Source organism: Microcaecilia unicolor, chromosome 2 (assembly GCF_901765095.1).
Source record: "Microcaecilia unicolor chromosome 2, aMicUni1.1, whole genome shotgun sequence".
NCBI classification, from domain to species: domain Eukaryota; kingdom Metazoa; phylum Chordata; class Amphibia; order Gymnophiona; family Siphonopidae; genus Microcaecilia; species Microcaecilia unicolor.
In genome coordinates, this window is record NC_044032.1 from 106,795,746 (window position 1) to 107,058,813 (window position 263,068).

The following is a 263,068-nucleotide window of genomic DNA, read 5'->3' on the forward strand; positions in this document are numbered from 1 at the left end:
AGAAACTGGTGGATATGCATTTTCAGGAATCTTCAATATCTCCTGTAGGTATTTTTTAAAGGTAATGAGCAGAGCTATTGCTGGCCTTTTAAGAAAATTTATCAAACGTGGAGTATTAGCTCTTTGTTTGTTTTCCAAATTTTCAATTTTATATTGCAAAAGTTTATTTTCTTTCATAAGACTCATCTGAGCTTGCTGAAGATTTTCTGTTTTACCGTTATTGGATTCAATATTTTTTTCAACAGTTTTAACTTTTATTTCAAGCACAGTTATTTTTCCTAAAGGAACCATAGAACATTGGCTTACTGAAATCAGGCTTCCCTTATAGTATCAAGAGTAATCAGGTTTTTGAGGCAAATAAGACTTACTGAGAGCTACAGTTTCAAACTCCTTCCCTTCCAAGGATTGTTCCTCTCCTACTGATTTAGAATCCAACTTAATGCTGGATTCTGCCTGTATCTCCGCTTTCTGGCTGGAAAATAGTGACGCTCCTTCGTCACGACCTGCCCCCGCTGAGCAGAGTCCTCCACGAGCGTCATCGTACGGGGGCTCAAGCGCACGCTGCAGGTCCTACGCCGGCATAGGAGGCGGACTCCGAAGATCTGGGCTAAGCGAGATGTCGACATCAAGCTGAGGTAGTGGGTCTCCTTCCACCACTGCCTCCAGCAGCAAGGAATCTTGCCCTGACATTCGTCCAGTTGCAGTGTAGCGGTCCATCGGTCCAACCCTCAGTGCAGCAGGTGTTGCAGGGCCAACATGCTGCTTACCCATCCTCTTAGGCATACAGGTAAGAAGAACGCTTACACTAGGGAAAAGATTGGGGCACGAGAGACACTTCCTGCATTCTCTTCAAGATACCATCTTCTCGCCCTCTGACAAAGTCCATTCAAAGTGAATTGGTTTTGTCGGTATTACCGCACCAGGCTTGATAAAAGAGGCCCTAAGAACAGTGGTGTGCTGGAGCCGGCTCGCACCGGCTCGCAAGAGCCGGTTGTTAACTTTTCTTCCAACTTGCGAGCCAGTTTTTAAAAAGCGCAAGCCGGCTCTCCTCCCTCCCTTCGGATCCGTCCCTCACCAACCTGTCCTTCGAAATCTTCAGAGCAGGCAGTCTTGCCTGCCCGCTGCCAGCGCTGACTCTCCCCCGCTGTCGGTTCGTGCTTTAAAAATGGCCGCCTAGACTTCCAGAGGCGGCCTCGCAAGACTTCTGCTGAAGTCTTGGAGGCTGTCCTTGTAAGTCTCGGTGGCCATTTTGAAGCGCGATCCAGCAGGGGAGAGTCAGCGCTGGCAGTGGGCAGGCAAGACTGCCTGCCCTGAAGAATTTGAAGGACAAGGCAGGGTGACTCAGAGTCAGGTCAGTGAGGGACCGGATCTGGAGGGAGGGAGGAGAATTCGCTGAACAACTTGGGAGGGGGTGGCAGGGGAGAGAAGGGAGTCGCTGGGCATGGGTGGATGGAGGGGAGAGAAGGGTCGCTGGGTATGGGTGCATGCAGGGCAGGGGAGAGGAGGGTCCCTGCTGGACATGGGTGGATGGAGGGCAGGGGAAAGGAGGGTCACTGGGTATGGGTGCATGCAGGGCAGGGGAGAGGAGGGTCGCTGGGTATGGGTGCATGCAGGGCAGGGGGAGAGAAGGGTTGCTGCTGGACATGGGTGGATGGAGGGCAGGGGAGAGGAGGGGAGAAAGAAGAAATGCTGAACATGGATGGAGGGGAGGGAAGAGTGAGGAAGGAGATGAGATGAGGGGAAAGGAAGAGAGGAGAAAAACTGTACATGGATGAAGAAAATAGGCAGAAGCTGAGGACCAGAAATGAAGAAGAAAGGAGGAAAGGAAAGAAATAAATGAAAAGGAAGCCCTGGAAACAGAGTTAAGAGGACAGATAGCAGCAGAATCGGATACTGGGCCTGCATGATCAGAAAAACAGTCACCAGACAACTAAGGTAGAAAAAAATCATTTTATTTTCATTATAGTGTTTGGAATATGTTCACTTTGAGAATCAGGTGCTCAACATTAAAGGTTTATATTTATTTATTTACTTATTTATGGCATTTTATTGCACACTAAACATGAATTAGATTCGAACCTGGGATCATTTAATTTTTTTTTCCTGGAGTAATGCATTGCCACCCCCCCCCCCCCCCAGGCTCTCTCCCCGACTATAGCCAGCTCTGCAATTTGGGGGGGGGGGGGCGCAGAGGGGGACCGGGGAGAGAGCCTGTTGTTAAACATTTACCAGCACACCACTGCCTAAGAATGAACACAAGAAATGTCACTCAGCTATTTATACAACAGCTGATTATTATCCTGTTGATATGGTATGGCATTCTTTTCCCTCCTAGATCAATGAAAGATCTTGGTAAGTTAATTTTAAAAAATTCTCAAAAGCACATTATGCACTTGACAATCGCATTACATATCTAATGAAATCTGCACCAAAAACCTTCAGGGATATTCTTCTATTATGGCTTAAATTCCATTTTATATCCAGTGAATTTCTGAAAGATTTTGGTAAAATTATTCTCACTCCAATTAAGAAACATCCAACCATCTCCTTAACTAATGTAACAAAATTATAGACCGGTAGTTTCTATATTTTATTAAAATTATGGAGGGTTTGGTAACTAAATATTTGGAATGCTACCTAGATCAATTTGATCTTTTGCATGTCTTTCAGTCATGTTTTCAATCACTACATAGCAGAGAACCACTATTATGTACAATGATCGCTCAAGTTAAACAGATGAGTAATGGTAATAGAGCATTGATAATGCAACTAGATATTTCAAGTGCCTTTGATCTAGTCTGTCATGACATACTTTTGATGAAATTGGATAGTATTGGACTATCTGGCACAGTGATAAAATGGTTTAGGGGTTTTCTTTAGGTCAGGTCTTATATGGTTAAGATGAAGGGGGAGTTCTCGGACTGTTGGTCACCCAGCTGCAGGGTCCCAGCTCACAGTACTACAGGAGCAAGAGGTCATGGTAGCCATTTTGACTGGCAGCTATGAGGGGGGCAGAAGCAGGGGCTATGCTCTTGCCCCCAAAGACCCCCGCTGGACCACCAGGGAGCCAGGTAGTCCCGGGGGGGCCTACCTAGACATTGTGGGGTGGAGAGGTATTAGAGAGGCCAGTTGGGGATTGGGAGGGTGTTAGAAGTTATGCGGGTGCGCCGGCAACCACATAGCTAAGTGTCATAAGTGGCAAAAGCTGTCCTAAATTAGATCGCTTAGCTATGTGGCTGCTGGCACTGAATACTGCCGGCACCCACATATCTCCAGGTTTTTCCTCAGTGCTGCCCCAAGCGCCACCACTGACCTGCCCACTTTTTACTTGGGCAGTCTGTGTGGATATTCAGCATCACTACCCAGTTAAGTGTCGCTGAATATCCCTACTTAGGCAGTGGGAAGCAATTTTATAGCGGGCAGGAAAGGCTCCTGCTCACTTAAATCACTTTTAAAATCAGGCCTTAGATCTTTATTTATGTTTTTGTTTATTGTTATACTTGCTACACAACTTTCACCAGCAAACAGATCAAAGCAGTTTACTTAAAAAAAAAACCACGTGTATAGAAAAGGAGAAAGGCATGCCATAATAAAATGGGAAATGTGCACTGAACACACATTTAGCATAATACAAACACACTAAGAATTATATATATATATATATATATACACTCAATCGACCAATGATATTGCAAATGTGGGAATGAAAGGAGAAATGATGATACCAGGTGACTTCACTCTCATTCAAAAAAAAAACCATCAGAACTCAGTTGTTTCAGTAATATGCTTTTTAGAAACGCTAATTTTCTTTTTCTTTGATTGTTGATATGTAATTCCTAGATAGCTCATCTAGTTCTTTTGTATTGTTATCCGCTTAGAACTAATCTCAGGTACAAGCAGAATATAAATACAACTGTAATTGTAAAAATGCTTCTAAATTTTGAGCAAGCAAAATGCCCATACCGCTCTGTTATTGAGATAGCTGTATGAAGGAATTCTCCAACAACATATAATCGCTGCAAATGCAGAGCCTACATGGAAGAAACAGAAAGAAATGATATGCCAACCAATCTTAAGAGTCATGAGGGGAGCAAAGGCAAAAGAATAAGAAACTTACCAAAAAGCAGAAATTAAGCCCAGAGAAAATCCCTATTGATTAATCTGAATAGCAGGTGAGAGTGCTGTGAAGTCACAAGGTGGAAATAAAAATGGCTGTCAGAAGAAAAAGATTTCCCGCTCTTTTCACAGCAACTGACATTAAAGTGGGTCATCATAAGAGTTGAAGCCATATGGAGAGAGCTGAAGGCAACACTGATGCAAAACCAGTCGTGTCTGCCTGAAAGATAGTCCAAGGTACATCAGAAATTAAAAAAAAAAAACTTACCTCACAGCACTAAAACTTTTGGGCTGGCATCTGAACAATGCACATCTAACCCTAGTCTCACCACAAGTTCTGTGCTCCAGCTAGCTCTTTGGGTCAGGTACCTGAAACCAGGGCCACAGACAATAGTTCTAGTCAGGGCCGGTCTTAGCAAGTGCGGGGCCCTATGCAGACCAATTTGGTGGGGCCCCATCCTAGCCCCGCCCCACCCATTGATAAGATTATTCAATTTTTAGAAAATTTTTTATTTATGAAATTTCAAATAAAGACAAATGAAGCTAAACTTGTACAGAAAAACTGATTGAAATAAGCACAATGCTATCATGAAACCCCCTCTCCCAAGAAATTATTCAGTTCAAGTCCACAATTAGTAGTTCCAATTCTCATAACCCTGGGGGGTCAGAGGTGCGGACACACAATCTCTCCACTGCAAAACACTATAGACAAACTTGTGCAAAAACACAGTCAGAACCTTACCAAACCATAACAGCACTAATTCCAAGGACAGGACGAGCTACAACCTTATGCATGGAAAGGCAGAACTGTAATTACACCAGGCTCTAAAACACCAATACACTACCTTGTGAAAAAAAAAAAAAGGGCTGCAAATACTACACGCTAGCAGGATACTGTACCTTGATCACACATGAAAAACACACGACACAACAAATATGAAGGCAAAATACTGAATGGAAAGTTACCTCAAGAAGTCAGATTCAGCATGCAGCAATACTAGAAAAATTGAAACTTACATGCAAAATATCACAGATGCACATTTCTAAAAGCTGACATATTCCAATTAATAAATTCTGAATAAAATACTTTTTTTCTACCTTTGTTGTCTGATCATTTAGTTTTTCTATTCGCTTTGGTCCCAATGTCTTCTGTTTCATGCAGTGTCTTCTTTCCGTTTGATATTTTTTCTCTCACCATGTCCACCATCCTCCTGTGTCCATATGTGTTCTGTCTACCATCTGTAGCCCCCTGTCCCTATCCTTTCTCCAGTTTCAGCATCTGCCTTCAAAGTGTTCCGATCCAGCCCTTAAATTCAACAATTTTCCCTCCATCCACATCCAGCATTTTTCCTCTCCCTGAGCCCTGCCATCCCATCCAAGTCCATCCTTGGCCCTCTCTGCCCTTCCCTCCTCCATCCACATCCAGCAATTCTCCTCTCACCCCTCCCCTCCATTTCCAGCAATTTCTCCTCTCTCTGGGCCCTGCCATCCCATCCAAGTCCATCCTTGGCCCTCTCTGCCCTTCCCTCCTCCATCCACATCCAGCAATTCTCCCCTCTCCCTTCCCCTCCATTTCCAGCAATTTCTCCTCTCCCTGGGCCCTGCCCTCCCATCTGTTCCTCTCTCCCCTGCCCCCCTCCATTCACCCATGTATCCAGCAATTCCCCTCTCTCCCTGAGCCCTGCCATCCCATCCATGTCCTTCTTTCCCCTGCCCCAACTGCCCGCCCTCTTCTCTCCCCCACGATCGATCCCTTTCCTTTTTTTCCTTTTAAATTTACCTCCAGTCTGGCAGCGTCAGTGAAAGCGCTCCCAGTAAAAGCGCTTCTCTTCGCTGGGTCCTGCCTTCTTCTGACGTCATGACATCAGAAGAAGGCAGGACACAGCGAACAGAAGCGCTTTTACTGGGAGCGCTTTCACTGACGCTACCGGACTGGAGGTAAATTTAAAAGGAAAAAAAGGAAAGGGATCGATCGTGGGGGAGAGAAGAGGGCGGGCAGTTGGGACGAGCGGCGGTGATCCCCGGGCGGCCGGAACTAGGTCAAGGCTGACTGAGGTGCGCCGCGCGGGGCCCCCCTAAGCGCGGGGCCCTATGCGGCCGCCTCGGTCGCCTCGGCCTAAGACCGGCCCTGGTTCTAGTTTTACTGAGCTGGGCGCATACCAGGACCGGGCTTTGTAGATCATAGGGTTTTAAGACACACTCTATATTATTCTCTTTAATTGTCTTGGAGCAAATTGACTTCACTCAAACTCCAAAGAAACTCTCCACTCCAGGTTTTATGTTAAATACAAAACATAACTTTACTGAAATGCTGCAACAGGCAGATATCCAAATTTCATACTTTTCTTGCAACAACAGTGTGATGAAACAGTGGTTTTCTAAGCCTGTGAACTGTATTATTTATTTCATGGTGTATTTCTCCTAATTGGCCAGCAGATGGCATCTGTTTTGTGTTTTAAAGCTGTTGCTGAAAACACTATTTTCCAGTTTAAGCTTGTGAAAAGGCAATTTGAAGTACCATTGGCCAGATACTTTCAAAGTTGGTGCCCTGGACTCCAATTGACCCTGGAGTTCAAATCTAGCCAGGTGGTACTGGATTTTCCCCAGTCTCAGCTTGGGAGTACAGAGGAGAGACATCTCTGTCCTGAGACCCTGTTCAAAACTTGTGAGCAGTTAATTTTCTGAAAGTCCCCAGGTAGTAGCAAGTGTTAGATCATATTAATATTCGTCTTTGTTCAGTTACCTGTTATTGCTTGCTGTATTTTTTCACCTGGTTTTTCAAGTGTTCACTCTTCTACTCTGACAATAAACCTGTTAGTTTATTGGCTCTGTTGTCCTGGACTAAGAATCCTTGTGGTTTGTGTGTTGGGTCTGTTGGTGCTTTCCAGGAACTGTGGGCCCCCCAAGTGTGTGGCCCCCATAACCTAGAAATCACTAGGGAATAACTTGAGAATGGGAGACTCGCAAGTGGGACACAGTCAGTGGGAGGAGGGTGCTAGTATATAGCATGTGCATAAGGAGTGCTGGGGACAGCCACTCCAGGTAGCCGCAGGGTTAAGCCCAGGTAGGTACTAGGCATTCCATGGCAAACAGTTAATATTGCTGAAAAAGGTTTTTGTGCCAATCCGAGACTTTTGATGTAAAGTTCCAACTACTAAATAATCTCTTAATAAATCCTAGAGTATTTACATATGTATAGTAACCACCAGTCCTCCAATACCCATCCTTTCTGGCAGAACACTCCAAGGCTGTAGCTGCCTACTCCTTCCATGTCAAGTTGTCCCGCTGGGCTTTTACCCAGCTGCCGGACCCATTCAGGATTGGGCCTCCTTGTCTGTCCTTTCCTCCAGAGGTGCACTTCTTCAAGCTGCTGCCTGTGGCACCGAACAGGCTTTTCCTATTCTGCTCCCAGGGGGTTAACCCTTTCTTCCCACCTAGCGCTCTCCTCACAGTTACCACTTTTATTAAAAGCAACTACTTCTTAGTTCAACCTTGCATTATTGAACCTGATCTGGATACCCCCCCCCCCCCCCCACCTCCTCACAGGTCCTGGACTCTGTAATTCCATTAACTTTTATAACCTTCAAACTCCACCCCAAGTATGACATCCCTTGTCACTTATTCTCTCCTAAACCTTCCTCTGTGTTGAGCTCTTCATCCTCCTACTCATGCTGTTCGCCCTCCCCCTAGCAAATCTGAAGAGTTCTACCCCAGTTCTAGTAATCCTGTGGGGAAATTTTTTTTTGTTACATTTGTACCCCGCGCTTTCCCACTCATGGCAGGCTCAATGCGGCTTACATTTTACCAGGGGGTTACACACACAACAGACAAGGAAAACTGAAGATTTTTGAGGTAAGCCAAAGAAGGCTGTACCACCTGTTCCTCTAATACCATTCCCACCCACCTTCTTAATGCCATCTCTCCTGCTCTTATTCCTTTTATCTGTCACATTCTCAACCTCTCACTTTCCACTACGACTGTCCCTGCTGCCTTTAAACATGCTGTGGTCACACCTCTCCTTAAGAAGCCTTCACTCGACCCTACTTGTCCCTCTAATTATCGACCCATCTCCCTCCTTCCTTTTCTCTCCAAATTACTTGAGAGTGCTGTTCACCGCCGCTGCCTTGATTTTCTCTCCTCACATGCTATTCTTGACCCACTACAATCTGGTTTTCGCCCTCTCCACTCAACCGAAACTGCGCTTACTAAAGTCTCCAATGACCTATTACTGGCTAAATCCAGAGGTCAATATTCCATCCTCATTCTTCTTGATCTTTCCGCTGCTTTTGACACTGTCGATCACAGCATACTTCTCGATACCCTGTCCTCACTTGGATTCCAGGGCTCTGTCCTTTCCTGGTTCTCTTCCTACCTCTCCCTCCGCACCTTTAGTGTTCACTCTGGTGGATCCTCTTCTACTTCTATCCCTCTGCCTGTCGGCATACCTCAGGGTTCTGTTCTTGGTCCCCTCCTCTTTTCTATCTACACTTCTTCCCTTGGTTCATTAATCTCATCCCATGGCTTTTCCTACCATCTCTATGCTGATGACTCCCAAATCTACCTTTCTACCCCTGATATCTCACCTTGCATCCAAACCAAAGTTTCAGCGTGCTTGTCTGACATTGCTGTCTGGATGTCTCAATGCCACCTGAAATTAAACATGACCAAAACCGAGCTTCTCATTTTCCCCCCCAAACCCACCTCCCCGCTCCCCCCGTTTTCTATTTCTGTTGATGGCTCTCTCATTCTCCCTGTCTCCTCAGCTCGAAACCTTGGGGTCATCTTTGACTCTTCTCTCTCCTTCTCTGCTCATAACCAGCAGATTGCCAAGACCTGTCGTTTCTTTCTTTACAACATCCGTAAAATCCGCCCCTTTCTTTCCGAGCACTCTACCAAAACCCTCATCCACACCCTTGTCACCTCTCGTTTAGACTACTGCAATCTGCTTCTTGCTGGCCTCCCACTTAGTCACCTCTCCCCTCTCCAGTCGGTTCAAAACTCTGCTGCCCGTCTCGTCTTCTGCCAGGGTCGCTTTACTCATACTACCCCTCTCCTCAAGACCCTTCACTGGCTCCCTATCCGTTTTCGCATCCTGTTCAAACTTCTTCTACTAACCTATAAATGTACTCACTCTGCTGCTCCCCAGTATCTCTCCACACTCGTCCTTCCCTACACCCCTTCCTGTGCACGCCGCTCCATGGATAAATCCTTCTTATCTGTTCCCTTCTCCACTACTGCCAACTCCAGGCTTCGCGCCTTCTGTCTCGCTGCACCCTACGCCTGGAATAAACTTCCTGAGCCCCTACGTCTTGCCCCATCCTTGGCCACCTTTAAATCTAGACTGAAAGCCCACCTCTTTAACATTGCTTTTGACTCGTAACCACTTGTAACCACTCGCCTCCACCTACCCTCCTCTCCTCCTTCCTGTACACATTAATTGATTTGATTTGCTTTCTTTATTTTTGTCTATTGGATTGTAAGCTCTTTGAGCAGGGACTGTCTTTCTTCTATGTTTGTGCAGCGCTGCATACGCCTTGCAGCGCTATAGAAATGCTAAATAGTAGTAGTAGTAGTAGTAAGGCTGCTGTTGTCTCAAGCAAAACGGAGACTAAAACCAGGTGGTACAAATTGCAAAGCCCTGAAAATATATCTCAGAAGGACACCAGGCTTGGACAGGCAGAGGAAACATCCTTTTTGCTAGGGTTGCCACCAAGACAACAAAGGGGAGAGGGGAGGGAGGGACTCGGCACCATCAAGTTTACACCTTAACTTCAAGTCGAATGCTGCATACTCAAAACCTATGGAGTATAAGCCTCACATGAGGGATCCCCAGGCTCAACCAACACACGGAGAAGCCACTGAATCAGAAGCAGCCACCAACATCAATCCAAGATTCACCATATGCTGGATACAGAGAATACTGAAGGTTCCAAGGCTGAGTGATACCCTTAAGAGTCAAATCACAAGAAACTACTTTTTCTCTGTCTCTATCTGCTAGTCAACAGATAATCCACTAATCTGGACTGAACTATGGAACAAAAAGAAAAATCTTATTTTAAATAGTACCCGACGCTCTGTTCCTCCCCTTCCCACCCCCTCCCTTTCTATGGTTAAAAAATATGCCTGGAGATTAACACTGCAAGTACTGTTTACCCACAGGAAAAATAGGTGGAGAGGCAATAACATACATAGATTACCACTTTCAGAACTAGGCACATTATTTTCAAAGGATAAAGTACTGATACAAGAAGCAGGTGCAGATCTCTAAAGTTGTTTTCCCCATGGAAATCGCCTAAAGAAAAGTTATACTTGTGTCTTCCTTTTGAGAACTGGTACAAAAAAGGCCAATTTTCAAAGCCTTTTCTCCACATAAATTGCCTATCTGAAAATTGTCCTGTCCCCCCTCCCCATACAGATTTTCAAAGCAAGAGCACATGTTCAGTTCTCTTTGAAAAATCATCCAAGGAAAATTATGTTGTTGCAGGGTGAGCAAAGGCAGGCTTGGAGCCTTGAAAAACACAGCCACAGAGAGGTTTAACTGTGAAATAAAACCATAAAATTTATGTAAGTACAGAAAAATGGGTGACCTGTTCCTCTCACAAGTCAGAAGAAAATGAACACACCAAAAATTTAGTTCTTTTGTTCAAAAAGTACTTTCACATGGCTGGCTCCTACAGAGCTATGGCATGCATTAATCTGTCTCTCCAAAGGCAGCACAAACAGCTTGCCTCTGGCATGGAATCCCAGAGTTACTGTTGAGTCTTTGAAAATGCAGCACAATTGGCCAAGCTTGGCCCTCAGTTCAAAAGTTACAATTGCAGCTGGATTCCAAGATAAAGTTGGCCTACCTGTACCTCTCTACCCTCATCTCCCCTTACGTTCCCGCCCGTAACCTCCATTCACAGGATAAATCCCTCCTCTCAGTACCCTTCTCCACCACCGCCAACTCCAGGCTCCGCTCATTCTGCCTCGCCTCACCCTATGCTTGGAACAACCTTCCTGAACCCTTACGCCAAGCCCCCTCTCTGCCCGTCTTCAAGTCTTTGCTTAAAGCCCACCTCTTCAATGCTGCGTTCGGCACCTAACCCTTACCGTTCAGTGAATCCAGACTGCCCCAATTTGACTGCCCCTATCGGACCGACCGTTCACTTGTCTATTAGATTGTAAGCTCTTTGAGCAGGGACTGTCTCTCTTTGTTAAATTGTACAGCGCTGCGTAACCCTAGTAGCGCTCTAGAAATGTTAAGTAGTAGTAGTAGTAGTGCCCTGAGTGAGCTTGCTTTGACGGTCTCCCCCCCCCCCCCCCCCCCCCCCCCGTTGATTGAGTGAATTTGCTTTGACGGTCTCCTCCCACCCCCCCACCCCCACCCCATGGATTCAGCATCTTATCCCCCCCACCACACACACACATACAGTCCAGTCTCTCCTCCCCATGGGCTCAGCACTACTCCCTCACCTCTCTCACGCCCCTGTACCGGCAACTAACGTAAACTTTACAGGACCACGGGGGAGTAAGCAGTGCCGGGTCTTGGGGGGGGGGGCAGAAAAAGAAAGGAAGAGACTGGATGGGGTGGGGGAAAGAAAGGGATTAACCTGTAGACAAGGTGAGGTCAGAGGCTGGGTATTTTCACCAGTGCCCTGGGCCAGAACCTCACCTGGTCCAATGGTTAAGCTGGCCTTGTACCTGAGTAGAGGCATAAGGTGGAAGGCTTCTCTTCTCTCCTCTGAGTCTCTCTGACTGACTGACTGATCTGTGCTCAGGGTTGCCAGGTGGAAAATTTTTTTCCCACCCAAACCAGCCTAAATCCAGCCCAAAACCCGCCCAAACTCAAACCCCGCCCCTGACACCCCCACCCCCGCGTCATCACCCCCGCCCCCGCCGTCATCAACCCCGCCCCCACCATCATCAACCCCGCCCCCGCCATCATCGGCCCCGCCTCCCGTCATCGGCCCCGCCTCCCCAGTCATCAGCCCCGCCTCCCCAGTCATCAGCCCCGCCCAAAACATCACTAACCCCGCCCAAAACGTCACTAACCCCGCCCCCGCGGCCGAAAAAAAACGCCCAAAAAACAGCCCAAAAGACCAAAAAGCAGCCCAAAAAACCGCAACCCGCCGCGGGCAAAAATTTCCCGTGGCGGGTCGCGGAAAACTGCCCAATTGGGCGGTAAAACCACCCACCTGGCAACACTGTCTGTGCTGTGGGATTTTATCCTGCCTTGTCCATGCCCTCCTTGCTTTGCTCCTGCTGAGTCATCTCTTCCTTGCTCTATGGCCCACCTTTTAAGGTGGCTCCGTAACTGTGAGGGAGGGCTGTGAAGGGGGAATGGTAATTTCCTGTAGACACCCTCACAGATGTCTACATACACCTGCAGTCTGGTGCACTGTGTACTCCTCCTCCCCTCAAGTCCAGCACTTCTCTCCCACTCTTAACCCCAAGTCCAGCACCTCAGTTCCCCTGCTTTGCCTCCTCCCTCCCAAGTTCGGCACCTCTCTCCATGCTGGTCCTGTAATCTTGCCTGGGATGCCAGCAGCAGTCAGCCTTCTTCCAGCGATACTGGACCCATGAGAGCTGAGGAAGGGAAGGGAGAGAGTAGCTTACTGAGTTGTGGCAGCCTTTATATAAAAGTAATGAGCCATTATATTACTTGACACTGAAAAAAAGTGATATAGTAGTTATTTCATTACATTTGCACAAAAGAAATTATAGTAACTTGTTACTTTTAAAAGTAGTGTATTACCAGTATATTACTACCCAATACTGCCGACCACACTGTGATAGCACTCTCGGTCTACTGGTCAAGGTTTACTACAGTAGCTTTAATCAGGTCCATACACCATTCTGATAATCAAGTTAGAGCATTGTTGGCCATTGACCAAACAAGATGGAATTCTTTCTGATGTGTATCTGGAAGAAAAGTTGCTTGTGTTTAAAAGGAAGATAATAGCTTTCTTTATTTAAAAACTATTTGTTGAGAACCTTTATGTTCTAATCTTGCTTTTGAATATGCCCATCATTGTTTATATTACAATATCAATGTCTGTTCATATCTCCTATACTTCACCCAGTGGGATGGATAGGCAGGTTGTAAACTCTTTAGATAAATATACAAAAGATACTATTCCACATTCAGCGACAGCTTGATCCATCAGCAGTTTAGATGATAAGAAATAAGCCTATCGACTTATAAGGCTCAAGGAAAATTGATTCTGTGTATGCTGTGTCCTTGGTATCAGTAGTTTTGGTGTAGTGAAACATGAAAGATAGTTATATACAATGATTCTGAGCAATGAACAGTTTTATGGAATAACATTAGTCTTATTTTTGTCTAAAACTGCTATTCTTGCACGTGTACTGATTACATTACAAAGTCTAATTTTGTACATTACTGTAGAGTTGTTTAAAGTAAATCACAGATAAAAAAAAGGATGATATTTATTCTCTTGCAAGAGTCTACCAACTACAACTCATAACTAATGACACCAAATGCTTCCTTGCAATCTGTAATTATGCTCTGATTACAAGATGATTCAGTGTTGTTGTTGCAAAAACAGCCGTCAGGCATTTAGTGTTATATTTTTATTATCGAGTAGAAATAAATAAAAGATAATCACATATAGCAGACTTGATTATCAACTGCTAGAAAGGGTAATATACATTTAGTATTTATGCAGAAAAGTAAGTCATTTTAAAACTAGTAATACCTCTTCATCTCATTTGCTAATTCATTCAGAAATGGAAATGAGACAAAATTATATTGGCATTGAAGTTTTAAAGCAGGGCTTCAGCTTAACCATTCTTGTTGAAATTAAACTCACAGGAGGATATCATTATAGTGAAAAACCCCATTTAAAGGAGGGAAGGATTAGATCAGCCATTGCAGTTGGTGAGCATGAGGATTGTTTGTAATATGCATGACTAGTGTGAACGTGGTGAACCTCATGTGTCACCTAGATAGGATTTTAGTTCACATCCTTTTTATTAACATTTTCAACAATAATTACAAACTCAAACATTTAGCACACTGTAAGCACACAGGATATCACTTGTAAAGAAAATAATACGGTTCAGTCACATTCCTGTACATAATTATATAATTTTTCCCAGCATTTTACCATCTTCTCCATATTATGGGATTTATTTTCAATAATCTATTCATATTTCCTTGGCAAGCAGCCCCAGTTCCACCAGACAATAAACTGAAAAAGTGAATTCTTTCAAATTATTGATGATTATTTTTAATGCTATAGAAAGTAAGAAATCCAACAGAAAAATTTCAGGTGAAGGAATAACACCTTTAAGTGTAAACAAGTCCCAAATTACAACCTGAGGAGACAAAGCACGTACAAACTGCAAAACTGAAGAAATCTTTCTCCAAGCCATAGACCAAAATATTGATACATTGGGATAATCATATAATACATGAACCAAAGTGCCCACTGTTTGCTGGATGACCAACATAAATTCCCATTCTCAGAATTACAATTGAATGATTTAACCTGACACCAAAGAGCCTAATGCTCCAAAAATTTTAACGACTGAGTGACCCTTTTACTAAGCCACGTAAGCATCTACACGTTCCCAACGCACGCCAAAATGGTGTTACCATATGGCTACCATGTGGCTCTTGCAGTAATTTCATTTTTTTGCGTGCGTCTGATATATGCAGCTGACAAATAATTTTTATTTTAGGCTGTGCATATCGGATACATGCCAAGTGGCATTTGGCACATGTAGGTCATTACTACATAGTTACCACATGAGACTTTACCGCTAGGTCAATGGCTGGTGGTAAGGTCACAGACCCAAAATGGAAGCATGGCAATTTTGATTTTGCAGGTCCATTTTCGGCAAAAATTTTTAAAAAGCTTTTTTTTACAGGCGTGTGGAAAAATGGATTGGCACACACCCAAAACCCGCACCTACACTACCGCAAGCCATTTTTCAGCGCACCTTAGTAAAAGGACCCCTGAGTGATAGAGCCTGACCTAGAGCCCTTTTGGGCACTTAGCTCAAGGCTGACCCCATAAATTTACATGGAAATTACTACCCTAATCCCTTTCCCAGACCTCTTCCACAGCTGTAGGCTTTTAACAGAGTTTCAGATGCACTCTAAACATATGTTATGCTAAGCTCTAAAATGCAGCATAAAATATTAAACTAGACTCTAAAACACTTTTTATATGAAACCCTAACACAGTCTTTAAAGGTTACACTATTGTCTAAACCAGTGCTTTTTTTGAAGAAAAAAAGGTGCCGTTACTCATTATGGGCAGGGTCACCACGTATTGCTCCGCCCCTATGATAGCCACGCCCACATTAGCCACAACCCTTATACCAGCCATGGCGCAAATAAACAGACATCATTGAAAATATTATACTAGTATAGGAGAAAAAAATAACTTGTGATTTTTTTTTCATTATAAATAATTTCTGTAAGCTGTTACAGCTCCAATATACCCAGTGTAAAATAAGACAGCAGATGTAAATTCTCAAACTGGACATATTCCAAACACTAAAATGAAAATAAAATGATTTTTTTCTACCTTTGTTGTCTGGTGACTTTGTTTTTCTATCCATATTGGTCCCAGTCTCTGATTCTGCTGCTCTCTATCTGTTCTCTTAACTCTGTTTCCAGGGCTTCCTTTCCATTTATTTCTTTTCTTTCCTCCTTTCTTCTTCATTTTTTGCCCTCCACCCATAAGTAAAAGCTGAGTCTTCCTCTGTGGAATTGACTGGAGGAGGTATAACGTGGATCCAGCTTTTGCCTATTTTCTCCATCCATGTGCAGTTTTTCTCCTCTCTTCCCTTTCCCTTATCTCCATCTATGTGCATCTTCTATTTTCTTTCCTTCTTTCCATCCATGTCCAGCACTTCTCCTCTCTCCTCCCCTCCATTCATGTCCAGTATTTCTCCTCTCTCTTCCCTCCTCTGTATCCATATAAAGCAATAATTCTCTCTCCTCCATCCAAGTCCAGCATTTCTCCTCTCTCCCCGCCAACCCCTCCATCCATCCATGTCCAGCAATTTTCCTCTATCTCCTACTCTCCTCTCCATCCATTTCCAGCATTTCTCCTCTCTTCCCTTCCCTTCCATCCATGTGCATCTCCTTCCTGTCTTCCCTTCCCTCCATCCATGTCCAGCATGTCTCCTCTCTCCCCTGCCCTCCCCTCCTATGTCCAGTGATTCTTCTCTATTCCCTGTCCTCCCCTGCCATCCATGTCCAGCGATTCTCCTCTCTCCCCTTCCCTCCCCTCCCCTCTCATCCATGTCCAACAATTCTCTTCTCTCCCCTGCCCTCGCCTTCCATCCATGTCCAGCAAATCTCTCTTCGCTGACCTCCCCTCCCATCCATGTCCAGTATGTCTCCTCTCTCCCCTGCCCTCCCCTCTCATCCATGTCCAGTGATTCTCCTCTCTCCCCTGCCCTCCCCTCCCATCTATGTCCAGCAATTCTCTCTTCCCTGCCCTCCCCTCCCATTCATGTCCAGCATGTCTCCTCTCTCCACTGCCCTCCCCTCCCATCCATGTCCAGTATGTCTCCTCTCTCCCCTGCCCTCCTCTCTCATCCATGTCCAGTGATTCTCCTCTCTCCCCTGCCCTCCCCTCCCATCTATGTCCAGCAATTCTCTCTTCCCTGCCCTCCCCTCCCATTCATGTCCAGCATGTCTCCTCTCTCCACTGCCCTCCCCTCCCATCCATGTCCACCATGTCTCTTCTCTCCCCTGCCCTCCTCTCCCATCCATGTCCAGCGATTCTCTCTTCCCTGCCCTCCCCTTCATGTCCAGCATGTCTCCTCTCTCACCTGCCCTCCCCTCCCATCCCATCTCATCCAATCCATGTCCAGAATGATTCTCCTCTCTCCCCTGTCTTCCCCTCCCATCCATGTCCAGCAATTCTCCTCTCTCCCCTCCTCTCCACTCCACTCCACTCCATGTCCAGCAATTCTCCTCTCCTCTCTCCCCTCCCCTCCATGTCCAGCAATTCTCTTTTGCCCCCTATCCTCCCCCTCTCTTCCATGTCCACTGACTCGCCCCAGCCTCCACCTGCCCCCAAGATCATTCAAACCCCAGCCCCACCTGCCCGCCCTCACCTGCCCACTCCCTTCTGTTTGTGCACCCGGCCATTTTTCCTGCGTTGCAAAACTTTTGTTTACCGAAGTCGCGGCGAACCAGCAGTGAAGGCAGCAGCAGGCAGGCAGGCTCATCTCCTCGTCGCTTGCTTCACTTCCCTTCCCTCTCAGTGCATCCCGCCCTCACAGAAAGGAAATTACATCAGAGGAGGGTGGGATGCGCTGAGAGGGAACTGAAGTGAAGCGAGCGACGTGGAGGCAAGCCTGCCTGCTGCTGCTTTCACTGCTGGTTCGCCGCGACTTTGGGTAAACAAAAGTTTTGCAACGCAGGGAGCACGGCCGGGTGCACGAACAGAAGGGAGCGGGCAGGTGAGCCGGACTGCACAAAAAAGGTGCTAGTATGCTGTACCGGCGCGTACCGGCACAAAAAAAGCACTGGTCTAAACTGACTTTTGCTAAATAAGCAGTGCAATTAAAAAAAAAAAAAGACAATGGAATTACCTATTTAACCCTAAGTTTAATGCAATTTCCAGCAGGTAGGATACTCACCAATGAAATTTTATTCCCCTTAGCAGGTCCTCTCTCAGCAGCTCTTCAGGACTAGGAAAAACTGAGCTCTGGTTAACTTTATGTATCTGTGCTTCTAAAATGATGTGAATCATCAAGAAAGTGTTAGCTAACATTGCACTTAATCTGCTCTGTCAACTTTTCTTTAATCAGTCACTAATGCTGAATTGACAGGTGTAGTACCCCAGCTGAGGGTTATAGATGGCCCTGCAAATTAACCAAGCCAGATACAGTATGTAAATGAGAAAATAACTGGTTTATTAACTGAGCCCTGAGACCTGTTACTTCACAGGCCAGGAGCATAAGGAAAAACCTCTGTGGTTCAGAAAACACAGTCTTAAGCAGGCCTCTGGTGGCAGGCCCAAACAATCTGTGGCTGGTGAGCTGCCATGCCCCAAAGACAGCCGTAAGTTCCCAGTTCTCTTAATCCCAGGTCTGGCTCCAGCCTGATCTCAAACAAAGCTTGCAAGTCTTAATCAAGCAGCAAAAGCGACTTACCTCAGCCAAGTTCTGGTAGCTTACACAACAGCTATGAAGCCCTTACACTAAAGGGTGGCTTCACTCCTTCTGAGACCTCTGTATCGGGGCATCCCTGTTCTGATGTGCTTTTACCTCCTGCTCAGTGTCAAGTTCCACCCTCCTAGACAGGCAGCCTAACATCCCTATGCTCACTTGACTCTGCAGTTCAGTCTCTGACCCAGCAGGTTTAGCGTCACCTGCCATGAATTGGCTGAATTGCAATCTTAGTGAGGGAGTGTTTCCAAGGATGTCTGGCCCTATGTCACTCACTCCCTCACAACAGGCAACTGATCTATTTTTTTCTTCTTTACAAACAGGAAGACCCTTGAAAAATGTTCTTTGTAAGGTTACCTTCTGTAACAAATAATTTCAAACATATACGTGCTATAAACTGATGTTATGCTAAGCTCTAATATGCAACCTAAAATACTAAACTAGACTCTAAAACACTTTTTATATGAAATCCTAAGAGATAAACTACAGCCACACAGAGGGTTAAAAGTAAAACAAGGTACTTTATTGATGTACAGGGATGGAGTAACCTGTTCCCTTCACAGGTGAGAAGAAATAAGCAAAAAAAAAGGAACAAAAAAAACCCCACATTCATTCTTTGTTCGTAGGAATTCTTCCCATGGCCTGCTCCTTCAGGTCCACAGCATGCAGTAGTCTGTGTCTCAAATCAGACAGCATAATCAGCTGGTTTCAGGCCTGGAGTCCAAGAGTTGAAGTTCTGTTCTTCAGTTTTCAAACAGTCGGGCCTAGCTTGGCCCTAAAGTCCAAAGTTACACTTATCAGCAGGATTCTGAGGTAAACTTGACCTACCTTATTGGAGCTTCTGCAGCTTATACTTCTGTTGCAAGAAATGGGGTGGAAGACTTCTCTCCTCAGGACCTCTCTGTTTTGTCCTGCCAGAGGGCTTGTAACTTCCTTCTACTTCTGTGCCCTGCCATCCTCCTGACTCAGCAAGCTGCCTAAGCTATTCCCTGCCTTAAGATAGCTCAGTTCCAGCCTCAGTGAGGGAGTGTCCTTAAGGAAACCTTGCCTTGTACCACCCACTTCCTCACAGTTACACTGTTGTCTAAACTGACTTTGCTAAATATGCATCATTATTTTTAAAAATAACACAACAGAATTATCTATGAAAGTCCCCCTTCTGAGTGGGCGGGGAGCCTCCTTGATGAGTAAACTCCATCAGACCCTTTTCCTCACAGTCAACGCTTGGTGCCTCCACCTGGGAAAAAGAAGTGGTTAGTGGGTACGGAGACCCTCTTCTACTCCCAGGAATTCAGTCTTGGGTTCAAACCCCCTGTGGGATGCAAACTGGAAGTTAGTTAGAGCAGCCCTGGAGAGTTATTGTCTCCCGAGGAGCTTTCCAAAATGAAATCACTCCACAGTCCCTTAGTTTATATGAAAAATAACTGGAACTTTTAAATTTAAATTCAACAACTGGCAATTCAGTCAGTCCAAAAATAGATAATAGTACAACACAGTCAAGTGAAACCAGTTTGTCACTGGAGAAAATATTTACAGGGATGCCAAATCAGAATTAATTCTGAAGAGTATTTCTCTAGTCTGGCCAGCAGATGGTGTATGTTTAAGCTTAAAGCTGTTACAAAGGACTGACTTCTCTTTCTTTTAGTTAGCACACAGATAATAGGAAGTGCCTGTAGTAATGTAACCAGTTTTTATTTGAAACAACTGTTCTGGGCTCTGATTGGTCTGGAGTTTGAAATTACCCAGCAGATGCTGGCTGTTGCTTCAGTCTTAGCCCAGGAGGAAAGAGAGACAGATCTCTTTGCTGAGGCTCAGTGAATTATATGTCCTGACCTTCCCAGGTACTGTTTACACCAGTGGTTCCCAAACCTGGTCCTGGAGGCACCCCAACCAGTCAGATTTTCAGGATATCCACAATGAATATTCATGAGAGAGATTTGCATACACTGCTTCCATTGCATGAAAATCTCTCTCATGAATATTCATTGTGGATATCCTGAAAACCTGACTGGCTAGGGTGCCTCCAGAACCAGGTTTGGGAACCACTGGTTTAGACAGTATATAGATGTTTTTTTTAGTGTTATAATTGATCCATATTTCAGTTACCTGTTTACTGATTGTTTACTGATTGCACATTTTTTGTTCATTGTTCCAGTGTGACAATAAACCTGTTTAGTTTGTTAACTCTGCTGTCTGGACTGATAAAGAATCCTGGTGGTTTGTGTGTGCATCTGTGAGTGCTTTCTGAGGACTGAGGGATCACTGGGAGTGTGGCCCCCAGTAACCTAGAAATCACTGGAGATAATTGGAGACTCACCTAGAGGCAGTTGTGACTCAGTCAGTGGGAGGAGGGTGCTAGTGTAGAGCATAAGCAGCAGGTGCAGGCCTAGTGGTATTTTCTTTCTTTGTAATGTAAGACCTGTGCTATTTTCTCAAACAAGTTTGTTTTGCTTATTTAGGGCCCTGTTTGCTGACCCGCGCTATAGGTGCACTATCATTTTTATCACGCGCTAACCCACAGAAATATATGGGTGTCTCTAGTGTTTGTGTGTACTAAAAACGCTAGCACACCTTAGTAAACAGGGCCCTTCATTTTCTCAATTGGTAAAAATAAAAGGGCCCTTTTACTAAGCTGTGGTAAAAAGGGCCCTGCGCTAGTGGCGAGGGCTGTTTTTGTTGTGTGCTGAGGCTCTTTTTCCCATAGCAGGTAAAAAGGCCCAAAAAGACATGGACATGCAGTAAGATTGCTCTTACCGTGTGGCCATGCGGGTGAAGCACTTACCGCCACCCATTGAGATGATGATAAGTGCTCCCGCACTAACCCAGCTATAACTGGGTATTTATTTATTTATTTACTTACTTAGGGGCCCTTTTACTAAGCCATGTAAGCATCTATACATGCCCAATGCGTGCCAAAATGGAGTTACCGCACAGCTACCACGTGGCCCTTGTGGTAATTTCATTTTTAGTTTGCGTCCTCTACACATGCCCAAAAATATTTTTTATTTTCTGGTGCGTGTCAGCTATGAGTGCCAAGTGGCATTTGGCGCACATATGTCATTACTGCCCAGTTACCACATGAGACTTTACCGCTAGGTCACTATGGCTGGCTGTAAGGTCTCAGACCCAAAATGGATGCGTGGCAATTTTCATCCCAATAGCAAGGTTGCAATACAGACCATAGAAGACTGGGAGTCTTTAAATAAAAAGCAGACAGATTTTCAAGATTGCACATTATCGCTGTCAGCTGCTGAGCAAGATGTAGAAAGGAACAACAAACATAGTCTGAAATGTCTATATGCAAATGCCACGAGCCTAAGAAATAAAATGGGAGAGTTAGAATATATTGTACTAAATGAAAAAATAGATATAATAGGCATTTCAGAGACATGGTGGAAGAAGGATCACCGGTGGGACACTGTCATACCAGGATAGAAATTATATCACAGTGATAGGGGTTGATCAAATTAGTGGAGGGGTAGCATTGTATGTTAAGGAGGGCCTTGAATCAAATAGACTGAAAATTCTACAGGACACAAAACACATCTTGGAATCCCTATGGATTGAAATTCTATATGTAAAGGGGAAAAGGATAGTGATAGGAGTGTACTACGATCCACCTGGCCAGGATGAAGAGACAGGTGTAGAAATGTTATCAGAAATTAGGGAGACTAACAAACTAGGGGACACAATAAAAATGGGTGATTTCAATTACTCTGATATTGACTGGATAAATGTAACATCAGTGCTTGCTAGACAGGTGAAATTCCTTGATAGAATCAAGGACTGCTTTATGGTGCAGCTGATTCAAGAGCCAACAAGAGGAGGAACAATTCTAGACCTAGTGCTTAGTGGAGCGAATAATCTAGTGCAGGCGGTAATGGTGCTGGAGCCTCTTGATAACAGTGATCATAACATGATCAGATTTGATAAACTCTGGAGTAAGTGCACACAGGAAATCCAATACGTTAGCATTTAACTTTCAAAAAGGAGACTATGATAAAATGAGAAGCACGATGAAAAAAAAACTTAGAGGAGCAGCTGTGAACATCAAAAATTTACATTAGGCATGGATGCTGTTCAAAAATACCATCCTGGAAGCCCAGGCCAAATATATTCCGCATATTAAAAAAGGAGGAAGGAAGACCAAACGACAACCGGCATGATTAAAAAGTGAGGTGAAGGAAGCTATTAGAGCTAAAAGAAAATCCTTCAGAACATGGAAGAAGGGTTCAACTGAAAATAATAGGAAACTACATAAAGAATGGCAAATCAAATCCAAAACACTGATAAGGAACACAAAGAGACTTTGAAAAGAAGAGAGTTGGAGGCAAAAACGCATAGTAAAAACTTTTTTAGGTATATTAAAAGCAAAAAGCTGACAAAAGAATCGGTTGGACTGCTAGATGACCAAGGGGGGAAAGGGGCACTCAGGGAACATAAGGCCATAGCAGAGAGATTAAATGAATTCTTTGCTTCAGTTTTCACCGAGGAAGATGTGGAAGAGATACCAGTGCCAGAAATGATATTCAGTGCTGACGAATCAGAGAAACTGAATCAAATCTCTGTAAACCTGGAAGATGCAATGGGGCAATTTGACAAATTGAAGAGTAGAAAATCACCAGGACCGGATGGTATACATCTCAGAGCATTGATAGAATTGAAAAAATGAAATTGCAGAACTGTTGTTAGTAATATGTAATTTATCTTTAAAATCAAGCATGGTACAGGAAGATTGGAGGGTGGCCAATGTAACGCCGATTATTAAAAAGGGTTCCAGAGGTGATCCAGGAAATTACAGACCGGTGAGCCTGGCGTTGGTGCTAGGCAAAATGGTAGAGACTATTATAAAAAACAAAATTACAGAGCGTATTCAAATGCATGGATTAATGAGACAAAGACAACATGGATTTAGTAAAGGGAAATCCTGCCTCACCAATCTACTACATTTCTTTGAAGGGGTGAATAAACATGTGGATAAAGGTGAGCCGGTCTATATTGTGTATCTGAATTTTCAAAAGGCATTTGAAAAAGTACCTCATGAACGACTCCAGATGAAATTGGAAAGTCATGTGATAGGAGGTAGTGTCCTATTGTGGATTAAAAACTGGTTAATAGATAGAAAATAGAGTAGAGTTAAATGGTCAGTATTCTCAATGGAGAAGGATAGTGGGGTTCCACAGGGGTCTGTGTTGGGACCGCTGCTTTTTAACATATTTACAAATGCTCTAGATATAGGAAGAACTAGTGAGGTAATTAGATTTGCTGAGAACACAAAGTTATTCAAAGTTGTTAAATCGCAAGAGGATTGTGAAAAATTGCGAGACAACCTTACGAGACTGGGAGACTGGACATCCAAATGGCAGATGATGTTTATTTATTTATTTATTACATTTGTACCCCGCGCTTTCCCACACCTAGCAGGCTCAATGCGGCTTACATAGTAACAATATAAAGAATTACAAAGTCGAAGAAGAATATATAGTTTGTGGTAAACGCAAAATTAATGGGGTTAACGGATAAGTAAGTTGAACATAGAAGGAATTGGGTTTAGAAGGAAATGAGCGTTGGGAGGTAGGCATAGAAAGATGGAAAAGAATGGATATGGGGTAGCAAAAAGGATAATGGGAAACATGGTCAATGTATACATGGTTTACATATATTCAGGTACTTATTTTGTACCAGGGGCAACTGAGAGTTAAGTGACTTGCCCAGAGTCACAAGGAGCTGCAGTGGGAATCGAACACAGTTCCCCAGGATCAAAGTCCGTTGCACTAACCACTAGGCATGTGAGCAAGTGCAAAGTGATGCATGTGGGAAAGAGGAACCCGAACTATAGCTAAATGATGCAAAGTTCCACGTTAGGAGTCACTGACCAGGAAAAGGATCTAGGAGTCATCGTTGATAATACTTTGAAACCCTTTGCTCATTGTGCTGCGGCAGCAAAGCAAGCAAATAGAATGTTAGGTATTATTATTAAACATTTTGGGCCTTATTCTATCAAGGTTATGCTCCTAAATTTATACTCATAACTTATGAGCATAATTTGTGTTCCTACATTACGAGCATAATCTATTTTGGAGCATAGAATATACTCATAATTTAGGAGCATAAATTATACTCATAAAGCATAGATTTTAGGAGTGTAAATTTAGGAGCATGATCTTTATAGAATAAGGCCCCTACTGAATATATGTACCTAGGAGAATTTTGGATTTAGCACACATCTTTTTCAGTAATGGCTCAAGGCACATTACAGTACAGTAGAAATATATATTGGCAGTACTTTGGCCCATTAGACATTACTGAAAAAGATGTAAGATAAATCCAAACTCCCCCAAGATTTAAATATATAGATATGTTTTGACTTTTGTGTTTGAGACCAGTAATGGAGAGGATATAACTTTTTCACCAGTTCTGGGGTGCAGGAGGACATCAGAGGATGCGCCATTGTCTAATCATAAAAGTAAACATTTTTATTATATCACATACTTGCATTACTATATACATGTGTCTAGCTGCGCAAGTGTGAGTCCATATGCTGTTTGATAACATGACTGATGTACCAATGTTATGCAAATGAAACTGGCCAAGATGTTGTACTTTCAGACTGATTTTATAGGTCAAACAATATAGTATGTAAGGTCATTTGGTTCATTCTAATTTTTCAAGTGATCTCTTCAAGAAAATTGTTGATCCACCTGGTGATAATGGTTGTGTAGTTTGTAGCTCTGTTTCCCCACATTTATTCTCTTGTAGTTAACTTTTCCACAAGTTTAGTTGTATTTGTTGCCCTTGCTTACTGTTTCACATGATTTAAAGATATTTGAGGTTCTTAGACAACTTATAAGTGTTGGCTAATAGGCCCTCAGTGTGGGCACTACTGCTCATATACAAATCAAAACAAGAAGGCTAATTAACCAATTGAAAAAATGTTTTCATGCAGCCAAGTTTGAGTAATATTGTGAAAACATACTTAACTATCTAGCTGTTTAAAATAATATCAGTGCCAAAAGATACCTAAGATGAAGCTTGCGTAAATAAGACATCAGCTTGCTAACAGACAAGACAAGCAGGTGCAGATAACGAAGGCCTCTTGTGAGGAAAAATCCATGTATAGCCTGGCATCTGCTAAATTAAGACTGAATTCCAATTCAGCTGGTGAAAATGCATTATATATCACAAACAGAATGCTACATAGATTTGGCACCATGTTATTAAATCACCAATTTGTTTGATCCAGTTCTTAACTGCTATCTTAATGATATCACAGCATTTCTATCTGCAGCAAGTATTCGTCATTTCTTGCCTGGTCGTAATTGTATAACAGCTTCAGGTGATTTTTTTTGTTATTTTGTTTTGTTTTCTAGAAGAGGATTCTAAAACAACTTTAACCTCCTGTGGGACTTAATTATCTTTGCCCTCATGACATATAAATCATTAGAAGAGCAAGTTGTGAGAATTGCTCTGTCTCTTGTAAGTTCCCCCCAAGTTCTAATTTAAAAGATGTTCTATCTCCTTTTTAAAGGTTATGGCCATCAATTGGGTACCACCCTGTTTAAGATGGAACCTATCAGTTCAGAATTGTATCTCCCTTCCCCAAAACGTTTCCCAGTTCCTAACAAATTTAATATGTCCTTCCTGTGCCATTATCTTATCCATGTATTGAGACTCTAAAATTCTGTCTGCCTCTTGGGTTCTGCACATGAAATGGGGAGCATTTCTGAGAAAATTGCCCATGAGGATGTGTATTTCAGATTTCCACCTAAAAGCCTACATTTGGCTTCCAGAACCTCCTTCCTACACTTTTCTTTGTCATTAGTACTCATATGTTCTATGACAGCTGGGGCACTGTTTAAATGCCTGTCTAGGTGACACGTCAGTTCTGTCATGTTTGCACCAGGCAAGCAGCTACCCAGTGATTACTATATACATATACATATATGTATATGTATATAGTATATATACTATATACATATACATATATATACTACCTCCACTCTCTATCTCAGTCGATAACACCCTCATCGTCCCCGTCTCATCTGCCCGCAACCTCGGAGTCATCTTCGACTCCTCCCTCTCCTTCTCTGCGCATATTCAGCAGATAGCCAAGACCTGTCGCTTCTTCCTCTATAACATTAGCAAAATTCGCCCTTTCCTCTCTGAGCACACCACCCGAACTCTCATCCACTCTCTTATTACCTCTCGCCTTGACTATTGCAACCTACTCCTCGCTGGCCTCCCACTTTGCCATCTATCCCCCTTCAGTCCGTTCAGAATTCTGCTGCACGTCTTATCTTCTGCCTGGACCAATATACTCATATCACCCCTCTCCTCAAGTCACTTCACTGGCTTCTGATCAGGTACCGCATACAGTTCAAGCTTCTCTTAGTAACCTACAAATGCACTCGATCTGCAGCCCCTCCTTACCTCTCTACCCTCATCTCCCCTTACGTTCCTATCCGTAACCTCTGCTCTCAAGACAAATCCCTCCTTTCAGTACCCTTCTCCACCACCGCCAACTCCAGGCTCCGCCCTTTCTACCTCGTCTCACCCCATGCCTGAAATAAACTCCCTGAGCCCATACACCAGGCACCCTCCCTGCCCATCTTCAAAGCCTTGCTTAAAGCCCACCTCTTCAATGTCGCCTTCGGCACCTAACCACCAGACCTCTATTCAAGAATCTAGACTGCACCAACTTGACATTTCGCCCTTTAGATTGTAAGCTCCTTTGAGCAGGGACTGTCCTTTTTGTTGTTAAACTGTACAGCACTGTGTAACCCTAGTAGCGCTTTAGAAATGTTAAGTAGTAGTAGTAGTAGTAGTAGTGATCCTCACTCCAACTAGCCACCCAGCTATCTGTATTTCTAATGATTAAATCACCAGCTATAATGACCATCCTAACCCTTCTCTCTTGGCCACATGCCCCTGGAGAAACATCCTTGGTATGAGAGTATATTGCTTTATATGGAAGTCAGGTCCTTTTTACAAAGATAATGTTCTCTTTCTGGGTGACCTTGCCCTTTCTAGACAGTACAGAGGCTTTCAGACTGGAAGTGCTCTTCTATATCCCTGAAGGTCTCCTCTTTTTTTTTTTTTGTTACATTTGTACCCCACGCTTTCCCACTCATGGCAGGCTCAGTTCCTCAGTTCCCCAGGACCAAAGTCCACCACCCTAACCACTAGGCCACTCCTCCACTGTCTGCCTCAACTCCTCCAAGTCTGATACTCTAGCCTTCAAAGCTAAGACTTGTTCTCCAAGAGCTAAGAGCTCATTGAACTGAGTTATGCATATAGCTTCTCACCAACTGGCAGAAAATCATTCCTATGGCATTCATTGCAAAATACTTGATAGCCCCATCTCACTGCTGGATTTCTCTCTGCATCTTTTTATTGGTGAGTTGTTTAGTTATTTAAAGTTTCTAAATGAGAACAGATACTTAAATACTTTAAGACTGTTAGGTATATTTTACTATATTATTTTACTAGCTGTTAAGCCCGTTAAAACGTGCAAGCTTTTTGTTTTTAAAAATGTAATGACAGAGCGAAAGGAAGAGATGAAAGTTGAGGGGCGAGTTTTTTGTTGTAAATTTAATAATTCTCACCTCCATCCATGTCCACCAACCCTGCTCTCTCCCCTACCCTCCCCCATGTCCAGTAACCCTGCTCTCTCCCCTGCCCTCCCCCCATGTCCAGCAACCCTCCTCTTTCCCTTGGCCTCCCCCTGTCAGAGAGAGACAGAGAGTGAGAGTGTGTATATGTGTGTGTGTGTCCTCACAGCACTTCAGGCTACAGCTGGCACAAAAAAACCCAAGGGGGGCCCTTTTAAAGTTGTGCTCTATCTGGTTAATGTCTGTCGAGCTGTAGGGAGTAGGAGTGCCTTTTAGCCTCCTTCAGAGAGCTGCTGCTGCTGTCGGGAGCTCCTTCTAAGCCCTGGTGAGTACTTTTTAGTTGCGCAGTGTTAATGTTTGGCTCCGGAGGGGGTGGACTGTGTTATGGCGGCGGAAGTTGTAAAAAGATGATCCCACTGCGGCTCTCGCCATTCCGCAGCAGGGGCTTGTAACAGGGAGTCTTCTCGCTCATCATACAGTGCCGTACGTGTCTCATTAGCTGCGCCTGATGCGGCTGTGGAGGCAGCGCCATTTTCTTCTTCTGATTCTTCCTTTCTGCAACAGGTGCCATGGGTGGCTTCAGTGCAAGGGCGGTTTTGAGTGCTGTATCTGATGTTTCTGCCAGAGTTCCTCCCTATTGGTTGAGTTCAAGTGCTCCTGCTACTGGCCTTCTTCCCTCCCTAGAGCCTCCCTGGTTAAGCTCCTTGAAGTCCTTTTGAAATGGAGGTAAAAAAAGAAATCCCTAGAGCAAACAAGCAAGCAAGTTTCTTTAAAATGCAAAATAAACTAAGGGCCCTGTTTACTAAGCCACGCTATAAGCGTGCTAGCATTTTTAGCACATGTTAACACTAAAGACACATATGGGTGTCTCTAGCATTAGCGTGTGCTAATTTTTAATGCACACTAAAAATGCTAGCACACCTAGGGGTATGTTTACTAAGGTGCGTTAGCGTTTCTAACGCTCCTGTAAAATTAAGGCGCATTAAACGCTAACATGCCTATACATTTCTATGGGCGTAAACCGTTTACGTGCGTTAAAACCGCTAACATGCCCATAGCGCCCCTTAGTTAACCTAGGTGCTAGTAAACAGGGCCCTAAGTCCCCTCTACTAAAACTAGAAAATAAAGCAATAGTTAACGCAGCAATATAAAATTAAAATGTAATTTAAAAAAAAAAAATTTAAATAAATGAATCAGAGCACTTCATGCAAAAAAGTCAGAAAACTTACATTATTCTGCAATGTTCTCCTCCTAAGTGGCTGAAAAGCTATAAATCAAAGATCAGCCTTGGGGGTGGGTGAGAACTGTGGTGGGAGGGAAAGCCTTAAACACTAAACTGAGGCTTCCTTCAGTTGCTAGCTGTGCTCTAAACTGATGTTATGGTAAACTTTAAAATGCAACCTAAAATACTAAACTACAGTCTAAAATAGCTTTTATATGACACTTTAACAGAGTCTTTAAAGGCCATGCTATTCTCTAAACTGTCTTTGCTAAACAAGCAAAGGGGGTCTTTTACTAAGGCGCACTCATGTTTGTGGTGCGCGCTAAAATTGTAGGCTTGCTAAACGTTAGAGACATCAATGCATTCCTATGGGAGTCTCTAATGTTTAGCGTGCCCACAATTTTAGCGCACGCTAAAAACGTGAGCGTGCCTTAGTGAAAGACGCCCAAAGTAACTTAAAAAGACAATGGGCCCGGTATTCAAAGTGATTTAAATAGGAAGGAGAGGCTCTTGGCCGTTTAAATCACTTCTCAAGGGCTAAGCAGCAATATTCAGCTGCACTTTAGACAGTTAAATCGTACATGTTTTCTGATGCTAAACAATTATTAGATTTCATAATATCCAAGGAAGAATTAAGGATTATAGCATGATTGTTTTATAGATTTCACTGTAGGAGCTAGCTGGGTTGGTAATGTCCTGAGTTTGGTGTTCAAATTATAATTTATTTCCTTTCTTTAATATTTCCTGGTTCTTGGTTCCAGGTTTACCTTATGATTGTGGTTGAAAGATTATTATGTATTGTCTTCTATTAGAGCTTTATTTCCTTATTTGTTTTTAGCTATTTCTTTGTCACAATAGAAATTGTGATTGTAGTATATAAAATTTGCATATGTATCCCTTCCAGATACCAATAATTGTCTGGCAAAGAGACAGCTGAGAATGGGTCTCAGGTTCACAATGATTTATTGGCCAAATAAAGAATGACGGTACTTACTACTACTACTACTACTACTATTTAGCATTTCTATAGCGCTACAAAGCATACGCAGCGCTGCACAAACATAGAAGAAAGACAGTCCCTGCTCAAAGAGCTTACAATCTAATAGACAAAAAATAAATAAAGTAAGCAAATCAATTAATGTGAACGGGAAGGAAGAGAGGAGGGTAGGTGGAGGCGAGTGGTTACAAGTGGTTATGAGTCAAAAGCAATGTTAAAGAGGTGGGTTAGGAAATGAGTTAGTTATTCTTAGCCATGATAGCTCCTATAACAAGCAAAGCTACAACATTATACCAAGCTAATTTAAAGTTCCAACAAACCTCTAAATACTAATATGTCACGTGGAGGGGCATAATCGAACGGGGCGCCCAAGTTTTCCTAGGACATCCTGGCAGGACGTCCCCGCGAAGGGGCGGGGAAACCCGTATTAACAAAACAAGATGGGCGGCCATCTTTCATTTCAATAATACAGTTGGGGATGCCCAAATCTCAGCATTTAGGTCGACCTTAGAGATGGTCAACCCTAGAGATGGTTGTCCTCGATTTTCGGCGATAATGGAAACCAAGGACGCCCATCTCAGAAACAATCAAATCCAAGCCATTTGGTCATGGGAGGAGCCAGCTTTCGTAGTGCACTGGTCCCCTTGACATGCCAGGACACCAACCAGGCACCCTAGGGGGCAAAGCAGTGGACTTCAGAAAAAGCTCCCAGGTGCATAGCTCCCTTACCTTGTGTGCTGAGCCCCCCAACCCCCCCCCCCCAAAACCCACTCCCCACAACTGTACATCACTACCATAGCCCTTAAGGATGAAGGGGGGCACCTACATGTGGGTACAGTGGGTTTGTAGTGGGTTTTGGAGGGCTCACATTTACCACCACAAGTATAACAGGGGATGTCCGCTTACCTGAAGTGCACTGCAGTACCCACTAAAACTGCTCCAGGGACCTGCATACTGCTGTCATGGAGCTGGGTATGATATTTGAGGCTGGCATAGAGGCTGGAAAAAATATTTAAATTTTTTTTAGGGTGAGAGGGGTTTAGTGACCACTGAGGGAGTAAGGGAAGGTCATCCCCTCCGGTGGTCATCTGGTCATTTAGAGCACATTTTTGTGGCTTGGTCATAAAAAAAAAGGACCAAGTAAAGTCGGCCAAGTGTTCGTCAGGGATGCCCTTCTTTTTTCTATTATCAGCCAAGGACGCCCATGTGTTAAGTACACCCCAGTCCCACCTTCGCTATGCTTCTGACACGCCCCCAGGAACTTTGGTCGTCCCCACGACGGAAAGCAGTTGAAGATGCCCAAAATTGGCTTTCGATTATGCTAATTTTGGCGACCCTGGGAGAAGGACGCCCATCTCCTGATTTGTGTCGAAAGATGGCCACCCTTCTCTTTCGAAAATAAGCCTGAAGGCCTCCTTCTATTTACAAGACTAATAAAATTTATCTAACCAACCCCAGCTTGCCAAAATAAGAAGAATCAATGCAGAGGCAGAAAAGGTTGCCAGACTCTAGCATGATGAGGCAGCCACATCTCTCTGCTGTTAGGAAGGGTATAATTGATTCTGCCAGGCTCTAGCAATGGAGGATTAAGAGACTTGTCTAAGATCATAGGGAAACACACACCACATCCTTTACTCAGGTTTATACTGGTAAGTGTACTTTTTGAAAATTAGCCAACTTCCTGAGAACTAAAGCACACACTGGTGGTACTTTGAGTTTATATGCAGTTGGTGTTTGTTAATCCCCACCCCACTCAACAAAGAAGTCTAGAAGATAGATTTATATAATTTACAATGAGGATTAATCAGCTCAGGTCTCTGCCAGTAGGTAATAAGTTTTAGGTGTTGTCTGTAAGAGTAATTGTGGACAGTCAATAGCAAGGAGCCACGACACCAGACTCAAAAAGCAAAAGGAGAAAGAGAAGTTTAGTTGTTAAAAGCCAATGATAAAACCAAAGTTTTTGTCTCTGCAGACATTTTTATGACTTCTATCTAGTTATTAGTAACATACATAGACTAAAAGGTGTCATTTAAATTAGCCCCTCCACAAATCCCGTCCCTTTTGGTGATATCACAGGAAGTGTCATCACAGCCACACCCCTTTTTCAAGGTGGCAGCCACTACTGGATGCATCACGTCACTTCCTTTTTCCACTACTAGCCATCATCTTAGATGGGGTCATGTGATGAGAAGTGACATTAAAAAAACCCCGACACTGCCACCTACAGCCTCGGCAGAGTTTAGTTGTTATGCTCAGCTTAACCTTTTTTCTCATAGGAAACAAAATAGAAATTTTGATTTCTTTTTCTTTTAATTTTTTTCTTTCAAAAGGATACCTTATGCTTACTTTTAAAGCTGTTTATACTGAATGACAGCCATTTTAGGTTTCTAAACAAAGGAACAGACCAACCATCCTTCTCCTCTTTGCTTTTAGCTTACATAAGAAACCATAGGGGTCTGAGTCTCAGATCCATTCACACAGGGACAGAAGACTGTGGGCTATGCCTGCAAAAGCTGGCCCCCCTCCTGTTTTCAAGAGACAATGTATAAAATGGTTCAATGGTTCAATGTAGAAAAGGGTACAACCAGAAAACAGAAGAACAAAAACCCTTGTAGCCATACAAGTAGGTCAGTCACAACAAGGGCGACGGAAAAAAGCAAACGAACAGCAGACAATGTACATACATACATTCCAAGAGACTCCTGAAGAAGGCCCTAAAAGGCCGAAACACGACTCATGTTGAGTCCTGGATGTTCAATAAAAGTACAGATGTCAGATGGAAGGGGGAGAGAGCTGGCAGATGCTGGATATAGGGGAAGAGGAGGGACAGACAATGAATGAGAGGGAAAAGGGGGACAGATAGATGGAAAGGGGGAGAGGAGGGACAGACACTGGATGAGGGGGAGAGAGGGGATAGATGTCAGATGGAAGGGGGAGAGAGGATGCAGATGCTGGATGGAACTGGGGAGAGCGAGGAACCTGAGTGGATGGAAATGAGAGAGAGAGGCCAGATGCTGGATGGAAGAGGGAGAAAAAGAGGAGAGACCCTGTATGGAAGTGAGGAGAGAGAAGGGTCAGATGCTGGATGGAAAGAGGGAGAGAGAGGGGGGGCAGACGCTGGATGAAGAGGGGGCAGACACTGGATGGAAAGGGGGAAGAGAGGGGGCAGACGCTGAATGGAAAGGGGAGAGAGAGGGAGCAGACGCTGGATGGAAAGGGGAGAGAGTTAAGAAGAGATTGAGGAAAGAAGAAACATGAGACTGGGACCAACACAATTAGAAACTGTAAACGGCCAGACAACAAAGGTAGGAAAAAATGAATTTTATTTTAAGTTTAGGATAAAGCTGTGTTAAATACAGAACATGGAAATAAGGTGATATCTTTATTAGACTAATTTTAATACATTTTTGACTAATGTTTGGAGACCAAACCCTCCTTTATCATGTCAGAACAGAATACCATAACAGCAGTATACTGTCCTGACCTGCGGAAAGAGGTTTTGACCTCTGAAAGCTAATTTATTTATTTATTTATGAACATTTATACCCCACTTTTTCCACATTAAGCAGACTCATAGTGGCTTACAATGTACAGGAATCAAATACAATTACATTAGATAGGGTAAAAGGAACAGAGTAGGAAGTAAAAGGAAAAGGGTAAGAGTCTAAAATGGACTGTGGCAGACCAGATGCTGAGACGGATCAGGGTGGCTTGAACAGCTCTCGGCAAGATAATCCAAAATTGGGAACTGTAGTAATACCCAGGAAGGAACAAACCATAGGAATCTTGCTTTGATGGAATGCTGGAGCTTGCAATTGACAACATTGACTGCATTTGTATTTCCTGCAAATGCCTGAGGTAGATTCCCGATGCCGAGATGTTGTGGAATGATGTGAGCAGCTAATTGAAAATGTATTTAGTCCAATAAAATGATATTATCATATTTTCCATTTTTTTTTTTGTTTTATTTGTATTTGTTAACCTATAGTGTAGTGAATGAAATATGTCAGTTTTTGAAATTTGCATCTGCCGCCTTTATATTTGCACAGTACAGGGGGACTGAGGGGTGGGACTGTTCAGGGAAGAAGTCCTGCAATCGACAGGATTTTTGAAAAGTTGGCTCCTATGCCCTGAGGTAGGGGCCTCTGAGCATGATGCGCCAGCAAAGGTGCCTCTACCACCCACGTTTGTTTCTGAGCACCGGGGCCTGTGAGGAAGGTAGAGTAGTTGTAAAGGGCAGAAGGGCGATCTGATTACTGTGTTAACTTTCAAAGGGTCTGTTTGAAGCAGTCTCCTTAGAATCAAAACTATATAGAATGAAAAGGTCCCAGGTAACCGTCTTTCTAAGATGTTCTGAGAGAACAGAACATTTCTCTCTGGGTAAGTGAACATTATTTTGCTCTGTGTTTAGTGATTTAAAGGTTGGGGATAAAAGATAAATTATAGGTTTTTTTTTTTTATAAAGAGAGTTTGAATTTAAAAAAGCAAATTTTATTAATTAGTTTCCATTATGTAAAACTTTTTTCTCCATAGTTTTAAACTTGAACTTTCTGCCAGAGGCAGAAACTTAACTGTCACAGCCTACAACATTAATAGATAGGCCCTGCTGTGGAGGAGTAGCATAGTGGTTAGCGCAATGGATGTTGATCCTGGGGAATTGGGCTCAATTCCCACTTCAGCTCCCTGTGACTCTGGGCAAGTCACCTAACCCTCTATTGCCCCACATTGGGGTCTGCACCCATCTTAGCCAAACCTCAACTGATTACTACTAGAATACCCACATTCTTGGATTTGTTTCTTACACTAATAAAACAAATAGTACTTACTCAGAAGTGAAATAAAAGTTTATTTTGAAAACAAGTGAATAATAGCTCAAGCATAGGCTTATAGCAAGTCTGAAATACAGAAAAGAAATAATTAGAGAGAGATACTTCCCTATTTCCATGACAGTTCACTGCCATGGGGACAAGGAAGCCCAATGTACATAGATTTCCCTCATTTTTATACAATTGATTTAGTACATGTTATACAATAATCTGGAAACTAATTACCATCTTAGCACATCCCACTAAACAATCATCTACTTTCCTAATCCAACACATCTGACTTCTATCCTATCAATTATCAGTTCATACCCTAATTCCTAGAATAGCAGTTACACCACTCTACCTGACTCTGAGTCACAAAGGCATGCTATCTTCACCCACCATACCTTCTGTCACAAATTCCAAGCCCACCTCCTCATATACTTCAGCAGTTTTTTTTACATCACATATCCAAACTATATACCAGCTGACCTTGTGGTTAAGCTAGCAGACTGTTCCCAATGTCCCCTTTTCACTATCCAGATACAATGTGGTTTCAAACAGTAAACTGTATGAAACACAGGAAATCTTGACCCAAGAATTTAATACAAATCCAAATATCCATTAAAGTTATCTTAATTAAGTTGGCCCATTCTATATGCACGTACTTATCTTCTAAAAGCTTGTTACAATCAATAAATTATTAAGCTGTCTGGCATAGTATCTTGCCCTATACATGACCTTAACATTGGTCAGTAAAAATAGAGAAAAAACTGGGGGGTTCCATTCTCATGACACATCTCCCTCCCCAAGATCTTGTATAACTGTCTCTCACCCAAACACATCTGTCTCAGTAAAAGGTCCACTTCCCCTTCTCCCATTACTTGCCCAACAAATCACACTAAATGCATAAACATGTTTTTGTGTCCAGTTTAGTTAGAAGGAGTGTGGGTCACATAAAGGCCACCTTACAGCCTGATCTAGTTAGCAAGGCTTGAAAACAGCACACAGAAATAATTAGGTGGGGTTAAATCTTACAAGTAATCCTTGTTTGTTATTATCCAGAGGGGTTCTCTGCATATACAAACATTAGGGGTCCCAAGCCCCTTCCCCTCCAAGCTCCCTACACCCAGGTACAAATAAGTACCTGTATATACTATGTAAACTGCCTTGAATATAGTTGCAAAAACCACAGAAAGGCGGTATATCATGTCCCATCCCCTTTCTCTTTCTAGAGGCTATTTCATTCTTCATACCCAGCTCCTTCCCAACTTCAACCCACTCCTAGCACACCCCTTCATTTACAGTCTTAATTTATAGTCAGTTATTCTAATTAGGATAGCAAGAGGGGAGTTTTCATTACAGAGTTTTAATTACATGTCATTTACTTCCTCAGAAGCAAACTGTGTTACTGTGAGTGAGTACCTTAACAAGTCCAGTAGTGAGAGGAGTGCAATCCAGTCTTTTGCATTGTGTCACATGCATGATTATCTTCCAATTGGCAAAAGGTTATATGTGTGTGCTTAATGCAAAAAGCTCCTAGCTCTCACAGAATGAGTCCGTTCTCTTGAGCCTAGAGTAACAGACTTGGAGGAGCTGAGGAAGACACAGAGGTACATAAAGGAGGCCTACAAGGATATTGTAGAGAAGTTCCACTCCCAGTCCGTCTTGGAGGACAGAGGTCTCCTAAAAGAGAGCCTCACTTTGATGAAGTAGGAAGTAATCCTGTAGCCAGGACCTGCCCACCAGGGGATGCAATATCCTCTCATACTGAGGATATGTCTGCAGGAGCTTCTGCCAGGAGGGAAGGATTAGGACAGCTGTTGTAGTCAGTGATTCAATCATGATGTAGATAGCTGGATGGTTGGTGGATGTGAGGATCATCTGGTCACCTGCCTGCCTGGTGTGCAGGTGGCAGACCTCACACATCACCTAGATAGGATTTTAGATAGTGCTGAGGAAGGAGCCAGCTGTCTTGGTACATAGGGATACCAATGACACAGGAAAATGTGGGGGGGGGGGGGGAGCCTTTGGAAGCCAAATTTAGGCCCTTAGGTGGAAAGCGGAAATCCAGATCCTCCACAGTTGTATTTTTGGAAATGCCCCCATTTCATGTGCAGGACCCAAGAAGCAGGCAGAGCTCCGAAGTGTCTATGCAAGGTTGAGATGATATTGTAAAGATGAGGGATTTAGATTTGTTAGGACTTGGGCAACATTTTGAGAGAGGGGGAACCTATTCCAATAGCATGGACTCCACCTTAACTGGGATGGAACAAGGCTGCTGGCACTAACATTGAAAAGGAGATAGAGCAGCTTTTAAACTAAAATGGGGCGGGGGGAGCTGACAGTTGCCCAAAAGTGCATGGCTTGGTGTGGAATATCCTTGAAGGGTACTATTGAAATGGACATTTAGAGAATCCACACAGAGAGGTTTCAACAATGGTGAAAGAAAGTTAGGAGTGTTTAAGGGGAGAGCGGAGTAAACAATGCAAATTATCCCCGTCAACTTCTAAGCAGCTTGTAGATGAAAGGAAAAAACACAATTTAAAGTGTCTATATACAAATTCTAGAAGCCTGCAAAATAAGAAGGGAGAGGAGTATATAGCGCTAGATGAAAGTAGATATAATTGGCATCCGAATCAGCAAGAACATACCTAAATCTTAACTTCCCAAGATGTAAAGGACTCAAATACAAATCAACATATGCGTCCAGTTTTTTCTACATTAGCACACAACTGTGGCACGCGTTACCAAAAGCCTTAAAAAAACAGGAATGACCACCTAAACTTCCGGAAAAACCTAAAAACTCACCTGTTTAAAAAGGCATACCCCACCGATCCAACATAAATGCCCAATCTTTGCAACACAACATAACTAAAGCACGTTACAGCCAGGACACAAATCTTCCATTGCGCGATCCCCAATGTGGTTGCGCCACATTAGCTTTATTTATTTAACCACAACATCACTTTGTATTTATCTACACCGGAGTCCGAAAGTGCTTCTTCAGAACTATGGAAGCCACATTGAGCCTACAAATAGGTAGGAAAATGTGGGATACAAATATAACAAATAAATAAATAAATGTAAGAGACCTGGTGGAAGGAGGACAATCAATAGGACACTGTGTTAACAGAGTACAAATTATATCGCAATGATAGAGTGGATCAAATTAGAGAGAATTGAGTCAAAGAAAATAAACATTCTACATTATTTATTTATTAGGTTTTATTTACCTCCTTTTTGAAAGAATTCACTCAAGGTGGTGTACAGTAAGAATAAATCAAATATAAGCATTACAGAATTACAGCAGTAAAAATATTCAAATAATACTACAAAGTATAGCATGGAGAGGCATAATCGAACTGGGCGCCCATCTTTACGGGCGCCCCAGCGAAGGGGCGGGGCATCCCGTATTATCGAAACAAGATGGGCATCCATCTTTTGTTTCGATAATACGGTCGGGGCTGGCCAAATCTCAACATTTAGGTCGAGCAAAATGTTGAGATCGCCGACCTTAGAGATGGCGGCCTCGGTTTTCGCCTATAATGCAAACCGAGGATGCCCATCTCAAAAACAACCAAATTCAAGGCTTTTGGTCATGGGAGGAGCCAGCATTTCGTAGGGCACTGGTCCCCCTCACATGCCAGGACACCAACCGGACACCCTAGGGGGCAATGCAGTGGACATCACAAATTGCTCCCAGCTGCATAGCTCCCTTACCTTGTTTGCTGAGCCCCCCCCCCAAAAAAAAAACCCAAAACCCACTCCCCACAACTGTACACCACTACCATAGCCCTTAGGGATGAAGGGGGGCACCTTCATGTGGGTACACTGGCTTTCAGGTGGGTTTTGGAGGACTCACATTTACCACCACAAGTGTAACAGGTAGGGGGGGGGGCCTGGGTCCGCCTGTCTGAAGTGTACTGCACCCACTAAAAACTTCTCCAGGGACCTGCATACTGCTGTCATAGAGCTGGGTATGACATTTGAGGCTGGCAAAAAATGTTTTTTAAATTGTTTTTTTTTTGGGGTGGGAGGGGGTTGGTGACCACTGGGGGAGTAAGGGGAGGTCTTCCCCGATTCCCTCTGGTGGTCATCTGGTCAGTTCGGGCACCTTTTCGAGGCTTGGTCGTGAAACAAAAGGGACCAGTAAAGTCGGCCAAATGCTCGTCAGGGACGCCCTTCTTTTTTCCATTATCGGCCGAGGATGGCCATCTCTTAACCATGCCCCCGTTCCGCCTTTGGTACACTGGCGACACGCCCCCTTGAACTTTGGCCATCCCCGCAACGGAAAGCAGTTGAGGGCGGCCAAATCGGCTTTCAATCATGCCAATTTGGCCGGCCCTGAGAGAAGGACGCCCATCTCCCAATTTGTGTCGGAAGATGGGCGCCCTTCTCTTTCGAAAATGAGCTGGATAGTATACTACTTACAACGTGTACAATATGTAATAGAACATTTCAATAGATAGAGTAGGGTATAAGCAAAGACGGAACACAAAGGGCCCTGTTTACTAAGCCGCACTGTAAGCGTGCAAACTTTTTAACGCACCCATAGGAATATAATGGGTGTCCCTATCATTAGCGCACCCTAATTTTTAGCATGCGCTAAAAAGTTAGCATGCCTACAGCGCAGCTTACTAAAAACAGGGCCCATAGATAGGTAAGAGAGTAAGAGGAGTTAGAAAATAAAGTGACTAATTTAAAGAAAGTTGCACATGAGGTCAGAGAGATGATTAAATGTTATCTCAGCTAGGGTAGGAGTGGATAAACATGTCCTCCTGCAGTATGTGCAGCCTGTGTCTCTCCTTGTCTGTGTGTGTGAGCCTAAGAAGCAGATAGCATGAAACAGATAGCAGCATGGAATCCTTATGGATAGAAATTCCCTATGTGAAGGGAAGGAGTATACTGGTAGGGCTGTACTGCCATCTGCCAGGACAGAACGGACAGATGAAGAAATGTTTACAGAAATTAAGAAAGCTGGCAAACTGGGCAACTGTACAATAATGGGTAATTTCAATTACTGTACCCACGTAACAAATTGGAGGAAACTGAGTCAAACAAAATAAACATTCTACATGAATCAGATAGCAGTGTGGAATCCTTATTAATTGAAATTCCATGTGTTAAGATGAAGCAATATATTGGTAGGACTGTACTACCATCCGCCAGGACAAAATGAACAGATGAACAAATGTCTGCAGAAATGAGGAAAGCTGGCAAATTGGGCAACAGTATAATAATGGGTGATTTCAATTACTGTACCCATGTAACAATTAGGATTAAAGAGACTGCCCAAATGATGCTACCCAACATCAAAACTATATAGTGCATGTAGATCCTACATTAAATGTCTTCAAAAACGGATTATATAAGATGTAAATGAATGGCAATTTCAGGAATTGAGAATGGCATTAAAAGTGGATAAAGGAGGAGCTGTGGTTGTTTTAGATCAGGGTTGTACAACCTTGGTCTTCGAGGGCCGCAATCCAGTCAGATTATCAGGATTTCCCCACTGCCTCCATTGTATGTAAATAGATCTCATGCATATTCAACCGAGGTTGGACACCCCTGTTTTAGATGGATATAAATATGATGCAGAGGTCTCTTGTTAACCTCTTTAAAAAGAGATATATCTATTATTATTGTTGGATCTAACAAAATATTTACAAAATCAAGTTCAAAAAAATCACAATAAAAAGTTTGGAAGCAGGTTTCTAGGCATATAGGGATTATACATTTTTTGAATACAAAATATCCTGTGTTATATAAGTTACCAAAAATTTACAAGAGTTTAGTCAACCTTCCTGGAAGAACTATTATGTCATCAAGACAATCCGTATTAGAACCTTTTTCAACTTTTGTGGATCATTTTTTTGAAAGTAGAAGTCATTAAGATCTCATCATATATTAAAGGTGCCACTCATTTTTTAGTTTACTATAAAATATAGATCCTGATTATTTTCCTTTTTTGATGGTTGCTTTAGAAGTAGCCTCACTATATATTTCAATCTCTCAAGAAGAAGCTTTGTTGATCATGGAGAGTATTTTGGAAGAAAGAGAGAGACCACATTTAGTTCCACAGAATATTTGGTGACGGTATCTCGTCTGGCTATGAAAGAAAATTTCTTTTTTTTGATAGTAAAATTTATTTACATAAGTCTGGAGTAGATATGGAGGCTACATTTGCCCCCTCATTTGCAAATTTGTATATGGTAAAATTTGAAAGTGTTTGGGTAATGCGTTCTCCATTTGTTGAAAAGATATACAAGTGGTACAGATATCAATGCATCATATATCCACTTATGATCTCCCATCCCCTATAATTCAACACTACTCATACACTTACTCACAGAAATATGTACACCATATGCTTTTGTGTCTTAACACTGCCCGTAAGCTTCATGTTGACGTTCCATTGTGATATTCCTAATGATAATTCGATTATCTCGCATAATTTGTACAATATAACCCATAACCAAGTTGTAACAAATGTATTTTCATTATTCTTATCTTATTGTAAGCCACACTGAGCCCGCAAAGAGGTGGGAAAATGTGGGATACAAATGCAAACAATAAATAAATAAATAAATATCAATAATGTTTACACCCAATTGACTAATTCCCTCAGCAAAGAGATCTATCTCTCTTTCTTCCTGGCTAAGACTGAATCAACAGCCAGCATCTGCTGGATAATTTCAAAACTCTAGGCCAATCAGAGCCCAGAACAGTCAAGTTTCAAATAAAAACTGGTTACATCACTACAGACACTTCCTATTATCTGTGTGCTAAATAAAGAAAAGTCAATCCTCTGTAACAGCTTTAAGCATAAACATACAACATCTGCTGGTCAAACAGGAGAAGTACACTTCAGAACATAATACAGGAAAATATCCAATAGATTTTACATGCTTAAAATACAGTTTCTTCACAGCCCCCTTTTTCAAAGTCCGGAACTTCAATCTATAGGTCTCGGGGGTAATAGGATAATGGTTCAACAAAGCTTTGTGCACCTTCTCAAACTGGGAGTACGTCTCCATGGACAGTTCTTGGAATGCCTCAAGTGCTCTACCAGTCAGCTTTCTTCCCAGATAGTGCACACAGCCTTTCTGAGGAATCTCATTGAGGCGGCAAGTTATCTCAAAGGCAGTTAGATATCCATCTATGTCACCTCGGGTATCTTCAAACTGTGAAAACAAGTTGGGCCTTATCTGAGCTATGGACCTTGTCTCTGGCCTCAGCACAGGGGTTGGGCAGGAGCTTTGCATATGAGCCATTTCCATCTCCATGTTTAATTTCTGTAGCTGGAACGCCCACTCCTCACGCCACTGTCACTCTTCCCATTCCTCTCGCCGCTGCTGGAATTCACACTCTTCACGCCGCCATTGGTCTTCCTTTTCTTCTCGTCTTTGCTGGTCTAGCCGTTGTTGCTCTTCCCATTCCTCACACCGCAGCTGATCTAGCCGCTGTCACTCTAGCATGTAGATCTGCCGGTTCTCAGCTGGTGTGGCATCTGGCCCTTCCAACTCATGGGCCTCTGCCCACAAGGGGTGTGCTCTCCCCCCAGGAAAACTCTGTGCAGGCTGGTCCTGCAGCTCCTCCCCGCTGAGGTTATCCGGTTTCACTTGTGTTAGGTCAGGCATCTCTAGTGTCTGTTGGCCACAGCCAGTTGCCATCAGCACACTGCTAATCTCCTAATACTACCAAAAAAAACACTGAGCTGGAAAGAACCCTGTTGCTGCTACAGTTATTCACTGTGCTCTGTGTCTGGAGGCTACAGATAAAAAACAAACAAACCTCTGAACCACTCAGTGGATGGTGACCCTCACACCACATACTGAGCCTGACAATCCCACCATGCTGCCACCTAAAAAGAAGGACTAAAGGTCTGTCACGATGTGCCTAGTCACCCACCTGGGGTTACACCATGGCCACTTAGAAAGTCTATCCGCAGCACAGCTAAGGTCTGCCTGCACCTGCCACTTGTGCTCTACACTAGCACCCTCCTCCCATTGATTGAGTCACAACCACCTCTGGTCGAGTCTCCTGTTCTCAAATTATCCCCAGTGATTTCTAGCTTACTGAAGCCACACTCCCAGTGGTACCACAATTTCCAGAAAGCACTCACAGACACAACACACAAACCACCAGGATTCTTTATCAGTCCAGAAAAAGAGGCAATAAATTAAATTGTTTATTGTCTTTAAAAATTGAACAGTGTACAAAAAAATGTGCAATCAGCAAACAACAACAGGTAACTGAAATATGGATCAATTATAATACTAACTAAACATTTGTTTACTTTCAAAAGAATACCTGGGGAGATCAGGACATATAGCTGCTCACCAGTTATCAAATATAACTGTTTTACAGGGCTTCACCAAAGAGCTTTCTGTTTCTCTTCTCCTAGGTTGAAACAGGGGGAAAAACCAGTACAATTCAAATGAAAAAAGCTCCTGGGCCAATTAGAGCCCAGTCAACAAGTTTTAAAAGAAATCTCATTACATCACTAAATCAAAGAGTTTAAAAACTCATTGGATTGCAGAGTTTATAAGTTAATGCAGTTTACTAATTGTAGAATGGAGTACATAGTTTATGTAATTGTGTACCCATGTTCCAAATTTTATGTTGGAATGACCATTAGAAATTTAAGGACTAGAATGTCAGAGCATAAATCAAACCTGAAGAGATTAAAAACAAATGAACCTCTAGTAGAACATTGTGTGGAATTTTCACATGCCTTTACACCTTTAAAATGTTTTGTGATTGATGTTGAACCAGTGTGGATGAAGGGTGGAGACTGCATGAAGAGGAATCAAGTTGGATTGACAGATTAAATACTCTTCAGCTAAATGGGTTAAATCACCAAATTGAGTTGTATGTCTTGTTGCAAGAATGTGTCCTTTAATACATACAAGAAGTCTGGATCTGAGACAACATGGCAGAAAACCTTGCAAGATACCGCAATACAAGTTGTGCAAGCACATATCACAAGGCCCTAGAGCTACCCACAGGGGAAAGACAAAGTAAAAGGTTCACATTCATGCTTCTCTATGAATGTAATATATATGATCCAATGCAAAAAATAAGCAAGCCAAAAACTGAGGACACCTATCAATCTTCACAGACATAAAACATTACAGAATAGAATAGAATGACAACTCAGATGAACATTTCTCCAAGATCACTCCTTTATGTGCTTAAAGGAAACTTCAGGGGCACACAGGAAAGGAAAACTTTTAAAATCACAATGATCAGACACTTTGAGACTGATACAAAATGACTCAACAAAAACAATGATTTTCTTACCCATTATCAGGTATAGGGCTTTTAAACTGTAAATTATTAATTTCATCACCTTTGCACTGAGCTGTACTACTACTACTACTACTTTTCTATAGCGCTACAAGGCATACGCAGCGCTGTACACCATACTAACATATGCAGACAACCTAACACCTAGATAAGTTTGCACTATTTAAATCCAACAAATCTGCATTATTTCTCCACTGATGAAGAGAGGATAAATCTCAAAAGATTTTCAAAAATATATTAAGGGATATTTTTACTAAAACACACTGAAATATGGGCTTCGTGCATTTTAACATGGAACTTTCCCGTGCATTAAACCCATATTTAAGGCACTTTACTTATCTTGGGATTTTTGTTGTTGTTATTGTTGTTGCTTTGTTTTGCAGGTCCCACACAAATTTTTCCATTAGCTCATGGCTTGCAAAAAAGTAACATGGAATTACTTACTACATTAACCTTGCATTATCCAGAGCATGTGCTAATGGGAATGCACTAGCTCAATGGTTCCCAAACTTAGTCCTGGAGGCACCCCAGCCAGTCAGAATTTCAGGATAACCACAATGAATATTCATGTCAAGGAGTGCTTAGATGGCAACTCTGGCTGTATCAACTAAGGCTGGTGCTGGGCTGGTTTGTATGGTCTAAGTCCCGCATATAACAATCTGGTTAGGATGGGCTAGGGAGAGGGCTTCAACGGACACTCCAGCAATTTGGACTGTCCAAATTTTTATGGTCTGTGCAGGGCCGGTCTTAGCAAGTGCGGGGCCCTATGCAGACCAATTTGATGGGGGCCCCATCCTAGCCCCACCCCACCCTAGCTCAACGCCCACCCTAGCTCCACCCCTCCGAGCTCCAGGGCCCCCTCCCTCTGAGCTCCAAGGCCGCCACCCCTCCCTCTGAGTTCCAGGGCCATCACCCCTCCCTCTGAGCTCCCTCCGAGCTCCAGGACCATCCCCCCTCCCTCTGAGCTCCCTCCGAGCTCCAGGACTTCCCCCCCTCCCTCCCTCTGAGCTCAAAGGGCCTCCCTCCCTCTGAGCTCCAAGGCCACCTCCCTCCCTCCCAGCTCCAAGGCCTGCCTACCTCCCTCCCAGCTCCAAGGCTCCCCTCCCTCCGAGTCCTCCGTTCGAGCTCCAGGGGCCTCCAGCCCTCCCTCCGAATTTTAAAAATCATCTTACCTCATCGGGTTACAGCGGCAGGCAGCAGCAGTGAAAAGCGTGCGAGCTCGGCGCTTCAGGAGCCTTCCCTTCTCTCTCTCAGCTCTGGTCCCGACTCCCGCCCTCATTTCCTGTTTCCGCAAGGACGGGAGGGCGGGACAGAACTGAGAGAGGGAAGGGAAGGCTCCTGAAGCGCCGAACTAGCACGCTTTTCACTGCTGCTGCCTGCCGCTGTAACCCTGACGAGGTAACTTAGATGACTTTTAAAATTCAGAGGGAGGGGGACTGGAACTTGGACGGTTGGGGCAGAGTTCAGGCGCGCCACGCAGGGCCCCCTTGAGTGCAAGGCCCTATGCAGTTGCCTTGCCCTAAGACCGGCCCTGGGTCTGTGTCCTCCTCTCTGTACCCTTCTCCAACACCGCCAACTCCAGGCTCCGCTCATTCTGCCTCGCCTCACCCTATGCTTGGAACAACCTTCCTGAGCCCTTACGCCAAGCCCCCTCCCTGCCTATCTTCAAGTCTTTGCTTAAAACCCACCTCTTCAATGCTGCATTCGGCACCTAACTCTTACCGTTCAGTAAATCCAGACTGCCCCAATTTGACCGCCCCTATCGGACTGTCCGTTCACTTGTCTCTTAGATTGTAAGCTCCTTGAGCAGGGACCATCCCTCTATGTTAAATTGTACAGCGCTGCGTAACCCTAATAGCGCTTTAGAAATGTTAAGTAGTAGTAGTAGTAGTAGTAGTCCTGCAAATGACAGGATTGATTTGGATAGGCTGCAGTGGGCTTTGATGGCAACTCCAGTAGTTGAAACCTAAGGACAGAGCTGGGCGGACTTCTACTGTCTACGTCCCAAAAACATCAAAGAAAGACCACGATCAAGTATGTATTACCACATTCATGGTTGATTTTAATCTTGAATTGATAATTAATGTGACTGTTGGGCAGATTGGATGGACCATTCAGGTCCTTATCTGCTGTCACTTGCTTACTATGAGAGAGATTTACATACACTGCCCTCACTGCATTGTAATCTATCTCATGAATATTCATTGTGGATATACTGAAATCATGACTGGCTGGGACACCTCCAGGTCCAGGTATGGGAACCACTGCACTAGCTGTTAATGCTTCCACACTTATGACATTCCCCCTCCCAAAATATTTACCAAAAAAATGCACAAAATTGGCACATGCTGATAGGCGAAATACTGCAGAACACTTTAATGCATTTTGTGGTGTCTTTTTTTACCCACGTTAAGTACTTAATTAGTACTTAATGTAGTTTTGTAATGGTCCCCTAACCCAGTCTAATAAAAATGTATCACCTACAATTTGGCTGTTGACCCTTATTTGCACATGACCATCTACTGAGAAAGCCTTATGCATCATGTCTACGCAGACAAGCATCTTTTGGTCCAGTGGTCTCAAACCAGGTTGTTTAGCTTGGTCCAGTGGTCTCAATTCAAACCAGGTTATTTAGCTTGATCAAAGAGGTTTCAGAGGTACATATCACATCATCTTTGCATCTAGGTTTGAGACATGAAAGCCAAAACCTTAAACAGCACCCAATAATCTACCCAGAACCAGTGAAAAGGCATGCTCCCATTTCCTCTTGCCTAACAACATTCTGACCCCAGAATTTTGCAGTTTGATGTCTTACAGTCATCTACTTAGGCAGTCCTACTGTACATTTACATCCTGATTTACTACTACTACTACTATTTAACATTTCTAAAGCACTACTAGGGTTACGCAGCGCTGTACAATTTACATAGAAAGACAGTCCCTGCTCAAAGAGCTTACAATCTAAAGGACAAATGTACAGTTAGTCAAGTAGGGGTCATCAAATTGGGGCATTCTAGATTTCCTGAAAGGTATAAAGGTTAGGTGCCGAAAGCAATATTGAAGAGTTGGGCTTTGAGTAAGGATTTGAAGATGGGTAGGGAGGGGCTTGGCGTAAGGGCTCAGGAAGTTTATTCCAAGCATAGGGTGAGGCGAGGCAAAATGGGCAGAGCCTGGAGTTGGCGGTGGTGGAGAAAGGTACCGAGAGAAGGGATTTGTCCTGTGAGCAGAGGTTTCAGGCGGGAACGTAAGGGGAGATTTACTGATTTACGGTGCTGTCCAAAGAAACCCTGTAACAGGTAAGCAGCTTGCTTTAAACTCTCTCAACATGTAAACTTTGACTAAGGCCCAGATGCACAAAACGTTTTTCATCGTTAAATGAGCCCTCAAGGAAGAATTTCCTATCATTTCCATGCACTAAAGCCTATTTTCCGACGACAGTAGCAGCTAACGAAAACTGAATGCAGATGAGCAATTCTTCTACAAATCCCATTGAAATGACATGCACTAACCTTTTCCGATTCGTTTAACGCAGGAGAACACCGTGAAATCTAACGAGAGTCTGTACCTCTCATTAGGGCTGTCTGTCTGCTAGAAGTTAACAAAATCCAATTAAAAAAATAACTGGCGGGGGGGGCGAAAACGCGTCAGGGGCGTCCTTTATTGACGCCCCAGGTCGCCGCTGCTCCCCTCTCCCTCAGCACCAAAAAAGAAAAAAAAAAAAAAAAGGATCGGGAGGGGGCAAAGGCACTCGTCATGAGCGTCCCGTATGGACACCTTGCCCCCCCCCCCCCCCGCTGCTCCCCGCTTCCCCCACCCCCCACACACACACGAAAAATCTCCAATTTTAGCAGCCCCGGGCTGGCCCTCCTCCCTTCCTGTATTCTCCCACACTAGCTCCGCCTTCTGCCATGCTCTGGTCCTGTGCCCCGCCCCCGCTGCCCCCTTTGGTCGTGGTTGCCGCTCCCCCCGTCCAATGACCCCCCCCTCCTTTGCCTTACCGGCCCGTGCAGCGCCTCTCACCTCTGCTGCACGGGCAAGAACAGCTGATCGGCGAGTCAGAAGGCCTCCTCAGACGTCCCTTCTTTCTTCCTAGGCCCGCCCTGTAGTTTACCTACGTCAGAGGAGGGCGGGCCCAGGAAGAAAGAAGGGACGTCTGAGGAGGCCTTCTGACTCGCCGATCAGCTGTTCTTGCCCGTGCAGCAGAGGTGAGAGGCGCTGCATGGGCCAGTAAGGCAAAGGAGGGGGTAGTTGGACGGGGGGAGCGGCAGCCACGACCAAAGGGGGGCAGCGGGGGCGGGGCACAGGACCGGAGCATGGCAGGAGGCGGAGCTAGTGTGGGAGAATACAGGAAGGGAGGAGGGCCGGCCCGGGGCTGCTAAAATTGGAGATTTTTCGTGAGGGGGGGGAAGCGGGGAGCAGCGGGGGGGGGGGGCAAGGCATCCATACAGGACGCTCATGACAAGTGCCTTTGCCCCCTCCTGAAACACACGTGTTTGTGGGGTTTTTTTTTGTTTTGACAGCTGGGCCTTTGTGGCATGTTCAGAGCAGCCAGCATAACGCTTGGGCTGCTCTGCGCATGCTTTAGGCGGTGATTAACGACGGGTTTAATGATTCTGTGATACATCCTACTTTGCAATACCGATCCGAACATTTCTGGAGTGTTTTTGTAGTGCATGCCTCGTTTTTTAAAAATCGTTAAGCACTTTTACGATTCTTATTTTTTAACGTTTGGTTGATGCATCTGGGCCTAAATCTTTCCCCATCTATTCTGCCTGGGATATTAGAAAATCTTTGGTAGAAGAATTGTGTTGGGGACCTCTAAATCACACCTGTGTAAATGGACCTAACATTTTTTCTTTTGTAATCTAAGATAATCAGCAGGCTAGGGGTTAATGCACCAGGGGCGTAGCTACGAGTGGGCCTGGGTGGGCCCAGGCCCACCCAATTCCAGCCCAGGCCCGCCCAGCGCCAGCTCCCATTGCCGGCCATTGCTGCTTTTCCTGATGAGCAGCAGGGCCGGCACCCGGCGCTACAAAAAGAAGAAGCGCTCAGCTGACTGAGCTGAGCGCCAACGCGTCGCTAAGGACAAGAAAAAATGTTTTTAAAAAAATGCGGCACCGCAGGCAGCCTCGAAGCATTGGCTGCTGGCTCTGTGCAGGCTCCTCCCGTCTCTTACATCACTGCCCCTGTAGCGAAGCTTCGCTACAGGGGCAGTGATGTAAGAGATGGAAGGAGCCTGCAGAGCCAGCAGCCAATGCTTCGAGGCTGCCTGCAGTGCCGCGTTTTTTTAAAAACATTTTTTCTCGTCGGGTTAGCAACGCGTTGGCGCTCAGCTCAGTCAGCTGAGCGCTTCTTCTTTTTGTAGCGCCGGCCCTGCTGCTCATCAGGAAAAGCAGCAGTGGCCGGCAATGGGAGCTGGGGCTGGTGGGCCTGAATGGGAGAGGGAAAATGGATGGCAGGATGGGGAGAAAGAGGAAAAATGGAAGGATGGGGAGAGAAAGAGGGAAAATGAAAGGATGGGGAGAGAAAGAGGGAAAACAGATGGGAGGATGGCAGAGAAAGAGGGAAAATGGAAGGATGGGGAGAGAAAGAGGGAAAACAGATGGGAGGATGGGGAGAGAAAGAGGGAAAATGGAAGGATGGGGAGAGAAAGAGGGAAAACAGATGGGAGGATGGCAGAGAAAGAGGGAAAACGGAGGATGGGGAGAGAAAGAGGGAAAACAGATGGGAGGATTGCAGAGAAAGAGGGGAGATGGATGAAAGGATGCAGAGAAAAAGGGGAGAGTGGAAGGATGTGGAGAGAGAAGGGACACTGAACAGAAAAGGGTAGAGAGACACTAGTTAGAAGGAGGGAGAGAGACATTAGATGGAAGGATCAGGAGAGAGGGTAGATGGGTGGAAGTGAAGGATGGGGAGAGAAAGAGGGAAGACGCTGGATGGAAGGGTAGGGAGAAAGAGGTGACACTGGATGGAAGGATGCAGAAAGAAAGAGGGGAGACTACTGGAAGGATGGGGAGAGAGAGGGGAGACACTGGAAGGATGGGGAGAGAAAGAGGAGAGCTGCTGCATGGAAAGGGGGAGTAGTGAAAGATTGGAGAATAAGAGGAAGGGGCATGGGGAGAACAAGGGTGAGAAAAAGATGAAAAGCCATAAGTAGATGAAGGAAATTAAAGAATGGATAGTAAGAATGAATTAAATCTGGACACAGAGAGAGGCAGAAAAATATTGAAGAAAGCAAAGAAAAAGGAGAGAAAAATGACAAATGGCCAGGAAACCCTGGCAGAAGAGTCAAGCAAAAACGAAGGAAAGCAGAATCTAGAGACTGGGAGCAACACAATGAGAAAAAGTAAATGGCCATACAACAAAGGTAAAGAAAATAATTTTATTTTTAATTTAGGATAAAGTAATATGGTACCTGTGTTAATAAAGTTTCAGAGACCAATACTTCCTTCCTTAGGTCAAGAGAGGATACCGTAACAGCATTATACTGACCTGAGGCAGGAGGTTTTGGCCTCTGAAAGCTCACTGAAAAGGGTGTTAAGGCTATTAAATAAATTGTCTGAAATCTGATGCACTGAAAAGCAGCACTTTACCCTGTGTGACAAATGCATCTGAGTGTGACTACATTTTGCTGGGGGGGGGGGGGGGGGGGGGTAGAGAGAAAATTTTGTGCCCACCCACTTTGGGTTCAGGCCCACCCAAAATTGGCAGTCTGGCTACGCCACTGTAATGCACTGAGGAAGAAGAACAGTAAAGTACCCTGAACAAAATCAATATGTGCCACTTTCCCATTACAATCATTCTGGGTATCTTGTTTTATTTATTCACTGTCTCTGTTTCTCAGAAAAGTCTTTCTTTTCAAACTTTTCTGCCTTTTCTTCTCCTTTTCCCACTTTTCTTTTGGACTCATTTTTCTTTCCTCCTGCCTCTAGGCTTTCTTGCTTCTCTCCCCAATCTGGCTGATGTCTCCCTCCTGTCCCTCCCTCACGTTTCATTCGCTCTCCCCCCCACCTCCCCTTTTTTTTCCCTTCAGTGCCACCAGTTCATCTCCTATTCTCCCCACTTCCTCCTAAATTAGAGAGGCCTGCGCCTTTCCCTCCCGGTGCTCAGTGTAAATGAGAGGGCGTCGTCAGACAGACTGCGCTGCCGCTGCTGTAGTGGCGCCGACGGCAAATCTTTCGCCAGCACCAAGATAGGCGGCCACACATTATCCGCGTAGTCGCCAGGTGCCGGCGGCAGATTAAAGGGCAGCGGGGGAGTGTGGAATAAGAGAGACCTGCTGCGTGCAAAACATCCTCAGTTAAAATCAAAGCTCGCCCTTGACAGGCAGGTGGTCATGTTTCGCTCCGATGACACTTTACGTTTCTAATAATAGAGCAGAATGAAGCAATATTACAATTGGATGGTCTGGAGGATTTGATTGGCTAAGTGTATAAGCTGTAGGGGGGTTGGATTGATGGATCACATAAGTATTCCTGTCCTATCAATGTGCTTTGCTGCTAACAACGTCAGTCTGCCAGATTCCCTGCGTCTACCAGTTCTATCAGCGTTTGAGCGGATCCTGGGGAAAAGACCTCTGAGGATCGAGGATACAGATCTAGACTGTTTACCACTCTGGGGAGATCAGTTGCGCTTGTTCGGGTAATGAAGACATTGGTCCTCGGAGAATCCGGGCATTAAGAGCTTCCCCAGTTCAGGGTTTTTGAAAACCTTCAGTTCTGAATGGAAACTCTTAACTGCAAGACATGGTTGTATCTGCCCTGCCTTAAAATCGATGCTGTAGGGAAGGCTCGGCATGTTCACATTGGGATATTTCTGCAGGAACTGAAATGCTGCTGAAGAGAAGTTGACCTCGTTCTGTTGTTGTTGTTGTTACTATTCCGGTAGTTGAAGCGATGCAGAAAGGCACAGGAATCGCACGTCCAGCGTTCCTTCTAGCTGAAGGTTACCGACAGCAAGATTTGATTCAGTGAAGAAAAGCGAGTTTGGATCCCAGTTTCGGCTCATCACCTCCGATCTCCAGAATCGTCTCGGCTCCTTGCACCAGTGTGGCTTTGCTTTAGTGGATGTGTATGCATGAGTTCTGCACCGAATGGGCGCAAAAACCGCCCCAGGTCGTCTGGATCCATCTTCCAAATCGGCAGCAAACCCCTTGCCAGAGACTCTGAGCGCCGGGGGAGCTCAGAGAGCGCCCACAAAATCCAGAGAGCCCTGGAGGTCTGCAAGATGGTGGGTAGTACAACAAAGAGGATTTTTTGAAATGTATTTTTTTTTTCGTTTGCCCTAGTGCCACTCCCCCTCAGCTTATCTATTCAGATCACGTGCAGATGCACTATTTTTAAAACTGCAGCACCCCTTTGAGTTTACACCCTTACCCAAGTACTTAACGGTTTAGAAAAGAAACGTGAACGCGGTATGCCTGTTATTTTATTTTTGTTTGGGGGAAGGGGGAGAGGCTTAATGATTTTTTTAGAAAATAATACTCACGAGTTCAATTATTATAAATAATGAACAGTTAAGACCGCTCGATGCAAGGGTGTCAAAAGAGATAATCTGTTGTCAGCAAGAATGGGTGTGGTTGTGTAATCATGGTTCTGATTTGTGTGTGTGTACTCAAATGTGTGGCTTTCAACTTGTTCTCTGTATTTTTTTGTTCTTTTTGTTCGTACAAGTGTTCATTTGTGGCTGTTCAAGGTAGGCGGTGCTAACCTGTCAAATATCGTTCCCAAACATGAAGACATTTTTTCAGTCTTTTTTTAATTTTTTTTTATTGCAGGTGGACAGTGCTTTAGATTTTGTTTACTTTATGCAAGGGGTGATGACTTTTCTAAGTTTTGTAACTGCTTGACTTACAAGTCTGAGTCTTGCAGTGTTGTCCTTCATTGCAATAATGACATCCAAAGCAGAAAAGCCTGCCTCATAGCTGCACATGTATCACTGATGCTTCTTTTCCCTCCTCTCTCTTCCTTGGCACTCACTGTCTCGTCTTCACCTCCCCAGCCACCACTGTTGTTTCACTGGGCTCCTGGAACTGCCTGACGAAGTTTTGCCCTTGTTCTCGCAGTGCTGGGGAAAAATACCTGTGGCATCACAAGGACAGTATACATTGCCACTATCTTTATGATTCAAAAACTTACAGTGGAAGCATGTGGGAGGTAATTCTATAACTAGGAGCCTATGTAGCCTATTTGACAAAAGAACCATACGGTACATTCCCCAGCACTGCAAGAACAAGGTCAATAATTTAGGCACAAGCATTTACAATAGGTTTATATGCCTAAGTTCTGGCCATACAGGCATAAGTTATGGTATTGTATAAGTTATGCACATAAATGTGGATTCCACTCATGATCTGCCCAGAATGTGTGCACCTCCCTGTACAATATTTATTTATTATTTATTTATTGCATTTGTATCCCACATTTTATGCGCTATTTAAGATATGCACGTATTTACAGAATCTCACTTACACTGAATAGTGGCATTTATGTGCATATATGCCATTATTCCAATGATTTACCTGCATAATTGGCATGCGAATGTTAACACACAATCTTGTAGAATTTCTCTCCACATGTCTGTAATTGAGGCATGGAAGAAGTGATAGGCTAGAAAGATTGTAGAGAAGCAAGTAAGCAGGCAGGCTGTGGTCTGGGAAGAGACCAGCCAAAATGTGATTTTGATCTGGATTGGTGCCAGATCAAAAATTAAAGGGGCCCATTTCTTTCAGTGTCTAGTCCCAGTTTTGCCATTTTTTCTTCTCCTGTCCTCTTTCATTTTTCTTTGTCATTCATGTTTCTTTCCTTTTTTATTATGTACTCTCTTTTCCTTTTCTGCTTTATTTTGCTTCCCTTTAGTGTCTTCCATTCTCTCACACTAAGTTTTAATCTGACTTCTCCCATCTCATACTGCCTCTGTTCCTCTACTGCCATTAATGTGGCTGCAAAAGGGGGGGGGGGGGCTGCTGCCTACAGCATTGTCTTCACAAGAGGCCTACCATTCCCAAATCCTGCTAAAGGCACACCCTAAAACATTGTAGGTAAAAACAGCAGCAGCACAGGAGCCAAGCAAAAGGAACGAGAGAGGAAGGCCCAAAGCAGAATCTCACATATTCAGGCAAGTGGATGGGCAGAAATTGTTTCTGACTTGGTGACAGGCTCCCCATTTAACCCCCCCCCCCCCCCCCCCACACACACACACACACACACACACACACACACACACTCCCCGGATAAGTTCACTTTCAGCTCAGACCTTTATCATGTCAAGTAGGTCATAACAAAAATTCTATAAAAACTTCATGTGCCTACTCGATGTAATATCTTATCATTGTTTTCTTTTAATATTAACAGGGTCATGTACTAATAGAAGTATTTTTTGACCATTAAAGTTGATCAGGCAGGGGTCTATGTCCCATGTGAATTCTGTTCCTCATGAGGAAGCCAGGTGGCAAAATATGGATCTATATAGAGGACAGATTTTGACCTGTGGATTTTATTGCTGATAAAAGAAGATTTGGAAAAATCTTTATTCTCTTGAGTGTGAAAGAGGAGAATTCCCTTATGGGCTCTTTTTGTATAGCCCTGATCAAGGAAGTTTGTTTCTGGATATCCCTGAACAAATGATAATATTTTGGCGTGCTTTAAGCCATTTTTAAGACATTGGCTTTGGAAGCATTAAAAACTTGATCTTCACTGATTTAGGAACCTATTTGTGGACTGTAACATCTGATGTTATAGACTGTGGTTAGGTTTCAGGGATTGATTAATGGAATTATCTTTAGTTAACCAGATTCCTTTATTTCATCTCCTTAGTTTGAGCGTGGATTTTAAATGTAAAGGTTTATAGCAGTATGAATAAAAGTTTGTATATACTATAAATGTATTCCAGTAACACAAACATTTTTGAGTTAATGTGCTATTTACCAAAGGGTCCTTTTTATGATCATAAGAATTGCCATGCTGGATAAAACTAAGGGCCCCGTTTACTAAGCCGCGCTAGAAGTGTGTTAGTGCATTTAGCACGCGCTAACTCTGTAGGCGCCCACAATATTCCTATGGGCGCCTACACTGCATGCACTAATTTTGTGCACATGCTAAAAACACTAGTACACCTTAGTCAACAGGGCCCTAAATGTTCAAGAAGCCCAAAATCCTCTTTCCAACAGGGGCCAATCCAGGTCACAGGTACCTGGTAGGATCCTAAAAAGTAGATAGCTTCCATACTGCTTCTCCCTAGGGATAAACAATAGATTTCCCCAAGTCCACCTTCATAATGGCTTATGCCTTTTCTTCCTGGAATTGTCCAAACTTTTTTTAAACCCAGCTGCACTAACAGCTTTTACCATTATCCTCTGGCAGTGAATTCTAGAACTTAATTATTCATTGAATGAAAAAATATATTCCCCATAAATATATTCCCCAATTTGTTTTAAATGTACTACTTAGTTACTGCAGTGTGTGCCCCCCCCCCCCCCCCCCAGTCCTTGTACGTTTTGCAAAAGTAAGCATTAGGGGGGGTACCACCTAAAAGCTTTGAGTTTGTTTAGTTTTCCATGTTGTTCATGGAAAATTTCATTTGGTGTCATTTTTTTGTTTGCATCCAGAAATTTAAAAAAACAATGCATCATTGAAAAGAGGTGCATGCTGTTTGTAAAGAGTACATGTGGGGATGGGATTTGATATACTGCTTTTCTGTGGTTACAATCAAAGTAGTTTACATACTATAGAAACATGACGGCAGATAAGGGCCAAACGGCCCATCCAGTCTGCCCTTCCTCAGCAACCACTAACTCCTCCTTTTCCTAAGGGATCCCACACTTTCTTAAATTCTGGCACAGGCCTTGTCTCCACGACCTCCACTGGGAAGCCATTCCACGCTTCCACCACCCTTTCCTTGCAAGAGTATTTCAAGGTACTTACTTTGTACCTTTGGCCATGGAGGGTTAATTGACTTGTCCAGAGTCACAGGGAGCTGCAGTAGGAATTGAACCCAATTACCCAGGTTATCAAGCCACTGCACTAACAATTAGGCCACTCCAGAATATACTATTTATGTAATAATTGTGACGAGAGTGCATTCTTCAGGGTTTTTTTTCCTGTTATTTCAGGATAAAATGCACTTCTCTAGTAAACAACTGACTGGGGCAGACTGACCATTTGGGCAGCCGGGCATTGCCCAAGGGCCCAGAGGCTCTGCGTGGATGCTTGCCACACACTACAGCCCTCCCCACTACTACCTTTAATGTAGTAGTGATCTATTGGCCTCTGCGGGGGAGGGGGGGGACATGTTCTTTCCTGCCCATTGTGCTGCCGCTATTCCCCCTGCCTGGCACCACAGTACTTTAAAAATGGCGGCTGAGACTGTTGAGACCCGTGAAACTACCGTGGGAAGTTTCGGCCACCATTTTGAAAACACAATGGCGCCAGCAGGTGGGGGAATAGCGGCAGTGCAGTGGGCAGGAAAGAACATGATCCCCCCCCCCTCCCCTGCAGAGACCACCAGGTCCCTTCAGGTAGGACCAGGGCAGCGGGGGCATCAGTGGCACTGGGGGAGGGCAGCAGTGTGGCTGTAGGGGTATTGTCCGGGGGGGGGGGGGGGTCCAGACCACCCTCAGGGCCCGGGAGCCTAGACCACTCTCAGTCCATCCCTGACAACTGATTTGTGTTTTCCCATTCTACTGCACTCCCTGTTTTGTAGATTCTATCATTTCTCTGCTCCCAAATTGAAGATTCTTCACCTTTTTAACCTGTTTTCACAGAGGAGTCATTCCATTCCCTTTATCACTTTAGTTGCCCTTTGCACTTTTTCTAATTCCCCTATGCTTTTTGAGATGCAGTGACCAGAAATGCAAACAGTACTCAAGGTGCAGTTGAACATGGAGCAATACAGAGGCATTATGACATTCTGTTTTATTCCTTAATCAATTGTGTTGGGGCTGCAAGTTTCCAAATTTATTAAGGTTTTGCTACCCCGCTCAATAGGAGTGCCTTCAGAGTGGCTTACAGTCTAACAATTGGGAGAGAAAGAGAGCAGAAACAAGACAGATAAGACATGAATAGTGAGGGATGGAGGGGAGTAACTACAATATGGAATTGAGGAGTGGCCTAATGGTTACTGCAGTGGGTTGCAGACTTGGGGAACCAGGTTTGATTCCTGCTGCTGCCTAACAGTCAGCAGTGGGTTGAGATCCTGGGGAACCAGGCTCAATTCTCTCTAAAGTTCTCTCTTTGATCTTGGCCAAGTCACTTAGTCCTCCATTGCTCCATTGTGAGCCTATTAGGGACAGTACTAGTACCTGTATAGAAAATTGTACTTGCTTTATGCCTATGTGAAGGCCTCAGCGGTATATCAAATTCACTAAATAAATATTAGATAAGGTAGAGGGGAGGAACATTAGGGATGCTGCAGATATCCTCAGGACCCCATCTAGGTGCTCAGTGGTAACAGTGACTAGAATATTAAGTGAAAGCATCTGAAAAAGGGAGAGTTTTCAGATCTGTCTTAAATCTCTCTATAGAGGGCTGTAACAGTGCTGGGAGGGAGTTACATTTCTTGGTAAATTGGTATTATTAGTTGATTCAGTTGATCTAAGGGTTCTTGCTGGGCTGTATGGAGTGAGTAGACATGATAAGTAAAGGGATTAACCAAAGGCTAAAATTTTTAAGATGAAAAGTAAGACCTTGTAAATGATCGGGAGCCAGTGTGCATCTTTGAGAAGGGGAAGGGAGGGTAATGTGGTCATACTTACATGAGTTGGTGATTAATCGGATCTCAGTATTCTGGATAACTTGTAGTTGGTGAATTTCTTTTTTCCCCGAAACATTTGTAAAGAGAATTACAGTAGTCCAGTTGTGTAATAACCAAGGAATGAACTAGTATGTTAAGAGCAGATGGGGACAACCAAGGAACGGATTGAGCGGATTAAGCTCAGTTTGTAAAAGGCGCGCCATACAGTTTGTGAACTCTGAGGCTGCACCTACATGACCTCATTGTTAAGGACATAGTGATTCCAGTTGTAAATACCACTCATAGTTTCGGCATCTTGATAAACTCCAAGTTGGATGACATGACCCAAATTAAACCTGTGATCGCTGCTACTTTCTTCAAACTGAAGGCAGACTATTGCAGTAGTCCTTATGTGGGGCTTCCTAAGTATATATTCCATATGATTCAAGTAGTGCAAAATGCATCTGCAAAATTGGTCGGTGCATGTCCCTTCCGTGAATATGTTAACCCCTTATTTCATGCAACTTCACTGGCATGTTGTATTTAAGTTGGGGGTTTTGCTTTTCAGATTGCTTTTTGGTGAGGTCCTGAAGCTTTGAGGAATATTATAAAATTGTGTTATCCTGCTTAGAATCTGTGCTCCTTAGGTATTGAAGTACAGCATGCACCTCGCTATTTTCAGTAGCCAGTCTGCTGGAATGTAGTCTAAACATATTATCTGAAATTCAGAATGCAGTTGAAGAGCTTTTTATTTTTTAAAGTCATTGGGTCCTCAGTACTATGAGCTGTGCATAAGTGGATTCTTTGTTATAATTATTTTAATGGTTTATAGATGTGTCCTTGCTTTATATGTTTGTGTTGATTGTCATTATGTGTTTAATTATGTTTGTTGAGTTGTACTCTGTAGAGCACGCTTTGTGAGACATTACAGCTTTTAAATCTTATGAAAGGAAATTATGATAATTTTTAACATTTTATTTCCTTTCTTGGCCACTGCAGTACACTGAGCAGAGAATTTCAACATATTGTCCACGATAACACCTAGCCCCTCTTCCTGGGTGGTGATTCCAAATGTGGAACCTTCTTTCATGTAGCTATTGTTTGGGTTATTCTTCCCTATGAGCAAACCATTTTGCACTTGTACGCATTAAGGGCTAGATTCAGTAAATGGTGCTCAATGCTATTCTATAATGGGCACTCAAAGATGAGCCCCCATTATAGAATAGCATTGGGTGCCAGGACTTACTGTTGAAACGAGGTGTAATTTCTAGTGTCCAGTTGGGCGCTCTGAGAGAAGAGGACATTTCTCTGAGAAACTGAACGTTTTTTGTACTCTGTGCTTTGATGATTTAAAGGTTGGGGTTTCATCAAGGATAGGTTAGAATTTTAAAAAGCAAGCTTTATTAACTAGTCACTCTACCCTTTTCCCTATAGTTTTTTTTTTTTTTTTACTTGAACCACAGCATACAGTGTTGACTGATAGCCTCTAGAAGACACAGCAGGGTCTAGTTCAGTCTTTATTCCCACCCCTAGCGCATCACTTTATTTATAGTCTTAACTTACAGTCAATTATTCTAATTAGGATAACAAGAGAGGAGTTTTCATTAGAATTTTAATTACATTTACTTACTTTCTGAGAAGCAAGCACTAAATAAATCACACAATATGCCTTATAATCTTAAGGTTCTTTGTATTAATCTAATAACCCTAGTACCTTAAGAAGTTTAAACACAATAATGCTAATGTGCAGACAGCAGTCCAGCAGCAAGAGGGGTGTTATCCAGTGTTTTGCACTGAGTGTCACATGTATAATTATCTCCCAGTTGGTGTGAGGTTATATGTGTGTGCTTGATGCAAAGAGCTCCTAGAGTCCGTTCCCTTGAGGCTAGAGTAGCAGACTTGGAGGAGCTGAGGGAGACAGAGAGGTACATAGAGGAAGCCTACAGGGATGTTGTAGAGAAGTCCCACTTCTAGTCTGGCAGCCCCTGTGCTTCCTGATGAAGTAGAAAGTAATCTTGTATCCAGGACCTGCCCACCAGGGATGCAGTATCTTCTTGCACTGAAGATGTGTCTCCAAGAGCTTCTGCCCAGGAGGGAAGGGTTAGGACAGCTGTTGTAGTTTGTGATCCTATCATTAGGCATGTGGCTGGTGAATGTGAGGAACACCTGGCCACTTGCCTGCCTGGTGCGAAGGTGGCGGACCTCATGTGTCACCTAGATAAGATTTTAGATAGTGCTCGGGAGGAGCCTGCTGTTTTGGTACATGTGGATACCAATGACATAGGAAAATGTGGGAGATAGGTTCTGGAAGCCAAATTTAGGCTCTTAGATAGAAAGCTGAAATCCAGATACTCCAGGGTAGCACTTTAGGAAATGCTCCCCTTTCCAAGTGCAGGACCCAAGCAGCAGGCAGAGATTTGCAGTCTCAATGCATGATTGAGACGATGGTGCAAGGATGAGGGCTTTAGGTTTGTTAGAAACTGGACAACATTCTGGGGAAAGGGGAGGCCTGTTCTGAAAGAATGGGCTGCAGCTTAACTGGGAAGGAGCCAGGCTGCTGGTGCTAACATTTTTAAATATTTATTTATTTGGATTTTGCTCACACCTTTTTCAGTAGTAGCCCAAGGTGAGTTACATTCAGGAGACAGAGCAGCTTTAAAACTGTTGGGGAGCCAACAGTTGCTCAGGAGTGCATGGCTCAGTGTGGAACATCCTCGAAGTAAACTATACTATTGAAGCAGGATTTTTAGGGAATCCCAATAGAGAGGTTTCAGTAATGGTAAAAGAAAGCCAGTAGTGTTTAATGGGAGTAGAGGATGCAAGTTATCCCCATCAACTTCAAATCAGCTTGTAGATGCTAGGAAAAAACACAATTTGAAATGTCTATATACATATGCTAGAAGTCTAAAAAAATAAGATGGAAGAGTTGGAATATATAGCATTAAATGAAAAGGTAGATATAATAGGCATTTCAGAGACCTGGTGGAAGGAGGACAATCAAAGGGACACTGTGCTATCACGGTACAAATTATATTGCAGTGATAGAGTGGATCAAATTGGAGGGGAGGTTGTGCTAAATGTTAAGGAGGGAATTGAGTCAAACAAAATAAATATTATACATAAAACAGATAGCAGCATATAATCCTTGTGGATAGAAATCCCATGTGTGAAGGGAAAGAGTATACTGGTAGGGCTGTACTACTGTCTGCCAGGACAAACCAAACAAACAGATGAACAAATATTTACAGAAATTAGGAAAGTTGGCAAATTGGGCAGCAATATAATAATGGGTGATTTCAGTTACTCTGATATATAATGAAGGAATAAGTAGAATATCAATCAACTAATCACACAACAAATTCTACTGAAAATTCCGTGTATTGAAGGTGTTCTGTTCCATACAAACATGAAAATGTGGAGAAAAAAAGACTTCAGAAACCATAGAGCAATCTCTTAAAGAAAAAAAACTTTTTCAAATGTTCAGAGAAACTCGTCTTCAATCACTAGTCTTCACAAAAAAAAAAAACTCCACTCTTCATTCATGAAGTGCTTGTACAAACACCTTTTACAATACACTAGGATAGAGGCAATATTTCAATCACATATGTCCGGTGAACAAACTCTCATTTATAACTTAGCTTGAATGATGACGATGCCAGTGGAGGGGGGGCAGGGGGCCAGGAAATGGATGTGTGGCAAAATTAAACCCAGCGCACGTCTATTTATGGCCTGATCCCTTAACGCCACCCATTGACTTAGTGACAAGGGTTGACATGTTACTCATGTGATAAACATCCAACGAGCGCCAACTGCCAATTACCGCTGGGAATGCCCCAGCAGTAAAAAATAGAAAATTATTTTCTAGCACATGTTTTGGGTGTGAGCCAAACTCGGAACTACTGCCAGGCACACACGCTAGCCAGGCGGTAATGCTGCTTTGACATGTGCTGGACGCTTGTAGCCCTTACGCACCTTTGTAAAAGGGCCACTAAATTAGGTATGGATGTTTAAAAATATGAGAAAATCTGCCGCAAGGCAGAGAACTCAAGACTCCCCACGGAAAACAACAATGTAAAATAAAAGTGGGAGGGTGACCAAGGATGCCAAAGACTGAGAAGATGTATAATAAAAGAAGTTTATTGAAGTATGAAGACTTGACACAACGTTCTGTTTCAGCCGTTAGGCCTGCATCAGGAGTCTTAAACAAATCCGGAGTAGCTTATTGAGGCAAGTCCTGTGCAGTTGTGTGCTCTGTTACTGTGACTCTCATCCTTTTGTGTCTTTGCGCATTAATGCTTTAAAAACAATTCCACAGAGAAAGACCAACTCCCTTTACATAACGTACAATCCCTCCTTGAGTTTGGTATATGCTTACCAGAGCCCAGAGAGTTCACACTTTTCCAGCGGGACTTCACATGATCCCACCACTGCCACCACTTATGTCAGCAGGTCTCCCTTCCGCTCTTTGGCCCAGGTCAACCCTGCTTAGCAGATATGCTTAAATGCTGATCTTTCTCCCTCGCAGCACCAGTTAATTCCAGTTCTCTACCCCTTCAGCCACAGCTTCCTCGAGTGACTGCTCCTTTAGCTTGCCATTTAATGATAACCCCAACAAAAGGTCAGAAACTCCAGCAGTCTTATAATAAAGGGGTTCACTTTTATTTACATCCGTTCAGTTGTAGTGATAACACAGTACAACGATCTCACTTTAAAGTCTTTGACAAGTAAGTTTCACAATGCCAGACAGAGATTTCCTGTTAATTTGCTGAGCATAGTCCAATGACCTCTAACACCATCATCATCTTCTTCTTCTCAGTTAGTCACTAATTATCAGGCTAAACATCAGTCCCTACAGTATTTAACTTCTCGTACCCTTAACCTTAATCACTTGCTGCCACAGGTTTCTTCCCAGCAGCATCAATTCTATCTCCCCCCTTCCAGACAGTTGAGGAAATACCTTAGCCAAGAAACTCCTCACCTTAGCACCAGCAGTCTGTGCAAATGCAGCCACCTACATACTCTTCGCCTCATTCCCCTCCCTTTAATCCCAAACCATCTCTTCTACCTCCTCACAGGGCTCCCTCAGCTGCTCTTCATCACCCTGATTAGAGTCCATCTCCCAATCCTGCTCCTCCCCCTCCACTTCCTGAGTCCTGTATTGGGTCAGGTGCATTGTGGGAAGCGTGGTTCCTAGGCGCATCCCTTGTTCTAATCGGTCTCTTGACACCAGAGGGCGCATTCCTCGTCTATAAGGGATTTGCAAATGTCTTTTAATCTCTCTCCGGGGCTGCTCTCACTTTCCTTGAGGCCGTCTTCTTAGTAACCCCTTACAATATGTGAAACTGTATAAGTTTATCTGAGTATAGATGTGTGTGGGTTTTCATGTGTAGTTGGACAGGGGTAGATAGCTGTATTTTTTTTTCTTTCTTTTTCAGGACCAGATGTGTCCTTTTTCTTGTACAAGATGTTTGTTGCAAAGAGGTTGGGGTTCATGGGACAGAGTTCCTGCGTGAACCAAGTCCTGGTTGGGATAGTGCTTAATGGGTTGGAGGGAGGGGGGAGGAAGGGAATTATCGGAGAGATGAACACCAATGGGGGTGATTGTTTTTGGGGTCAGGAGTTGGGGGGTTTAGTTTTGTTTGGGTTTTCTTCTTTTGTATTTGTTCTTTATTTTTTTTTTTATTGTTTTCCTATGTATTTGTTTTCTTGGTGGTGAGAGGTGGGGGCGCCTGAGGTGTGGCAAGTTGTTACAATGCTATTTTAAGTTTGGGTGGTTTTGGGGTGGGGGGACTGCTGGCTGGGACAGTTCTGGGACCCTTTCAAATGCATAAGTTTCATCAGTATGATATGTACAGTATATTTCTATATCATGACATCGATTAAGATAGTATCATGGAATGTTAATGGGGTTGCATCCCCCATCAAGAGACAAAAGGTGTTTCAGGCATTGAATCGGCAGAGAGCGGACCTGGCCTTTTTACAAGAAACACATTTATCTGCAATAGAACATATGAAATTTAAGAGGTGGTGGGTTGGAGACTTAATAGAAGCACCTGCAGTGCATCGCAAGGCAAGACTCTTTGATTCTTTTTCGGAAAGGCCTAGATGTTAAGATGCATCAGATTTGGAAGGACCCCAGTTGTAGATTTCTTTTTGTTAAAGCTACTATTAATGGGAAGTTATTGCTCCTGTGTAATGTTTATGACCCTAATGTGTATGACAAAATTTTTAAAAGCACTTACACACCGGGTGTTGCAATTGCCAAATATCCCTGTTCTTATGGGAGGAGATTTTAATATGTTCCATGATCCAATCTTGGATAAATCTCCCAGTGTGGTGGGAGAGAAGGGGAGTGCAGGTAAGGGTATTCCATTGTTGTGTTCCACGTTGGAGTTGTTAGATGCCTGGAGGGCATTACATCCTTTTGAACAAACCTCTTATTCTGTTCATCACTATATCTTTTGTAACATAATGTAAGCCACATTGAGCCTGCAAATAGGTGGGAAAATGTGGGGTACAAATGTAGCAAATAAATAAATTACTCCCACTTGTCTAGAGCGCATGGATCTCAATCTAGAATTGACTGTTGGCTTATCTCCATTACATTTTTCTCTGCAGTTCTTGCAGCAGGAATAGGCCCATATAGAGCGGCATAATCGAAAGGGGCGCCCAAGTTCTTCTGACGATGTCCTCGCAGGACGTCCTGGTGAAGAGGTGGGGAAACCTGTATTATCGAAACAAGATGGGCATCCATCTTTCGTTTTGATAATACGGTTGGGGAAACCCAAATCGCAAAATTTAGGTCGACCTTAGAGATGGTCGTCCCCGATTTTCGGCGATAATGGAAACCGAGGACGCCCATCTCAGAAACGACGAAATCCAAGCCATTTGGTTGTGGGAGGAGTCAGCATTCGTAGTGCACTGGTCCCCCTGACATGCCAGGACACCAACCGGGCACCCTAGGGGGCACTGCAGTGGACTTCAGAAATTGCTCCCAGATGCATAGCTCCCTTACCTTGGGTGCTGAGCCCCCCCAAACCCCCCAAAACCCACTACCCACAACTGTACACCACTACCATAGCCCTAAGGGGGCACCTACATGTGGGTACAGTGGGTTTCTGGTGGGTTTTGAAGGGCTCACATTTACCACCACAAGTGTAACAGGTAGAGGGGATGGGCCTGGGTGCGCCTGCCTGAAGTGCACTGCACCCACTAAAACTGCTCCAGGGACCTGCATACTGCTGTCAGGGAGCTGGGTATGACATTTGAGGCTGGCAAAAAAAATATTTTTAAAGTTTTTTTTTTGTTTGTTTTTTTTAGGGTGGGAGGGGGTTAGTGACCACTGGGGGAATAAGGGGCGGTCATCCCCGATTCTGTCCAGTGGTCATCTGGTCAGTTCTGGCACCTTTTTGAGGCTTGGTCGTAAGAAAAAATGTACCAAGTAAAGTCGCCCAAGTGCTCGTCAGAGACGCCCTTCTTTTTTCCGTTATCGGTCAAGGACGCCCATATGTTAGGCACGCCCCAGTCCTGCCTTCGCTATGCTTCCGATACGCCCCTGTGAACTTTGTCATCCCTGCAACGGAAAGCAGTTGAGGATGCCCAAAATCGGCTTTTGATTATGCTGATTTGGGCAACCCTGGGAGAAGGACGCCCATCTCTCAATTTGTTTAGAAAGATGGGCGCCCTTCTCTTTCGAAAATAAGCCTGATAGTGTGTCTGATCATGCTTCGGTGTAGTGTACTTTTACTTTTGGAAATATGGGAGAGAACATGTTTCCGTGGGGATTCTCCCCCTCTCTGTACAGAGATCAAAAATTCCATGAATATATAGCGCATAAATGGGCAGACTATCAGGTTAATAATGAGGAGCATGTGGGCAAATCTATACTTTTTCTGGTAGGTGGCTAAAGCGCGAGATTGGGAAATATTGAGGCTGGAAAAACAGTTGCGCAAGGCACGTATTAAATAAGGTGCACATCCTTCTTGGGCGTTGAAGTCCATGCAGTATTATGTTTCAATTACATCGTTAAGGTAATAAAGCTGGGAGACTTTTAGCATGGTTTGCCCAACAGGGGATCTACTACAATCACGCATGGTGTACTGGTGAGAACAGTTCGGGAGATAGCGGAGGTATTTCAAGAATATTATCAGCATTTGTATGCACGTCCCTTGGAGGGAGAGATGGATGGAGATTTATATTTGGGAAGTTTAGATTTGCCACAACTTTTGGCAGACTTTAAAAGTAAACGAGAGTCTTACAACGGAGGAGGAAGTGGCGTTAGCAATTCAACAAAGTGCCTTATGTAAGGCGCCGGGGCCTGATGGTTTCAGGGCAGAATTTTACAAGATTCTCTCACCTTCTATAGTACCCACCTTCAGAGCCTGCTTGACCCAATTTGTGGAAGATGGTAAATTGCCTAGTTCTTTGCAGATGGCACAGATTATTTTATTATTGAAGGTAGGGAAAGATCCTACACATCCTTCTGCATATAGACCCATTTCTCTTTTTTAAATGTAGAAACCAAACTATTTGCAAAGATATTGGCCACTCGTTTAGCGCAGGTGTTGCCTTATTTGATAGCCGGCCCACAGGTGGGGTTTGTTCGGAACATGAGAGAGATTCTGATTTCACTTGAGCAGATTGAGAGGATTCGTCTTCCCTCTTTGTTGGTCAGTTTTGACGCGGAAAAGGCGTTTGATCGTTTTCCTTGGAACTTTTTATTTGCTACTCTGCCGACATAGGGGGTAGGAAACTTTTTTCTGAATGCGATACTGGCATTGTATGCCTCCCCACAGGCGCGAATCTGGGTCAATGTTTTCTCATCCTCCTTTGAAATACATGGAGGCACACGACAAGGTTGCCCATTGTCTCCTTTATTATTTGTTATGACATTGGATCCCTGGATTAGAGATGTTATGGGTAATCCAGATGTTAAGGGTGTTAAGATTGGATCACAGGAATTCAAACTCTGCTTTTGCAGATTATATTTTGGTGCATCTGACGGATTTGCAGAGATCTTTGGAGGCTCTTTTGGATAGTTTTAAGGAATATGGTGACTTTTCGAGCTTTAGGCTGAATTTTGGAAAAAATCACTGGTGGTGTCCACAGATGAGGAGCTGCAGTGGGAGGGGTCATTTTCCTTACGTTGGGCGACTGGGTCCTTCTGATATCTAGGGATCCAGTTGCCAACTACAACATCGCAGTTGTATGAGAAAAATTTGGCAATGTTACTGGATGTCACCAGGGCATACTTAGATCGTTGGGTACATCTTCCTTTATCGGTGCATGGCCGCATTCAACATTTTAATATGGTTGTTTTTCCTAAATGGCTCTATGTGCTGCAGTTATTGCCGCTAAGACTGTTGAAACGTGATCTACAATCATTGCGTAACATTTTGACTAAATTCTACTAGGTGGGTAGGAAGCCAAGAATGTCATTTTGGTTATATGTTGGGCACGTGAAAATATGGAGGGATGGGACTTCCAAATATGCGTGTCTGTTGAGCCACCTAGGGGATCGATTTCTCGGAGAACAGGGATTTACCCCAGTGGAGTATGTGAATGCATTTTAATTCTCTTTTGCACTGCCCCTTGAGGTTGGTACCATCTGATCTTCATCGGAGTGTGGTACTGGGTCCCATGCGAGAGGTATGGCGTTATTTAGTCTGTCTTCTGGGGGGGGGAACCCAGAGGTTTTCAGATCAGTTCCCTATTACTGGGAATGTTTCAATTTTTGCCAAAGTTATGATCATATTAATTTTCAGCATTGGGCATCCAGAGGCTTTTGTTTGTTACAACGTGTGCTCGGAGAGGGGGGCAAGATGCTTTCCTGGGATCATCTACGGAATGAGGGGCTGGTGGGACATATGGATTCTTAGTGTACATTATATACAGTCATTAGATATCCTCGGCTTAGTCTTCTCTTTGGGTAGTCATTTGCAGCATTTTGGGGGGAAATTTCAAGATGGTAATCTGTCAATTTCTTCTCTTCACAGAGAACTGCAGTGTCTTTCTTCTAGCAGGTCTCGGGCAGGTCTGATCTCTAGATGGAGTAGGGATATAGGTTTGTAAATTTCTGCTTTAGACTATATTCAGTTAAGCGGATACCTGAAATATCAGTGAGTGAAGAATTACGAGAATGCCAGTATTGGACTTTACACAGGGCGTATTTTACTCAGGAGCAGGTATTTAAGAGTGGGGGAGTGGGAACACCGATCTGCTTGAAATGTAATAGAGATAATTCTTTTTATCATGCTTTTGGGGATGCCCAAAGATACAGCTATTTTGGAGGGCCAATTTGCGTTATTTTGAAAGGCTTTGGGGACACTTGAGGGGCTGCTATTAGACAAATATGAAGCTTTTCATATCACTAAACGCAATAAAATTCTTCTTCTTCGGAAAGCAGCAGTATTGGGTAAGCGTGTTTATATTGGGGACATGGGTGGGAGAAACTGAACCTTCTTATTGGGCCTGGAGAAATAGGTTGCACACATTAATGTTACTAGAACAGAAACCGGTCCAGGGCTCCCCTAGAGGGAGGAAAATATTTCTGGCTACTTGGGAAGTATATATTCAGTCACTCCCTCATAGGGCTCGAAGCCTGATTTTGAATGTATTTAAGTAAGATGCCTTTGGTGGGGGAGATGTTATTTGCGGTGTGTACCAGGTTGCCCCCCCTCTCCTTATCCCCCCCTTTTTTTAAATTTGTGAGGGTATAGGATGTATGGGTGGGAGGTCGATTAAAGTTTAAAATCACGCTGCTGATCTAAAGTTGGGAAATGGGAGGGAGTATTGGAAGGGGATATATCAGTTAAAACTTGATGACATTTTTTAACGTACAGAAATGATCATTGTGATGTTAATGGGACTATGTTAAGTACATTGTTGGAAGATTGTTAAATTTCCTTTGTTTTGATGAGTCATTTAATACAAAATCGTTGAAACATAAGAATAAAATTACAGAACACATAGATAAACATGATTTATTGGGACAGCGTCAGCATGGGTTCAGCCAAGGGATGTTTTGCCTCACCAATTTGCTTCATTTCTTTGAACGTGTAAATATGTGGATAATAGTGAGCCAGTTGATGTGGTATATCTAGATTTCCAGAAAACGTATGACAAAGTTCCTCATGAGAGACTCGTGAGAAAATTAAAAAGTCATGGGATATGAGGCAATGTCCTTATGTGGATTAGGAATTGGCTGTTGGACAGAAAACAGGGTTGGTTAAATGGCCATTTTTCTCAATGGAGAAGGGTGAATAGTTGAATGCCACAGGGATCTGTACTGAGATTGATGCTATTTATCATATTTATAAATGATATGGAAACGGAATGAGTACGGTGATTAAATTTGCAGATGACTGAAAACTATTCAAAGCTGTCAAAACACATGCGGATTGTGAAAAATTGCAGGATGACCTTAGGAAACTGGAAGACTGGACAACCAAATGGCAGATGAAATTTAATGTGGACAAATGCAAAGTAGTGCACATTGGGAAGAATAATCCAAATTGTAGTTACCTGATGCTAGGGTCCACCTTAGGAGTCAGCACTCAAGAAAAAAATCTAGGTGTCATTGTAGACAATATGCTGAAATTTTCTGCTCAGTGTGTGGCAGCCGTGGCCAAAAAAGCAAACAGGATGCTAGGAATTATTAGGAAAGGGATGCCAAATAAGACCAACAATATTATAATGTTTCTATATTGCTCCGTGATGTAACTTCACCTTGAGTATTGTGCTCAGGTCGCCATATCTCAAAAAAGATATAATGGAATTAGAAAAGGTTCAAAGAAGAGTGACCAAAATAATGAAGGAGATAGAGCTCCTTTCGTATGAGGAAAGGCTAAAGATGTTAGGGCTCTTCAGCTTGGAAAAGAAACAGCTGAGGGGGGGATATGATTGAGGTCTATAAAATCCTGAGTGGTATAGAACGGGTAGAAGTGAATCAATATTTTTTCACTCTTTCAAAAAATATAAAGACTAGGGGACACTCGATGAAATTACATAGAAATACTTTTAAAACAAATAGGAGAAAATATATATTTTTTCACTCAAAGAATAGTTTAAGCTCAGAAACTTGCCGCCAGAGGACGTGGTAACGGTGGTTGTGTCTGGGTTTAAAAAAGGTTTAGACAAGTTACTGGAGGAAGAGTTCATAGTCTATTATTGAGATGGACATAGGGAAGCCACTGCTTTCCCTGGGATTGGTAGCGTGAAATGTTGCTACTATTTGGGTTTCTGCCAGGATACTGGGCTAGATGGACCATTGGTCTGAGCTAGAATAGCTATTCTTATGTTATGTATTCTATAACACTGTGTGCAAAATTTAGGACTGTCCCTGTCTTGCCCATGGTCCTTCAATGGCGATGCCCTCTTTTGGGTTACATAATATGGGATTTTGGTGCCCATCATTATAGAACAGTGCATAGTAAGATGCATGTTTGAATCCAAATTTGTGCCAATTAGCACCCAATTAGTCACTAATTGGCTCATTAGCCTGTTTAGTTGAGTGCATGTTTGAATCTGAATTGGTGCCAATTAGCACCCAATTATTGGCACTAATTGGCTCATTAGTCTATTTAGTTGAGTGCATGTCTTGGCTCGGTGGCTAAATATCGGTGCCCAATTTTGGGCACCAAATATAGAATATGATCTTCCATTTGGATGCCCCGTCTTGCAAGGTTCTCTGACATTCTCACAACTGTCTTGTGATCTAGCAGCTTTGACTTACTTCTGTTATCTACAAATTTGATCACCTCACTTGTTCCCTTTCCTGAGTCATTTATAAATAATGTTAAAAAAAAAAAAAACGAAGTCCTAGTACAGATCCCTGTGGTACTTCATTGATAAAGTTGACCATTATGCGCTACTCTCTTTTCTATCTTTTAACAGTTCCCAATCCACAACAGGACATTAACTTCTGTCCCATAGCTTTTCATTTTCTGAAGAGTCTCTCATAAGGTACTTTGTCAAATGCTTTCTGAAAATCCAGAATGGTGGCTGACCTTGATCCAAAAGTCTATTCCTGTCTCCAAAAAATGTAAGAGATTAGTGAGGCAAGACTGCCCTTGACTAAATCTGTTTGTTTTATCCCATTAACCCATTATGAGGATAGTCATCAACCATTTTTCCTTGCACTGATGTCAGGTTTGCAGTTCTGCAGTTTCACAGATCACCCACTAGATCCCTTTTTCAACATTTGTGTTACATTGGCTGTCCTCCAATCTTCAGATGCCATAGTTGAATTTAATGATAGTTTAATAAAAGAGCTATTATTTATTTGTAAAGTGCATTAAGGGGGTCTTTTGTAAAGTGTCAGTAAGCCCAATGCGGGCGCTGGGATATCAACTAAGTGTATTCTATATACTGTGCCTAAATCTAGGCGTTGCTTATAGAATACAGTTAGGCAGAAAGTTTTTCCGTGCTGATTTTTTTAGGTGCCATATATAGAGTCGCCTCCCACCCTTTAGCGCCAATATTCACTGACTGACCAGATAAGTTTAGCAGCTAGATAGACCCACGTAAATAGCAGGTCTAATGGTAGGTCTGTCTTTGACTGCTCTAGCTTAGCTGGTCAGCCGATGAATGTTGGCTTAATCGGTTATGTTTTTAGCAGCCAAAAATCCCCCCGGAAATTCAATGCCAGCCACCCCAGATATGGCCCCAGTATTGAATTTTCAGGTTCACAGCTGACCATGGGAGTTAGCTGGGCTCCCTCCCATGGTCTCAGTATTGACCCCAATGTATTCAAGCAGACAAGATCCACCAAAAGAATCAAGAGAAGTCCAAAAAGAGCAAACATATCTGTCAGAGGAGACCAGCAATGTCCATTTTTAAATCCAAGGGGCCTCTTTCTTAACCCGAGAGCGGCCCTGTTTTGCATAAAAAAAGCTACTTCAGGGGATAAAAGCACCACTGGAAGAGTTATTCCATTCACAGAAGCCAGAAGTTCTCCCATTTCAGAACAAAGAGAATCATGACGGTCTCCATAATGGCAATCAATTTCTGTTAGCATTTTATTATCTGTCTGTTCCTTCAGACCAGATAGACGATAATATACCATCACTGCTATTCTCTTTCTCTTCACACATGGTATGATGTCATTTTCATGTGATTACAGTCAGCATTCAGAAATGTTTAATGCAGCATAGCTCTTTATAAAATTATAGGTTGCATTCTTTTTTTTTTTTCTTAAATTTACTGGTTTTGATTTTGATGGAAATACCACCTCTGCTTATGGTGTTGAGATGAAGTGATTTTTCTGTATTTAAATTGAGGTCACTGTACTCGTAACAATTTTTAAAAAATTAGTTCAAAACCAAAGGAGTAGATTCTATATATCATGCCTAAAAATTTGGCGCCAAAATTAAATTCACCTAAGTGCATTATATAAAGTACGCCTCAGGTTAGACGTACTTTATAGAATAAGCCTAAATTTCCACACAGTTTATAGAATATGTCGAGCAGCCATACGCACAACTAAATTTAGTTGTGGGCAGTTACGCCAAGTAAAACCTGATGTAAATGCTGATGCCTAAATTTAGGTGCAGACTGGGTGTATTCTATAACAATGCCCATAGATTTTTAAAATGCCCATGACGTGCCTATTCCACAGCCATGGCCATGCCCCCTTTTCAACTACATGACTTGGAATTTTTGTGGAGCACGTTATAGAATACGCTTTAGACAATCATGTACGTAAATTCTAATTAATGCAATTAGTGTCAATTGCTTGTTAATTGGCAAATTATCAGTGCTGACTGGCTTATTAACCAATTAGGCTATGCGCATTGTTTTGAATACGCTTTGATTTCCACACAGAAATCTTGGCGCGATATATAGAGTCCATGGGAAAATGCTTAATGTGGCTTTGATAATACAGAGTATTAGCATAAGAGCTGTGGAGGGTGGAAAGAGGTCGGGAAGAATTGTAGGTATTTGTTGCTGTAGGAACTGTCGTATTTTCTTTAGTGGTAAATTTGGAAAGAAACTTTTAGATGATGCTGCTGCATACTTATCTTTGGTATATGGACCACTTTTATTTAAATATACATCCTTAGCTCCCTAAATGCAGGATGTTCACATGAAATAAACTCTCATATATAAATCATTCTTGTATATATTCATTTTTAACAACATTATCAATACCATTCATGTAATTTAACTCACATCTACTGGTTTTTCTTATTTCTGTATACTGTTATCACAGAGCCAGCTAGCTAAACCCAAAACAGATTATTTTACTTTTCTCTGGCCATGGAAAAGGAATTTGTATTCTATTCCATACTTTTATACCGCCTATCTTCAAAAAAAATCCTCAACCAAAAGTGGTTAACAAAATCATATGGTACAGAATAAATATTTCTAGAACACCAATGCTAACCCCCACCCCACTCCCAGTCGGAGAAAGTCAATGCTGGATCCAATAACTACAGAACTTCCACCTATGATTATAAGCAGTGGTCCCTATGTACATAGGAACATAGAAAATGATGGCTGAAAAGGCCACATGGCCCATCCAGTCTGCCCATTTGCACCACCACCCATTATTTCTTCCTTCACCCGTATATTATACACTTCGCTTATTTATTTTTTTTATATACACTAACAAGAATCATGCTGAGAAGACTGCATAATTTATCTAAATTTAGCCTACCACTGGCCTTGTATTTTGAACATTATGTCTGTCTCATAGGTGCTTTAAATGCATAAAAGAAAACAAAACAAGAAAGAAATGAGGAACAGTACATAGTACAGTACATTTGGAACCAGTAACTATAGTAAGGCAAAATATTGAACCTCTTACATAAAAGTCCAATATTAGTAACATAAAATTGATTTACATATGGTAGTGGTAGTTAGCAGCCTGGAGAACAGTTTAAGCAGCTGTTTAGATACCAGCATTTCTTTATATAAAGTGCATCATTTTAGGGGGCAGAAAGCGCACTATGAAAATAACTAGCCTCTGTTCTTCAGCTTGTCCAGGACTTCAATACTCAAGTGGCCCTATACCGTGAGTTAGTGATTTCCATTGGGGATGTCTCGGTCAATTGCCCCTCTCTCCGAGCAGAAATGCACAAGACTCGAACCAAAGGCTGTGAAATGGCCCATCAGGCACACCAAAAACTCTCAGCAATTTCCGGGTAGGACACAGCAGTTTTTCTATCTTTTAATGTAAAGCAAACCTCTCTGTAATGTTAACTGTGCTATGTCTGCTGTTCTATAATGTTCAGAGGTCTTTACAAGGGCATCCAGCCTTTAATGCTTTCATGGTTATTCTTTTTCTTACCTTTTGAATGTCAAATTCATGCTTTGTATATAACACACAAGGTACAGCCTTAGATGATGTGGTAGTGGTTATAAGTTCACCTCAGTTCTTTAATAGACTATCATCATTATGCAGTTCTTTTCAGCAAGAAGACTAGGAAGAGGAAAAGCGAGACAGCAGACAACTGCCAGCAAATTTGTTAAGGATCCTTTATAATTGCTGGGTTTCATTTTGGGCAGAACTGCTCACAAAGAGGCCTGTGCTGCTTCTGAAGAAGAGTTATTTCCTTCAGGGATGTTCAGACCCTCTTATAGTTTCTGCCCACACAACACTACAAAGACTTATGGGTCCTTTTACTAAGGTGTGCTGAAAAATGGCCTGCGGTACTGTAGACGTGTTTTGGGCGCGCGCAGAATCATTTTTCAGTGCACCTGCAAAAAATGCCTTTTTAAATTTTTGCCGAAAATGGACTTGCGGCAAAATGAAAATTGCCGTGCGTCCATTTTGGGTCTGAGACCTTATCGCCAGCCATTGACCTAGTGGTAAAGTCTCACACGGTAACCAGGCAGTAATGACCTACGCACATCAAATGCCACTGCAGCCGAAAATAAGAATTATATTTCAGACACACGTATCGGAAGCGCATCAAAAATGAAATTACCCTAAGAGCCACGCGGTAGCAGGGTGGTAACTCCATTTTGGCGCACGTTGGGCGTGTATGGACGCTTATGCAGCTTAGTAAAAGGGCCCCTTAAACATTCAAAGGAAGGAGGCTTAGAATACAAACAGGCCTAGGCCTTCTGCAGTAACTTGTCCCCATGTGAAACCACAAATAGTAAAAATAATACGATTAGGCATTTGAATTGCCCTTATAATAATAATTTTTAAGAAATACTAGCTGTGACCTACTATAACGTTTACGATTTACACTAAAGCCTGTGCAGTGGTTAAAAAATATTAACTTAGAATTGAAGGCATAGAGCACTTTGTTTAATTAAAGTATACATGATTTATAATGTTAAAACTAGCAGCTGTTTCAATTTCCATAAGATTTATGTAAATGTATACCAAGCACATAAAGGCTGACTAATACCAAAGGGACAATTTATGATGAAGACTGAATTGAGCAGCAAGTGAGTAACAGTCATTCTCGCTCATGAGAATAAAATGTGTGCCCTATATTAGAGAGAGTTCTTATGTTTTTGTTAGCTGCAAACCTTGTCAATATTTTGGCAGGTGCAGGTTTTATTAGTGAATCTTGTCATGTGCAATTGTTCTGATAGGAACAGGATATGAACAATTTCTGGTTTTGCCAATGGAGTGTATACATAACAATGGTGGATCATTTTTATGGTTAAAACAGATTTTTAATGCATTTCTCTGCTAATGTATGTTTTATATTATTCATGTCCTACAATAATATATGTTCCATTTGTCTATTTCATATTTGAATTATATAGAGTTGTATGCAAATGTTTGAGCACTTCTCCTCAAAATGTATATGTTACTGAATCCTTAAGTGAGCAGAGGTTGACACAACCGCTGCATGGTACAAAGTTAGGGCCTTCCTATGCGGCAATGCCAATGGAACCCATTCAAAGTGAATTGGCTTTGTCAGCATTACTGCACCGGGAGCCTCGGCTTCATAAAAGAGGCCCTTAAATATGACAGGACCGAGATTCTGCCCATGGCAGTCAGCAGTTGTGAAGGTGGTGACTACTACAGGCAGAATCGGACTAAGATATTCAATGCCGGCCATAATCTGGGCATTGGGACAAAATATCTGGATTATGCATGGCTGCTGAATGTTTCCACATGCTGGCTGATATACAGACCAATTGCCTGGATTATGACCTGGATAAAGTTAGGACAGCATTTTGCTGTCCAAACTTCTTCCGAGCTCTTTCCTGGTTAGCAGACTGGACATTACAACTATCTGGATAGTGCCTTTGAGTATCCCTGGATTTTCAGTGGCATTATCTAGTTGTAGTAAAACATATTTTTTTTAGGTATATTAAAAGCAGGAAGCCAGCAAAAGAATCTGTTGGACCGCTAGATGACCGAGGAGTAAAGGGGCAATCAGGGAAGACAAAGCCGTAGCGGAGAGATTAAATGAATTCTTTGCTTCGGTCTTCACCGAGGAAGATTTGGGTGGGATACCGGTGCTGGAAATGGTATTCGAAGCTGACAAGTCGGAGAAACTTAATTAATTCTCTGTAAACCTGGAGGATGTAATGGGGCAGTTCTACAAACTGAAGAGTAGCAAATCTCCTGGACCGGATGGTATTCATCCCAGAGTACTGATAGAACTGAAAAATGAGCTTGCAGAGCTATTAGAAATATGTAATTTATCCTTAAAATTGAGTGTGGTACCGGAAGACTGGAGGGTGGCCAATGTAACGCCGATTTTTAAAAAAAAGGTTCTAGAGGAGATCTGGGAAATTATAGACCGGTGAGTCTGACGTCGGTGCCGGGCAAAATGGTAGAGACTATTATTAAGAACAAAATTACAGTGCATATTAAAAAGCATGGATTAATGAGACAAAGTCAACATGGATTTAGTGAAGGGAAATCTTGCCTCACCAATCTACTACATTTCTTTGAAGGGGTGAACAAACATGTGGATAAAGGTGAGCCGGTTGATTATTGTGTGTCTGGATTTTCAGAAGGCGTTTGACAAAGTGTACCTCATGAAAGACTCCAGAGGAAATTGGATAGGAGGAAGTGTTCTATTGTGGATTAAAAACTGGTTAAAAGATAGAAAACAGAGAGTAGGATTAAATGGTCAGTATTCTCAATGGAGAAGGGTAGTTAGTGGGGTTCCCAGGGGTCTGTGCTGGGACTGCCGCTTTTTAACATATTTATAAATGACCCCTAGAGATGGCAGTAACTAGTGAGGTAATTAAATTTGCTGATGACACAAAGTTATTCAAAGTCGTTAAATCGCGGGAGGATTGTGAAAAATTACAAGAGGACCTTACGAGACTGGGAGATTGGGCGTCTAAATGGCAGATGACGTTTAATGTGAGCAAGTGCAAAGTGATGCATGTGGGAAAGAGGAACCCAAATTATAGCTATGTATTGCAAGGTTCCACGTTAGGAGTCGCGGACTAAGAAAGGGATCTAGGTGTCGTCGTTGATGATATGTTGAAACCTTCTGCTCAGTGTGCTGCTGCAGCTAAGAAAGCAAATAGAATGTTAGGTATTATTAGGGAAGTAATGGAAAACAAAAATGAGGATGTTATAATGCCTTTGTATCACTCCATGGTGCGACCGCACCTCGAATATTGTGTTCAATTCTGGTCGCCGCATCTCAAAAAAGATGTAGTGGAATTAGAAAAGGTGCAGAGAAGGGCGACGAAAGTGATAAAGGGGATGGGATGACTTCCCTATGAGGGAAGGCTAAAGCGGCTAGGGCTCTTCAGCGTGGAGAAAAGGCGGCTGAGGGGAGATATGATAGAGGTCTATAAAATAATGAGTGGAGTTGAACAGGTAGATGTGAAGCGTCTGTTCACACTTTCCAAAAAATGATAGGACTAGGGGGCATGCGATGAAGCTACAATGTAGTAAATTTAAAACGAATTGGAGAAAATGTTTATTTTTGTTACATTTGTACCCTGCACTTTCCCACTCATGGCAGGCTCAATGCGGCTTACATGGAGCAATGGAGGGTTAAGTGACTTGTCCAGAGTCACAAGGAGCTGCCTGTGCCTGAAGTGGGAATCGAACTCAGTTCCTCAGTTCCACAGGACCAAAGTCCACCACCCTAACCACTAGGCCACTCCTCAACTTGTAATTAAACTCTGGAATTCGTTGCCAGAGAATGTGGTCAAGGCGGTTAGCTTAGCGGAGTTTAAAAAAGGTTTGGGCAGCTTCCTAAAGGAAAAGGCCATAGACCATTATTAAATGGACTTGGGGAAAAATCCACTATTTCTGGGATAAGCAGTATAAAATGTTTTGTATTTTTTTGGGATCTTGCCAGGTATTTGTGACCTGGATTGGCCACTGTTGGAAACAGGATGCTGGGCTTGACGGACCTTTGGTCTTTCCCAGTATGGCAATACTTATGTTTGCAGCTGAAAATCTGGGAATCGCCAGGTCAGTGGGAGATGGCCGATTAGGAGCTTCTCTTGCCCAGCATCAGTCTGTGCATTCATTTATCCAATAAATAGTAATTGTGCATTAAAATTTGCAACTTTAATATATTAAAAAATTAAAAAAGTGAATACGGCAGGTGCAAAGGTGAGGACAGCCTCTCAGTTGATTCATTACTATGATGGAGCGCTGTGCTAATAAGGACATGGACTATATCCCTTTCAAGAAATTTCAACAAGTGTGGGAGCCCTGAGCATCCTTGACTTCTGAGGAAGAAAGTTGCTTGGTTAACTGTTAATCGTGGATGGGTTCTTGATGTTCCAGTGTCACATTTTGTTGTATGGTTTGGGGTGGATGAATTGGTGGGGGGCGGGGGTAGGAGGGAAGCTTATACATTGACTTATTGGAAACTGCAGTGCCTGTTGTACACTTTTGGATACTTTTCTAGTAAGGTCCAAAAGGTTTAAGGGGTCTTTTACAAAAGTGTGCTAGCATTTTTAGCACATGCTGATGATTAAACACTAGAGATGCCCATAGGAATATATGCAATAGGTAGGACAAAAGGGCCCTTAAACACATCGTAATATCAATATCACTGCAAAATACTTTCATGAATTTTTCAAAACTTTTTTCATACTACTAATATAAGGATCATCAGAGGTTCACAGCATCAACGTTGGTATCCATCGTTGCTTTTGAATTTTGGATACCAACGTTGATTTTGTGAACCTCTGATGATCCTTATATTAGTAGTATGAAAATAGTTTGAAAAAATTCATGAAAGTATTTTGAAGTGATATTGATATTGCTATTACGTTGTGTTAAGTAAGCAGTTGCCAGGACAATCATTATCATAGGAATAAATCTCTAGCGTTTAGCGCATGCTTATGTTTCCATTACGTTCATTCCCACTATTCCAGGACAAGTGGGTAGTTATGTCCATCGACCAGCAGGTGGAGATAGAGAATACAGAACTGAGCACCACTACATAGCTCCCTACTAGCAGCTCAGCTCCTCAGTATCTTCTATCTCCAAGCAGGTGGATGGACAGACTTTCTCTGGTTCTGAGGCCTTGCTCCTGGTCCAGTTGGTCAACTGGTTCCCGGTTGAGCATAGTGGGCAGACATACCTGGTGGTGCTGGGTCCCTGTCGTGCTTTCCCCCCTGGAATGTTCTGCATTCTTATGGGAGCCTGCTCAGCAACCAGTCTGCTTCAGAAGATAAGGAACAGTGCAGGCAGAGCAGTGAGTTTGGTGGGCTGGTGGTGCTGTGCTCTGCCGTGACAGGGGGGTGGCTGTGTCCCCTGGGAGCATGGACCCGGGGTAGTGTGTTCTCTGCTGTGCTTTGGGCCTCAGTACGTCATTGGGAGAGATTTGTGTCTGTGCTCACAAAAAAAAAAGCTTTATGGTTGAGCTGTGCTGTGCTCCGGTAAAAAAAAAAAAAAAGCGCATGAAAGACAAGCGAGTGTGTAGCGCGGTGCACCACATGCTTTCCCGCGCTGCGACAGTCTTTTTCTCCGAGGAGAAGCAGGCTGCTTGTTCTCACGACTGGGTTGACGTCCACGGCAGCCCCCACCAACCAGAAAAAATCTTCGCGGGCGGTCCCGCACGCAGGGCACGCCCACCGTGCATGCGCGGCCGTCTTCCTGCCCGTGCGCGACCGTTCCCGCTCAGTTTTTTTCTATTCCGCGCTGGAGAGAGACGTGTTACCGTCTCTCTCTTTGTCAGCCCCGGAAACCGGATTGCGGCCTAGCCGCGGTTTTTTCTTGTTTCACGTACGCGTTCGCGTAGTCTTTTTTTTTTTTTCTTAAAAAAAAAAAAAAGGGTGTCCTCGTCGTTCCTAGCTGCAAGGGCGCTTCATCGCCATTTCTTTTTTGGGTGTGCTTTTTACCGCCACCATCGACAACTTTGACCTCGCCGACGCGATTTTTCCGTCAATGTCCTCGAAGGTCCTGAGCGGATTCAAAAAGTGTGGTCGGTGCGGCCGGCAGATCTCGCAGACCGATACCCACGCTTGGTGCCTCCAGTGCCTCGGCCCGGAGCATAATTCCAAGACGTGCACCTTTTGTCTCGGCTTAAGGAAGCGGACACAGGTGGCGAGGCAAGTTCTTCGGGACCGTCTTTTTGGAACTTGTGCCGGCCCTTTGACGTCGACCTCGACGGCATCGGTGTCGATGGCCGGGTCTTCGGTACCGATGTCGACGAAATCGGCGCCGACTCTGGCACCGACCCCAGGAGTACAGGTACCGTTGGCCCGCCAGCCTGCTGGTGACGGTGGGGGTGAGCGGCCGCGCGGGCAGTCTGCCCCAGCTACTCCCTCTACCCAGGGCCATCGGGACCGAACCCTGTCGGATCCGATTCCTCGAGGCCAGGGGGGGGGGGGGGGTTTCTACCTCCTCCTCGTCTCTTCTGCCGAGCGCCGATGACGGGCATCGAAAGAAGGCAAAGAAGCAATGTCATCGGTCGCCCACGGCGCAAGGGACTGGCAGCTCCGGTACTTCGAGGGACAACTCGACGCCCAGAAAGTGGCAGTGCCAGGAGGAGCGTTCCCCCTCGGTTGAAGAGGTGTCGCTGCGTCAATCCGCAGGTACTTCGGTACCGTCTCCTGGACCCGAGCAGCTTCCGGCACCGACACCCACACCGGCCCCCCCTGCCTTTCCCGACAGCGGGCCTCGATGAGTGCCTCCGAGCCATCCTTCCTGGGATCGTGGAAGGGCTGATGCGCCAGGCTGTGCCGGCACCGGGTGTGCTTGCGCCCCCGGCGCCGTTGATGGAGGCACCGGTGTGCTCTGGCCCGATGCCGAGGCCTCCGATGCAGCTTGCGGCACCGGTGTCGACCGCCACGCAGGTGGAGTCGACGTAGATGGAGGGAGCTTCGTCCCCGCCGGTGCGGAGTCCACCGCTCGACGCCATCATCGAGGACGTGGTTCCTCTCAGTCGAGACGGGCCCGGTTGAGGTCTGAGCTGAGAGAGCTCATGTCCGACTCCGAAGAGGAGGAGGCCTCGTGGGGGGAGGAGGAGGAGGACCCCAGATATTTCTCCTCAGGGGAGTCTGTGGGCCTTCCCTCCGACCCCACTCCTTCACCGGAGAGGAAGCTCTCGACCCCTGAGAGCCTCTCCTTTGCCTCCTTTGTCAGGGATATGTCTATTTGCATTCCCTTTCCCGTGGTCACTGTGGATGAGCCGAGGCCGGAGATGCTCGAAGTCCTCGACTATCCATCACCACCTAGAGAGTCTTCCACGGTGCCGTTGCACAATGTCCTTAAGGAGACACTGCTTCGGAACTGGCTGAAGCCACTAATCCCACCATCCCCAAGAAAGCAGAGTCCCAATACAGGATCCACTCAGACCCAGAGTTGATGCGGCCTCAATTGCCTCATGACTCGGCGGTCGTGGACTCTGCTCTCAAGAGAGCACGGAGTTCGAGGGATACCGCCTCGGCGCCCCCTGGGCGGGAGTCTCGCACTCTGGACTCGTTTGGGAGGAAGGCCTACCAATCTTCCATGCTCGTGACCCGCATCCAATCATACCAGCTCTACACGAGCATTCACATGCGGAACAATGTGAGGCAACTGGCGGACCTGGTCGACAAGCTCCCCCCGGAGCAGTCCAGACCGTTTCAGGAGGTGGTCAGGCAGCTGAAGGCGTGCAGAAATTTCCTGTCCAGGGGTATCTGTGACACCTGTGATGTGGCATCTCGAGCTGCGGCCCAAGGTATAGTGATGCGCAGACTCTCATGGCTGCAGGTGGACGTTTTCCCCGGGCCCGGCAGGCTGCACCCTACGCCTACAGCAAGCATAGGTACACCCAGCCGGCCCGAAGGCCCCCTCAGGCACAGGGACAGTCCCAGCGCGCTCGTTCCCGTCAACAGCGTGCGCCCTAAGCAGTCCCCTGCACCTCCACAGCAAAAGCAGGGGACGGGCTTTTGACTGGATCCATGGGAACATAGCCGCCATCAAAGTATCCGTACCGGACGACCTGCCAGTCGGGGGGAGGTTGAAAGTTTTTTTTTTTTTCACCAAAGGTGGCCTCTCGTAACCTCCGACCAGTGCGTTCTCCAAATAGTGCGGTGTGGATACACCCTGAATTTGCTCTCCACCCCGCCAAATTGCCCACCGGGAGCCCAATCCTTCAGCTCCCATCACAAGCAGGTACTTGCAGAGGAACTCTCCGCCCTTCTCAGCGCCAATGCGGTCGAGCCCGTGCCACCCGGGCAGGAAGGGCAGGGATTCTATTCCAGGTACTTCCTTGTGGAAAAGAAAACAGGGGGGATGTGCCCCATCCTAGACCTGAGAGGCCTGAACAAATATCTGGTCAAAGAGAAGTTCAGGATGCTTTCCTTGGGCACCCTTCTACCAATGATTCAGAAAGACGATTGGCTATGTTCCTTGGATTTAAAGGATGCTTACACTCGCATCCCGATACTGCCAGCTCACAGACAGTATAGTATCTCCGATTCCGTCTGGGGACACGGCACTTTCAGTATTGTGTGCTGCCCTTTGGGCTCGCCTCTGCACCACGGGTGTTCACGAAGTGTCTCGTGGTGGTTGCGGCATATCTACGCAAGCTGGGGGTGCACGTGTTCCCGTATCTCGACGATTGGCTGGTCAAGAGCACCTTAGAGGCAGGAGCTCTTTGGTCCATGCAGTGCACTATTCACCTTCTGGAGCTGCTGGGGTTTGTGATAAATTACCCGAAGTCCCATCTCCAGCCAGTTCAATCTCTGGAATTCATAGGAGCTCTGCTGAATTCTCAGGTGGCTCAGGCCTTTCTTCCCAAAGCAAGGGCACAGAATCTCCTGTCCCTCGCTTCCCAGACCAGAGCGTCTCAGCAGGTCACAGCTCGGCAGATGTTGAGACTCCTGGGCCATATGGCCTCCACGGTTCATGTGACTCCCATGCCTCGCCTTCACATGAGATCTGCTCAATGGACCCTAGCTTCCCAGTGGTGCCAAGCTACCGGGAATCTAGAAGATGTCATCCGCCTGTCTGTCAGTTGCCGCAGTTCGCTGCACTGGTGGACAATTCAGACCAATTTGACCCTGGGATGTCCATTCCAAATTCCGCAGCCCACGAAGGTGCTGACGACGGATGCATCTCGCCTGGGGTGGGGAGCTCATGTCGATGGGCTCCACACCCAGGGACTGTGGTCCCTCCAGGAACAAGATCTTCAGATCAACCTCCTGGAGCTCCGGGCGGTCTGGAACGCACTGAAGGCCTTCAGAGATCGGCTGTCTTACCAAATCATCCAAATTCGGACAGACAATCAGGTTGCAAGGTATTATATCAACAAGCAGGGGGGCACCGGATCTCGCCCCCTGTGTCAGGAAGCCGTCAGGATGTGGCGTTGGGCTTGCCAGTTCGGCATGCTTCTCTAAGCCACATACCTGGCAGGCGTAAACAACAGTCTGGCCGACAGGCTGAGCAGAGTCATGCAACCACACGAGTGGTCACTCCATTCCAGAGTGGTACGCAAGATCTTCCGAGAGTGGGGCACCCCCTCGGTGGACCTTTTCGCCTCTCAGACCAACCACAATCTGCCTCTGTTCTGTTCCAGACTACAGGCGCACAGCAGACTGGCCTCGGATGCCTTTCTCCTCCATTGGGGGAACGGCCTCCTGTATGCTTATCCTCCCATACCTTTGGTGGGGAAGACCTTGCTGAAGCTCAAGCAAGACCACGGCACCATGATTCTGATAGCGCCTTTTTGGCACCGTCAGATCTGGTTCCCTCTTCTTCTGGAGTTGTCCTCCGAAGAACCGTGGAGATTGGAGTGTTTTCTGACTCTCATTTCGCAGAACGACGGAGCGCTTCTGCACCCCAACCTTCAGTCTCTGGCTCTCATGGCCTGGATGTTGAGGGCGTAGATTTTGCTTCGTTGGGTTTGTCTGAGGGTGTCTTCCGCGTCTTGCTTGCCTCTAGAAAGGATTCCACTAAAAAGAGTTACTTTTTCAAGTGGAGGAGGTTTGTCGTTTGGTGTGAGAGCAAGGCCCTAGAACCTCGTTCTTGTCCTGCACAGAACCTGCTTGAAAACCTTCTGCACTTACCAGAGTCTGGTCTCAAGACCAACTCAGTAAGGAATCACCTTAGTGCGATTAGTGCTTACCATCATCGTGTAGAGGGTAAAGCCATCTCTGGAGAGCCTTTAGTCGTTTGATTTATGAGAGGTTTGCTTTTGTCAAGGCCTCCTGTCAAGCCTCCTGCAGTGTCATGGGATCTCAACGTCGTCCTCACCCAGCTGATGAAACCTCCTTTTGAGCCACTGAATTCTTGCCATCTGAAGTACTTGACCTGGAAGGTCATTTTCTTGGTGGCAGTTACTTCAGCTCGTAGAGTCAGTGAGATTCAAGCCCTAGTAGCTCATGCTCCTTATACAAAATTTCATCATAACAGAGTAGTACTCCGCACTCACCCTAAGTTCCTGCCAAAGGTGGTGTCGGAGTTCCATCTTAACCAGTCAATTGTCTTGCCAACATTCTTTCCCAAACCGCATACCCGCCCTGCTGAACGTCAGTTGCACACATTGGACTGCAAGCGAGCGTTGGCCTTCTATCTGGAGCGGACACAGCCCCACAGACAGTCCGCCCAATTGTTTATTTCTTTCGACCACAATAGGAAGGGGGTCGCTGTCGGGGAAACGCACCATCTCCAATTGGCTAGCAGATTGCATGTCCTTCACTTACGCCCAGGCTGGGCTGGCTCTTGAGGGTCATGTCACGGCTCATAGTGTTAGAGCCATGGCAGCGTCAGTGGCCCACTTGAAGTCAGCCACTATTGAAGAGATTTGCAAGGCTGCGACGTGGTCATCTGTCCACACATTCACATCACATTACTGCCTCCAGCAGGATACCCGACGCGACAGTCTGTTCGGGCAGTCGGTGCTGCAGAATCTGTTTGGGGTTTGAATCCAACTCCACCCTCCAGGACCCGATTTTATTCTGTTCAGGCTGCACTCTCAGTTAGTTGTTCTTCGTAGGTCAATTTCTGTTATGCCCTTGCCGTTGCGAGGTTCAATTGACCTGGGTTCTTGTTTTGAGTGAACCTGAGAGCTAGGGATACCCCAGTCGTGAAAACAAGCAGCCTGCTTGTCCTCGGAGAAAGCGAATGATACATACCTGTAGCAGGTGTTCTCCGAGGACAGCAGGCTGATTGTTCTCACCTACCCTCCCTCCTCCCCTTTGGAGTTGCGTTTTACTCATTCCTTTGCTTGTCCTTCAACTGAGCGGGAACGGTCGTGCACGGGCAGGAACTCGGCCGCGCATGTGCGGTGGGCGTGCCCTGTGTGCGGGACCGCCCACAAAGTTTTTTTCTGGTTGGTGGGGGCTGCCGTGGACGTCAACCCAGTCGTGAGAACAATCAGCCTGCTGTCCTCGGAGAACACCTGCTACAGGTATGTATCATTCGCTGGTTCATGGCAGCCCCCGCTGGGAGTGTGAGGAGCTTGCCTGTCTTGCAGCGGGCGGGGTTCCTCCTTAGGCTGCTGCACGGTGTGCAGTTCGGTTCCCGAGTGGAGGGGTTGAGTCGGGGCTCACGCACACAGAGCGCTCTGTCGCAGCAATGCGTTTCTTGCAGCTCTGGTCCCCAGTGCAGTGTCTTGGCGCGTCGCCTCAGGGAGGTGGGAATGGCAGCCATTTTGTTTTCTTCCGGCGCAAGGGCCTGTGCAGACAGATGTAGCAGTGGGGATCTCTTCGGGGGGGGGGGGGGGTGCCCTTGAGTCAGAGCCTACCCTTCTGAGCTTGTTCTCTTGCTCTGCCAGACTTTGGGTTGGTGCAAGTAGTCCCTTCTCCAGCGGCCCTAGCATCTCCTGGGGGACAGGGGATGGAGTTTTCCCTGCCGGCTCCCAGGAGTTTGCAGTGGATAACACGTGGAGTCTTTGTTTTGTTTTGCTGCTGTTGGCTGCTCTATGGGGTTTCCTCTGTCAGAGCCCTTGGTGGAGAGTGAGCTCCCTCTGTGGGACGGGGATGACCCTTGGGTGCTTGGTCTGTTTCAGTGGGGAGAGTTCGGCTCCCTGTTTTTGGTGGCGCTAGCAGCTCTTCCCATAGCGAAACCCTTGGGGTTCTCTGGAGGAGAGTCGGGCGGGTAGCCTTGCGTGGGGCCTCAGGGGCTTGTCCAAGGTGTTCCCCATGTAATGGTCATTCAGGGCCTGTTTACCACAGTGTACAGTGCACTTGACTCAGGCCTGCAGGTTGGGAGAACCATGGCCTACTTCTTTTCTCTAGTGCAGGGAGAAGGAGAATCTCCGTTCCCTACATTGGACTCAGTGTCTGCAGTCACCTTGAATTTTCCTTTCCTGGTTGCTGGCGGCATTGCCTCGTGGAATCTGCTAGATGGGAAGCTGAATCAGACCTTGTAGCCCATCTTGGAGGTGTTTGCATTAGGAGCTGCAGGCTTCTATTGGTAGCCCTTTGTCTTTCCCGCTGCTGGCTGTCTTGGGTCGAGGGCTGCGGCATGGGCCTGTTTGCACTGGCAGCAGCAGTCTGTTTCCCGGGGCACTCCCCGGGCTGCCTAGTTGGAGGCACATTTTGCCTGTCTGGTGGATGCTGTGTATGACATTCTTCGGGCTTCAGCCTAGGGTATGTCTTTGGCATTCACCACAAGCTGTCAGTTCTGCCTGTGGCCGTAGGCGGTGGTTGCCACCTCCAAGGCCTGAGTGGTCAGGTTTCCACTTTGGGGCACCTTTCTCTTTGGGTATACCCTCAGCGATTTGGTTCAGGAGCTCGGTGAGTCGGGCTCCAGCGTTTGCCAGCGGACGTTCCTTGCTCTTGGACCACCCTGTGGGCTCGGAAAGTGCTTGGTTTTGTGTCAGCACTAAGGGTAGGCCTGGTCCTAGAATTTTGGCCAGATGGGCTTGGTTTCGAGACTGGCAGTCTCCCTTCCGGGGACGGGGAACCAGGAACCACCAGGGCACTCGGGGTGAGTGGCTGTCTCCCGGCTATCCTTGGGTGGCCTGGCTAGCTGGCCCATCTGGGCCGACGTGAAGCCGCTTTCGGGCATTTCGGGATTTGTGGATTACCTTTTCCTCAGCTTAGGTGCTGGATTTTCGGGGTGCTGGCGTCTGGCTGGCATTCTCCCCTCTGGTAGCCCCTCTCTTCTTGCAGTCTCCTTGTCAGAGGGGGCCTCTGTCTGCTCAGAGCAGAAGAGCAGTGGAGGTGCTGCTATCCTTTTGGGCCATTGTTGCTGTCCTTCCTGCCGAGCGCTGTTTGGGTCGATACGCCATCCTTTTTGGCGTTCCCAGGAAGTCAGCAACAGTGCAACCCATTCTGGATCTCAAGGGATCCACTGGTATCCATTTTTGGGCGGCAGCCCTGAGGTCTCTGATCGCCTCTGTTTGGGAGAGAGTTTCTCTCCGCTCTCAATCTCAGGGAGGCATACTTCTCTTTCCCGCTAGGGGCTGTCTTGGCAGTTCATTCCTGTTCTGGTCCCTGCCAGTTGGTTCCGTCGGACCCGAGGACCCTTTTTGAGATCATGCTCATAGTGGCAGTCTTTCTGTGGAGACACAGGTTTTTGTGTTCTCCTATACCTGGATGACTCCGGGTCTCTTCTTGCCTAGCCTGAGTAGAGACCCCTTCAGTGCTGGTTCAGCCCCCAGTTTTTTGTCTGGTTTGGGTGTTTAATTTCAACAAGAGCAGGCTGGCGCCAGCGCGTCAACTTTTATTCCCGGTGAGCTTGAGTGTTTCTTCAGAGGGACAGCGCTTTAAGTTAGCTTCCAAGTTTCTCGCTCCTGCTTTGTCACCAGCCACAGGCCTGGTATTTTGTGCAGGTCCTTAGATCTATGGCAGCGGCCATGGAAGGGGTTCCTTCTTCTCTCATGTGGCCACTTTAGGGGGCCCTGCTCAGCCACTGGTCTCAGGTTTCAGAGGGCGGCGGCATCTGGCTCTTTTGCTCTCAGTGCATGAGAGGGTTGCTGCTTCCTCAGTCGTTGACCCTGGGAAGGTCCTCCTCGAGCCTGCTTTGGGAGGTGGTGTCTATGGATACCAGCTTCTCGGCCTGGGGAGTGCCCTATGCTGGGGTTCCTTGGTGCAGGGCTCTTGGTCTACAAGGAGGGCATTGGCCCTCAATCCTCTGGAGCGGCGTGCAGTGAGCCGAGCTCTGGAGGCCTTTGCCCCACTGTTGGGAATGCTTCCGTTTGGGCCTTTTGGTCTTGCCTACGGCGGTTGCCTTTTTTTCGCCACTCAGGGGGGGACTCCTAGCAGTCTGCTGGCGGGGGAGTCCAGCTTGTTAATGGACGGGGCAGTGAGACTTCGGTTGTACCTTCAGCTGGTTTGCGGGGTCCCTCAATATGGAGACAGACTTGCTCAGTTGGTACGCTCTGGTTTCCAGCAGAGGGAGCAGTTGGTCGAGCCTTGTTCAGCTGGTGGCCTAGTCCTATGTCTAGGTTCCCCGGTGCTTCAGCCACCACCGGGCATAGGACTCTAGGGATCTATTCTCCCTGCGACGGTTGTGTCTGAGCGAGAGACCTCCGTATGCCTTCCCCCATGCCGATTTTAGGCCGGCTGTGCGGGAGAGTGGCAGACCTTTGGGGCAGGGTGATCGTCTCCAGCCTGGCCATGGCTTCCATGGTATGCAGATCTCATGAGGCTCCTGGTTGGGGAGCCATTGTGATTCCCTCAGTGTCTGTTTTTCTGTGGGGGCCTAGTGGCCATGGAGGTTCCCTCCCCCCTTTCCTTTGGTCCTGCAGCTTGGCTCTGGAGAGGGCTCGGCTGAGGAAGAAAGGTTATTCGCTTTCAGTGGTGGCTTCCCTGCTTCGGGCTGGGAAGCGCTCTTCCTCATCGGCGTCTGCCAGAGTGTGTTTCTAAGTCTGGCGTGCTTTGAGTTTTTGGGTTGCCATTGCGTCCTCTCTGGGCCACTTTCCAGCTTTTTGGCAGGAGGGAAATTCATGGGGCTAGTGCTGTAGATCCAGTGGGGGTCCTGGCTTGCTTTCAGGGCTGCTTGGAGGAGTCTTTGTTAGCTGCTCCATCTGGACTGAGTTCTTTTTCTGGTCCTTCGGGTGCTTCAGCAGTCCCCGTTTGTGCCTGTTGATAGGTGGCCCTCGTTCTGTGGCACCATGGTTTAGTTGGCTATAGCACCTATCTAGTTCTCTCTTTGTCCACGGTGTTCTTTGAGGTGTTTCCTGTTGGAATGTAATTGTATTTTACATGCATTGCCTGTCACCTATTATTACTCTGTGACCTCTGATGTGAATTACTTAGAGAGGTCACATAGCTATGCAACTTCCTGTGGGGGTTTAGACACAGCAGATGCAGCACATGGAGCACATGGAGCTCATGATCTCTCCTAACCTGAGAGGATCTATGGTGGTGTGAGCATCCATTACCATCTAAGCACATGGAAGGAGCTGATAAGACAAATGTATAGTAATATGTATATATAAGCCTGTCTGATTATAATCTAACTACAAACTGTGAGTAAACAGATGTTTTGTTACTTCAACTTTAAAGTGACTCAGCAGTGAATTATTCAGGGGTGAATGAGAGAGAGATGAAGAAAGAAATTAACATTTCTAAAGCTGAAGCTGTGTGTACTAAAATCTGCTAATTATTTACTACAAATAATCCAACAAAAGGGTTATGGGCCCAGGGCTCAGGAATTGAAAAAGAAGAGAAGTATTACCAGGCAGAAAAAAAGGCCACATTTTTCTCTTAAGTTTTAAAGGAAAGATTCAGTCTGTCTCTCTCTCCCCCCACACAGCAGACAGAAGGCTAAGAAAATGGCTGAGGGAAGAAATTCACCATTGTTCTATTCTCTCAAGGTGCCAAAATTAACTGAGTTTAATTATCAGCAGTGGGAATTAAGATTCATATGTCTCCTTCGAGCAAAAAGATTAAATATATGCTTAGACCAAGACAGAACAGCTGAAAATATGGCTGAATGGGACAATGCAAACTATTATGTGAAGTGCATGCTTTTGGAAGCTCTCTCTGAGAAACAAGCCATATTAGTGGAGGGAAAAGATACACCAAAGGACATTTTATATAAACTGAAAACTATGTATGCAACTACATATGCAAAGCAGCAACCAATTTGGCTGGCAGAGTTGAATGAAACCAAATTAAGGGATAAAAGTAAATGTAATGATCACATTATGCATCTTATGTCTTCATTTCAAAAGTTAGAACTTTCTGGAATTCCCATGTGTGATGCATTGAAAAGAGCATTTCTTTTTACCTCACTATCAAAGAAGTTTGATGTTTTTAGGTCTGTAAATGAGGCCATTGAAGGGCAATCTTTTGAACAGGCAACATCAAAACTAAGGCAGGAATGCATAATAAAGGATTCTGAGGAGATGTGTTCTCAAAGCAAGTCAGAGAGAAATGAAACAAATTTCTTGGCAAAGAACAGAGGAAGGCGGAGCTATGGGAAAACTCCACCCAAGGGCAAGCTGATTTGCTACTCATGTGGAAAGGAGGGACATGTATCTAAATGGTGTAAGGAAACACAAAACACTCCCTCTAGCTCACCTAAGCCAATGGAACTAAAGAATTTTCAAACCAGGAAATGTATGAAGGACAAAGATAAACACAAGGGCTTTCTAATGGCAGAAAAATCTTTGACTATGGTAAATAATAACTCAAATGAAAGTACTTGGATTTTGGATTCGGGGAGCACATGCCATTTAACCAATTCTAAGGATTTCTTTCAGGAAATGTGTCCAGAGGAAGGTATTCTTAAAACTGCAAACGCAGGGACTGCTAAGATCCAAGCAAAAGGTATTGGATTCTTAAAATGCAAAGTGTCTAATGAAGTTAAAGAAATTCCTGTAAGTGATGTCTTGTATATTCCCCAAGCAGTTTGCAATATGCTTAGTGTATCTACATTAGATAAGAAGGGATTTGTGATTCATTTTGAAAACAGTAAGTGCACAATCTCTAAAAATGATGAAGTGTATGCTGAAGCTTTTATGCATAATGATGTTTATAAGCTGAACATTTCAGGTGAAGCCTCACATATGGCGCAAGTAAGGAAGAATGATGGTAAATGTAGTCTGGAAATCTGGCACCGCCGCCTGGGACATCGTGATTCTAAGGTGATCCAGGATCTTTACAGTAAGCAACTAGCCACTGACATTCAGATAAGTGCAGATGCTGGTAAAATGGAGAAATGCATAGACTGTGTTACTCAAAAGGGTGTGAGACCCTCATTTCCTGCATACACAGGAAATAGGAGTAATAAAGTGCTGGACTTAATACACAGTGACTTATGTGGACCGTTTAATATCCCATCATTGGGAAATAACAGATTTGTGCTAATATTCTTGGATGATTTCTCTAGATATTGTGTGGCCTATTTGCTGAAAGAAAAAAGTCAAGTCACAGACATGCTGAAGAAATACGTAGCCATGGTGAGCAACAAATTTGAAAGAAAACCAAAGGTTCTTCAGACCGACAATGGTGGTGAGTTCACTTCACAAAGCATGCGCACATTTCTAGAACAAGAAGGCATTCAGCATATCACAACAGTAGCTTATACACCAGAGCAAAATTCTGTTGCAGAGAGAAAATTTAGGTCACTTGTGGAAATGACCAGATGTATGCTGTCAGATAGCAATCTCCCTAAAAGACTATGGGGGGAAGCCATTCTCACAGCAGTGTACCTACAAAACAGAATGCCAACTAAAGGCGCTGAGCGCACACCACATGAGACATGGCATGGTAGGAAGCCAAACCTGTCACACATAAGAACATTTGGAAGTACAGCATATGCTCATATACCAAAGCAAAGAAGGCATAAGCTGGATTCCACAACAGAAAGGGGCATTTTAGTTGGCTATGCTCCAGGACACAAAGGATATAGAATTTTGAATCTGAAAACTGGCATTGTTGGCATAAGACATGTTACATATTTTGATGAAAACAAAAGGGTTGATAAAGGCTGGATTATCCCAGATGAGCCTTATCATCCAGAATATGAAACTAGAACCATAATAGACATGCCAGTGTATATAAATGCCATACCAAGGCAGATGTCTGAAAGCAACTCACCTGTATCTAACGAGGAACAGGCAGAGGAAACAGACACAGAAAGGATCATTGAAGAAGACAGTACAGTTGGAGAAGGGGAATCAATTGGAGAAGAACTCTCAGATTTAGAGGATGCGGAAAGGTCAGACCAACCTGTTGTCAGACGCTCATCCAGGGAAAACAAAGGTGTTCCACCCCCAAGACTGTCTTACCTAACAAAGTCAGCAGAAGCTCAAGAGCCCTTAACATGGGATGAGATTGAGAAAATGCCAGCAGAAGAAGCTGCTGAATGGCATAAAGCTGCACAAGAAGAAATTGATGCATTGGATAAAAATAATACTTGGATTCTTACAAAATTACCTCCTGGCAAGAAAGCTATAGGATGCAAATGGGTATTCAAGTTAAAAAGGAATGCACAAGGAAAAGTGGAAAGGTATAAAGCCAGATTAGTGGCAAAGGGATATCTTCAAAAATATGGAGAAGATTTTGATGAAGTGTTTGCACCTGTAGTGAAACACACGACAATCAGAACACTTCTGAGCATTGCAGTCTCAAAAGGCATGCAAGTCAAACACATTGATGTGAAAACAGCATTTCTTCACGGAGATATAACTGAAGACTTGTACATGGAACAGCCAACAGGTTTCATAAATACAAAACAAAGACAGCTAGTGTGTAAATTAAACAAAGGTCTTTATGGATTAAAGCAAAGTGCAAAATGTTGGAATGAAAAATTGCATGAAATATTGATAAATTTAGGATTTAAGCAAGGTGAAGCAGATAAATGCTTGTACACTAGGTGCACAAATGGACAATATGCATACATTTTAGCTTTTGTTGATGATCTGCTCATTGCAAGCAAAAGTGAGCAAGAGTACAAGGACATTGTAAAGTGTTTAAACCTCAATGTTGAGATAAAAGAACTTGGAAATGTGTCATACTATCTTGGTATAGAAATTGAGAAACAAAATGATGGTTCTTATCTTCTAAGCCAGAAGCAGAAAATAAATGAGCTTATTGAAAGTTTAGGTATGCAAGATGCCCAAGTTGTAAGCACTCCCATGATCACTGATTTTCTGAAGGATGAAACAGTAAGAGAACCTTTACCAGATAACATCCAATATAGATCAGCCATAGGTAAGCTTTTATATCTAGCTACCACATACAGGGCTGATATAGCAAATGCAGTAGGAATTTTGAGCAGAAGGGTCAGCTCACCTACCAAATCAGATTGGACTGCAGTTAAAAGGATGGTAAGGTATTTAAAGGGTACCATTGATTGTAAATTAAAGATTTCAGCCAATAGTAATCCAAAACTAATATGTTACTGTGATTCAGATTGGGCAGGGGATCATTCTGATTATAAATCCACAAGTGGATATGTGTTTATGTATGGAAATGTACAAATTTCATGGGCCAGTCATAAACAAAGTATTGTGAGTCTGTCTTCTACAGAAGCTGAATATGTGGCCGTATCGGAAGCGTGCAGAGAACTGATGTGGATTGAAAAACTTTTGCTGGATTTCGGAATAGCTGAAAAGAGACCAATCCAGATAATGGAAGATAATCAGAGCTGCATCCGACTGTCACAGAATGACAAGGTTCAGTCACGCACCAAGCACATCGCAACGAAATACCACAACGTGCGAGAGTTGGCGAAAGAAGGGGTCATCAGTCTACACTATTGTCACACCAGTGAGATGACAGCTGACATCATGACCAAACCGTTACCCAGAGAACATTTTGTGAATCTGCGTATAAAGCTTGGACTTTGTATGAATAAATAATTGCATGACAGTTATGCATGAGAAGGGGTTTGTTGGAATGTAATTGTATTTTACATGCATTGCCTGTCACCTATTATTTCTCTGTGATTACTCTGTGACCTCTGATGTGAATTACTTAGAGAGGTCACATAGCTATGCAACTTCCTGTGGGGGTTTAGACACAGCAGATGCAGCACATGGAGCACATGGAGCTCATGATCTCTCCTAACCTGAGAGGATCTATGGTGGTGTGAGCATCCATTACCATCTAAGCACATGGAAGGAGCTGATAAGACAAATGTATAGTAATATGTATATATAAGCCTGTCTGATTATAATCTAACTACAAACTGTGAGTAAACAGATGTTTTGTTACTTCAACTTTAAAGTGACTCAGCAGTGAATTATTCAGGGGTGAATGAGAGAGAGATGAAGAAAGAAATTAACATTTCTAAAGCTGAAGCTGTGTGTACTAAAATCTGCTAATTATTTACTACAAATAATCCAACATTTCCGTCAACCTGTTGCTTCTCGCAACTCTCTTGGAAGGTCCCTTTATCCGTTTTTTGAGGCAGGAGTCTCATTTGGGGCAGTACCATGCTTCTTGCCTTAATGTTTGTTGGTCTTTCTTTTTCTGTAGTCAGTGGTCTGTTTTTTTGGAAGCTTCTGGTCTTAGCAGGGCGTTCTTGCATTTCACGGTTCCCGATGTTTTTCGCCATTCGTTTGGTCTTATTGGGCTGTTTGGTAAACAGCAGGGGGGGTCTCATGTTGCCCAAGGCTTTCTTTGCCCAGTGGGTGAAGGTGGCTGTGGTCTCAGCCTGTATCCTGGGAGGCGCTTCTCAGGTTGAAGGCTGTCTCTCCTGGACATGTGGCTACGTCTTGGGGGCGGAGGCTTCATTGTCTTCTCTGATGGCTATCTGTAGGTCAGCAGCATACGCTTCGCTGCATACCTTCAGTAAGTATGGTAGAATAGCGGGTGCCGCTCAGGCAGCAGCTACATTTGGGACGTCAGTTCTGTGTATGGCAGATTCGGCTTCCCACCCTCGTAGGGATAGCTTTTGAGCATCCCAATTGTCCTGGAATAGTGGGAATGAACATAATGGAAGGAGAAATTAGGTCTTACCTGATAATTTTCTTTCCATTAGTTCTTCACACTATTCCAGGAGCCCTCCCGTGGTGTGACGCCTTTGTTGGTGGCTCTATGTACTGTCTGTATCCTGTTTTCCAGGGGCCTTATCTCTGAATGGTTCTTGGGGCTGGACCATGCTCCTGATTGAGTGTGTTTTCTTCCTTGCTTGAGGACGGATACTGAGGAGCTGAGCTGCTAGCAGAGAGCTATGTAGTGGTGCTCAGTTCTGTATTCTCTATCTCCACCTGCTGGTCGATGGACACAACTACCCACTTGTCCTTAGTGTGAAGAACTAATGGAAAGAAAATTATCAGGTAAGACCTAATTTCTCCTTGGCGTGCACTAAAAATGCTATCGCACCTTTATAAAAAGGGCCCTGAGTGATTTGGTAAGCCTTCAGTTAGCTGAAAACAACTCCACAGCTGAAGAAATATTCTTGACCTTCCTATCCTCCCAGCTTGTGACTGTTGTTCTGTCTACTTTCAACAACCATGGGATTTTTTAAACAGCTTTCTGAGCATTTGAAAAAAAAAAAAAAAGATAATTCACTCTTACAAAAGTAAAGGAAGGCTATTTTTAAAAAATCCCTGAATGCTTCCAGCTAGCAATATCATTTAGGGATGGGCTGTTGTTTGTGCCCAAATGTTCACCGATAATAGTACTCATAAGTACATAAGTAATGCCATACTGAGAAAAGACCAAAGGTCCATTGTGCCCAGCATCCTGTCCCCGACAGTGACCAATCCAGGTCAAGGGCACCTTTCAAGCTACCCAAACATACAAACATTTTATACAAGTTATTCCCAAAATTGTGGATTTTTCCCAAGTCCATTTAGTAGCGGTCTATGGTCCTTTAGGAAACTGTCTAACCCCCTTTTAAACTCTGCCAAGCTAACCGCCTTCACCACTTTCTCTGGCAACGAATTCCAGAGTTTAATTATGCGTTGGGTGAAGAAACATTTTCTCCTATTTGTTTTAAATTTACTACACTGTAGTTTCATCGCATGCCCCCTAGTCCTAGTATTTTTGGAAAGCGTGAACAGACGCTTCACATCCACCTGTTCCACTCCATTTATTATTTTATATACCTCTATCATGTCTCCCTCAGCCATCTCTTCTCCAAGCTGAAAAGCCCTAGCCTCCTTAGTCTTTCTTCATGGGGAAGTCGTCCCATCCCCGCTATCATTTTTTCGCCCTTCGCTGCACTTTTCCAATTCTACTATATCTTTCTTGAGATGCGGCGACCAGAATTGAACACTACTCAAGGTGCGGTCGCACCATGGAGCTATACAACAGCATTATAACATCCTCGCATCTGTTCTCCATACCTTTTCTAATAATACCCAACATTCTATTCACTTTCCTAGCTGCAGCAGCACACTGAGCAGAAGGTTTCAGTGTATTATCAACGATGACACCCAGATCCCTTTCTTGGTCCGTAACTCCTAACGTGGAACCTTGCATGACGTAGCTATAATTCGGGTTCTTTTTTCCCCACATGCATCACCTTGCACTTGTTCATATTAAACGTCATCTGCCATTTAGCCGCCCAGTCTCCCAGTCTCGTAAGGTCCTTCTGTAATTTTTCACAATCATCTCGCGAGTTAACAACTTTGAATAACTTTGTGTCATCAGTAAATTTAATTACCTTGCTGGTTACTCCCATCTCTAAATTATTTATAAATATATTAAAAAGCAGCGGTCCTAGCACAGACCCCTGAGGAACAGACTCGGAAGGTAAAGGTGTCTGTTTTTAGGTCCCAGCTTAGGCCGAGGCTGCGCTGTAGAGGAGGGGTGTCCACTCCTAGATCCAGATCCTTCAAGTTCGTAGCGTGGTCTGCTGGAGAGAACGCTCTCATCACATTGGCGCTATTGGATGCGATTTTGTGGAGTCTCAGATTAGCTCCCGCTAGCATCATCTGTGTCCTTTTCAGCAGGTCGATGGCTTCTGTTTCAGTGGGTAAGGACTTCAACCCGTCGTCCACGTAGAAGTCTCTCTCTACGAACTGCCTTGCATCAACGCCGTGTTCCTTCTCTCCTTCACGTGCTGTCCGTCTGAGCCCGTAGGCGGCCACTGCTGGTGATGGGCTGTTTCCGAAAACATGTACCCGCATTCTGTATTCCACCACGTCTCTGTTGATGTCGTCGTCATGGAACCACAGGAACCTTAAGTAATTCCTGTGGTCTTCGTGGACGGTGAAGCAGTAGAACATTTGCTGGATGTCAGCCATCACGGCAATGGGTTCCTTTCTGAAGCGGATTAAGATTCCCAGTAGGCTGTTGGTTAGGTCGGGCCCAGTGAGCAGCACGCTGTTCAGTGAAGTCCCTTGGAACTGGGCGCTAGAGTCGAACACAATTCGGATTTGTTGTGGCTTCTGTGGGTGGTATACCCCGAAGATAGGTAGGTACCAGCATTCCTCGTTATCTTTCAATGGTGGGGCGAGCTCCGCGTGGCCGTTGGTGAGCATGTTTTGCATGAAGGCTGTGAACTGTTGTCTCATCTCTGGTTTCCTCTTCAAGGTCCTTTGTAGCGAGGCGAGTTGGGAGAAGGCGTAACTCCTGTTGTTTGGGAGTCGGGCCCTGGGCTTACGGAATGGAAGGGGCGCTACCCAGCCGTTTGACTCGTCTTTCTCTAGGCCTTTGTCCATAATGTTCAGGAACTCTTTATCTTCTACAGAGAGTGCGAGTCTGTCATCGTCTTTAGTGGTCTGGAACACCGAGCTCCCCAGATGTTCTCCTAAACCTGCTGCGGAGCTGGTTTACGGCGTGAGACGACGTTATGTTCTTTGTGTTCGTGAACCTCTTTGGTAGTCAGGTGATTGGCGCACGATTCAAATAGCATGGCGTGTCCACCTTCTAAGACACTGGTGGAGAGCGCACGGATGTTCGGTCTTATCGTCCGGTTGAGGCAGACGCCGCCCACTATGGTCCATCCCAGATCGAGACGGTGCGCGTAGGGAGCACCCCGTGGGCCTCTGCGTGATTCATGGATGTCCAGGAGTTCTGGTGCATCACGACCCAGCAAAAGTAGGATCTCAGCGTCTGGATCCAAGGGTATGAGTTGGTTGGCTATAGGTCTCAGATGAGGGTGACTCCACGCGACCTCTGGTGTAGGAATCTCATCCTTGTCATCTGGTATCTGGTCACATTCCATTAGTGCAGGTAGTTTTGACTTGGTGCTTCCATCTATTGCTTCTATCGTGTAGCCGCTTGCTACTCTCCCCAACACTTGTGTGACTCCTGCGCACGTTTTAATGCTATATGAGGAGTAGCTCTGCTGGATTCCAAACAGGTCGTAAAACTCTGACCTTGCAAGAGATCGGTTGCTTTGCTCATCTATGATAACATACATTTTGACTGCCTTCTCCGGCCGTCCCTCGGGATACACTTTGGCCAGGCATATCTTGGTGCAGGATCTCCCTTCGCGGCCTTTACCGCATATTCTCGTGCACTTCGGCGTGGCTTGGAGTGCCTGTGGCCCTGCCTCTCCCGTCTCCTCGCCGTGATTCGCTTCGGGGTTGGGATGTGGTTCGGCATCACCCGGGCGTGAAGTGTTGGTTTGCTGGCTACTGCCGCGTTCTGTGTACTTGCTAGGTGCTCTGCAGTCCTTGGCGATATGGTCTGAAGAAGCCCAGCACCTGTAGCAAAGTCTGTACCTTGTGAGCAGTTCTCTACGTTCTTCCCACGGTTTCCTTAAGAACTCTCGGCACTTTCTGAGTGGGTGGGGCATCCCATGTATAGGGCATGGTTCTTTGGGATCCTCTACGTTCTCTGTGGTGAGAGAGGGGTCAGCCGGTGTAGACGTTGCGGGCGACACTCCTGTCTTGTGCACAGATATGGGTCTTCGGCCTAGTTTGGCTGTTTTCCCTTCCAGGGATTGGCTTGATTCACATGGCTCAACCATGAACCATGGATCGTTTCTCCTTTTGGCTATGTCTCTTATGAATTTTGCGAAAATGTTGAAAGGAGGATATTTCCCCTGATTCTCTTCCTTGTAACGTGTGCCAACTACTGACCACTTCTCCCTTATGTCATATGGTAACTTCCCCAGGATACTCTTGGTGCCTCGAGGTGTGTCTAGCTGGCTGAGGTTTGGAAAGCTGTTCTCGGCCTTGACTGCTTCCAGCTCGTGAAGGAGGTTTCCCAACTCTTGCAGCTTGAGGTTGTCTCTGCCGGATACCGCTGGGAATCTGTCCAACCTATTGAACAATGAATTTTCTATGGCTTCTGAGCTGCCGTAATACTCCTCGAGTCTTCCCCACATCTCTTTTAACCCCTCAGACGGGTTATTCAAGTATGAATGCTTCAACTCCTCCACACGTGCGGCTGTTCCCTTTCCCAGCCAATGTAACATCATGTTCATCTCTTGCTTGGGTGTGAGTCTCATGTCCACGATAGCATCCTTGAAGTCTGATTTCCATGCTCTGTACCGCTCAGGACGGCCATCGAACTGGGTAAGCCCTGAGCCCCCCAGATCCTTGCGTGCCAGATATCTCACTAGTTCATCTCTGGTTGAGGTTCTGGGCTGGTCAGTCATAACCATTGCGGGCTGGCTGGTCTCGGTCTCAGTGGGAATAGGTGCAGAATATGGCCACCCTGCCATTTCTTGTTTGTACGAAGTGCGTGTAGCTGGCGCTTTTCCGAGAGACGGTGACCCAGACTCTCCTTGCCTCTGGCTGCTGTATGGCACTGGGGCCCGTGGCTGGGGTGGGACATCCATTTCATCGGCTGCTCCCAGGGCATAAGCCAGCGGCGGTGCATCGAAGCTTGTACGAGTGTGTAAGCTGGTACGGTGAGGCTTGATTCCCTTGGTGTGCTGTACTTCCGTGTTTGAGGGCTCATCGAAATCGAGCCGTTCCGCTGTCCTGACAGGCAGTGGGGAGTGCGTTGACACGTAAGTTTCGGTTCTTAGAGCAGGGTCTTCAAACCCGAGGTGGTTGAGTCGCTCGACCTCATCATGCTGTTCCACAGCATCTTCGCGGGAGATAGCTCTCGCCTCCAGTTCGACCAATTCTCTATTTCGCCGGAGTGCTTCTATCATGATGTCTAGCTCAGATTTTTTACGAGCATCCTCAGCCTTTCTGTGTGCTTCCTCAGCCTCTCTGTGTGCTTCCTCAGCCTCTAGCGCAACTCGTTTTAGCTTCAGGGTGGTTTCTTGTTGGATGAAGGCCTTCACTTGGGAGGTCACCTCGCTGATTTTCGATTGGTTGGAGTGATTTGTTGCGTGTGATCTGGAGGATCTTGAGCTTTTGGACGAATGTTTGGAAGATTGAGAGTGCACGGAGATGCTGTCTTGTGGTTCTGCAGTTGCATTTGTTGTTATCTCTTCGGCTTTGGCTACCTCTGTATAGCGCCCATGATCCGTGGTCTCTTGGAGTTCCTTTTCCACGAGACTCTGCTCCGTGTTCGTCTCCTCTAAGAACTGGCAATACTCTTCTGCCTTTTGCCGATAACGTGCATAGTTGGTTTTCATCGACGTCAGACGGGCGTCATTGTCCGCCCCTGCCTTTAAAGCGCGGCGTAAACTTTCTTCCACTTCTTTCCAGAGTCTGTTCAGTTTCCTGGCATAGCTTTCCTGTTTCACTTGATACGCTTCCAGGGCCTTTTGGGTTAACTTGCGAGCTCTTCTGCGCTGGAACCCTTGTTGGGACTGGAGGGAGAGGGTGTCTATCACATCCGCGTTGGCCTCTTTTGTGTCTGGCGCGGAGGACGCTTCCTCCGGTACAATTTGTGAGACATTGAAATCTGCCATCATGTACTGGTTTGCTTATCTGTCTTTATTAAGTGAAAAGTTAACTCTTGTGTGCAGGGGGGCTGGGGATGTAAGGATTACCCAGCACGAAGCAGTTTGTCTTTCAAGCTGTTGGATTCAACTGGATCCAGTTTCACTGTTATGTTACTGGGCAAAGGAGGAGGGAGGGGGGACTGGAGAGAGCAGCTCTGAGTCAGGGCTGTGGCTTCAAGCAGTAACCTAGCAACAGATTGCCTCCCGCCCTTCTTGCCCAAAGACCTTCAGGGCTCAGATTTCTGAGGCTGGAGGGAGAGGGGAGGGGGACCTTCCAAGTTTCCTCAGTAATCACAGAGGTGTGATATTCAGACAAAGAGCAAGCTGCACATTCTTTGGCTCACTCTGATGTCTTGCTTGAAGGTTAAACGTTCACAGGTTTGTCAACACAAAACATTTTTTTTTCTCTCTCTGACCCTTTAGCTGCTGGTTTCATTTACTGATGACCCAAAAAAAGGGGGGGGCTGCTCTCGAGCAGGAGAGGACAATAGGACAGTGCTTTTGACTAAAGGCTCATTAAGCTTTCGTGCATCTGCCTCTTAATGGCTCTCTGGAATGTGACCCATTGCTAGCACAGTCTTCTCAAAGCTTTGGTTTTGAAAACTCTGCAAATCCACACAACTAAGTCCTTCTGATAAATGCTTTTAAACTTTAAACAGTCCAATGTTGCTTCCTTTAGCTGCAAGTTCACTTAAATGCATTTCAAATAACATAGGCAGTGCTAGCAGAGTCACTGATTTCTTTAAACACAGTGCAGATGGCTGTTTTAATTCTGGGTTTTTTTACTTTGCTTACTGGCGAGCCAGATGAGAAGGGGTCCCTTCTGTGCAGGAGAGGGTATTTAAATTAATCACTATCAAGAATGCAGGCAGACACTGGATTCAGTTTAAACCTCCACGATTTTCTGCTTCTTTCACAAGCTCCACTTATCTAGTAAATGCATTTTAACTTTAACAGATCATCCAACATTGCTTTCCTTATGGCTTCACTAGAATGCAGATCAATTAACATCCAGACAATGCGGTTACTGATTTTCCTTTTCTTTTCACACACTTGACCCTTCTGTTCTCTTAAAGGCACAGTTGTCCTGCTCCAAACTTTCCTCACAGCTATTCAGTTATAATGCTGGATTTTTTACTGTCATGACTCTCGGGGCTTGATAATAAGAAGCCCCAATATCATGGAGCATAACCCTGGCGCAGCAATCACCTGAAGTCTCTATTATTTTGTAAAGTCTCTTTTATTGAATAAATCACAGATAATTTACTCACAGATAGATGTTCAGGATACAGAGACTTCTGAATCTGGAGGCTGTGGGAGGTGGAGATCTGAAGAGAGGTAGTTGTATTGCAGGGGGAGGGGAAAGTAGTTGAACAGGTAGAAATAGTCCAAAGCTGGATGACTGCAATGTGCAATATCTCATTTGGAAGAAGATATTTACAGGGTAAAAAATCCAGGTTCGTTACAGGGAGTGCGAGGGCTTAGACATTACAGGGATTTTCAGCAGGACAGAGCTGTCTGGAGCGAGATGGTGGTGGGCTCCATGCCCTGGCTATAATGGAGGAAGAAGCCCCACATGGCTGAAAGGACAAGGAAGTGGTGGGGCTTCATACAGGGAGGAGCAGACAGAGACCAATGGGGGACAGAGCCTGCTATCGGATAGCAAGGGGTAGTCCTAGAGATAGGAGGGAAAGGTCATACCTGGCTGACCTCTGATAGTAAGACTGAACAGGAAGACAAAAGAGCCAAGCTTGGCAGAAGGAGAGGGAGAGAGAGAAGGTCTGAGCAGCCTCACAACCAGTGATAGCAGTTCTTACACAGCCAAACAAGTGTGGTTGCATTGCCTGTGAACTACATTACCCACAGTGCATTGCTCATATATCTTTACAATGAGAGACTGCAGCAGCGAAAGTTCTTAGAAATGAGAATAACAGTAAAGACATTACTCACATTTTAGGATCACGTTATGAACTAGTGCAAGGCTGTCAGGGAACAGAACATCTATAACTTTAGTGCTTAAGTGCTAGGTATACTGTTGACCGGACCGTGCCTCTCCCACTCCCCCCACCCAAGCAGTTCCACGCTAAGATATAAAATACTATGGTGTGTGTAACTGCAAGTTTCAGTTAATTGGTTCTATTATAACCACCCATACAACCACAAAAGAATAAGTAATATTGTTGCCAATGTATTTAATTTTCTGCAAGTTCCGGAAGGGGAAAAAAATCCACAAGGAAAACTATGCAGGCAAGACCTTGTGCATCACTGTAGTACTTCTGCCCAGTCCTTACATTTAGTCCTCTCACCTAAAAATGCTAGAATGCTTTTGCCTGTCTGTATCATACTACCTCATCTGTCCTTGCAAATACTCCATTAATTCAGTTCCTCCACCCCTATATGTGTACCAGTTTAGTTTCATTTATGTGCTTGATTAACCATGTTTCTCTTGGGACACCAAAGCAATTTACAAATACAAAAACATATCAGTACATAGTTAAAATAGAAAACAAGCACGCATGCAAATTAAAGGGGTGATATTCAGCACGCTGCAGTCAGTGGGTTTAAATCTGCAGACAACCACAAGCTGAATTACACTCGAATATGCAATCTTAGGACATGTCCAGGCACTAGCATTTAATATCCAGGTCTTTGGTGGACTTGGAAGTTATGTGGGTGCTCGCAGCTACTCAGTGACAGTACCCACATACCTAACTGGGCACAGGTAGGGCCACTTTATATGCGGTTCTCTCTATATGGTTAGGTATGCGGCACCAGCACTGAAGATCACCAATGCCTGCATATCGTGTAGCTCTAGAACATTAACATAGTAGATGATGGCAGATAAAGACCTGTATGATCCATCCAGTCTGCCCAATAAGATAAACTCATTACATATGGTATGACTTGATACATCATACCTGATCTTAAGTTATCCTTGCCATTTTTAGGGCACAGACCGTAGAGGTCTGCTTGGCATTGGCCCCGTTCCAAAATTTCTGAAGTTGTCAAAGCCCCTGAATAGCGCCATTCCAGCCCATCCAAATCTATTCAGCCTCGATCAGGGCACAGACCATAGAAGTCTGGCCAGCACCGGCTTTCCTACCTTATCTCTGCTAAGCTTCTTCGGATCCAATTCTTCTAAACAGGATTCCTTTGTGTTTGTCCCACGGCATGTTTGAATTCTGTTACCGTTTTCATCTCTACCACCTCCCGCAGGAGAGCATTCCAGGTATCTACCACCCTCTCAGTGAAAAAATACTTCCTCATATTATTCCTGAGACAGCCCCCTTTCAACCTCAATTCGTGCCCTCTGGTTCTACCACTGCTACTACTATTTAGCATTTCTATAGCGCTACAAAGCGTATGCAGTGCTGCACAAACATAGAAGAAAGACAGTCCCTGCTCAAAGAGCTTACAATCTAGTAGACAAAAAATAAAGCAAACAAATCAATTAATGTGTAGAGGAAAGAGGAGAGGAGGGTAACATAGTAGGCGAGTGGATACAAGTGGTTATGAGTCAAAAGCAATGTTAAAGAGGTGGGCTTTCAATCTAGATTTAAAGATGGTCAAGGATGGGGCAAGACGTAGGGGCTCAGGAAGTCTATTCCAGGCATAGGGCGCAGCAAGACAGAAGGAGCGAAGTCTGGAGTTGGCAGTAGCGGAGAAGGGAACAGATAAGAAGGATTTATCCAGGGAATGGAGTGCACGGGAAGAGGTGTACGGAAGGATGAGTGTGGAGAGATACTGGGGAGCAGCAGAGTGAGTACATTTATAGGTTAGTAGAAGAAGTTTGAACAGGATGCGAAAACGGATAGGGAGCCAGTGAAGTGACTTGAGGAGAGGGGTAGTATGAGTAAAGCGACCCTGGCGGAAGATGAGACGGGCAGCAGAATTTTGAACCGACTGGAGAGGGGAGAGGTGACTAAGTGGGAGGCCAGCCAGAAGCAGATTGCAGTAGTCCAAATGAGAGGTGACAAGGGTGTGGATGAGGGTTTTGGTAGAGTGCTCGGAAAGAAAGGGGCGGATTTTACGGATGTTGTAAAGAAAGAAACGGCAGGTCTTGGCGAGCTGCTGGATATGAGCAGAGAAGGAGAGAGAAGAGTCAAAGAGGTTTCGAGCTGAGGAGACAGGGAGAATGAGAGAGCCATCAACAGAAATAGAAAACAGGGGGAGCAGGGAGGTGGGTTTGGGGGGAAAATTAGAAGCTCGGTTTTGGTCATATTTAATTTCAGGTAGCGTTGAGACATCCAGACAGCAATGTCAGACAAGCATGCTGAAATTTTGGTTTGGATACCACCTTCTCGTCTCTGGAAAAGGTTTGTTTGCAGATAAATTCCTTTCAAATGTTTGAATGTCTGTATCATATCTACTACTACTTAACATTTCTAGAGTGCTACTAGGGTTACGCAGCGCTGTACAATTGTTTCTCCTTTTCCTCCACAGTATACATGTTTTGGTCAGTAAGAGGGGCATAATCAAAAGGGATGCCCAAGGTTTTCTGAGGATGTCCTCACAGGACGTCCCCGTGAAGGGGCAGGGAAACCCGTATTATTGAAACAAGATGGACGTCCATCTTTCGTTTCGACAATACGGGCGGAGACGCCCAAATCTGGCAATTTAGGTCGACCTTAGAGATTGTCGTCCTTAGACTTGGTCGTTTCTGATTTTCGGCGATAATGGAAACTGAGGGTGCCCATCTCAAACGACAAAATCTAACCCTTTGGTCATGGGAGGAGCCAGCATTCGTAGTGCACTGGTCCTCCTGACATGCCTGGACACCAACCGGGCACCCTAGGGGGCACTGCAGTGGACTTCAGAAATTGCTCCCAGGTGCATAGCTCCCTTACCGTGTGTGCTGAGCCCCCCCCCCCCCCCCAAACCTATTACTCACAACTGTACACCACTACCGTAGCCCTTATGGGTGAAGGGGGGCACCTAGATGTGGGTTTGTGGTGGGTTTTGGAGGGCTCACATTTACCATCACAAGTGTAACAGGTGGGGGGGGGGGGGGGGGTTGGGCCTGGGTCCGCCTGTCTGAAGTGCACTGCACCCACTGAAACTGCTCCAGGGACCTGCATACTGCTGCGATGGACCTGAGTATGACATTTGAGGCTGGCATAGAGACTGGCAAAAAATATTTTGAAAAAAATTTTTTGTTGGTTGGAGGGGGTTAGTGACCACTGGGGGAGTAAGGGGAGGTCATTCCTGATTCCCTCCGGTGGTCATCTGGTCAGTTCGGGCAACTTTTTGAGGCTTGGTCATAACAAAAAAAAGGACCAAGTAAAGTCGTTCAAGTGCTCGTCAGGGATGCCTTTCTTTTTTCGATTATGGTTCGAGGATGCCCATGTGTTAGGCACGCCCAAGTCCCGCCTTCGCTATGCCTCAGATACGTCCCCGTGACGGAAAGCAGTTGGGGACTCCCAAAATTGGCTTTCGATTTATGCCAAGATGGGCGTCCTTCTCTTTCGAAAATAAGCCTGTAAGTCTCTCCACATACATCTTGCTACATAATCCCCATACCATTTTAGTTGCTTTTTTCTGAACCGCTTTTTACATCCTCAGTGAGATAAGACCTCCAAAACTGAACACAATACTCCAAGGGGGCCTCATCAATGACTTGTACAGGGGAATCAACACCTCCTGTCTTCTGCTGGTTATACCCCTCTGTATACAGCCTAATATCCTGGCCGCAGCCACTGCCTTGTCATCACCTTGAGATCTTCAGACACAATCACCCCAAGTTCCCTCTCCTGAGCTGAGCTTACTAATCTATTTCTGCACCCCAAATGCATCACTCTACACTTCTTGGCATTAAATTTTAACTTCCAAATAATTCCTCAGTATTAAATATGCGTATAATAGTGATATCATTGTTCTCAGTTCATACCCATTCCTGCCATTACATCCCCAAGGGAACATGTGACAGAGTCATAGATGGAACCATCATTGTACATTAGGCATTCCGATCCCATAACCAGGTATGTACATACACTGTTGCCATCTAAGGCCAGATAATGCACTAACTGTGTCTTCCTTCACACTTAAATCCCTCTGTTCCATTGTAGCATTGTTAAAAGACATTTCTTTGATATTTTAGAAAAACTCCTGTGTACATACAAAAAGTTGTAGTAGTGCAAAGTTTTTCCAATATCAAACAATGCTTTGCTCAACGCCAAAATACTGCTAACGCTGTTACCAAATGATGGCTCATTGCAAACTCTTTAAAACTGTTATGTCATTCTCACATATACATTTATGCATCAGATGTTAAAGTGAACAAAAGCAGTATTCACAGTCTTAATTGTATGTGGTATTAAATTTTATTTCCCTTAGAGATGTAACCCATAATGTAAACCTGGATATTCAATGCCAGGCCATTTCCAGTGACAGGCATTGAATATCCAATTTATTTTTAGCCGGTTTAAAGTTAACTGGCTAAGTCGATATTATTCGGAGATAACCGGCTATATCGCAGGTGCTAGCCGGGAATATTCAGCAGGGGATAACCGGCTGTCCCCAGCCGAACATCGTCAGATACCCGGTTAAGTGCCATTAACCGGCCAGGTGTCGTTCCTGGTGCCTGACCTTCCTTTCCCTTCTTTGCTGTCTGGTAAATGAAAGAGACAGCACCATGCTTCCTTTTGTTCTTTTCATTTCTCTTGTTCTTTCTTTTTGATATGTAACTTTTTTTCTTCTCCGTACTGTCCTTTTGTGTTTTGTGTTGTTCCTTGTTGTGGTATGTTGCCCCTTTTTCTTCCCCTACATTGGTTATGTTTTGTAAACCACTTAGATTTCTCCTTTGAAAATTTTGCCGTATAATCAAATAAATTGAACTTGGCTCCTAGAAACAAGGAGGCTGAACTGCTGCCTTGCTCCAAGAGCATCAATGCTCCACGAGTTGAGAGACACCCTCTTGACACACTCAAAGCAGGGCCACAGAGGGGGTGTGTGGCAAACTTCCCTGGGCACAGACTCCAAAAGGGAGGGGCCTGGTGTCAGCAAGTTTCTTCCTGGTCTGGCTCTCTTCTACTCCTACTCCTGTGTGCTGGCTGGGACTTGGATGATTGCATTAACCCAATAACCCGGGTGGGTTATTGGGTTAATGCAATCATCCAGGTCCTGGCACACAGAAGCAGAAGGTAAGGGAGTGGGCGGCCTGAATGGGGGGGGGGAGTGGCATCATTGTGGCAGCTAGGTGGAGGGGGGGTGGTCTTTCTGCGGACCAGGCTATGTCTCTCGGCAGCCCTGACTCAGATGCAACTTCTCCTTCTCCACTAGCTGTTCCTTAGCACAAGACTGAAGCTTCATCTGGATTCTCTGTGTACACTTCTGGGCCTCAAACACAGAAGCACTTCTGGAGGGGCATATCCAGCTAATGGTTCAATTGAGAACCTACCTTCTGCCTTAATCCAGGACCCCAGTGCTGCCCTGTAGAAGTGCACATGTCCTCCTTTTTGCTTATGTTACCTGATGAAAAGCACAGGAACTTAGTGAGGGACTAGGACACCCTTATATACATTTTGGACTAAGTTCAATAAACGGTGCTGAAAAAAACCGCTAAGCGTTACAGCGCTCAAAGTTAGCCGTCATTTATTGAATAGCCTTAACACCGTTAATCGAGACGCCTTTTAGTCGTGGCCATTTACACCAATGAAACCCTGGTGTAAATCCTCACTCCTAAATTAGGCATGGATCCCCTTTATTCTGTAATAACATACGTATATTAAAGGAACACCCCTGATCCACCCTTGACCCTCCCATGGCCATGCCCCCTTTTTGGACCTGCACCATAAATTTACACATGTAATTTCTAATTGAGGCAAATTAGCACCAATAATTGATAGGGCTCAATTATTGATGCTAATTGACTCATTCAATTAAATTGCACACACAAATTGAGTTTGTGCCTACATTTGTGCATGCAGTTTAAAGCACCATTTATAGAATTTGAGGGTTTACTCAAAATATGCAGCATTGCAGTTCATGATACAGTATAACAGATGTTCAGTCAAGGATAAGTCTGCCTTGTTGCCCACATTGTACCTACCACTGTCCTGTTTTGTATTTAGCTCATGAGTCACTTGTATGGCATACAGTGCCAGTGAGTAATGTAGTTTTCACACTTGATTGCATTATAGTTTGTTTAGACTTTTAATCGTAGACACATATGCAAGGGAAAAAAAAAGCCTAGTACATCTGGCCCTAAAGTGTGGATAAGCACAGGGAAGATTGTGCTGAAATATCACTGCAGTTCTGAAATGAACCCTACTACTGGCATGTTCTACAGATAATATGTCTGCCAGTACTCTTAATAATATCTTTTGTTTATCTTAACATCCACTTGAGCTGGGAACTAGTTCTTCTGGTCCCAGCCTCCCAACAAACACAGTCAGCCATAACTTGAATAAAGTGAGCTTGAAATGTTCATAAAATCCAAAGGCAGGAGCTTTATTTTTAAATCCTGACCAACGTTTAAATCCCAAATTTAATCACCTTCAAGGATTTTAAATTTTATTAAGTGGCATTTCCATCTGTATTTATTCAGCTTCTGAAATTTTAACACGCAGCTACACTAGATACCATTATGGGTGACTTCCTGCCTGTTTAAATTGTCCTCAGTGGGCCGGCTGCCAATATGCAGCCGCACTTAACTGGGCAGTGCCGCTGAATATCTACACTAACTGGCCATGTTGAAAATGGTCAAGAGAGGGGCATTAGAAGGGGCGGAGTTGGGAGTCATCGGGGTGCAGGCAGTATTCAATGCCAGTGCCTGCATGGATGATCGAACAAATATCCGTTCTATTTTGCCCAGTTAGCTATGTGGATGTCTGAGAACTGAATATCATTCAGACTGAAGCTTTTCACCCCTCCCTCCTGACCCTGCCCCCCAGCAAATTCCAATCCCCTGGAGCACCATCTATTTTTCCTCCTGCTTCTCCCCCCTCCAAGGCCCAGCAGCCCCCTCCCCCCAGCCTACCTGCCGACCCTTGTATTTCAGTGTTCCTTGAAGCAGGAATGAACTCCAGTCACTCCTGCCTCTTGCGGTTCCTAAGTGAAAATTGGTGCCATGACCTCTAGCAATAGTATCCTGCCACTAGACCACCAAGGTTGGTAGGTATATTTCGAAAATTGCAGACATACACATGTATGTTCTAAAATATGCATGTATGTGCCAGCACATGTTGTTGTGTTGACCCTGTTGATAAACATTGAAGCTTGTGAAGTGGATTCTCTCACCGCACATAACCGGCACATCCATGTCCATTCCTGCATGTATTTTAGAACAGGCTCTACGTCAGCAGACCCTGTTCTAAAATACTAAAAGAATTTGACATGTCCCTGTCTAGACGTCTCGCTTCCGATTTTGTTTTGTCCTTTCAAACATCTTCCTCCATAGTACATACTTTCTGCTCTTGATATAGAATTCACTTTTGTACATTATGTACATTTAATCATCATTGCAATTTAACTATGATACTGTGATATTCCTCCTTTATGAAATGTTAGGCCAGATATTAGTTTTGGGCAAAAGTAGACCAAACAATATCTGTGTGTCAATTTGCTGGCACAGTTTTGCACCCTCTCAAACATCTGTTTTAGCCTTTGAGATGACTACACTATCATAAGCAGCGTGCACTGCATGTTACACAACTATGGTCTTATTTTTCTTTGCATAGACATCTTTATTCTCTCACTTCATCAGTCAAAAAAGATATAGTGGAATTAGAAAATTTACATTCACTCATACTTGCATCAATACACTTTCTCTGCACTGAGACACTCATAATATTGTAGTAGTTTACTGATAAATAGTGGAAGATCTAGGAGACATGCTGCCTTGATTCTTTAACTAACCCAAGCATGATTATCTATTCTTGCAGCACTGTTATGATATGATGATCCTTCTAAAGTCTTTTTCAGATGCATACTCCTGTCATGCCATAGTTAACACTGTAACATACATGCTGTTCTCAATTAACTCTTGAACACAGCCAGCTATCGCACTGTGACATTTATGGATTAATATATGTGCTTTGGTTTGAACTTTGACTCAAGAAAGGTGGTACATAAGTATAACATAACATATACTTGTATCATTATGAACTCTATAGTTCCAATATTCAAAAGATTTATGCTTCTAACTTTGAAACTTATGTTCCTAAATTGGAATCTTTGAAAATTTAGTGAGGACATAAATTTATGCTCCAAAATTTCAATAAATTCTTACATATAGGAGCATAAAAAACGGGTAACAGGGGTGATTTAGAATGAAGAAAAGAAATTAGGAGCTTAGCACTGATTTTCAGCAATAGCTCATGAATCTAAACAAATTAATAACAGGCTTACATGTAATTCAATAACTTATTGTCCAAGCCATACCAGTCTGAACAAGTGAGATCGTGTCCTTTTTCTACCAGCAGATGGGGCTAGAGAACTGAGGGGCCGTTTTACAAAGGTGCGTAAGGGTCTACCCACGTCCAACATGCGTCAAATTGGCATTACCACCTGGCTACCACATAATTCTGAATTTGGCACATGCCAAAAACACGCAGTGGAAAATATTTTCTACCACATGGCACTTACCCAGTGGTAAATGGCAGTGGGTGTGCGCTGCATGCCTGCTGCCGGGGTAGCGCATAGTCCTTACCACTAAGTCAGTGGGTGGCGGTAAGGTCTCAAGCCGAAAATGGGCACGTGCTGGTTTTTATTTTGCTGCACATCCATTTCCGGCCCTTATAAAAAAAGGGTCCTTTTTCCAGGACGCGGTAAAAACTGGCTCTCACTGCCGCAGGCCAGTTTTTGCCATGGCTTAGTAAAAGGGCCCCTACGTTTTCCAGTGACATCACCAGGATATAGGCTGGTGCCTCCTGGAACTTTCCAGTATTTATCTACCTCCAGTAGATGGCAAAGGTGTTCAAGCTGGTGCTGGTCCTAGGCCTAACTTCCCAGTATGCAGGCTCCTGCCTTTCTCTGTGGACGAGCTTAACGGCCTCACTCATACCGTCAGTCCATTTACTGAGGCCAGTAGAGCCTATGTCTTCAAGGATCATCTGAGGCACCTGTGGTAATCTTGACTGTTATCTCTTGCTCTGGGAATTTTGCTTCTCTCTGTTCAGTCAGGACAGTTAGTTGGTGTCACGTCTCAGTATGCTAGCTATGCTGGCCCTGTCTCTTCCAGACGTTCTCGGCTGGATCTGTCAGTTCTGCAGGTTCTTAGTTTAATCTGTTACCTGAGGGGATTCTCGGTCTCTTCTGTTCCCTCAATCTTCTGTGAAGGCTCTCAGGTTTCTCTGTCTTCTGTTCTGATTCTCAGCTGAGTCTGTCACCTACAGAGCTTCTCAATTCTCCGTTTGCTTGGGGGAATTGTCTGTTCACTTTGCCTTTTGTAGAGGTTCTCCATTCCTGGTTGCCTATGGGCACCTAAGGAGGTTCCTCCTACATCTGCCATCCTTTCCTGTGTGGCCTTTCACTTGTCTCTCTGCCATGTAGGTTCTTCCTGCACCAGTCTGCTTTGACTCATCTTGGTCAGCAGCAGAGCTTCTCAGATGGATCTTCTTTTGTGGAGCTTTTCAGCGGCATCAGTCCATTCTGTGGTTTTTCTCCTGAGCCTGTTCCTTATAGCTTTTTACAGCTGCTTTTTTCACTGGTGCAAGGATTCATGGTGGAACGTGTCAGCTATGTACATAGTTGCTTTGGATGTGACTAGTTGTAGACCTTCCAGCTGAGGCTGGCTGCTTTGTGGTTTTGGTCTGCTACTGGCTGGTATTTGGGTCCTGAGCTTCCTGGAGATTCTGTGCTGTGGCTGGCAGCTTTAGGAGCTGTGGCAGAGTTTTGTAGCCAACTATGGAAGACCTGAAGCTGCTGTGCCAGGGTTGGCACCTCTCAGTCTGTCCTACCTCCCTCACCTATAGGTTTTCCGTCATCAATCTGAGGCCTCATCAAATTCTGTGCTTCTGCCCATGGGTCTAGCTGCCTATTCCATGCAAGACACATTATGCGTATCTCAGAGCGGATCAGCGCTGTAGTGAACAGGGGTGGGCTCGGTGCCCAAGTAAGCCAGAGCTGCACTGTGGTTGCTCTTCCCTAGTCCATACATATTTCAATGGAGAGACTGTGGAGTTTAAGATGGCTCTGGCACTGTGAGGGAATTGCTATTAAGGGAGAAGAGCACCATCCTATAGACTCCCTCACAGGGCTGAGTGCTCAAATTCTTGCTGGGCAGTCTTGCTTCCTTTATGTAGCTGAGGGGATCTTCTCAGTGGTTGGACTACACAATCATGGTCGGTGCAGAGCTGAGAGCTTTGCCTCAGTTTGTGGCTGCTAGTTCTTCAGCTCTCTTTGAGGGTCCCTTCAATTGGTCTGGCTCTTGGTCAATCAAAGTTAAGACTGCCTTTTGTGCAGTCCTGTCAGACCAGCTAGTTATGCAGGCACTGGCACTGTATATGGCTGATGCCTGCATAACTGCTCGCTCCTCCCTGATTCTACCCACAGACCACCCCTGCACTAACTACTACACCACTCACAGGGGATATTCAGCATCACTGTGCAGTTAACTGCTGCTGAATATCTAGGGACGATCCTCTGATTGGGGTTTAAGCGGGCACTTAAACCCCTTTCAGTATCCACCCCTGTGTCTTTAGGAGGTATGTGTGCTTTCAAGAAAGTGGAGAGAGAAGCTTGATTAAGAAAGTCCTCAGATTTGTCATTGGTAGGGACTGAAGGGGCCAGCAGAGTGATCACAGAGCTTTTCGCCTGTAGGCCGCCACCAGTTCAAATTCCAGTGCAGGTGACATATAAACTGAACAAATGGTTTCAAGTCCTGTTTCAGGGGCCATGTAGCCATCTACTCTCCATATCATTCCCTTATCCCTTAGAGATCCTATGTATGTGTCCCAAGCTCTTTTGAATTCGGATATGTTTTCACCTCTACCTTTTCCACAAGGAGGCTGTTTCACAAATTAACCACCCTTTCTGTGAAGAAGTATTTCCTCCAGTTACTCTTTCTTATCTTTTATATGTTCCACCTCTGCTTACCCCCTGAACTATCTATTGAGATGTTTTAATGTGTGTTGTGTTGACACTGGAAGCAACAAACTGTGTTACAGTGTGTACTCTTATTTGAATGTTTTTTCCTGTTTTAATTGCATATCCCAATTTCCAGGTTATTCTTGGATGAATATCTTCAACAAGATGTTAAATAAAGCCTCATAAATTAATAAAGCAGTAAGAACGGGTACTCCCCTTAATTAATAAAGTGTTTCAAGAGATAGGATTAGTAAAACTAGTGCAGGCATCAATTTATGGTAAGAATCCCATCTTCCCTAAAATAAACAGATTACAAGCACACTCTGTTTGGGCAGAAATGCATAATTCAATTTTTCTTCATTAGTTCCATATAAAAATGAACAAATCTGAGAAGCTATGTTCCATTTCATAAATATATTGAGCTGAAATTCAGAAAGGGCTCTGATCAATTTAGTTGCAGTTCTTTTGAAGTATGTATGTGTGTGTGACTTAACTATATAGTTAAATTGAGAAAGCATTTAAGTGATTGAGAAATCCAGAAAGGTAAAATCATCGTACAGTTGCGTTTGTGAGTTAAACAGCATGCTGAGACTCTGAACGGGTCTGTGGTTTTTATTGACATGAGTATGCATTAGACCAGTTTAGCAGTGGACAAAATGATTTTGTGTAAATGTATTCTCAGTTTCTGGACTTCACTCTGAGATGCCATAGGTTGTGCCCTCGGGTTAAAGAAAATGGAATCACTTCCTCCTACCTATTCTACAGAAGATATTCTAAGAAATGCTAACATTTACCATCATTTCCTCTTCCTAACATCATCGCTGCCAGAAGAGAGATTGCTAGCAATAATTTCAGCTGGGAAATGTTTGTCTCTATAGCCCTGAAGTATCTTAAAGTGCTTCCCATTGATACTATTGGGCAGGGCCATAAGGAAAGGAATTTAGATTTATGTAGCACCTAATGTAATGTCTCTAAATCCCAAAGCACTTTGCAAGTACAGGTAAACAGAAACAGGTTTGCAGCAGTCTCTTAGGTGAACTAAATGTTGTAATTTTCCTATGCATCGACACTGCAGAATTATGCTGCTGGCAAAGGATTAAGGAAGAGAGGGAGTTTAAGGAGCCTGTTCACTAAATGTGTGCATGCATGCAAAGGCCATTTAGCAAATTATCATGCTGTGCATTAAAGCACTGGTGGCCCAAAATGGTCCTCAGGCCTCCCATTGCCATGTTTGCAAAGTCAGAGGCAGTGTGTGTGAATATTTCTCATATTTCTCTTCTGAAAGCTTCGAGAAAAAAGAGGCACTTGCACAAGAGCAAAGGAGTACAACAGTCTGGTACTTATTTCTAATTTTATGTCCAGTCAGATGATCCTTTTAGCCTCGGATATCACTAAAATTGTTTATGTATCCCTCAACCCAACTATCTGAGAAGCCTGCAACACAGGTGTATCACAAGACTTTGCCTACTTTACATGATCTGAACATAGCATTCTAGGGGGAATAATTTATGTAGAGTTAGATTGGAGTTGTGATACATGTGCTTATTTTATAAAATGCTGTTGTACATGCACACATGTACACCTGTCTCCAAGCAGGTGTAAATTTGTGTGAGAGCATTTGTATGCTACTTGGGACTTGATTTCTAGAGGAACAACCTGTAATGCAATTCTACCACTTCTTTTCAGACTCTGCAGCAGCAGGGGAGCTCTGCTTCAACCCCTACCTTCCAACAGCCTGCATGGAAAAGGAAGGAAGGGAGGGGGTGGGTTTGGAGCAGGACTGAGAACAGTCACTCTTCTCCCTAATCTGGGTCTGGCTTCACCCATTGTTCCTGCCTGCTGTTCTAGCTTCTTCATAGTTCCACATATTTTTAATCTACAAATTAAGCCCTGGTGCTTCTGCAGGTCATTGGACAGGCCTATTTTATAAAGGCACATAGAGGGGCATAATCAAATGAAAACGTCTATCTCCATGGGCGTTTATCTCCGAGAACGGGTCCGTGAAGGGGCGGACCGAACCGTATTTTCGAAAAAAATAGACGTCCATGTTTTATTCAACAATGTGTGAGCTGGGCGTTTTTGTTTTTCAGCGATAATGGAAAATGAAAGCGCCCAGCTCAAAAACTAATAAATCCAAGGCATTTGTTCGTGGGAGGGGCCAGGATTCGTAGTGCACTGGTCCCCCTCACATGCCAGGACACCAACCGGGCACCCTAGGGGCCACTTTTACAAAAACAAAAAAAAAGGTAGAAGAGCTCCCAGGTGCATAGCACCCTTCCCTTGTGTGTTGAGCTCCCCAAATCCCCCTCAAAACCCACTGCCCACAAGTCTACACCATTACTATAGCCCTAAGGGGTGAAGGGGGTCACCTACATGTGGGTACAGTGGGTTTGGGGGGGTTGGACGACTAAGCATTAAGCAGCACAATTGTAACAGGTAGAGGGGATGGGCCTGGGTCCACCTGCCTGAAGTCCACTGCACCCCCTAACAACTGCTCCAGGGACCTGCATACTGCTGCCAGGGAGGTGGGTATGACATTTGAGGGTGAAAATAAAAAATTGTGAAACATCATTTTTTGTGGTGGGAGGGGGTTAGTGACCACTGGGGGGAGTCAGGGGAGGTCATCCTTCCGGTGGTCATCTGGTCATTTGGGGCACTTTTTGGGGCCTTCGTGAAAAAATAGGGTCCAGGAAAAGTGTCCTAAATGCTAGCTAAAAACGCATACTTTTTTTCCATTATCGGTGAAATGCGCCCATCTCTGTTCGGCCGATAACCACAGCCCAGTTCCGCCTTCGCCACACCTCTGACAAGCCCCCCATCAACTTTGTCCGCATCCGCGACGGACTGCAGTTGAAAACGTCCAAAATCGGCTTTCGTTTATACCGATTTATTCATTTTTGGGAGATAAACGTCTATCTCCCGATTTGGGTCACAATATAGGCGTTTTTCTCATTCGATTATAAGCAGGATAGTCACCTGTTTGGACTTTGCATATAGGCACCCTGTTATAAAACTAGCCCCTAAGAAATCAGCTACTGAAGTGGAAGAACGTGGAACACTACGAGCAGTAGACAATGAACAAAAGAGGAGTGTAGCCAACAAGACACTTTCAAGAAGACTCATGGGAGATGAGGATAGAGCCAACACGTTTATTTCATGAAAAAGACTCGACATGGCACCATGTTTTGGTGGATATGCCTGCCTCAGGATTCTCATGAAATGGTAATAGATAACATTGTGTTGAAAGAGGATCTAAGCAGACAGTCTTTGAAAAGACTCTTAGGAGCTAGAAAAACAAATCTGGAATTTCATGCAGCTTCATCCTTCCCCTTATACTTCCCTTCACCCTTGTCTTGCATTCCTTCACCCCACAATCCCATGACCTTTATCCTGTTGTGTACTTACTCCTCTCTCTGTTCTCCCACTTTATGTCCATTACCTTCACTTTTTGTTGTCCTGCCTCTTCTCTTCCTATCCTGACCACACACCATCACATTTCCCTTCTTGTATTCTGAATGTCTCTCACTCTAACTCCTTTTTCTTTGTCTCCTGTCCCACCTTGACCCCCCTTCTTTTCTCCCCTTGCTACCCTAAATTCTCCCAGCTCTTCCTCTTTGTATTCCCTTTCCCCCCATTCCTTCTCTGTCATCATTCCAAACTTAACCCACCCCCATTCACATCTATTTTTTTTTTTTGTCTCACTGTCCCCACCCCTTCTCTCTTTTCCCTTTTGCTCTAAACTCCCTTCTCTCTGCCTTCCACCTGACCTGACCAAGAAAATTGCATTTGACAATAATAGGTCCCTTTTCCTCCTACCTCCATGATGATGATGACCCAACTCTCTCATCCTCCAATATGCCGCTGGCCCTGCTGAGCCAGAACAGGCCAATTTTAGCAGAGAATAGCTCAGGCATTGACATACTGGGTTTTAAAGGGATGCTGATAAGCAGCATTAATACACGCAGTCACAAGAAGAGCAGCAGTATGCTTAGGACTCTAGGCTAGATTTAAGTCATATGTTGATGTTGTGTAGGGCTGGGGAAGGAAGGAAGAAAGAGTGGAGCAGCTGCCACAGTCAGCACAGGGCTTCCATCTCAGCTCCATCAGCAGCATTTAACTGAAAAATGTGCAAAACAGCTCGCCTTGGCTTGCATGTGAATCGGTGTTGTATGCAGAAGGAGCTATTTCATGCCTTTTCTGATACCTGTTCTCTTGAAACATAAGACTTCTCAGACAGGGGTAGCTCAAGGCAGTCTGCCAGAGGTGAAATGTGAGCTGACCTCCCCCCCCCCCCCCCCCCCCCCCCCCCCGCACCATCATCAAGGCACCCAAAAGCCTAAGTTAGGTTGCTGCCTCAAGAAAACAGAAAGAAACATATTACCAGCTACAGAGCTATTTAATTAAAAAAAAATTGCAACACTGTTTTTATGCAGCAAAAATTGTAGCAGTTTAATTATATAGCCTGGGATTCTAATGGTAAGTATATCAAGCATGGTGTTAATGCTGCAAAAAAAAATAAAAATGCAAGATGCTCACACACCAAGGAACAAAATAAAAAATTGTGAACCACAGTGCAGTTTATAGCACAAAAGTAAAACGTGTAATAAGTTTATTTTGGTGTTATAAACTGTGCTGTTCTTGCTTTTTCTTTTTGAATATATATTTTGCATCCACAGAAACCCCTCCCACAACAATAGGTGCAGAGCAAAATTAGGGCATTTCTCACAGAACAACTTAAAAAAAAAAAAACAACACAAAAACAATATATCTATAATATATCTATAATATATAGTATAGTGCAGATCCCTGTGTAGAAACTTCATGCTAGTAGAATACCTAGCCTCAGTCACAAATGCAGGACAAAGATTGAACCTCACCAAGTACAGCTTAAGTGACCATAAACTAATATAGTATATGATGGCAGCTAAAGATCAGCATGGTCCAGCTGGTCTCTCCTAATACTGCCATAATGCATAGGGCAGTCACAGAATCATGGAAGGATAGTTCCATTTATTGTAAACTAGTGGAACCCAGCCCGCTTTCTCAACAATGAAACGGGCCCTAGGAAGGCTCTCTTGTAAGCGATTTTTTTTGTCTCTCCCTTGCCCTCCCCTCCATGTCCAGCGATTCTCTTCTCTCCTGTCCTCTCCTCCCATCCCATCCATGTCCATCGATTCTGCTCTGTCCTGCCCTCCTCTCGATGTGCCACGATTCTCTCTTCCTTTATACCTCATCGTTTTCTAGCTGGCTTCCCTTCCATTGGTAACATCCTGACGTCAGCTCACCTACAGCGTTCCCTTCCTTCCCTCTCACTGTTCCGCCCTCTGACATCATTACGTTTTGACGCGAGGGTGTGGCAGTGAGGGGCAGTGGTACGCTGGAGGCTGGCTGACGTCATGAGATGTTACGAACCCAGGCAGCCAGACAGCGATGGAACGTTGAAGGTGCAAATTATTATATAGGATATTTGAATAAACCAGCAATCTAACATTTTACTCACTACTAACCTTTTAGATAAATATGACACAAAACAAAATGTACACCTGTTCTTGATCTGTCCTTGCTGTAGTCACTAAATTGAAATAAATATTCTTTTTACTACCTTTGCAATCTGGCCATTCCCCCCCTCTCCCCCCCCCCCCCCCCCCCCCGATATACAGCCAGTGGTAGGAAGCGCTTTTGCTGTCTGTTTCCGGTGTTAAACCCGGATATTCAATTCTGGCCCATTTCCAGCAACAGACATTGAATATCCAGTTTCATTTTTGACCATGGCAACCTAACAGGTTAAGCCAATATTCAGCACTAACCAGTTAAGGACCCTGTTTACTAAGGCACATTAGCTTTTTTTAACACACCCATAATTAGCGTGCGCTAACCATGTAGGCGCCTGTAGGGATATTGTAGGTGCGTACATGGTTAACGTGCGTACACAGTTAACGTGCATTAAAAACGCTAACATGCCTATAACGCACCTTAGTAAACAGGGCCTTAAGTGCTTAGCGACGTTTTTTGTCTGCTAAACGTAGCTGATTTGGCACTGAATATCCATGCCTGTTCGGCTGTGTCACATGATATCTTGCCAGGTACTTGTAACCTGGATTAACCACTGTTGGAAACAGGATGCTGGGCATGATGGACCTTCGGTCTGTCCCAGTATGGCAATAGTTATGTACTTATAACCGGTTAGCATCTAGCTGATAATCGTAGATATTCAGCAGGAGATAACCAGTTAATTAACTCCTGCTGAATGTCCACGGTTAGGCAATAAAACTGTATTTAACCAGACAGGACCATTCCTGGCCGGTAAAATAGTTTTGAATATCTGGCCCTTCATTTTTTAAAAACAACCCAGCAGAGGCAAAACTCCTCTTTTCCCTGCAGCCCCTCTGAGAGTTTTTTTGGCGGTCATACTTTCCTTTCAGGCATTACTTCCTGTTGCCAGTGTCGTCAGACTCCAGGTTATTGGGGGGGGGGGGGGGGGCATTCTTTCCCATGTTTTACCACATGGCTGTGGCAGTTGGTAAACCGTGCCACTGCAGAGCCTGACAGGCATGCTGCATGCTCTGTCTTCCGGTTTGCACTGGGTTTGTAAGAGCACGTCGGGGGAGGACTGTATGGAGGCAGCAGAGTTGTCGGGTTTGCCCTCCTTAGTGGGGTGGTCTGCGACTGAGTCAGAGGCTTCAGAGGGTGCTCTGGAGGTGTCAGCTCCTGACAGACCTCGGACCTCCAGGAGTTACAATCATGTGGGCGCACTTGCCTTGGGTCAGGATTCCAAGCGGAGGCCTCCCCTTCTCTATCAGCAGGATGCCTTAGACACAGCTGAAACTCCTCTGTTTTCCCTTTCTCCATCAAGCATACTGCTTGAAGCGCAAGCACCTGGGGGTGGGATCTCTAGTTGTAGGGGATAGTCTAACTCTGGATATTCCCATTGGGCCCAAACGGTCCAGGGCCCCTGCATTGCCTGGAGTGTCAGATCCAGCAGAGGTCACGGACCCTCTGCCTCTGGAGGAGGAATTCCAGGATTACAATGATTGGGCCCTAGGGGGTCTGGATGTGGACTTTGACCTGCCATTGGGGGAAGATGTGTGGAGGAGTGGCCTAGTGGTTAGGGTGGTGGACTTGGGTCCTGAGGAACTGAGTTCGATTCCTGGCACAGGCAGCTCCTTGTGACTCTGGGCAAGTCACTTAACCCTCCATTGCCTACCGCATTGAGCCTGCCATGAGTGGGAAAGTGCAGGATACAAATGTAACAACAACAAAAAAAAGATCCCTCTGTGGTCAGACTTTTCCATCATCAGGAGTTACCTTGACTTGTATACAGCTCAAGTTCTGCAGTGGTTGGTGCTTGAGGAGGAGCAGCCGGCATCTGTTAGAAAGGGGATCCTGTCTACAGGGACTCCTGAAGCAGACCTCTGCGGCTGAAACATGATTCATGTCAAGTCCAGTACTTTTTGAGTAATAAACTTCTGATGTGAACTCTTTGAGTCCGTTGAATGTTTTTTCATCATCTTTGTTGCCACCTTCGCTGTGTTTGCTTGCTCAGTAAAATTAAGCCACTGATTCCTACTTGTGATTTTAGGACAGAGATTCAAAGTTTGGTCCTGTTCCTGTTAAAGCTTGATTATTGTAATGCTCTTTATTTGGGTATTTCTCGAGTGTGTATTAAGGCCCTACAGGTAATACAGAAAGCAGCTGCTTGGCTGGTGACTGGGATAGCACGTTTTCAACATATTACCCCTTCTGTCGTTACTTTACATTGGTTACCTATCCAATAAAGGATTACATTTAAGAATTGATACTGATTCACAGAGCATTATATGAAGATTCCCCTTTTTTACTAAAATTTTACTATCCTGCCAAGATGTTGAGAACAGACTGGGCAAAACAGCTGCTGGTGTCCTCTGTGGGAAAGATACATTTTTCTAAAATGAGGGAAGCTGCTTTTTCGATTGCAAGCTCTGTACTATAGAATACGTTGCCAATGTTTTAGTGATCATTTAAAGACATCAGCATGTTTAGAAAGCAGTTGAAAGTACATCTTTTTTTCACAGGCTTCTACTTTCAATGCGTAACTATACAGCTAATTTGAGATGGTTTGAGGATTTTTTTAATGATAATCGTGTTTTTTGTCTGATACTGTTTTTATGTTTATAGTTTTAATGCTTGTGTATAGTAATCTGCCGAGGATTTAGGCAGAATGGAACAGTTTACATTTCATTTAAAATTTGATTTACCGCTATTAGACAACACCAGCATAGCAGTTTACATAGTGTATAATCAGACTTAAGTAGAGACAAACGAGGAGAAAAAATGTTACATTTAAATCAAGGAGTAGAGAAAATAAAGAAACTTAAACTATGTGATTCATTTCTCTGCTCATTATGATCTATCATCTCTCACTGTCATAGTAGGACCTCATAGACCTGCCAACCAGGAACACAAAAAGATCAGCACGTACATTCCTGAACCTCCATTACCCCAGCTGTAAAGGACTTAAATATAAATCCACATATGCATTCAGCTTCTCCTACATATGCACACAACTATGGAACGCACTACCGAAAGCCATAAAAACAATGCACGATCTAACAATCTTCCAAAAATTACTGAAAACTATTTAAGAAGGCATACCACATTACCTAATTACTAGACAACAAGACTTTACGAGAACTAGACAAAAACGAACCCTACACTTGACTGATAACCATGTTGATACCAACGAAAATTGCGCAATATGCACTACCTCTTTTTTTTCTTCTCATGTCGGAAACGAACTTTTTATAGTTGATTATCTACCTATGTTGTAACCTATTCTATCACCCAGGAACCTCTATGTAAGACCATATTGTATTATACTACCATGTAGGCACTTTAATGCAACACCATTTGTAATTCTCTACCCGATAATGGGGATCGCCATTACCGCATCATGTAAGCCACATTGAGCCTGCAAATTGGTGGGAAAATGTGGGATACAAATGCTACACATAAAAAAAATAAAAAATTGGCCATTTCCTAGACATTTTGTGCTCAGTGCATTTTTCTTTTGTGACCTTTATCGGAAAAAAAAAAACCCAAGGGAAAAATGCACAAAAACAAGCCATTGAGATGTATGGTGGTGGGGGTGGGGGGGGCAGCATTCTTTGGCCACACAGGGCACTGCAGTGAACTTCACATAAAAGGTCCCGCATGCACATCTCACCGTTTCCACCTTATATTGTATGATGAGCCCTCCAAAACCCATCAAAAACCTACTGTACCTAACTGGACACCATTATATTAGCCCTTATGCTTGCAGGTATCTCATATATGTAGGTTTTTGGTAGGTTTTGGAAGGCTCACACTTTTTCCAACACAAGTGTAACAGAGTGGGATATGGGCCTGGGTCCCATTCTCTACAGTACACTGCACTGAGCACTAGGCTATTCCAGGAACTTGCTTGCTGCTCTAATAGGACTGGCCATAACGTCTGAAGCTGTCATAGAGGCTGGTATGTACTGTTTCTTTCACATCTTTGGGGGTTAGGAGGGGTCAAGGCCACTGTGGGAGTAAGGGGAAGTCATATCTTGATCCCTACAGTGGTTGTTTAGGTTCCTGTTTTGACTTTAGTTTTGGTCTAGACCTGTTGCACTCGTGTCTAACGTTTAGTCCTGGAGTTTTTGCTTTGTTCTATTATGACAGGCAAATGTCCAAGTTTTGGGAACACCCAAATCCCGCCCTCAACCCCCCCCCCCCCCATGACACACCTCCATGTGATTTTGATGCACTGTATATGAACTGCATAGAAAAACGTCTTTAAAATGGGTTTCAAAAATAGTGTTTTGAAAATTTCGGCACCCCCCCCCCCCCCCCCCCCCACCACCACCAAAACGTTGATCTGCTTTCTGCCTCTTTTTGGATGTTTTTTCTGTTTCGAAAATGATGAGCCCCATAAAATATCAAGAAAAGAGAATTAGGTATCCCAGAATGGTAGATTTTATAAACCAGAATCAAAATTGTAAATGTAATTCTATGTGTTAAAGGAAGCTGATATTCTTCTTTTAATAATGGTGTTATGTAATCACACTTTTTCACTCCTTTTATAAGCCTCATCATAGTATTTTGTAACAGTTGTAAGTGACAAATTTCTGTACATCTAGTCCCTTTCAAAAGTGAATTACAATAATCAATGGGGCCCTTTTACTAAGCCACGATAAAAAGTGGCCTGCGGTAATGTAGGCGCATGTATTGGGCACATACCGTGCCAATTTTTACAGCATCTACAAAAAAGGGCTTTTTTTTTTTTTAATGGGACAGGAAAATGGCCTGCAGTAAAAATGAAAACAGCTCGCACCCAAAACTGGCCTGATCCCTTAACGCCACCCATTGATCTAGCAGTAAAGGCTCACACGCTACACGCGCGGTGACCAGTTGGAGCGTGTCAAGTGCTGATTACCGCTGGAACCAGCGCGTGTAGGAGGAAATAAATAAATAATTCATCCATGCATTATGGGCGTGCGCCAAATCTGAAATTACTGCCAGGAGGGCACGCTGGTTTGGTGGTAATCTCATTTGGGCGTCCACTGCACACGCATAGGGCTTACCATGGCTTAGTAAAAGGGCCCCAATGTTAGTTATCACCATGAAAAGAATCATCATTCTTATTGCTTCAGGCAAGAAAAGTGGTTTTATCAAGCAGATCATGTGCATCTTAAAAAAGCATTTTTTTAGAAATATGCATATTTGACTTCAAGGAGTGCCTGAGTCACAGAGGCTTCAAGGAGCGCCTGTGTTGGCCACTGTGACTACAGACTCATGAAGATGCAGTAGAAGCAGTGGGGCAGAAGGGGGAGGGAGAGAAGGAAAGCATCAGGCTGCCACTGCAAACTTTGATAATCAGAAATGTTCTTTGTCTCACTTGCTGGAACCCAGAGGCAAGCAGAACTCCAGTCTCGGTGCTGTATTTGACAATGGTGCAAGAAAGGGGGCTTTAGATATGTTAGGAACTGGGAATCTGGCCCAACAAGATGGGCTCCACTTTTACTGAGATGAAACCAGGCTGCTGGTGCTAAATATAAATAAGGAGATAGGGAAGCTTTTAAACTAGAACTTGGCAGAATGCCAACAGTCACTTACGAGTGCATGGTTCAGAGTGGATACTGTTAAATCAAGGAGGTTAAAGTATTTTGATAGGGAAGACATGATAAATTTTTAGATAGCTCGGGAGTGTTCTGCTGAAGAGCTAAAATATAAATGATGCTAAATTCCAGGAATCAAATAGGTTAATAGGAACAGCAAATATAGATTTACGCAAATGGAGTAAGTCTAAAAAATAAGCTTGAGGAATGTATGACATTAACTGAAGATGTAGACATAATAAATATCTGAGACTTGATGGAAGGAGGATAGCCAATGAGATGCTGTGATACCAGGATACAAAATATGTTGTCAGGGACACTCCCTGGTAATACATGCCCACTCCCATACTTAGAATTTCTGTCCACGGAGATTCTGGAGTGAAGTCTGTATCTTGCAGGCTTTTTATCTAGCTTGACTCTACACCACCATCAACAAATATACCGCAATCTCACTACCAGTCCACCATTTTAATCTTCCCTGACAGTCAGGTTTTCAGGATTACCACTATGAATATGCACCAGATTTGCACATAATGGGTCTCCAAGTACATGCAAATCTGTCTCATACATATTCATTGTGGTAATCCTGAAAACCTGACTGTCCAGGTGTGCCACCAGGACAGGGTTGAAAGGCACAGCCAATAAGGTATGACACCGTTCAGTGACCTTGTTTTCATTTGAACCAAATACAAAATGTCAGTCTTCCTATAACTCATAAAGGGGCGTTTTCGATGTGACATTTATATCCCACATTATCCCAAACAAGTTTGAGTTCAGGGTGGCTTACAATAAACAGTACAGGATACATAACAAAGAATAATGCATAAGAAAGTAATTTGTTGCAAGAATCCAATTTTACAATACAGTATCATAAACCTACTGGGATAACTATGGATGTTAACTTTTAGAAAATCTGTTATGAATGAGAAATTGTACGATGAAGCAAAGAGAAAGTTAATGTTAAATTTTAGATGTTTTGATGAAAACATCTAAAATTCGCGTGGTGAATATATTGATTTTTAAAATCGAAAAATGTTCTCAGCATTTTAGTTTGATATTTATGGCTCATCCTAGTACTTTTAAGTTCTTAGGTTATAGTTCGTGGAATTTTCACTGTGTCCTATGTTTTACCAGTGCATCATCAGTCTTTTTAAAGACTTGCACCTTATATATTTGATATTGAACCATAACAACAGCCTGGCTTTTGTTGGGCGTAATTGAGAGATAAGGGCTACTCGGTCATCTCCACTCTCTTGCAGGCCCACAAGCGGTCTACTTCCGCAGCCTATGCTCGGATTTGGCGTAAGTTTGAGGAGTGGTGTGTTACGAAATTCACGACAAGGTTCAAAAGATAAACCTTGAATTCTCTACCTCGCCACCTCTCCCTCCACTAGTCCGTTCCCCTCTCTCTCCTTCCCTCATTCCTTTTCCTCCTTTCCTGAAGTTACTATAGAGGAAACTACACTTCTCCTTTCTTCCTCAAAATGTACCATCTGTTCCTCTGATCCCATTCCCACCCACCTTCTTAATGCCATCTCACCTGCTCTTATTCCTTTTATTTGTCACATTCTCAACCTCTCACTTTCCACTGCAACTGTCCCTACTGCCTTTAAACATGCTGTGATCACACCTCTCCTTAAGAAGCCTTCACTCGACCCTACTTGTCCCTCTAATTACCGACCCATCTCCCTCCTCCCTTTTCTCTCCAAATTACTTGAGCGTGCTGTTCACCACCGCTGCCTTGATTTTCTCTCCTCACATGCTATTCTTGACCCACTACAATCTGGTTTTCGCCCTCTCTACTCAACCAAAACTGTGCTTACTAAAGTCTCCAATGACCTATTACTGGCTAAATCCAGAGGTCAATATTCCATCCTCGTTCTTCTTGATCTTTCCGCTGCTTTTGACACTGTCGATCACAGCATACTTCTCGCTACCCTGTCCTCACTTGAATTCCAGGGCTCTGTCCTTTCCTGGTTCTCTTCCTACCTCTCCCTCCGCACCTTTAGTATTCACTCTGGTGGATCCTCTTCAACTTCTATCCCTCTGCCTGCCGGCGTACCTCAGGTTTCTGTTCTTGGTCCCCTCCTCTTTTCTATCTACACTTCTTCCCTTGGTTCATTAATCTCATCCCATGGCTTTTCCTACCATCTCTATGCTGATGACTCCCAAATCTACCTTTCTACTACCCCTGATATCTCACCTTGCATCCAAACCAAAGTTTCAGCGTGCTTGTCTGACATTGCTGTCTGGATGTCTCAATGCCACCTGAAATTAAACATGACCAAAACCGAGCTTCTCATTTTTCCCCCCAAACCCACCTCCCCACTCCCCCCGTTTTCTATTTCTGTTGATGGCTCTCTCATTCTCCCTGTCTCCTCAGCTTGAAACCTTGGGGTCATCTTTGACTCTTCTCTCTCCTTCTCTGCTCATATCCAGCAGATCGCCAAGACCTGTCGTTTCTTTCTTTACAACATCCGTAAAATCCGCCCCTTTCTTTTCGAGCACTCTACCAAAACCCTCATCCACACCCTTGTCACCTCTCGTTTAGACTACTGCAATCTGGTTCTTGCTGGCCTCCCACTTAGTCACCTCTCCCCTCTCCAGTCAGTTCAAAACTCTGCTGCCTGTCTCGTCTTCCGTCAGGGTCGCTTTACTGATACTACCCCTCTCCTCAAGTCGCTTCACTGGCTCCCTATCCGTTTTCGCATCCTGTTCAAACTTCTTCTACTAACCTATAAATGTATTCACTCTGCTGCTCCCCAGTATCTCTCCACACTCGTCCTTCCCGTGCACTCCGCTCCATGGATAAATCCTTCTTATCTGATCCCTTCTCCACTACTGCCAACTCCAGACTTTGCTCCTTCTGTCTCGCTGCACCCTTTGCCTGGAATAAACTTCCTGAGCCCCTATGTCTTGCCCCATCCTTGGCCACCTTTAAATCTAGACTGAAAGCCCACCTCTTTAACATTGCTTTTGACTCGTAACCACTCGCCTCCACCTACCCTCCTCTCCTCCTTCCTGTACACATTAATTTATTTGATTTGCTTACTTTATTTTTTGTCTATTAGATTGTAAGCTCTTTGAGCAGGGACTGTCTTTCTTCTATGTTTGTGCAGCACTGCGTACGCCTTGTAGCACTATAGAAATTCTAAATAGTAGTAGTAGTAGTAATAGTAGAAAGAGGTCACACCCGCGCGGGTATGGTCTCACTGGTCCTGGACTTTTTGCAGGATGGCTTACAATTCCCTTTGGGTGCAAGTGGCAGCGTTGGCATGCTACCGAGGGAAAGTCTCTGGCTTGTCCCTTCCTGCTCATCCGGACATTGCCCAATTTCTCAGAGGGGCGCTTCAGCTCCGTCCTCCCGTGCGGTTGCCTTCTCCAGCCTGGAACCTGGGGCTGGTGTTGAAGGCTCTCCAGTGGTCGCCCTTTGAGCCGCTTCGGCGAGCTTCTGAGAAGGATGTGATTCTCAAGGCAGTCTTCTTGGTGGCCAATACATCAGCTAGACGCGTATCTAACCTTCAGGCGCTTTCCTGTCGGGATCCTTTTCTACAGTTTTCGGAGTCCGGAGTTACGATACGTACAGTGCCTTCCTTCCTGCCCAAGGTGGTGTCAGCGTTTCACCTGAACCAGCCCAATTTTCTACCTTCCTTTTCTAGGGAGGATTGTCCGGATTCCTTTGGGCAATTGCGTCTTTTGGATGTCCGCATGGCTCTGTTGCAGTATCTACAGATGTCAAATGACTTCAGGACTTCTGATCACCTTTTTGTATTGTTGACAGGTCCTCGACGCGGGTGCCCGGCGTCTAAGGCCACTATAGCCCGTTGGCTCAGGGAAGTCATTTTTGCTGCATATCTGCTGTCAGGATGGTCTCCGCCTGAAGCGTTTAAGGCGCATTCCACGAGAGCGATTTCCTCGTGGGCTGAAATGTGTCCTTTCTCTTCAAGAGATCTGTCGTTCGGCTACTTGGGCTTCTCAGCTCTCGTTTGTGCGGCATTACAGGCTGGATGTTGCAGTGAAGCAAGATGGTTTGGAGCGTAGGTTCTTACCTTGGTAATTTTTTTTTCCTTTAGTCACAGCAGATGAATCCATGATCCCCCCCCCCCCCCCCCCCCCCCCCGTCTGACTTTGTTTTTTGTTCAGATCTTTCATGCAGATATTGTATCTCTTCAGGATGAGTTGAAAGACCAGCTCTTAGAGCTTCTACATGCTGTTCTATTGCAGGAGGTTGAGTTCGTCCCTCCTTTGTGTGGTTATTGCTCCGGTTCTGGAGCATTTGTTCGCCGTGAGGAAAGTTTGTTATGTTACCTTTCTTATTCACTCTGCTTGATGTCCTCGCAGGCCGAAGTGAAGACCGGACTCTTCCCGTATCTTCGGGCCCTGTTGTGGGCTTGGCGGGTTCCCTGGCGTGATCTTGGGGGTTCCTCACGGCGGCCGTCTTGGACCAGTGGCAGCCGGCAGTGCTGTCCTGTCGTTCCGAGAGGGGGGAAGCGTCGTGGTTTGGTGTTCACCGCGATCGCGCGGGGACACATCTCGGCAGGGGAAGGGCCTGTCCGTGGCCTGACCTGCCGGAAGAGAAGAGGAGAAAGAGGTGGGAGGAGATAACGTGCGTGAGGGGCGTTTCGGGAACGCCAGTAGGCCTCACTGAGCCCCGGGCCTAAATTTTTCAACAGGAGTTCCGGAGAATAGATGGTTTTTGGGGCTGTTTTTGTTTTGGCTCCAATTCTTAAAGGAGACCAGTGGAACCAAAACTGATGGTGGTCATCACGTAAGGGGAAAATCAGGATTCAGGTAAGGGTTTTTTTAACCCAAAATTTTATTTGGTTTATTTTAAAATTGTGAAAATTGGGGTTTTGATTTTTAGAAATTAAGGGGTTAATGGGATTTGGACTCTGTTTGTGGATTTGAGTTCAGGGAATTTTTCTGGGTTTTTCTGGTGCGTTAAGTTGGGAATTTAAATATTTTTAGGGGGTGTTTTGGAAGGGGGGCTTAAAAAAGGGGTTCTTTAAGGGTTAAAAATTTAAATTCAACATGGTAAGTAAAGAGTGAGTTAATTAAATTTTTGATATATAGTTTAATTTGATTTGGGATTTTTAAAGGTGTTTTGAGGAAGAAAATGGTAGGGTGGATATTAAAGATGATTATTTTCAAAAACTAAAATATAATTCAGGAGGGAGTGAGGGTTTTAATTGTTGGGGAAAATTTGGGGTAATTTTGGTTAAGGTTGAAAGGTTTCTTCTGAAGAAAATTAGTTTCTCCATTATTTCCTATGGTAAAAATGAAAGAAAAATGGAGATTCAGTTGTGCTGTGCAGAATTCTGTGAGTCAGGAAAAAAAATGGAACTCTGAGATGGACATATGATTGGCTGGGGGGTCTCCAGATCTCCAGCCACGGTTCCGTTACCTGAGCAATGGCGCTGCTGACAGATGGGCAGAGTAGCTGAAGCAGTGAAAGAGAGAGGTTGTGTGAAACAGGGTGTCTGGGTCACTGTGATGGCAAGGGGACATTTAGAACATGAATAGAAGAGTGGTGGGGGGTAAGACATTATTTGGGAGTTAATGGTGAATGAGGAATGTGAGTTGCTGGGATGCATGGTTGGTATGCTGAAGGAGTAAAGCAGTGTGTGTGTGTGTGTGTATTCCAGGCGCTCCTCCAGAGAAGGGACACACAAAATAAGGGTAGGACTAGAAGCGGAGGTCAATTTATTTTATTTAGCCCTGCCTCCCAACCACCGGCTCTGGCACAGACCGTACAAGTCTGTCCAGCACTATCCCCGCCTCCCAACCACCAGTCCCGCTGCCCACCACCGGCTCTGGCACAGACCGTACAAGTCTGTCCAGCACTATCCCTGCCTCCCAACCACCAGCCCCGCCTCCCGATCTTGACTAAGCTCCTGAGGATCCATTCCTTCGGCACAGGATTCCTTTATGCTTATCCCATGCATGTTTGAATTCCGTTACCGTTTTCATTTCCACCACCTCCCGCGGGAGGGCATTCCAAGCATCCACTACTCTTTCCGTGAAAAAATACTTCCTGACATTTTTCTTGAGTCTGCCCCCCTTCAATCTCATTTCATGTCCTCTCGTTCTACCACCTTCCCATCTCCGGAAAAGGTTCGTTTGCGGATTAATACCTTTCAAATATTTGAACGTCTGTAACATATCACCCCTGTTTCTCCTTTCCTCCAGAGTATACATGTTTAGTTCAGCAAGTCTCTCCTCATACGTCTTGTAACGCAAATCCCATACCATTCTCATAGCTTTTCTTTGCACTGCTTCAATTCTTTACATCCTTAACAAGATACGGCCTCCAAAACTGAACACAGTACTCCAGGTGGGGCCTCACCAACGACTTATACAGGGGCATCAACACCCCCTTTCTTCTGCTGGTCACACCTCTCTCTATACAGCCTAACAACCTTCTAGCTACGGCCACCGCCTTGTCACACTGTTTCGTCGCCTTCAAATCCTCAGATACTATCACCCCAAGATCCCTTTCTCCGCCCGTACCTATCAGACTCTCCCTGCCTAACACATACGTCTCCCGTGGATTTCTATTCCCTAAGTGCATCACTTTGCATTTCTTCGCATTGAATTTTAATTGCCAAACCTTAGACCATTCTTCTAGCTTCCTCAGATCCTTTTTCATGTTTTCCACTCCCTCCGTGGTGTCCACTCTGTTACAGATATTAGTATCATCCGCAAATAGGCAAACTTTACCTTCTAACCCTTCGGCAATGTCACTCACAAATATATTGAACAGAATCGGCCCCAGCACTGATCCCTGAGGCACTCCACTACTCACCTTTCCTTCCTCCGAGCGAATTCCATTCACCACCACCCTCTGGCGTCTGTCCGTCAACCAGTTCCTAATCCAGTTCACCACTACAGGTCCTATCTTCAGCCCCTCCAGTTTATTTAAGAGCCTCCGAGGTGAGATGGGCGTCTTTAGGTGATAATCGAAACAAAGGGCGTTTTGGACAAGAATTTGGTCCGCTTTATTTGAACCCTTTTTTTCAGGTCCAAGTCTCAAAAAAGTGCCCCAACTGACCAGATGACCACCGGAGGGAATCGGGGATCACCTCCCCTGACTCCCCCAGTGGTCACTAACCCCCTCCCACAAAAAAAAAAACACTTTACAAACTTTTTTCCCAGCCTGTATGCCAGCCTCAAATGCCGTACCCACCTCCATGACAGCAGAATGTGTTCTATCCTGTGACAGCTTTTCCCTGGTTCTGATGTGGCTCTCGGGTGAGTGTGACACCTTTTCTGTTATGCGCACTGCAGAGTCACATCAGTAATGCATTGTGGTGGATGTAGGGTATTGGGCTCCATGATTCCACTAGCTTGTGTTAAATGCTCACGATGTTGGTAGTTGGTAGGCTCTACTCCCATGGTGCTTTTCCCCCTGCTTACTGGGTCAGAGTGTGCCCTGTTTTGTTTCCGATAGTCCATGAGGTAGTGGCTATTTTTGTAAGCCAGTTTTAGCTCCCTTTCATGTGTTACCCACGTTACTGAAAGTGGGCATTGTACAGCATTCTGCCAGCTCTGACCTACTGCTAATCTCAGTACCAGGGAGACTCTTTGCCAGTGGGGCACAACCTCTGATCTGCAATTAACTGTGTGTAAACATGCTTATTCAAATAAAGGACGTTTTCAGAGACATTAGTCTTCAGGTGTCAACTGGTCTGCCAAGGTTCTACAGCAGCAACAAGTCCTAGAGGCCTGCGTGTATGCAGGTCCCTGAAGCACTTTTAGTGGGTACCGCAGTGCACTTCAGGCAGGCGGACCCAGGCCCATCCCCCCTACCTGTAACACTTGTGCTGGTAAATGGGAGGCCTCCAAAATCCACTGTACCCACATGTAGGTGCCCCCTTCACCCCTAAGAGCTATGGTAGTGTTGTACATTTGTGGGTAGTGGGTTTTGGGGGAGGGGGTTGGGGGCGGGGGCTCAGCACCCGTGGTAAGGGAGCTATGCATGTGGGAGCTGTTTCTGAAGTCCACCGCACTGACCTCTAGGGTGCCCAGTTGGTGTCCTTGGCATGTCAGGGGGGCCAGTGAACTACGAATCCTGGCCCCTCCCACGACCAAATGGCTCGGAATAGGACGTTTTTGAGCTGGCCAGTTTTAGTTTCCATTATCGCTAAAAAAAAAAAAAACGCCTAGCTCAGAAACGAATAAATCGATGGCATTTGGTCCGTACAAACCATATTTAAAAAAGACGTCCATTTTTTTCGAAAATACGGTCTGTCCCTCCTCTTCACGTACCCGTTTTCGGACATAGACGCCCATGGAGATAGGCGTTCGCGTTCGATTATGCCCCTCTATGTATTACCTGCCAAATGCATGAAGAGTGAAGGTACTCTTAAGCCATCAGGATCACTTTTATATGACCAACATGCTGCCAAACAATTCTCCAGTCAGTGTTGTATCTAAAAAAAAAAAATCAGAAGTAACCTCAAAGGAACTGATGCCAACTTTTGAAAATAAAAAGCTGCTGCTTATACAAACTCTCAGTTGCTACAGCTGTCTGAACTTTAAGCAAAACATACTTGTGTTCGGTCTTTATGCAGACTGAGCTTCTCGCAATGTGATACGGTGAATACCAGACCACCGGCTGCTTTTTAAATCCAGTTTCTCACTGAAAGGCACAGTGATTGACAGCCCTGATTGGCTCATATCTGGATCTAATCATTTGAAGATAAATCAGTTCTTGTAGACAATTAAAAACCTTATGCTGTTGAAAAAAGGCCTTTTATTGACATACAGATCTGTTTTTAGATTGCTAGATTGCACACCTACTACTTTTTTCTTTTTTTAATTTGTGACATACCTTATGCCATCCAGCACTTGGGTTTTAGTACAGTAATGCTATTAATAAACCCGTGCTTATATTGTACATATTTCCAAATACACATAGAAGGCAATGGGTAACACATATACCTGCAATCACACAGTGGATTACTATGTGCATGTGTACACACACACACACACACACACATACACACACACATCTATAAACGGTGCGCCGAGTTGGGCATCATTTTTGAGCATGAGGATTTATGCCAACTGAAACCTCATGCGTAAATTAGGCGCAGATCCCCACGAATTCTATAGTATTGCGCACATCTTTAGTGAACACCCCTGACCCCTTCTCATGGCCTCGTCTAATTTTCAGTTGTGTGGTAAAAATTTGTGCACACATCTTTACAGAATAGCACTTAGCAAGATGCACAAGCAAATCCTAATTGGAGCCATTTAACTGCAATAATTGGTTGTTAGCACCCAATTATTTCTAGTTATGGGCTTCTTTGTCAGTTAAATTGTGCACGCCAAAATTTTCACATGCAATTTTGGGTGCCATATATAGAATTCAGGGGTTGGCGCCAAGAAGGCATATACTTGTACACAATCCGTGTGTAGGTATGGGGTGAAATGCTGGCAGTCATAATTTATGGGGCCCTTTTACTAAGCCGCATAAGCGTCTACGCGTGCCCAATGTGTACCAAAATGAAGTTACCGCACGGCTACCCCTTGGCTCTTGCGGTTATTTCATTTATGCCGCACGTCCGAAAAATAATTTCAGACATGCATAGGTCATTACTACCTGATTACCGCGTGAGACTTTACTGCTAAGTCAATGGCTGGGAGTAAGGTTGCAAACCCAAAATGGACCCGCAGCAATTTTGATTTTGCTGCACGGCCATTTTCAGCAAAAATTTTAAAAAGGCCTTTTTTTTACAGGCACTCTGAAAATGGATTATCGTGTGCCCAAAACCTGCGCCTACACTACCGCATGCCATTTTTCAGCGCACCTTAGTAAAAGGACCCTATGTGTGTACCTTACTTGCTTACAAATGGCGCAAATGTTTGTGGCTTAAATCTAGCCACAATTTCCGCCAGTTTTGTACCCTCACACTATATTTCTCTCCAACACTATTATTAACAGTTTGGTATAATATTATTAATAGTAAAGCAATATATAACAATGTAACAGTAAATCCACATATTCAAAATCCTCACCTAACCCTGTTCCACAGTAATTGACCTGCATCATTCACACACAGTAGTGTGTGTCTGTAGGCTGTGTTTCCCGGTTAATGTGTGCAGTTCCATAAAATTCACCACGCATAATTCCACAGAATAGCATAGGTGGATCAACCTGGCATAATTCCACAAGTGGTGGGCTCACAACAGCCTCAGACAATAAAATAGATGAACTCACTTCCTGTTATCCAAACTGCTGATTTTACACAGTAATAGTAACAAGTTCGAACTATACAAAAATTACCAAGAGGCGTATTTTCAAAGCACTTAGACTTACAAAGTTCCATATTAACCTATAGAACTTTGTAAGTCTAAGTGCTTTGAAAATGAGCTTCTAAGTGGCCTGCCTCTAGAGCACCTTTAGAAGAGTTTAACCCCAAATAATAATGGATGGGGTACCCATAGTAAATAAGGGCACCTATGCCTTAAGCAAAAACCACTCCCCAATTAAAATTGTGAGCAAGGATGCCTTTCTGAAAAAAAAAAGCAAGCTTTTAGTTGTTTCCAAAATATAAATTGCCTGCAAGCTATAACTCTCATGGAAGGGCACAGTGCAGAAGAAGGTTTGCCTACAAGCAGTCTCCAACGTGGCCTATCTTACTGATGGTATTGTAAGTCAGTGAACATCATGAGAATGCAATGTACAACCAGGCTCACCACAGATTTCAAATAAACTGGGCCAGAGCCATATTAGCCATATAAGTCAGTCACAGAATCTTAAAATCAATTCGGCTCTGGGCTAAGAGCCAGTATAATGCTTTTAAATGCTTCCTCACATGCTTGTGGACATTGCAGCCTAATAGAAGTCACAATGTGTGCTCTGAATAAGCAGCAAACATTGCTGATTACTTTACTTTTGAAATATATGACCAAAGCTTCAAATTGTTTCTAAATGGATGCCCAAATTCTATACTTTCATATTCAATGGCAAAACAAGATTCCACTGTCTTTCCTCCAACAAGTATATTTTGAGCATCTTAAGCTTTTCTTTGTAAGGTTTGTGTTACAGGCCTTATATTATTTTGGGAGTTTTTCTCTGAACCATCTCCATCCGTTACAATGTCCTTACAAAGGTACAGCCTCTAGAACTGAACTCAAGGGCCCTTTTACTAAGCCACGTAGGCGCCAACGTGCTTCAATTTGGAGATACTGCCCGTCTATTGCTTGGCCTGGGCAGTAATTTTGTTTTTTACGCGCACCGGAAAATAATTTTTATTTTCCTGCGTGCGGCGGAAACCAGGCGGTAATTGTCATCTACACATGTAGACAAATACCGTATGGTTACCGCATGAGACCTTACCACTAAGTCAATGGGTGGTGGTAAGGTCTGAGACCCAAAATGGGCACGCGCCAATTTTTATTTTGCTGCACGTCCATTTTTGGCAAAAAGTTTTTAAAAGGCCTTTTTTACAGGTTAGCTGAAAAATGGATCTGCGTGCACCCAAAACATGCATCTACACTAGCGCACCCATTTTTCAGCGCACCTTAGTAAAAGGACCCCTCAGTGCTCAAGGTAGGTTTTTATAGTCCACATGTATATAGTAACAGTAGCATCTTTTTCCTGCTGATAGAAACGTAGAACATGACAGCAGAAAAAGGATTATACAGTCTGCTCATCCACCCTGATTGAATTCAGACACTATCCTTGTTGCTCCGAGGAAAGGGACATTACCAAGTGTGCCATAGAAATCAGTCCTTCATCAAGTTCTTTTTGTGAGCCATATTGTGGAAGAGCTATCTGAAAAGTTTTGCCTTTTTGAAGATACCAAGATCTATAACAGGGTAAATGCCCTGTAAGATACTGAAAACATGAGGAGTGATCTAGAGAAGCTTGTGAAATGATCTAGAGTTTGACAGCTAAGATTTAATACGAAAAATGCATGGTCATGTATTTGGGCTGTAAAAAAATAACAGGGACAATAGGGAGTAAAAGTTTTCTGTATATGAAAGGAGAGCAAGATTTGGAGATGATCATACTTTGACGATCTTAAGGTGGCCAGTTAGGGAAACCAGAAGGATGCTTGAAATGCACAGACAAAGGAATGGCCAACAGGAAAATGGAAGTGAAACTGCATGTGTATAACTCTGCGGTAAGACCTCATTTGCAGTTCTGGAGACCACACCATCAAAAGAAAATAAGGGGTCCTTGTACTAAGGTGCGCTGAAAATAGGCCTGCGCTGGTGTAGACGCATGTATTGGACGCGCGCAGGTCCATTTTTCAGTGCATCTGCAAAAAGGGCCTTTTTGGGGGGCCGAAAGTGGATGTGTGGCAAAATAAAAATTGGCGCACATCCATTTTGGGCCTGAGACCTTACTGCCACCCATTGACTTAGCGGTAATGTCTCACGCGTTGACCAGGCAGTAATCGTCAGCTTGCGTACACTGCCAATTACCGCCCGATTAGCGCTGCGTGTGTCTGATGCGTGTGTCGGATGCAATTAGCGCCGCGTCTGTCGGATGCGTGTAAAAAATAGAATTACCGCCCGGGGCTCGCAGTAGCCGGGCGATAGTTCCAAATTGACACGCGTTGGACGTGTGTAGGCACCTACGCGCCTTAGTAAAAGGACCCCTAAACTAGATAGCCCAGAGGGCAGCTAAGTAGAATAGCCAGTGGTCTTCTTCATAAAGAATATGGGATATACTTTAAAGGTCTATATAAGAGAGAGGCATTTATAAAGCATTACCAGATGTATGCAATACTGAGGAGACACATATAAGAGAGAGTCCGTGATCTACAGAGCTTATACAGTATAGGTATTTAAATACATAGGAAATGGGCCTCTTTCAGTGGTGTGGTGGACTTCGGGGTTCTCTCTGTCTGGCCTGCTGGAGGAGGGGCATGGCCCACAGGTCTCTGGATTGATCTGAGGGACTAATGGAAAGAAAATTATCAGATAAAACATAATTCTACCTTATGGATCCAACTTCTCCTTCTTAGGCAGCCAACTCTGGAATGCCCTCCCCAGACCAATCCGATCACTCAGTGACCATCTGCCCTTTCGGAAATCACTAAAAACCCATCTGTTCAGGCAAGCCTACCCAAACGACCCAGATTAATTCCCACAAACCCATCTATTCATCACATATCCAGGAGACAATGACCTAGACTACATCTCCCGCCTCATTTTCCCCTGCTTATCCCCTGTTCTATTCCCTTTTGCCTCATCGACCCCTCCCCCAATGTTCACCTACCCTTACTCACACCTCTCCTACTCCCTTCACTCTTGCCCATTCCCCTCCGCCTCATCTACCCTCCAATTGCTCACTTACCCTTGCTCATACTTCTCCCACTCCCCTTATCCCTGCATTTCTACATTCTTATTTCTTTTATTACTCTGATAATACTTAACTTATTTCTCTCCACCAATAGTTTGTAATTCCAATTACTATGTAAGCTGCATTGAACCTGCTTTGAGTGGGAAAGCGCGGGGTACAAATGTAATAAATAAATAAAGGCACATCTGGAATGAGGGTTCATAGGATGATGGTGAAAAGGCATAGATTCAGGAGTAATCTAAGGAAATGTTTCTTTACAGAAACATTGGTGGATACCTGGAACTGGTACAGATGAGGACAGTATCTACACAGGGGATGTCTGAGGAAGAGAAAGAGATTGTAGAGTTTTTAGTAGTTAGTGTGGATGGGTAGACTACTGCAAGCTCTAGTGGTCATGTTATCCAATTGAGCTGCTAGAGGCAGGAGTGTTTGGGGATTGCTCATGCTTGGGATACCCCACTGGACCACCAGGAATGAAAGGTAGGCCCCCTGGGGTTGGAGGATTCAAGGAGGGGTCTGATCACGGAGAAGGTTCAGGAGGGTCCCGTCACAGGGAGTTGTTTTGGAGGGGATCAGACCATGTGGGGGGGGGGGGAAGGAGGGAGGGGAGCACAGCCAACAATTTTGGCTGCCACCTGAAATCTGTGCAGGTGCTGGCTGGTATTCAATGCCAGCACCCGCATAGCTAAGTTACCAAAATTAGGACCACTATTTATGTGATCCTGTCTGGCCGCTCAGCTTGCAGATAGCAGCTCTGAATATTGCTGGCTACATGGTCCTCTCCAACTCTGTCCTCGGAAAACCTCTCACTGCCAACTTTATAAATGGCCAGTTACTGACAATATTCAGCCTCTCCTGTCCACTTAAATCACTTTGAATATCAACCTGATTCTGTTTTATCCCAAAATAACCAAGCACACTCGAGTCTCGCTTTCTATTGATTTCTTTTCAACTTGTCTAGAAAAAAAGTGTTGGTCTTTTCATGCACTACAGAATGTATAAGTAAGGAGTTGAAAAAACATTGTAAATGTAACCTGTATATACAAGCTGGTCTTAGTTTTTATTTTCAAACTTGATTTTCTATTATGAAATATTGACAAACTGAGCAAGGCAAAATACTTCATGAGGCAACAGGTACAACCCCAAACAAGGGCATAAAATCATTGGAAGTCTTAGCATTCCAAGGATAATTATCAAAGCCATTTCCATAGCTAAAACAGTTCTTTGCTTGTTGAAATGAATTTATATGAATTTGTCTACCATATATACAGGCAACAGTATGCACATAGGGGCGGATATTCAGACCGTGGGAGTTAGCCTGGCTAACTCACAAAGTTGGCGCTACTCCTGGATATTCAATGCCAGCCCATTTCCGGTGACCGGCATTGAATATCCGGTTTATTTTTGGCCAGTTTGAAGGTAACTGGCTAAGTCAGTATTCAGACTTAGCTGGTTTTCTTCAAGCCAGCCAAAGATATACCAGGTTTTCAAGCGGCCAAATATGGCCGCTAAATCTGGTTTAAAAATGGAGGATAGCTGGTTATATCATATGATATAACTGGCTAGCCACTAACCTGGGATATTCAGCGGGGGATAGCCAGTTATCCCCTGTTGAATATCGGCAGATAGCCGGTTAAGCACCATTTAATCAGTCAGCAGGGGTTCTGGCCAGCTAAATATTGGGCAGATAGTATGATTTTGCATGCACTTTTATCCCTTACCACTGTAGGGGGCAATGCTTCTGGGATGGGTTTGGAACCAGACATATACTTTTCAATTTTCAAAAATATGCATGCAATTTTATAAAGCATTTCTCATTTGTAAAACATGTTTTACACGGAGAAAATCACTCTAATAAAAACAGTGCAGCCTAAAACATGCAATAAATACATGCCAGGATGAACAGACAGATGTAGAAATGTTATCAGAAATTAGGCTAACAAACTGGGCAACACAATAATAATGTGTAATTTAAATTACCCCAATATTGACTGGATAAATGTAACATCAGGACATGCTAGAGAGGTAAAATCCATCGATGAAATCAAGTACTACTTTCTGGAGCAGCTGGTACAGAAGCCAACAAGAGAAGGAAAAATTCTAGACCTAGTCCTTAGTTGAGCACATGATCTAGTGCAGGAGGTATTGGTGCTGGGGCCTCTTGATAACAGTGATCATAATATGATCAGATTTGATATTGACTTTGGAGTAAGTACACACAGGAAATCCAATACGTTTACATTTAACTTTAAGAACGGAGACTTTGACAAAATGAGAAGAAAGGTGGGGAAAAAAAAGGAGCAACTGCGAATGTCAAAATTTTACATCCGGTGTGGATGCTCTTCAAAAATATCATATATTCCATGTATTAAAAAAGGAGGAAGGAAGACCAAAGCCAGCATGGTTAAAAAGTGAGGTGAAGGAAGCTATTGAGCTAAAAGAAAATCCTTTAGAAAATGGAAGAAGGAACCGACTGAAAATAATAAGAAACAGCATGCTAGACCTCGTGGACCTACCACCTAGAAATGCTAAAAGATCTTCTCGCATCTTCTCTACCTACACTTCCCCAGCTGTAAAGGATTAAAATACAGACTAACACATGCGACCAGCTTTTCCTACATGAGCACACAGCTGTGGAATGCACTACCAACATACTTGAAATTGATCAACGAATTAACTAACTTCCGCAAATCTCTCAAAACGTATCGCTTTAACAAGGCCTACCACGATAACCCATAACTAACTATAACACAACACCTACCCACCTTTATTCAGAATGTCTCATTCTATAACTGCTTGACCAGATCCTCTTGTTTTACTTGATTTCTTTGTAACACCAATTGCATTCTTTACCCTGGTATGACGATGCCATAACAGGTCTTTGTAAGCCACATTGAGCCTGCAAATAGGTGGGAAAATGTGGGATACAAGTGCAATAAATAAATAAGGAATGTCATGTCAAATGCAAAGTGCTGATAAGGAAGGCAAAGAGGGAGTTTGAAAAAACGATTGCATTGGAGGCAAAACACATAGTAAAAAACATTTTAGGTATATTAAAAGCAAGAAGCTGGCAAAAGAATCGGTTGGACCACTAGATGACTGAGGGGTAAAAGGGGCACAAAATTACAGAGCATATTCAAAAGCATGGATTAATGAGACAAAGCCAACATGAATTTAGTGAAGGGAAATCTTGCCTCACCGGTCTACTACATTTCTTTGAAGGGGTGAACAAACATGTGGATAAAGGTGAGCCAGTCAATATTGTGTATCTGGATTTTCAAAAGGCGTTTGACAAAGTACCTCATGAAAGACTCCAGAGGAAATTGGAGAGCATGGGATAGGAGGTAGTGTCCTATTGTGAATTAAAAACTGGTTAAAAGATAGAAAACAGAGAGTAGAGTTAAGTGGTCAGTGTTCTCAATGGAGAAAGATAGATAGTGGGTTTCCCCAGGGGTCTGTGCTGGGACCGCTGCTTTTAAACATATTTATAAATGATCTAGAGATGGGAATAACTAGTGAGGTAATTAAATTTGTTGACGACACAAAGTTATTCAAAGTTGTTAAATCGCTAGAGGATTGTGTAAAATTACAAGAGGACCTTGGGAGACTGGGCATCTAAATGGCAGATGACGTTTAATGTGAGCAAGTGCAAAGTGATGCATGTAGGAAAGAGGAACCCAAATTATGACTACGTAATACAAGGTTCTACATTAGGAGTCATCAATCAGGAAAGGGATCTAGGCATCATTGTTGATGATGCGTTGAAACCCTCTGCTCAGTGTGTGACAGCGGCTAAGAAGCAAATAGAATGTTAGGTATTATTAGGAAAGGAATGGAAAACAAAAATGAGGATGTTATAATACCTTTGTATTGCTCCATACTTCCACCCTATCTTGAATATAGTGTTCAATTCTTGTTACCGCATCTCAAAAATATATAGAGGAATTAGAAAAGGTACAGAGAAGGGCGATGAAATTGATAAAGGGGATGGGATCACTTCTCTATGAGGAAAGGGTAAAGCAGCTAGGGCTCTTCAGCTTGGAGAAAAGATGGCTGAGGGAAGATATGATAGACGTCTATAAAATAATGAGTGGAGTGGAATGCATAGATGTGAATCGCTTGTTTACTCTTCCCAAAAATACTAGGACTAGGGGGTATGTAATAAAGCTACAAAGTAGTAAATTTAGAACGAATCGGAGAAAATATTTCTTCACTCAATGTGTAATTAAACTCTGGAATTTGTTGCCAAAGAATGTAGTAAAATCAGTTAGCTTAGCGGGGTTTAAAAAAAGGTTTGGATGGCCTACTAAAGGAAAAGTGCATAGACCATAATTAAAATGGACTTGAGGAAAATCCACTGCTTATTTCTAGGATAAGCAGCATAAAATGTATTGTACTGTTTTGGGATCTTGACAGGTAGTTGTGACCTGGATTGGCCACTGTTGGAAACAGGATGCTGGACTTGATTGACCTTCAGTCTGTCCCAATATGGCAATACTGTGTACTTAAAGAGGTACAGCAGCTCCTTGCATCAGTCTGCTTGGTTCAAGAAATCTACTTGCTGTGGCACTTTCACAAATTCCCAGTGAGATTTTTGTTTTCAGTGTGCAAGAAATGAAAAAGGAAGCGGTAACAATTCTCTGAGACCGTCACCTGAAAATGTTGGAGCAAGTGGGGAAACCAGGGAAGATATTTGTGGGAGGGGGGGAGGGGTTCAGGGTTTCTTTGAGATCAGAAGTATTTAAAATAATTTCAGTATATGCCCTGAACACTTCTCAAATAATATTTCATGAGGATTTAAAAATAAAACTACTGAGTTTAGAGGAGACTTGAACAATGCTCCTGTCCCAGAACTGGACATTTCTAATCAAAGCGAACCCTGCAGCACTCAGATAGAGAATGAACAAAACAGGTGGTTGTTGTTTTTTTTTTCAGTTTCAGCCAAAATCGAAAATGCTTGAAAGCTTTCAGCCAAAACTGAAACTGCGTCCGAAACTCATCACCTAGTTTCAGTCAAAGCTGAAACCAAAACAAAAAAACTCAAGTTTGGTTGTGTGAATGTGAACCGATGAGGACCACTGGGCATTGTCAGAGCTCGCAGTCTACATCCCTCTGCTAAACCCACAGTTTCCAAGCCAGAATATAATTTAAATAGGGAAAGAATGTATTTTACCTCCAAGCAAAATAGCCGCCACACACATGGACTGCAGCTAATGAAAATAGAAACTAAAAGCCATAGTGCTTTTACTGTGGCTGACTTTGTGCTACACTTGTGGTGACAGCTGATGTCGTATCTCCACAGAGAATGATTCAGCATACCACTGTTCAATATGTGGCCCATTAGCTTGCCTCTGTTAATGACCTGACAGTTCGTGCATTCTCTATAATAGGGGTGGGCAAGCCAAATGCAGCCCACCATTGAATTTTATATGGCCTGTGAGCCCATGGGAAGTATATACAGAAAACATCATTAACCAGTTTTGGCGATTTTAAATACTGTGTTTCACAAATATTTTCAGAAAACGTCAGCAGTTTGTTTACATCATATTAGTTATATTTGTACTTATTTATGTATTTATCACGAAAGGTCTATGGAGCTCTGTGCATTTCCAGTTTCAACATTATGTACTGTTGCGGCCTACTAGGGACAGTGCTGACATTAATGTGGCCCTTTGTGTATAAAAGCTGCCCACCCCTGCTGTATAACATCCTCAAGTACTTTAAAATGCTTCCACACAGGAGCAAGATGATTGACAACATGTTCTGAGCATTTGGGCTGTACTTTCCTAGTTTCTATGGGTAAAAGAGGAAAGAGGTAAGGTGGGCAAAGGAACCCCATTAGCTACACCAGCCTCTGGTCTGAAGGATCGTCACCTTCAATACCCAGGTCCAACGAATCAGCCTGAGGCTGCACTGCTAGGAGAGTCAAGGGAACAAGTTACAGCATCTCCTTTGGTGCTAAAAACAACTCTTAGCCCTGCACAGTGGCAACTGCCCCCTAACCCGGCAGGTGGACGAGCAGGAAGCTCTTGCGGCAAAATTCCATCCGCAGTGTTGGGACAAGCTGCTGCTACCGCCGTTACTCCCAGGAGTGGCTGGGCCTCCCTCTACGGTTGGCAGCCATATCTCTTAATCTGCAGTTGGAGTGAAGCAAATGGTGAGGAAAGACCCTAGCATCACATTTAACCTTATAGCACCCAGTTGCAATCTCGTTAGACTCCATAGGAACAGGGTAGACTGTTATCCTTGCAATTTCAAGCACAATCTGTATTTAACGATTGCTCTGAAAAACTGAATACCTATCATCGGGACTTAAACTCATTATCTAATTGGGTTCAAGTTGTTGAAACATAGGTAGAATCTGTTCTTCAACCTAATGCAGTTTTTATTTTGTCATAATAAATTGGAGAATTTGGATAATACTATTCACAGTAAAAATCTACATTTAATAAACTTTCCTAAGGTACCAAATATTTCTGCTGATCAAGAAATATATGGTAGAAATGCTTAAGATATCAGCATCCATTTTGCCTCAGAGCATATTATTTGCCTCTTAAACCTAAACCTATTACTTTGGAGTTTTTGTGGATTCTTTGGAGCCTGCCATTGATGTTCAGGAAATGGGACTATAACTACCTTTCTAGAAACATCTATTGAGTTACAAGCTACTCCCGCTATCTTGATAGTCACATTCACTTTGGACTCTGAAAGAGATCATTTATTAAGATTGTTTTTCCTTAGTATTGATGTTCTTTTTTTTGGGGTTGAAGATTTGAATTTTTCCGGATGTCGCTTACTCTGCCCAGAAGAGAAGACAACAGTTTCTCTTGCTGTGTCCTCAAGTTTTACAGATTGGGGCATCTTATTTGTTATGTTACCTGTGTAAAGGTATTGTAAAGTTCAGGGATACTAAGGGGCCCTTTTACAAAGTGGTGGTAGAGCTACCGACGCTTTCTTGTGCACCAATCCATCACTACCGCCAACTCACCACGGGAGCTAGTGGTAGTGACGCCCCCCCAGTGCACGTCATTTCCGGTGAGACATTTCTGGGGGAGGGGGGGTTACTGGTGGTAATCAGGCAGTGCTGTGCACTGCTGGGTTAGCATAGGACCCCCTACCACCTCCTAAATAGGTGGCAGTATGCCCTATCCCCCAATAGAAATGGCTGCACGGCAAGTGTTTACTTGCCATTCAGCCATTTCCTTTTATTGCCTGTTTATCCGTTGCAGTAAAATGGGCTTTGGCGAGTAGCAAATCCATGTGCCAACGCTGCCACAGGGCCCCTTTTACCACAGCTTGGTAATATAGGGGCCTTAAATTTGTATGTTTTGAAACTTCTCAATTATCTTTATTTTTAGCTGCTAAAGTACCTATAGCTTCATCTACTCCACAAGCTATTTCCCATTCCTGGCTTGCTGACTTAGGGTTGTCTTTATTAAGTAAGTAATTGGATTAATGCTGTCTTTTTCTTAGTAATATTTTTATTTCCTTTATATTGTTCCTAAGTTCAATTGCTTTGCCCCCCCCCCCCCCTTTTATGGAGGACTTTGTGAGACACTGGTTTAATTTTTCTTTTCCCTGTTTTTTTTTTAATCTTGTATTTGTTCCCTTAGTCTTCTCACTTTTTCACAAGATGAATCTTGTAAAAAGTTCTGAAATTGCATAAATAAAAAATTATAATAATTTTAAAAATGCCTCCATATCTGTCCGCTTAAATTGTAGTGCGCTCCCAATCATCGTTTAAAAAACCGCTGACCACCGGGGACTATCAGCTGGAGTGTGTCTTTTCACCGTTTTTCCCTATTCCAAGCTTTGTCCCAGTCCATTATATTTTGCCCTAAAGAGACAGTCAGACATTCTCAATCCATTTTGTATAATTCTTTATAACTTCCATGAGTTTGGAAAGAATAAAAATTTTCAGCATGATTGATGAAGTGTCTGGCCAGTGTTGCCAAAATCAAATGGCACAAATGAGGTTTGGGTTCATTCCAACCCTATGGTCTGGTTCATTTAAAGCAATATAAACTGAAAATGCCCTTATTTGTGGAATGTTACCATTAGTTTAAAAGTAAATGCACATCCCAGCAAGGTTCTTTACAAATTCTATTTTGGCCTGCCTAATTAACACTCCTTACCCAACTTGTCAGTGCTTGTCTGTTTATATATGTCTTATGCATTTCAAGTGTGAAACAGTATTAGAAAAGCTGTTGTCCTTTATGAGCATTTTGCTTGGAAATTCATTTGCGCTATTTAAATAAAAGTGGAATTATTTTTGAAGTGTACAAACATATGCTGATGCCTTTTCCTTTTCAAAGAAAGTTGCAAAAAATCTGTTATAAATCAAGAGCCTGATGAAAAAATCAGAGGTTAAGAGGCCACATAGGCGAAGACGCCTACTTAGGTGTACTTTTATAAAGACATATGAAGGCTTATTTTGCATTGACCCCTGAATTCTATAAATGGCACTCAGAATTACGCTCGCAACTCTGGGAGCATCCGAATTGCAATTTTATTGAGTAACAAGCCAATTAGCACCAATAATTGACTACTAACAATCAATTGTTGGTGCTAATTAGTGACAATTTAGATATGTGCGTACATCTTAAGCGCTATTCTATAAAGATGCATGTGCAAATCATTTAGCATACAACTGGAAATGGGGCGTGACCATGGGAAGGGCATGGGTAGGCCAGGGGCATTCACTAAAGATGCGCGCAGTATTATAGAATTTGGGGGATCCACACCTAATTTGCGTGCGAGGATTTACAGCAGGTTTCAGTTGGTGAAAATCCTCATGCCTTAAGTTGGGTGTGGATCCTGGCACCACACGCTATTCTATAAATGGCACCCAACTCAGAGCACTATTTATAGAATAGCACTCCATGCATTTTTTTTTTTGGCGCCCAAATTTGGGCACAGTTTACTGGATTTAGTCCAGAATGTAATGACTGGAGTTGAGACATTCAGGTTGGGATGTGCTCATTTCTAATGGTATTTTACAAAGGATCTACCAATGCAATTTCTCTACCAATGCAATTTCTTTTCTAAAATACCTGCAGGAGTGTACGGATATTTGCCAGCAATGTGCAATGTATGGATTCTCCGAAATAGTTCTCCATCCCCTTGATATTCAGCCAGCAACAGTCAGCGTTTTTTTTTTAAATGCTTATTCTCGCCAGCTAAATCAGCCCCCAGTATTCAATTCTGGGCCATGTAGGGACCAATTTTTTCTGTCCTAGTTGCTGGAGTTTATATGGGTCCCGGCTGATGAGGTCCACATAAGACTGTTATGCGGGACCCGGCCGAATATCAACCGAGACCCGCATAACTTTTTATTTTTATTTCCTCCCCCCACCGTGAGCCACTCTCCCCAAGCAGTATGCCACTTCCCTCCCCCCCACCCCCACCGCCGTCATCTAGATAGGCTCTCTGGGGCCTACCTGACGTTCCTGGTGGTTTGTGGGAGTTGTTGGGGATAGGAACAAAGGAAAATAGCTGCCATGATCTCTAACAGCAGCTCGCAGGTACCATGAGGCTTTTGAGCTGTCCTAAATTTGGCCGATTAGCTATGCGGGTGCTGGCACTGAATATTAATAACACCCTCACTACCCTGGAGTCCTCCATAACACTGCCCCCCCCCCCCCCCAATACCTCCCCTGACCTGCCCCCTTTTTTGGCGGCAGTCAGAGGTAATATTCAGTGGCACTGCTCGCTTCAGTGCCGCTGAATATCATAGGATAAGCAGCCACAGTTGATTTAAGAAGGCAGTAGCCTCTGCTACCCACTTAAATCATTTTGAATATTGGCCTTTATGTAAAGAATCAAACTTCTTCTAGTTAACAGCCAGGATCCGTATAACTGTTTTTCCTTTAAACGGTCCCCCAATCCCCTTCCCAGCCTCTGAATAATCCCCGCTCCCCCAGCCCTCCATCAATGAGACCCCCCCCCCCCGATTACTCCCAACCCCAACATGGTCTAGGTAGGCCCCCCCAGGCTTACGTGATCTACTTGAGATCCCTGGTGGCCAACTGAGGTCAAAAGGGGCAATAGTGGCTGCTGCAACCTCTCACTTTAGTTCGTGGTACAAGTATGGAGGCCGGGAGGGTATCGAGGGGGGGGGGGGAATTAAAAAAAATAAAGAGTTATGCTGGTCCCAGCCGATATTCAGGCAGGAACTGTATAAGTGTCTTGAGGCCCCGGCTGAAATGTTAGCTAGAATATCAGCCACAAAAGTTTTATTGGTCTATTTGCATATATATTTTTTATTTTATTTATTTATTTGGACCTCAGCATAGCTTGTAAAATATTTTTCTGATCTTTCCAACTAGCCATTCCCTGACTATTGCTTTACCTGTAGAAATGGACTTTAGAAACTTTCCTATCCTATATATAGGTATAGTTATATAAGCATGCATTCATATAACTTTACCTACAGTCTAAGAAGTGGGTTCAGGGTGGGGTTTACACTTGAGTACGTACTTTTGGATTTTTAAATGTAGGCATGTATGCATGCACATGACTTTCCTGTATTTTCAAAGTGAAAGTTGGTGTGTACTTTTACTTCAGAAATCCCATACAAACATAAGAACATAAGCGTTGCCATATTGAGGCAGACCAAAGGTCCATCAAGCATAGTATACCGTTTCCAGTAGTGGCCACTCCAGGTCACAAATATCTGGCAAGCTCCCAAAAAAGTAAAACAGATTTTATTTATTTATTGCATTTGTATCCCACATTTTCCCACCTATTTTCAGGCTCAATGTGGCTTACATAGTACTGTGATGGCGATCGCCAATTCCGGTAAGAGAAATACAGAGTGGTCTAGTGTTAATGTTCATAGATGACAGAGTATATTAAGTATTCAAGGAGAGAGAGTTAAGTTTTGTCCAGTTCTGGTAAGAGTTTCGATTGTGTTGCAGGGTTCAGGTGTTTAGGTTGGATCATTCTGGTATGCCTTTGTGAACAGGTTGGTTTTTAACGATTTCCGGAAGTTTCTTAGGTTGTGCATTGTTTTCATGATGTTTGGAAGTGCATTCCATAGTTGCGTGCTTATATAAGAGAAGCTGGATGCATATGTTGTTTTATATTTTAGTCCTTTGCAGCTAGAGTAGTGGAGATTTAGGTATGTGTGCTGACCTTTTTGTGTTCCTGGTTGGTAGGTCTATAAGGTCTGCCATGTAGACTGGGGCCTCGCCGTGAATAATTTTACGAACCAGGATGCAGATTTTGAACGCAATTCGTTCTTTGGAAGCCAGTGTAGTTTTTCTTGTAAGGGCTTGGCACTTTCGTATTTCGATTTTCCAAATACGAGTCTGGCTGCGGTGTTTTGGGCAGTTTTGAGTTTCTTCATGATTTGCTTTTTGCATCCAGCATAGATTGTATTGCAGTAGTCTAGGTGACTTAGAACCATTGATTGTACCAGGATGCGGAATATTTCCCTCGGGAAGAAAGGTTTTACTCGTTTAAGTTTCCACATTGAGTGAAATATTTTCTTTGTTGTATTTTTCGCTTGGCTCTCTAGCGTGAGATTTCAGTCGATTGTAGCTCCGAGAATTTTCAGGCTGTCTGAAACAGGAAGGGTGTAGTCTGGGGTGTTCATATGTGTGGGTTTGTTCATGGTATGTATTGATGAGAGGATGAGACAGTGTGTTTTTTCTGCGTTGAGTTTTAATTGAAATGTATCCACCCATGAGTTCATGATTTGGAGGCTAAGTTTGATTTCGTTTGTGATTTCTGTTAGATCATGTTTGAACGGGATGTATATCGTGACATCGTATGCGTAGATGTAGGGGTTAAGGCCTTGGTTGGATAGGGATTTGGCTAGTGGGGTCATCATTAGGTTGAAAAGGGTCAGTGATAGCGGTGATCCTTGGGGTACTCCACATTCTGGTTTCCATGGTAGTGATGTGTTCGAGTTTGCTATCACTTGATATGTTCTTGCGGTGAGGAAGTCATTGATCCAGCTGAGTACTCTTCCACCGATCCCGAAGTATTCTAGTATGTTTAGTAGTAGTTTATGATTAACCATGTCGAACGCACTTGACATGTCAAATTGTAGGAGAAGTACACTCTTGCCAGTTGCAGTTTCTTGTTTGAATTTAGTTAGGAGAGTGGTTAGTACTGTTTCGGTGCTGTGGTTGGAGCGGAATCCTGATTATGATTCGTGTAATATTGAGAATTTGTTCAGGTAGTCAGTAAGTTGCTTGGTTACCATGCTTTCCAGTAGTTTGACTACCAGAGGGATAGATGCTACTGGGCGGTAGTTGGTAATATCATTTGCTTTTTTCTTTGAGTCTTTAGGTATTGGGGTGAGTAGTATATTGCCTTTGTCCTTAGGAAAGAGTCCATGTTGTAGCAAGTAGCTTAGGTGTGAAGTGAGGTCTGCTATGAAGCGTTGCGGGGTGGATTTTATTAGGTTGTTGGGACATATGTCCAGTTTACAGTGGGATTTGGTGAACCTGTTAATGGCTTGGGCGACGGTTTCAGGGTTGAGTGCGAAGTTTGTCTAGATTCGGTCTGCTGGGTACTCACCTAGGATTGGGTCCAGACAGTCAGTGAATTTTTCGATGTCACTGGTGTTCTGTGGTAGCGTATTGCGTAGGTTTACAATTTTCTCGTTAAAGTATTTAGCAAGTTTGTCTGCCGATGGGGTGTCTGTGTTGGTTGTGGTAACCGGTGTGGTATCTAGTAATTTGTTGATGAGTTGGTAAAGTTTTATGGGTGTCTTTGTAGTAAACCTTTTGGTTTGCCTTATTGCATGCTTGTATTTTCTTTGCATTTGTTTCCATGCATTGTTCATCCTTTATTTTTATCCATGCTCGTTCAAGCCTCCTAACTTGTGTTTTTAGTTTTTTCAGTTCTTCGTTATACCATGGTATCGAGTTGTGTCTTCGTGAGGTTCTTGTTTGTAGTGGTGCTATTTCATCTAATATGCTTCTGCATCTGTTGTCCCAATCTAGGATATAGTGTATCAAGTCCGTTTGTGCTATCCATTCATTCTTGTAGATCTGTTGCCAGAATATTACCTGGTCTACTTGGCCTTTCGTTGTGTAGGTTGTGCGTTCTTGTTTATGGTTAGAGCCTTTTTTTACATTGTAGGGATAGGTTTAATTTGTGGTGGTCAGACCATGGTATATCTGACCATTTTGTATCTGATAGTATTAGGTTCTGGTCTGAAGGTAGTTTGTGTGTGATGAGTTCAAGTGTGTGCCCTCTGACATGGGTTGCTTGCTTGCATATTTGGCCAATTAAGGCCCCATACTTGGAGGAATTCCTTGCATTCTCATGCATTAGTGGAGTTTGGGTCTTCAAGGTGTAAGTTTATGTCCCCTAATATAATTAGATTGGAGTTAGATACACAGGTGTTTGATATGAAATCCATGAAGTGTGATTGGCATTTGTGTCAGTTACCTGGTGGTCTGTAAAACAAGACACAGTTAAGGTGGTCAAGCAAGGTTGTATGGTGGATTCTAACTGAGGGGATTTCAAGTTTGGGTGTTATGGACTTGGCTATGATTGCTACGGTGAAGTGGGATCTATGGATTAGTGCTATGCCTCTGCCTCGTTTTTTCTTTTCTGGTCCAGTGAGTGATTTTGTAACCTGGGGGGCATAGATCTAGAATTATGGGGTCCTTTTAATTGTGGATCCATGTTTCACTAATGAATAGTAGGTCCAAGTTTTCTGATGTGATCCAGTCTGTTATTGTTGCTTTAACTACTGATCTAGCGTTTGTGTATCCCACTTGATTAATTTGGTAAGGGTCATTTAAGTTCGAATTTATGTTGATTTTTGTTAGTTGTCTATTCTCCTGTAGTGTGGGTTTGTTGTGTCCTTTCTTTCCTTTGTGCTGATTTTGTCTGCGTATTGGAGATCTTCCATTGTTTTGGTTGGTGAGGTGTGTTGTATCTGAATTAGAATTAGAAAAGGTACAGAGAAGGGTAACAAAAATGATAAAGGGGATGATATGAGCTAGGACTATTTTATGCTGCTTATCCTAGAAATAAGAAGTGGATTTTCCCAAATTCATCTTAATATTGGCTTACGGAATTTTCTTTTAGGAAATTATCCAAAACTTTTTTAAACCCAGCTAAACTAACTGCTTTTACCACATTCTCTGGCAACAAATTCTAGAGCGTAATTACACTTTGAGTGAAGATATATTTTCTCTGATTTCTTGTACATTTATTACTTAGTAGCTTCATTGTATTTTTGGAAAGAGTACCTAAGAGATTCACATCTACCTGTTCCATTCCACTCAGTATTTTACAGACCTCTATCATATTTCCCCTCAGCTGTCTCTTCTCCAAGGTGAATAGTCCTAGCGCATATCATTCCCTTTTCCCCTTTATCATTTGTTACCCTTCTCTGTACTTTTTCTAATTCTACTATCTTTTTTTGAGAAGCAATGACCAGAATTGCATACAGTTTTCAAGATGTGGTCGCACCATGGAGCTCTACAAAGTCATTATAATATTCTTAATTTTGTTTTCAATTCCTTTCCTAATAATTCCTCACATTCTGTTTGCTTTCTTCACCACCGCTGCACACTGATCAGAAGGTTTCAACCTATCATTAATGATGACACCTAGATCCTTTTCCTGGACAGTGACTCTTAACGTGGAACCTTGCATCATGTAGCTGTAGTTTGGGTTCCCCTTTACTACTACTACTACTATTTAGCATTTCTATAGCGCTACAAAACGTATGCAGCGCTGCACAAACATAGAAGAAAGACAGTCCCTGCTCAAAGAGCTTACAATCTCATTTTGCACTTTCTCACATTAAACATCATCTGCCATTTGGATGCCCAGTCTCATAAGGCCCTCTTGCAATTTTTCATAATCATCTTGTGATTTAACAACTTTGAATACCTTTGTGTCATAGGCAAATTTAATTCCTCACTAGTTATTTCCATCTCTAGATCATTTATAAATATGTTAAAAAGTAGTGGTCCTAGAACAGACCCCTGGGGCACCCTACTAATCTACTCTTCTCTATTGAAAATACTGATCATAATGCAAGTAATTATAAAATTAGCCCCAAAATGAGTGAATTAACCACTTAGATAGCAGTTTTATAAATTCACGCCAAGATTTAGGCACCCCAGTGCCATGTGCTAAGTGCCAAATGGAATCTTAGCACCAAGATTCCATTATAAAATGCTAGCATAAATCAATGGCAATTATAACCTAATCTAATTATGCCCTGAATTGTGCATAACTTACAGTGCCAATCTCAGAGATATGCTCGTGACCTGCCCATATGCCGCCTATATGCTAAGTGATTTTGGCAGGTATGATGTGGAGGGGAATTTTTGATATGATGTCTAAGTTGGACTTTGGACGATTTGTGCTAGATATCCCAAATCTGAATAGGAAATATGACCATTTTTGAAACATGGCCACATTCCAAGTGTTTTCAAAAAAAAAAATGTCCAAGTGAAAAACGTAGAAAATCAAGCCATTGAGATGTAGGATGAGCCAGCATTCTTAGTAGACTGGCCATACAGACATCCCAGGAGAGCAATGGGGCACCATAGGGGGCATTGCAATGGACTTCATATAAAGATTCACTGTTAATCTCTTATACGGTATGCTGAGCCCTCCAAAACCCACCAAAAACCTACTGTACCCAACTGTACACCACTACAGTAGCTCTTATGGATGAAGGGGTCACCTACATGTTGGTACAGTAGGTTTTTGGTGGATTTTAAGGGGCTCACACTTTCCACCACAGGTGTAACAGAGAGTGGTATATTGGCCTGGGTCCTCCTCTCTATAGTGCACTTCACTGACCACTACACTACTCCAGGGAACCTGCTTGCTGTTCTTTAGACCTGACTATAACATCTGAAGCTGTCACATCTTTGGGGGTGGGGGAGTGGGAGGGGGTTAGTGACCACTGAGGAAATAAAGGGGGGGAGGTCATCCCCGATTCCCTCCAGTGGTTGTTCTAAAAACAGGTCTAGACCAAAATACTGAAGTTTCATCCCTAGATAGTAACATAGTAGATGACGGCAGAAAAAGACCTGCACGGTCCATCCAGTGTGCCCAACAAGATAACTCGTATGTGCTAATTTTTGTGTATACCCTACTTTGATTTGTACCTGTGTTCTTTAGGGCACAGACCGTATAAGTCTGCCCAGCACTATCCCTGCCTCCCACCACCGGCTCTTTGTTCCATTTTTGCTATAAAACACCTAATGTTAGGAACTACTACTACTATTTATCATTTGTATAGCTCTACTAGACGTACGCAGCGCTGTACACTGGGCATAAAGAGGCAGCCCCTGCTTGACAGAGCTTACAATATAATTACGACAGACAAACGGGACAAGTAAGAGATAAGGGAATTACTAAGGTGGGAATGATAAAACATGGGTACTGAACAAGTGAGTAAAGGTTAGGAGTTAAAAGCAGCATCGAAAATGTGTAGGGAGAGGTAAGAGTGGAGAGGTACTGAGGCGCTGCAGAATGAATTTCACTTGTAAGTCAGTAAGATGAGATTGAACTGTATGCGGAACGCCCTAAACCCACTCCCAAAATGCCCCCAACACGCATCCTTATGATTTTGATGAACTGCATAGATAAACATCTGTAAATTAGGTTTTGAAAATACCAATTTGGACATTTTGAGAAGAAATTCATCCAAATACTTTTTCATTTTTTGGATGTTTTTCTCTATAACTTTGTGCACCGAAATCCCACAGCTTGCAATCCAATAAAGCCATGGGAGGTGTGCATGGGCGGATCAGGAGTGTTGCTAAAACTTGCACCAGGAATTACACCTGGTTTCAGCATCTTTGAATGCCCATTATAGAATAGCATTGAGTGCGGAATTTTTCTGATGCCAATTTTTGATCCTCATTTGCTGAATCTGTGTGCTTTTTGCCTATTTATATAACAGGTGTGTAGCCAGAACTCAGATTTTTTGTTTTGGGTGGAGGGTCTGAGCCAAAAAGCACTTCAACCCCACATACCTGAAGGCAATTTCTACCAGCGTAAACCCTCCTCCATCCAAAGCCTGGCAGTCTGTGGTGCTTTTCCTAGTCCACTGCCATGCACTTGCGGGCAGCAGACCTCCCTCGTGTATGCTCAGTTTCACTAAAGCCAAGCATATGTGGTGGAGGGGCCAACACGGCAACCCAGGAAAAGCACTGTCAACTTCCTGCTTCGCATAGAGGGGAGCTTCCACTGGTGGGGCATGGGGACCCCCACTAACCAAAGTGGCAGATAGTGCCTCAATTTTGGGGGGGGTCCAGACACCCCTTGGCTACACCACTGGTATATAAGGACCTGAGTCATAGGGGAATAAAAATGTGCATAGCATAGGTATCAACATTTCAAAATGATTAGGGGTGCCAAGCACAACACAGATTACCCCTTCCCTGGACGCAAAGAAGGAACTTGTTCAATATTGGAGGTGCTGAGCATTCAATGGCACCCACAAAGCTGGCTCCTGTGGTGCACGGTAATTTCATTTTCAAACCATTGTGTGTAGTTTCCAGAGCATACCTTCAGTTGCTTCAGTGCAGATAAAGCCACAGCAGGCAATTCTATAACTGGGCACCACAATTTAGATGCCCACTTTGCATGGATTGCGAGCCTATTCTGTTACGGCACTTACTTGTGTAATCATCATTACAGAATACTAGCTTAAAGGCCAGGTCTATGGCTGGCATAAATGTTAGTGCCTAAGTGCAACATTTACATTCATTTTTTTACAGTATTCTGTAAATTAAACAAGTAAACGTCATCCCCGCCTATTCTCTGCCCATGCCGTCCCCAGTGAACACACCCTTGCAATTAGACGCTAAGCCAATTTAGTGCATAACTACAGAATAGCGGTTAGGCATGCAGCTGCATTTTGTATGCACAAGTGTGCACTTATGCACATAAATGGTGGTATTTTATAAATTTACCGGTCAGTATTCAGCTGACGGTCAATGTTTTTTTAAAATGCTGACTGCTGTGGGTAGAATTAGCCCAGATATTCAATCATGGGCCATATCTGACCACCGACATTGAATATCTAGGGCTAATTTAGCATGTGACAATATTTGTTCTGTCCAGACTGAAAATCTCTGCTAACCAGCTGACTTACAGCACCACCCTGACTCTGCCCCTGGACCGCCCACAAATTAACCAGTTTTGGCATGGGTAGTTAGAAGTGATATTCAGCAGCACTGTCCAGTTAAGTGTCACTGTATGTCCCCAGTTTGTCCTGGATGGGCTATTTAAATGGCTTTTAAATTTAGGGTGACAGATTTTCAAACATGAGCTCTACAGGGGATTTCCTTTTGAAAATGAGTTTGTAGTCCTGGAGATACATTCACCTAACTAAGCACTGAGTATTTTTTGAAAACGTGCTATAATAAGAATAGGGAGAGAGATTGCCTAAATTGCTCATATTTTCACTAAAGAAAGAAAATATAATCTTGGCTTATTAATTGAAATGAAAACTTAAGTGTGAATAGCTGCAAAGTGGTTTAGTACAAAGAACCTATCATTCTCATGTGAGGGATAAATTTCAGTGACATTTGAGACATTAGTTTCCTTAAATGGCTGAGAGTCTGAATAACCTTTTGAACTTGTGGTTGAAGCCAGATAATCATCCAGACTTTACTCAGATACTTGGGGAAATAGTAAACCAGTATCTCTAATTACACCTACAAGGTCAACACAGAGAAAAAGACCTTGAAAAATCACTTTAGTGAAGCAGGAAAGAGAAAGTTAGCGCAATCTAAGGGCAAGAAACCAAAAATGTTTGCTTCCATTTTACTTGCCTTTCTGGTTTATATACATACTCCTACCCCAAACAGAACTGTATAATAAGAAAACTACTATAAACAAAAATAATGGTAAATGTTCTTTTGAGTGACATAAATTCAAAAGAATTAACCGAATAGACCACTACATGTGGCTAAGTACACAGAGAGCTGAAAGTCAAGTCACATGAAGGATCTTAATAAGGACCCAATTATAGCCTATAGTAAAGGAGAACTGGGAGACTCTTCCATTGGAATTCCATGAGATAACCTAATCCCCTGAAGCTTCTCTATGTCTTTTCATCTCTGAGATTAAAAGAAAGAAGTAAAAAGTAGAAGATTCCTTTATAAAAGGCATGTATTCAAAGCAGAGAAAAGGAAAATGCTAGACCTATAAATAATCTTCTTTCAGCAGAAATGCACAAAATGAAGAATCAACACCGATGATGGAGAATCTGGAAACTGTCAGTGTAGGAAAACAGAACCACTTGCCTAGGAGTCATATGCTTCGGAGATGAAGGTTGAAGAGCTGAGTTAAAGAAACAAAAACATCAAATGACTCTTGGAGAGAAGACATGCCTACTGCTGCTTAAATCCATACTTCTTGGAAGGGGCAGAGCAGTGATTCACTGTAAGTTAGTTGCTAGCTAGGGGAAAGGGGAGGGGATCATGGGTGGAGGCTACAGACATCTTTTGATCTCATTCAAACAGAGAACAGTTTGCTTGCTGGGAAAAGCAAATAGCTCTTGAAAATGCAGAAACTTGAGAGTGCTTTGAACAGCCCCATAGCATTCACACTTGTTCTTTCTATGGAGGATACAAAAAGCATACAATTAAGTAGATAGTAGAGAGGGGCATTTTCAATATGATGTCTAAATCTGAATTTTACACAAAACGTTCAAATTCTGAACAGGAAAGGTCATTTTCGGGAAAAAAATATGCTTTAATTATATTACACAAGTAATAACTTGCTACATGCAACACAGGGAAACAATACAATTTCAATATATCCTCACATACTAAGGGAAAAAAACACTTTAACATCATTTTGTTTTGTATTTAACCCTTCCTTAGACCACAAACTTGGGGAGTGACCAATTCACTCAAGGAAATCAAAGTAGTGTACAATAAACAAGAAGGGCTCAGCCCGCCCATCACAATTTCTATACAGCCTATTTACCAGTTGTTAATTCCCCCAATACCCTCTTCAGGTCTATGAAAGCCCTAAGCTGATCCGGTACAAAAAAAACATATTTAATTCCCAAATATTTCACTATACATTTACAAGAGTAAGCTAAGAAAAAAAAGTAGCTCCCAAAGATTTTGTTTCTTCTCTCATATCTAAGAATCTTTTCGTTTATCTTGAGTAGATCTAGTAACGTCTGGGAATATCCATAGTTTTTGACCACAAAATTTTTGGTTAACTTTCTTGAAGTACAACTTCAAAATGGCATAGTCCTGTTCAAATACGAATGATATCTGTATTGTGGCCCTTTTTGTTACTTCTGTTAATGAATCCTCTAAAATCAAAGAAATATTTCTTAAATCATCTAATTTGTCCTCTTACTGAACCTGTTCCATTTCTTCTTGAGAACCTTTTGAGCTGAAATTTTCAAGTTTTCAATTAGGTATTTTTTGAATAGTTCTAAAGGATAATTCCAACAGGTCTTGGGAAATTTAATATCCTCATGTTTAAACGTCTAGTATAATTTTCAATTTGTTCTATTTTTTGACGTATAAGCAAATTGTCTTTCATAACAGCTGAAACAGTGTCCTTAATAGTAACGACATAGTTTGATATTTTTGTACCTGGTCATTGAAGTCCTGCTTTAATTTATCCATCGATTTGGAAAGCTGCTCCACCGTTGAAACTAGTGTTGTTGTTTCCTGAGTAGATTTAGTAACAGAAGAGTTTAGTCTCTCAATTGCCTGCCAGAGGGCATCAAGAGTAACCATCACGGGAGGGTTCAATACACCCTTCTTATCCAAGGTCTCAACTACCACAGCTGGTCGTTCTGATGAGGAGCTGTTACAACTGGGCCCAATTCCAGCGCCTTCCGCGTTCTTGGGACCCGTCATCTCCACCCACAACCCAGCGGGACATGGTGGTTTCTCGGCTTCCGAGGGAGATAATGTTGTTTCGTGGTCTAGGGGTGTCGAGGTTCCTTCCTCAGCACACAGCAGAACTTCCCCTGGTGGTAGTCCTTGGGCTCCGGAGTGCGAAGCTGTCGAGGGTTTGCTGCTTCAGGGAAGACATAAGGGCTGGCAACGGTAAGGTCCTTACAGTCCCTTTTCTTTTAGTAAGAGGCATAACGGCAGGAGAAATCAATTCAGGAATCTAAAGCAAACCATCCTAAACAGCCTCACTCCTCTCATTGTGTCAACACCATCTTGGTCACGCCCCCCCCCCCCTTTTTTTTTTCACTTTAAAAAGTCTTTTTTCCAAAAATACTATGGATGTTTTGTTTTTTGGTCCATTTTCAGAAAAAAAAAATCTCCCAAGTACAAAATCAAGCCACTGGGATGTAGGAGGATCCAGCATTTTTAGTAGACTGGCCCCCCTGACATCCCAGGACTAGCACTAAGGCACCCTAGGGGGTACTGCAGTGGACTTCATAAAATGCTCCCAGGTACACATCTGACCATTGCTCCCTTACTTTGTCTGCTGAGCCCCCCAAAACCCACTACCCCCAACTGTCACCACTACCATAGCCCTTACAGGTGAAGGGAGCACCAATATGTGGGTACAGTGGCTTTCTGGTAGACTTTTTTTTTAGAGTGGGAGGGGTTAGTGACCAATGGGGGGGTATGAGCATCTTTTTTTGTGGAGTGGAGGAGAACCTAGTGGTTGGTTCAGAGGGGCATAATCGAACGGGGCACCCAAGTTTTCCTCAGGACATTTTCGCAGGATGTCCCCGTGAAGGGGCGGAGAAACCTGTATTATCGAAACAAGATGAGCGCCCATCTTTCGTTTTGATAATACGGTCGGGGACGCCCAAATCTCAACATTTAGGTCGAACTTAGAGATGGTCATCCCTGATTTTCAGTGATAATGGAAACCGAGGATGCCCATCTCAGAAACGACCAAATGCAAGCCTTTTGGTCGTGGGAAGAGCCAGCATTCGTAGTGCACTGGTCCCCCTGACATGCCAGGACACCAACCGGGCACCCTAGGGGGCACTGCAGTGGATTTCAGAAGAAGCTCCCAGGTGCATAGCTACCTTACCTTGTGTGCTGAGCCCGCCAACCCCCCCCCCCCCCCCAAACCCACTACCCACAACTGTACACCACTACCAAAGCCCTCTTTAGTACTTTAGCCAGCCTGTTGCTGAAGACACTCCTTCCCTTCCTTGACAGATGGACACCGTCACCGCTCAGTACCTCTTGGAAAATCATCCCATAGTCTACAAAACCAAAGCCCTCTCATCGGCACCAACCACGCAGCCACGCATTTATCTCCAAGATGCGAGCTTCTTTCATTCGACCTTTACCTTCGACAGGGAGGATCAATGAGAACACCGCCTGCGCACCTAGATGCTTCACCCTCTGACCCAAAGCCACGAAGTCTCGTATGATACGTTCAGTAGGATACTTAGCTGTATCATTTGTGCCAACATGGATGAGTAGCATAGGAGTGTGGTCCGTAGGCTTGATGAGTCTAGGCAATCTATTTTTATGAAAAATATTTCTGAAGGGTTGGAAAGAAAGGTTTGCCTTTTTGCGGATGACACGAAGATAGCCAATAGAGTGGATACCTATGAGGGAGTTGAAACAATGAAAAGGGATCTCCAAAGGTTAGAAGAATGGTCGAGGGTCTGGTAGTTAAAACTTAATCCGCTTGGGAAAGGCGGAGCCATATGGAAACCCGTTTGGGGTTTGTGACCGCAAGTGAGGATTCCCCTTCTGAAGAAGCAATGCGAAACTCGGCCAGGGTTAAGGGGATCGTATGATGTTGAGAGAGATTGTTAGAATGAATGATTGAATATGAAGAGTGTTCACTAGAGCACAGGCACATGGGAGATATCCTCAAGGGAAGTGAATCTCATTATTTATGTATACCTATTAGATTCTACTGTACTGGGTAGGTGGTACAACCCATGTGTATATTGGAACTTAGATAATATCCTTTATAATAATTTGCACCTCCAATGTTCTACGTCTGGATGCCTGGGTTCGTAACATCCATAACCACTCATTGCCCCGCCCTCGCGTCAAAACGTAATGACATCAGAGGGCGGAACAGTGAGAGGGAAGGGAAGCCAGTGCCAGCCAGCCAGACAACGATCAGGTACAAATCGAGGGGAGGAGAGAATCGCCGGAGAATCGCCCCCCCCCCCCCTCTCCTCCGAGTTCCAGGCCCCCCTCCCTCCCTCCCTCTCCTTCAAGTGGTAGCCCGACCTGCGCTGCCCGCCCTCTTCTTCCAGTCCTTTGCCTGCTCCTCGCCTTCCTGCGTGCCCCTCAGAATTTAAAAGTTCTTACCTCGGGGTCCGGCGGCAGTAGTGAAAGGTGAGCAGGCACGGCACTTCAGCCTGCTTTCCCTTCTCTCTCAGCTCTGTCTCTGTTCCCGCCCTCATTTCCTGTTTCTGCAAGGGTGGGTCCAGAGGCAGAGCTGAGAGAAAAGGGAAGGCATGCTGAAGCGCCGAGCCTGCTCGCCTTTCACTGCTGCCGCCAGACCCCGAGGTAAGAACTTTTAAATTCTGGGCGGCACGCAGGAAGGCGACGGCCAGTCGGAGGACTAGGAGAAGAGGGCAGCCAGCGCAGGTCGGGCTAGTACTCGGAGAAGAGGGAGGGAGGGGGGCCTGGAACTCGGAGCAGATGGAGGGAGGAAAGGGGGGCCTGGAACTCGGAGGAGAGAGAGGGGGGCCTGGAACTCTGAGGAGAGGGAGGGGGCCTGGAACTCGGAGGAGAGGGAGGGAGGGAAGGCGGGGGCCTGAAACTCGGAGGAGAGGGAGGGAGGCCTGGAACTCGGAGGAGATGGGGGCCTGGAACTCGGATGAGAGAGGGGAGGGAGGGGGCCAAGCTGGAACTCGGAGGATAACCTTGCTAGCGCCCGTTTCATTTGTTATATATATGTTTATGAGGTGTACTAAGGAGGGAATTGCAGTGGGCTCATATGAGCTAGCCTTATTTCTTATTTAGGATTAATATATGCATACATTAACGCATTAGGCATTGCACTTCCTAGAGCAAGATACTAAGAGCTGTAACACTACAATTTCCTGCATAACATTTATCTGTATGTGTGCTACTCAGTTGTTTATGACTATTGGTTTTTGGGTATAAATGTATAAAAGTGTTATATGGGTTAAATGTATAAAAGTGTACAATGAAAGCAAATGCAGGTATAAGTGACTAATTGTAGTGCCGTGGAAGGCAATATTATATGTATATACAAGATATAGGGATTTGGAACACCTAATGTGCGATAATGGTTCCATCTGTGACACTGCCACATGTTCCCTTGGGGATATAATGGTTGGAATGGGTATGAACTGAACACATTATTATCAGTAATATTTATATTTGAAATTTTGTTAATCAATTTAAAGACTGAGGATCTTTTTTGAGTTAAAAATTTAATGCCAAGAAGTGTAGAGTGATGCACTTGGGGTGCAGAAACCCAAATAAGAGATACCGAATAGGAGGGGAGAAATTAGTTAGCTCGACTCAGGAGAGAGACCTTGGGGTAGTGGTGTCAGAGGATATGAAGGTGAAGAAACAATGTGACAAGGCGACAGCCGTGGCCAGAAGGATGCTAGGCTGCATAGAGAGGGGTATAACCAGCAGAAGAAAGGAGGTGTTGATGCCCCACTACAAGTCATTGGTGAGGCCCCACTTGGAGTATTGTGTTCAGTTTTGGAGGCCATATCTTGCTAAAGATGTAAAAAGACTGGAAGCGCTGCAAAGAAAAGCTACAAAAATGGTATGGGATTTGCGTTGCAAACCGTACAAGGAGAGACTTGGCGACCTGAACAAGTATACCTTGGAGGAAAGGAGAAACAGGGGTGACATGATACAGACATTCAAATATTTGAAAGGTATTAATCCGCAAACATACCTTTTCCAGAGACAGGAAGGCAGTAGAACTAGAGGACATAAATTTAGGTTGAAGGGGGGCAAACTCAGCAGTAATGTCAGGAAGTATTTTTTTCACGGAAAGGGTGTTAGATACATACAATGCCTTCCTGCGGGAGGTAGTGGAGATGAAAACAGTAATGGAATTCAAACATGCGTGGGATAAACACAAAGGAATCCTGTTTAGAAGGAATGGATCTACGGAATCTTTGCGGAGATTGGGTGGCAACGGCGGTAATTGGGAAGCAAAACCAGTGCTGGACAGACTTCTACGGTCTACGCCCTGACCTTAACTGAATAGATATGGATGGATTGGAGTGTAAATTTTAAGGGGCTTTGATGTTAGCGTCAGAACTTTTAGTACAAAAACAGTGCTGGGCAGACTTCTACGGTCTGTGCCCTGAGAAAGGCAAGGACAAATCAAACTCAGGTATACATACTGGATGAACCTTTCAGTTCTTTATCTGCCATCATTTACTATGTTACCATGCTCCCTCTGCAAACCCTACGTCAGCTCAGAGCTAGTGTTAGGGTTTGCCAGCAAGGGAGGAATGGGAGAGACCCATTGAAGAGGTTTGACGGGTCTGGAATTTTCTCCTGGACATGTGAAACCTAAGCCCCCAAACGCAAGGCCTGGAGGTCCAGTGGACCTCCAGATTCCCCCCCCCCCCCCACTCCACAAACACTTTAAAAGGGTCTGGTGGTCTAGTGGGACCACTATCCCCCCACCCATCCACCATTGAAGAATCCATGTAGTGGGACCGTTAGCCCCACCCCCACCCCATCTCACCTTACCTTGAAGAAACTGGCCTGACCACTAGCCCTCCCCACCCTCGCCCCGCTCAGCCTATCTCATCATAGTTGGAAGAGGGAGAGACTAGCACTCCCTCTCTCCTCTTTGGGCGCCTTCTCAAAATGGCGGCGGCCTGCCCTGCCTGATTCATCCTGGGGGACGCTGGGTAAGGCTTAACCCTTATGTAGAAATGTAGCCCCACCCTGCGCATCGCAGAATGCAATCAGCAGGGCAGGACGCCTCCATTTTGAGGAAGTGCCCGAAGAGGAGGGAGAGAGTGCTAGTCCCTCCCTCTTCCAACTACAACGAGGTAGGTCTTTTGGAGGGGTGCCGGTGGGGAGGGCTAGAGGTCAGACCGGTTTCTTCAGGGTGAGGTGTAGTGGGTGGGAGCTAGCGGTCCCGCTATACCACCAGGCCAGTTTCTTCAATTGGGAGGGGGGGCTAGCAGTCACACTAGACCACCAGGGCCTTTTTAGATAGAAAACACTAAGGGGTCCTTTTACTAAGGCGCATTAATGATTCACATGCCTTAATAAAAGGATCCTTAAGTCCTCAATCCAGCAAGGTAGTGTGGTTATATTTACCCTAATTTTTAAAGCTTATTAAAATTCAATAACACCCTCAAGAATGCCCAAGTTGGGCTCTATCTTATTATCATAATCCAGATTGAGGAAATAATCTGCTCTGAATTCAGTAAATGCTATTCATATCAAGATGCATTTTTTTATCTTTTAATCTTAAAAGATTATTTTCTAATTGCCATGTGACCACATTATTGGGCAGTACAGTATTGGGTATATTATTTCAGGGTTTAGCTAGCAGAGACTATTTTGCTTCTGTTTAAATTGAAAATTGCTTACCACAGAGTGTGTATTATTTGAGTCTGTCTAATTATTGAAAGCTCTTGATTAATATTAAAACAAGATTAAGAGGCTAATTTTCAATGTACACAGACTTACAAAGTTACACATGTTACTATGTAACTTTGTAAGTCTATGTGCCTTGAATATGAGCACCAAAATCTATCAGATTTTTTTTTTTTTAAAACACTGTTTCTAGAGTTCCTTACAGATTATCAGTTTTTAGAGGCAGTTAGCACGTTTCTAAATCAACCATCTGCAATACTTCTGTAGTATAGTGCATTTTACCTGTGACCGGTATGTCTTTCAGATGTTGAGAATGTTTCAAGTGGATTATTTCTTGTTGTTTCCATTTCTCGTTACTTGTTCTGATATATACTGTATAAAGCAGAATCTAAAAATTGTAGATGCTGCAGGAATTAATTTTTGTCAGTCAGAAAATCTGTGTTGCAGTGCCATCTATTGGACATATTTTGCAGTCTTGCTGTTGCCTGTCAGAGATATTGCATGCAGCTCTTTCAGCACCACATTTCAATTTATTTATTTGGATTTTGCTCACACCTTTTTCAGTAGTAGCTCAAGGTGAGTTACATTCAGGTACACTGGATATTTCTCTGCCCCAGGAGGGCTCACAATCTAAGCTTGTACCTGAGGCAATGGAGGGTTAAGTGACTTGCCCAAGATCACAAGGAGCAGCAGTGGGATTTGAACTGGCCACCTCTGGATTGCAAGACTGGTGCTCTAACCACTAGACCGCTCCTCCACTCCACAGTTGGTGTTGTTCCCTTAAATATATGAAATATGCTAATGTTTCAAAGACCAAACTATACATTCAAAATGATATAGCTTTATCTTCTGTAATGAAAGCATTGCTACATAATGATATATTGTGTCCTGCAAGATATTATAAAACAATTCATTGAATGTAGAAGGCAGTACAGTCTGATAAATGAATGCATATGCAGACTATGTTCCTAAGAATAATAAAGGTTTGTTTATAGATGACAAATACTATAGAATCCTTTAGATAGGGTTTCATTTATGGAGGTTTTTAGGTATGCTTAGATTTCAGCTGTAATGAATATAATATCTGCTTGTTATAATGCTATCATGTTTTATCATTATAATGTTACCCAAGATCCTTCTGTAATACTAAATGTCTATTTTCTTATATATTTCCACCATTCATGATGTATTGTAAGCCACATTGAGCCTGCAAAGAGGTGGGAAAATGTGGGATACAAATGCAATAAATAAATTAAAAATAAATAAATAATTGGTATCCAGAGCATGAGTATTACCATTCTGGGTCAGACCAAAGGCCTGTCAAGCCCTGTATCCTGTTTCCAGCAGTACCCAGTCAAGGTCACAGACACCTGACAGCAGCAGTTAACCGGTCCAGAAGAGGTGCTGTGAGAGGACTTACAGAGAGAGAAAGAGAAATTCATTGGTAAGAACTTGCTGGGACTTTGCTTTTAAAGTTAAGGAAAGGTAGATTTAAAGTTAAGTAGATAACCTCAGGGCCTTTATTTTCAGTTACTCTGCTCACTTAGAAAAGGAGTTTATGGAACAGTGGGGGTTTTTTTTGTTTTTGGGGGGCTTTTTTTTTTAGCATATAAAGTCTCTGTTACAGTTCCATAAGCTAGCATTTAAAGAGACTATCTTAAAGTTACCATAGTATCAGTATAAACAGGGCCGGTCTTAAGGCGAGGCGACCGAGGCGGCCGCATAGGGCCCCGCGCGGCGTGCCTAAGGTCGCCCCGCCCCGACCGCCCGAGTTCCAGTCCTCCCTCCCTCCCTCGGATGGCGCGCGACGGCGGAGTGGTGGGGGCGGTCCGCCCCGGCTGTCAGCGGGTGGGGGGTGCCCTGCACCCGCTGCTCCCACCCTGTCCTACCTTTAAGAAAAGACTGTGGAAGCGCCAGAGGGACAGGCAGCGCCTCGTGTCTGCCCTCCCTGCTACTAAAAATGTCTTCGACGTCGTCATTGGGCCTTCTCACATTGAGTCCCGCCCTTCTCTGAGGTAACTTCCAATTACCGCGAGGGTGGGCGGGACTCAATGTGAGAAGGCCCAATGACGACGTCGAAGACATTTTTAGTAGCAGGGAGGGCAGACACGAGGTGCTGCCTGTCCCTCTGGCGCTTCCACAGTCTTTTTTTAAAGCCAGTGAGGGTGGTGGGGACCGGAGAACAAAGCTAGTAGGTAGGTTGGGGGGGGGGGACTCAGATGGGAGAAGGGTGTGTGGGGTGGGGGTTCTCAGGTGGGGGGAAGGGTGGGGAGGGGGTTCTCAAATGGGAAGGAGACTACTACTTAACATTTCTAAAGCTGAAGTGGGGAGGGGGTTCATGGATGGGAGAAGGGTGGGGAGGGGGTTCTTGGATGGTTAAAGGGGATGGGTGAGGAGGGGACTGGGGTTCTTGGATGGGAGAAGGGGACTGAGGAGGGAGTTCTCGGATGTGAGAAGGGGACGGGTGGGGAGGGGACTGGGGTTCTTGGATGGGAGAAGGGGACCGAGATGGGGAGGGGGTTCACGGATGGGAGAAGGGGGTGGGGAGGGGGTTCTTGGATGGTTAAAGGGGATGGGTGGGGAGGGGACTGGGGTTCTTGGATGGGAGAAGGGGACCGAGGTGGGGAGGGGGTTCATGGATGGGAGAAGGGTGGGGAGGGGGTTCTTGGATGGTTAAAGGGGACGGGTGAGGAGGGGACTGGGGTTCTTGGATGGGAGAAGGGGGCGGGCACTGGGGTCTGAGAAGTGGCCATATGGGAAAATGGGGGCCATGCCTGGGGCTGGTGGGAAAATGGGGCATGCGTGGGTCAGGTGGGAGAATGGTTCTGAAAAGGGGGCCCTAATACAAGGCATGTGGATGAAGGGGGCTGGAACTGGGGGCTGAAAAGGAGGGTAGGTGGGATAAGGGGGCTAGTACTGGGACTGGAGGCTGAAAACGGGATAGGGAGAAGTGGCTGGGGGGCTGAAGCTCGGGACTGGTGGGAGAAAAGGGCTGGGGCTGAAATGGGGGACTGGTGGGATAGTGGGGCTGGAACTGGGGACTGAAAAAGGGGCGGAGAGAGGGGCAGATTCTGGATGGGGTAGCGAGAGGGAGGGCAAACCCCGGATGGATGGGAGAGGGAGGTCAAATTGTGGATTGAAGGGGCAGAGAGAAAGGGCAGACAGTGGATGGCAGGGATAGAAAGGGCAGACAGTGAATGGATAGGGGAGAGAGAGAGGGCAGACAGGGGCAGATGGTGGATGGATCATGGAAGGGGCAGAGATAGAGGGCAGATGTGGATGGAAGGCGCAGGGAGAGAGGGCAGACATTGGATGGAGGGGACAGCAGAGAGGGCAGACATTGGATGACAGATGCTGGATGGAAGGAAGACAGTGAAAAGAAGATGAGGAAAGCAGAAACCAGAGACAACAAACTGTAAATAAAATATATATTTTTATTTTTTTGCTTTAGGATATAGTATTGTAGCTGTGTTAATAAATGTTTATAAATAGAATATGTAAATAAGGTAATCTTTTTATTGGACTACTTTTAATACATTTCGACTTAACTTTCAGAGAAGAAAACCCCCTTCCTCAGGTCAGGATAGGATACTGTAACAGTACTATACTGTATTGACCTGAGGAAGGAGATTTTGGCCTCTGGAAGCCAAATGTATTAGTCCAATAAAATGGGATTATTTTATTTTCTGTATTTGTTTTATTTCTATTTGTTAATTTGTAAAGTGGTGATTGGTATTTGTTAGTTTTTTCAAATTTACATCTGCTGTCTTTATATTTTGCACAGTACTAGGGGTCATTTTCTGTTTCTGTGGTGTTGAATTGTATGCAGAGTCTGGCATCTTGGGGGTTCAGTTTAATTTTTGTCTAAATAGAAAGTTTAAATATTACTACTTATTCTATAGTGGATTAGGGTGTATCTGTGTTTGTGAAAAAGACATGGCTTTCAGTTGGCATTGACTGTGCAGGATCGATGATCTGTACTATTCTGTCAGGTTTCATTTTACAATAGGTGAATTGATGTTCTAGTGCTCACTGTAGTGTTTTAAGATGTTTTCCTTTTCTTTGTGTGATTCGTAGAAATGACTGCTTATGGTATGGTAGAATTGCTCAATAGGTCCTAGAGTGTTTTGTATTCTCGGCATACCTAGTACTGGATTTTGGAGGGGGTGTTAAAAAATGACCGGGAGGGAGGGGGGCCTTGGAGCTGGGAGCCCTAGGGGGGGACGCCCTGGAGCTGGGGGCCTTGGAGCTCAGAGGGAGCAGCCCGGGAACTTAGAGGGAGGGGTAGCCGGCCCTGGAGCTAGGGTGGGGGCAGGGCTAGGGTGGGGCCCCATCAAATTGGTCTGCATAGGGCCCCGCACTTGCTAAGACCGGCCCTGAGTATAAAGCACAGCTTATAGTCACAGGAAACCTTAGTTTAGACTAATTTCTTTCCATCCTGGCCTAATCTCTGATTTAAAGGCCCTTGAACCAATGAGGAGGTTACAAATTTAATTATGGCATCTGTATCAGCCAATAATTAGCTCTTAGAAATACAGTCTGCTTAGATCCATAGAGGAAAACCTACTAATAACATTAAAAAATAATAATAAAAGCTAAATATTAGCATATCCTAGCATATAACTAGCAATCTTAGGGGACTTTAGTTTACATATTCCCACTCCATTAGCAACTTTAAGATGCAGGCAGCTGTCCAGCAGCGAGAAGGGAGTATCCAGTCTTTTGCACAGAGTGTCATGTGTTTGATTATCCCCCAATTGGTGAGAAGTCATATGTGTGTTCAGTGCAAAGAGCTCCTACCCCTCATGGAAGGGGTCTGATCTCTGGAGGCTAGAGTAGCAGACTTGGAGAAGCTGGGGAGGAGCCTGATGTCTTGCTACATGTGGGTACCAGTGACATAAGAAAATGTGGAAGGGAGGTTCTGGAAGCCAAATTTAGGATATTAGGTAGAAAGCTGAAATCCAGAACCTCCAGGAAAGCATTTTGCAGAAGTGCTCCCCATTCCACACATGGGGCACAACAGACAGGCAGAGCTCCGGAGTCTCAGTGCATGGATGAGACGATGGTGCAGGGAGGAGGGTTTTAGATTTGTTAGGAACTGGGCAACATTATGGGGAAGGGGGAGCCACTTCCAGAAAAATGGGCTCCACCTTAACCATAGTAGAACCAGGCTGCTGGCATCAACATTTAAAAAGGAGATAGGTCAGCTTTTAAACTAGAAACTGGGAGAAGGCTGACAGTCGCTCAAAAATGCATGGTTCAGAACAAGGTATCTGATATCACAAAAACAGGGAAGATAGGGCATATCGATAGCAGGGTTGCAATAAAGAACATTGTAGACCAGGAGGCTCATTTTCAAAGCACTTAGACTTACAAAGTTGCATAGGTTACTATGAACTTCGCAAGTCTAAGTGCTTTGAAAATGAGCACCCTGGCAAGTGTCTTTAAATACAGAGCAGACAGATTTTAAATATTGCAAATTATCACTGTCAACTTCTGAGCAAGTTGTAAATAGGAATAATATACATTGTTTGAAATGTATGTATGCAAATCCCTGAAGCCTAAGAAATAAAATGGGAGAGTAAGAATATATTGCACTAAATGAAAAGATAGTCATTATGGGCATCTCTGAGACCTGGGCCTTGAATCAAATAGGCTAAAAATTCCACAGGCCACAAAACACACCTTTGATCCCTATGGATAGAAATTCCATGTGTAAAGGGGAAAAGTTAGTGATAGGAGTGTGCTATTGTCCACCTGGTCAGAATGAATAGACGCAGAAAAAGGTGCAACAGATTGGGTAACACAATGATAATGGGTGATTTCAATTATCCTAATATTGACTAGAGTGAGTCCTTAGTGGTCTCACCCCAGTCAAAACTGATGATCCACCCAATGGGGTCACTTTTTTTTTTTTGTAAAGACAAAGATCCTGGTAGGCATGGAGAAGCAATTGCCCCAATTCCCTCACTGCCTAAGGTGTAAACAATACAAATACCTGTTTCACATTATATCCAATTTTAAAACCTTCTTTATTTGGTACATCCCCCCCCCCCCCCCCCCCCCAAAAAAAAAAAAAAACCCCCCCACCAAGAAAAACACTGAAAAATGGAAGTCAGTAGGAGGAGAAAACACTTCACAAGGGTAAAACTTTGAAAAAGAGCAACAGGATGAATTCAGTTATTGCAGTCCTTTTTAAAGTAGACCTTCTCTGTAGCGGATAATATATCTGACATCGCTGTGGTAGCTGAGCAGGCTGTCTCCTGGGTTCTGTGCCAGCATGCACGCTAACTCAATCACTGTCTCCACTCATACTGATCCTTTTGAAGAACAGCTCTCTGCTTCTTCTCTTGTGGGGTGGGCAGGCACCCAGACTTCTCCAAGGAGGTTTGGTGGAATGTACCTTCTAGGTCCCACAAACCTCCTCAGATATACCACAGTTCTGTACTGCTTGCATTCCTCAAGAAGCCCCATGCTGCATCTTCCAGGACATTCGTTGCAATTTTAAATTTTTGACCTTTGCAGCTGCTCCTCTAAGTTTTGTTTGTTTTTGACCATTCTCCTCATTTTATCCTAGTCTCTTTTTTTGAAAGTTAAATGCTAACATACTGGATTTCTTGTGTGTACTTACTCCAGAGATTATATCAAATCTGATCATGTTATGATCACTGTTATCAAGTGGTCCCAGCACCATTACCTCCTGCACCAGGACATGGTCTAGAATTGTTCCCCCTCTTGTTGTTTCCTGAACCAGCTGCTCCATAAAGCAGTCCTTGATTTCATCAAGGAATTTTACCTTCCTAGCATGCCCCGTTACATTTTCCCACTCAATATCGAGGTAGTTGAAATTACCCATTATTATTGTGTTCCCAGTTTGTTAGCCTCCCTAATTTCTGATAACATTTCTGCATCTGTCTGTTGATCATGGCCAGGTGGACAGTAGTACACTCCTACCACTATCCTTTTCCCCTTTACATATGGAATTTCTATCCATAGGGAGTCCAAGATATGTTTTGTGTTCACTAGGTACAGCCCCTTATCAGAAACTTCCAGGTATTCAGAGTTTTTCTGTGGTAAATGCCCTGTTTCCTCCAGAGTTGTGGCACCTCCCTGGACTTCTGAAGTGGTGTGCCCTGACTCATTCCCCTTCATTTCCAGATTAAGCAGTTTTCTTGAGAGCAGATAGACAGGAATGTGATCTAATGAATTTTCCACTAGAAATTAGTTTCATGACGTTCCAGCCAGGGCATTCCCAGGATTATGGTAAAGTATGGTGCACTGATCAAATGAAAAAGCTTGTAGTCTAAGAGAAGTTTTGTCTCTAAGGTTACAGGGCCTGAAGTAAAGGATGAGCCATCAGTAGTTTCCACATCTATGGCCTAATGGTTACTGCAGCGGGCTTTGATCCTGGCAACCAGGTTTTGAGTCCCACTGCAGCTCCTTGTGGCCTTGGGCAAGTCACTTAACCCTCCATTGCCCCAGGTACAATAACTTAGATTGTGAGCCCTCTAGGGACAGAAATTACCTGCATACAATGTGTACAGTGCTGCATATGTTTAGTAGCACTACAGAAATGATTAGTACTAGTAGTTCTCATACCAGAACTTGATGCTGCTGTGCAGAGGTAAGGTCCATAAAACATACTGAGGCTCCTGAATCAATCATAGCATAAGCAGGGAGTTCCTTATCTTTCCAGAAACAGTGGATGGGAGTGACCACATGGACAGGTAAGGTAACCATTACAAAACTGAGTTACAGAGGGTTGGATTATGTTTGTTCCCAACCTGTCCTTTTGTGTGACTGCTTTACAAGTCTGTGGTCTGTTTTTGCAATTACTTCACATACCTGGGAGAGGCCTTCGCAGCAGCATCTGTCCTTCTCCTCTGCTGATAGGTGATGCCTTATTCTACTCACCATCATGGGCTCCTCCATCATTTATGGTTTTTCTAGGGAATAACATTGCACCTTTGGTTCAGCCCTCTCAAAGCATCTTTCTATGTGAACACAGAGCTATAGGTGGACCAGAGGCTCCAGATTTGCCAGATTGTCTTTAATAGGGGCAGCAAGTTAACATCAGAATTGGGCATGGAGGGCCAGCTCATTCTGGTCAAAGTCATTAGCACAGTGCAAACATTCTGTAGCATATTCTGATACTGTTCGATGACCCTGGAAGAGGGTCGTTATGTGGTTCCTGTCTACCATCTGAGCTCAATCAGTTTTTCCAAAAGCCTGAGAAAGAGCAGCCAGAAATTGTGTCAGGTTGTTCAAGTCAGCACTGTTCTGTGCTAGCAAGGGGGTGACCCATGCCAAGGCTCTCTTCATAATTATGAAGGTTGTTATGAGGGAGACAAATGGGTACACATACAGATGAAGTTGGAACTAAAGCTTGCACTGTTGTGGAAAACCATACAGTTCTGTCCAGGTGCCATCAAAACATTTCTAGTAAGATGTACGCAAGTCTGAGGACAGGGCAGTCTGATCTCCCTGATCCTGTCCCTTGCATGCGACGACTTACACCCTCTGCTGAAGGGTCTGAAACTATCTCTGCAGGTCTTACTAGAGATATCAAAGTCTCTGTGACAGACTCCATATTGGCCTAGACCCTTGGTTTAGGTCTAGTACAAACTGTCAGGTCCTCCCTGGTCAGGAATTTAGATGGGGCAGCTAGGCCCAAGGCAGGGTGGAACAGTGCAGGAGACAAGCAAGAACTGATGTGAATCAAACCAGATAGCAGTGGGATACAAGAATTAATAAATAAACTAGACTCCAATCGCAATAAGGATGAACTCTCTACTAGGTAGGACAGAGGACCTAGACCTCAGTAAATCTATGGTACCAACAAGCATGCATCTTCTGGCTGTCCTTTCGTATGTGATCACTGATCAGATACACCTCTTGCTGGTTCAGTGGGCTACTCCAGAGGACGGATATTTCCTTAAACCTGGTTTGCAGCTAAGTAGCGTCTGTATCTCAACTACAAATCTCAAGTCTCAGGCAAACAGGGCCATGGGTTTGAACCCCAGAAAACCTCACGCTATCCGATGGTGAAGAGGTTAGTGAAGCAACCAGAACTCTCCATCAGTTGTCATTGGATACAGATATCAGTATTGAACACCCCTTTATCTTGGAGTACAAACATGGGTCAGATTTTAGAAGTTCTTAACTGCCACTCTTGGGGATATGTGGAGGTGGACGGAGAGCAGTCTTTTTTTTTTTTTTTTTTTTTTTTTTTTTTTCCTCTGCCCCCCACCCCAAATCCTCTGATGTGACCCTATCTCAGGTCCCCGCACACAGTTTGGGAACCACTTGCCTACAAAGAACTGTTCAATGACAATCTAGAACACATTTCTTTTTCCTAATGAATACTAAGAACATTGATAAGGCATACCACAAAGATCAGCAAATGTGAATGACACCTGCTTGCTATATTACTATCAGATTTTTTTCTTCTTCTTTTCATTTTAATGTTACCCAAGATTTTTCTGTAACACTAAATACCTATTTTATAATGTATTTCCACTATTCATGATGTATTGTAAGCCCATTGAGCCTGCAAAGAGGTGGGAAAATGTGGGATACAAATGCAATAAATAAATAAAATACATTTATAGACTGTGCTGCATGTTACCTAAACAACAAATGAGAAACTGCAGCATAGTGTACGTGTAAAGCACTCAGATGCTTGTAAGTATAGCACTAATTAGACCTGAAGTCATGACTGAGTAGTCCCACTGCACAGTGCGAACACAAACATCCTGCTATGAGAAGCCTACTAGTTGGAATTTTAACAATATGACAGCACGTTATTAAATTCACAATACTTTTATCTCCAAACTCTCATCAACTTAACTAAATCTAATCTTAAACAGAATTGGATTTTTAGTGAATCAGAAATGGGTTATATTTTTATATCCTTGAGTCACTTTTCAACAGCAGCAGCGATTGAGATTTTTTAAAACCAATTAAGGCATTTAAAAAAAAAAAAAGGGTATTGAAATGCAACTGCACAGATAGGCAGCACCGCTGAATATATTCATAATGCATTCTCTGCCGCTGGCTGTGCATATAGCTGTGATATTTAGCTATTATACGTATAGCTAAGAAGCATAATTTATTTTATTTGTTACATTTGTATCCCACATTTTCCCACCTATTTGCAGGCTCAATGTGGCTTACATAGTACCGTAAAGGCGTTCATCTAGTCCGGTAAAGAAAACAGGTACAAGGTGATGTGGGGTCTGATAAAGATACACGTGTTTCGGGTACAGTGGGGATCGAAGGGAAGGTTAAATAGTGTCCATTACGAGCTTTGGTTTTGTTGTGTTGCAGAGTGTAGGCATTTATGTTGGGTCGGTGGAGTATGCCTTTTTGAACAGGTTGCTTTTATGCAGCACTAAATAAAAGCCACTTAGCTATATGGAAAGTAGCTGAATATTGGACACAAAGCACAAAGGAGTAAATTCAAGAAAAAGCCACCTAAAGTTAGGTGCCTGATAAAACTCGGTAAACGTGAATTCTATAACAACCATCATGTGTGTAATTGCTGTTATACAAAAGTATTGCCGTACATTGGAGCCGACTCTGTGGGTGTGGTGGGTGCTTGAGCACCCCCAATATTGATAAAATTCCTTGTATGTGTCCAAGGAGGGGTTATTTTCATTGGACTTAGCACCCCCAATAATTTTGAAAAGTTGGCTCCTATGTTGCCGTACTGGGACAGACCAAAGGTCCATCAAGCCCAGCATCCTGTTTCCAACAGTGGCCAATCTAGGTTACAAGTACCTGGCAAGATCCCAAAACAGTATAATGCATTTTATGCTGCTTATCCTAAAAATAAGCAGTTGTTTTTTTCATATGTTCATTTTAATAATGGTCTATGGACTTTTCCTTTAGGAAGCCATCCAAACCTTTTTTAAACCCCACTAAACTAACTGCTTTTACTACATTCTCTGGCAATGAATTCCAGAGTTTAATTACATGTTGAGTGAAGAAATATTTTCTCCGATTTATTTCAAATTTACTACTTTGTAGCTTCATTTTGTGCCCCCCCTAGTCCTAGTAATTTGGAAAGAGTAAACAAGTGATTTCATGTCTACCTGTTCCACTCCACTCATTATTTTATAGACCTCTATCATATCTCCCCTCAGCCATCTTTTCTCCAAGCTGAAGAGCCCTAGCCACTTTAGCTTTTTCTCATAGGGAAGTCGGCCCATCCTCTTTATCATTTTCTTTTTTTTTAAATTATCTTTTATTAATTTATATATTATTCCATACAGAATTAATATGGTAATTGTAATACAGATACATAAAGAAGAAAAAAAAAACATATAAACCTAATTACATAGGTGAAAATCACAAATCAATCTATCAACCTTTAAATAAATTAGTAATTATAAATCCAAAAAGGAAAAGAAAAAAAAATAATTACGAAAAACTTAATTATTCAAATAAGTATTCTACATGGGATTCACTTTGACCTATTCGCTTTCTCATAATTATCTCTAACAGTGTGCTTTTGTTACTTAAGCCACCACATTTGCAATCACTCCTTCTTTTGAAATCAAAAACTCTTCTAGTTGCTTAGGATCAAAAAACTGAAAATTCTTAGACTGAAATACTATACGGCAAACACAAGGAAATTTAAGTATGAAATTAGCTCCAATAACTACAGATCTCTGATGGAGTGCCAAAAAGGCTTTCCTCTGCTTCTGTGTTTCTTTAGATAAATCCGGATATATCCTAATTTTTGATCCTAAAAACATTGAATCAATATTCCTAAAGAAAAGTCTCAAAACAGCGTTCCTGTCCATTTCCAGGGCAAATGTCACCACAGCTGATGTTCTTTGAGTAGTAACTTCTAGTGACGATTCGAGGAAAGATGTTAAATTCATATTATCTTGTTGCTTATCTACTCCATAATTAGATTAAAAATGTTGAACCCGCACTAATGGGGGTAATAGATCTTTTGACATGCCCAAAACTTTTACCAAATATTTTTTAAACATTTCTATTGGTGAAATCACTGGCGACCTTGGGAAATTAATTAATCTCAAATTACATCTTCTTAATTGATTTTCCAGGTATTCCATTTTCCTATAGGTGAAACACTTTTCTTTGGCAGAAGTTTGAGTCATAGTCTCTATTTTACTTAAGCTTTTCTCGATTCGTTCCACTCTAGAAACCTGGACAGTGTTTATTTGATCCTGGATTAGGACAGCTTCAGTCAAAGTCTTAATTCCCTCTGAATTTTTCGCTATCATTGCTTGTAGGGATGAGTGCATAGTGTAGTTTAGGTCCCAAAGTGACTCAAGCGTCACTACGGCTGGTTTACTCAATTGACCCACTAAAACCACTGGGAGAGGGGTTTTGAGTGCTTGGCTCAAATTTGTAATAATGTTAGTTGGAATTTTTGAAATAGTTCCTACCGAGACACTCTCCACCAGCTCTGTCTCCAGGAGTGGGCTCCCTCTCTGCGCGCTCCTGTCGACCTCTCCGGACAGCTGAGCGTCAGGCACCACTTCCTGGTTTCCAACTCCCGGCTGGGGGGGGAGCCGCACGCTCGACGGGCCTTAAGGAAACCCCGTCTACACTGTCGGCTGACACAGCTAGCTCGGCTCCGATATGCGAAGAAGCAGCAGCAGAAGGTCCCGACGTCACTCCAAATCTCTCCAGCATCGGTTGCTGTCGGGTTTGAGTTCCGGTCGGGGTTGATGGTAAGTCCCGAACCTTTCCTCTCCTTTTCACCATCTTTCGACGGATGATAAGGCTCTCGGCTGCTCAGACACGGAGAGGGTACGGGAGCGTCTGGTTAAGCGATATCTCTACGATGCCATTTTGGATCTCCCTCTTTATCATTTTCGTCGCCCTTCTCTGTGCGTTTTCTAATTCCACTATTGGGCTCATTTTCGAAAGAGAAGGACGCTCATCTTTCGACACAAATCGGGAGATGGGCGTCCTTCTCCCAGGGTTGCCCAGATCAGCATAAAAGCCGATTTTGGGCGCCCTCAACTGCTGTCCATCGCGGGCACGACCAAAGTTCCCAGGGGGGTATCGAACGCGTAGCGAAGGCGGGCCTGGAGCGTGCTTAACACATGGGCGTCCTTGGCTGATAATAGAAAAAAGAAGAGAGTCCCTGACGAGCACTTGGCCAACTTTACTTGGTCCTTTTTTTTTTTTTTACGACCAAGCCACAAAAATGTGCCTAAATGACCAGATGACCACCGGAGGGAATCGGGGATGACCTCCCCCTCCTCCCCCAGTGGTCGCTAACCCCCTCCCACTCTAAAAAAAAATTTTTTTTTAATATTTTTTCCAGCCTTAGATATCGTACCCAACTCCATGACAGCAGTATGCAGGTCCCTGGAGCAGTTTTAGTGGTTACTGCAGTGCACTTCAGGCAGGTGGACCCATGCCCATCCCCCCTACCTGTTAAACTTGTGGTAGTAAATGTGAGCCCTCCAAAACACACCACAAACCCAATGTACCCACATCTAGGTGCCCTCCTTCATCCCTAAGGTCTATGGTAGTGGTGTACAGTTGTGGGGAGTGGGTTTGGGGGGGGGGGTTGGGAGGCTTAGCACACAAGGTAAGGGAGCTATGCACCTGAGAGCACCTTTTTCTGAAGTCTACTGCAGTGCCCCCCTAGGGTGCCCGGTTGGTGTCCTGGCATGTGAGGAGGACCAGTGCACTATGAATGCTGGCTCCTCCCATGACCAAAGGGCTTGCATTTGGTCGTTTCTGAGATGGGCGTCCTCGGTTTCCATTATCACCGTAAATCAGGGACGACCATCTCTAAGGTCGACCTAAATGTGGAGATTTGGGCGTCCCTGACTGTATTTTCGAAATGAAAGATGGCCGCCCATCTTGTTTCAATAATATGGGTTTCCCCACCCCTTCGCAGGGATGTCCTGCGACGACACCCTCAGGAACACTTGGGCGCCCCATTCGATTATACCCCTCCACATCTTTTTTGAGATGTGGTGACCAGAATTAAACACAATATTCGAGGTGCGTTCACACCAAGGAGTGATACAAGGGCATTATAACATCCTCATTTTTGTTTTCCATTCCTTTCCTAATAATACCTAACATTCTATTTGCTTTCTTAGCTGCCACCGCCTCACACTGAATGTCCATTTATGCACATAACTTTAGCCGGGAACACTTACACCAGCTCAATGGCTGTCATAAGTGCACACTAATCCTAGATGTTCCCAGATCCGCCTATGTCCCTTCCATGGCCATACCCCCTAGAAATTGTGTGTTATAGATTTTGCATGCGCCACTTCTAGAATATCGTGCATAACTGCTAATTGATGGAAATTAAGTTCATTTATGGACCATTATTGCTCATTAACAATAGTTAGCTCCTCATTATTTATGTGTACGATTGATGTTTATTCTAAACTTGCGTGCACTAATTTGCACACTAAGCGTAAATTTGGGTACGCAACTTTATAGAATTAGGGGGATAGTTACAGATAGTTGTTCCTCCCTTACTGTGTAGATTTTCAGTTGCACTATCCAAATATGGGGCAATGCTATAACATAGGTGATGACATTTGTACAAGATGGCGGCTGACTAACGGGCTAACGAACCATTAGCTCCTGATGCCATCTCGGAGCTAACCGTCGTTCAGTTACCTGTTGGCTGTATGATGGCCCGATTTTGTTTGCGCCGGTTTTCTTTGTTGCTGCGGCATCCTGATTTCACCCCTTTTCGCCAGTTTTGGTGCGGTAAATTGTGGGGGAGCTCTGGCCAGCATAACTCGCTTCCTGCGTGTCAGTGGGCGAGCTGTCAGCCTGATCGCATTGTCCCTGCTCGCGTTGCTCTTGAGGACCCTCGGGAAATACGTCAACGTTTGGCCATTGATCGCCTGCTCATCGCCGGGCCTGAGCCTGTTTTGGACCGGGGCACCATGGTTTACTGTCTGTTTGCTGCAGCTGCCTCTCCCCCGTTCTTCATCTTTTCCAACGGGGAGTCTGCTGCCCTGACCCAGGCGATCTTCTGGCCGTTGTGTTGGAGTTGTTCCCCCGCTGACACCGCCGGCTCTTCCTCTTCTGCCGGTTTGATGGAGCAGTGGCGGAAGTCCCTGGTTTGGAGGGCCCTGACGGTTGGAGCTGTGGAGGAGGACCGTTTGAACCACCATCTTGGATCCTGCTCCGTTGACTCCGTTGAAGGTGTTGCCTGCCTCCAGCTTTCGTCAGCCTCTGGTGATCGTTGCCTCTCTCCTGGCCGCATGCTGCTGCTGTTTCCTCAGTGCTTCGTCTGTGCTATCTGGGTACTGCTGCAGTTCCCGTTTGAGGAACGCCTTGCCTGGACCTGTTCGAGCTGCCCTGTTTTTTCCTGGATCTCCATCATCCTTCTTGGCTCACCTGGATTTCTGCCGTCCATCTTAGTCTCTCTTCCCTTTCCCTTCTTACCCTGTTCTTTCGCCCCTACCTAATGTAATGTAATTGTAACTGATTTAACTGTGCATTGTAAGCCACTTTGAGTCTGCTTCAAGTGGAAAAAAGTGGGATATAAATGTTCATAAATAAATAAATAAAGTATGCCTTGGCACTATTCTACAAATACTCGCTTAACTTACATAGTACATATTTGCAAAGGGATATATATATATATATATATATATAATCTCCTATATAATTCTCACCTCCAATGTTCTGACTTGCCTGGGTCCGTGGCTCATTCCGAGTTGGTCTGCTAGGCTCTGTAGATCAGGCTGACATCACCGTAGCCATTATGTCAACTTCAGAACCCGGGGGGGGGGGGGGGAAACATGCCTCACAGCTGAACCATGTCCAGAGGAGGGTCGCTGGACATGGGTGGCTGGAGGGGGGGCAGGGGAGAGAGGAGGGTCGCTGGACATGGGTGGCTGGAGGGGGGCAGGGGAGAGAGGAGGGTCTCTGTACATGGGTGGCTGCAGGGGGGGCAGGGGGACATTGGACATGGGTGGCTGGAGGGGGGGCAGGGGAGAGAGGAGGGTCACTGGACATGGGTGGCTGCAGGGGGAGAGGAGGGTCGCTGGACATGGGTGGCTGCAGAGGAGCCAAGGAAAACCTTGCTAGCACCTGCTTCATTTGTGTCAGAAACGGGCCTTTTTTACTAGTGTATATATATAAAGATGCAGTTTACAGAGTACTGTACGTTACACGTGTAAAAATAATATTTAGGTATGACAGTCTGTGGCTACTGTAAGTGGTTGTTACCTAACTTTTAGGCATATAGGTACTCAGTTACGCTAGAATTCTATAAAGAAGGTACATTTGTTTCTTTATAGAATAGGCTCCAGGGCAGTTCTATAAATGGGTGCTTAGAGGTAGGCGCCTCATGCAGCACAGGGAGCACCTATTCTGTAATGGCATCTGGGTGCCCAGATTCCTTTTTAGAATATTAGCATAAACCTGCATTGATGCCTAAGTGTAGGTGCACCCACTTATGCCAGGTCTATGGCAGGCATATTTGGACATGCCTAAGTGCCTAACTTATAGTATTCTATAAGTTTTTTGTGAATAAATTGGAGACACACCCACATCCTGCCTGAGCTCCGACTCCACGGCCAAAATTCACCAAAACTGGTGCCTCGTAAATACTACCAAACCAGTCGCTACTGCACCCCACCCCCTGAAGAGGGCTGACCAGCCACCCAATCCCTCTGCCCTCACACCATCCAAAGGCCTTCCCCGGGCCTACCTTTAAACAACACAGTGGCCTAGTGGCTTCTTCTGGGCAAGAGCAACCCCTAGTCACTCTTACCCATGCAGGTTCCTCAGCCAAAATGGTTGCTGGGACTTCTCATGGCAGCCTCACAAGACTGCCATAGGAGGTCCCGGTGCTCATCTTGGGATTGGAATTAGCATAAGCAGGAGCAGTCTTCAGACGCTTCTGCTTATTCCTCTTCCAATTCTAAGATGGCTGCCTGGACCTCCCATGGCAGTCTCAGCAGCCATTTTGGCTGAGGAACCTGCAGGTGCAAGAGTAACTGGGGATCACTCTTTCCCAGAAGACATCACTAGACTACCAGGCCATTTAAAGGTAAGCCCAGGGAGGACTTTTGGATGGTGGGAGGGCAGAGGAGTAAGGGTCAGTGATGGAGAGTGATCACGGGGGAGGAGGAAGAGTTTTAGTTTCAGCCAAAAATGCATGAGTATTTTCAGCCAAAAACCCGAATCTGGATTTCAGGTCAATTTCTGTGCCGAATCCGAAACCAAAATTCAGTCAGCCTCTACAGTGAGGGGAAGGATCTTTGGCATTGTACTAGGTTCTGGAGGGGATCAAGGACTTTGGTTAGCCCAAGCATAGTTCTGAGAAAAGGTGAGCAATGACAGGGATGATGAAGCTTCTGTACTGCTTGGAGGTGTAAACTAGAAGAAGGAACCAGTCCACCACCACTTCTAAGGAGAAAGGAGTGGAGTAATGGAGAAACAGGGGATCCTTATCCTGAAAAACAGGAGGGGACCTGAAGGCCATCCCAGGGATCCACAGAAAGATGATAATAGTGGTGATTACATATGAGGTTAAACTATCTTTGAAGTTCTATCAGAGTAAAAGAAATAGAGAGCAATATTGTGGAGAATGCTGAAAGAACAAATAAGAAATTGACTCCCTGATATTCAACCGGCGATGGTCAGTGTTTTTTTAAATGCTGACCGTCGCCGGCTAAATTAGCCCTCTATATTCAGTGCTGAGCCATGTCCGGGCACTGACTCTGAATATTGGGGGCTACACGTGGGCGGGCTGGGCAGCAGAGTTTATGCAGACCCAGCTGATATTCAGCCTGGACCCGCTTAAGAGTTATATGGGCCTCGGCTGAATATCAGGCCAGGGCCCAAAAGTTTTTTTTTGTTTTTTTTTTAAATTGAAGCCCCCAGCTCCTGTCATGTCACATCCCCTCCCTCTCCCAACCCATGGTCACAATCCATTCCCACTCCCCCCCCCCCCCCCCCCCAAACATTGCCCAAACCTCAACCCCTCCGTAGTTCAGGTAGGCCTCTGAGACGTACTTTAATCCCTGTCATTGGGGACAGGAACAGAGCCCCCTCGCTCCTGGCCCTTGTGGCACCTTTGCAAATTGGCTGCCACAACCTCTTTCTTCAGTTCATGGTACTTTATGTACTCCCATGAGCTGCTGCGAGAACTCATGGCAGCCATTTTGGGAAGGTGCCACAAGGGACAGGAGCAAGGATCTTGTCCTTCTACCACCAGTGGACCACCAGGGATTAAAGTAGGCCCAGGAGCCTACCTGAATTACAGAAGGGGAGGGGTGGGATGGAAATGGGTGGCATTTGGAGGCGAGAGGGAGTGGCTTGTGGCTGCAGGTTGGGAGGGGAAGGGAGAGAGTGCAACATATCAGGGGCTGGGGGACTTCAATTTAAAAGTAAAAATAAAAAAGTTTATGGGTGTCTTGGACTGGCCCGATATTCAGCCGGGACACGCTTAAGCTTATGCTGGTGTCAGTTGAATATCACTTGCACCTGTCTAAGCCCTGACTCCTCCCCAACACCCCCCCCCCCCCCCCCCCCCCGGCCAGTCCACCTTTTTGGGGCCGGTCACAGGTGATATTCAGCAGCACTGCCCAGTTTAGTGCCACTGAATATCGGTGGTTGGGCAGGGACAGGCGATTTAAGCAGGCCAGACTTTCTCTAGCCCGCTTAAATCACTTTGAATATCAGCCTGTGAATGCTTTGATGATATTTTTGCTTTCTTCCTTTTGCTTAAAGACTCAATTTTAAGTAAACCTTTTTAGTTCAGAATCCCAAATCTGACTTAGACTAAATTATTGTTTTGGTGGAGAGTGGATTGTTTCGCCAATTTCCTTTCGGTGATTAGTGGTCCAGTCTTGGAACCACCAACAAATTGTTAATTCATTGGATGAACCAAAAGTTCCCAGGCCATATGGCAGTCAGCATTTTTAAAATCCCTGATGGTCTCCATCTAAATTAGTCCTGGATATTCAATTACAGGCCATGTCTGGGCACCGACATTGAATATCTGGGTCTCGCTGGACTTCTCCTGGCTGTCAAAACTTATGCGGGCCTTGGCTGATACATCGGCAGGTCCCAGCAAAATATCGGCCAGGACCTGCATAAGTGCAGTCTACAGCTCCTCCCTCTCACCCCCCCCCCCCCCCCAAACATAGTCCAATCCCCATTCCTCCCACCCCTCTAGCAAAGCCCAATACCCCGTCCAGGGCCCTCCCCCTCCATCAAAGACTGGCACCCTTAGCCCTGTCACCAAGTCATAGCAGGACCTCCTTCTCCAAAGACCTATCTGAAGAGGCTTGGAGGTCTAGTGGTGGTTGAGGCAGGAGCAAACCCCCGGCTCCTATTAAAAATGGCTACCTCTTCAGTTTAACCAAAATTTGGCACATCAATAAAAATACTTGGCCCCATTTCTTAGAGAACTCATTAAATTGAGTTTAGCGAGTATTGTTTTCATTTTCTAAGGCCCAAAAGACTTCAACGTTCACTGATGTCAAGAAAAGATTTTGGTTTAATAACAGAAATATGGTACTATTCCTTGTGGAGTTACTTGCAAATCATTTATTTTGTTCATCACTTGTTTTTGTTGAGAAAGCTTGAAGCCTAATTTTATCTCAGAGAGAAGTGTTTCTCTGAATCTGTCAATGTGACCTTGGGGAATTCCACAAATCTATACTGTGAAAATTATACAGCATGATACCAATGCTGTCTGGTATTTTCTTAACACCCACTATTTGTACCATAATAAGACAAGATCCCCAAAGCTTCTACAGAATGATAGTAATAATTGTTTGTTTTAACACATCTCATACCGAGTACATGCACATAGTTATAGAATATAGCCTAAGCTGAATAATAGATGTTCATGGTCATTTTATTCAGCTCGCTAATCTCTTTCCAGAGGTCTGATCCTGCATTTTTCTTTTAATTTTATTTTCAATACCTCACACCTGAGAAATATCTTGATTCCTAGATATGAAAATGGACACGATTTTCAAAAACCTCTACTGAGGCAATATTCAGCTGGAATGGTCAGCATTTTTTAAAAATAAACTTCAGTTCCCACAGCTGAATTAAATCCAGACATTCAGTAGTGGTATCAAGCTAGTGGGCATCACTGAATATCTGGATAGGGCACTCTGTACTGGCACTCTCCAGACAGCAACAATATTCAGCCTGCTAACTAAATAAAGGTAAGACTCTCTTTTTGCTCTCCTAATTGTAACCCCATGGGCAAACTGGTGATAAGAGGAAATAATGAGGGAGTTCCCTTGGGGGGGGGGGGATATTACTAAGGGTAAAGCCTGTCGCAGAAGACAGACAGGAGGAGATAAAGGGAATGCCAGGCTGCTAAGGAGGTGGACCCAGCAGACATCAGAATAGGGAAAAGAGATGAGATTTGATATACCACATTTCTGTGGTTACAATCAAAGTGGTTTACATAATATATACAGGTACTTATTATTGAGTGACTTGCCCAAAGTCACAAGGATCTGCAGTGGGAATCAAACTCAGTTTCTCAGGTCACTGCACTAACCCCTACTGTGTGAATGGAGTTGGATGACTAATACTGTTGTGGATCTTCTCTCGAACTCGAAAAGTTAGCATACCTCAGCCAGGTCACGATTGCTTTCCTGTTTCTCTGGTGACCAGAATTAAACACAACACCTAGATCCCTTTCTTCATTGGTGAATCCTAACATGGAACCTTGCATTATGTAACTATAATTCGGGTACCTCTTTCCCACACGCATCACTTTGCACTTCCTCACATTAAACGTCATCTGCCATTTAGACGCCCAGTCTCGTAAGGTCCTCTTATAATTTTTCACAATCCTCTTTCAATTTAACAACTTTGAATAACTGTGTGTCGTCAGCAAATTTAATTACCTCACTAGTTACTCCCATCTCTAGATCATTTATAAATATGTTAAAAAGCAGCGGTCCCAGCACAGATCCCTGGGAAACCCCACTGTCTACCCTTCTCCATTGAGAATACTGACCATTCAACCCTACTTTCTGTTTTCTATATTTTAACCAGTTTTTAATCCACAGTACGACACTACCTCCTATCCCACGACTCTCCAATTTCCTCTGGAGTCTTTCATGAGGTACTTTGTCAAACGCCTTCTGAAAATCCAGATACACAATATCAACCGGCTCACCTTTATCCACATGTTTGTTCAACCATTTAAAGAAATGTAATAGATTGGTGAGGCAAGATTTGCCTTCACTAAATCCATGTTGGCTTTGTCTCATCAATTCATGCTTTTGAATATGCTCTGTAATTTTGTTCTTTATAATAGTCTCTACCATTTTGCCTGGCACCGATATCAGGCTCACCAGTCTATAACTTCCCAGATGTCCTCTGGAACCTTTTTTAAAAATCGGCGTTACATTGGCCACCCTCCAATCTTCCAGTACCACGCTCGATTTTAAGGATAAATTACATATTACTAACAATAGATCCGCAAGTTCATTTTTCAATTTTATCAGTACTCTAGGATGAATACCATCTGGTCCAGGAGATTTGCTACTCTTCAATTTGTCAACGTGTCCCATTACATCCTCCAGGTTTGTAGAGATTTCATTCTGTTTCTCTGACTCGTCAGCCTTGAATACCATGTCTGGCACCAGAGTCTCTCCCAAATCTTCCTCGGTGAAGACCGAAGCAAAGAATTCATTTAATCTCTCCGCTATGGCTTTGCCTTCTCTGATTGCCCCTTTTACCCCTCGGTCATCTAGCGGTCCAACCGATTCTTTTGCCAGCTTCTTGCTTTTAATATATCTAAAAAATATTTTACTATTGGATGAATTTTCGAAAAAGAAGGGCACCCATCTTCCGACACAAATCGGGAGATGGGCGTCCTTCTCTCAAGGTCGCCCAAATCGGCTTTCTATCTCAGGACAACCAAAATTCACGGGGGCATGTTGGCACCGTACCGAAGGCGGACTGGGGCGTGATTAAGAGATGGGCGTCCTCGGCCGATAATGGAAAAAAGAAGGGTGTCCCTGACGAGCATTTGGCCGACTTGGTCCATTTTTTTTCATGACCAAGCCTCGAAAAGGTGCTCAAACTGACCAGATGACCACCGGAGGGAATCGGGGATGACCTCGGCCAGTGGTCACCAACCCCCTCCCACCCTAAAAAAAAACTTTAAAAACATTTTTTGCCAACCTCTATATCAGCCTCAAATGTCATACCCAGCTCCATCACAGCAGTTTTCATACCCAGCTCCCTGTAGCAGTTTTTAGTGGGTGCAGTGCACTTCAGGCAGGCGGACCTAGGCCCATACTACTACTACTATTTAACATTTCTACTATTTAACATTTCTAGAGCGCTACAAAGTGTACGCAGCGCTGTACAAACACAGAAGAAAGACAGTGCCTGCTCAAAGAGCTTACAATCTAATAGACAAAAAGTAAAGCATTTAAATTTAAAATATTTAAGCAGTCAAGCACAAGAGAACAGTCACAGAAGGACTGAAGATGTTGAAGGGTGGTCAGTGTGATTAGGTGTAACTCTGGTTGGCCCATCCCCCCCCCCCCCCCACCTCTTACACTTGTGGTGATAAATGTTGAGCCCTCCAAAACCCACTGTACCCACATGTAGGTGCCCCCCTTCACCCATAAGGACTATGGTAGTGGTGTACAGTTATAGTTGTGGGGAGTGGGTTTTGGGGGCTCAGCACCGAAGGTAAGAGAGATATGCACCTGGGAGCAATTTCTCAAGTCCACTGCAGTGCCCACTAGGATGCCCGGTTGGTGTCCTTGCATGTGAGGGGGGACCAGTGCACTACGAATGCTGGCTCCTCCCATGACCAAATGGCTTGGATTTGGTCTTTTTTGAGATGGGCGTCCTCGGTTTCCAATTATCGCCAAAAACTGGGACGACCATCTCAAAAACGACCTAAGGACGACCATAGCTAAGGTCGACCTAAATTTGCTGGTTTGGGCATCCCCAACCGTATTATTGAAACGAAAGATGGATGCCTATCTTGTTTCGATAATACGGGTTGCCCCGCCCCTTTACCTCATGAAAACTTGGTCACCCCATTCGATTATGCCCCTCTATGTGTTTTTGTCTCCAACGCAATGATTTTTTCGAAGTCCCTCTTTGCCTTCCTTATCAGTTCTTTGCATTTTGACTTGACGACATTTCTTATGCTGTTTCTTATTATTTTCAGTCAGTTTCTTCATTTTCTGAAGGAGGTATTATAATATTTTTGGTCTTATTTTGAATTCCTTTCCTAATAATTCCTAGCATCCTATTTTCTTTCTGGCTGCCATCACACACTGGGCAGAAGATTTTGGCGCATTAAGGTGGATCCTAAACATCCCACAATCCAGCTGCTCATCGAATCAGTAACCACGCATAACAAAGCAGTCTCAGTGGCTATGATCTTACCTAAAAGCAGACTGCTTGGCAAGCAAAACACTAATTTTTTTTTTTTGGACAACCCGCTCTGTAATTTTAGCCAAGAAGGGCAAATTTAAATTATAATAAAAGCTTGCTGGATATTTGTGCACATGTTTATATGAAACAGTACTCACCAATCAGCAGCTGCAAAACTGTACACATACTATCTCCTAGTCAGTTTTTACTTTCTTATATAAAGAGGACGGTCTTATATACAGAAATGGTATATTTACTACTAAATCCTAGAATGACTACTAAAAGCTGATGTGTTTACAGCACTTTCAGTTCTATCCATTTGAGGAACCAAGAGGCTTTGTTGTCAAAACAAAACTAGTGTCATCCAATTTGTAGTGTATAACGTTGCCGCATTGACTGATAAATAGACTTTCTGTTTTAAATAAAGGCCACCACTCTAATTCTATATATACTGTTCAAATTTGGGTGTGCACCAAAATTGAGTATGCAGTTTAATTGCTTGACAAGCCAAGAAGCACTCATAATTGGACGCAAACAATCAATTATCGGCACTAAATGGCAATAATTGGAATTTACACGCACATCTTTATAGTCGCTCTTCTATATAGATGTGCATGTAAATTTTTCCACACAGATTCGAAGAGTGGGCATGGCCATGGGAGGAGCATGGGCAAGTCAGGGACGGTTCTAAGATTTGTTAGCAGTAGTATAGAATTCAGGGGATCTGTGCCTACCGTAGGCACGAAGATTTACACCAGTGTTCACTTAGCATTAAGGGTGCCCAACTTGGAGCACCATGTATAGAATAGCGTATAGCGTGCTCTTTTTTTCACCCAATTTTGGGCACTATTTACAGAATTGAGTCCCAAATGACTATCCAGCTCATTTTTGACACAAAGCAGGAGATGGCCGGTGATCTCCTGAAAACTGCGAAATTGGTATAATCGAAAGCCGATTTTGGCCGGGTTCAACTGCTTTCCGTCGCGGAGCCAGCGAAACATCAAGGGGGTGTGTTGGTAGGGTAGTGAAGGCAGGACAGGGGCATGCTGACGAGATGGCCGGCTTCGCCCGATAATGGAAAGCAAAAAGCAAGGCTTGACGAGCATTTTGCCGGCTTTACTTGGTCCCTTTTTTTTTTTCACGAGCAAGCTTCAAAAAGGAGCCCCAACTGATGAAATGACCATCGGAGGGAATCGGGGATCACCTCCCCTTACTCCCCCAGTGGTCACCAACCCCCTCCCAACCAAAACAAAAAAAAACTTTTTTGCCAGCTTCTATGCCAGCCTCAAATGTCATACCCAGCTCCCTGATAACAGTATGCAAGTCCCTGGAGCAGATTTTAGTGGGTGAAGTTCACTTCAGACAGGTGGATCCAGGCCCATCCCCCCCCCCCCCCCCCCCCCACCTGTTCCACTTGTGGTGGTAAATGGTAGCCCTCCTTCACCCCTTAGGGCTATGGTAATGGTGTAGAGTTCTGGGGAGTGGGTTTTGGGGGGGAGTTGGGGGGGGCTAAACCAAGGGAAGGGAGCTATGCACTTGGGAGTTATTTTAAAATTTTTTTTTTTTTTTTTTTTTTTTTAGAAGTGCCCCCTAGGGTGCCCGGTTGGTGTCCTGGCATGAGGGGGGCCAGTGCACTACAAATGCTGGCTCCTCCCATGACCAAATGCCTTGCATTTCGCCGGGTTTGAGATCGCTGGCATTATTTTCCATTATGGCTGAAAACCGATGCTGGCCATTTCAAACCCGGCGAACTCTGACATTTAGCCGGGCCCAACTGTATTAGCGAAGAAAAAGATGACCGGCCATCTTTTTCGAAAATACAGTTGGCTCCACCCATTTGCGGTGCTGGCCCCGGGGATGGCCAGCACCGTTCAATTATGCCCCTCCACACTAATCATGAAGAAACTGATTCTAAAAGAATTTATGTGATTGGTAGCGTACTTTTTAACTAAAATTCCTAGCAGTTGTATGTATAACTATGCCCATTTTATTTGCAAAATGGGTAAGTTATAGGTTTTATTAAAGGGGGGGGGGGGTGCTTTAGGTCAGTCAGAGTTGGGCACAAAAGTTGGCTCAATGGTGAAATTCAGCTGCTGAATGTACAACTTATACCTCCAAGTGGCAACATGTAGTTAGAAGGTCTAACTTTATAAAGGTTTTTCTCCATGTAAAACCTGACATATATGTAAAAAACCTAAATAACATTGCCCCACAGTAAGGGCTTGGCAACATAATGATATGTACTTATACGTGTGTCATTCCTGGGGATGTAGTTTGGGTAGAGCAGGGGTGGAGCTGTATGTTATAAAATATGCACATGTATTGATGAGTACACACCTACCCCCAAATTCTATAAAAAGTGCTAAAAATTGTGCACGCAAATTTGTGCACACAATTTAATTGAATAGCAAGCCAATTAGTGCCGGTAATTGAGATCATAGCAAGCAGTTATTGGTGGTAAAGGGATTTAATATAAATTTATACATGTAAATTTAGGCTCAGGTCCAAATCGGAGGTGTGGTCATGGGCAGATCAGGGGCATTAAAAAATTCTAGCATACGTCAGCATTTGCGCACCTAACTTTAGCTGTGAGTACTTACACCAGCTCAAACACTGGTGTAAGTGCTCACGCCTAATTGTAGACAGGCGCATAACTGCATGTTTTCCGTAGCATGTGCACACAAGTCCTGGGTATGTCCCTGACCCCCTCATGCCCCTCCCTTGTACAGGCCTCCTTGCAGTTGTATGCTATGTATTCTATCTATAGAATACTGACTAAGCTCGGTTGTGCATGTAACTGCTAACTGGTGCCAATTAGCACCAATTAACTACAACTACTTAGTAGCATTAGCCACTAATTATCATATTAAGTTACATATGCTACTGACCGTAGTCAATTAACTTGTGTGCAACTTTGCACATGAACCGTAAAGTTGGACACCCAACTTTATAGAATTAGAGTGTACATGTCCTAATCTATGGGGTCCTTTTACTAAGCTATGGGATAAAGGGCCCTGCAGTAGTGGTGGGGGCTGTTTTTCCTGTGCGCCAGGGCCATTTTTACCGCAGCAGGCATTTTTTTGACCATTCGGTGAGGAGCACTTACCACCACCCATTGAGGTGGTGGTAAGGGCTCCCACAGTACCAGGCAGCATGTGGCAAATGCCCGATTATTACCGGGTTAGCGCCACGCTATAAAAACATTTTTTCTGGTGCACTGAAAATAGCACAAACTGAAGCCAGAACTACTGCCGGCGGCTGCGTAGGGCCGGCGGTAGTTCTGGGATAGCTACTTTGTAAAAGGGCCCCTAGGTGACCTATTATAAATTTACACCTTACACCTATAAAGGCAAATGGCAGCCACATCGCTGAATAGTGAACTCGAACATTTTATGGCAGTTAACAGTTTTTTTTTCTTCTTTGCAGTCCTGAAGATGGTGAGATTCATCCTGAAATCTGTAGACTTTACATCCAGTTACAATGCTGCTTAGAAATGTACACAACAGAAATGTTAAAATCCATATGTCTGCTAGGATCCCTTCAGCTTCAAAGGAAAGGTAACTTGTATGTTTCACAGACACATCAAAACCTTATGAGGAATTCCAACACTAGCCGTTATCTTAAAATGTAGAATTCAAGTGAATGCAAACAGAAGTGTCAAGAAATGCATAGGTGATTATCTGGTTATAAATTAAACATGAAAATTGTTACCTAACATAATAGGGCCTGAGTTGTTTCGGGCATTTTAATGTATTATTTCAAACAAACATAAGGGGAGGGAATATAAGCATTTTAGTAATGTACCTTATTGTCAGTGGAACTTGATAGTACACATTCATGGTTAAGAGTGAACTCATGGGTATTCTTTTGAGGGCAGAATTAGACTGAATTTATTACACTATAAACAGAACAATAATTACATTACTGAGAAGAAAAATAGGTAACAAATATTACACAACCTGCCAAAACTATTGAAGTTTACACAGTTTTTCAACTGTTTTGCAGGCTCAATGTGGCTTACATAGTACCGTACAGGCGATCGCCAAGTCCGGTATGGAAACATACAATTTGATGTTAGGTCGGGTAGGTTGGTATATTCAGGTACATAGGGATCGAGGGTAGGAAGGAATATATAGTGTCCAGTACAGTCTAAGGTTTTGCTGTGTTGCAGAGTCAATGCATCTAATTTGTCGGTGGGGAATGCTTTTCTGAATAAGTAGGTCTTTAATGATCTCCTGAAGTTTAGATGGTCGTAGATTGTTTTCACAGACTTTGGCAGTGCATTCCACGATTGTGTGCCTATGTAGGAGAAGTTAGATGCATGAGTTAGTTTGTATCTGAGTCCTTTGCAGCTTGGGTAGTTGAGATTCAAGTAGGTGCGTGATGCTTTGGTTCTGTTTCTGGTTGGGAGATCGATCAGGTTGACCATATATCCTGGGACTACACCGTAGATAATCTCGTGGACCAAGTTGCAGATTTTGAAGGTGATACGTTCCTTGATTGGGAGCCAATGCAGTTTTTCTCGGAGGGGTTTGGCACTTTCGAAGCGTGTTTTACCGAATATCAACCTGGCTACTGTGTTTTGGGCTGTCTGGAGTTTCTTTATGAGTTGTTCTTTACATCCCGCATATATTCCATTGCAGTAATCTGCGTGGCTCATTAACATTGATTGTATCAAGTTGCAGAATATTTCTCTCGGGAAGAAAGGTTTTATACGTTTAAGTTTCCACATTGAGTGAAACATTTTCTTTATAGTGGAGTTTACTTGACTTTCAAGTGTAAGATTGCGATCCCTGACGAGCACTTGGCCGAGTTTACTTGGTCCATTTTTTCTTACGACCAAGCCTCAAAAAGGTGCCTGAACTGACCAGATGACCACCGGAGGGAATTGGGGATGACCTCCCCTTACTTCCTCAGTGGTCACTAACCCCCTCCCACCCTAAAAAAAATGAAAAATATTTTTTGCCAGCCTCAAATGTCATACCCAGCTCCCTGACAGCAGTATGCAGGTCCCTAGAGCAGTTTTAGTGGGTGTAGTGCACTTCAAACAGGCGGACCTAGGCCCATCCTCCCCCTACCTGTTACACTTGTGGTGGTAAATGTGAGCCCTTCAAAATCCACCACAAACCCACTACCCACATGTAGGTGCCCCCCTTCACCCCTTAGGGCTATGGTATTGTTGTACAGTTGTGGGAAGTGGGGTTTGGGGGGGCTCAGCACCCAAGGTAAGGGAGCTATGCACCTGGGAGCAATTTCTGAAGTCCACTGCAGTGCCCCCTAGGGTGCCCAGTTGGTGTCCTGGCACGTGAGGGAGACCAGTGCACTACAAATGCTGGCTCCTCCCACGACCAAAGGGCTTGCATTTGGTCATTTCTGAGATGGGCGTCCTCTGTTTCCATTATCGCCGAAAATCAGGGACGGCCATCTCTAAAGTTGACCTAAATGTGGAGATTTGGGCATCCCCGACCTTATTATCGAAACGAAAGATGGACGCCCATCTTGTTTCGATAATACGGGTTTCCCCGCCCCTTCGTGGGGACATCCTGCGAGTACGCCCTTAGGAAAATTTGGGCACCCCATTCGATTATGCCCCTCTTAGTCACCTTCCACTCAATCAGTTCCTAACTCAATCCAATCATTTAAAGGTCCATACTGAGGGTACTCCCATTTATTTATAGGTCATCTGTGCAGAGCTGTGTCAGAGGATTTGCTAGTGCTCTTCCTCAATCCAACTGTCTGGTCACCAGTCAAAGAAATTAATCAGATTTGCTCCAGCCTCCGGTAAAACCATACTGCCTTGGGTCCTTCTATTCTCTATTTTAGAAGTATTTCTATTCATTTACTTACCACAGAGGTCAGTCTAACTGGCCTGTAGTTCCTAAATTCTTCCTTCCACTTTTGTGAAGAAGGACCACATCCGCTCTTCTCCAGTTCTCTGGACCACTCCTGACACTAAAGAGGCATTACAAAGGTCAAACAGCAAAGCCTCTAGAACTTTCCTAAGTTCCTCAACACCCTCAGATGTATGCCATCTGGCCCCATTGCTTTGACCACCTTTAGTTTTGCTAGATCCTCATAAACGGAGTCCTCTGAAAATTGTTCAAGGGTCTACCACATTTCCATTGCTATTTGTGTTTATCTTCTGTAGTCCTGCTTCTGGCCCTTCATTGTGAACATAAAACAGAAATATTTGTTAAGCAATTCCTCCTTATCCTTATCAGCTCCTACACAATGTTCCTTCTAAGCTGTGCAGAAGTCCTCCACCTACATTCGTACCAGTGGTGGTGCTGTTTCGATGTCACATTTCCCAGAGTGAGGGACATGCAAACTCTGCAGGACTCCAGAGGACCTGTCTGTCCATAGTGATTGAAAACACCTCCTATCACTAACATATCTGAAAATATTGTCGTGCCCCTCCCCCCCATTTTACCATATTGGCTATTTTTTTGTCCATTTTTTCCTAGAGGCATTTGCCACCGCCATAAAAGTCGGAGAAAAGTTGGACACAGAGAAGGGTCACAGAAGACATTCCAAATTACCAAAAGAGGCAGTGGAGGATGTCTCCGTTGGAATTCTCTGAGCAAGCTGGTGGGGTCCAACTTGCAGGTTTCTCATGTAGTCACTATGCCATTTTATCATCAGCTTCATCATCTAATGGAAACTGGGAACCCCATTAGCATTGCTGCCTTTGCCACTGCTTTGCATGAAAAAAATTAAAATTTCCTCCACTGACCAGGCTCAACTTCAAGCAAGAAAAATATGGTGGGCTAGAAAAAAGAGGTCTGCATCTGGCCCATGGCCCACAGTTTGGGGACCCCTGATAAGAGGATCAGCTTCTCATGCAATTGATACATGGGGCCCGATATTTTGACTGGGCAACACAATAATAATGAGTGATTTCAATTACCCCGATATTGACTGGGTAAATCTAACATCAGGGCATGCTAGGGAGGTAAAATTCCTTGACAAAATCAAAGACTACTTTATGGACCAACTGATACAGGAACCAATAAGTACATAAGTAATGCCACACTGGGAAAAGACCAAAGGTCCATCGAGCCCAGCATCCTGTCCACGACAGTGGCCAATCCAGGCCAAGGGCACCTGGCAAGCTTCCCAAACGTACAAACATTCTATACATGTTATTCCTGGAATTGTGGATTTTCCCCAGTCCATTTAGTAGCGGTTTATGGACTTGTCCTTTAGGAAACCGTCCAACCCCTTTTTAAACTCTGCTAAGCTAACCGCCTTCACCACTTTCTCCGGCAACGAATTCCAGAGTTTAATTATACGTTGGATGAAGAAAAATTTTCTATGATTTGTTTTAAATTTACTACACTGTAGTTTCATCGCATGCCCCCTAGTCCTAGTATTTTTGGAAAGTGTGAACAGACGCTTCACATCCACCTGTTCCACTCCACTCATTATTTTATATACATCTATCATGTCTCCCCTTAGCCGTCTCTTCTCCAAGCTGAATAGCCCTAGCCTCCTCGATCTTTCTTCATAGGGAAGTCGTCCCATCCCCGCTGTCATTTTAGTCGCCCTTCGCTGCACCTTTTCCAGTTCTACTATATCTTTCTTGAGATGCGGCGACCAGAATTGAACACAATTCTCAAGGTGCGGTCGCACCATGGAGCGATACAACAGCATTATAACCAGTGGCGTAGCTATGTGGGGCCTGAGGGGGCCGGGGCCCCCGCAGATTCACCCCAGGACCCCCCTCCCGGCGAACCCGCCCCACCGCCGCCTACCTTTACTTTTGCTGGCGGGGGATCCCACTCCCCGCCAGCCGACGTCTTCTCAGTCCTTCCTGCTCTTCAATTTATTTGCTGACGTCCTGCACGTAATTGTATGTGCAGGACGTCAGACTCAGATAACAGTTCTGTTCTCTGAGTCTGACGTCCTGCACGTACAACGTGCAGGACGTCAGCAAACAAATTGAAGAGCAGGAAGCGACTGAGAAGAAGACGTCGGCTGACGGGGAGTGGGATCCCCCGCCAGCAAAAGTAAAGGTAGGCTGCGGCGGCGGCGGGTTCGCGGCGGGAGGGGGGGCGGCAATGTCGGCTGTGGGGGGGGCGGCGCCAGGGGGAGGGCTAAAATGTGTCCCCTCCCCCCAGGCTCTGGACCCCTCCCCCACGGAAGGCTGGCTACGCCCCTGATTATAACATCCTCACACCTTTCCTAATAATACCCAACATTCTATTCGCTTTGCTAGTCGCAGCAGCACACTGAGCAGAAGGTTTCAGCGTATTATCGACGACGACACCCAGATCCCTTTCTTGGTCCGTAACTCCTAACGTGGAACCTTGCATGACGTAGCTATAATTTGGGTTCTTTTTTCCCACATGCATCACCTTGCACTTGCGCACATTAAACGTCATCTGCCATTTAGCCACCCAGTCTCCCAGTCTCATAAGGTCCTCTTGTAATTTTTCACAATCCTGTTGCGATTTAACAACTTTGAATAACTTTGTGTCATCAGCAAATTTAATTACCTCGCTAGTTACTCCCATCTCTAAATCATTTATAAATATATTAAAAAGCAGCAGTCCTAGCACAGACCCCTGAGGAACCCCACTAACTACCCTTCTCCATTGTGAATACTGACCATTTAACCCCACTCTCTGTTTCCTATCCTTCAACCAGTTTTTAATCCACAATAGGACATTTCCTCCTATCCCATGACCCTTCAATTTCCTCTGTAGCCTTTCATGAGGTACCTTGTCAACCGCCTTTTGAAAATCCAGATACACAATATCAACCGGTTCCCCTTTGTCCACATGTTTATTTACTCCTTCAAAGAATTGAAGTAAATTGGTCAGGCAAGATTTCCCCACACAAAAGCCGTGCTGACTCGGTCTCAGTAATCCATGTCCTCGGATGTGCTCTGTAATTTTGTTTTTAATAATAGCCTCTACCATTTTCCCCGGCACTGACGTCAGACTCACTGGTCTATAATTTCCCGGATCTCCCCTGGAGCTTTTTTTAAAAATCGGCGTTACATTGGTCACCCTCCAATCTTCCGGTACCATGCTCGATTTTAAGGATAAGTTGCATATCACTAGCAGTAGCTCCGCAAGCTCATTTTTCAGTTCTATCAGTACTCTAGGATGAATACCATCCGGTCCAGGAGATTTGCTACTCTTCAGTTTGCTGAACTGCCCCATTACGTCCTCCAGGTTTACCGTGAAGTCAGTAAGTTTCTCGGACTCGTCCGCTTGAAATACCATTTCCGACACCGGTATCCCACCCCAAATCATCCTCGGTGAATACCGAAGCAAAGAATTCATTTAGTCTCTCCGCTACGTCTTTGTCTTCCTTGATCGCCCCTTTTACTCCTCGGTCATCCAGCGGCCTAACCGATTCTTTTGCTGGCTTCCTGCTTTTAATATACCGAAAAAAATGTTTACTATGTTTTTTTGCCTCTAATGCTATCTTTTTTTCGTAATCCCTCTTGGCCTTCTTTATCTGCGCCTTGCATTTGCTTTGACACTCCTTATGCTGCTTCCTGTTAATTTCAGACGGTTCCTTCTTCCATTTTCTGAAGGCGTTTCTTTTAGCCCTAATAGCTTCCTTCACCTCACTTTTCAACCAGGCCGGCTGTCTTTTGGACTTCTGTCTTTCTTTTCTAATTCGCGGAATATGTATGGCCTGGGCCTCCAGGATGGTATTTTTGAACAGCGTCCACGCCTGTTCTACAGTTTTTACTCTCTCAGTTGCCCCCCTAAGTTTTTTTTTTACCGTTCTTCTCATTTTATCATAGTCTCCTTTTTTAAAGTTAAACGCTAACGTATTTGACTTTCTGTGTACAGTTACTTCAAGGTCGATATCGAAACTGATCATATTATGATCACTGTTATCAAGAGAAGGAAAAATTCTAGACCTAGTCTTTAGTGGAGTGCATGATCTGGTGCAGGAAATAATGATCCTGGGGGCCACTTGATAACCGTGGTCATAATATGATCAGATTTGATATTGGCTTTGTAGTAAGTACACACAGGAAATCCAATATGTTAGCATTTAACTTTCAAAAAAGAGACTATGATAAAATGAGAAGAATGGTGAAAAAAAAAACTTAAGAGGAGCAGCTGCGAATGTCAAACATTTACAACAGGCTTGGATGATGTTCAAAACTACCATCCTGGAAGTCCAAGCCAAATATATTCTGTGAATTAAGAAAAGGAGGAAGGAAGACCAAACGACAGCTGGCATGGTTAAAAAGTGAGATGAAGGAAGCTATTAGAGCTAAAAGAAAATCCTCCAGAAAATGGAAGAAGGGACCGACTGAAAATAATTTAAAAAAAAATAGCATAAGAAATGTCAAGTCAAATGCAAAGCGCTGATAAGGAAGACAAAAGTGAGCTTTAAAATAACGATTGCGTTGGAGTCAACAGCACATAGTAAAATAAAATTTTAGATATATTAAAAGCAAGAAGCCGGCAAAAGAATCGGTTGGACTACTAGATGACCGAAGAGTAAAAGGGGCGATCAGAGAAGACAAAAAGCCAAAGCGGAGAGATTAAATTAATTCTTTGCTTTGCTCTTCACCAAGGAAGATTTGGGAGTGATACCGGTGCCAAACAAGATATTCAAAGCTGACAAGCCAGAGAAACTGAATGAAATCTCTATAAACCTGGAAGATGTAATGGCACAATTTTGACAAATTGAAGAGTACCAAATCGCCTGGACTGGATGGTATTCATCCCAGAGTATTGATAGAATTGAAAAATGAACTTGCAGAACTATTGTTAGTAATATATATATCTTTAAAGCCAAGCATAGTACCAGAAGATTTGAGGGTGGCCAATGTAACACCAATTTTTAAAAAAGGTTCCAGAGGAGATCCGTGAAATTATAGACTAGTTGGTGCTAGGCAAAATAGTAAAGACTATTATAAAAAAACTAAATTACAGAGCATATTCAAAAACATGGATTAATGAGACAAAGCCAACATGGATTTAGTAAAGGGAAATCTTCCCTCACCAATCTATTACATTTCTTTGAAGGGGTGAACAAACATGTGGATAAAGGTGAACCGGTAGATATTGTGTATCTGGATTTTCAAGAGGCGTTTGACAAAGTACCTCATCAAAGACTCTAGAGGAAATTGGAGAGTCGTGGGATAGGAGGTAGCGTCCTATTGTGGATTAAAAACTAGTTAAAAGATAGAAAACAGAGAGTAGGGTTAAATGATCAGTATTCTCAATAGATAGTGGGGTTCCCCAGTGGACTGTTGCTTTTTATCATATTTATAAGTGATCTGGAGATGGAAGTAACTAGTGAGGTAATTATTTATTTATTTTTTGTTACATTTGTTCCCCGTGCTTTCCCACATGGCAGGCTCAGAGGCATATTTTCAAAGCACTTTGGGAGGCTAAGTTCCATAGGTTTCTATGGAACTTTGGGAGGCTAAGTGCTTTGAAAATATGCCTCTCAGTGTGGCTTGCATGGGGCAATGGAGGGTTAACTGACTTGCCCAGAGTCACAAGGAGCTGCCTGTGCCTGAAGTGGGAATTGAACTCAGTTCCTCAATTCCCCAGGACCAAAGTCCACCACCTTAACCACTAGGCCACTCCTCCTCTCCATTAAATTTGCTGACAACACAAAGTCAAATACACATTATACTTTTCAAGTTTTTCTACCACTAGTGAGGTAATTAAATTTGCGGAGGACAGAAAGTTATTCAAAGTTTTTAAATCGCAAGAGGATTGTGAAAAATTACAAGAGGACCTTATGAAACTGGGAGACCTGGACATCCAATTGACAGATGATGTTTAATGTGAGCAAGTGCAAAGTGATTCATGTGGGAAAGAGGAGCCTGAACTATAACTACGCAAAGTTCCACATTAGGAGTCACAGACCAGGAAAGAGATCTAGGCATCATCATTGATGCTATGTTGAAACTCTCTGCTCAGTGTGCAATGGCGGCTAAAAAAGCAAATAGAATGTTAGGTATTATTGGGAAAGGAATGGAAAACAAAAATGAGGACATTATAATGCCTTTGTATCGCTCCATGGTGCGACCGCACCTCGAATATTGTGTGCAATTCTGGTCACCGCATTTCAAAAAAGATATAGTGGAATTAAAAAGGTACAGGGAAGGGCGATGAAAATGATAAAGGGGATGGGACGACTTCCCTATGAGGAAAGGCTAAAACGGCTAGGGCACTTCTGCTTGTAGAAGAGATGGCTGAGGGGAGATATGATAGAGCTCTATAAAATAATGAGTGGAGTGGAACGGGTAGATGTGAATCACTTGTTTACGCTTTCCAAAAATACTAGGACTAGGAGGCACACGAAGAAGCTACAAAGTAGTAAATTTTAAATGAATCGGAGAAAATATTTGTTCACTCAACATGTAATTAAACTCTGGAATTTGTTTCCAAAGAATGTACTAAAAGGTTTGAATGGCTTCCTAATAGAATACTCCATAAGCCATTATTAAAATGATGGGGAAAATCCACTGCATATTTCTAGGCAGCGTAAAATGTATTGTACTGTTTTGGGATCTTGCCAGGTATTTGTGACCTGGATTGGCCACTGTTGGAAACAGGGTGCTGGGCTTGATGGACTTTCGGTCTGTCTCCGTATGGCAACACTTATTGTGTACTTATTATTATTATTACTATGACTACCTTAAGAGATTCCAAAAATTTCTGCAATTCCCTCCTATCCCTTTTGCTATGTGGAGGGGCATTTTCGAAAGGGACGTCCAAGTTTTGATGAGGACGTCCTTGCAAAACGTCCCCATCCAGGGTCGGGGAAACCCGTGTTTTTGAAACAAGATGGACGTCCATGTTTCATTTCGATAATACGGTCAGGGACGCCCAAATCCTGAAATTTGGTCGTCCTTAGAGATGGTCGTGCCCTAGACTTGGTCGTTTCTGATTTTCAGCGATAATGGAAACCAAGGGCGCCCATCTCAGAAACAACCAAATGCAAGCCATTTGGTCATGGGAGGAGCCAGCATTTGTAGTGCACCGGTCCCCCTGACATGCCAGGGCACCCTAGTGGGCACTGCAGTGGACTGCATTAATTGCGCCCAGGTACATAGCTCCCTTTCTTTGTGTGCTGAGCCCCCCAAACCCACTACCCATAACTGTACACCACTACCATAGCCCTTACGGGTGAAGGGGGGCACCTAGATGTGGGTACAGTGGGTTTGTGGTGGGTTTTGGAGGGGTCGCTGTTTCCTCCACAAACGTAACAGGTAGGGGGGATGGGCCTGGGTCTGCCTGCCTGAAGTTCATTGCACTCACTAAAACTTCTCCAGGGACCTGCATGCTGCTGTCATGGACCTGAGTATGACATCTGAGGCTGGCATAGAGGCTGGCAATCAATAATTTTAAAGATGTTTTTTGAGGGTGGGAGGGGGTTAGTGAGGGGAAGTAAGAGAAGGTCATTCCCGATTCTCTCCAGTGGTCATCTGGTCATTTCGGGCACCTTTTTGTGCCTTGGTCGTAAGAAAAACACGACCAGGTAAAGTCGTCCAAGTGTTAGTCAGGGATGTCCTTGTTTCTTTCGATTATGGGTCGAGGACGTCCTAGTATTAGGCACGCCCAAGCCCCGCCTCCGATACACCCCCTTGAACTTTGGCCGTCCCTGCGACAGAAAGAAGTTGGGGACATCCAAAATCAGCTTTCGATTATACTAATTTGGACGACCTTGTGAGAAGGACGCCCACCTTCCAATTTATGTCGAAAGATGGGCGTCCTTCACTTTCGAAAATGAGCCCAATAGAGCCCCCTCTTGTATTATCCAACAAAAGAATGATTGTCATGTTAATATGTCACTTGCAAGAAGTCCCCCTGACCCTCATTAGGTGCATAAATATTTACAATCCTATATAATTTAAACTAACTATATAAAGAAAAAGGCAAATACAATATTAACTGAGTTGGAAATCACAGTATTGACTGCAGCTTAGTAAGAGGACCCTCAAGAAAATGATCTCATGCTGGAACTGATCCTAAAGAACTATAGAGTGCTATTTGGGAAGACTTGCCCTGGCAGCAAAAAACACATTTGGAACAATTAGCTTTGGACATAAGCAGCTCTGGAGTTGTGCCAGATCAATAAACTAAATTAAACATTACTATCAGGATATCAAAAGGGGCATCTGAGAAAAGATCAACAAGATGTGGGCCTTACATCTTTTGCAGCATAGAACATAATTATCCTCTCATCCTTGTATTTGAAAATACTTTGAGTTGTCTAACTTTCCTGCCCACCTTCTCTTCACATATCGAAATGGGATCTGCTTTATCAGAATCTTGTTAACGCTGTTGTCAGTTTCCCTAATCTGATCATTATGGGTATTTTAACACCCATGATCAATGAGATAAATGACCCCAGATCAGCATACTTTCTGTCATTTCTTTCTGATCTTCAACTTACACAGCATGTTAAAATCGCTACCCATTCTGCAGGCCACACCTTAGATTTAGTACTTACCCATTGCCTTTCTGGTCTTAGCTCTACCCCAGTGTCTTAGTCTGTCCATTATCTCCTATCCTTCTCCCTCAAGATTTCATCTTCCTGTCCTTCTACCACTCAGTCTGGGTTCTGGACAAGACAAGACACCTGCATTTTGTAGACCAGGAAATACTTCCCTCCCTTGTATCTTAATAATTTTCTAAGGATTTCCATGCTCTGCCTCTAGATCAGAAGTTTTCAACCCACAACTCCAACTGGCTACTACTACTATTAATCATTTCTAAAGCACCACTAGATGTACACAGCATTGTACACATAATATTCAGGTACTTTCTATGTCCCTAGAAGGCTCACAATCAAAGCTTTTTGTACCTGGAGCAATAGAGGGTTAAGTGTCTTGCCCAAGGTTACAATGAGCTGCAGTGGGAATTGAACACAGGTTGACAAGATCAAAGCCTGCTGCACTAACCATTAGGCTACTTCTCCATAGCTGGGTGTGCCCTGAGGACTGGATTGAAAACCTGTGCTCTAGGTGATCAAATACAACATTGGAACTCTCTCCTTTGCAATACCTTGGATACTATGACACCACTTCAATACTGTTCTTCAGTAAAATTCAGGAGACAGACATGGTTCCACCAAGACCTTAATGTCCTGAAAACAGCAGGCACGACGATATGAACTGCAAAACATACCACCATGTCCATAAGGCCAGGTGTTTCACAGTGCTGGTGAAACTTGTCACTCCTAACCCCCTATGGAAGATATTTCATTTCTGACATTATTATAATTATTTATATGTGTAATGAGCATATAAACGTTAGCATCCACTTTATACAAGTAACTAGCCGTTAAGCCCGTTAAAACGGGCAAGTATTGGTATGCTCTATTTTGATGTATAACTCCCTCCCTCCCTCCCCTCGGCTCCCCGCCCTTCCTCCTTCCCTCCCTCCCAGCTCCAAGGCCCGATTCCCTCCCAGCTCCATGGGCCCCCCCTCCGTCCCTCCCAGCCAGCTGCAAGGCCCCCCTCTGTACATCCCTCCCAGCTCCAAGGCCCCCCTACTTCTGACCTCCTATGTCCAGCATCCTCCCTCCTTCCCTGCCAGCTTCAAGGCCCCCAGTCTTTCCCTCCCTCCCTAGCTCCAAGGCCCCATTCCCTCCCCTCGCAGCTCCAAGGCCCCCTCCTCCTTCTGAGCATTTATCCTGCCTTCCCCTCCCCCCCCGAGGTCGCTGTTGTCGCCGCTACCGCTCCCCCCCCCCCCGAGGCGCCACCGGCCCCTCCCTCCCAGCTCCAAGGCCCGATTCCCTCCCAGCTCCAAGGCCCCCCGTCCGAGCCAGCTCCAAGGCCCCCCTCCATCCCTCCCCTCCCTCGCAGCTCCAAGGCCCCCCTCCTCCTTCTGAGCATTTCTCCTGCCTTCCCCTCCCCCCCCCGAGGTCGCTGTTGTCGCCGCTACCCCGCTCCCCCCCCCCCGAGGTTGCCACCGGCCCCTCCCTCCCAGCTCCAAGGCCCGATTCCCTCCCAGCTCCAAGGGCCCCCCCTCCATCCCTCCCAGCCAGCTGCAAGGCCCCCCTCTGTACATCCCTCCCAGCTCCAAGGCCCCCCTACTTCTGACCTCCCATGTCCAGCATCCTCCCTCCTTCTCTGCCAGCTTCAAGGCCCCCAGTCTCTCCCTCCCTCCTAGCTCCAAGGCCCCATTCCCTCCCCTCCCAGCTCCAAGGCCCCCCCCCCCCGTCCAAGCCAGCTCCAAGGCCCCCTCCGTCCCTCCCTTCCCCTCCCTCGCAGCTCCAAGGCCCCCCTCCTCCTTCTGAGCATTTCTCCTGCCTTCCCCTCCCCCCCCCGAGGTCGCTGTTGTCGCCGCTACCGCTCCCCCCCCCCCCCCGAGGTCGCCACTGGCCCCTCCCTCCCAGCTCCAAGGCCCGATTCCCTCCCAGCTCCAAGGGCACCCCCCTCCATCCCTCCCAGCCAGCTGCAAGGCCCCCCTCCTCCTTCTGAGCATTTCTCCTGCCTTCCCCTCCCCCCCCCGAGGTCGCTGCTATCGCCCCTCCCCCCCCCCCCGAGGTCGCCGCTACCGTCCCCCCCCCCCCCCCCCCCGAGATCGCCACCGGCCCCCTCCACCCGGGCCCTCTGTTCTACATTTAACTTACAGCGCCGAAACCGCAGGCAGATCAGCTCCGTCGGCCTTCCTTCTCTGCCTGTGTCCCGCCCTCGTGTGACGTAACGTCAGCGAGGGCGGGGCACACAGGCTGGAAGGAAGGCCGACGGGAGCTGATCTGCCTGCGGTTTCGGCGCTGTAAGTTAAATGTAGAAGAGAGGGCCTGGCCTGGTGGAGGGGGTTGGCTGCGACCTTGGGGGGGGGGACGGCAGCGGCGACCTGCAGGGGGGGAGCGGCAGCGGCAGCGGCGACCTCCGGGGGGGGGGGGGGGGGGGCGGTACCATTAGCGGCAGCGTCGACGTCCGTGTGGCAGTGACTGCACTCCTCCTCAGCGCAGAGTTTCCCTCTCTGTTCCGTCATCACGTCTTGACGTGGGGGCGGGACAGAGAGGGAAGTCTCTACTGCGCATTTGCAGGTGAGTCGGTCACTTGCCATTTATAGGTTTGATTCCTCCCCTCCCCTTCCCCACCCCCCCCCCCCCCCCCCCCCCCACCCCCTCAATAACCTGTTTTCAACAGTGGCCCGTCCAGGTCACAAGTAGCTTGTAGGATCCGAAAATATAGCTAGATGTCATGCTGCCTGCCCCCAGGGATAAGCAGTGGCTTTCCTAAAGTCTCAATTGGCAACAGTTTATTGACTTTTTTCTCCAAGAACTTGTCTAAGCCTTTTTTTAAACTCAACTACAATAAGGGAGAAATTGTATAGATGGTGCTCAAAATTGAGCACCCCCCCAAAAAAAAAAAAATCAGTGCTAATTGTGATTCTGTAACACACATCCTATATAGAATCGTGCTTAGTGCCGATTCCTGTACCCAAATGTTAGGCACCAAATTTACAGTTCCTGAAACCTGGTGTAAATGCTGGAACCCAGTGTTCTATAACTATGCATGTAACATTTTAGAATGCCCCAGACACGCCCATGTCCTTCCTATGGCCACGCCTCTTTTGAGATACGTGCTATAGGAGTGCCATATTGAATAGTGCGCAGCCAGAGGCGCGCACAAATTATATGGGGTGCCAATTAACATCAGTAATTGGTTGTTAGCACCAAATTATTGATGGTTAACAGCTTGTTAGTCAATTTGCCCATGCATCTCAGGAGTGTGCGCACTGCATCATATAGAATCTGGGGTTAACTGCTTCTTACATATCCTCCGATAACAAATTTCAGAGGTTACCTGTGCATTTCGTTTTCCATTTCTATTTATTCCCCCCCCCCCCCCCCCAAGCAAATATGTTTCCAACAAGCGCCTTTCAGTCAGGAAGAACGCCTCCTCTGTGGCCTTCTCAGAAAGATTTCAGAATGCACGAGAAAACCTGAGTAAACAGAGAAAGTTATTAATGAGTTACAGTTAAAGCAGGAAGAGAAGGAAAGGAGATGTGAGACAGAAACCTGTTTAGAGTATTTCCAGAAATTATATCTGCATTTTCCTTTTAATCAAACATATTCTTTCATTTATTAGTATGTTAGCACACTTTCTTTTGCACAGGCTGCTTCTATGGCTATCCATCTTACTTTCTTCCTGTGGCACACATGGAAATTAGGGTAATCAAACATGTTGTGGGTGATAACTGTTTTTTTATTGGATTAACATAATGTATCTGAGAAGCTTTTGAGAGTTATCCTCTCTATCAGATCAGTGGAGAAACAATGCATTTACACTGTTTAGTTCAAACTCATGTAGGTTTTAGACTGGTAATGTGAAATAGGTAAGAAAGTCATTGACTTTAGAGTTCTTTTTTTTTTTGTCAGTTTCAAAGTGTTTGATCATTTTGATTTAAAACCTTTTCCATTCTTGTTTGCTCCTGAAGTTTCCTGTGGAAAATGAAAATCACATTCTTAGATTACTATGCTGCTGTGGTCACAAGAGGGCGCTGCTGGAACAGTTTCCACTAGTGGATGCTCTTGCTGTATGGTACATAGTTATGTGAAAAGCAGGTTATAATAAGAGAATAAATAGGAAAGAATGACCAGAATGTAGTAATTAAGATGATAATTACTACATTCTGGTCATTCCTTCCTATTCTCCTAATATACAGTGGGGGAAATAAGTATTTGATCCCTTGCTGATTTTGTAAGTTTGCCCACTGACAAAGACATGAGCAGCCCATAATTGAAGGGTAGGTTATTGGTAACAGTGAGAGATAGCACATCACAAATTAAATCCGGAAAATCACATTGTGGAAAGTATATGAATTTATTTGCATTCTGCAGAGGGAAATAAGTATTTGATCCCCCACCAACCAGTAAGAGATCTGGCCCCTACAGACCAGGTAGATGCTCCAAATCAACTCGTTACCTGCATGACAGACAGCTGTCGGCAATGGTCACCTGTATGAAAGACACCTGTCCACAGACTCAGTGAATCAGTCAGACTCTAACCTCTACAAAATGGCCAAGAGCAAGGAGCTGTCTAAGGATGTCAGGGACAAGATCATACACCTGCACAAGGCTGGAATGGGCTACAAAACCATCAGTAAGACGCTGGGCGAGAAGGAGACAACTGTTGGTGCCATAGTAAGAAAATGGAAGAAGTACAAAATGACTGTCAATCGACAAAGATCTGGGGCTCCACGCAAAATCTCACCTCGTGGGGTATCCTTGATCATGAGGAAGGTTAGAAATCAGCCTACAACTACAAGGGGGGAACTTGTCAATGATCTCAAGGCAGCTGGGACCACTGTCACCACGAAAACCATTGGTAACACATTACGACATAACGGATTGCAATCCTGCAGTGCCCGCAAGGTCCCCCTGCTCCGGAAGGCACATGTGACGGCCCGTCTGAAGTTTGCCAGTGAACACCTGGATGATGCCGAGAGTGATTGGGAGAAGGTGCTGTGGTCAGATGAGACAAAAATTGAGCTCTTTGGCATGAACTCAACTCGCCGTGTTTGGAGGAAGAGAAATGCTGCCTATGACCCAAAGAACACCGTCCCCACTGTCAAGCATGGAGGTGGAAATGTTATGTTTTGGGGGTGTTTCTCTGCTAAGGGCACAGGACTACTTCACCGCATCAATGGGAGAATGGATGGGGCCATGTACCGTACAATTCTGAGTGACAACCTCCTTCCCTCCGCCAGGGCCTTAAAAATGGGTCGTGGCTGGGTCTTCCAGCACGACAATGACCCAAAACATACAGCCAAGGCAACAAAGGAGTGGCTCAGGAAGAAGCACATTAGGGTCATGGAGTGGCCTAGCCAGTCACCAGACCTTAATCCCATTGAAAACTTATGGAGGGAGCTGAAGCTGCGAGTTGCCAAGCGACAGCCCAGAACTCTTAATGATTTAGAGATGATCTGCAAAGAGGAGTGGACCAAAATTCCTCCTGACATGTGTGCAAACCTCATCATCAACTACAGAAGACGTCTGACCGCTGTGCTTGCCAACAAGGGTTTTGCCACCAAGTATTAGGTCTTGTTTGCCAGAGGGATTAAATACTTATTTCCCTCTGCAGAATGCAAATAAATTCATATACTTTCCACAATGTGATTTTCCGGATTTAATTTGTGATGTGCTATCTCTCACTGTTACCAATAACCTACCCTTCAATTATGGGCTGCTCATGTCTTTGTCAGTGGGCAAACTTACAAAATCAGCAAGGGATCAAATACTTATTTCCCCCACTGTAGTTTATTTTCCAGTGGGATATTTAATATGCATACCATATTTACCACTATTCAAAAATTTAATGAGTTCAAAGAAAAACATGAAAATTGGTATGTAGAAATGGGAGAACACGCTAGGGTCATGTTTTTGATAATAAAGACTGGGGAAAAACATTTTACTTCTTATTGTGAGTTTCTATAGTGGCACATATGTTAGAAAATGGCTACAAAATGCTTTTGTACTACACTTTAATAGACTTAAAGCTATGTATGGGGGAGGTAGTGACTTGTGTTGGCGATGTTGTGGTGCACAGGGGACTTTTCTGCATATTTGGTGGGAATGCCCCTTAGCTAAAAACATTTTGGGATCAAGTTATGCAGATAGCCTCAGATATTCTGGACATGCTACTTAATAAATCCCTAGTTGGCTGTTTACTTAATATTGGATCCTTTACTGTATCCTTTTATAAAAGAAGATTGATTCATGTGATTGTTACAGCTGGTTGATTGCTCCAGGCCTCGTCTTGGAAGGTGCCTACCTTCCCAGGTAAGGGTGACCTACTATCCAAGGTAATACCTGATGTCTAAGCTGATGGCGCTTACGAGAAACACTCAAGTCTTTCCATCAAACCTGGGATAGTTATATTACCTGGCAGGAAGCATCCACATTAACCCCAACAAAAGGTGTTCAATGTCAGTAACATTATTTGGCTTGTAAATCCTGTTAGTGCCACTCTACCTTCTAAAACACTAGAACTTAACCCTTTGAAAAATAAACATTAATCCCAATCTGCAGTGGTTACCTAATAATACTGTGTAACTCCAACAATTCAATTTTTTTTAATGTTATTATCTTTGTCATTCAAAAATGGATTTTGTTGATGTTGTTAAAAGATGAGATTTGAAGGAGGTAAAATGCCTCTGTAAGTCAGCGGTCTGAAACTTTTTGTATTGACAGATTTGCTGAACAGCCACTCTTCATTGGCAAAAAAAACACCTCTGTTTTCTTATATCTCTTTCTCTTTGAATTTCTTTTTCTTTACATGTTATTTAGCAGTGAGTATAGCTGAAGCAATAAATTCTATGGGCATAAACAATACACTTATTTCAGAATTTCTCAACGGTTTCAACCCAAGCATAAGCAATCCACTTATCTTGAAATCTTTGTCTCTCAACGGTTTCAACCAACAGGTCCCGTTTCGCCCTTCATTTTCATCGGGCTTCATCAGGGAAATCTTTCAGTTGTTAATGCTCTCTTGTTGCTCTTAGTTATCCACTTATGTATTATCCAAGCTTTACTTCCAAAGTCATCTATAAAACCAGAAATTCTCATCAATTCCACAACATCACTCTGTACACAGTAATATGACACCAATTCAATGTCGATCCAATCTAATATTTTAACTCTGAGCTTTACCCTTTAGATATGCCTACTTGTATTATGGATTCTTCTTTCTCAATCTGCTGTCTCAACCGGCCAAAATGGCACCAGTCTTTTAAAGCAGACACTCATTAATTCAGTGATGTCATTTGTCCCTTTAAAATTTAAAAGAATACTGCCCATTGAATCACCGTGTTTAAGCCTTTTGGCTCCAAAGATTGTAGTTTAAAGATCCAAGGACATTGAATTGGTGTCCTATTACTGTGTACAGCGTGAATTTATTGTTTCAGCTATACTCACTGCTAAATAACACGTAAAGAGAGATATAAGAAAACAGAGGTGTTTTTTGCCAATGAAGAGTTGACTGTTCAGCGAATCTGTCAATACAAAAATTTTCAGACCGCTGACTTAGAGACATTTCCGCTCCTTCAAATCTCATCTCTTAACAACATGAGCAAAATCCATTTTTGAATGACATAAAGATAACATTTTTAAAAATTTTAGAAATTAAACAAGTAAAAAAACAAAAAAGAATTGAATTGTTGGAGTTACACAGTATTATTAGGTAACCACTATAGATTGGGATTAGTGCAACTCTACCCCCAATGAGGAGGGGAGGGGGGTGGGAAGGGGGGAGAGTTTTCTGTTTCCTAATGGCTTCGGTTTTGTTATTGTATTAGCCACATGCTGAAGAATCACAGTATGTTACATACTTTTATTTTGAAGCTGCTATATTGATGTATTTTGACAGGTGTAAACTATTTTTTAAAAAATTGCTATGTAGAAATGATGCTATTACAAGTCTAATAATTATTTAAAAGTTTGTGCAATCAACACTATTGAGGTTGCCTATGAATGCTTGAGAATGGGACTGTAGAAAGCAGAAAACTTGCAACACTCAATTGTACAAAATATATCATCTCTGTCTGACTAAATACATACAATAGTGGTGTGACGCAGGAGACTGAGCAGTTGATTGCTCCTGGTGTGGAAATTCCTTTTGAGACTTTGAATTTGATGCAAATTATTGAGGAAGAGTCCTTGGGAATGAAACTAGCTACATTGATTGTGCATTTTTCTTTGAATTCAGTTTGGAATTGGATACTAAAAATGTTTTTTCATCATTGTGATATTGAATTTCTGAACTGTTAAGATAAGGGCGTTTCCTGACGTCACTAGAGCTATGCAAAAGAGACACCAACAGTTTCTAAAGCTCCATCCATGCATTCAGCAGTTAGGTGGATTATTTTGGTTAAACTTTCCATGTAAGTGTGTAACCAAATGGCAGTCTATTAAGTATGTTTTCTTTGATCCAGTACATTTGCAGACTTTTATGGATTCTGAACCTGTTGCTTTTCCATTTCCAATGACTGCATCACTGATTACACCTACTCCATGATTATAAGATATCCTGAATGAGAGTCTTCCTTTATTTTCCTGAGTGTTTTCTTTTAGTATTGTACCTTGTCTTCTCCTCTTCCCCCCCCCCCGTATTAAGGACTTGAAGGGCATTATAGAGTTACCTTTTTCTTCTTTCTCTTTTATGTGCATTTCCTTTATAATATTGGTCCTATTCTGTCCTTTTTCTGTCACAATAATTTTTATCTTGGGATAAAAGTATCATTTTTCTTTAAAAATAACATTTAAAAATTGATATGTAGAAATGATGCTATTACAAGTCAAATGATTGCTTAGAGGTTTGTGCCAGCCACCTGTGAATGCTTGAGAAAGGGTCTTTAGCGAGTAGACAATTTGCATCTCTCAACATTTGTGAGTTGTATCATTTCTGCCTGACTAAATATATAAAATAGTGGTGTAGCAGCCTAGTGATCAGAGCAGCAGCTGAAGAACTAAGGAAGCTAACGTTCAAATCCCATTGATTTGCCTTATGATCTTGGGTAAGACACTTAAATCCTCCATTGCCTCAAGTACAAACTTTAAGCCCTCTGCTACTAGTGAAAAGATGTGAGCTAAATCCAAAATCCATCCTCCCTCCTAGACAGAAGGCAAACAAAACCTATACAGGCTATCTAGTCTATCCATGTGCCCTTCCTTCTGAAATATTGCAAAGCCCACCAAAATTTTCCAGTGTGAATTTAGTTCTTAAAATGTTACTTTATATATTAGGGAGTATTTTTTTTTGTATTTTTTTTAAACTTTCATTGTTGCATAGGATGTAGTTCAGGCCCAACACAGCACTCTACACGTTGTACATACACCCCTCCCTTCAAAATAAGGAATGGGCAGCATAAGAAGTCACATTCTTACCTCAGATAAAGGAAAATAATACACCTGACAAACTGAAAGTAAAACACAGGAACAGAACAGGTTGTAATTTCTAGAAGCAGCAAATCATAGCTGCACGTTCCACTGAAACCTTTTTAAAGTGATCCTTTATGAACCTAGCCTACGAATCTTTGCTGGTCTTTCCTACTCTACAGCCCAATGGAAGCCAGCTGTCAGCAATGCCTCACATCTAAGGAGCGGAAAACTAGCTATACTATGTTAGTTTTCTGTAGACAAATGGTTCAATATTCAGCCTTTGCTAACCAGGTGATAGCAGCCCCTACTACAACTACTGATTATCATTTCTATAGTGCCATTGGACGTACGCAAGTACCCAGTTAATCCATGCTGACTAGGTCGTGGGCTGATGTTCAGCGGTACATAGCTGGAAAGTGCAGCTGAATATTGGGTGTGTCTGCCTTGGAACTTTCCAGGTAGCGCCGGAGCAGTCCAGGGGTGGAGCTATGACAGCCAAAGTTCAGCAAGTTAGACTGGATAAAAAGCCCATCCAGGTACCAGCTGAAAGTGAAAACCATCCATTAGGAATCTCTCCATTAACATGAGTGATGAGGTTATCAATAGAAATCAAACAAAATAAAACATGGAAAAGAAAATAAGATGATACCTTTTTATTGGACATAACTTAATACATTTCTTGATTAGCTTTCGAAGGTTGCCCTTCTTCCTCAGATCGGAAATAAGCAAATGAGGTAGCAGATAGTATACATGAGAGAAACATCAAAGCATTACTTTGACTGTCTGACAGAGTGGGAAGGTGGGGTTATGCATGGGGACATCAAAGCATTTCATTGATATTCTAACAGAATGGGTGTTGGTAGGTGAGAGGATGGTACTAAACAGAGAAATAAACAGAGAATAACAGCTTTATGTTTTATAATGAGTTAGAAAACCCAGATCCTTATTAAGTCCTGTTTGTTGGGTGTCAAAATATTCAACCATTCTTATTTCAAAGGTCTTACGTTCCTGTATTGTTTTAAAATTACCTTTCAGTATTCTTACTGTGAAATCACTGGTGCAGTGTTCTGGTCTAGTGAAGTGTTGGCCCACAGGGGTGGGGGCCTGACTGGCACCGGCTATTTTCATGTGATGTCTGTGTAGATTGAATCTTGTCTTAAGCATCTGGCCTGTTTCTCCAATATAGCATCCTTCGTTACATTTCTTACACTGAATGATATATACCACATTGGAAGATGAGCATGTAAAATAGTCCTTTATGTTGAATATTTTTCCTTTGTGAATGACTGTGGGGTCTTGTGAAATGTTTTGGCATAGTTTGCAGCTGGCTGTGTTACACGAGAACGTGCCCTTTTCTTTTTCCGTCTGTGTTGGAAGTTTACTTCTGATCAGCTTGTGTTTTAAATTTGGTGGCTGTCGGAAGGCCAGCACTGGTGGGGGTGGGGATGGGAATATCTCTTTCAGTAATTCATCTTCCTGAAGTAGTGGTTGTAGGTCTCTTATGATTTTCCTCAGTTTCTCCAGCTCTGGGTTGTATGTCACTACAAGGGGAATTCTGTCATTGGCTTTTTTTTCTTTGTACTTTAGTAGATTTTCCCTGGGTGTTTTGAGGGAGGAAGCAATATTCTTGGAGATTATTTTGGGGTTGTAGCCTTTCTGTTTGAAGGATGCAGTCAGGGTTTCAAGGTGTCTGTCTCTATCCTCTGGGTCCAAGCAGATACAGTGGTATCTTGTGGCTTGGCTGTAAATAATGGATCTTTTTGTATGTGAAGGGTGGAAGCTGGAGTTGTGGAGGTAGCTGCATCTGTCTGTGGGTTTCTTGTATATAGATGTTTGTATACAGCCATCACTGATTGAGACTGTGGTGTCCAAAAAATTGACTTTTTCTGGGGAGTAGTCAATTTTGAATCTGATTGTAGGATGGTATGTATTGAAGGAATAGTAAAATTGTTTCAGAGTTTCTTCCCCCTCCGTCCAAATCATAAAAATGTCATCGATGGACCGGTAGTATTTTAGAGGTTTGGTCTGGTATGTATTCAGAAATGTCTCTTCCAGCTCAGCCATAAAAAGGTTGGCATATTGGGGTGCTGTCCTGGTGCCCATTGCAGTGCCCATTATTTGTAGATAGATATCATTGTTAAAGTGGAAGTAGTTGTGAGTTAAAATGAATTTGATTAATTCTGTAATAGTTTCTGGTGAGTATTGATGGTCCAGTGTGGATTTTTTTAGAAGTCTTCCACATGCAGCTATGCCATCCGCATGTGGAATGTTGCTGTATAGTGATTCTACATCCATCGTGACCAGAAGGGTGTTTGGTGGTAATTGTTTGATATTTTTCAATTTATTCAGAAAGTCTGTGGTGTCTTGTATGAAGCTGTTAGTTTTGTGCACGAGAGGTTTCAGAATTCCCTCCCCACCAGTGCTGGCCTTCCGACAGCCACCAAATTTAAAACACAAGCTGATCAGAAGTAAACTTCCAACACAGATGGAAAAAGAAAAGGGCACGTTCTCGTGTAACACAGCCAGCTGCAAACTATGCCAAAACATTTCACAAGACCCCACAGTCATTCACAAAGGAAAAATATTCAACATAAAGGACTATTTTACATGCTCATCTTCCAATGTGGTATGCGGTAGAACGAGAGGACATGAAATGAGATTGAAGGGGGGCAGACTCAAAAAAGATGTCAGGAAGTATTTTTTCACGGAGAGGGTGGTGGATGCTTGGAATGCCCTCCCGCGGGAGGTGGTGGAGATGAAAACGGTAACGGAATTCAAACATGCGTGGGATATGCATAAAGGAATCCTGTGCAGCAGGAATGAATCCTCAGAAGCTTAGCTGAAATTGGGTGGCGGAGCAGGTGGGGGGAAGAGGGGTTGGTGGTTGGGAGGCTAGGATAGGGGAGGGCAGACTTATACGGTCTGTACCAGAGCCGGTGATGGGAGACGGGACTGGTGGTTGGGAGGCGGGAAATACTGCTGGGCAGACTTATATGGTCTGTGCCCTGAAAGACAGGTACAAATTCAAGATATGAGTTTATCTTGGGCAGACTAGATGGACCATGCAGGTCTTTTTCTGCCGTCATCTACTATGTTACTATGTTACTATATCATTCAGTGTAAGAAATGTAACGAAGGATGCTATATTGGAGAAACAGGCCAGATGCTTAAGACAAGATTCAATCTACACAGACATCACATGAAAATAGCCGGTGCCAGTCAGGCCCCACCCCTGTGGGCCAACACTTCACGAGACCAGAACACTGCACCAGTGATTTCACAGTAAGAATACTGAAAGGTAATTTTAAAACAATACAGGAACGTAAGACCTTTGAAATAAGAATGATTGAATATTTTGACACCCAACAAACAGGACTTAATAAGGATCTGGGTTTTCTAACTCATTATAAAACATAAAGCTGTTATTCTCTGTTTATTTCTCTGTTTAGTACCATCCTCTCACCTACCAACACCCATTCTGTTAGAATATCAATGAAATGCTTTGATGTCCCCAAGCATTCCCCCACCCTCCCACTCTGTCAGACAGTCAAAGTAATGCTTTGATGTTTCTCTCATGTATACTATCTGCTACCTCATTTGCTTATTTCCGATCTGAGGAAGAAGGGCAACCTTCGAAAGCTAATCAAGAAATGTATTAAGTTATGTCCAATAAAAAAGGTATAATCTTATTTTCTTTTCCATGTTTTATTTTGTTTGATTTCTATTGATAACCTTTAAGAGTGGACTAACACGGCTACCACCTCTCTACATGAGTGATGATAAAGTGTCAAGGTGGCTGTTCATGAAATTCTGCAGCACAGTATTTTAAAATGACATTATGTCCAATGAATTTCTTAATCTTTCTTTTTTTCTAGTTTTCTTATTTTCGTTTCAAGGACCTCAGCGGCACTAGACGTGCGGCGATAGTTCATTTGTCAAGAGATGAACACACTCTTAATGCTCTTAACTCACCACTGCCTCTTCGTAGGTCCAAATTATTTATCAATTTTGTTCTCTCATAAATTGTTTATGTATATATATTCCTTCAAAATGTAACAAAAAGCTAAAAGCTTATTACTTAAAAATAGAACATTTAACTTTTTAGAACTTAGCTTTTTAGAACTAGTTGTAAACAGGACCACTGGCCGACTTGCGGCATGTTTCACTATAGCTGCATCAGGGTCAGGTCCACTAGAAATAGAAATAGGCAAAAGAAATTACTCAAATACTAAAGTAATATCTATCCAACTTTTCCACTACACATAATTTCTGCCTATTCTCTGATAGAGAATTATGAGATTTCACTCAAATGATTGGCCACATGGCACGCATGCATAATGTGTCAGTGGTGTGCATTGACAATTACTGGGGAAAGTTGAACTATTCCTGGTAAAAATAAAACTGTCACGGCTCGAGTGAATACTACATGTGAAATAGGCAATGTTGTATATGGAATTATCTGTCCTTGTGATTTGATCTATGTGGGGCAATCATCGCACCCGATAAAACATAGACTAGCAGAATATAAATCTCTCATTCACACTCGTGCGCTGACAGCTCCGATTGTATAACATTGGCTAGAGAAGTCTCATAAATTAACAGATATACATTAGAGAATTATTGACACAGTTTGTGTGGGTAGGGAGGGTGGTAACATTGCGAAAATACTTAACTTTAAGGAGCAGCGCTGGATATTTTTCCTAGACACTTTGTTTCCACTGGGTCTTAATAGCCAATTAGACTGGGAATCTCTTCTCTGACATAATTACTTTCTTCCATTTGATTGATTAATTCTGCTAGGTTCTGATTGATGGGTATTCGTGGGCAGTACTATTTGATTAACAATCTGCGTTGATGCCCTCTTTGAGTAAAAGTTTGCTGATGGCATTCAAGATGGTAAGCTTTTTCTTTATTAGAGAATAGGCAGAAATTATGTGCAGTGGAAATGTTGGATAGATATTACTTTAGTATTTGAGTAATTTCTTGTGCCTATTTCTAGTGGACCCGACCCCGACGCAGCTATAGCGAAACATGCCGCATGTCGGCCAGTGGTCCTGTTGTATACAACTAGTTCTAAAAAGCTAAGTGTTCTATTTTAAAGTAATAAGCTTTTTAGCGTTAAGCTTTTTGATTACATTCTGAAGTAATATATATATACATAAACAATTTATGAGAGAATAAAATTGATAAATAATTTGGACCTATGAAGAGGCAGTGGTGAGTTAAGAGTGTGTTCATCTCTTGACAAATGAACTACCATCGCACGTCTAATGCCGCTGAGGTCCTTGAGAAAAAAAAAAGATTAAGAAATTCATTGGACATGTCATTTTAAAATACTGCACTGAAATATGTTATATTGTAAGTGTTTGAGGCGCTGGGTTTCTTCTGTTCTAATAGATGGTTTAATATTGCGCCCGCCTGGAAAAGAACAAGTTAATCCTTATAGTTGGCCATTTGTTTTGATTCTGCAGCTCAGGGCAGATTCCTCAGCAATTATCTCAGAATAGTAGACAACTAGGAAGCTTGTACCTTGTGGTCCTAGTCTAGAAGGTCCAACCATGCCTACTTGATATTAAATGTGTTATGCAACAGTATATCACCACTGCATTGATTGAAAATAATGCTAGATATAAACACAGATATTTTTGTTTTCTCTTAATGTCTTAAAGGAAAGGAACCTCATGCGGTCCCTAACATAATAGACTGTAAAATGGATGCGAGTTCAGAAGTTCCAATTTTAGAAGATACATCGTCATCACCATTAGATATTCAACATCATTCTGGGCAGGTTTCCACAGATATTGAAAACACAGAAAGGTATGTGCTTTTTGGAACTTTATAGGACTGATTTCTAAACACCTCTTTCTTACACACTCAAAAAGAGAGACCCCAAAAGGGGGTGTTTTTGTTATGAAGTTGGAATCAGATTCTGGACATTTTGCTGAAAATATCCAACAATCAAGTGGCGTACATAGCAATTTTTGAATCAGAAAAACGTGTATGTTTTTGTTCAAAAATGGCCATTTTCCTTGTGACCATTTATTTAAAAAAAAAAAAAAAAAACCACCCAAGGGAAAACTGCACAAAAACAAGCTATTGGGACATATGGGGAAGGGAGCAGTATTGTTAGTAGATTGGCCACGCAGAGTAGTGGAGCACCCTAGGGGGTGCTGCAGTGGACTTCACATAAAAGGTCCCAGGTATACATCTCACTGTTACCCCCTTGTATTGTATGGGGAACCCTCCAAAATCCACCAAAAAGCCTACTGTACCCAGCTGTACACCACTACAGTATGGCTGCAGGTGTCACCTATATGTGGGTACAGTAGATTTTTTTGTGAGTTTTGGTGGGCTCATACTTTCTACCACAAGTGTAACAGAATGAGATATGGGCCTGGGTCCCCTTCTCTACAGTGCACTGCACCGACTACTAGGCTACTCCAGGGACCTTCTTGCTGCTCTAATAGGACTGGCCATAACATCTGAGGCAGTCATATACTGTTTATTTCAAATCTTTGGGGGTGGGAGAGGATCAGTGACCATTGGAGGAGTAAGAGTGGGGGGTCATGCCTTAATCCTTCTAGTGGTCATGTGGTCATTTAGGTCATCTTTTTGTGACTTAGTTGTGATTGAAACAGGTCTAGACCAAAACATTAAACTTTTAGCCCCGGATATTTTTGTTTTGTTCCATTATGACAGAAAAACGTCCAAGTTTTGGAAACACTAAAAATCCCACACTCGATATGCCTTGGATGCACTGCAGATGAACTGCAAAGAAAAACATCTTAAAAATGGGTTTCAAAAATATCGATGTGGACATTGTGGACAAAAAATGTCCATCTGCCACTTTTTTGACCTTTTTCTGTTTTGAAAATGAGCCCCCAAAGTAGCTTATAAATCTGATCCTTCAAACAGCATCAATGCTGGAACTTTGGTGGCGACAGTTTCATTTTCATAGTTTCGTCTCACTTGGTATCTGTTCTTCCCTCTCAGTCAAACCCTTTTGAAGACATCCTACTACTACTACTACCTACTACTTACCATTTCTATAGCACTACTAGACGTACACAGCACTGTACACTGGACATAAAGAGACTGTCCCTGCTCAATAGAGCTTACAATCTAATTAGGACAGACAAACAGGACAAATAAAGAATAAGAGAATTACTAAGGTGGGAATGATAAAGCATGCATACTAAACAAGTGAGTAAGGGTTAGGAGTTAAAAGCAGCATAAAAAAGGTGGGCTTTTAGCCTAGATTTGACGACGGCCAGAGATGGAGCTTGACGTACCGGCTGAGGAAGACTATTCCAGGCATATGGTGCAGCAAGATAAAAGGAATGGAGTCTGGAGTTAGCAGTGGAGGAGAAGAGTGCAGATAAGAGAGATTTACTCAGTCAACAGGAGTTGCCAGGGAGGAGCGTAGGGAGAGATAAGAGTGGAGAGGTACTGAGGAGCTGTAGAATGAATGTACTTGCAAGTCAATAAAAGGAGTTTGAACTGTATGCAGAAATGGATAGGGAGCCAATGAAGTGACTTGAGGAGAGTGCTAATATCAGTTAAATTTTTGAAAGAGAAGGGCACCCATCTTCTGACACAAATCGGGAGATGGGCGTCCTTCTCGCAAGGTCGCCCAAATCAGCATAATCGAAAGCCAATTTTGGGCGTCCTCAGCTGCTTTCCATCGCAGGGACGACCAAAGTTCACGGGGGCGTGTCAGCAGTGTAGCGAAGGCGGGACTGGGGCGTGCTTAGGAGATGGGCGTCCTCGGCCGATAATGGAAAAAAGAAGGGCGTCCCTAGCGAACACTTGGACGACTTTACTTGGTCCATTTCTTTCCACGTCCAAGCATCAAAAAGGTGCCTGAACTGACCAGATGACCACCGGAGGGAATCGGGGATCACCTCCCCTTACTCCCCCAGTGGTCACTAACCCCCTCCCACCCTCAAAAAAAATGTTAAAAAATACTTTTTTGCCAGCCTCTATGCCAGCCTCAAATGTCATATCCAGCTCTATGACAGCAGTATGCAGGTCCGTGGAGCAGTTTTAGTGGGTGCAGTGCAGTTCAGGCAGGCGGACCCAGGCCCACCCCCCCCCCCCCCCACCTGTTACACTTGTGGTGGTAAATGTGAGCCCTTCAAAACCCACCAGAAACCCACTGTACCCACATGTAGGTGCTCCCCTTCACCCCTTAGGGCTATGGTAGTGGTGTACAGTTGTGAGGAGTGGGTTTTGGGGGGGCTTAACACCCAAGGTAAAGGAGCTATATAGCTGGGAGCAATTTGTGAAGTCCACTGCAGTGACCCTAGGTTGCCCGGTTGGTGTCCTGGCATGTGAGGGGGACCAGTGCACTACGAATGCTGGCTCCTCCCACGACCAAATGCCTTCGATTGGTAGTTTTTGAGATGGGCGTCCTTGGTTTCCATTATCGCCGAAAACCAGGGACGACCATCTCAAAAATGACCTAAGGATGACCATCTCTAAGGTCGACCTAAATTTCATGATTTGGGTGTCCCGACCGTATTATCAAAACGAAAGATGGACGCCCATCTTGTTTCAATAATATGGGTTGCCCTGCCCTTTTACGGGGCCGTTCTGCGAGGATGCCCTCATGAAAACTTAGGTGCCCCGTTCGATTATGCCCCTCTATTGTTGTGCTAAATGTAAAGCAATAAATATAATGTAGTAGTATATCAGAAAGAGGGATGCTTTCAGAAAACATGGGCCCAGTTAAATCAGTTGCCTGGAAATTGCCCACACTTTCCCAGATAGAAGTGCACATAGGGAGCAACAGCACACATATTTTTACCCCCTGCAAAAAGAAGGTAGCCTTGGAATGGGGAGACAATAACACAGGTACTTTTGCATCTTTTCAAAACTATGCATGTTCTTTCTATGGAGAAATGTGCTGGGTTGTTGTGTGGTTTGCATGTATGCACATGCTTTTAAAAATTTCATGTGTATGTGCATAAATTAACCTAGAAAATTTGTGGTCCCAAAAGAGCCAGCTTAAATGTAAGTGTGCTTGGAGGGAGGGAGAGAGGAGAGAAGCTGAATGGTAGGAGAGTTTGGGTGTTTGGGATAGGAAAGAGAAGGAGACTGACAGGATAATTCTAGGAGGGGGAGAGTAGATGAGCGTGAAGGAGGGGGAGAAAGGAGATATGAGCCGGTGAAAGGGGGACAGGAGGCTATACCAGAGATGATGGCTGTGAGGGGACTAGTTTTACCTGCCAGTTTGCAATGGAAGGTATGTGCATATTTTCTCTTTGACACCTGGTGCAAACCTCAGACTTTGCATCTGCCCTGGTGTTATCCCTCAGATTCTATATATGGCAATTGAAGTTGCACGTGCAATAACTGACCACTAACTAGCAATTATCAGCACTATTTGGCACTAATTAGAATTTACACTTGCAACTTTCTAAGCATACTCTGTAAAGTGCTGCGCGTAAATTCTGACGTGGATCTCAAAGGGGGTGTGGCCATGGGAGGGCCATGGGTGGGTCGTGGGCATTCCTAAAAATTGCACACACTGTTATAGAATATGCATGATCCGTGCCTAAGATAGGCGCAGGCATTTACACCAGGTTTTAGTTGGTGTAAATGATCATGCCTAAATTTTAGTCGTAGGAACAGGCGCTGTGTGTATTCTATAAACCGCACCTAATTTTGGGCCTCTTTTATCAAACCTTGCTAGTGGTTCCCATGCAGCAGTTCTGACTGAGTCTGTTCAAAGTGAATGGGCTTTGTTGGCACTGCTGCACTGGGAACTGCTAGCGAGGCTTGATAAAAGAGGCCCTTAATGCGAGGTTTATAGAATAGCACTAACCATGGTGTTTTTTTGGCGCCATATATAGAATTCATCCCTATCTGCATAAGTGGCCTGTTACAAAAATGTACTTCAAAATCCAAATGATATGTCCCACTCAAAAGCTAAAGAGAACAAATATCAAACCCATTTGAATACAGATGAGTGAGGAGCGCTGTTAAGAGCAGTGGCATAGCTAGGTGGGGTCACGTGGGCCTGGGTCCCCCCAAATTTCGTCCAGGCTACTGGTTTTGCTGGCGGGGGTCCCCAACCTCCACCAGCCGAAGCCTTTTTCAGCGCCAGTCTCTGGCGCGCCGCGTTCCCTGCCCTGTGCTCTTTCTTCCTGCTGACGTCCTGCTCAGTTTCACTTAAAGGAGCGTACACAGGACGTCAGCAAGAAGAAAGAGCATGGCAGAGAACACAGCACTGAAGAAGGCCAGCTGGCGGGGGTTGGGGACCCCCGCCAACAAAGGTATTTGCTTCTGTGGAGTGCGGTGAGGGGAAGCGGCGAATCAGCGGGGGGATGAGGCAGCGGGGTGGCAGACTAAAATCTGCTCCCCCCCCCCCCCCCCACCTTGGGCTCTGGCCCCCTCCCACCGTGAGGTCTGGCTATGCCCCCGGTTAAGAGAACTCTAGAGTTGTGGACCCTGAAGTAGCAGTGCAAATTGCTGGCCATCTTTGATCCTGGGGATCTTATCCGTTGATAAGAAAGCTGGCTCACAAGAAGTCCTTTGAGTATGGAACTTACAAAAATGTGATTGTGCTATCTCGGTTAGACACTTTATGGGTGCTATTTCCAGTGGACACTATAATTAACGGAAGGTGTTTGCCAATGATGAAAAGCAGATCGCATTGATCCTCAAAGCTCTATAGGTCGTTAGACCTGGAGCTCTTTGAGGCTTTTCCTTCCTGTTTTTGAGATCTTGAGCTGTTGTTTTACTGTTTTTTGATATTTGTTCTCTTTAGTTTTTCAGTGGGACATATTGTTTGGATTTTGAAGTATATTTTGTGTTTCCACACCCATTTTGATTTTTGCTGTTTCAAAAATACCCACTTGATAGATGCTTGTATACATATAAGTTTACGTGCTGTTTCATGAGGCATTTCCAAGGGTGGGTTGTTGTGTGGTTTGTATTTAAGAATATTACTGTTAAAACTTTTAAGAGTCTGTGCATAAATTAAATTGTGTGCTCCCAAAAGAGGGAGAGAAAAGAGAAGCTGGATGGTGGGAGGGTTTGGGTGTTTGGAATAGGAAAGAGGAGAAGATTGAGGTGATGAACCTGGGATAAGTAGCGCAGTAGGGGAATGAGTGGAGGGGCTGAGAGAGGAGAAATGAGCTGGGAAAGGGGGACAGGAGGATATGCCAGAGATGATGGTTGATTGAGAGGAAAGGAAGGATGAGAGAGATGGGGGAGCATGGAAAGGTTTAGAATGAGAGGATAAAACAAAGAGAGTGATCCTACCAGTGTGTTGGAGGAGAACAGATGAGCGGTTGAGTCTGAAAAAGAGTTTCAGACTTTGTTGGGAAGAAGAGAGAGAGAGGGGGGTTGAAGGTAGGTGAAAAGGTTGAGAGGAAAAAGAAGCAATGTGAGCATGAAAGAGAGGAAACATTTAAAACCTGTGAAAAAGTTGACAGATGTGCACCTCCGTTTTATTTGAAACGTGTAAAAAATTGGAACTGAGATGTCCAGGTCAGGATGTGTCAAATTCTGGTAGTGTTTTAGAAAAGGATCTGCCACTGTAGAGCGTTTTTCTAAAATATATGCAGGAATGCACCTGTTACATGCAGCAGAAAACCATTTTCCAGTTGTTAACATTGAAAACATCAGTAGAGGCAACATGCATGTCTCAGTGCTGAACTTTGTACCTGGGTGCAATGCGCTTCATTTGAGTAGCAGATTTAGCCCCTTCATTTTGTAGTGCTGCCTTTATATCGCTCTTTCAAGGAGTGTAACAAGAATTCAGAACCAGCAATTGATTGGATTTTACTGGCATCTGATGAGATTTTCTTGTGACCCCTGATGCAGGCATAAGTTTATGCCGAAACACAGCTGTGTTAGGTCGTTCTTCAAATGTAATTGATGCTGGCGATATAATGTGACTGTGTACTCCACAGTGTCAAGCATATATACATCTAAGTTGGTGTTTCAGAACCTAGATGTGTAAATGCGACATATAGTTGTGTATGTATGCCATTTTGGTAACCTACATGTCTAAGTACTCCCAATTAAGTACAGAGTCTGCAGTCATTCAGTATTAGCAATTTTGGGTCGAAAAAAACTGAGGGATTAAGGAGGTTTTCTTCCCTAGTCCCTCTTCTAGACCACTGCCCAATTCGAGCATCTTTACAAAACCTGTTTGCACTTGGGGGCAACAGGAAAGCCCAACTTTGAATACAATGATCAGCAATATCATTTCCCTTCTGAAATGGGGATTACATGTGTATTTTGTGGCCCTGCCTTGGTCCCACCTAAACCATGCTCCTTGCCATATGCATGTAGTGCAGATTTACACGTGTTAAATCCTAGCTTTTCAAAATTAGATTTTTTTAATTTTCATTCAATATTTACATGTGTAAATCACAAATAGGCTTCTAAAATAAGAGCCAATAACTTAAGTTTGCATGTGTGAGATTCTGTTTATTTCCCTAACATTCCCATAGTGAAATGAATGCATTTATAATAATTTTGAAGATTTTAGATGACTTCAATGGTTTAACAAATTGAAAAGTTTTGTAGGGGAATTCAAGAGTGGAGAGTAATTATGTAAGAGAGCACCTAGCCTGGGGTTTTCAGGATTTCCCCAATGAATATGGATGAGATCCATTTGTATACAGTGCATGCAGATAGATCTCATGCATATTCATTGAGAAAATCCTGAAAACCTGACTGGGTTGTGGATCTCAAGGACCAACATTGAACACTCCTGAAGTAGATGCAAACATTTACAGATGTTCTTAGGTAGGTGCAAATTGTTGTTATAAGTTTGCATGGGTATGCTTATATAGAGAAGGAGTGGCCTAATGGTTAGTGCAGTGGGCTTTGATCCTGGCAACCTGGGCTCAGTTCCCACTGCAGCTTCTTGTAACCTTGCACAAGTCACTTAACCCTCCATTGTCCCAGATACAAAAACTTAGATTATGTGCCCTCTAGAGACAGATAAAGTACCTGCATATAATGTGTACAGCACTGTATACATCTAGTAGCACTATAGAAATGATTACTAGTAGTACAGAGCAGAGAGTACAAGCAGTCCCAAAATAAGCACAAAGGGCTCTCAAGAATGGAACAAGTGTGCTTTTATTAACGACCCAACACAAGTTTCAGCATAACTAACACTTGCTTCAGGGGTCATTTATTATTTATCAAAATTTACTATACCGCCTTACTTGTGAACAAATCAAAGCAGTTTACAGATAAAATATTATATTATAAAAAATAAATACAGTATAACAAAATTACAAACACATAAGCAAACACTGTCCTTCAAAGATTGAACCTGCACAATTCAAGCAACACTAGATGCATAAGTGGCACAGTTTCTCAGCATTTCGCTCCACTCCAGTCTTTTACTGGACTATCACTGTGTTGAGCCACTACATTTTGAGCAACCACTCACATTCCTAGTGTCCCTAGAATTGGCCCCTGAAGCAGGTGTTAGTCACGCCGAAACACAGCCTTTGTTAGGTCATTAATAAAACAAATTTGAATGTGCTTGTTCCATTCTTGAGAGCCCTTTGTGATTTTTTTTTTTTCTGGACTACTGTATTTTATAACATGCACACATTTCTTGCCACTCTGACCTAGCTCTGCCCAACCTGTCCTCTGAGGCAAAAAAGCCTATGTTTATTCTTTGTAAAAGTATATGTAAGTGCCTCTTCCTGTGGCTAAAATGCTGTTTCACCCACGAGAAGCTTTAAAATGTCTATCGACTTTTCTGACTCATAGGTGCTCTTGAGCAGAAAAATAAGAAGCGACCATAATGTCAGCTGTTGCTGAGGGCCGTTGTACAGCAGGCAGTTTAGTTGTTCGTATTCACACCCTGCTGTTCCATCAAACCAAGTAAACAGAACATGAGCTATTAGTTTGGAAGTTTTGAAGTGTTTTTCTCTGCCCTAGTCATTTTATTTTTCAATTCTACAGAGATATCAGAGACATGAAAAACCTTTTAAGCAAACTCAGGGAAACTATGCCTTTACCATTAAAGAATCAAGGTAAGTCTTGTTATCTCTGCATTATCTAAGATTGAGAAACATAGGCCGTCAGCCACTAAGGCAGTAATTCTATAAAGTGGGCACTAACAGATATGTGCCGATTACATATGTAGATAATTATAATAATTGTCAGCACTTATGTGTGCTTATTCAATCTGCCTAAATGTTGTTCTGTAAATATGCACATATCTTACATAGTGCATATTTCACAGGTAGGTGTTGATCTAGAACAGCAATGACTCCTACTGTTACTTTGCTGGTTGTTTTGTATTTTTGAATAATAACTGTGCTTCCACTGCATGCAAATCTCTGTCATGAATATTCATTGTGGATATCCTGAAAGCCTGACTGGCTGAAATGCCTCCAGGACCAGATTTGGGAATCACTGCTCTAAACGTTACAAGATTGCTCGAATAGCCATGTTTTCAGTCCTTTCTTGAATTTCTGGTAAGAGGGTTTCCATCTTTGATGCCAGCAGAGTAAACAACTACATAGCTTCTGTTTACAGGTAAAGGATCTTCATAGCAGTATCTAGCCTCCCTTGCACGGGGAAGGAGCATGAAGGGTCTGGACTGCAGTGACTTGTGGCAAAAATCCCCACAGTGCACAGAGATGGAATAATGGAGCAATGCAAAAGAAAAAAAAAAAGCCCCTAAAGTAACAGTGCATAGCCGTAGTTATACTCTTGCTCTGCCCAGCCCAAGCATGGCAGAACCTGGCCAAGGTGACCAATCAGGACATATGCAGGGTCTGAGAAAAAGGTAAAATCTTTGAAGAGGAATAAAAAAAAAAAACAATCTACCACAGGCAGTTCATAGAAGCCTGTGGTAGAGGGATTCAATATCAAAGCAGTATAAACATGGGCATGTAACTAGTTTTAAATAAGTGAAAAACAGACAAACTCTGTGAGGCCAAAGGTAGAAAAGGACAGAATGAAGACCTTGGATACTTTGGCAGGCTCTGAGACCTCTGGAAATTCTAATTCCCAGCACAGCCTTGTGAGCCCAATTTCTAATAACAGAAGCAGGTTAGTTTCATTATGCTTCAGGCGTAAACATAGGTGGAGGCTAGCTGGAGCATGGGTAGGATTCGCACATCTGTAACTTATAGAATATTATAAATTGCATACTTATCTCCTGCATTTAGGTGCAAGCTTTTCTATCAGCATTATGATTGGTTGAAGTGCTCATGCCTAAACTATAGACGTATACTTACCAGTTACACTAGTATTCTATAAAGTAAAGTAGACACCTGTGATAATAACTGACTCCCATTTATGATAGTGGTTTTTTTTTTCAGTACTTAGCGTATTATTCCCTATCAGGAGATTTGAGGTCAGTGTTATTTAAATCAGTGTTTGTCTAGAGGAATTGAATGAGACACAAAGTTCAAACTATTTGATATTAGCATTGTCATCCTTGTAAACTAGACATTTTTAGATAGCGGTCATTATTTTTAGTATCACAAACAATAACTGACTCGAGATATCATACATAGCAATATTTAAATAACTAGAAATGGTCTTTTTCTGTTATCTGTAAGCATTTGTTTCTTATAAAAGAGAATCAGGCTGGTCTTTATCACTAATGGCCACAGGGATTAAGCATCAGGGACTTTACCCTGCATCAGCAGCATGCCGTATGACCTTTCTCGTTCAGGGTTCCTAAACTATTTTTCTGCTGTGCCCTCTGGCATCAGCAAGTGGTCAGAAGTACGAGAAGCTCCAAACAAGTGAAATTCTCAAAAATATCAGCCCTGTCCATTAATCTGAGACTTGAGATCCTCAAAGCTCCTCCTAGTTCTAGACTTTTTAAAAATTCTACAATCTGAGGGGAAATATAGGCTGTTCTGCTATCAAATTTTAGGGGCCCTTTTACTACGCCGCATAAGCGCCTAAGTGCGCCAAATTGGAGTTACCACCCGGTTACCGGCGTGGCCCTTGCAGTAATTGCAATTTTGGCACGTGGCCGGTAAGTGCATCTGAAAAATATATATATTTTTTTTTAATAAATCATTTTTATTATATCCTCTGAACACAATGTATACATGCAATATTGCAATCTACAACCATGTGTCTTAACAATTTCTTATTCCAACATTTTCCCATTTTCTCCCCTTCCATCCCTCCCTTCCCCCCCCTCCCTCCCCCCCCCCCCCCCCCCCCCCCCCAGCTCAAGCGTTCAAAATCTGCTCCTAGCCACTGGTGTCATGGTGTCCCAGTAGGGAGACCAGTTTTACAAAATAAGTCTCCTGTCTTCGATACAAGGTCCTTTATACTACTGCGCTCCAGAGCACACATTTGTATCATCAGCGATCTCCATCTGCTGACTGTGGGCTGTTCCTCTGTCAACCATACTTGTAATATTGCTTTCTTCCCCATCAGGGTTGCCCGCTGGAGAAATGCTCTCATGCCAGCCGGTGCTTGTCCCTGAATGGTAATATGGAAAAGTTGTTTAGGGGAGTGTTGCCATCTGAGTCGCCACATGCCTGATACATGCTCCGCCATGTTTTTCCAGAATCCGTGTATTTTTGGACATGCCCAAAACATGTGGCCCAGATGTGCATTTGTGCGGCCACATTTTGGGCAGGAGTCAGTTTCTCTCAGCGTGGCTCTATATGCTCTATGTGGTGATATATACAATCGGAATATAAATTTATATTGAGTTTCCCACCACTGCACATTTACAGTTAATTTGTAAATCCGCTTGATGCACATTTCCAATTGCTCTTGGGTAACTCGTGTTCCTAGTTCCGTGTTCCATTGTTGTAGCACTGCAGAGTAGTTCGCTGGTTTGGTGTGTTCTCTCACGTGGGCGTGAAAATATTTCAGCGGCACTCTAGCCTGTGCATCCAAGCCTAGCAGGGCATTGAAACTTTCCCACATGTCCATTGTCAAAGTCTCTCTCGGCAAGGACCGTACATAATGTTGTAACTGTAAAAATGCAAACATGTCCTTCGGTAGTTTAAACTCTCTGCATAGTTCAACAAACGTCTTTATCATGCCCTGCTCATTCACCACATGGTATACATATCTCACTCTTTTGTTGCCCAAATCTGAAAAACACGTGAGGTGCTTCCCACTAGAAACTGAGGGTTCCGCCTAATAGGCAGCATAGGAGAACTAGAATTATTGAGTGTGAAGAATTTGCATAACCATTTCCAGGTATATCTCAATGGTTGAAATATCGGGGTTGCTGGGCCCAGATTCTGCGCCTGACCCCCCGGGGCCTGCAACCAGCTCGCAAAGTGCTGCTCGTGGAACCAGTGTGTCTCTGACAATGTAAGCGTGAAATATTCCGTATTTCTAAACCAGTCTGAGAGGTGGCGTATCCCGCTTGCTATCGACAGTAAACGCAAATTCAGTACTCCTAGACCTCCCTTTTCCCGGAGCAGCATGGCGTTAGACATTGTCATCCCGGCCCTCTTCCCCTGCCATAAGAATTTAGTTAGTTTTGTCTTGAGCCACCTCTCATCTTTACCCCGGAGATACATGGGCATCATTTGATAAGTGTAAACCCAGGCCGGAAACAAGATCATGTTGTATAGGGCTACCCGTCCCATCAGAGATATAGGGAGCGCCTGCCACCTACCCAACGCTTTCTCCACTTTGTTTTTTAGTGGTTCCATATTTGATGCATAAATGCGGGTTAGATCAAGTGGGATTCTCACCCCCAGATACGTCATGGCATCCTGAACCCACTGCAATGGAAAGGGTCCCTCCTATCCCGTCTTTATGCCTATCTCCGAGGGCAGGGCCACCGACTTCTGGGGGTTCAATTTAAACCCAGAATGGAACCCAAATTCGTCTATTACTTTGAGCAACCGATTTAATGATTCTTGTGGCCTTGCCAGCGTCAAAAACAGGTCATCTGCGAAGGCTAATACCTTCACCGTTTGGCTTGGTAGGGGAACTCCATATATCTTGGGGTCCAGTTCGATCGTGCGCAGCAGGGGCTCTAAATACAAGAGAAACAATAGAGGGGAGAGGGGACACCCCTGCCTGGTGCCGGCCTGTATCTCTAGAGGTTCAGACCTCATTCCATTTACTAAAAGTCTAGCTGTGGGTGTCGCATACAACGTTTTTATGGCAGCCAGGAACCAGCCCGATATGCCCATATGTTCCAACGCCCGGAACAAAAAACTCCATCTCACTTTATCAAAAGCCTTTTCGGCGTCGAGGTTTGTCAGTAAGAGATGAGTGTCGGTTGCCCGGCACTGAGCAATGGTTAATAGGACCTTCGTCACATTAAGCACTGAGTGTCGCCCCCTGACGAATCCCACCTGATATTGCCCTATACTGCAAGCCGGTTTGCTAACACCTGGGCTAAAATCTTGAGATCTACATTTATAAGTGAGATGGGTCTGTAGGATTCTACCCGATCCTCTGGTTTTCCTGGTTTGGGTATTAGCGTTATCCATGCCTCATTCTCCCCTCGAGTAAAGCTCCCTCTCTGTACCACCGCCTCATAATATTCCAGCAGCGGCGCCCCAAAGTCAGCAGGTAGAAGTTTATAATACTCTGCTGTGTATCCGTCAGGACCTGGTGCTGAGCCCTGTGGGAGTGACTTAAGCACCTGTTGTATCTCTTGCATTTGTATTGGTCTAGACAAGCTCTTGCGGACGGTCAGCCGCAGTGTGGGTAGCCCCGCATCATCTATGTAGTCTTGCGCAGGGGTCTCCTCCTCCTCTCCCCCCCCCGCGTATAACTTAGTGAAGTATGCATGAAAGGTCTCTACAATTCCCTCTGGGGTCCTTACCCTAGCTCCAGTGGGAGGGATAACTGATGTGATCAACCTCCTCTGCTCCTGGGCACGTGCCACCTGAGCCAACAGCTTCCCCACTTTGTTCCCAAATCGCCGAAATCTCATTCCCCTCACCCACAATCTTTTCTGTGTCTGCTCATGGATTAGCGAATTGAGGTACACTGAGGTCGCTGTCATGGCTTCCCTATGCTCTCTCGATGGGGCCTTCAGGTATTTAGCTTTCGCCTGTTTCAATTCCTTTTCTAGTTTGAGTATTCCCGCCGCTATTCTCTTCCCCCTGGCACACACATACGCTATGATGCTCCCCCTGAGCACCGCTTTCGAGGCTTCCCAGAACACTGTTGGGGACTCACAAGATTCTGCATTCATACCACGTAAGACTCCCACTGCTCTCTGATATACTTCCCAAAGTGTTCATCCTTGTACAAAAAGGACAGGAATCTCCATGGTCTTTCCCATGCCCCTGTCCCGTCAAAATCCATGTCCACCCAAATTATCGAGTGGTCATACACCTCCAGGGGCCCTATTTCTGCCCCTGTTACTCTCGAGATCAATGTCTGGGCCATTAGTATATAGTCTAAGCAAGACCATGTTTGGTGGGCCTTGGATTGATGAGTGTAATCATTCGTGAGGGGGTGCAGCAGCCACCAGGGGTCCACTAAAGTCAATGCCATGCACATGGAATCCAGCTCCTCCCCCCACATCTTCACCCCGTCCCCGACCGATCGGCCTGCAGATCCATGACCTCATTGAAATCACCCGCCCATATCCATGGCGCATCTGAGTGTTTTAGTCCCAACGCTATGAGGTCTTGAAAAAAGGGGGACACCAGGGCATTAGGTCCATATACCGTACATAAATAATAGCTCTGCCCCTGCATGTTCAGTTTCAACAAAAGTACCTTCCCATATTATCTGTGTAAATCAGCTCCGTGTGGCATGGTAGTCCTTTTCTAATCAGGACCGCCACCCCACTTCTCTTCCCCCCCCCCCCCCCCGATGAGGAATAGTAGCATTCTCCCACCCACTGTTGCTTTAGTTTCTCATGCTCTAGATCAGTTAACTTTGTCTCCTGAATGCATGCAATATCTGCTTTATGGTGTTTAAGCTGTGCTAGGATCTAGGACCTCTTAATTGGGGATGTGATGCCAGACATATTCCAGGAAACAATTCTAGTTAAGAGTTTATGTTGTGACATCACATTTCCCCATTGCATGAGTGTTCTGAACCCGTACTGTTTGTATCTCCCGGGAGCCCAGCCCTACCCCCGGGAAGCATCGACCTTCTCTTCCCTTCTGATCGTCTCCCATGCTGCCTTCAGTCCTCTCCTCTACTAGCGCACCCCTGCTATAATTCTTGAGCTTTACCCCTCCCACCCCGTCTTCTCCCCCCCCCCCCCCAATAGCCAACTACGTGTGCCGTCACTTGTGTGCTAGGGTCCCCGCTCCCCTCTAACCAGAACATATGATGTAATAAACGAAGTAATAACAAACTCCCGAAAACCAGTCATGCAACACTCACTCGCTCTGTCTCTGGGTCCGACAGTCCATATAGTTGCCCAGATATATTCCAACCTGTTCAGTTCATCTTGTCCTTCCTCATGGGGGTGGGTGCTTGGCTACCCAGCTCTCTATTTAAAAAGTCCATTGCCAATTTCTCTGATGCAAAGATATTCCATTTCCCATGTAGTTGTATTTTCAAAACTGCAGGATAGGACAAAGCAAAACGAATCTTTTTTTCCACCAGGGTTGAGCATATGGGGTGAAATCGCCTTCTTTTCTCCTGTAACCCAGCGGAGTAATCCGGAAAGATCAGGATCGCATTTCCATCATATTTCAGAGTGTCCCTTTTAAGCTTATATCCTTGCATGATCTCCTCTTTGTGTGTGAAGTTATGTATTTTTATTATTACCACCCAAGGTTTCTTTCCCTCTTGATATCACCCGAGCCTGTGCGCCCTTTCAATACAAAAGCCTCCTCTGCTGTCTGAGAGCGCAAACTCTTGTTGGAGCCATTTTTCCAGTATGGGCCCAAGCGTTTTATCCGGTACAGACTCAGGTATGCCGACCAGCCTTATATTGGAGCGACGGGCCCTGTTTACTAAGTCGTCGATTTTCTCAGCCTGCATATTGAGCTTCGCTTCCAGCTCCTCTAATTTCGGCGCGTTTGTGGCCCATGTGTCTTCCATGTTGGACACTCATTGCTCAAGATCTTGCGTGTGCTTCGATATTTCAGCCATGCTGGTGTCCAGTTTCCCCAGTTGGGTTGCCAGGGAGTCAAATCGGGATTCTAAGGCTGTCCCGACCGCCGTTGATATCTGTGCTAGTTGGTGGTCCGAGAACTTGGCCCACGTCTCCGGCTCCCCTTCCGCTATCTTGGGTTCCACGGCCGTGGGTGGCGATTTCCCTTTCTCGGTCCGAACGCTTTGTTTTGCAGTTCCCACGGGCATGGAGACCAGGAACTGTTCCATATACCTTTGCACTTCGTCTCGTGAGATCTGGAACTGCCGGTTTCTGAATTTTCAGCTGGTTTTCGGGCTAAACGAGGAGCGGGGGCCCCGGAGCTCAGCTGCTATGCTGCTGGCACTCTCAGTGCATCACGTGACTCTTGAAAAATATTTTTTATTTTCTGACATGCGGCAAGTGGAATTTGATGCACGTAGACCATTACAGCCCGGTTACCGCGTAAGACTTTACCGCTAGGTCAGTGGCTTGCAGTAAGGTCTCAGACCCAAAATGGACGCGCGGCAATTTTCATTTTACCGCACATCCATTTTCGACAAAAAAAAGGCATTTTTTTGTAGGTGCGCTAAAAAATAATTCTACGTGCACCCAAAACATGCGTCTGCACTACCGCAGGCCATTTTTCAGCACACCTTAGTAAAAGGACCCCTTAGTTATTTATGTATTTAAATAATTAATATTACAAATTCTATGAATCGAGAGTTCCTGGATGCATATGAATATACTGTTATTCCTATCATGCACTATACTGAAATTCTCAGCATAAGGCATCAGTGCAAGGGTGTGGTGTGTCTGTACATGTTAGTGTCCATGTCACATATAGTGAGGAGTGCATGGAAAGTCTAACCTCCCTGTTTACAAAGCTGCGCTAACAGCTGCCGGTGCGATAATGCCGACACAGCCTATTCACTTTGAATGGGTTGTGTTGGCATTTGCTGTGCAGCTTTGTAAACAGGAAGGGTATATAACTAACTATAGGGGTCTTTTACTGAGACGCACTGGCGTTTTTAGTGCACGCTAAACACTAAAGACGCCTATGTATTCCTATTTGCGTCTTTAGCGTGAGCTAAAAACACCAGCGCGCCTAAGTAAAAGACCCCCTTAAACCTCAGCTTTTCAGCTCAGTGATCTAGGCTTTTATGGCAACCTGGAAAAAGCTAGAACAACAGTTTTGTCTAACTCTATAATTTCCATAAGGCAAAGTTATAAAAGAAGGGCAATATTCAGTGAGCCAATATCTGGTTAAAAACAACTGGATAACTTATCTGGGTATCTTTAACTGGGTATTCAAGTAGATATCCCAGGAGTGGGCAACCTGCAGCTCTCCATTGAATTTAACGTGGCCCCCTAGACCATAGGAAGTATCCACAGAAAATGTCATTAACCAGATTTGTGGCAATTTTTAATACTGCTAATCTATCAGTTTGTTTCCATAGTTTTTAGTTAAATTTGTATGTATTTATTTTATTTACCACAGAAGATTTATGGAGCTCTGCATTAATGGTTTGGGCATTATGTCATGTTGCAGTCCTCTGTGTGTAACTGTTGCCCTCCCCTGAGATATCCCATTAAGGCAGTGTCACTGAATACTAGAGATTACAGTTACACAGGTACTTTTATCCAGTTCATCTACACTTGCTAGTGCTGAATACTGGTGCAGTCTGGTTAACTTTTAGTAATGCCTTTCCTAAAGTTAACTGGTTAAAATTTAACTGATTAGAGAGTACCCCAATTAAGGTTTATGTGGTTAAAGGCCCAAGAAGTTTTAAAATCCATGAATTTCAGGGCTGACTAGCTAAAGGGTTTTTTTCCTAAGGTGTGCCGAAAAGTGGCCTGCGCTGGTTTAGACATGTGTATTGGACGCGCGCAGGTCCATTTTTCAGCGCACCTGCAAAAAAGGCCTTTTTTGGGGGGCCAAAAATGGACGTGCGGCAAAATTGGCGCGTGTTGACTTAGTGGTAAGGTCTCACGCATTAACTGGGTGGTAATTGTCAGCGTGCGTGCAATGCCGATTACGGCCCAGTTAACACCACATGCCGGAAAATTATATTATATTTTCCGGTGCACGTAGTGGACACGCATAAAATATTAAATTACCTCCTGGGCTATGCCGTAGCTGGGCAGTAGTTTCGAATTGGTGTGCATTGGGCACACGTAGGCACCTATGTGGCTTAGTAAAAGGGCCCCTTAGTTTATTAAATCAAGTAGGTTAAATTTTGACTGGCTAAATTTAGCAAGATATTCAGCAGTGTGTTTAGTTAGGTAAGAGTGGCTGAATATCTGCAAGAGATAACTGAATTACTTTACCGCTAAGGAAACTTATCAGATTTGATATTCAGTTTATTTGGTTAATTCTGAGATGTAACCTGTTAAATCATAGATTTTAAACTTCCTGGGATTTTCTATTGATACTTTACCGCTAAGGAAACTTATCAGATTTGATATTCAGTTTATTTGGTTAATTCTGAGATGTAACCTGTTAAATCATAGATTTTAAACTTCCTGGGATTTTCTATTGATTCAAGTAAATTCAGGGGCCCTTTTACTAAGCCGCGTAGGTGCCTGCATGCACCCAACGTGCACCAATTCAGAACTATAGCATGGGCAGTAAGTTCATTTTTATGCGTGTCCACCACGCGCGCTGAAAAATACACTTTTATTTTACAGCGTGCAGCACTAACCGGGCGTTAATCGGCATTGTGCGCATGCTGACGATTACCGCCCAGTTAACACGTGAGACCTTGCTGCTAAGTGAATGGGTGGCGGTAAGCTCTCAAGCCCAAAATGGGCACATGCCAATTTTCATTTTGCAGTACATCCATTTTTGGCCCCCTCCAAAAAAGGCCTTTTTTGCAGGTGCACTGAAAAATGGACCTGTGGGCATCCAATACACGCGTCTACACCAGTGCAGGCCACTTTTCGGCACACCTTAGTAAAAGGACCCCTCAGTGTTTTTCTTCACAGTCCCATAAAGCATTTATATTTATTACCTCCCCCTTTTTCTCTAAAGGATCAAGAGATTTGTAAAATGCTACTAGTATAAACATGCATGGCTGTTACTGTTCACTCTTTCTAGATCATTGCAACATGATCTTGCTTCAGTATAAATGTCTAATTCCTAAAAATCCGTGACACACGATTTTATCCATTTTGTTCATTTCGGTACTTGTTTTCTGTTGCAGATGATAGCAGCCTCCTAAACCTGACTCCTTATCCACTAGTGAGAAGAAGAAAGAGACGATTCTTTGGACTGTGTTGCCTAATATCCAGCTAAGCAATTCCTCTCCCAAATCCCAGGAAAACCAGAATTCAGTGGAATCATACGCCATGCAGTGGCTGATTATAAATTATCTATTTGATGTTTTTAAGCTGCCCTGTTCAATTTCCCTTCTGTTCAATAGACTATTCATATCCAATCAGGCAGGGACCAGATTCTAAATTAAGAATTTTTAAAAATGTATTCTCTTTTTTAAAGACATACCTGCACGTTTGCTTTTAAGCCATGCAGTCATTAGATGCAAACACCATGGCTGATATTTTTTTATGTTCACACTTCATAGGTTATACATATATAATTATGACAATATAATCTTAGCACCACAGTAAATTTATTTTATATTATTATAGGAAATCAATCTTATACAGAATGGAGAAAGCAACAAAACTGTGTATACATTCCAACACAGTATAATAAAAGTTATTATTATTGTAAGTATTGAACATGTATAAAACTTTCTTACAGCTTTTTCTCACCTTATCCATATTTAGTCTTCCATCCTATAGATGATTTTATCCGAGCCATCTCAAAATGAATACCTTAATTTATAACCATATATGAGGAGTATTTATGGCTTGTTAATACACTGTACTTCTAATTATGCATACATATAGCTATTCCTTTCAACCCAATAGTGTCTTTTGCAGATTCTTGAAGAATGAAGTTATTTAGTGGAAACAAATGGTGTACTAAGGTCAACAATTAACCTCAAACATAAAGCAAAATATTATCATATTTTGTTTTCATGAAAAGATAAAGCATGGTGTCTGCACATTACCATAGTGTTACCTCTTATAGGGCATGCTGGAATTAGCTCAAACTGTAATATACTATACATTTTACATTGTTAATAAATTTTTTAGTTAAAGTGTGTTTTGTTGTCACTTATTATGTGGCTCCTTCTCAATGTGTTATTTTATTTTAAAGATTGTAACTGTGAGAACAACAAATATGTTGGTACAATAATCAATGTGTGTGTGTGTGGGGGGGGGGGGGGTCAAACACAGGTAAGTTTTCATTTGGCGTATAGCAATGATATATAATGTCATGGGGGGTCTTGTGGGCAACAGCAGCCTCAGCCCCCTTAAGTGACTTGACCTCTAAGAGAAAAGTTCAGATATAGTCAAAAGCAGTATTAGGGATAACATCAGTAGTCCTTTGTGCTGGGCCCCAACACACTCAGAATGACTTTTTCAAATACCCTTGTTCAGACTTTCATTCTGCCCAGAGCCCCCTCTCCTTAGACAAAACATAGGCTCTGGTACTTCTAGAGCATTCAGGCTCTTCCATGTGACAAAAACATGCTACCTGTGCTACCTGTGCCACGCGCAGGGCCCAAGAGACAGGCAGAGCTCCAGAGTCTCAATGCGTGGATGAGACGATGGTGCAGGGAGGAGGGCTTTAGATTTGTTAGGAACTGGGCAACATTCTGGGGAAGGGGGAGCCTATTCCGAAAGGATGGGCTCCATCTTAACCAGAGTGGGACCAGGCTGCTGGCATCGGCGTTTAAGAAGGAGATAGAGCAGCTTTTAAACTAGAAATGGGGGGAAGGCCGACAGTCGCTCAAAAGAGCATGGTTCGGGATAAGGTATCTTTCAAAGATATCACCATAACAGGGAAGATAGAGTATCCTGATAGTGAGGTTGCAAAAGAGATTGTAGTAGATCGGGTATCTTTAAATAACAATAAAAATCAGACAAAAGATTGCCAATTAATACTGTCAAGTACTAAGCATGATGTACTTAGGAACAACAAACATAGTTTGAAATGTCTATATGCGAATGCCAGGAGCCTAAGAAATAAGATGGGGGAGTTAGAATATATTGCACTAAATGAAAAATTAGATATAATAGGCATCTCTGAGACCTGGTGGAAGGAGGATAACCAGTGGGACACTGTCATACCGGGGTACAAATTATATCGTAGTGATAGGGTGAATCGGATTGGTGGAGGGGTAGCATTGTATATTAACGAGAGCCTTGAATCAAATAGATTGAAAATTCTGCAGGAAGCAAAACACTCCTTGGAATCACTGTGGATTGAAATTCCATGTGCAAAGGGGAAAAGGATAGTGATAGGAGTGTACTACCGTCCGCCTGGCCAGGACGAACAGACGGATGCGGAAATGTTAAAGGAAATCAGGGACGCAAACAAACTGGGCAACACAATAATAATGGGGGATTTCAATTACCCGCATATAGACTGGGGTAATGTAACATCTGTACACGCAAGGGACATAAGATTTCTTGATGAAATCAAGGACAGCTTCATGGAACAGCTAGTTCAGGAGCCGACAAGAGAAGGAAAAATACTAGACTTAGTCCTTAGTGGTGCTCATGATCTAGTGCAGGGGGTAACGATACGAGGGCCGCTTGATAACAGTGATCATAATATGATCGGTTTTGATTTTGGCATTGAAGGAAGTGAAACTAGGAAATCAAGTACGCTAGCGTTTAACTATAGAAAAGGTGATTACGACAAAATGAGAAAAATGGTGAAAAAAAGACTGAAAGGAGCAGCTCGCAGAGTAAAAAACTTGCATCAGGCGTGGATGCTGTTTAAAAACACCATCCTGGAGGTTCAGGACAAATATATTCCACGTATTAGAAAAAAGACTAAACGTCAGCCGGCGTGGCTAAACAGTAAGATAAAGGAAATCATTAGAGCCAAAAAACAATCCTTCAGAAAGTGGAGAAGAGAACCAACTGAAAGTAACAGGATAGATCATAAGGAATGCCAAGCCAAATGCAAAGCGGAGATAAGGAGGGCAAAAAAGGACTTTGAGAAGAAATTAGCGTTGGAAGCAAAAATACATAGTAAAAACTTTTTTAGATACATTAAAAGCAGGAAACCGGCCAAAGAGTCGGTTGGGCCGCTGGACGAAAATGGTGTTAAAGGGGCGATCAAGGAGGACAAAGCCGTAGCGGAGAAATTAAATGAATTCTTTGCTTCGGTCTTCACCGAGGAGGATTTGGGGGGGGCACCGGTGCCGGAAAGAATATTTGAAGCGGGGGAGTCGGAGAAACTAAACAAATTCTCTGTAACCTTGGAGGATGTAATGGGTCAGTTCAGCAAGCTGAAGAGTAGTAAATCACCGGGACCTGATGGTATTCATCCCAGAGTATTAATAGAACTAAAAAATGAACTTGCGGAGCTACTGTTAGAAATATGCAATCTGTCCCTAAAATCGAGTGTAATACCGGAAGACTGGAGGGTAGCCAATGTTACTCCGATTTTTAAGAAAGGTTCCAGAGGAGATCCGGGAAATTATAGACCGGTGAGTCTGACGTCGGTGCCGGGCAAGATGGTGGAGGCTATTATTAAGAATAAAATTGCAGAGCATATACAAAAACATGGACTGATGAGACAAAGTCAGCACGGATTTAGTGAAGGGAAGTCTTGCCTCACCAATCTAATGCATTTTTTTGAGGGGGTAAGCAAACATGTGGACAATAGGGAGCCGGTTGATATTGTATATCTGGATTTTCAGAAGGCGTTTGACAAAGTGCCGCACGAAAGACTCCTGAAGAAATTGCAGAGTCATGGAATCGGAGGTAGGGTATTATTATGGATTAAGAACTGGTTGAAAGATAGGAAGCAGAGAGTAGGATTGCGTGGCCAGTATTCTCAGTGGAGGAGGGTAGTTAGTGGGGTCCCGCAGGGGTCTGTGCTGGGTCCGTTGCTTTTTAATGTATTTATAAATGACCTAGAGATGGGAATAACTAGTGAGGTAATTAAATTCGCCGATGACACAAAATTATTCAGGGTCGTCAAGTCGCAGGAGGAATGTGAACGATTACAGGAGCACCTTGCGAGACTGGGAGAATGGGCGTGCAAGTGGCAGATAAGGTTCAATGTTGACAAGTGCAAAGTGATGCATGTGGGTAAGAGGAACCCGAATTATAGCTACGTCTTGCAAGGTTCCGCGTTAGGAGTTACGGATCAAGAAAGGGATCTGGGTGTCGTCGTCGATGATACGCTGAAACCTTCTGCTCAGTGTGCTGCTGCGGCTAGGAAAGCGAATAGAATGTTGGGTGTTATTAAGAAGGGTATGGAGTCCAGGTGTGCGGATGTTATAATGCCGTTGTATCGCTCCATGGTGCGACCGCACCTGGAGTATTGTGTTCAGTACTGGTCTCCGTATCTCAAAAAAGATATAGTAGAATTGGAAAAGGTACAGCGAAGGGCGACGAAAATGATAGTGGGGATGGGACGACTTTCCTATGAAGAGAGGCTGAGAAGGCTAGGGCTTTTCAGCTTGGAGAAGAGACGGCTGAGGGGAGATATGATAGAAGTGTATAAAATAATGAGTGGAATGGATCGGGTGGATGTGAAGCGACTGTTCACGCTATCCCAAAATACTAGGACTAGAGGGCATGAGTTGAAGCTACAGTGTGGTAAATTTAAAACGAATCGGAGAAAATTTTTCTTCACCCAACGTGTAATTAGACTCTGGAATTCATTGCCGGAGAACGTGGTACGGGCGGTTAGCTTGACGGAGTTTAAAAAGGGGTTAGATAGATTCCTAAAGGACAAGGCCATAGACCGCTATTAAATGGACTGGAAAAATTCCTCATTTTTAGGTATAACTTGTCTGGAATGTTTTTACGTTTGGGGAGCGTGCCAGGTGCCCTTGACCTGGATTGGCCACTGTCGGTGACAGGATGCTGGGCTAGATGGACCTTTGGTCTTTCCCAGTATGGCACTACTTATGTACTTATGTACTTATGCTTGGTTAGAGGGTTTGGACATTAAGCAAATTAGGCTTTCTTCAGGGCCCAGGCTTATGTAAATCAGCCCTATACATAACCTCCTCCAACCAAATCTGCAGGGGTAATTCTCCTTTCCAAAACTAGGAGCTCAGTTAAATAGCCTCCACCCCTTGGACACTTCTCCATAACCTTATAGTCCTATCCACCACCTCCGGTTGTTAGTCTTAGTTCCAAAACAACAAAGTCTTTACTCCAAAACTGCAGTCTCAACATAGTTGCAATACTCTCACTCAGTAATCCATTCAGGTAAGTACCTTTTCCTTGCTTAGGGGTCTACAGTCCAGGATTGTCAGCCCATTCCATCTATCTTCTGTGGTTGCAGATAGAACTCACTCCTTCCTTCTCATGGCCCCCTTCTGCCTGCTTTATCCTAAGGAGTGCTTTTAAAGGTCTAGAGGCTCTAAGCCTCACCTATTTAACTCCCTACCTATAGGGAGGCTGGCATCCACTCCTTTCTTAAAAGGTCAATGCCCCCCCCCCCCCCTTCCTTGACAGGTCTGCTTCTGAGAAAGGGGGAACATCATACCTTTCATCTGTTCTAGGCTTGGCATTGGACAAAAAAGATGCACCACTTAACTTTAAGCAGCTTCCATAACAGTGAGAACCTCGGCTGACATGGCCAAGTTTTGTTACTTCCTCAGGGAAGTGGTGCTAGTCACTAATTTTAAACCATAAGTTTATACCATTTGAAAAAGAAAAAAAGTTCAAATATTGGATCAATGAAGATTTGCACAACTTTGCCTAAATGGCTTGATAGCAATGCTGCTGCTGTGAACTCTGAGGATCCTAAAAAACTGTTATATATATTATTTTGTTGTTTTGTGAAAGTATTATAGAATTGTAAGGTGACATTGATGTTTGAGGAATGTCTAAGTAGAAGCTGCTGGGAAGTCATTATTTAGTTGTATATGTCCCTGTACATATATTATTGTCCTGTATATTGGATTTATAAAGACATGTTAGGCACCTATATCACTTTCTAAAATAGCCTGACAAAAGCTGCCATAAGAACAGCTAAAATGTAGGTATGTGCATTTAGGGGTGTACTTATCGACATAGAGGCATATTTTCAAAGCACTTTGGGAGGCTAAGTTCCATAGGTTTCTATGGAACTTTGGGAGGCTAAGTGCTTTGAAAATGAACCCGATAGGCTACCATTAATACATGTTATTTTACCAGTAATGTGTGCTCTTTTAGCACAGGTCCCATTTTATGCAGTGAGACCTAGTTACTAATAACTGGGGTTAATAGCAAAAATAACACAACTATAACACAAGTTCTCAAAGTCAGAAAGCATCAAAAAAAATTTTATAGGCAGGAAAAAGCCTCCAAGCTAAACCGCTTCCTCATCTGCTAAAAAAAAAAATTTCCATACAAATGGAATCAGTGATATAATCACTCTAGAAACAAAAATATGTAAATATCACTTAGCTGCATAGTTGTCTTTTTTTCCTAGTTCATACAAAAACAAGAACCATGGTCCTTATTTTCGTGTGAACTGGGGGTCATGGCCTTTGTTTTTGAGGGAGGATTTGTTTAGTCAGGAGTCTAAAAACCAATAAAAAATGTGAAATACATGAATTAATACAAATATATATTGAAAAATACATAACTCAGTAATTAGAAGCATCAATAAATATTCAAAGATTAAAAGGGACCTGACTGAAGTAAAATACCAAATTATTTATGTATGTAACTTAAATAATAAACAACCATCTACATTTCAGATTATACAAATAATTGGCCATGTGAATATAAACATAAATATAAGATAAATTACATGTATGAGTATAAAAATGATAGAAATAGAAGATTGATGCATGTAAAATTAACAGCTTAATTCTTATATTCATGATTGTCTTATAAGGAAAACTGAGATCATGGATCAAAAGGGAGAAATGATACTAAAAAGTTAATAGCAAAGCCATCAATTAAACATAAATCTTCCAAAGTATATGCAAAATGATATAAAACGGGACACAAAAGTAAACCAACTATAAACCAACATTTTTTAAAAATCATAAACCATGCTAGCGATTCCCATGTGGCAATGCCAATGAAGCCCATTCAAAGTGAATTGGCTTTGTCAGCACTGCCGCACCCTGAATCAGCGCGGTTTAGTAAGAGAGGCCCATAGGCTCATAAAGTTAAATCATCTACCTGAAAGTAACAAGTGGGCTGGAATCCAACCAGTAACGTGCCTAACGATCTGAAATCACAATCCTATTTGTATGTAAAAAAATGATTGTATTAAAACACTAACACTTAGGGCCTCTTTTACTAAACCACACTAGCGATTCCCATGCGGCAAATGTGATGCAGCCCGGCGCAGTTTAGTAACAGAAGCCCTTAATAAGCAGATACTGGTAAACTGACATAATGAAAACAAAATGATAAGCAAACCAAAATGGTAAAACTTTAAAGGCAATATTAATTAAAAGATGATGATGATAAAGCATTATTATGTGCAAGTGGCAAGACCTCCAACGTCTTGTAATTGTGTTACCTTATTGAAAAGCTATCAAGTGATTCTATTTGTGCCCAAACAAAAAGCCATGTTAAAAAATTTGAGAAACATGGCAAGAAAATAAACAATATCAATAGGTTCTTACAAACTGTATTGATTCACAATTGGAGAGTGTCTGTTACCCAAATGATACCAACTCCTGATGCAGGCACTTTAGCTGAAATATGGCCCATGTCGAGTCATCAAAATTGTAATAAAGGATATCAAGCACTGTTTCTTTCTACGTTATCGCCACTGTTTGTTTGTTCTATTGATTTGATAACATCACAGAAGGTCTGTGCCCTTATGTTGTGACTAAAGAAACCACAAGAATGTCTTTTGATGTCACACTGGTATGAATTACTGGTTTGTTGTATCTTGATTTCTTTATTTTCACCATCATACCCATCTCCCTCTTCATCACACACACCCGCTCCCTCTCCCTATTACACAAACACCTCCCTCTCCCAATGCACTGTAGCATCCCACCAGCCTCTGGCATATGCCTTGTCTCCCCAGTCCATGAGATTTTTCAGCAATGCTGGCCTTCTCAGCTTTAGTTGGAAAACCCTCTAGAGATGGGAGAGGTTCCACAGGATTGGGAACAAGCGAATGTGGCCCCTCTTCAAAAGCAGGGAAAGGGGACTTGATGTACTGCCTTTCTGAGGTTTTTGCAACTACATTCAAAGCAGTTTACATGTATTCAGGTATTTATTTTGTACCAGGGGCAATGGAGGGTTAAGTGACTTGCCCAGGGTCACAAGGAGCTACAGTGGGAATCAAACTCAGTTCCCCAGGATCAAAGTCCACAGCACTAACCACTAGGCTACTCCTCCACAGGGGAGAAGTGGGAGACTACAAGCTGGTAAGCCTCACGGTGGTAGCAAAAGATAGTTAACGTTCTAGAATCCAACGGGTTGCAGGATCCCAGGCAATATGGCTTTACCAAAGGAAAATCCTGCCAATCTTTGACTGAGTGACCAAAGAACTAGATGAAGTGACATGCGCTAGATGTAATCTATTTGGATTTCAGCAAAGTCTTTGATACAGTTCCTCTCAGAAGACTTCTGAATAAACTGATAGGGCTGAACATAGGACCCGAAGTGGTGAACTGGATTGGAAACTGGTTGATTAGCAGGCATTAGAGGGTGATGGTAAATGGAATCCACTTGGAGGAAAGGAAGGTGAATGGTGGAGTGCATCAAGGATTGGTACTGGGGCTAATTCTGTTTAATACATTTGTGAGAGACATTGCTGAAGGATTAGAAGGAAATGTTTGCCTTTTTGTGGATGACACAAAGACAGACAATAGAGTGGATACCCTGGAGGGAGTAGAAACCATGAAAAGAGATCTTCAAAAATTAGAAGAATGGTCAAAGGTCTGGCAGTTAAAATTGAATGTCAAGAAGTGCAGAGTGATGTACTTGGGGGTGTAGAAATCCAAAGGAATGAGATAGGAGGATAAAGATTGATAAGCACAACTCAGGAGAGGGATCTTGGGGTGATGGTATCTGAGGATCTCAAGGCGAAGAAACAATGCAAAAAGGCGGTGGCCATGTCTGGAAAGATGCTAGGCTGCATAGAGAGGGGTATAACCAGCAGAAGAAATAGGTATTGATGCCCCTGTACAAGTCATTGGTGAGCCCCCACTTGGAGCACAGTTTTGGAGGCTGTAAGGACTTAAAAAGACGTGATGCAGTTCAGAGAATAGCAACCAAAATGGTATGGGGTTTGCGTCACGAAACATATGAGGAGAGACTTGAGGACCTGAATGTGTATACCCTGGGGTATGATACAGGCATTCAAATATGTGAAAAATATTAATTTACAAACAAAGCTTTTCCAGAGAAGGAAAGGTGGTAGAACTAAAGGTCAGGAATTGAGGTTGCTTGCAGCCCAAATTTATGATCCTTCATTTTTTAGCATAAATCTTAGCTGCCAAATGCCAGACCATTCCTCTAGCTTCGCTAAGTCCTTCCTCATGTTATCCACACCATCAGGGCATCTACCCTATTGCAGATTTTGGTATCATCCGTAAAGAGGCAAACTTTAATCCTGAACTATTAACATTTCTAAGATAATCCTGTATGTTACTCTTGAATATGCCAAGGCACATATCAGAAAAATGCAGTCTATCTAGCAGTACATGCCATATTAATTTCACTGATTACATCATATCTAATATTGTATCCCTAAATGATACTCATGAACTTATCAATTTTTTTTCCATTAATCTATGAGATCCTTTCCCTCACCATACTTTTCTAGGGATGATGTAAGAGCAGACAGTGGGAATTGAGGGAAATCATCCTGTAATCCTTTTGAATATTTCTAACCAACTCTGCACTTTTTGTAGATGCCAGATCATTGCCACCTCAGTAGATGACTACCGCCCAGAAAATTGTGATTAACTGATTCCTCCTCTTATTGTCCCATCCAAGCCAATGACATTTTACTGTTACCAAGGCCCAGGTGTTTCTCTAGATGTTTGTGTACCCACAGCATAAATGAATTCCCACATATTCCAACATTATATGATCTCCTGTTTAGACCTGCACCAAACAACACCTTCAGTTACCATATGTTGGGCTTGTTGAATCTGGGTTTGTACAAAGTGTTCTTTTTGCCACTAGGATCTCTGATAGTTCAATCTTTATCCCTTTCAAAAATACACCCTGCACTCTAACTACAGCCCTAGTTCCTTCTCTAATGTAATCATAGATAGCAAAATGTTATTTTTCTTCTTCAAGCTACACACTTGAGTTTCAGGTCATTCACTGCTACAATGGTCTAATCCAAAAGTGAATCAGTAAAAAGTGTAGTAGGTCATTCAACAAACTGACAAAATTCAAAGATGCATTATAGTACTGCTGATAATGGTAGTTACGAGAGCAGAAAGCATGGCAGCAATGAGATAGCAACAGTTTGGGAGATTGTCAATGTGTTCTTTCCTTGTCCTGTTTATAAGAATGTTCTACTTGTAAGAACACTTAGCTGGAGTTCTTATAAATGGATTCTATTCTTTAATCTTTTCATCAAGCTTTTATAGATGATGTTCTAGAACTAATTTATCTAATAAAGTATGAAATGAAAGACCTGGTCAGAAATGATCAGAATGTACTGTTTTTGTACCTCTGTGACCTGCCAATGTACATGCATTTCTTTGGACAACTACTGAAAAGCTTAGAAAATTAATAAATGGCACCACAGTTTTATACTTAATAGAATGGGCATTTGATGTTAGAAAGTCACTTCAGGTGTTTGGTTGCAGCAATAGTTCCTTAAAGTACACCCCCCCAAAATTGGTTTTAATTGTATGTTCCTGTTACATTCTTCATATTTCATTAACATACCACATACAGTAGAAGTCAACATTAATCCACGTGTCCCCCCCCCCCCCCCCCCCTCCCAGGATCCTTGTCTCTGGTAGATATAGGGAAACCACCATGATAGGCAGTCAAATCAGAAACAAAGACGTTATGGCTTACTTTTCCTTTGTGCAAAGTACCAAATGGCTTTGCATTTTCAGGATGGGTTGATTCTGGACTGGTGTAGCAGACCTAGCTTTATTTCATGTTCCCACATGTCTTTTTTGTAATTAAAAAGGCATCAATGCACATTTTTGGCTTAATTTTGTAATAGGACACCTATGAGAGAAGTCTAAAAAGTTCCCAAAAAGATTCAGAATAGGTCTTCATACATCAACACAAAAGCAATGCCCTCATTCAAACATATTCTTAACTTAGTTATATTAGACCATCAGAAATTATAGCCACTTTAAGCTTACAAAAAGCAATGGGCTGTGACCATCCTCTTTAGTCCAATATAGCTTTTTTTTGTCCAGAAACTTGTTTATTCTTCAAAAGAACATTTTAATACTTATCTGTACAGTCTTCCAACTGCATTCAAAGTAGATAATTTTAGCAAGAACAGGAACCAGACATGAAATCATGTTTCGTCATTCAGGCAGTATCAAGGAAATTATCCCCATTCAGTTCCACTCTTTCCATCTTATCCTATAAAAGAAAAGATACAAATTTTAAGGAGTTATTTACAACTATTTCTAAACACATCCTCAGTTACATTCTTGCAATGTTGTTTGACCTACCAATAGTACATGCCTTTCTTTTTTTTTTCTTTATTGAATATTTTTTTAAAAACATTAACAATAGAACAACCAAAGAACAAGGAAGGGTACAATATGGTGCTCATTTTCAAAAGAGAAAAATGTGTCAAAAGCTGCACAATGTGCCAGATGGACATTTTTTCCTGCCAAAATATTTAAATTGTGATTTTCAAAAAGGCAGAATATTTCACAGAGTGCATCCAAATAGCTAGGAGGCATGTTTTGGGAGGGACTAGGGCAGCAGGACTTTAGCAGGCTTACAGTCTGGCCATTTTTCTGCGATAATGGAACAGAAAAAAGGTCCCAGGCAGAAAAGAAACACATTTTGTCTAGATCTGTTTCAGTTATGTCAAAGTCAGAAAAAGGTGCCCTGACCAGCTGACCACTGAAGGGATGAATACTTGACCCCCCCCCTTTAATCCCCCAGTGGTCAGTGACCTCCTCCCACCAGCCAAAGATGTGACAGTACAGTAGATGCCCAGCTCTATGACAGCTCCAGATATTATGGCCATTCTTAAGAAAGCAGCAAGTGGGTAGATTAGCCTAGTGGTCAGTGCAGTGGACCATAAATGACAACCAGGTTAAATTTTCACTTTAACTCTTTCACCTCAGTACAAATATGTGAGCCCTCATAGAACATAGAAATATTTCCTGTACCTAATATATATGACTTGCAAGCCTGAGGGCTATTGTTTACTATTAATTTCTTTATTGATTATATATTATACACTCACAGAGATAATATAGCAATTGTAATAAATCTTTAACAACAAAATTCCTTATAAACATAAGTAGAAATCCACATAATTCTATCGACCTTTAAATGAAGTTAGAAATTATAAATCCAAGAAAGGAAATTAAATTAATAAAGTAGAAATTAAACTTAACGGGATACGCTCATGACCTAATCTCTTTTCCCAATTTATCTTAAACAGTGTGCATTCTGTTCCTCAAACTACTACATTTACATTCATTCCTTCCTTTAGGATCAAAAAATTGAAAATTCTTAGACTGAAATAATATACGACATAGATATGGAAATTTAAGTACAAAATTAGCTCCTAAAGCCACAGATCTCTGACGCAAAGCCAAAAAGGACTTACACCGTTTCTGCGTTTCTTTTGACAAATCGGGATACATTCTAATTTTAGATCCTAAAAATATTGAATCTAAATTTTTGAAGAAAAGTCTCAATACTGCATCTCTGTCCATTTCCAGAGCAAACGTCACCACAGCAGTAGTTCTTCGAGTAATAACTTCCAATGACGATTCAAGGAAGGACGTTAAATTCATATTGTCTCCTATTTGTGGTTGAGAAATCACATTATCCACTTTACTATTACGTTGAAAATATTGCACTCACACTATAGGAGGCAATAGATCCCTTGACATACCAAAAATATCAACTAAATATTTTTTAAACATTTCTACTGGTGAAATCAATAGTGACCTTGGAAAATTAGTCAGCCTCAAATTACATCTCCATGATTGATTTTCCGAAAGGTAAAACTCCTTTCTTTAGTTGAGATTTGGGTAAAAGTCTCTTAATTTATTTAAACTTTCCTCAATTCTTTTCGCCTCAGAAGACTGACGGGTGTTTATTTGTTCATGGATTAGGACTGTTTCAGACAAAGTTTTAATTTCCAAAGTATTTTTCAAAATCATTGCTTGTAAGGATGAATGCAAAGTATAGGTTAGGTCCCATCGTCACTACAGCTGGTTTGCTCATTAAATCCACTGAAACCTCCGGGGGGGGGGGGGGGGTTGAGTGTTGGGTTTAAAGTAGTAATTATTTTAAATGGAATATTTGAAATAGTATTTCCTACCAGCACACTCTCCACCAATTCTAACAAGGACGGGCTCCCTCTCTGCACACTCCTCTCAACCTCTTCGGGCAGCTGAGCGTCAGGTACCGCTTCCTTGTTTCCACCTCCCGACTGTGGGGGAGCCGCACGAATGACGGGGCTTAGGGAATCCCCGTCTGCACTATCGGCCAATTCAGATAGTTCAGCTCCGATTATTAGGGAAGAAGCAGCAGAAGGTCCCAACATTACTCCAAATCTTTCCAGCATCGTTTGCCGATCGGATTGAGTTCCAGCCGGGGTTGAGGGTAAGTCCCGAACCTTCCCTCTCCTTTTCCCCATCTTGCGAAGAGTACAGGAGGTTCTGTTCAGCACAGACACAGAGAGAATTTGGAGGCGTTTGGTGAAGCATGTCTCTACAACATCATCTTGGCTACATGCTATTTGCCTGAGGGCTATTGTAGTGGTGGACCTTTAGGTACAGTAGGCTTCCTTTGTTCTTGGAGGGCTCGCCATACAATATGAAGGGATTTGTGTGGGATTTGTACTTGGGTCCCTTTATGTGAAGTCCACTTCACTGACCACTAGGCAGCACCTCTGCACTGCTGGCATGTCTGTGTGGCCAGATCATAAGGAATGCTGCCAGATAGACCTCCCTGTGGCTTCTTTTTTTGAATATGGTACTTACAGATAGACATGTTCAGCCTGAAAACATTTCTCTCAAAGCCATAATCGAACCAGAAATTTAGACATGTTTCTGGTTCGATTATGGCTGTGTGCTAGATGTTGGATTGAGACATTTTGGGCAAAATGTCTCAATTTGGTTTTAATATGAAGCAACTCCCAGCCTATTCAGATACTTATGTACTTTTTTTGTTTGTTTTTATTTCCATTTGTCACTGCTATAACTTTAGCAGGTCAATGCAGCACGTGTCATTGGTCCACTTTTGTCATTTTATTCTCAGTTCTTAAACTTCATCACCATTATCTTCTTTTTCTAAAGTCACATCTTATTTATTTATTTATTTGTAGCATTTGTATCCCACATTTTCCCACCATTTTGCAGGCTCAATGTGGCTTACATTTGCCGTAATGGCGGTTGCCATTTCTGGGTAACAGAATTACAAATGGTATTGCATTACGGTGCATGCATTCATGGTAACATACATGGAACATATCATATATGGAACAAATCATGGTGTGTATATATATCATGTGCATACATACATGGTAAAGAAGAATACATTATGGTATTACATGAAGGTTCCTGAGTAATAAATTGGATTGTAGCATATATTAGTTCATCGACTATAGAGAGACCCTATTCGACATAAGGTTTAAAGTGGTAGTGCTTGATCATTAATAGCAAAGAGGTTAATCAGTCATGTGATAAGAGTTCGGTTTTGTATAGATCATGTTTAGTGTTATTATTTAGTATTTAAGATGGATGTTTATGGTACATCTGTTTTCAGTAGCCTTCGGAAGATGGTTAGGTGTTGCGTTGTTTTTATGGCCTTCGGTAGTGCATTCCATAGCTGCGTGCAGATGTATGAGAAACTGGTCACGTATATGGACTTATATTTTAGCCCTTTACAGTTAGAATAGTGGAGATTGAGGAATGTGCGTGATGATCTTTTTGCGTTCCTAATAGGCAAGTCAATAAGGTCTGACATGTAGGTCGGGGCTTCCCCGTAGACGATTTTATGGACCAGGGTGCAAACTTTGAACTCAATTCATTCTTTTAAGGGGAGCCAATGTAGTTTTTCTCTTAAGGGTTTGGTGCTTTCGTATTTCGCTTTCCCGAATATGAGTCTGGCTGCTGTGTTTTGAGCGGTTTGAAGCTTCTTAATGATTTGTTCTTTGCATCCGGCATAAATGGCATTGCAGTAGTCTAGATGACTTAGCACCATTGATTGTACTAGGCTGCAGAATACTTCCCTTGGGAAGAAAGGTTTGATTCTTTTAAGTTTCTTCATTGAGTAGAACATTTTCTTTGCTGTATTTTTCGCATGGTCTTTGAGTGTGAGAGTTCGGTCAATTGTGACTCCCAGAATTTTCAGGCTGTCTGAGACCGGAAGGGTGTAGTCTGGGGTGTTTATGGTATTGGGTTTGTTTGTGTTGTATTGTGAGGACAGGATGAGACATTGAGGCATATTTTCAAAGCACTTTGGGAGGCTAAGTTCCATAGGTTTCTATGGAACTTTGGGAGGCTAAGTGCTTTGAAAATGAGCCCCATTGTGTTTTTTCTGCTTTAGTTGGAATACGTCCGCCCATGAGTTCATTATTTGGAGGCTGTGTGTGATTTCATTTGTGATTTTGGTTATGTCTTGTTTGAACGGTATGTATATCGTGATGTCGTCTGCATCGATGTACGGGTTGAGTCCTTGGCTGGAGAGCGATTTGAAGAAAAGTATCAAGCATTAAAGAATGGCACTTAGCTTTTTTCCAACAGACTCGCTGCCAACATGGCCAGTGTTTCGTTTCTTTCTTCAAGGTAATAGTCCACCGAAACAAAGATAAAAGTAAAAAATCCCATGCAACCTATCTCTCCACCAGCAAAAAATAAATAAATCTTCTTAGTTTACATTATATATATCAAGCTATCTCATAGAGGGGCCCTTTTACTAAGCTGTGTAACGACCTACATGCGTACAGCATGCGCCAAATCAGCACTACCGCCTGGCTAGCATGTGAGCCGGGTGGTAATTCTGAATTTGGCATGCACCAAAAATGTGGTAGAAAATATTTTCTACTGTGGGCTGCCTACCAGGTGGTAAATGGCAGTTGGCGTATGCTGCATGCTTACCGCCCGGGTAGCTCATGAGACCTTACCATTAGGTCAATGGGTGATGGTAAGGTCTCAGGCCGAAAATGGACGCACGCTGGTTTCAATTGTAACGCACGTCTATTTTCCGGCCCCTTTAGAAAAGGCCCTTTTTCCTAGACACAGTAAAAAATGGCCCAGCATGCACCCAAAATACACACCCACACTACCGGGGGCCATGTTTTACGACAGCTTAATAAAAGGGCCCGAGAGTGCCTTATGTTGCTCTAATTTTCTTCAAAATAAGATTTATAAGATGTGGTTTTAGAAAAACAAGATAATGGTGAAGTTTAAGAATTGAGAATAAACTAAAAGTGGACCAATAACGAGTGCAGCGTTGAACTGCTATATTTATAGCAGTGAGAAATGGAAATAAAATGCTATTTCTGATGGTCCAAAAAAATTATAGATAAGTGTGTTTACGTGTAGGCTGGGAGTTGCTTCGTATTATATTTAATCTCCCTAAATAGAGTATAACTGAGTCCATTCAATTATATTTATCAATTTGGTTTTAGACATCATATCAAAAATGGCCCTCCAAATATCTTAAAGTACTCAGATATTGTTTCATAGGAGACCACATTCTTAACACAGCCAAATATCTAATAGAGTCTATGGCACTGGCCAACTCTAATTTATATATAAGACAAACCATATTCCACCATAGATGATATTGAAAGATGGGTGCATGCTGGATGGAAATGGGGAGGAGAGAGGGGGCAATTGCTGGCAGGAAGGGGGGACAGAGGGCAAATGATGGATGGAAGTAGGGAGGACAGAGAGGGTAAATGCTAGAAGGACGTGAAAAGGACAGAGGGGCGCATGCTGGATGGAAGTGGGGAGAACAGAGGGGCAGACACAATGGAATTGGGGAGGAAAGATGGCGCAGCCACTGAATGGAAATAGGGAGAGGAGAGAGGGCAAATGCTGGGAGAAAGTGGGGAGGACAGAGGGGCAGACAATGGATGGAAGTGGGGAGAAGGAAGAGGATAAATGGAAGTGGGGAGGAGAAGGAGGAGTACAGAAGGGCACATGCTGGATAGAAATTGGGGAGGGGAGATAGAAGACAGAGGGGCAAACGATGGATGGAAATGGGGAGGACAGAGGGGCAAATGCTGGTAGCAAGTGGGGAGGACAAAGAAGCACATGCGGGGTGGAAGTGGAGGGGGGAGAAGAGGACAGAGGGGCAGATGATGGATGGAAGTGGGGAGACGGGCAAATGCTGGAAGGGTGTTGGGGGGGACAGATTATGGATGGGAGGACAGTACTGGGAGACACACATTGCTTTCTCTGGTGTTGCACTCTTTGAAGGGTTAAATTCAATTTTTATTTCTATTTTTATTTTGTGGTTACTTATTTCATACTGGGTTCTGCATGCGTGAAATAGATGATCGATCTGTTCTAGTCTGGTTTGTTTAGTTTTCCAGTAACATAGTAGATGACGGCAGAAAAAGACCTGCACGGTCCATCTAGTCTGCCCAACAAGATAAACTCATATGTGCTACTTCTTGTGCATACCTTACCTTGATTTGTATCTGCCATTTTCAGGACACAGACCGTAGAAGTCTTGCCCAGAACTAGCCCCACCACCCAAACACCAGCCCCGCCTCCCAATCTCGGCTAAGCTTCTGAGGATCCATTCCTTCTGCACAGGATTCCTTCATGTTTATCCCACGCATGCTTGAATTCCGCTACCGTTTTCATCTCCACCACCTCCCATGGGAGGGCATTCCAAGTATCTACCACTCTCTCCGTGAAAAAATACTTCCTAAATAAAATAAAACCTAATAGGTTTATTAATGTTCTAGTGCTCACTACAGTGTTTGTGGTACTATCTTTTTCTAGGTAGGAGCTTGCTGTGTGACTTCTGGAAGTTAATGCTGGTGCTATTATGGTATGTTGGAATTGCTCTGTAGGTCCTGAGTGACAGTTGTAGTATTTTGGATTACTTCACACTAAGCCTAGTATTGGATTTTTGGATTTAGACTACACCTTTCTCAGTAATAGCTCAAGGCAAGTTACATTCAAGTGCATTAGATATTTTCATGTCCCTAGAGGGCTTACAATTTAAGTTTTGTATCTGAGGCAATGGAGGGTTAAGTGACTTGTTCAAAATCTCAAGGAACATCAGTGGGTTTTGAACCCTGGCTTCCCTGGTTCTCAGCCTTCTGCTCTAACCATGTTTGGTAACTCAGCAGCAAACTAAAGGCTAGTGGAGCTGAAGCCTGGTGGCCTTTTGGCAATCTAGCAAAAACATTGATAGGTGTATTAATTTACATTTGTCAGTAAGCTCAATTTCTGTTACAGTCCTGCTGAAAACTAACAAATAGCCAACAGGAAGACGCTGGACTTGGGAGCTAAGGCTGACTGAGAGCCAAGTGTTAAAGTGCCTGCATATATTTCCCAAAATACTGTAAATACTATTATGTTCAATATATTGTATTATTTTGATATTTTTAGTACATAATTCCCTGGAGCGCAAACAGTGTGTATAATGCCATCAGTAACAGAAGTACTGGTGGAAGCCCCGACTGAATATCGGGCCAGGCCGGCCCGCATAACTTATTTTTTCTTTTTTTTTTAAGCCTCCGAGCCCCCTCAAGCCCCCCCCCTGACAATATCCCCTCTTTCCTTCCCAGTCCACATCAAGACACACCCCCCCTGAAGACATCCCCCAGCTGTGCAGGCAGACTCTCCTCCCGGGTCTACCTGTATCCCTGGTGGTCGAGCGGGGTTATTGAGGGCAGGAGTGCAGCCCCCTCATTCCTGCCCCTTGCGGGACTGGTCTAAAATGGCTGCCGCAACCTCTTGCAGCAGCTTGCAGTACTTCATCTAGTACCATGAGTTGCCACGAGAGGTCACGGCAGCCATTTTAGAGAAGTGTCACAAGGGGCAGGAGCAAAGGGGCTGCGCTCCTACCCCCAATGACCCTGCTGGACCACCAGGTATACAGGTAGGCCCAAGGGAAGGCCCTGCCTGCATGGATGGTGTGGTTTTTTCCAGGGGGGACATTGGTGAAGGGGGCTCGGTGGCTTAAAAAAAAAGATTTGCGAGTAGGCTGGCCCAATATACAGAGCCGTCACCCTCATAGCTAAGCGGTCTTATTTAAGACACCAAGACAGCTCTTGAGCTCCTAAATGAAGCCGCTTAGCTATGTGGGTGCCGGCACTGAATATTGCTGGCACCTGCATAACCTGGGGCTCCTCCCCAGTGCCACCTATGACCTTCCCACTTTTTGTTTGGGTGGTCTGATGGAATATTCAGCAGCACTCTTCAGTTAAGTGCCGTTGAATATCCCCAGTTAGGAGGCAGGAAGCTATTTAAGCGGGCAGGCGCCTCTCCAGTCCACTTAAATCACTTTGAATATCAGCCCAAATATTTTTAGATAATCCAACACTCTTTGATTGCTCACATATCTGATGGCAGAGCGTTCCACAGTTTAGGGACAGAAATATAAAAATTGAATATATATGATTTTTTACCAAATGAAACAATGGCTCATCTAATAAATGTTTATCAGCTGACCTTAAAATCCTAGATTTATTTATTTATTTGTGACATTTATATCCCACATTATCCCAAACAAGTTTGAGTTCAATGTGGCTTACAATAAACATTATAGGATACATAACAAAGAATAATGCATAAGAAAGTAATTTGTTGCAGGGGCTTAGCTAGGTGGTGGCATGGACCCCCACAGATTTTGCCCTGGCCCCCTCTACTTTCCCCCCCCCCCCCCCCCCCCCCCACTGCCGACCCTCCCATGCCACTTTCGATCCTCCCTCCTCCCACCACCAACCCTCCCCTGCCGCCACCAGGTACCTTTGCTGGCGGGGGTCCCCAACCCCTGCCAGCTGGTCTTCAGCGCCTTCGCTGATCTGTTTCTGTCAGTCCTGACTCCAGATGTTCTGCGTGCATGTCCTGTATGTAGCCCCAGCGGTGGTGACGGGTGAGGGTCGGCGGCAAGAGGGGGGTCGAAAGAGGCGGGGGGGGGTCGGCGGGCTAATCTGCCCCCCCACCTTGGGCTCTGGACCCCCTCCCCCTCCCGCCGAGGTCGGGCTACGCCCCTGATTGTTGTAAGAATCCAATTTAACAATACAGTATCGTAAACATACTGTGATAGCTATGGATGTTTAACATTTAGAAAATCTATTATGAATGAGAAATTGTACATTAAGCAAAGAGAAGGTTAATGGTAAATAGAATAATAACCAATTCAAGTAATAATTAGATGTTGATATACATGCAAACTGGTGGCAATAATAGCAGGAACAATTGTATTCAAAATCTGAAATATAAGACATTTTTTTTATAATTGATTCTCCATTCTACAGGAAGCCTGTATAAATTAAATAAAGCAGGATTAATATGATCAAATTTGGAAGAGCCCATTATTATATGGACAGATATTTGATTTCCCTGTCTTCAAGATCTGTAAGATTCTATTTCCTTTCTCCCTGGCGACAGCACTCGGAGGAGAGTTTTGCAATACCCTGTGTATCAGATGAACAACAGAAAATTAGGCCATGCCATTTCTGGCTAGCGTTCAGCATTCCTTCTTTTATCAGTTTTCCCAGGTCCCAACCTTTTTTTAAACAGCTTTTGTCACTCATCTGTCAAGCATTTGCTCAGCTCCCTGTATGTCACATCTTGTTTTATTTTTTCAAAACCCTTTTTAATGGTGTAATAATAAAATGTGTACATCCAGTTCATGTGGTTCTTTAATGGAACAACCCCCACAGAGTACACATAATCTTAGTCATATACCAAAGATAATTGGATAGCAACAAAAATGAAAGGCAACCTTATAGAAAAAATGTAAAATGTCAAGTAGTACAATCCTTTAACTATGTACCACGCTTATTTAGATTCCAGCTTCAATTACACAGTGTGTCCAAATCATAATTTTTTCCTAAGGTATGCTTGTCATTCACTCATTCACTGGGTAGACCTAATAAATTCTAAAGTTCTGACTGGAGCAGTTGAGGGCATTATAAAGTGGTTATTTCTCATCCTCTAGTAACTGTCCAGTAAGACCATTCCTTTTATTATTCATCAACTTGTTTGTCATTTTTAAATTAGGCAATCATTTTATCACTTTCCATTACTTCTGGCAACTGATTTTGCCATTGTTCCGATTTGGGAGATTGATCTGCCATCCATTTATCAGCTGTACATTGGGCTGCTGCTGTGATTGCTGCTCTGGCTATCTCATCAGCAAACTTTACTCTATCATCGCCACAGACAAATCACCTAACCAATAAAGCTAAGCCTACAAATGAAGAGGTCTTATAAAAAATTATTGCTGCATTTTGCATGACCAGCTTACAAAAACAGGTGTTTTCCTGAGAAGAAAGCCCCTTTGAAAATTTCCTCATTCTCTGTAGTCTAGGGAAAAGTATGCATGCTATCCACAGTGCACAAACGTTTCTCTGAAAAGGGGTAGCACCAATGGGGAAGCCCAGGGCCATCAAGAGACACAGCTGGGCCCAGGGCAGAACTGCGCTGCCGATCCCTCCTGCCTGCCCCCTTACCTTTCTTTCTTTGCCTCTAAGTGGGGGCCTGAGCCCTACATGACAAGCCTCTTCCTGCCTGCCTGCCCCCTCAGTCTGTCCTCTCCTGCTCCTATCCGTGCCGGGAGTCACGACCCAGATGATTGCATTAATGTGATATCACGCTAATGCAATCATCTGGGTCCTGGGTGACACCAGGAGCAGGAGAGGACAGACCCCTAAACAGGCAGGCAGAAAGAAGCTTGGTGGCACTGCCCCCCCCCCCCCGGAGGCTGGGCCTGTGGAATTTTGCCCTCCCTGCCCCCCCCCCCCCCCCCTTGGTGGCCCAGGGGAAGCTTAGAGTGGCACTTGAACTATTCCATCAAGTAGAAACTCCAGCAGGGAGTTTTGAATCTGCAAACTGTGGATATATATTTACTTATGGTCCCTGCTGGACAAGCCATGAGTTTCTCACCTTTTCATGTGTTCTTCCAAACATTTCTCCCCACTTCTAGCAACGAACATGATATTTTCTTTTGTTAACTTCTGCTAACATGGTTTTGCAAAATAAGAAATCTATTTACTAAGCTGTATTACGTTAACAGTAATGCATGAAGGGGGTAATTCTACAAAGAGGATGTCAACATTTAGGCACCAAACGTGTAAATGACCAGAATACCAATATATGCATGCATATATGTGTACATACACATGTAAATGACAATATCCTGGCTGCATGCTACTCAATAATTTAGTGCCTAGATGTGATGATGTGTAGTTTGACAGTTGGCATAGTCTATGTAGAGCAGGGGTGTCCAACCTTGACCCTCGCCAGGTCCGGTTTTCAGGATATCCCCAATGAATATGCTTGAGGTCTATTTGCATATAATAGAGGCAGTGCATGCAAATAGATCTAATGCATATTCGTTGGGGAAATCCTGAAAACCCGACTGGACTGTGGCCTTTGAAGACTGAGGTTGGACAAACCTGTTGGAGAGCATGGGTGGAGCTCACAGTTACACATGTAATTATAGAATAAAGTAAAGTCTCAATTATCCAATGTAAATGGGACCAACCTGACGTCGGATAAATGAAAAGTTGGATAATATGGAAAATAATGGTAACCCCTCAAGTGATGCGTAAACAAAGGCTGTAAAAGCAGGGTCCTGGGTCACAACGGTGCTGTTTTGCTGTAAAAGTAGTGTCCCAGATCTGAACCAAATGGAAAGAGACACGGTGACGTCACCGGGAAGTCTGTCAGATATGCCGGATGGTCGGATTAGCAAAAATTGGATAATCGAGACTGTACTGTACTATCATTTCTGTGTGTTTGTTAGCAATCTAGGCACAGGCATTTGCAACAACACTATGGCTGATGTAAATGGCTGGACCTAAATTTTAGGTGCATATTTGTGTTGCTAAACTTTCTTGGCACCTATAAATGGGTGCCCCTTTATAGAATTGCCTTCCAGAAACCAAAAAATGCCTGCTGTACCTGAATGTACACCTTCAGGCTTGCTGGTGGCTTACACATTTAGGTACAGTCTATTTTTCTATTTCTGGAGAGATCACAATTTAAAAAAAAAAAAAAAAGGAGTTAAAGTAAGATTTGAATCTGAGTCCCATGATTTAAAGTCCACTGCATTAACTGTTAGGCTACTCTTCAGACTTGCTTCTTGTTCTGCTAAGAATGCCCATAATACAGAGCCTGGTATACCGTTTCAATTTCATTTTCAAGGGAGAGAGAAATGGACAGCAAACACTGGGGGATTAAGGAGATGGCAAGCCTTAATCTTTCCAGTGGTCAGCTGCTCGATCAAAGCACCTTTTTGTACCATGGATGTGACTGAAACCAGTGGCGTAGCTAGGTGGAGTGCCAGGGGAGTGGCCGCTCCCCCAAACGGAGTTCTGCCGGTGCCTGTTTGTTTCTCATCATGTTACATTGAAAATATGCGCTGCGGAAGCGGAAGTTCGCTCTCGCGCCACTTTTGCTCCCCCCGCACCGTCAACCTGGCTCCGCTTCTGAAACATGTCCAACTTAGGACATCCTTCTTTTTAAGCTTGGAAGTTTGGCTGTCCTGATTTTAGACCCTCCCTATTCCTGTCCAAAACACGCCCACAATAAGTCCCCTCGCTATTTGGACATACTGCAGTTTTGGACATCTCTTTTCTGCCTTTGCAAAATTGGGATTTGGATGTTTCAAGCACATGGACATCCATTTAGGCATTTTGAGACATCTATATACTTCAAAAATAAGCTCCATGGGCACCTATGTGTCTTTATAAAACACGAGGGCAAATACTGCAAAAGCAGAGCCTAGATTGAAGGTGTGGATATTATGCCTGTCTAAATATTAGTGTGTACTTGGAGCCAGTCTAAATGCTAGTGTATAATTACTTATGCATGTGTAAATTACCACGCCACCCACACTTTGCCCTTGAGCATATCCACTGCATAGTGCATAGTTTTTGGCATGGTGTAATTTTATGCACCCATTTACATATATAATTCAGTGTTTCACAAGTAACAATGGTTTAAACATAGGCGTAGACTGGGGGGGGCGAGGGGGGGGCAATGCCCCCCCCCAAACGACGCGAGGCACCGCCGCGCCATTACTTAAAAAAAAAAAAAACATGCAGGCACGCGCTCCTCTCCGTCCGCTTGGCTTCCCTGCCCTCTCTATCTGCGTCCCGCCTTCCTCTGACGCCATTTCCTTTCGGGCGGGATGCAGACAGAGAGGGCAGGGAAGCCAAGTGGACGGAGAGGAGCGTGTCCATCTACCCCTCTCTCTTCCTCCCTCCCTCCGGCGCAGGCAGCAGTCTTCCAGCGTTCCTGGCAGCGGTAGCGTTGTACACGCTGCCTTTGGCTCTGCCCCGAAGCCTTCTCTTCAAGTTCCTGTTCCCGCATAGGTGGGAACAGGAACTTGAAGAGAAGGCTTCCGGGGCAGACCGAAGGCAGCGTGTACATCGCTACCGCTGCCAGGAACGCTGGAAAAGCTGAAGACTGTTGCCTGCACCGGAGGGAGGAAGAGAGGGGGTAAACGGAGTCACCATCTTGGACCTCGGGGGGGGGGAGCAGAGGGAAGATGGATGGGACTGGGAGGGGTGGGAAGCAGAGGGAAGGAGCAGGAGATGAATGGGACTGGGAGGGGTGGGAAGCAGAGGGAAGGAGCAAGAGATGGATGGGACTGGGAGGGGTGGGAAGCAGAGGGAAGGAGCAAGAGATGGATGGGACTGGGAGGGGTGGGAAGCAGAGGGAAGGAGCAGGAGATGAATGGGACTGGGAGGGGTGGGAAGCAGAGGGAAGGAGCAAGAGATGGATGGGACTGGGAGGGGTGGGAAGCAGAGGGAAGGAGCAGGAAATGAATGGGACTGGGAGGGGTGGGAAGCAGAGGGAAAGAGCAAGAGATGGATGGGACTGGGAGGGGTGGGAAGCAGAGGGAAGGAGCAGGAGATGAATGGGACTGGGAGGGGTGGGAAGCAGAGGGAAGGAGCAAGAGATGGATGGGACTGCGAGGGGTGGGGAGCAGAGGGATGGACCAGGAAATGGATGGAATTGGGAGAGGTCAGGCACAGCAGAGGGAAGGAGCAGAAGATGGATGGGACGGAGGGATGGTGAGCAGAGGGAAGGAACAGAAGATGGATGGAACTGGGAGGGTTGGGGAGCAGAGGGAAGGAGCAAGAGATGGATGGGACTGGGAGGGTGGGGAGCAGAGGGAAGCCTACTGGAAAGAAGACACTGCATAAAACAGAAGACACTGGGATCAAAGCGAATAGAAAAACTAAATGATCAGACAACAAAGGTAAATAAAAGTATTTTATTCATAATTTATTAATTGAAATGTGTCAGCTTTTTGAAATGTGCATCTGTGATATTTTGCCTGTAAATTTAATTTCCTTCCTCCATATTAGCATATTCATTTGCATATTTATATATGCAAATGATATGCTAATATGCTCCGCCCATTCTTTGCCCCCCCAAATGAAACAGTCAAACTACGCCTATGGGTTTAAAAAATTACTCTCTTAATGCTTGCATTAACATTTAACATGCATTAAAATGGCATTTATGCTGACACAATTTCCCCCTATTAACATGGATGCCCGTACTAAAATTCAAGAGGTCAGAATTTAAAGAGATCTAGCCAGCTAAGGCCTTTGAAAATTGACCAGGCAAACCTGCTAACTTTGGCTATATTAAAGCCAACTTGTGAAATTTAGAATGTTAGTCAGATTCCAGGCAAGTCTGGAACTGGGGTTAGGACAGTGGAAGAAAATTAGGTGGCTAGCACAGATTTTCACTGTTAGCAATCTAACCAGACCAGCCAAACCTAGACACCTCAAGAACAGGACTAAGTTTAGCCAACCAACCTCCTCCTTTCCCATGTACAAATTCAAAAACAGACCCTGGACTCTATTCTCTTCCTTCTCTTCCTTCTGATGGTTCTTTTTATTAAGCAAAATTCACCCATGACACCATCTCTTTCTCTTCTTCCACTCTATGGTTATTATGTCCCTATGAAAAAGGTGAATATAGGTAGAACTAGTAGGAAAATGAAGATTTGACTGAATGAACATAAATCTAGGATTACTAAAGGACAAGTATCGGCTCTTATTGTAGCTCATTGGCTTCAGTTGAAACATACTATCACTGACCTGAAATGGCACATTATTGATGTAGTAACTGATATTGGGAGGATGGGTGGAAATTTGGAGAGAATTCTTAATATGAAAGAGCAGCAATGGATTTTCAATCTCCAATCAGTATCACCAAGTGGTCTGAATGAGAAATTGAATTGGTTCTCAATGGAGTGATTTCATTCATTGGTCAATGTCACCTGATTTTGCATTTAACTGGTTTTGAACAACGCCACCACCATTTTGGGTAGGTGGCTTTCTAATACTAGATGTGCTGATAAGTTGATCTAAGAGAGTGGTACAGGACTATCAGTGGCTGTTTGGAGTACTTATATTATGCATTTTTTTTCACAGACCTGATGCAGCTAGGATGGTGAAACGTGGCGCCATGTCAGAATAATGGATTAGTTCCTATGAAATACAGCTACCCGACGTTTGGTTATTTGAAGCTACTGAACCTACTTGAAGCTGAA

At 43.8% G+C, this 263,068-nt stretch overlaps 1 protein-coding gene across 4 annotated transcripts; it reads left to right on the top strand.

Annotated features, from left to right (window-relative positions):
- The first annotated feature begins 51,572 nt into the window (after positions 1-51,572).
- RGS7BP (regulator of G protein signaling 7 binding protein) lies at positions 51,573-237,298 on the top strand. 4 transcript variants are annotated; one of them, XM_030193176.1, is made up of 6 exons: positions 51,589-52,443; positions 73,921-74,087; positions 191,716-191,846; positions 217,803-217,950; positions 226,084-226,154; positions 236,341-237,298. In XM_030193176.1, the coding sequence occupies exons 1-6, from the start codon at positions 52,291-52,293 to the stop codon at positions 236,430-236,432; spliced, it is 762 nt and encodes a 253-aa protein (XP_030049036.1). In that variant the 5' UTR covers positions 51,589-52,290; the 3' UTR covers positions 236,433-237,298. The 4 variants fall into 4 exon arrangements, with proteins under 4 accessions (XP_030049039.1, XP_030049036.1, XP_030049037.1 ...); XM_030193178.1 differs by lacking the exon at positions 51,589-52,443 and adding an exon at positions 52,597-52,627; XM_030193179.1 differs by lacking the exon at positions 236,341-237,298 and having other exon boundaries at positions 51,573-52,443; positions 226,086-226,158.
- Positions 237,299-263,068: the final 25,770 nt, after the last annotated feature.

Excerpts from the sequence above, each read along its gene's own strand:
- RGS7BP (XM_030193176.1), top strand. The coding sequence starts at position 52,291 with ATGAGTTCTGCACCGAATGGGCGCAAAAACCGCCCCAGGTCGTCTGGA. Across the intron at positions 52,444-73,920 it reads CCCTGGAGGTCTGCAAGATG|CTTGTCCAGGACTTCAATAC; the intron begins GTGGGTAGTACA and ends TCTGTTCTTCAG. Across the intron at positions 74,088-191,715 it reads AAACTCTCAGCAATTTCCGG|TCCTGAAGATGGTGAGATTC; the intron begins GTAGGACACAGC and ends TCTTCTTTGCAG.